At 44.1% G+C, this 288,358-nt stretch overlaps 1 protein-coding gene across 1 annotated transcript; it reads right to left on the bottom strand.

Annotated features, from left to right (window-relative positions):
* Nucleotides 1–71,552: 71,552 nt before the first annotated feature.
* LOC146829326 (uncharacterized) lies at nt 71,553–268,678 on the bottom strand. The gene is made up of 5 exons (XM_085606469.1): nt 268,559–268,678; nt 268,363–268,482; nt 109,933–110,072; nt 71,694–71,810; nt 71,553–71,631 (listed from the first exon to the last, which is right to left on the bottom strand). Exons 1-5 carry the CDS (start codon nt 268,637–268,639, stop codon nt 71,553–71,555), a joined length of 537 nt encoding a protein of 178 aa, XP_085462595.1. The 5' UTR covers nt 268,640–268,678.
* Between the last annotated feature and the right edge of the window lie 19,680 nt (nt 268,679–288,358).

The raw sequence follows: 288,358 nt of genomic DNA, 5'->3' as shown, positions 1-288,358 counted from the left end.
TGCATGCTAAACCACACTGCTTTGCCTTCAATGCAATAAAATGCAAAAACTAAAATCCACAGGGCTAAACAAGGTCTGCAAGGTACAAAGCAACACACCACACACCACAAAGGCATTTATTTAACACACACCCAAAAACAGAAATAACCCAAACAATAGACATTTTGCAATTCAATCCCATGCCATCCATGCCCTAAATGATGTTTAAATTCAACAGAACACACAGAAACAGTTGTTTCATGCACCTGTGACTACCTCTGAGCCTACTGGATGAAAGGCCTATTGACAGACTAGGCCACAAGCTTGCAGGCCTATGGCAAAAGCACACTACCGAACTTCAAAATGGCCACCAGCCACATGGCCAGGCCCACACAACTACAAGAAACCGAAGGCAGACGATGCAGGCCTATTGCAAAAAGCACACTGCATGGCTTCAAATTGGCTGCCAGCCTCATGGCCAGGCCCACAACAACAACAAGCCTAGGCCACAAAGGTATAACATGCAGGCCTAAATGGCAAAAGCGATACAAAAGGGGGTGGTGATGGACAGAGCATCAGAACCAATCAAACACTCAAACCCAGTCAACAGATCTGGGTTTGATTCATCACCGTTCTTTAGCCCACTCTGCCACCCCAGTTCAGACATGGCCATATGCAAATCAGTCTGACCCTATGCCTCATGGGAACAGTCCAGCCCGAACTGCCAAGCCATGCCTTCCCTGGACCGGAAACAAGCTTCCTAGGACCGGTTTCTGGCATTTCAGCCGTCTTCAGCCAGGCTGGCTTGAATCCAGTGGCAAAGTGAGCAAGCGACTTACGTCTGAGCATACCCTGCCAACTTATGGCAAACAAAGCGGTACAAAAGGGGGTGGTGATGGACGGAGCATCAGAACCAATCAAACACTCAAAAGCAGCACACTGATAACTCCCACCAGAAATGACCACCAGCCACATGGACAAATGGACACATAAATACTCCCAAAAAAACACAATTCAATCCAATGCCATCCATGCTCTAAATTATGTTTGAAATAAATTCAACACACACCAAAGGAACAGTTGCTCCATCATCCACCCACCCATGACTAGCTCTGGGCCTACTGGCTACCCACAACAATTAAACAATAAAATAATGATAAGTACCAAAATTGTAGCCCCAATCAAACAAACAACAACACCAACTTACTTGTAAAATATCAAATTCAAAAGTCCTCAAATCAATGATAATGATGCAGCAGACACAAAGAGTGATCCTTCCAGCTCCAAATCCAAAGGAAGAATGAACAGGAGATGGACAAAGCAATGGGAGGAGCCTGCTGGACATGAACAGGAAGTTGGAGACTCTGTGGCACTTCCTCCCTCTCCCCCAAAAAGGACTCCTTGCACAAAAAAGGACAGCCAAATGTCAATCTGAGGAGTTTTTTTTCATCCAAATCATCATTTACAGAAGGTTTTATGCTGCTTGAGATATTCTTCTTCTCCAGATTGAAAATTTTGTGTGTTCGGGATCGCGAGCTTCACCAAAAATCCGCTGGATGTCGGATGGCGCGTCCAAATGATGTGTTTGCGATCGCATGCTCCCTCTCGTGGTGATGAATGACGTTTTCTCGATCGCAGACTCTCGCGGTGTCCGATGGCGTGGCGAATGACTCTCGTGGGATAGCGCGACCGGTTACCAACATCTTGTGGTGCATGCAAATGGATAGGAAAACTCGTCAGCGAATGCAGGGATCCCGGTAAGTCGACCGCGCAAGCGAGAATGCATTTTTAAAGCGCAAACATAAAAAAAAACGGTGGATCGGGGAAATTTCGACATTCGAATTTGACGCCCATCCTTACTGAAAACAGGAAAGCCTACCCTTAGGTCTTCCATAAGTGCCCAAGGGGTAGGGTGCCTAGCAACGATAAGCAGGGATATTTTAAAAGATGTTTTGTATGCCCTGGTGAAGGAACAAGTACCAATTCTGTTTTCCTCATTGTAGCACATTGGCTCCATAGGCTAACATCAGAATAATTTAATAAAGCATAACTATTGTCAAGAATGAGCTAAATATATAATTCAAAGACTTAAAATTAAAGCTGCAATAAATCCAACAACTTTCCAAAGTTAGATTTATTAAAATATTTACAGAAAACAAGTTATAGAACTTTCTTTTCTGATTAACTTCTTCATTGACCAACGTTTGGCAGGCTGATCCAAGCTGCTCTGATGAGGTGTGAAGGTGTGAAGTGGCCTGAATAGAGAAAAAGGACATCTTGTGGGAGGAGATCTGCAGCAACAGAGCAAAAGGCAGGACAGAGGTGAAGTAGCCAAACTGGTCTTCAAAGAGGGAGTTCAATCAATCAATCAATCAATCAATCAATCAATCAATCAATCAATCAATCAATCAATCAATAAGTATTTGTAGAGCACAGCAGCTTCACCTGTGAGGTTCTCAAGGTGCTGTCAGATAATTCTGCCTGTTCTCCTATTGGTTGAACATCCATGTCTTGAGGGCCTTCCTGAATTGCTGGAGCGATGGTGAGTCTCTGAGGTGCAGGGGGAGGTTGTTCAAAATAGGACTAGACCCAGACTCAGCCCCACATCCTGCACCTCCAGCCAGAAAGGAGCCCCAGTAATTGAATTAGCAAAGGGGCTGGAAGGTGAGTGCTAGGGAAACTTAGCCATGCCAGTTTCTTGGCTTAGTCAGATCTTAACCTCCAGGGGAGAGTTGCTCCATTTTGGATTTTAAAAGAACAGAGCTTTTTTCTTGTAAGAATATGCCACACTTTTGAAGAAGTTGTCATACCTGAGGCTGGCACCCTGCACTCCATTGGTCAGTGGTGCCCCCCTGATTGTCATCCAAGAACAATGGACAAATATGGGAGTGCTGCTCAGCAACTCAGATCTCTGACTGAAACTGCAAGAAGAAGAAGGACTGGCTTGCTGGAACCCTGACCTGCACCATGAGGATTGCCTAGCTTTGAAAACCTGAAACAGTGGAATCTCTGAAAGCAACAGGTTGAAAGACATCTACCTACATCATTTCCAGCAAGAAGAAACCAGCTGACCACCAATAGCTGGACTTTAAATGACTCGGCCACATGCATTGTGGGAGACATAGTTCCAACATCCCAAAGGAAGATCCAGAAGTTTAAGAAGATTTAGAGAATTGTTGTTAAAAAGCTCCATAAGATGACTATCCCACCATCAAGAGTCAAGCCGAACTGCAACTTGGCATGAGATTCAGGTTTACTCCTCTGAAGTTCTGGAGATTTTTGTCATCGAGTTGACCAAGGCATCACGCTGAGCCATGCCACTATTGTCGAACCTAAAGCAGGCTGGTCGAGAAGTCTTGCTTGACTACGAGTGAACAAGCTCCAAACAAGTGATTAAGTAAGAAGCTAAAAACTTGACCGGGTTCTACCGCTGAGTGTACCCAACTCAAGCTCCATCACGGTTTGCCTGAAACATTGACTTTGTCCAGGGCAAATGCGACCAGATGTCCCAAGTTGCGCTTTTGGGCTTTAGGCACTAGAATGTGTTTATTCTTTAAAAATTCATATCTCCGGTTCCCTGAAATTCATTTTTGTCTTTTTGGTGTCCATTTGTTCATAAAAAGATAACCTATTTGTATAAATTTGAGCTGGTTTATTATTGCGTGTTGTGCTCTACATATTTAATGTATTGGTGTTTTCAAATGCTTTACACACCTGTCTCCCAAGTTAAGCCTGCCTGCTTGCTGCCAGCAACCAAGGGCTGAGCAAGGGACTAATTTATTGAGATCATGACTGGGCCTTATGATGTGATTGTGGCCCTATTACTATTGGTAGGTACCTACTTACCCATTCTAAAAAGCCACATTCCAATACTATTGCAGTAAAAATGTGTGCTCTATTTGGCTGGAAATGTAGCAGCACTTGTTCATGAGAACATAACATAGCAACAACACAAACCATAGGGACAGTTAAACCATAAGTGGGCAAAAGCAAAAAAGTTATACCATTAAGGTAAGACGACAACTGCAATAAAACATAATTTCTTAGTCCAATAAAGAACCACAAAAGGACAACAGCACAAAAAAACCTCCATAACAAAATGCCAAGGGAAAAATATGCAAAATCATTCTTCTAACAAATGAATTCTCCAAAATTCTTAGTTAGTCAGTCAATTTCACATTTTTTTTCGGGTAACAACCCTAAAGGCAAGCTATATACAATAAAATATGAATTCATAAAAAACATGCATTTTTAGTGTGATAATATAGTCAAAAATCGACATAGCAATGCCTGAAGAAGCCACAAGGTAGTATACCAGACAGAGTTACAAGTTTCTCGAGATGCCTGCCTTTGTTATCTCCAATGCCTGCATCAAGATGCAAATAGCCACCTTTGCTAGTATGAGCTCAGTCTCATCCATGCAAGGCTAAAATTTAGGAGTACTTTTCCAGGTTAAAGGGCATGCTCTATAGAATATTTGCAACCATTTCCTGCAACCATTGCTTGTATATTACTTTATCTTCAGATGCTAGGCCAGTGGAAACAGCGAGGGGGTAGAGCTGCGGCACATTCATCCTCCTTGAAGGTTCACAAACATGTCTATGCCAGCCAGGCAGTCTGCTGCACTCTGAGGTCAAGATGTTACACAAGCACTCCTTGACATGGCTTAACCTGAGCCAAAAAATAAGCAATCTTAACTTAGCTAAGGAGAATATATAAACCACATCAAAGATAATGGAACTATTGGGGTACCTGGTGGCAGACCAAAAAGGCATTTCAGGGACCAATTCTTACATGTGGACTATGGTTTGGCATTACTATAACCCACATGTTTTGTTTTCAATGGAGCTACCAACATTGCAATCTTCTAATAAGTTATGTGGGCCTCTTGATGTATTTGAGACCAGAAGGCAATTGTCAGCGGATAAAAGGGTTTACATTTTGATGCGTAGTTGATAGCAGTGCTCACATCTGCCAACACTTGAGTGGTATACAAAGAGAAAAGCGGTGGAGGAAGTGCACACACAACCATGACTTGAGTCTTTATTTACAGAAAATGTCCCCTGCTGGTCCCCAGTCGTGCCATCATTTTTATTATCAAAAGACACACAATTGATGGACGGAATGCAGAACAAATCAAAGCATTCACCCCCAGTCAAGAGATCTGGGTTAAATTCATCATTCTTTTGCTCACCATACCATCCCAGTTTAGACCTGGCCATATGCAAATCAGTCTTGACCCTGTGCCTCATGGGAATAGTCCAGCCCGAACTGCCAAGCCAAGTCCTCCCTGGACCGGAAACAAGCATCCTAGGACCGGTTTAGGGGTTTCTCCCTTCTTCAACCAGGATAGCTTGATTCCAGTGGCACAGTGAGCCCAGGACCCACGTCTGGACATACCTGGCGCACTTAGAGTGAGAAAGCAAAAGACACACAATTGATGGACGGAATGCAGAACAAATCAAAACATTCACCCCCAGTCAAGAGATCTAGGTTAAATCCATCATTCTTTTGCTCACCATACCACCCCAGTTTAGACCTGTCCATATGCAAATCAGTCTTGACCCTGTGCCTCATGGGAACAGTCCAGCCCGAACTGCCAAGCCAGGTCCTTCCCGGACCGGAAACAAGCATCCTAGGACCAGTTTCGGGGTTTCACTCCTCTTCAGCCGGGATAGCTTGATTCCAGTGAGCCCAGGACCCACGTCTGGGCATAACTGGCGCACTAAGGGCGGCAGGTATTTTTTTAATGTAATCTAACCCAATACTAAGAAGGTCGAATCGCATAATGAGTTTCAGAGAAGATGTGAGGGGAAATCGTTCAAGGTCCTCAAACATCACATACGACAGCTCCTTTTTAAGTGAAACATTTTTTCAAGAGCAGATCAAACATAAACTCTTGGTCTTCTGTACTGATTGTCTTTCCTAACCCTGCCTGGTAATGCAGAAAAACATTAGCATACATGATCAGGATTCCAGTATACCTAGAAAAATGCATGATGATTTTTTTAACATTGTCAAGCAAACTTAATGAGGGATAATTTGAAGGGTTTTTTCTGCAATCTTTTTTGTGCAGTAGCTCTATTTAATTTTTAAGTCAGTATGTAGGCATAACAGCTCTGATCAAAATGGCCTGACTCACATCTCTTTAGTTAAGTGCCTCAATTAGGTCTAGCCATGACGGCCAAGAGTTACAAACATTTTGCGCCGGATTTGTATCACAAAATTAATGCAAACCAGTGCAAATGTTTTTGGGGATGTACTTTCTAGCTTAATACTGTTATTGTGCTCCAGAAAGTTGCCTTAAAGTAACATCACTGGGGCGTTCCCTGATTGGTAGATTTGGGTTCCGATGCAACCACCCACGTTTTTTTATGCAAAACCCTATCTTCTAACTTTAGTAGAAATAGATGAGGGCCAAAAATTAATTGCTCTGTGAAGTGGGAACAAAATAAAGAAATCATTTTATTTCTCATAACTTGGCCTACTTTGCATTTGGGCGGCACTGTACAGCACACATCAGAAATGGATTTGGTTTTAAAGATAGTTTCAGCATAGTATTGAGTACTGGAAGGGGACTTTTCTAGAAAAAAACCTATGCTAGACATGACACAAACACCTTTGCACTATGTGGCAAAGGTGTGTACATGTCGCTAAGCTGTCTATTTGTCCGAAAGAGCTAGGGGGAGAGCGGGAAAGTGCCATATTGTAGAAGATATGGGGCTTTATTGTGATAAATGTGCACTGTCATTGTTTGCACTGGGCGGACCTTTAAAAATGTGCTCCGGGCTCAAACAGTGAAACTGCACCCTATTGACATGAATGCGCTGCCTCCAGGGCAGCTGCAAATTCGTGCTGCCCTGGGGGCAGCACATTCCTGTAAAAAACGGAGCGACTGCTTTAAAGCCGCTCCGTGTTTTCACAGTGCAGGCAGCACCCACCATGCAGGGGATTAGATATCCTCATGCAGGTGGGTGCAGTCAGTGACTGCACCCGCATGCAAGCGGATGTCTGGGGGTCCATTGGACCCCCTTTCTCCACTTCAGAGGGCTGCCATCAGGGTGCGCACTGACAGTGCACCACCTTTTAGATGGCGCACTCTCAGTGCGCCTCCTGAGAGCTTCTTCTCATCTGCGTCTGCGTCTGTAATACAGCGCGGATCCAAAGGCAAAGGGATGCCTTCATTTGCATGGGGCACGCCCCCATGCAAATGCTGGAATGCCCCCTGCAAATAGCGCTGGCGCTTTATGTGCTCCAGCGCTATTGGTATTACAGAAGGGGCAGCACAAGCATCTGCGGCCCCTTCTCTGATGCCAAAATGCCCCAGGGGTGATCAAAGCGGGCTCAAGCGACATGGGGCACATTTTGCAATATGGATCCTGTTTGGTTTTTACTGCTACCCCCTCTCAGGGAAACAGCAATGCTGTGTGACAATTTTGTAAATCTGTGTCCTAGTGTGCTCACGCTTCCTTTTTCTCACTTGGCAAGGCATTATAAGGTTTTCTGATTGCTTTTTTAACCCCTGGGATCTTACTCCTTTTAGCCTCCAAGAGGGGAGCACTGACTAATCTGTAATCTTATCAAGCCATGGATGTGACTTTGTTTCAAGTAACCTCCTGTAAAAAACAGCTTTAAAGAGGTGCAAAGCTATGCATTCACAAATTGTGCCATGTATATATAATTCAAGACAATGGACTGGATCTAAATTTACAGAAATTGAAAACACCATGACATGTTCAATGAATGGCATCATTGCACATGCTTCTACAAAATCAATGCTTACTTTCCACTATCGCATTATCGCAGTCCTCGGTGCTAGGTGACAAATGCTTAGAGGTGCTTTGTAAGCGATATAAAACGAGAGGATCATGATAAATTTAGGAGAGCTTCAACAACTGCCATACCAATAGTGAGGCACCAATTTGGCTGCTCTAGCATGATCTAGTCATTGTTACTAATGGGTACCTCAAATATTAAAAGTGCATTGCCCGATGGAATCCGAAGCAGATGTGCTACTTCATGCACACAGGTCATGTACTAAAGTTATACAATTGAGATGGCGACCAGCATTCTAACAGTTGTGAATATAACCCTCTGGGGAAGACCCCGGAGCTTGTCGTCCTGTGGTAAATATTTCTCCTTTACCGGGACTGAATTTGATACAGAAACATTATAAAATAGCTCAGTAAAATGAGAGGCAGAATCCGTGATATTAGAGTTTCGGAATGGACTTTATTCCGGTGGTCGATTATAATCGGATGCTTCAAGTTCCATCACCACGGGGGTTCAGGAAGTGAAGTACATACTTTATTGACAAGAAGTAACTTTTATAGTCCATACATTATAATGAAGTGAATATAGTAGGCGTAACAATTGATAAGGACATTGACGTTTGGTTTGCGTAACCGAAAATGGGTGTAATAATGAGTAAAAAGGAACATGATTGGTTGTGATGTCATGTATAGGTGGATCTATAAGATAATACTTGGCATGGATGCGCGCGCAGCAGTATGACGTGTAATTGACGTGTAACTAGGGGGTGACGGGGACTTGACATTTAGCTCTATATGTGGAGACAAGAAGTCTGGGGGGTCAAGTCAACCTAATCCCAAATCATATCTAACATCCTATGTTTAAAGAACTATGTTATCCATAAAAGAAGGACTCTCGGACAGAATCTATTCTATACTGACTGTGCGTGTACAAGCGTCTAAGTGTCTACACTGAATGCGAGGGGGTAGGAATATTCCATGGTAACAGGGCTATGAATTACTTGCATGAGGACAGAGAAGATGGGCCTTTTTGCTTGGTAACTGGAGGAATGTTTACTTAAACTACTAGGCAGGAATGCATCGGCTGAGGGGGAAGCAGATAATTCGAAGGTGAAATACAGTTCTTGGCAGAGAGTAAGCTGATGTCAGGCTTCGTGAGCCGCGCAGAGAATGAGACAGAGTTCATGGTCACAGATGCAGGCTCGGGCTGGAGCTTTTAGAGGCAGAAGGCAAGAAGAGTTTGATGACAGAATCAGGGCCTACTTGCCTGGACTGAAAAATGGCATAAGTGAACCATATAAAGCCGGTGGCCTTTCATATTTAAGAATGGAATATCCGGCCTATTCATGGCGGATCTGGCAGAGGACATGTTGACGGTGGGCATACATGTATTTGCGTCTTCATAACTGGAACTGGGGGGGGACATATATGTACTTGTGATATACACATGGAACCGTTGGGGTCCAAGATAGGGGACATAACTGACCAGGAAAATCCATATTTCCACATTCCCTCCTTGTCCCCTACTTGCCCTTCAAGAGATATCAATCTTCATCAATCCATTGATCTGTTCATATAGCATCATTTGTTCTTCTTTCTTCTTCCGGGATCTTGAATGAAAATCTTGATGTGGGATACACGATGTGGCACACAGACCACAAATCGCTGGTCCACATTGTAGACATAGACAGCAACTGAATAGTATGAGAAGGCCAATACCTAGGAAGGATAGAACTCTCCATCCCCAGGCTGATACCGCATTCCAAAACCAACTGGACCAAGTCCAAGTGCCTGGGTTCTGGTGTATCTGGCTTACAATCTTATGAAGGCGAGTGATGGCTTTATATACAGATGGCGAATTTTCTGGTATGAATACGCAACAGCTTGATCCGATGACCCTACAAGCTCCGCCCCTATCAGCCAGGATGACGTCAAGGACAAGACGATTTTGAAGCACAACAATCCGCATAGCAGACTGCTCTTCCGTTAAATTGCCTAAGGCGGAAATAGTCTCATTCACTACTGCTTCAAGGGTTCTAGTTAATCTACGTATCAGCTTACTATTAGTAACAGTACCTATATAGGGAAAGATGCCTTTATTAAAATCTACATACTTGTCCCATGCCGTCTCAGTGTAATCGACAATGGGGAGATCTCTCCGTTCTCTGTTGTGTACTAAATGAATATTTCTGTAATAATCAGGAGGAGCTAGGAAAACAGGTGGCAAAAGGAATGCAATGTAGCAGGTACCATCCCAATCTAGGGGTAGACGCATATATGCAGTCTGACCACATATAAAGTAGGAGTGGCGAGAAGCTCTGAATGAAGATTTTCCTTGATCACTGAATTCTACCATAGTAGTGCATTTACTATGGCCCATATGTATGGAACCAACCTTTCTTACACACAATTCACCTTTTGCTGGGAATACTGACATGGTGGGTAAGACTAGCTCAACTTCGGATACGACATTTAGAATCATGAGATTAGGTGTAAAATTACCTAATCCATACACTTCATTTTCTAGATCAGTTCCTGTTCTTTTGGGGCGACCCTCCTTGTCAGGGTAGCAGACTTTGAGTAAAACTAGGTTCAGGTTTCCCCATATCCAATGGTCTTGGTAAACTGCTGTGTCTGAGTCTATGGAATTAATTAAACTAAACCATGCTCCACAGGAGCCATTATGTGTGAATGAATGTGGAAAGAAAGGCAGGACTCCTTCATAATTCTGATAGGGAGGGAGTCGGCCACACACCCAACAATTGGTGGCATTACTAGTCTGATGGGAATGATGTAACATACTAATGAAAGTGTTATTGCGCAGCGCAAGTCTATAAGACAATTCATGCGGAGGTAAGTCACTAAAAGAATGTTCAGCAGCAACATTATAAACATGTCTAGAAATAGGGTAATATATGTGCAACAACATACTTGTAATAATTATTAAAAGACTCAATAAAAACAAAATTAATAATGTCACTATGCAGTGGCTACGCAGTGATTTACAATACGCCTGTCGTTTCAACATTTTTCGGGTATTTTCTCTACTCAGGTCCAAGGGATACATGTCAGAGACAATTCAACCGCTTCACCTTGGAGAGGACTTAAACAATCAAATTGCTCGACTGGTTGGGCCTAAGCTTTAGTTTATAATTTTCAGATTTGTTAGGTTCAACAAAAGGGAGTTTTGTATCAGTCTGTGAGGGAGTGCAGGGCACAGTGTCTATATCCGAAGATAGTCCATGAAATTTCTTGATGTGGCTTGAATGAATCCAGCCCTTGCGGCCCTCGATCTTCACGGCTGTTCTTGTGGTCAACAGGACCAACTTGGGTACTTTCCACCTGGGCTCCAGCTGAGTCTTTCGGTCGAAATTCCTCACAAAGACAAGATTACCCGGAACAACGTCATGGGGTTTCACCTCAGTGTTGTCGGGAAAGGCTGAAGCTACCTGTGAACGAGAAGATTGTAGTGCAGACATCAAGGAAGCCAAGTAATCTGTCAGCATATTACAGTCAATATCAGTTATTTTGCGTGGTATAGGCGTCCCCCACATATTCGGTGGTCTACCGAAGATCACCTCATACGGGGATAGCCCTGTTCTAGAGTGTGCTACCATTCTCATGTAAAAAAGTGCAACTGGTAATGCTACTATCCAGTCGACCCCTTTCTCTCTGCATATTTTGGACAGTCTGATTTTCAGTGTCTGATTATGTCTTTCTACGAGACCTGCTGCCTCGGGATGTCGGACACAGTGGAATTTCCACTGATATCCTAGCAGAAGTGAAACGTGTTTCATTAATTCGGATGAGAACGGCTGGCCGTTATCTGAGTAGACAACACGTGGTAAACCGTATCGTGGGAAGAATTCTCGAACCAACTGTTTGGCAGTAGTCGGGGCAGTGTAATCTGAAACCGGGTACGCCTCTGTCCAACGGGACAGAGCGCAGACAACTACGAGAACATATTTGAATCCTCGACATCGTTCCATCTGGATATAATCCATCTGTAGGACTTCAAAAGGGTGATCAGGAGGATGAAATCCACCCTGTTCTACGGGAACACTTTTTCCTGGGTTGAACTGGCAACAGATCATACAGGTACGGACCTTTTGTTTTGCTGCTGCTCGTAAATGTTTATTGAACCAAATGTGTTGAATGCTGTCTAGCATAGCTTTTTCTCCTAGATGTGCCGGACTATGTATAGTGTTAATTACGACTTGGACCATTGAATCAGGAAGGAACCATACAGACCTTTCCTTCATCATCCATCCTTGGTCCGTTTGGATCCCTCCTAACTCGGTCCATTTCTTTATTTCGTCTGGTGTAGCATGTGTCTGTATGTCAATTACGTCAAGAGTAGGATCTTTAACGGTCATACAATGTGTCGGTGTCGGGACTATTGTCTTTGTCATGTCGGGGGTCTGAGTTTGAGCAGTCAGTTTAGCTGTTCTGTCGGCTAGATCATTGCCTTGGGAAATGATATCAGTAACCTTCGTATGGGCCTTACATTTCATAATTGATATTTCAGTGGGTAGATGTATTGCATCTAATAATGCGTGAATGAGGGGTCCGTGCTGAATGTGGGCACCGTGGGAAGTTAAATAACCTCTCTCTCGCCACAGCACGCCGAAGTCATGTACAACTCCGAATGCATAACGTGAATCAGTGTATATGTTGACTTTTTTATTCGTGGCTTGAATACAGGCTTGTGTCAGAGCGATGAGCTCTGCGGCTTGAGCTGACAAAGTATTTATACGATTAGTTTCAATGACTTCAGTATCTGTTGTGACTGCATAAGCGGCTACTAACTCTCCTGTACTTGTTCTCATGCATGAACCATCGACATAAAATGTCAAGTCTGGATCTGACAATGGAACATCGGTCAAGTCTTGTCTGGGTTTTGTCGTTACAGTAATAACTTCAATACAGTCATGGGCTAGTGGGTCTGTTCCGGTTACTGGCAAAAGTGTGGCAGGATTCAATGTGTTACAGCGTCTTATTTCTATATGTGGCTGAAACAATGTAAGTTCATATCCTGTAAGTCGCGCTATAGTCAAGTGTTGTGTTTGCGTTCTATTTACAAGAACCTCTACTGCGTGGGGTACTTGAACTGTCAATGGATGTCCTAACACTATGGCATCGCTTTGTCTGATTGCTAAAGCTGTCGCTGCTACTGATTTCAGGCACGCAGGCAAAGCCTGAGCTACGGGATCTAATGTACTAGAGAAATAGGCACATGGTTTGTGTGCTCCTGCTTGATCCTGTGTGAGTACTGACAAAGCAGTACCTTCGCGTTCTGTAACAAAGAGTGTAAACTGTTTTCTGTAACATGGCGTTGCTAAAACGGGTGCTTGACATAAAGCTTTCTTTAGGCTTTCAAAAGCTTGTGTGTGTTCCTGAGTCCAAGGGAGAACAGTCGATGTGGCTGCCTCCTGTGTTGTCAATTGAATGAGTGGTTTTGCTAGAAATGCATACTGCGGGATCCACTGTCTACAGTATGAAGTGAGGCCTATGAAAGCCCGCACCTCCTTTTGTGTCTTGGGTATTGGCATGTTAGTTATTAACTGAATGCGGTCGGGTGTAAGCTGCCTTCCCTCCTTGTCCAGCGAGTGTCCAAGATAAACAACTTGCTGGACACAGAATTGCAGCTTAGAAGGGGACACCTTGTGCCCTTTTTCGGCTAGAAATTGTAAAACTGTCAGTGATGCTTTCTCACATTCAGGTTCGCTTCTTGCGGTGATCAACAGATCATCGACATATTGAAGCAAGGCAGTGTTAACTGGCATGTGGATACTGTCAAGTTCTCGTTTCAGTGCTTGGCTATAGATGCTGGGGCTTTCTGTAAATCCTTGAGGTGCGCGTGTGAATTTAAAGCTACGTCCATTTAAACTAAATCCGAACAAATATTGGCTTTCCGGATCTATTGGGACGCTGAAAAAGGCGTTTTTGAGATCAATTACAGTAAAGAATGTTGCTTCGGAATCAATAGCTGTCAATAATGACGAGATATCTGGGACCACAGGAAATTGTGGCACAATGCATTTGTTTAACTCGCGCAGATCAATAACCAATCGATATACTGGCGGCGCTGTAGGATCTGTTCGTTTAAGAATCGGTATTATCGGTGAATTACATATATTGGAGTCTGTTTCCACAACTACTCCTTGGGCAATGAGTTCGTCAATGATTTGTAGTAAAGCCACTACAGCATCTGGTGGTAACTTGTATTGTCGCATTCGTGGTAGCACCACTCCTGCCTTTAGTGTGACTCGATATGGTGTAATATTCATGCAACCAACATCAGTAGGGCCTTGTGCCCATAGACGTGTAGGTAAGGTCTGCAGTCGGGGATCCATGTCTCTAGATACATAGTGACCTTTAAAATCACGTAAAAACAATCTTACTCCTTCCGGAGAACAACATATTATAGCTCCTAGAGCTTTTAACGTTTTTATTCCTAATAGATTTTCTGGACATGATTTAGTAAGCAATAAATCTGTAGTTCGGGTCAAAGGTCCTATCGTAAGTGGCAGAGGTTGTGACACTTCATTAACAATAGGTTTTCCTGAAAAACCAAGGGAAATATTCTGTGAGCCTGAGAGGGGTGCCCCTGGAACTTCACTACGTTTTATAGTTGTTCGACTTGCCCCTGTATCGAGTAAAAATTTTCTATCTTGACCTAATAATTTACTATGTACATAAGGTCCTTCTTGATCTACAGGAATCTCGATAAGGGGTAAGTCAACTTCCCTCTCTAGGCTTGTTCATGCGTAACGCTGATACTCGGGATATTCATACTGTGCGGTCTGATACATTTGTCGTGTTGTTGTCTGTGTGGCAGCAGCAGGCAACGGTGGTGCAGCTGGCACAAACTGTATTGGCTGTTGTGCGGCTGGCATGGCCTGGGCATGCTGCATAGCTCCTTGTTCATTCTGATCTTGTCTTAGTGGCCGTGATCTTTCTTGTGTTTTACCTATGGCGATATTATGTTTTAAAACTGGACAATCGTGTACGTAATGGCCTGGCTTTTTACAATAATTGCATGTCCCCTTTACAGGTCCTGCTGAATCGGAATGTGTCATACCCTTTTTATGTCCTTCAGCTGGAACTGTCTGGGAAACTAGCATTTTCATTTTCGTGTCTTTCATGCGTCTGTGTTCATGTTCTTGTTCCTCTTTAATTCTATTGTGGTGGTACTGTAACATTTGTAACATTTGTGTTGGAGTGTTACCTTGCCAGGTACTCTCGAATTTTAATACTCTATTCTTTACTGGGGGCAGAGCATTTTCTACTAATTTTGTTACAAACAGATGTGGGTATGATTCGCTACTTGCTTTTATGCCACTATTTATACCAAAACATTTTTCAAATCGGGCATAGTAATCACTAGTGTCTTCATCTTGCTTCTGCTTACAGGCTGAAATTGTACCCCAATCTTCCTTTTTCGTAGTTAATAAACGTGGCAGTACCTGTACTAGTAGACCTGGTAGTGCTTTAGTTTTGTCCCCAAGCCCCGAACCTGGACCTCGGGCCCTTTCTTCTGCTTCTAATGCTGACCATTCTATCTTTTGATCACCTATCTCCCACTCTTTTTCCTTGAGTTTCTCATAAATGCCAGCAGGCATCAACACCTTTAATATTGTCATAATGTCGGGGTAGGTATACTCTCCCATGAGTAACATGTCTTTAATTTCTCGGTGAAAACCCGCTGGGTCTTTGTCATGACTGGGTACCACTTTCTTCATTTCTAACAATTCTATTTTCGATATGGGCGTATATACAAATACGCGTTTAAACTGATTGTCCTCACCCTTTATTGGGTGCACTTCTCGTAAGGGATTCTGTCTATCTATGTGATACGTAGTTCTTTCCTTGACGGACAATGGAACATGTTCTGAACATACAAAAAGAATATACTGCTTTCTTGATTCTAGAATTTCTTTAATTAATTCAGTACCTGGACCTCTCCATTTATTCATAAGTAATTCAGTCAGTATGTCAGGCAAGGGACCAGGGTCCGAATGCTGACTCCGATATAGTATAATGAGTTGTTGAATCATATAAATCCCAGCTAACCTTTGTTCATCTGGGGTAAGATTCAAAAATGTGCGTACTACTGTATCATCACTATATTTTCCGGGACTGTCCACCCAATGGACAGCTGCCCTGGCTAAATCTTGTTCATCCATAGAATCGAGGAAATGATAACCCCTTCGTTCTCGGAGTAGTTTGTCGGCGGTTTGGAACGAATGCTCGTTAGACCTTATATTAATTATAGGTATTTGAAAATTCCTGTTATTATCTAGACATATTGGACGTATTGGGTCAGTATGGCATCTAGTCTGATTCCTATTACAAGATCTTCCTCTACCTACATAGGCTATGGTGTCTGACTGTCCTGTGGGCAGTCCTGACCCTTCTTCCTCGTTTTGTTCGAACTCGTCTACCTCTAATCGCTCTTCGTGTAGGCGTTCTATTTCTTTACGGATCTTTCGGCACATGGCTATTATACAGTTTTGTTTATCATGTCTCCCTTCCGATATATTCTGGCTCCATCTTGTAAGAATTTTCATTGCTTCCGGGTCTACCCCCGGTCGGTCTTGATTTCTGATCACACAGTTTATGAGGAAACGTAACAGTTCCCCCTGTATCTCTACTTTCTGGTATTCCATAGCTCTGTAAATACATTCTGGATCTCGCCCCGTTTGGACAAAATGATATATATTATCTAGATGCGCAGTCATTCCTGGTAACTTCGCTAAATACACTGCGGCTCGTCTGATACGCAATGATGCTAGGGTCATTTCGTCCTCCTTTCCAGGCACCGGGTCATATCTACAATCTATAAGAAGTTCCTTAAGCGCACGAGCACTAAGGAGTTTGGGTGTACGTGAATGCGCTGACTCTTGAAAAGTAAGTTTATTTATTCTGGGTGGCGTAGAAAAGACATTGGCAGCTCCTCCCGCGGCCCCATCTGGGGCGTCGGGTGTAAAAGGATTCGTCGAACGTGACACAGCAACTGCAGGTGTGGACACAGCCATAGAAGTAGCTGTAGGAGCGGATACAGAAACAGATGTGCTTGCCGGAACTTGTGACTCGATTTGTTGCTGCAGGGATACGGGTACTGGATCTTGGCGTTGAACCTCCCTGGTATGCGGTCTATGTGGGGCGGAATTAGCATACTCGGGAGCTGCGTCATCTAAATATGAGGAAAGAAAAACATCTTCTGCGGTTCTAGGATGCCCCTTAGGATGTACCTTTATTGGGAACAATGGGGTTGGCAAGTCTTTTGGTGTCTCTGGAGTAGCCTTAGGTAATCCTTCGGCCAGAAGGGGATACATACCATTCATAAGGGCATTTCTTTGTCTGTCTACTTGTTCTGATTTTACTCGGATACCTTCCTCAATTAATAGATTCTCTCGAACTTTATTGGAATTCTCTTTACTCTTCTCCTCCTGTCTACGTGCTTTTTCTGTTCGTCTATGTGATTCTTTACGCCATAATTCAACGGCGTCTTTCTGTGACTGTCTGACTTTTCTTTTCCATAACTCTTCCTCGACTTTCATGATGCACTCTGCATCCCAGGTCCCCGCTGTGGGCCACCTCTGACTTTCTGGTAATCCCTTGGTATAGTCTACCCATAAATCAAGAAATAATATAGCGTCTAAGCCATGTTTGTGATACATAAAGTGCCCTGGAGTGTCCCTAGGAGGAATAGGGACTGCTTCTTCGAGAACCCCTTTTCTGGTAGTGATCTGTCTTAATTTCGAAAAGAGCGGCATATTGAGAACTGACCTTATACTTGATTTTGACCTGATACTTGAATTTGAACAGACTTAATACAATAAACACGATAATGAACAGTCATTCATACCACGATATTCAGAACATACTTAAACACTTTAAACATTTAACATTAAACCATTAACTGAAACAATAATGATGATCGTCTGCATAACTAATCACCAAGCTTAATTCTCGACAATAACTAGACAATAACTAGACACTTCGGAATACTTCGGAATACTTGATATACTGCTAAACAGTACAGATACACTGCTAAAACAGTGCAGACCGGATTTGTGTACCCAAACCCGTCTTGACCGGCACAACCTATGTGCACGTCAGAAATGCCTCCCCAGCAATGGTACTCACCGGGTAGCTTCGGAAACGGAAGGCCTCAGTAACTTGAACTTGAACCGGACCGGACTCGACTCGACTCGACTCGTCGGACACTGGGCTTGACTTCGGACTGGTGGGTCTCTATATACCTCGGATCTTGCTCTCTCAGCTAGGCTCTGGTCGGGATACTTCGCACTTCTCACCGCGTCGTCTGGGTGTTGATCGCAGTCTCAGTCGCCCCCGCTTGACCGGAGGGAGATACAGGAAATCCTGCTGGTACGCGTTATTGTCCGTCCAGCTGTGGCAGGAGACCGGGCCTGCAACGCACCGCCGGCGCGTGAGATGAGAAAGTGTCCCTATTCGGGCGCCATCATGTGGTAAATATTTCTCCTTTACCGGGACTGAATTTGATACAGAAACATTATAAAATAGCTCAGTAAAATGAGAGGCAGAATCCGTGATATTAGAGTTTCGGAATGGACTTTATTCCGGTGGTCGATTATAATCGGATGCTTCAAGTTCCATCACCACGGGGGTTCAGGAAGTGAAGTACATACTTTATTGACAAGAAGTAACTTTTATAGTCCATACATTATAATGAAGTGAATATAGTAGGCGTAACAATTGATAAGGACATTGACGTTTGGTTTGCGTAACCGAAAATGGGTGTAATAATGAGTAAAAAGGAACATGATTGGTTGTGATGTCATGTATAGGTGGATCTATAAGATAATACTTGGCATGGATGCGCGCGCAGCAGTATGACGTGTAATTGACGTGTAACTAGGGGGTGACGGGGACTTGACATTTAGCTCTATATGTGGAGACAAGAAGTCTGGGGGGTCAAGTCAACCTAATCCCAAATCATATCTAACATCCTATGTTTAAAGAACTATGTTATCCATAAAAGAAGGACTCTCGGACAGAATCTATTCTATACTGACTGTGCGTGTACAAGCGTCTAAGTGTCTACACTGAATGCGAGGGGGTAGGAATATTCCATGGTAACAGGGCTATGAATTACTTGCATGAGGACAGAGAAGATGGGCCTTTTTGCTTGGTAACTGGAGGAATGTTTACTTAAACTACTAGGCAGGAATGCATCGGCTGAGGGGGAAGCAGATAATTCGAAAGTGAAATACAGTTCTTGGCAGAGAGTAAGCTGATGTCAGGCTTCGTGAGCCGCGCAGAGAATGAGACAGAGTTCATGGTCACAGATGCAGGCTCGGGCTGGAGCTTTTAGAGGCAGAAGGCAAGAAGAGTTTGATGACAGAATCAGGGCCTACTTGCCTGGACTGAAAAATGGCATAAGTGAACCATATAAAGCCGGTGGCCTTTCATATTTAAGAATGGAATATCCGGCCTATTCATGGCGGATCTGGCAGAGGACATGTTGACGGTGGGCATACATGTATTTGCGTCTTCATAACTGGAACTGGGGGGGGACATATATGTACTTGTGATATACACATGGAACCGTTGGGGTCCAAGATAGGGGACATAACTGACCAGGAAAATCCATATTTCCACAGTCCTCCTCTGAGATAGTTGTGTGATTTCTAAATGGCTCAAAACTGTTTGGCATCTATATGACAGACCTTTCTTTGCCATGCCTGTATTTTTTGGAACTCATGAAGGCAAGAGTCAAGGGAACTTAGTGAAGGTGAATCAGCACTGTACTTTGTGCCGCTGTTGTAGGAATTAAAAAATACAACAAAACAAATTAGTAACATCTTTTGGGCACAATGAATTTCATTATGTATCTATGTATGTATTTATGTATGTATGTATTATGTGTGTATGTATGTATGTATTTATGTATGTATGTATATATATGTGTATGTGTGTGATTGTGTGTGTATGTGTGTGTAGCTGGTTTAGGGCAAACTTAGTTAGAGACAGTGAAAACCTACATTTGATCAAAATGAAGGATTTAACCACAGGTGTTTTGAGAGGAAGCTCTTGATGTAGAGCTCTTTAATAACATTAGTCTTCAACTCTTTCCTGAAACACAGCAGACTTTATTTGGGTCCCCCTTGTTGTTTAAAAAAGAGATTTGAAAAGGATGCAGCAGATATTGAAGATGGTGGGGACTGTCAAGCGTTGCCAGTTAAGTTCCACCAGGATGAGGCTGATGTAATATTTCATTCTGTCCTAGGGTGAGCCATAGATCAGCATTTAGGATGCCCCTGAGGGGTGCCAATATGGAGCCAGTGAGGCCATGGAGCAGGGCATTTACATGTTGTTCTAATCAATATGGACTCAGGCCATTATCTCCCCTTGTGGTCTTTTACAGGAACCTTTCTTGATGGGATGCTGAAGGGTTCCTAACCCACATCATGGACTAAATGTACTTCTAAAGTCTCTTGCAAAGTTCAAATTGTACAGATCAGAGGTGCAGAAGTTCCCTGAACTAGACAATCCCCTCTTAAAAGCTGCTCTGAGCATTTAGTCATTAATCTAATGTTCTAAAAAAAAAATGTATTGATTTTTTCCATCGCAAGAACATTTCTTAGTACATGTCATGGCAATTCTTAAGCATTAAAAATCATAGAAAGAGCAAGAAGAAGATAAAACGCAAGATTGTCAATTAAAACCATCCAATTCATCCAATATTTACAGGTAATGGAAACACATATTTCCCCATACATTATAGCTTTCAGAGACAAAAGTGTCCGTGCACTAGATAGAGTAGTTTGATATCCAATTCCAATTCATCAAATTCATTGAATCATTTCTTAATACAATCAGCAGACAACAAAGGATAAAGTTACACTGTCCCTATCTGTGTTTCAGATTTGTTTTCCCTGGCCATTATTGATTCACCAGTCCTGCAATAGGAGCCTAGATTTTCTGACCCAGCTCTTCTTTGCTTCGACTTCTTAACTTATATACTGAGGATTTTATAGTGTAGATAGCTAACATCCTTGACTGCCAGTTGGAGAAAGCTGGGGGGTCACTACTTATCCATTGGAAGGTAATACATAAACAGACAATGGCCATTGCAATAAACAAAAACCCTATCTCTGACCTCACCCTCTTATTTGACTTGTTGTTTTCTAATCCCAGGATTATAAGAGCCGGCGTTATTGATACCGAAATCCCTAGAATTGTAGTTAAGAAAACTTCAACATCCTGTATAAAAGTACCCAATTTGGGGCAAGAGTAAAACATATGTATAGTCTCAGCCACCTGCAAACCACATCTTTTGCATTGGCCTCCCCTCATTCCCCCTCATTTAGCTATCTTTGCTGGAGTGTAATACATACAGATCAAAGGTAGACATAAAATGTTGGCTCCTGAGAATTCTAGTTATCAGTATCTGATTCGATAACTCCAATGTTAATTACTCCCTCCCCAAACCTGCTCTCCCATTTTGCATTCTAAACGTCCATATCAACTGGAAGAGTTGAGAGCAATTTTTGATAAATTTTCCCAATCCGGAACTTCCTTTGTACTATTTCCACCAAAGGTATCTTATCCAAACTAAGAGCCGATCTGTGCTTATTTACCCCCAGAAAGCTCTGAATCTGCAAATACTTGAAGAATTCTCCCTTTCCCAACCCAAACTCTTCCTGCAGATTCATAAATGATACAAATTGGCCTTCCCTATAAAAATTACCCAGAACGTAAATTCATTTACTCCCCCATCTATAAGTGACTTGATCTTGAAACATTGGAGGCAGGATACCTGAAGCAGAGAGTGGGGTATATAAATTCAGGTGTGGGATCTTTAGTTTCTGCCGTATCCATCTCCACACCTTATAAGCAGCTTTCAGTATTAAAATGTGGTCTTCTAAAAATAGCTGGGCTCCACTATCCTGACCAAACAGCCCTTAGCTTCGCTCCCCAACCCTAGTTCATATATAGTTGGTCTAGCTTCAGGCAGGATTTCAGCCTTTTCGCCCACTAGTAAGATGCCTATATGTTGAAGAATAGATGCCCAGTAGTATAGGAGGAAACTAGGTATGGCCCATCCACCCTGATGCCTTTGGAGGGACATCCATTTGGCCGCTCTTCTTAGTCTGCAATACCCCCAAAGAAATCGAAGACATATCCTCTCCATCCTTGCTAAGCAAGATGAGGAAAATTCAAGAGGGATAGTCCTGAAAAGATATAAAAATTTAGGGAGGTCCAACATTTTGATTACATTACTTCATCCATATAGGGAAAGGTGCAAATAGTCTAATCTCTCCAGTTTTTTATTAACATTTCTATTAAAGGGGTAGTATTTAGATCAGGAATTTTATCCACCACAGCTGTAATTTTGACCCCCCAGATAAGTAGCTACTGAAACAACTGGAAGTCCTGTAGGGCACATATTCCCTGAGCAAAGGATCTGAGTTTTATCCATGTTAAGTTTATACCTTGAAGGAATGCCGAACTGTTCTGCTAAAGTCTGCACCTCTGGAAGTGCCGATGTGACATCACTGGTAAGTACCGCAATATCATCCGCATATGCTAGTGCTCTATACTCAACATCATTTACCCTCACCACCTTGATGTTCACATTCAGCTCTAGTTTTTTAAGAAAAAGGGTCAATGTATAGAGCAAAGAGCAAAGGGGAGCACGGACAGCCCTGCCTGGTACCTCTGCTGATATTAAACAGGTTTGACTTCTGCCCTGAGATATGAATCACAGCCACTGGAGATAAATACAGTGCCTTAACAGCCTGAATAAATTCCCCACATATCCCCTTCCATCGTAGGACAGACCACAGAAACTGCCAGGAGACATTGTCGAACGTTTTCTAAGCGTCCAGCAGTACTACCCCCAGCAGTGATTCTGGGGCCTGGGCCCAGTCCAGAAGGGCTATGACACGGCGTACGTGGTCTGGTGTATCCCTCCCTGGGATAAACCCGTGTTGATGCATTGAGAACAGAGGAGTAATGAACTTTCCTAACCTGGTTGTGAGTATTTTCGAGTAGATCTTACTATCTACCTACTACTTTATTAGTGATATTGGTCCATATGAGGCAGGAGTGAGTTCTGACTTGCCCTTTTTTTAAATACGACTATAGTGGCCTTCTGCCATGAATTGGGGATGTAGTCCTTTTGAGCCTGTTGTAATAAATGTATAATATCCTGACGCAATGGTCGCAAAAATGTTCTGTAGAATTCCAAGGGAATGCTGTCTGTGGCCACGTCTCTACCCTTCGCTAGAGAGGCTATGGCAGATTCCAATTCTTCCCATGTTATCAGGGCTGAGAGGATTTCATTTTGATCATGTGTGACCTCTGTTGTTTCTAGATCTTTAAAGAAATCCTCTGGGGATTCTTCCCCTGGCAAAGTCACTCCCTCAGCATATAGTTGTTTACAGTAGTTTTGGAATACATTCAAAATTTCTGCCGGGGAATCTTGAACCTGCCCTAAATGATCATTAATTTTACGGATTAAATTGGTAACTTCCCGCTGTTGCAACCGTTTTGCCAACACCCTACCAGTGTTTTCTCCAAGTTCATATAACGTGGCCCTATACTGCACATATTTGTCTGCCACCTCTGCACCAAAATTCTGATGATTTTTAGATTTAGTGATTGCGATTAGCTGCTGATTTTCCTCTATACTTTGACCCCCCATAATTCTTCTCATGTGTTCGAACTCGGCTGTCCTTAACTGCTCAACCCAGTTCTTAATTATCTCCTGTAATGCTTTCTGTTGGGATATAGAAAAAATCAAAGTCTCACCTCGAACACCTGTTTTAAAAGCGTCCCAAACATTAGTTTCTGAGGCAGTATTTCCTTTGAAATCAAAGAATTCCCCAATCCACTTAGCTATATGCTCACCATATGATCGATCAGACAAAAGCTTCCTTTCAAAGTCCAAGGCCTCTGTGCTCTTGAAAAACCACTCAGTGATATTTCAATTACTAAAGGATTGTGGTCTAAGATAATCCCAGGGAAAGTCTCAATTTTAGCTGTTTCGGCCAGTTGATTAGAGATGAAAAAAGAGTCCAGCCGAACTAATTTGTCATGAGGGGCCGAATAAAAAGTAAACCCTGGATCAGCTGATCTAAGCTTCTACCAGGTATCAGCCAGCCCATTTTCCCTCACCAATCCTTGAAGGGCCTTGAAGAATCTTACCTTCCTTCCTTGATATGGCAGGTCAGCATTGTGGTACTGAAAATTCTGGACCCGTGTTATAAACATCATCGTATCATGACGATTTTGGTATCAGCAGACCGCAAATGATTAGGATACTATGCACGAGCATTTTCGCCATATTCGGGTGAAGAAATCCCCCTGAAATCATAGTTTCCGTTCTGACCCCTCGGTTTCCATTGTACGGCAGCCATTTTGTGATTGCCCTCACATAGGCCTCACATAGGCCAAAAATCGAGTCTGAAGGACACGTACACCTTTGCTGACTCCTCTGTGACCTGGGCAAGCTGACTCCACTGCCTGAAGCCAAAACCTGTTCGGTCAGTTCCTTTTCCCAGTGGCCGAATGAGATTAGTATCAAGGCACAACATATCATAAAACCTTTTCATCACACACAAACCATGCCTAATCTTACACACACCTGTCCCTGTTTCTTACTTTATGACTTGCTTTATGAGGAGGAGGTGCCCGTTTTTATTGGGGGTCCGTCGATATCTGATGAAAGTACCGGGCCTTGCCGGGTAATTGATTGAGGGCTGGACAAACTGAAATATGGGCTTGTCATCATGACTCTGCTTTTTCTTTGTAGTGAAAATATGTGAATGGTCAACTGTAAAATATGGAATGTTTGCCCAAAGCACAATATTTTGTATGAAAGAGAAGGCTGGCGTTGTAAGGTTGAGCAGTCTCCTGAGAATATACACCGTGTTGTACTTCTAGGATACCTGTTACTGGTTGCAGCCAATGAATACGATCTTTGACTTCACCAAGAAGACTCTGTGTTTCTGTAGTCTAAAACAGGAAGAACTCGAAGTCTTAGGGTGTGTTCCCTGGCACCGCTGGGTTCTGAAAAACCCAGTACTTCAGCATTCAGATTGAAATTACTATCTAATTGGATATTAAAATCCCCACAAAGGAACAGAGGATATGACCATAAGGCCAATTCTACGCTTAAATGTTTTAAAATATCGGGTTCATCTAGATTAGATCCATAAACAGAGAAAATTGAAACAGGGGCATTATTAACCATAAATTCTTTAAAAACCAGTGCCCCAGATGATCCTCTTTAACTTGTTTACAGATTCCCATACCATGTCTTGCTAAGATTGCCACCCCTTTCGTTGTTGTACCCTATCTGATCAAAACCCAAATCAGCCACCCACATTTACTCCAAGGTATATGAGTCTCCTGAAGGCATACACAATCAATCTGCATAAATCGAAGATTCTTGGCCAACATGGCCCTCTTTTTTCTGTCATTAGAGTCACATATATTTAACGAGCAGATACATATATTACCCGTCATCCTTCTGTTTGACATTCTAAATACCAAATCTTTCCATACAATAAAATTGATTATTCACAATTATAGAAGTCATTTCATTCTTCCTTATACTAACAGAAGTGCCATATTTAGAACAACAACGGTCCCTCAAAAGTTTAGGATAAGGAAGCGAAATGAATATAGACTCAATCAGTACTATATTAAACAGACTTGTCCAGCCGGACAGAGGTCAAATATTTACTTGTAAACAAAATAAACAACCTAGAGAATTACAAGACAAAAACAAAACAGCAGGGTGCTCAGGCAAATCTCATGGTTTGTTTTAAAACAATAGACAATTTTAAGGAAACAAATAACGTGGAACACCTTTATACTTTAGCGGGATCCAGGTGTCGTCAATGCGCATTGACGATACCTGGATCCCGCTAAGCAGCCCGGTTTTGAGCCATATCGGCCATTGTGCCCCTTGAGCTTGTGAGCACGCAACCGCAGCTCAGTTCGTACCTCCGTTCTTCGCCACAGCTGCTAAACACGCTGCAATATTTGCCCGGCGAAATTTCCCATCTCCTGTAAACCGGTCATTCAGGCTCTACTTTACAGACATAATACCCGTTGTCCTGAAGATGATCCGTGTATTCTCCCAATGGATCGAAACGCCGTCGACACTATAAAAAACACCTTATACGTCTTGAATGGTCTACTCTAAAGTGTAAAGGTGTTCCACGTGATTTGTTTCCCTAAAATTGTCTATTGTTTTAAAACAAACCATGAGATTTGCCTGAGCCCCCTGCTGTTTTGTTTTTGTCTTGTAATTCTCTAGGTTGGTCGTATAGGACACAGGCTTGTGTCCCACTTTATGTACTAATGTCTAAATAATTGTTTATTTTGTTTAATATAGTACTGATTGAGTCTATATTCATTTCGCTTCCTTATCCTAAACTTTTGAGGGACCGTTGTTGTTCTAAATAAGTAACTCCCGGGGTCCCTTACCAACTTTTCTTGGGTGCCCTTGTTGTTCTATAACAGAAGTGCCATGACACATGAAAAAAAGAGAAACTCAACCCACACCTGCTTGACCCTCCACCTCCTCCCCCTACCCGCCGATCCAGCCACTAGCAAACCTCCCCCCTGTTCCCTCCTCTCCTGCCCAAACCAACCCTCACATGCGAATAGACCTTCCAGGTCCGATGATGGAATGGTGACCCTCCCATCTTCCCACCCTGCCTGCAATTCTACTAGTAAGTATGAAAGGAAAAAACACGAGAAAAAGAACCCCCCCCCCCTCTGAGTTTAATAGAATTTAACCAAGGGATTGCAGAACCTCCTTAGCTTGAATTTCTGATGAGAAGAAATGAGGAGATTCTCTCGAAATTACTTTGAGCCTGGCTGGATTCAGTAAAAAGACCTGAGCCCCCTTATTTTGAAAAGGTTGAATCATCTGGCGAAGTAGCCAGCGACGTTCCACTGTAGAGTGGCAATAATATGGCCTAACAAAAAACGTATGCCCTTTGAAGGAACGCTGTTGATCTGGCCAAGCTAGATCGTAAATTGCCTGGTGCAGAAGAAAATTCCCGATATAGATCAAAATGGCTCATGGTTTGTTTCCTGCTGAATATAAGGATTTCTTCTGCCTAAACGGGAACCTATCTGCACGCTGTATTTCTTGAGCCCAGTCCCAATTCCATAACTCAGGGACAGCTCCTTTAAGGAGGTCAACCATAAACTTTACAGTATCACCCCCCTCTGCTCCCTCTGGAATACCCATGACCCTCAAATTATTCTTTCTCTTTCTGTTTTCAAAGTCCTCTTATTTTCAGCGGGCGTCTGACATCAGATTTTCCAATGAGACTGCCATTTCTCTGTGAGTTGAGGCTGCATTTTCCAGCAAGTTCACTCTACTTTCCACCTCGTTCGTTCTTTCAACAAACTCAGAGCAAGTCTTAGAAATCTTTCGAATGGCTCCCTACAACTTCCTACATTCTGTCTGGACTCTCCGGCTCTCAATGTGTGTTTCTTCCCTGTGGGCCATTATACATTGTTATATGGATTCAAGAGAAGTAGGTTCTGCTACCCCGTCATGCTGAAATGTTCCCTTCCAAAGCTGGGGAACAGAATAGTCCCAGAGAAGGCCACAAGCCTTAATTTAATCCTTTTTACCGCTTCTACTATGAGGATTCCTCCCCTTCTTGACCATAGCAGTGTCTGCAGGAGCCCTATCTTGCCCCTCATTTGAGTTGCTAGAATCTGACACGTGGTCCTGGCTACCTTATCAATAGGAGCCGATGATGGGGACAGATCCAGTCCCCCTACTGCAGCCAAATCATCTTTATTAAGTTGAGGTCATTCTCCCTCTTCACGCCCTGCCCCAGTTGAAGTGTGAATTGCTCACCTCGAGATCCATGGGGGTCTGCTGTGGAGTTATTTAAGAAGGCGTACCATCCATTACGAGAAGATTAGCAGATCCGTTATTTGCATCTTGTACAGCTGCATTCACCAGAGTTACAGGGGATGGGACATCTGGCACCAAAAATATGTTCCTATTCGGCGTTTTCCCTGACTCCTTCATGGTAGTGCGTTGAGGTTTTCAAGAAAAGCCAGGTCAGGTTCCTTCCAATTCTTTTGCTTCTATATCTCCCTTTGCAGTAGCACCCTAGTCTGCCTTCGCTGCAGCTTTCTTTCCAGCTGAGCCCACCTCCGAGCGGGCTTTAACAATTTTAGCAACCTTAGGTGGAGGCATGGCTGGGAGATAAGCCGCAAGTATCCTTTTTCTGGCGGCAGTGATGTCGTTTGCAAGAGAGACCAGCTGGAAGGCAAAGCGGCTCCAAAGTGGCAGACCTCGGCTGCACGAAAGAAGAAGCGAGCAGAGAAGCGTCCGAAATTTCTCCCGCCGTGGACCGCTTGGCTCATGTAGACGGTGATTGCTCTCTGGGGCATGCTGCGCGGCAGATGAGAAGGGAAGCACGGTCTAGGGACTGACTAGATGGGAGGGCTCCGAGCTGCCACGATCACACAGCCGCCATCTTGCCGCACCTCGGGATTAATCTAATGTCTGAATGTCATGTATACGTTACTTTGAAGCCAGAAAGCTCTGCAGCTGTGTTGATTTCAGTGCCACTTCCATTAGATAAACTCCTACTTAGAAAGTGACCCACAATGGACATAATGCTTGAGAATACTGCACAGAGGACCTCAGCATGAATAATTATTTTTCTAGCAGTATTTTTGACACACTCATTTCAGGTTCGCTCTGTCTTCTATAGGACTACAGGATTCTGCAATTTGTGGGAGACTCCCAACGGACATTTGTTGTCTCAATTTCATTTAACCCTTTCACGGCTAGGCCTCCTCTCCCCAACCCATGTGCTAAGCCTGTTTTGTTCTATTTGGGGTAGTTCGCACTTAGACCCCTGTAACCTTTTGTCCACATAAGGTATCCATGCTAAATTTGTGTCCTTTTGTTCCAACGTCCTGAGAATGTTAAAGATACCCAGGGTTTGTGGATTCCCCTTGAGGGGACCCACAAATTTGCCAAAATACAGAAAACCCTTTTTTAAATGGGTCAAAAGTGCTGCAGAAGAAAGCGTTCGTTTTTCTCCCTGCAAATGGAATCAACAGAGAGTTTGTGGTGCTGAAATCACCATCTTCCCAGCTTTCAGGGACAGGCAGATGTTAGTCAGAAAACCAAAATATTCTACACAGTTTTGCTATTTTACTGGTACATAGTCGATTTTTACTATTTTTGTGGTTTCAACCTCCTTCCAGTTAGTGGTGGAAATGGGTGTGAAAGCAATTAAGGATCCCAGAAAGCTATACATTCCAGTAAGGTAGACACAATTCCTAATTTATCAAGGGGTCATTTGTGTAGATCCTTCAAGGTTTTCCTATAGAAACTAACAGCTGAAATAAAACATTATTGAAATTGAGTTGAAAAACAGCCGTTCGTGATAATGATTTCACTTGTAACTTCTAACTATGGCATATTTTGGAATGCAATATATTGTTACATCTCCTGGACCCTTCTGGTTGTGGTGATATATAGTACTTGTAGATTCAACAAGAACCCGAGGAACACAGAGCCAATAACGGAGCTGCGCCTTGCAATGGGTTTTCATTGTGTACCAGGTTTAAAGTAATTAATTTGGCAAAATATAAAGAGTGAAATGTAGGTAACAAGGACACCTATGTATTTCCGAAATGGGAACAAAATATAGGGTTTAGAAGCAGTAGTTATTTGCACATCTCCAACACTATGGGTACCCATACTAGCATGTGAATTAGAGGACATTTTTCAAAGTGACTTCTTTTTTACACATTGTGTTACATTTGGAAGTCAATAGGTAATAACACTTGTTTTACAAGTCTGGGGCCGATTCCGATCCGGGTCGGAAAGCACGCTGACGGAGTCGGATCCGGAGTGTTTTCCGACCGAGCCGGACCCTTACAGTCCGACCGAGCGAGTACGATGCGCACGTTTGCTGTCGGACTCGGTTCGGTAGTACTCCTATAGAAGTCAATGGGAGCCAGTTGTACGACGCGTTCATGCGCTCCCATTGACTGAATGCGTACGTCTCGAACAAGTGCACCCCCTACAGTGGGTACGCGTCTGTGCCATCTGAGCCATACATGCCTGTGTGGGGGGGCCCATGTGTCTCCCCCTGTGTGTGAGTCGAACGGCTGCGGGTGTCATGGGGTCCGACGCAGACCCCCGAAGTCCGACTCCGGGAGCTTATGGGAGCAGGACACTCCGGCTCGCACAGGCTGTCCAACACGTACATCGTACTGGCTCGGTCATGAATCACATCCATTGCACGCCACGGTTAGCTTACGACCGAGACATACGGAGCGGTTCGGACCCGGAAAGGACTCGGTCAGTGATTTTCCAGTAGCTCGCATCGTACTGGCTCGCTCGTACAGCTGCACGCGTCGGGTGGAAAAGACACGTACGGCTCATAGTTTTTCCTGCCGGATTGCGTTCGGTGCACTTCCGACCCGGATCGGAATCGGCCCCTCTCTGTCCTGCTAAGTCTCCCGATAAAAAACGGGACCTCACTTGTGTGGGTAGGCCTAGTGCCTGTGATAGAAAATTACCCTAAATGCAACATGAAAATATAACATTTTTCCACTGAAAACAGACCCTTTTTTCCCAATGTGCCTAGCTGTAGATTTGGACCCTCACTCAGCCAGCACATACCTAGCAAACCTGTTCATTGTTAAAACTAGACATCCTGGGGAATCCATGACACATTTCTCTGATGGAAAGTTCTGGAAACTGCAGGTAGCCACACTCTTCCACCCACCTAGTATTCCCCCAAGTCTCCCGATAAAAATGGTACCTCACTTGTGTGGTTAGGCCAAGTGCCCGTGAAAGAAAACTGCTCAAAACGCAACATGGGTACATCACATTTTTCAAGGGGAAACTGACCTTTTTTCACAGTCTGCATGGCTGGGGATTTCGGACCCTCGCTCAGACAGCACCAGGGGAAATTTAACAAGTTGTACATTTTTTAAAACAAAACTCCCTGGGGAATCCAGGATGGAGTGACTAGTATGACTCTCATCAGGTTCTGTTACCCAGAATCCCCTGCAAACCTCAAACTTTGTAAAAAAAAAAATCCTCAATTTTCACTGATGGAAAGTTCTGGAATCTGCAGGGAGCCACAAACTTCCACCCACCCAGCCTCCCCCCAAGACTCCTGGTAAAAATGGTACCTCATTTGTGTGGGTAGGCCTAGTGCCCGTGAAAGGAAACTGCTTAAAATGCAAAAGGGGCACATCACATTTTTCCAGTGAATACTGACCTTTTTTCACAATCTGCCTAGCTGTGGATTTTGGGTCCTCGCTCAGTCGACACCTAGGTAAACCTAGCAAACCTGTACATTTGTAAAACTTATATACCCGGTGAAATCCAGGATGGGGTGATTTCTCGCTAGGTTTGTTTACCCATAATCACTTGCAAACCTCAATGTTTGTAAAAAAAATTATTTTCCTCACTTCTATGTGATGTAAAGTTCTGGAATCTGTGGGGAGCCAGCCACAAACTTCTACCCACCCAGCATTTCCTCAAGAATCCCGATAAAAATGGCATCTCACTTGTGTGGGTAGGCCAAGTGCCCGTGACAGGAAACACCCCAAAACGTACAGTGGAGACTTCAAAATTATCTATTGCAAAACTACCTGGTTATGCGAGGGAGTCACCTGCGCTATTGCTCCTTAAATTCTTACATCTTTAATGTGGATCCATTAAAAGAACAACCTGATGTCACAGAATGCAGGCTGATGTTTTTAGTTGTAAGAATGTGGGAAGAAATAAAAGCATTACAGGATGAAGTGTCAGAAACAGAAAGACAAGGATGGATCAAAGCAGGTTGCACACAAAGGCAAGAGGATAAGTTGGGGGTGTACACAGATGAAAGGCCATTCTGACCAGATAGTTTGTTGTCACCAATGGCAAGAAACTGCCACAGTCCTGCACATGCTAGAAGAGATGCTATGATGTGTCTTTTTCAGCAGATATGCTCTAACCCCCTGATTCCAAGCCGTTGCAGAGGTGTCGTGCCAAAGGTGTGTAATACGTCAACAACAAAATGTGGAAAAGAAGACACAAGTCACTATAACTTATGTAAGGAGATTTGGAGGACCCCTTAACAGGATGTAGCTCACTTTTATCAAGATGTCCCCTTCCAATGGACTAAAATATGTTCTAGTGATTGTATGTCTGTTCTCTCATTGGGTGGAAGCCTATCCATCCAGGCGTAGTGACAGTTTAACTGTAGCTAACTTAATCCTTAGAGAGCTTATACCATGGTTCAGATTTCTGACCTCTTTAAAATCAGATAGAGGGACTCATTTTAACAATGAAATGATGCAAATACTTTGTGTAATATTAAACATTGAGCAGAAGTTACACTGTGCATACCGATCAGAGGTGTCTGGAGTGGTCGAGTAAATGAATGAAACACAAAAGTCCCTCTTGGCAAAGGTGAGTGTGTCCACATCTCTGAAATGGCCTGATGCTTTGCCTTGGTGTTGATGAGCTCAAGAAGTAACCCAGACAGAAGAACTAGAATATCTCCACATGAATTCATAATGGGGAGGGCTATGAGACAGCCTACAGTCCCAGCCAATCAGCTGGTGAATATAACTGATAATTTGGTACTGGATTACTGTAAAGGATTAGCTGATGTGGTCCATTCTGTTTCTCAGCAGGTTGGGGAGGCTACCATTTCACCACAACAAGAGCAGTGCGATGACCTTTTTCCCAGTGACTGGGTCTTAGTGAAAAAACACGTGTAAAAATCATGTTTGGAGCCTCGTTGGAGTGGGCCATATCAAGTGATCCTTGTAACCACAACTGTTTTCAAATGTGGTGGTCTGCCTAACTGGGTATATGCTGCCCACATTGGCCGAGTTCCATGTCCCCTTGAAAATGCAGTACCTGTAGTGGTTGTGCCGTGGTTACAGTGAGACGTCTACTCAGGTCAATAAGGGGCATTTTGCGAGACCGAAAACAAAAAGAAATGGCCTATGAATAACTGAAGAGACAACAGTACACTAGATTATGCCAAAGCTTGAAACCTGTGAACCATAACAGTGGGAGACACAAAGAAAATCTTGTTCAAGGGCTCAAAGAGATATTTTCAGAAAATCCTATGTTATAAAGCATTTCTCAAAATTCAACAGAAAGCATGAGTTCCCTTCCTAGAGAGATGAGAGATCTAAACCCGGTATAGTTAAAACATAAACGCATATGTGCCTGCTTCTTAGCTGCTTTTACTCTAATCCTTGGATTGTTACTTACTGTTAGAAATCTTCCTCATAATGTCTATGTGAAGCATGACATTAACCCTACCCTTTTCACTAAACTGTTGGAAGAAAGGAATGATGGAATTGTAACTAATGATCCAAATTATAAAACTTTACAACATGATCAATCTATTAATGACTTTTCTTGAAATGTCTTTGCTAAACTTCTGTATGAATATGTTGACACTATGCATGCTAGTCTGCATGCAACCACCTACCTTGATATCAGAGGGGGTGACTTACCACCTGCCTCTTACTTTTGACATTTCTTGCAGTGTTCTAATTAAGATTTGTTCTTTTCTAATATTCCTATTAAGAAGAATTTTAACATTGTACAGGATACGCAAATTGCTGAAAAAATAGGTGAATTATTTCAACCAATACAACTTGTAGACACCGTGATTGCACATATACATAAACTAACTTACTTTTTGCATAACGTCGAAAAGGATTTTATTAATTCAGTTTAAGATAGACTTGGGGAAATAAAGAAAAAGGATGAAAGACAATCAAAGATTCCACCTTGAGCACACCAGGAGGGTGAAATTAAAAAGGATGATGATGATGCATGCTCTGCTATGGCTCTGGACTGGCAACACAAAGGAAAGCTATGTATTGAGACGTAGAACTGAATCTAACAATACGTTTGTTGGTTCCAGTGAATGTGATCACACCTTCCAAACTGTGGGAGAATGGGGTTTATATCTTGGAGGATCTGATCCAGTCTTTCCAGGGGTGTACAATATTTGTGGAAAAAATTATTATTTTAGGTTACCAAAACATTGGTATGGATGCCGCTTTATGGGAATAGTATTTCCAGAAATTTACCATGTGGGACAAGCTAGTGGAACCAACACATTTAAACACACTTGTTTAAGAAGGAGAATAAGTGCTGCTGAAATAATTGGGGATATTTTTGGTGCAATAATACCATCAATTGAGGCGATTCTAAATTCTCACAAAATTCATAAACTTTCTACTGTGGTTGATTGTTTATCAACCGATACAGCAGGAGGGCTCCTTGTCATAAATACTGAAATGGTTGCTATCAGATTTATGATGCTATAAAACAGACTTGCGTTAGATGGCCTACTTGCAAAAGAGGGCAGAGTCTATCACATCCTAAACGTCCAACAGTGCTGTACTTATATCCCTGACAAAAGCAAAGATTTGGGAGGTTAAATCAGCAATATTACAAATTTGGGGGAAGATTTGAGTGAATTAAAAGCTGATGGTGCGTGGAAATCAATTGGTAAAGGATTTATCTCTCTGGGAAGATAGTTTGCACTTTTGAAAGTTAGTTTAATGGGGAAAATATTAACACCTATACCAACTATTGCTATTTCCGTTTTAATAATAACAATGGTCATCAGATATTATAAACATGCAAAAACCGAGAAAGAGACTGGTGGATTGAGGGAAAGAAAGCAGAAATTCAATTAGAAGATAGACAATGTGGATACTACGATGAATAAAAGCCTCAGAACAAACTAGGCTAAATCTGATGAAGAAATCTGCCTTATAACAGTGACATCAGATGAAGATGAGAGTGTGATGGCATGCACAAAACCTCTGCATCATCCTGGACTCCTTGCTCTCCATGAACTTCAAAATCAATGCTGCATCATCCTCCTACTTCCACACACTGCACTTGCTTCAAAAAATCTTCAAGTGAATCCACCACCAAGTCTAGTAAAACGGTCAAGCACACACTCCTCAGCAGCGCACTTGAGTTTTGCAACACACTCCATGCCAGCATCACCCAAAAACTCCTGAAGAAACTTTAGAACATTCGGCACACCTCCATCAGACTCATCCTGAACATCCTCGGCCAAAGCAACATCACTGGTCATCCAAGTGACCTCCACTGGCTCCCAGTAAACAAAAGAATCACTTTCAAACTCATCACACACGTTTTAAAAACCCTCCATGATGTATGACCTGCATACCTCAACAACTCCTCTCCTTCTACATACCGACCAGACACCTCCACTCTGCCCAACTGGTCCTGGCCACCATCCAATGGATCTGAAATACCTCGGCTGGAGGAAGATCCTGCTTCTACCTTGCTGCAAAGACCTGGAACACCCTGCCTCTACAACTCAGACAGTCACCGTCACTGCCTCAATTCAGGAAGGACCTCAAGACCTGGTTCTTCAACTGAATCGGAGTTCCCCAACCTACCCCCCCCATGGCACCTTGAGACCCTTATGGGTGAGTAGTTGTGCTATAGAAGTACCTGATTGATTGATTGATTTCTATAGATGACCAATTAAGGTTAACTGCAAGCATAAAAATTATGTTTTCTCTTGATATTTCAAACCCTTCTCTCTAAATGGGACAAAGTCCCGAAGAAGGCCTCAGACCTTTTTGGCACCCTCAATTAGACTGAAACATGTTGACCAAGGGATGTGGAGACCAATCATAATCCTGTGTGTTAGAATTTTGAGTATTACTTGGAGAAAGTGACTATTCTCTTAAAGGAATGATTACAATCCTATCAGGGAGAACTCTCTGTGTCACTAAATTAGCCTGAGCTAAGCTGCCTCTAGTCGCTATGGCACAGAGCTATTTTGGGCAATGTGTAAAGTCTTTCTACAGTACCAATACAGTAATAAAGTAAAAATCCCAAACCATATTAAAAAAATAGAGTAAAAGTGAATAAACAAAATGACACTAAAATAGCAAAAATCCAATACGTAGAATCAGAGATGTGAATATTTAAAATTTTTAGTAGTAATAGCACCTAAAAGTGCTAAGCACCAATGATAGTCTATGACCTCAGTAAACTGGTAAAAGATTGTACCTTCTGACTTTGGGACTGATTTATATCTTGTTGGGGAGGGAACTATATTCCAAAGGAGTTCCATTCCCATCAAGACTATGATCTGCCCGCCAAATTTTAATGCAGGTGGACCATAGTTTGATGATGGCAGAGTCTGCAGAGTAATTTACTCCATCGTCATGATGGAGGACGGGTCAATCAACAAGATATAAATAAGGCCCATAGTCTTTTAAGAAGTGCAGGTCTAAGGTTCCTAGAAACTCAAGGGAAGACATTTAAAGACTCTCAGGGTATCAAGCAGAAGCCAACAGCGAAGTCCAGTTGCCACTGGTCAGCTTTATACTTACAGGAAAAAGTCTCTTACAGCTTGCTCGTAGCCACAAACGAAGTAAGCCAACTCACTGTTGGCATCCACTTCTTTGTTCTGGGTCGAAGAGAGAGCAGGCCCAGTCCTTCAGGATCCACTTAGGTCTTAATTATCTTCTAATCTTCTGCAGGTCCTGGGAAGGTCCAGAAATGGTGCATTGGGGTTCTACTTAAATGCCTGGCACCTGCTAGTGGGTAGGGGTAACTTCTGTTTTTTTCCTAACCAATTGGGTAAGAATTCTCAGGGGCAACCATACCCACTTTTGCTGCAGTTCCTGTTTGCCCTATTGCAAACAATCCCAAATTGGTCTGAATAACCATAATCCATGATAGGGAAACTCTTGTCCTCTTGAGCTGAGCCTTTGTGCCCAAGATAATGAACTGTCCCCTACTCTGTGGGCACTGAAAACTGGTACTGAGGGCAGATTTCCTCCCAGGATTTTGCTTCCTATCTGCCTATGGAAACAAAGGTTGGGCTTTTCCAGGTGTAACCTGACATTTTGCCCATCATATGTATAAACTTTATTGTCCTTAAACCAGTCTTCCAGTGCTTTCAAATGGATGCCTTTAAATTGTGTCCAAGTTTGCTATGATTCTTTGTGGGTGTCCCGAACCTTTGTTGGGTACTCATTAGGTGTGAGATCCAACTTTTGTGCTAGTGCATCTTTTATGCATCATTTATGTGTGTGCATGAGTCAGGTCACCCTTCTGCTACAATAAGGACTGTGTACCTCCTAATGTAGGTAACAACTTCCACAACAATGCTTCACAGTGCTGCTTGTCTACCATGTGCATTCTTAATACTGTCTCATAAGAGGCGAACCAATTGTCAATGTCATTCCCCACCACAAATCTAGGTACCACTTTTTAGGCAAGTGAGAGATGTGCATCCTCACTGTAGATATCTCACCATTGCTGCCAACATTGTCACTCAACATCAGTCCTAGTCCGGCATTCTTCTCTTCTAAGTCCAGTCTCTTATATTCTAGTGTAATCTTCTTCTTCCCCTCCAGGGCTAAGGAAGCCATCTTTGCCTTATGATCTCTCTCTTATGGTTTATCATAGTAATTGGTCCTTTGGCCTGTGAGCAGTAAAGAGCTCAGGCTGTGGGTGCCCTCTCCTTCCACCTTGGAAGAAGCACATCAAAAGCTCCATTAAGGCAGAACACCATATGCCTCATCTCCATTTGTTTTTTTCAATCTCTTCATCATTCTCCCCTGAGGGAATTTAGAGCTGGCAGACTTCTTTCCAGGCATTGAGAACATTCCTAAAGTCCTCATCCATGCATTAATACCCATCTTCAGCTTCCTTGCATGCACATATCCGTCCATATTCTCAGAAAGGACATTAAGTGAAACAAATGAATGAAAAAAGTATTTAGAAAAATCAAAAATTACCCTATAAAAGACCTTATGCCAATTACATATCAAAAGGTAATTTATGCTTTTAAATATATTTAGGTATTTTTAATTTGAACTTTCACAAGTGAACTGCTAAGCACAAATTTTGGATCCCAACTCTAAACACCAATGTAAGAAAGTAAACTATTATTTGGGGTGTCATCATTCTGTTAGGTCCAGTCAAATGTTTCAGTAATTTAAAACTGAGCTCAACCCCTGTTAGCTATGGCACAGAAAACGTGTAAAGCTTTTAGAAATGCCAAATTATTTCAAAAGCGTTACAACAAACAAATGATGGACGGAATGCTGACAATGCATACATTCTCCCCCAGTCAAGAGATCTGGGTTAAATCCATCGTTCTTTTGCCCACTATGCCACCCCAGTTCAGACATGGCCATATGCAAATCAGTCTTGACCCTGTGCCTCATGGGAACAGTCCAGCCCGAACTGCCAAGCCATGTCTTCCCTGGACCAGAAACAAGCATCCTAGGACCGGTTTCTGGCTATCAGCCGTCATCAGCCAGGATAGCTTGACTCCAGTGGCGTAGTGAGCACGGGTCCCACGTCTGGGAATACCCATCCCACTTAAGGGCGAAAAGCGTTACAACAAACAAATGATGGACGGAATGCTGACAATACATACATTCTCCCCCAGTCAAGAGATCTGGGTTAAATCCATCGTTCTTTTGCCCACTACACCACCCCAGTTTAGACATGGCCATATGCAAATCAGTCTTGACCCTGTGCCTCATGGGAACAGTCCAGCCCGAACTGCCAAGCCATGTCTTCCCTGGACCGGAATCAAGCATCCTAGGACCGGTTTCTGGCTATCAGCCGTCATCAGCCAGGATAGCTTGACTCCTGTGGCGTAGTGAGCACGGGTCCCACGTCTGGGAATACCCATCCCACTTAGGGCGAAAAGCTTTACAACAAACAAATGATGGACGGAATGCTGACAATGCATACATTCTCCCCCAGTCAAGAGATCTGGGTTAAATCCATCGTTCTTTTGCCCACTACACCACCCCAGTTTAGACATGGCCATATGCAAATCAGTCTTGACCCTGTGCTTCATGGGAACAGTCCAGCCCGAACTGCCAAGCCATGTCTTCCCTGGACCGGTTTCTGGCTATCAGCCGTCATCAGCCAGGATAGCTTGACTCCAGTGGCGTAGTGAGCACGGGTCCCATGTCTGGGAATACCCATCCCACTTAGGGCGAAAAGGGTACAACAAACAAATGATGGACGGAATGCTGACAATGCAGACATTCTCCCCCAGTCAAGAGATCTGGGTTAAATCCATCGTTCTTTTGCCCACTACACCACCCCAGTTTATACATGGCCATATGCAAATCAGTCTTGACCCTGTGCCTCATGGGAACAGTCCAACCCGAACTGCCAAGCCATGTCTTCCCTGGACCGGAATCAAGCATCCTAGGACCGGTTTCTGGCTATCAGCCGTCATCAGCCAGGATAGCTTGACTCCAGTGGCGTAGTGAGCACGGGTCCCACGTCTGGGAATACCCATCCCACTTAGGGCGAAAAGCGTTACAACAAACAAATGATGGATGGAATGCTGACAACGATGGATTTAACCCAGATCTCTTGACTGGGGGAGAATGTCTGCATTGTCAGCATTCCGTCCATCATTTGTTTGTTGTAACACTTTTCGCCCTAAGTGGGATGGGTATTCCCAGACGTGGGACCCGTGCTCACTACGCCACTGGAGTCAAGCTATCCTGGCTGATGACGGCTGATAGCCAGAAACCGGTCCTAGGATGCTTGATTCTGGTCCAGGGAAGACATGGCTTGGCAGTTCGGGCTGGACTGTTCCCATGAGGCACAGGGTCAAGACTGATTTGCATATGGCCCTGTCTGAACTGGGGTGGCATAGTGGGCAAAAGAACTATGGATTTAACCCAGATCTCTTGACTGGGGGAGAATGTCTGCATTGTCAGCATTCCGTCCATCATTTGTTTGTTGTAACGCTTTTCGCCCTAAGTGGGATGGGTATTCCCAGACGTGGGACCCGTGCTCACTACGCCACTGGAGTCAAGCTATCCTGGCTGATGACGGCTGATAGCCAGAAACCGGTCCTAGGATGCTTGATTCTGGTCCAGGGAAGACATGGCTTGGCAGTTCGGGCTGGACTGTTCCCATGAGGCACAGGGTCAAGACTGATTTGCATATGGCCGTGTCTGAACTGGGGTGGCATAGTGGGCAAAAGAACGATGGATTTAACCCAGATCTCTTGACTTGGGTAGAATGTCTGCATTGTCAGCATTCCGTCCATCATTTGTTTGTTGTAACGCTTTTCGCCCTAAGTGGGATGGGTATTCCCAGACGTGGGACCCGTGCTCACTACGCCACTGGAGTCAAGCTATCCTGGCTGATGACGGCTGATAGCCAGAAACCGGTCCTAGGATGCTTGATTCTGGTCCAGAGAAGACATGGCTTGGCAGTGCGGGCTGGACTGTTCCCATGAGGCACAGGGTCAAGACTGATTTGCATATGGCCATGTCTGAACTGGGGTGGCATAGTGGGAAAAAGAACGATGGATGTAACCCAGATCTCTTGACTGGGGGAGAATGTCTGCATTGTCAGAATTCCGTCCATCATTTGATTGTTGTAACGCTTTTCGCCCAAAGTGGGATGGGTATTCCCAGACGTGGGACCCGTGCTCACTACACCACTGGAGTCAAGCTATCCTGGCTGATGACGGCTGATAGCCAGAAACCGGTCCTAGGATGCTTGATTCTGGTCCAGGGAAGACATGGCTTGGCAGTTCGGGCTGGACTGTTCCCATGAGGCACAGGGTCAAGACTGATTTGCATATGGCCATGTCTGAACTGGGGTGGCATAGTGGGCAAAAGAACGATGGATTTAACCCAGATCTCTTGACTGGGGGAGAATGTCAGCATTCCGTCCATCATTTGTTTGTTGTAACGCTTTTCGCCCTATGTGGGATGGGTATTCCCAGACGTGGGACCCGTGCTCACTACGCCACTGGAGTCAAGCTATCCTGGCTGATGACGGCTGATAGCCAGAAACTGGTCCTAGGATGCTTGATTCTGGTCCAGGAAAGACATGGCTTGGCAGTTCGGGCTGGACTGTTCCCATGAGGCACAGGGTCAAGACTGATCTGCATATGGCCATGTCTGAACTGGGGTGGCATAGTGGGCAAAAGAACGATGGATTTAAACCAGATCTCTTGACTGGGGGAGAATGTCTGCATTGTCAGCATTCCGTCCATCATTTGTTTGTTGTAAGGCTTTTCTCCCTAAGTGGGATGGGTATTCCCAGACGTGGGACCCGTGCTCACTACGCCACTGGAGTCAAGCTATCCTGGCTGATGACGGCTGATAGCCAGAAACTGGTCCTGGGATGCTTGATTCTGGTCCAGGGAAGACATGGCTTTGCAGTTCGGGCTGGACTGTTCCCATGAGGCACAGGGTCAAGACTGATTTGCATATGGCCATGTCTGAACTGGGGTGGCATAGTGGGCAAAAGAACGATGGATTTAACCCAGATCTCTTGACTGGGGGAGAATGTCTGCATTGTCAGCATTCCGTCCATCATTTGTTTGTTGTAACGCTTTTCGCCCTAAGTGGGATGGGTAATCCCAAACGTGGGACCCGTGCTCACTAGGCCACTGGAGTCAAGCTATCCTGGCTGATGACGGCTGATAGCCAGAAACCGGTCCTAGGATTCTTGATTCTGGTCCAGGGAAGACATGGCTTGGCAGTTCGGGCTGGACTGTTCCCATGAGGCACAGGGTCAAGACTGATTTGCATATGGCCATGTCTGAACTGGGGTGGCATAGTGGGCAAAAGAACGATGGATTTAACCCAGATCTCTTGACTGGGGGAGAATGTCTGCATTGTCAGCATTCCGTCCATCATTTGTTTGTTGTAACGCTTTTCGCCCTAAGAGGGATGGGTATTCCCAGACGTGGGACCCGTGCTCACTACGCCACTGGAGTCAAGCTATCCTGGCTGATGACGGCTGATAGCCAGAAACCGGTCGTAGGATGCTTGATTCTGGTCCAGGGAAGACATGGCTTGGCAGTTCGGGCTGGACTGTTCCCATGAGGCACAGGGTCAAGACTGATTTGCATATGGCCATGTCTGAACTGGGGTGGCATAGTGGGCAAAAGAACGATGGATTTAACCCAGATCTCTTGACTGGGGGAGAATGTCTGCATTGTCAGCATTCCGTCCATCATTTGTTTGTTGTAACGCTTTTCGCCCTAAGTGGGATGGGTATTCCCAGACGTGGGACCCGTGCTCACTACGCCACTGGAGTCAAGCTATCCTGGCTGATGACGGCTGATAGCCAGAAACCGGTCCTAGGATGCTTGATTCTGGTCCAGGGAAGATATGGCTTGGCAGTTCGGGCTGGACTGTTCCCATGAGGCACAGGGTCAAGACTGATTTGCATATGGCCATGTCTGAACTGGGGTGGCATAGTGGGCAAAAGAACGATGGATTTAACCCAGATCTCTTGACTGGGGGAGAATGTCTGCATTGTCAGCATTCCGTCCATCATTTGTTTGTTGTAACGCTTTTCGCCCTAAGTGGGATGGGTATTCCCAGACGTGGGACCCGTGCTCACTACGCCACTGGAGTCAAGCTATCCTGGCTGATGACGGCTGATAGCCAGAAACCGGTCCTAGGATGCTTGATTCTGGTCCAGGGAAGACATGGCTTGGCAGTTCGGGCTGGACTGTTCCCATGAGGCACAGGGTCAAGACTGATTTGCATATGGCCATGTCTGAACTGGGGTGGCATAGTGGGCAAAAGAACAATGGATTTAACCCAGATCTCTTGACTTGGGGAGAATGTCTGCATTGTCAGCATTCCGTCCATCATTTGTTTGTTGTAACGCTTTTCGCCCTAAGTGGGATGGGTATTCCCAGACGTGGGACCCGTGCTCACTACGCCACTGGAGTCAAGCTATCCTGGCTGATTACGGCTGATAGCCAGAAACCGGTCCTAGGATGCTTGATTCTGGTCCAGGGAAGACATGGCTTGGCAGTTCGGGCTGGACTGTTCCCATGAGGCACAGGGTCAAGACTGATTTGCATATGGCTATGTCTGAACTGGGGTGGCATAGTGGGCAAAAGAACGATGGATTTAACCCAGATCTCTTGACTGGGGGAGAATGTCTGCATTGTCAGCATTCCGTCCATCATTTGTTTGTTGTAACGCTTTTCTCCCTAAGTAGGATGGGTATTCCCAGACGTGGGACCCGTGCTCACTACGCCACTGGAGTCAAGCTATCCTGGCTGATGATGGCTGATAGCCAGAAACCGGTCCTGGGATGCTTGATTCTGGTCCAGGGAAGACATGGCTTGGCAGTTCGGGCTGGACTGTTCCCATGAGGCACAGGGTCAAGACTGATTTGCATATGGCCATGTCTGAACTGGGGTGGCATAGTGGGCAAAAGAACGATGGATTTAACCCAGATCTCTTGACTGGGGGAGAATGTCTGCATTGTCAGCATTCCGTCCATCATTTGTTTGTTGTAACGCTTTTCGCCCTAAGTGGGATGGGTATTCCCAGACGTGGGACCCGTGCTCACTAGGCCACTGGAGTCAAGCTATCCTGGCTGATGACGGCTGATAGCCAGAAACCAGTCCTAGGATTCTTGATTCTGGTCCAGGGAAGACATGGCTTGGCAGTTCGGGCTGGACTGTTCCCATGAGGCACAGGGTCAAGACTGATTTGCATATGGCCATGTCTGAACTGGGGTGGCATAGTGGGCAAAAGAACGATGGATTTAACCCAGATCTCTTGACTGGGGGAGAATGTCTGCATTGTCAGCATTCCGTCCATCATTTGTTTGTTGTAACGCTTTTCGCCCTAAGTGGGATGGGTATTCCCAGACGTGGGACCCGTGCTCACTACGCCACTGGAGTCAAGCTATCCTGGCTGATGACGGCTGATAGCCAGAAACCGGTCCTAGGATGCTTGATTCTGGTCCAGGGAAGACATGGCATGGCAGTTCGGGCTGGACTGTTCCCATGAGGCACAGGGTCAAGACTGATTTGCATATGGCCATGTCTGAACTGGGGTGGCATAGTGGGCAAAAGAACGATGGATTTAACCCAGATCTCTTGACTGGGGGAGAATGTCTGCATTGTCAGCATTCCGTCCATCATTTGTTTGTTGTAACGCTTTTCGCCCTAAGTGGGATGGGTATTCCCAGACGTGGGACCCGTGCTCACTACGCCACTGGAGTCAAGCTATCCTGGCTGATGACGGCTGATAGCCAGAAACCGGTCCTAGGATGCTTGATTCTGGTCCAGGGAAGACATGGCTTGGCAGTTCGGGCTGGACTGTTCCCATGAGGCACAGGGTCAAGACTGATTTGCATATGGCCATGTCTGAACTGGGGTGGCATACTGGGCAAAAGAACGATGGATTTAACCCAGATCTCTTGACTGGGGGAGAATGTCTGCATTGTCAGCATTCCGTCCATCATTTGTTTGTTGTAAAAACATTATTTCAAAAGTCAAAGACACAACACAATAAAAATAGCATCCCAATTTTATAAAAATATAGACAAATTTAGTAAGTAAAAGTAAAAAAAACTAAAATGGGGAATTGGAGATATACATTTTTGAAAAATTTAAGTTGAAAAGCACCAAGAAAAATAAAATGCTGATTGTAAGTCAATGGTAGTGGTAGACCAGGACCAAGGTGTGATTCGAGGCAGAACACAAAAGAGCAAGGTTGAAAATACCAAGTAGATTCATCCCTGTGAAAAATTGAAAGCCAAAAAGTTCAAAATGCTTTCTAAGTCCAACTTCAAAAAGGGAATGTATGACGTTCTCTGAGAAAAATATTGAAATGTCATTTAAGTCCCAACGTAAAATGAGATTTGTCACTTTTTGAGAACAAATTTCCTCCATGCATGGTACGCCACTGAAATTGTAACCACTACTGTGGAACGGAAGACTGAATACCTGAAGAAGGCTTGTCCCATTGGAGCACTGGAGCTTTGGAGATTTCTCGCTGAAAATGTTCTAAGTACCAAAGCAGAGTGGGACTTAGTAATTTTTTCTGAGAAGCAAGGAACTTTGAGCAGGACAATGCTGAAATACCATCCAATGCTGTGGAACTATTGGTGTGAAGTTTTTCCCAGCATGTCCTGCTGAAGATTTGGCGAATTGGTGGAAAAAAATTGAAAAGCTTCCAAACGTTGTTTTGGTGCCCATATAACCACAATATATAGGGTCCATAGGCTCCCAGAGGAAGCACTTAGATTGTCTCAGAGTATCAGGTAAAGGCAAAAAGCGGAATTGGGTCCACAACCAATTGCTAATGTCACTTGGGCACTTCAGGGAAGAGGCCTTTTGCAGGTTGTTGTGTCACTGTCACCACACAGTACATTAGCCAACTGATGCTTGGAGCCCACTTATTTGCCCTTGGTACAAGTGGGAGCTGGTTCAGCTCTTCAGGCACCCTCTCAAGTCTAAAAGAGTAGGTGGAGCCCTTCTTCTGTTCCTCTGCAGGTCCTCGGGGTGTTTTAAGGAAGGTGCTTTGGGGTTCCCCATTTATGCCTGATTCCATCTAGTGGATGAGGGTAACAGCTAGCTCCTCAATTACCAATGGTGTAGACGTTCTCAGATGTGCCCCTACCCACTTTTGCAGTAGTTTCTGTATGCCCTACTGCAAGCAATACCACAGTGCACCTTTTCCCAATAAGGTTGGGGGAACCCTTCTCTCATTTAGCATTTTTGTGTGCCTACCTAGAAGTGCAGCAAGGGTAATGGACAGTGGACCTACTCTGTGATTACCCACAATGGGTTCTGGAGGCTGCTTTCCTCTCACTGGGGTTTGGTACTATCCTGACTATGGGGACAAAGGCTATGCCTTTGCAGATGTAACCTGACATTTGGTTGTTAGAGGGTCGGCCCCTTTGAAGTTAATTAAGTTCCTGGGCCCAACCAGCAGCTCCTGTTATGGGAAAAACACGTCCCTACTCCTGGGCTATTATACCTGCTCTTAGATCAGTTTTCACATTTCATTAATATCATGCACTTGTAAGACAGCTGCTTAGGAGCTAATGTAGATTAGCCCCCAGGAGCTTTGAGCAGGGAACAGGTAATTTTCTTCATAGATATATTTCCTAAATATTTATTAAAAATCAAGCCTCACCATTGAATTGGCTTACAAAAAATATTTAATAGAGACATTGAGTTATTGGACTAGCTGTTCACAAACACAAGATACTTAATATTTTAATATGTACTCTAGTTTTCTCCAGGGACAGGCAGTGAAAATAACTTTTGGGACCTGTCACTGCAGGAACAAGGTAACCTTGAATGTCTACATATCCCACTTTTAAATACTATGCAACTTGTCTTGTGGGCTACAAAGCCTAAATAATGGTGAAATTTGTATTTAAAAGGAAAACTATGCTCCTGTTATAAGGGCTATTTTGACAATTCCAGCTGCAGGTGTAAACTGCAGCAGTCAGGTTACAAAGGTAAAACTGAAGCCATGTTTTCCTAATCGCTCTAGTGGATGGTACAATAAGTCTGCAGTCTACTGGTGAAATTTAACTTTTTGTGCCATGTTTGATTGTTTCTACATTGTAAAAAAAGCTTATTTTTCTGTTGTCACCCCCAATTATTCAGGCTGGATGCTGCTGATTTTTGGACTCTTCACACTGGGACACTGATAACCAGGTACCAGTGCATTCGCTCTGATCCTTCACACATGTTGAGATTGGATATATTCATTATTGCCATTGGTAACTTACTTATAAGTCCCTGCTATATGGTACAAGACTGTACCGGGGTCTGTAATTGAAATTTCACCAGTGGACTTGAAAGGATGTCTTCAAAGTCACCGGCAGATGTAGCTCACACCAGGGCTTCCTCTATTGTCCTGCTATCCATCCAGGAACGACTCCCAGTGGGAGAGGAACTGACCCCAGACAACTGTTTTGAGCGACCACAAGGGAGGGTTTGCCCATTTTCATAGCCACACCTCTGAGTGGACACAGGGAGCTCTGTACAGGGAGCTACATTTTTTGCCATGCTGGTCTTAGGCAGAGATTTGCACTGTGGGATAGTTTAAAGTAAAGCACCCAGGAAGTACTGTAAAAGTGGACAGGGTCACTCCTGGGAACATTTATCCCATTGGTTAGGAAATGGACATACGTTACTTCCACCAAATGGCTGGCACTGTACATAACCATTGCACCTCCAGTATCACCCTCAGAACACTGCTGGACATGTGGAAGTCAGAAGAAGGACTGCACCTGTTGTTGGGACCTATAAGAATAACTGTCAAGCTAGACCTGCTACCAGTTGTACTCAGGACACAGTAGTTTGACTCCAAGGGTCAGTTCAGTGACCCGTTAAGCTACAGGGACATAAAAGTTCCAAGAAGCTCACTTTCCTGAAGTGTCCAGCTGATCACTACTAACTTGACCTGCACTAAGCCCTGCGGGTGACTTCTTTTAAGTTCAAAATAAATTTTATTGAAAGAGTAAAGGTGTCAGCATTCAATATACAAGGTTAAACATAGGTCATCGGAATGCAAAGAAGCTTTAAAAGAGGTACATGAATTGGAATAATATGCAGTAGAAATAAAACTCAAGGTGAGAAAAGTATACGATTAATACCCAAATAAAACAAAAGAATAAACAGGGGAATCATGGCGGTTTAAAGACTTCTTGTTGACATGGCATTGGCAGGCGAGAGCGTTTGGCACTTATATCAATATGCAACGTAACAGGTGACCATAGATTCAGACGATTTTTCGCCATAGATAAAGGGTAAAGAAAAGATGTATCCAACCTGTGATTGTGGTAGACCTCATACCACCAAGCCTGGTAGAATATTTTAGTAAAGTCTTTCCAATTCCTGGTAATTTGTTGGAAAGCAACTGCTAGTAGTAAATCAATAATTCTGACATTGGATGGGTAATCATTCTAAATAGGAGACAGGCTTCCCAAAAACTCATGAGTGAATGAAAAAGAGAAATTAGTGCTAAAAATTGAATCAATTTGAGACCATACACGTATCCAAAAACTATACACAAAGGAGCATGAGAACAGCATATGAAACAAATCGGCATTCGGGGATGGGCAAGTCCAGCAATTATTCGTTACCAAGGGAAACCATTTACTCAAGGTGTTTGGGCAGAGCAGAAGCCTATTGTAAATAAAAAACAATTGTTGTGTGGTGTTGGCAACACTTGAGGATTTACGTATCTTGGTCCATATCTTACTCCAGAGACACAGGCCATGATTACTCTAAATCCTGTTCCCATGCATTCTCCATTTTAGATTTCTGTCTGGTGTCATTCAGGGACCGTAACGAGTAGAGGCTTTAGGCCTGGTACGTAAGAGAGTGTGGAGACTATCTAGTGGAAAAGGAGCATGAGCAACAACAGGTGTGATGGGGAAATGAGTGCAAGTGTCTAACATAGCCTGTCTAAGAAGATTATATGTAGGGAGAGAGGAAGCATGTAGACCAAACAGTTGGCAGAGTAAGGGGAAAGGTATCATTTGTGAGTGAGAGAATTATTGATATATCAAATCAGACCCTTCTGTCTCCATGACTTCCAGTCGAAAGCTTTATTATGTATCAGCAAGGAGCTAGTATGCCATATTGTTGAACTAAGAAAAGAGTCAGAGTTGTCATGAGTTAAAGAGGGTTTGGATCGCAGAAGCATAGATATGTATTTGATTATGGGAGTGGAAAGGGACTGGGGTTTAGGGGAAAAAGAAAGATACTCTTGAAATGAAAAGGGAGATAGAAATAAACTCTCAACTAAGGTCCATAAAGGACATTCATCTATGGAATCGCTCAACCAAGAAGCAGACTGGAGTAAAACATTTTTGATACATGAAAAAATTAGTAAAGTTGACTCCACCTTCGGATTTAGGGCGAGTCAATTTAGACAATGACAAACGGGACTTCTTGTTATTCCATAGGAAAGAGGAAAGGATGGAGTTAATTTTTTTTAATGTTTTGGCAGGAATAGGGACTGGAATTTCGGAAATGGTGAATAATACTATAGGAGAGAGCATAATCTTTATCGTGTCAAGGCGGCCCCACCAAGATAAATAAAGAGGATGTCTTTTAGTGGTTAATTCTGAGATTTTTTGGATGCACTTATTCATACATAAGGATACAGTATCAGAAATCGAAGGAGTGAAATGTAGCCCTAAATATTTAATCTGATTCGGACTCCATGTGAAGTGAGAAGATGCAAAATCATCTTTAAAAGTATATTTAGTGAGGGGCAAGATCTCACATTTATCTGTATTTAATTTATACCCCGAAATAGAGGAGAAGGCTTGCACCTCCGTTAAAAAAGCAGGAATGGACTCATTGGTCTGTGAAATAAAGAGCAGAATGTCGTCAGCATAGGCTGCAATTTGATGTGGGAGTCTTTGACTTTGAGACCATGTATATTTTATTTTGACGGATTTTTGAAAGGAAAGGTTCCAAAGCCAAATTGAACAGGAAGGGAGAAAGAGGGCAACCTTGGCGTACACCCCTACCCAGATCAAAGAATTAAGAAATTAAGCCATTGGTGCAGACAGCAGCACGAGGGTTTGAATAAAGAAGAGAGATTAGAGAAATTAACTTGGGACCAAAACCAAACCATCTAAGGGTATAAAAAAGGCATGACCATTCAACCCTATCAAATGCTTTTTCAGCATCCAAAGCTATTGCTGCGAGGGGCTGCTTTAACCCCTTTGCTGCCGGACCTTTTCCCCCTCCTGTGCCAAGCCTTTTTTTGGGCTATTTGGGGTAGTGCGCGATGAGGTCCCTGTAACTTTTTGACCACATAAGGTATCCACACCAAATTTGCATCCTTTTCTTCCAACATCATGGGGATTCTAAAGGTACTCAGGGTTTGTGGCTTCCCCTAGAGGGGTCACAGAAATGAGCCAAAATACAGCATGATTTCGTTTTTTTTGGGGAAAAATTGGAAAAACGGGCTGCAATTGAAAGCATCTGGGTTTTTCCCTGCAAATGTTATCAAAAAAGGGGTTGTGGGGTTGAAATCACCATTTTCACAGCTTTTAGGGGATACCAGACTTTTGTCAGAAACCCACAATTTTTTACACAGTTTTTGCATTTTTCTGGGACAGAGCCTATTTTTGCTATTTTTTGTGCTTTCGACCTCCTTCCAGTCATTGGTAGAAATGGGTACAAAAGCAATAATGGATCCTGGAAAGGTATACATTTTAGAGAAGTAGACAAAATTCTGAATTCAGCAAGGGGTCATTTGTGTAGATCCATCAAGGTTTCTTTATAGAAACTAACAGTTAAATATAGGATAAATTGAAAATTAGTTGAAAAAAACAGCCTTTGGGTCAACGTTTTCACCTGTAACTTCTTATAATTATGACAGTTCTTTGAAAGCAATATACCATTACATCCGTTGGACATTACTGGTTGTGGGGATATATAGGACTTGTAGGTTCACCAAGAACCCGACGAACCCAGAGCCAAACACTGAGCAGCAACTTACAATGGTTTTTTATTATGAACCGGGTATATAGTAATTATTCTGTAAAAATGTGTACATGGAAAAATCGGGATGAAAGACATCTATGTATTTCTGAAATGGGAACAAAATATAGAGTTTAGAACCAGTAGATATTTGCACATTTCCGAAATTGGGAATAATGATACTACCATGAGAATTATCAGTCATTTTTTAGAATGACTTCTTTTTTACACAATGTCTTTCATTTGGAAGGCAGAAATGCATCGAAAGTCAATAGGTAATAACAGTTCCTTTACAAATCTGAATTACCCTAAGTCTCCCGATAAAAATGGTACCTCACTTGTGTGGGTAGGCATAGTGCCCACGACAGGAAATGGCTCAAAACCCACAGTGAACACACCATATTTTCACAATGAAAATGTACCCTTATTTTGCGTAGTGTCTAGCTGTAGTTTTTTAACACTAGCTCTGCCGGCACCTAGTGAAATGTTGCGAACCTATACATTTTTGAAAACTAGACACCCAGGGGAATCCAGGATGGGGTGACTTGGTTCTGTTACCCAAAATCCCTTGCAAACCTAAAAAATTGTCCAAAAAAACACATTTTCCCCACATTTCTGTGGTGGAAAGTTCTGGAATCTGCGTGGATCTACAATTTTCCACCCACCCCGCGTTCCCCAATGTCTTACAAGAAAAATGGTACCTCACTTGTGGGGGTCGGTCTAGTGCCCGTGACAAGAAACGGCGCAAAACGCAACGTGGTCACACCTCAATTTCGCAGTGAAAAATGACCCTTTTTTGGCAAAGTACCTAGCTCTAGTTTTTGAACCCTAGCTCTGCGGGCACCTTGGAAAACCTAGCAAACCTATACATTTTTGAAAACTAGACTCCCAGGGGAATCCAGGATGGGGTGACTTGACTGCCTCCCACCAGGGTCTGTTACCCAGAATCCCTTGCAAACCTAACAAATTGTCAAAAAAACACATTTTCCCCACATTTCTGTGTTGGAAAGTTCCGGAATCTGCGTGGATCCACAAATTCCCACCCACCCCGCATTCCAAAAAGTCTTACAAGAAAAACCGCACCTCACTTGTGGGGGTCGGCCTAGTGCCCGCGGCAGGAAACGGCACAAAACGCAACGTGTCACACCTCAATTTCGCAGTGAAAAATTACCCTTTTTGGCAAAATGTCTAGCTGTAGTTTTTGAACCCTAGCTCTGCGGGTACCTTAGGAAACTTAGCAAACCTATACATTTTTGAAAACTAGACACCCAGGGGAATCCTGGATGGGGTGACTTGACTGCCTCCCACCAGGGTCTGTTACCCAGAATCCCACACATTTTCCCCACATTTCCGTGGTGGAAAGTTCCAGAATCTGTGTGGATCCACAAATTTCCACCCACCCCACGTTCCCCAAAGTCTTGGGAAACCTAGCAAAGCTATATATTTCTGAAAACTAGACTCCCGTGTGCTTCCAGGGAGGTATGGCTGCGTGGATCCCCAACGTTTCCTTACCCAGAATCCCCTGCAAACCTCAAGTGTAGCTGAAAAAGTCAAATTTTTCACACATTTTTGTGTGAGAAAGTTGTGCATCACTGGGCTCACTCAAATTACCCACCACCCAGCGTTCCCCCGGGTCACCCTGTAAAAATGGTGCCTCACTTGTGTAGGAGGCCCAAGTACCCGCGACAGGCAAGGGCCAAAAACGTAGTGAGGTGACATCAAAATTGCCTATCTCAAAACCACCTGGTTTTGCAAGGGGGGTCACTTGGGTTTTTGGCCAGGTGTTCGACGGCCATCTAGTGAAACCTACCAAACCCATACATTTCTGAAAACTAGACATGAGGGGGCTTCCAGGGAGGTATGGCTTGCGTGGATCCCCCAACGTTTCCTTACCCAGAATCCCCTGTAAACTTCAATTTTAGCTGAAAAAAACACATTTTTCACACACTTTTGTGTGGGAAAGTTGTGGCATCACCGGGCTCACTCAAATTTCCCACCACCCAGCGTTTCCCCGGGTCTCCCGGTAAAAAGGGTGCCTCACTTGTGTGGGAGGCCCAAGTACGATCGACAGGCAAGGGCCCAAAACGTAGTGAGGCGACATCAAAATTGCCTATCTCAAAACCACCTGGTTTTCCAAGGGGGGTCACTTGGGTGTTTGGCCCAGTGCTCGGCGGCCATCTAGGGAAACCTACCACGCCCATACATTTATGAAAACTAGACACCCGGGGGCTTCCAGGGAGGTATGGCTTGCATGGATCCCCCAACGTTTCCTCACCCAGAATCCCCTGCAAACCTCATTTTTAGCTGAAAGAATCACATTTTTCACACATTTTTGTGTGGGAAAGTTGTGGCATCACCGGGCTCACTCAAATTTTCCACCACCCAGCATTCCCCCGGGTCTCCCGGTAAAAATGGTGCCTCACTTGTGTGGAAGGCCCAAGTACCCGCGACAGACAAGGGCCCAAAACGTAGTGAGGCGACATCAAAATTGCCTATCTCAAAACCACCTGGTTATACAATGGGGGTCACTTGGGTTTTTGGCCCGGTGCTCGGCTGCCATCTAGGTAAACCTACCAAACCCATACATTTCTTAAAACTCGACACCCGGGGGCTTCCAGGGAGGTATGGCTTGCGTGGATCCCCCAAAGTTTTCATACCCAGAATCCCCTTCCAACTTCAATTTTAGCTGAAAAAAATAAATTTTTCACACAATTTTGTGTGGGAAAGTTGTGGCATCACCGGGCTCACTCAAATTTCCCACCACCCAGCGTTCCACCTCCAGCCAAGCAGCAACCTACACATACCACCATCACATTTAGGATTTTATATACAAAAAAACACAAACAAATTGCAAATAGATACAAATCTTCTAACACAAAATCTGAAACTAAATACATTGCACTAATGCCAACCTTGAAACAGAATAATTTTTTTAAACAATACAGACCAGGCAGGTCACTTTACCCCTCATGGAAGCTCCCAAAATTTATTTTGCGTGTGGTACGCTCTAAAACAAGCAGGCATGCACAGCCCAGGGTTAGAAGGACACCCGAAACAGAAATAACGAGACTCCTTCCGCTTATCTCTTCACCAACAGACTCTACATCTCCTATTGGGAAAATCTTTTGAAGATGTGGGAGGGATGTAATCAGGAAAGTGGCGATCTTTCAATCGAGCCACATCCTCCACCACTCCAAATCTAGGAACACTTGCCTGTTCCACAACAACAAGGCTAGCTATCACAGAGTGCTGAAACTAAAGAAATGTCAACTTTGACGCAGGAGAACACTCCTTGAACACAATAAATGCATTGAAATTTGCTAATTCGAAGAAATGGATGGCCAACTTCTTATACCAAACATAAGCCTTCCGAATAGCAGAGTAAGGTTCCAACCTCTGATCTACTCTGTCAACACCACCCATGTGCTTATTGTAGTCTAGAATGCACACAGGTTTGCGCACTTCAGCAACCTGACCCCAAACAGCCACAGGTGAAGTACTCTCATCATGGATGGTAGTCAGCATGTACACATCCCTCCTGTCCACAAATTTTACAGCTAGTAGTTCATCACTATGCAAGGAACTGCACTGCCCCCTCTGAAGTTTTTTGCAAACAAGCTCTTACGGATAACCTTTACGGTTAGAGCGGATTGTGCCACATGCAAAAGTGTCCACTTTATACAATTCCTTAAATAATTGCACAGCAGTATAGAAGTTATCAAGGTACAAATGGTGGCCTCTGTTAAACAGTCTTCTAGCAAGATCCCACACAATTTTCTCTGAAACTCCAAAAGTTGGACGGACAACCTGGGGGGTCAATAGTAGAATCTCTACCAGTGTACACACGAAAATTAAAAACATATCCTGTCCTACTCTCAGACAACATATACAGCTTAATTCCATAGCGTGCCCTCTTTCTAGGGATGTACTGCCTAAAAACCAAATGGCCCTTGAACAAGACCAAAGACTCATCAATAGATATTTCTTTCCCTGGAGTATAGATCTCAGAAAATCGATCTACAAAGTGATCAAGAACGGGCCGAATCTTAAAAAGACGGTCACAGTCAGGGTGATCTCGTGGCAACGCCATAGAATTATCAACAAAATGCAGCATACGTGGCAAAAGTAAATACCGATTATGAGTCATAACTGCAGGAAATATGGCAGTTGCCAACAAGGGGCTAGTAGACCAATATGAAGCCAATGTTGGCTTCCTTACCACACCCATCAATAAAGTCAAACCCAAAAACTTCTTAATCTCTTCCAAATGTGTGGGAGTTCACCGGGTAGCTCTAGACTGGGGCCTAAGTTTGTCACTGTTGTCCCTCAAAAACTGTTCAGCATACAAATTTGTCTGCTCAACAATTTCACCCAAAAATACATCATCCATAAACAACTGAAAAAACTGTAGAGGCAAAAAGTGTTCACAATCCACTCTGCACCCTGCATCACCGCTAAAGGCAGGCAACACCGGCTGCACCATGTTTGGATCAACCCAAAGTCCAGCACTTCCAGTAGGAAGCCTAGCAGCCTCACACTGCAATCCAGATGCCTCTTGCACCATCAGCACAGCAGTTTCCTCCTCTAAGACAGGCACTTCATCCGCACTGTGAGTTGCTTCATCCACACCAAGAGTACCTTCATATGCACTGAGAGTACCTTCATCATCTGATGATTCCATGTGGAGAGAAAACTCACTGCCAGAATCTTCCCCTCCCTCCTCTCCCTCAGATGCACTGTCAGTCTCATAATCATGCTCAGAGGAAGATTCAAGAAGCATACCAATCACCTGTTGAGCAGCCATTCTACGGCTAGCCATAATGCTTATTAATAAAGGTAACTTGTCAAACAAGTCAACAACAACAAACACTTTGTAAAATAAGCAATAAACAAAAAGCACCTTTATCAAAAACACATATGTACTCCAAAACAATACCACTCACTTGCCAGAGGCAGCTAAACTACTCACCACCACCTGCTCTGCACAGACACAGTATGGATCAACAATATCCCACTAAAAAAGAAAGAGAAAAGAAATTACACCTAAGACTATGCAAAACACATCGCAAAGAATTTCATGCTCAAACCACTAACTAAATATACTGCCATTATGACATCACTTACAAAAAAATTCATTCAAACATTAAATATTACTCATTTTAAATACAACAAAAAAACATTTTAACCAAAAAAATGCAACTACACAAAACTGCAAAACAACCACTGTCGAAACCGGAAACAGGAATCAAAAGCTTTAGCCTAGAATAAAAAGGAGAAAAAAACATGGATGTCACATCTGCATATAATGCTCTAGACCAAAATGTATTGCTTGAGCCTCCCACTTTCAAGAAGGAAAGATCGATGGCCCAATCCTTTACAGGCAACGCGGTGAGAATCTGGAACTCAGCCTCAGCTCCGGACCACCCCCTCTTCCCAGTCCTTCAAAACTGACCTCAAAGTTCTCCTCCTGCAAAGACACTTCCAAACTTAATTCACGCCCTCTCTATTGTCTGAAGGAAGTCTTTACATTATAGGAAATTCTGTTCTCCATGCCTATAGAAGTGCCTTCCCAGTGTGTTGCTGTGTTTTGAGTGTCTGCCATTTATTGCACATTTATACCTCTACTTGTACTCTGTACTCTTTTGTAACTTGCACACATGTCACTTTTCCTCTTGCAACGTATTGTTTTCTACCTCTTGTATTTTGTTTGCTTTTGATACATGCACAATTACCACCATTGCCTCATGTAACGTAACGTTTACTCTTGGTTTCTGAGTGTCTGCCATTTATTGCAGTATTTTACCTCCACTTGTATTTTGTACTCTTTTGTAACATGCACACATCACTTTTTCCTCTTATCATCTGCTACCTCTTTGATTTTGTTTGGACTTTAAAATATTAAAAAAATAATGTGGCCATAAGGGGAGCGACCCTTGTCTAAGGGGCCGCTCCCACAAACAACCCCAAACCTAAAAAAAGAAAAAAACCCGGGCGCTAGGAATGCATAAAAGAGACATCGGGGGCAGAGGCGTAGCTAGAGCTTGAGGCACCCGGGGCTATCTCTCAGATTGCCGCCCCTGGGGAGGGGGGGCGTTGCTGGGGAAAAAGGACGGTGACCACTTGAAAGAGGTCCGAGAGACACGTAGTATCACCGCTAATAGTTACCTCGATCATGCAAGTTACATGCACATACATGACACGGTCCAAGGCTACACAGTTGAATACACCGGTGACTGGCAGTACAAAAGAGAACACGCAGACTGCATGATCTATCTGGGGACACAGAAAAACCGCATGTGACATCCATCAGAGAGCTGCGTGAATAATTATCTGCTAATCCCCTCCGCACAATGCAAACATGCACATACATGACACTGTTCAGGGATCCATCATCTACAGCTGACATTAAATGACCATTCATCATGGTCCCCCCATTAAAGCAGTGCACTTTGTGATCTGCATGGTACATGCTCTTTGCAGCAGGCACATTAACCCTCTGTGCTACCTTTCCAAGAGTCAACCCTTCCACTAGACAAAACTCCATCTCTCTCTAGTGTGGTAAATAATTTAATTACCGGGACTTAATTTGATACAGAAACATAATAAAAAATAGCTCAGTAAATAAGAGGCAGAATCCGTGGTATTAGAGGTTCGGAATGGGCTTTATTCCAATGGTCGATTATAATCGGTTGCTCCAAGTTCCATCACCACGAAGGTTCAGGAAGTGAAGTACATACGTTATTGACAATCAATTACTTTTATACAATAGGCATTACAGTGAGGCAAATACAAGAGGCGTAACATTTGATAGCAAAGATAACATTTCACATGCGTAGCTGAAGGAGGCGTAATTGGGTGTAACAAGGAAAACGTCATTGGTTATGATGTCACATAGGGGTGGACCTATGAAATAATTTCGCAATGTCAGCAGAAATACTTGGCAGAGATGCGCGCGCAGCAGCATGACGTGTGATTGACGTGCAACTAGGGGGTGAAGGGGACTTGACATTTAGCTCTCCATGTGGCGACAGAAGTCTGGAGGGTCAAGTCAACCTAATCCCAAATCATATCTAACATCCTATGTTTAAAGAACTAAGTTATCCAAAAGAGAGGTTTCTTCGAGTAGAATCTTATTCTATACTGACTATACTGACTGTTAGTGCGTGTACAAGCGTCTAAGTGTCTACACTAGATGCGAGGGCGGAAATCTTCCATAGCAATAGGGCTATGAATTACTTGCATAAAGACAGAGAAGCCGGGCCTTTGCTCGGTAGCTGGAAGAATGTTTACTTAAACTACTAGACAGGAATGCATCGGGCAGGGAACGGAGCAGATAATTTTGAAGGTGAAATACAGTTTTTGGCAGGCAGCAGGCTGATGTCAGGCTTCGTGAGCCGCGCAGAGAATGAGACAAAGTTCATGGTCACAGATGCAGGCTCAGACTGGAGCTTTCAGAGGCAGAAGGCAAGAAGAGTTCGAAGACAGAATCAGGGCCTACCTGCCTGGACTGTAAAAATGACATAAGTGAACCATATAAAGCCGGTGGCCTTTCATACTTAAGATTGGAATATCCGGCCTATTCATGGCGGATCTGACAGAGGACATGTTGACGGTGGACGCACATGTATTTGCGTCTTCATAACTGGAACTGGAGGGAACATACATGTACTTGTGATTCATACATGAAGCCGTTGGGGTCCAAGATAGGGGACATAACTGATCAGAAAAATCCATATTTCCACATTCCCTCCTTGTCCCCTACTTGCCCGTTAAGAGATATCAATCTTCATCAATCCATTGATCTGTTCATATAGCATCATTTGTTCTTCTTTCTTCTTCCGTGATAAATGAAATCCTGGTGGTGGAATACACGATGTGGCACACAGACCACAGATCGCTGGTCCACATTGTAGACATAGACAGCAACTGAATAGTATGAGAAGGCCAATACCTAGGAAAGATAGGACCTTCCATCCAAAGGTAGATAATACACTCCAAAACCAACCGGACCAAGTCCAGGTACCTGGATTCTGGTGTATCTGGCTTACAATCTTATGAAGGCGAGTTATGGCTTTATATACAGATGGCGAATTTTCTGGTATGAAAATGCAACAGCTTGATCCGATGACCCTACAGGCTCCGCCCCTATCGGCCAGGATGACGTCAAGGACAAGACGATTTTGAAGCACAACAATCCGCATAGCAGACTGCTCTTCTGTTAAATTGCCTAAGGCGGAAATAGTTTCGTTCACTACTGCTTCAAGGGTTCTAGTTAATCTACGTATCAGCTTACTATTAGTAACGGTACCTATATAGGGAAAGAGACCTTTATTGAAATCTGTGTATTTTTCCCATGCTGTTTCAGTGTAATCGACTATCGGGAGATCTCTCCTTACTCTATTATATACTAAATGAGTGTTTCTGTGATAATCAGGAGGAGCTAGAAAAACAGGTGGCAGAAGGAATCCAATGTAGCAAGTACCATCCCAATCTAGAGGCAAACGTACATATGCCGTCTGACCACATATGAAATAGGAATGGCGGGAAGCTCTAAATGTAGACTTGCCTTGATCACTAAATTCTACTACAGTGGTGCATCTACTATGGCCCATATGTATGGAACCATTCTTTCTTACACATAATTCACCTTTTACTGAAAATATTGACATAGCGGGCAAAATTGGAGTAGCTTCTGATTCGACATTTAGGATCATAAGATTAAGCGTAAAATTACCTAATCCATACACTTCATTTTCTAGATCAGTTCCTGTTCTCTGGGGAAATCCCTCCTTGTTAGGATAGCAGACTTTAAGCAAAACTAAGTTCAAATTTCCCCATACCCAGTTATCTTGATAAACTGCAGAATTCGAATCTAGGGAATTGATTAAGCTAAACCATGCTCCACAGGAGCCGTTGTGTGTGAACGGGTATGGAAAGAGAGGTAGACTTCTTTTATAATTCTGATAGGGAGGGAGTCGGCCACATATCCAACAATTTGTAGCATTGCTAACCTGATGGGAATGATGTAACATACTGATAAACGTGTTATTGCGCAGCGCAAATCTATAAGACAACTCAAGCGGAGGTAATTCACTAAAAGAATGTTCAGCAGTAACATTGTAAACATGTCTAGAAATAGGATAATATATGTGCAACAATATACTTGCAGTAATTATTAAAAGACTTAAGAAAAACAAAATTAATAACGTCACTATGCAATGACTACGCAGTGATTTACAGTACGCCTGTCGTTTCAACATTTTTCGGGTGCTTTCTCTATTCAGGTCCAAGGGATACATGTCAGAGACAATTCAACCGCTTCACCTTGGAGAGGACTTAAACAATCAAATTGCTTGACTGATTGGATCTGAGTTTTAGTTGATACAATTCGGATTTACTTTTTTCAACAAAAGGAAGTTTTGAGTCAATGGGTGAAGACACACAAGGTGTGGTATTCACATCTGATTGTAGTCCATGAAATTTCTTGATATGACTTGAATGAATCCAGCCTTTCCTGCCCTCGATCTTCACGGCTGTCCTTGTGGTGAGCAACACCAGCTGAGGCGACTTCCACCTAGGTTCCAGCTGAGTCTTTCGATCAAAGTTCCTCACGAGGACCAAGTCTCCCGGGACTACGTCATGGGGTTTCACCTCAGTGTTGTCAGGAAAAGCTGCAGCTACCTGTGAACGACAAGATTGTAGTGCAGACATCAAGGAAGCCAGGTAATCTGTCAGCATATTACAGTTAATATCAGTTATTTTGCGTGGTATAGGCGTCCCCCACATATTTGGCGGTCTGCCGAAGATCACTTCATACGGGGATAGCCCTGTTCGAGAGTGTGCTACCATTCTCGTGTAAAAGAGTGCAACTGGTAGTGCTACTACCCAGTCGACACCTTTCTCCCTGCATATTTTGGACAATCTAATTTTCAGGGTCTGATTATGTCTTTCTACGAGACCTGCTGCCTCGGGGTGTCGGACACAGTGGAATTTCCACTGATAGCCTAACAAGAGTGAGACGTGTTTCATTAATTCGGATGAGAACGGCTGGCCGTTATCTGAGTGAACAACACGTGGTAAACCGTATCGTGGGAAGAATTCTCGAACCAACTGTTTGGCAGTAGTCGGGGCAGTGTAATCTGAAACCGGGTATGCCTCCGTCCAACGGGAAAGAGCACAAACAACTACGAGAACATATTTGAATCCTCGACATCGTTCCATCTGGATATAATCCATCTGGAGGACTTCAAAAGGATGATCAGGAGGCTGAAATCCACCCTGTTCTACGGGAACGCTTTTTCCTGGGTTGAACTGACAACAGATCATACAGGTACGAACTTTTTGTTTGGCTGCTGCTCGTAAATGTTTATTGAACCAAATGTGTTGAATACTATCTAGCATAGCTTTTTCTCCTAGATGTGCTGGACTATGTACAGTGTTAATTATAACTTGGACCATTGAATCAGGAAGGAACCACACAGACTTTTCCTTCATCGTCCATCCTTGATCCGTTTGGATCCCTCCTAATTCAGTCCATTTCTTTATTTCGTCTGGTGTAGCATGTGTCTGTATATCAATTACGTCAAGAGTAGGATCTTTCACCGTCATACAATGTGTTGGCGTCGGGACTATTGTCTTTGTCATGTCGGATGTCTGAGTTTGAGCAGTCTGTTTAGCTGTTCTGTCAGCTAGATCATTGCCTTGAGAAATGATATCAGTAACTTTCGTATGAGCTTTACATTTCATAATTGATATTGCAGTTGGTAGATGTATTGCATCTAATAAGGCATGAATGAGGGGTCCGTGCTGAATGTGGGCACCGTGAGAAGTTAAATAACCTCTCTCTCGCCACAGCACGCCGAAGTCATGTACAACTCCGAATGCATAACGTGAATCAGTGTATATGTTGACTTTTTTCTTTGTGGCTTGAATACAGGCTTGTGTCAGAGCGATGAGCTCTGCGGCTTGAGCTGACAAGGTAGTTATACAATTTGTTTCAATAATTTCAGTGTCTGTTGTGACTGCGTACGCGGCCACTAGCTCTCCTGTACTTGTTCTCATACATGAACCATCTACATACAACGTCAGGTCTGGGTCTGACAATGGGACATCTGTCAAGTCTTGTCTGGGTTTCGTCGTGATTGTAATAACTTCAATACAGTCATGGGCTAGTGGGTCTGTTCCATTTACAGGTAAAAGTGTGGCAGGATTCAATGTGTTACAACGTCTGATTTCTATGTGTGGCTGAAACAATGTTAGTTCATACCCTGTAAGTCGCGCTATAGTCAAGTGTTGTGTTTGCGTTCTATTTACAAGAACCTCTACTGCGTGTGGTACTTGTACTGTCAATGGATGTCCTAACACTATGGCATCGCTTTGTCTGATTGCTAAAGCTGTCGCTGCCACTGATTTCAGACACGCAGGCAAAGCCTGAGCTACGGGATCTAATGTACTAGAAAAATAAGCACATGGTTTGTGTGCTCCTGCTTGTTCCTGTGTGAGTACTGACAAAGCAGTACCTTCGCGTTCTGTAACAAAGAGTGTAAACTGTTTACTGTAACATGGTGTTGCTAAAACAGGTGCTTGACATAAAGCTTTCTTTAGACTTTCAAAAGCTTGTGTATGTTCCTGAGTCCAAGGGAGAACAGTCGATATGGCTGCCTCCTGTGTTGTCAACTGAATGAGTGGTTTTGCTAGAAATGCATACTGAGGGATCCACTGCCTACAATATGAAGTGAGGCCTATGAAAGCCCGCACCTCCTTTTGTGTCTTGGGTATTGGCATGTTGGCTATTAACTGAATGCGGTCGGGTGTAAGCTGCCTTCCCTCCTTGGACAGCGAGTGTCCAAGATAAACAACTCGCTGGACACAGAATTGCAGCTTAGAAGGGGACACCTTGTGCCCCTTTTCGGCTAGAAATTGTAAAACTGTCAGTGATGCTTTCTCACATTCGGGTTCGCTTCTAGCGGTGATCAGCAGATCATCGACATATTGAAGCAAAGCAGTGTTAACTGGCATGTGGATACTGTCGAGTTCTCGTTTCAGTGCTTGGCTATAGATGCTGGGACTTTCTGTAAATCCTTGAGGTGCGCGTGAGAATTTAAAGCTACGTCCATTTAAACTAAATCCGAACAAATATTGGCTTTCCGGATCTATTGGGACGCTGAAAAAAGCATTCTTGAGATCAATTACAGTAAAAATGTTGCTTCGGAATCAATAGCTGTCAGTAATGATGAGATATCTGGGACCACAGGGAATTGTGGCACAATGCATTTGTTCAATTCGCGCAGATCAATAACCAATCGATATACTGGTGGGGCCTTCGGATCTGTTCGTTTAAGAATCGGAATTATCGGGGAATTACATACATTGGAGTCTGTTACCACAACCACTCCTTGGGCAATAAGCTCGTCAATGATTTGCAGTAAGGCCACTACAGCATCTGGTGGTAACTTGTATTGTCGCATTCGTGGTAGTACCACTCCTGCCTTTAGTGTCACTCGATATGGTGTAATATTCATGCAACCAACATCAGTAGGGCCTTGTGCCCATAGATGTGTAGGTAAAGTCTGCAATCGGGGATCCATGTCTCTAGACACATAATGACCTTTAAAATCACGTAAAAACAATCGTACTCCTTCCGGAGAACAACATATTATAGCTCCTAGAGCTTTCAGTGTTTTTATTCCTAACAAGTTTTCTGGACATGATTTAGTAAGCAATAAATCTGTAGTTCGGGTCAAAGGTCCTATCGTAAGTGGAAGAGGTTGTGACACTTCATTAACAATAGGTTTTCCTGAAAAACCAAGGGAAATATTCTGTGAGCCTGAGAGGGGTGCCCCTGGAACTTCACTACGTTTTATAGTTGTTCGACTTGCCCCTGTATCGAGTAAAAATTTTCGGTCTTGGCCTAATAATTCACTATGTACATAAGGTCCTTCTTGATCCACAGGGATCTCGATAAGGGGTAAGTCAACTTCCCTCTCTAGGCTGGTTCATGCGTATCGTTGATAATCAGGATAGTCGTACTGTGCGGTCTGGAACAGTTGTCGTGTCGTGGTTTGTGTGGCAGCAACAGGCAGCGCTGGTGCAGCAGGCACAAACTGTATAGACTGTGGTGGAGCTGGCATGGACTGCGCATGCTGTGGGGCTCCTTGTTCATTCTGATCCTGTCTAGGTGGCCGTGGTCTTTCTTTTGTATTACCTATGGCGATATTATGTTTCAAAACTGGACAATCGTGTACGTAATGACCTGGCTTTTTACAATAATTGCATGTCCCTTTTACAGGTCCTGTTGAATCACCGGAATGTGTCATACCCTTTTTATGTCCTTCAGCTGGAACTGTCTGGGAAACTAGCATTTTCATTTTCGTGTCTTTCATGCGTCTATGTTCATGTTCTTGTTCCTCTCTAATTCTATTGTGATGGTATTGTAACATTTGTAACATTTGTGATGGAGTGTTACCTTGCCATGTACTCTCAAATTTTAATACTCTATTCTTCACTTGAGGCAAGGCATTTTCTACTAATTTGGTCACAAACAGATGTGGGTATGATTCGCTACTTGCTTTTATGCCACTATTTATACCAAAACATTTTTCAAATCGGGCATAGTAATCACTAGTGTCTTCATCTTGCTTTTGTTTACAGGCTGAAATTGTACCCCAATCTTCCTTTTTCGTAGTCAATAAACGTGGCAGTACCTGTACTAGTAAACCTGGTAGTGCTTTAGTTTTATCCCCCAGCCCTGCTCCTGCAGTTCGGGCCTTTTCTTCTGCTTCTAATGCTGACCATTCTATCTTTTGGTCGCCTACCTCCCACTCTTTTTCCCTGAGTTTTTCATAAATGCCAGCAGGCATTAATACCTTTAATATTGTCATAATGTCGGGATAGGTATACTCTCCCATGAGTAACATGTCTTTAATTTCTCGGTGAAAACCCGCTGGGTCTTTGTCATGACTGGGTACCACTTTCTTCATTTCTAACAATTCTATTTTCGATATGGGCGTATATACAAACACGCGTTTAAACTCATTGTCCTCGCCTTTTATTGGGTGTACTTCTCGTAAGGGATTCTGTCTGTCCATGTAATACGTGGTTCTTTCCTTGATGGGCAATGAGACATGTTCTGAGCATACAAAAAGAATGTACTGCTTTCTTAATTCTAGTATTTCTTTAATTAATTTAGTACCTGAACTTCTCCATCTATTCATGAGTAATTCAGTCAATATATCAGGCAAGGGACCAGGGTCCGAACGCTGACTCTGATATAGTATAAGAAGTTGTTGAATCATATAAATCCCAGCTAAACGCTGTTCATCTGGGGTGAGATTCAAAAATGTGCGTGCTACTGTATCATCACTATACTTTCCGGGACTGTCGACCCAATGGACGGCTGACCTGGCTAATTCTTGTTCATCCATAGAATCGAGAAAATGATAACCCCTTCGTTCTCGGAGTAATTTGTCAGCGGCTTGAAACGAATGCTCGTTAGACCTTATATGAACTATAGGTGTTTGGAAATTCCTGTTATTATCTGGACATATCGGACGTATCGGGTCAGTAAGACATCTAGTATTATTACAAGATCTTCCTCTACCTACATAGGCTATAGTTTCTGACTGTCCTATGGACAGTCCTGATCCTTCTTCCTCGTTTTGTTCGAACTGGTCTACCGTTAATCTTTCTTCGCGTAGGCGTTCTATTTCTTTACGGATCTTTCGGCACATGGCTATTATACAATTTTGCTTATCATGTCTTCCTTCTGATATATTCTGACTCCATCTGGTAAGAATTTGCATTGCTTCCGGGTCTACCCCCGGTCGGTCTTGATTTCTGATCACACAATTTATGAGGAAACGTAACAGTTCCCCCTGTATCTCCACTTTTTGGTATTCCATAGCTCTGTTAATACATTCAGAATCTCGCCCTGTTTGAACAAAATGGTATATATTATCTAGATGCGCAGCCATTCCTGGTAACTTCCCTAAATACACCGCGGCTCGTCTGATACGTAATGATGCCATGATCATTTCGTCCTCTTTGCCGGGCACAGGGTCATATCTACAATCTACAAGAAGTTCTTTAAGCGTACGGGCATTTATGAGTTTGGGGGTACGTGAATGTGCTGACTCTTGAAAGGTGAGTTTATTTATTCTGGGTGGCGTAGAAAAAATATTGGTAGCACCTCCCGTAGCCCCATCTGGGGTATCGGGCGTGAAAGGATTCGTTGAACGCGATACAGCAACTATAGGTGTGGACACAGCTATAGAAGTATCTGCAGGAACAGATGTAGAAACAGATGTGCTTGCCGGAACTTGTGAGAGGATTTGTTGCTGTAGAGGTACAGATACTGGGTCTTGGCGTTGAACCTCCCTGGCAGGCGGTCTATGTGGGGCGGAATTTGCATACTCGGGAGCTGCGTCATCTAAATATGAGGAAAGAAAAACGTCTTCTGCGGTTCTAGGATGCCCCTTAGGATGTACCTTTATTGGAAATAATGGGGTTGGCAAGTCTTTTGGTATCTCTGGAGTAGCCTTAGGTAATCCTTCGGCCAGAAGGGGATACATACCATTCATAAGGGCATTTCTTTGTCTGTCTACTTGTTCTGATTTCACTCGGGTACCTTCTTCAATCAATATATTCTCTCGGATTTTATTTGAATTCTCTCTATTTCTCTCTTCCTGTCGGAGTGCTTTTTCTGTACGTCTATGAGATTCTTTACGCCATAACTCAATGGCGTCTTTCTGTGACTGTCTAACTTTCCTTTTCCATAACTCTTCCTCTACTTTCATGATGCACTCTGCATCCCAGGTCCCCGCTGCGGGCCACCTCTGACTTTCTGGTAATTCCTTGGTGTAGTCTACCCATAAATCAAGAAATAATATAGCGTCTAAGCCATGTTTATGATACATGAAGTACCCTGGAGTGTCCCTAGGAGGAATAGGAACAGCTTCTTCGAGTACCCCTTTTCTAGTTGTGATCTGTCTTAATTTCGAAAAGAGCGGCATATTGAGAACTGATCTGATACTTGATCTTGAACAAACTTAATACAGTAATCACAATAATGAACAGTCATTCATACCACAATATGCAGAACGTACTAAAAACATTTAACATTTAACATTTAACTGAGCAACAATGATGATGACGATCTAAGGAAAACTTAATCATTAAACATAATACTCGACTTGAACTGAATTATTCTGAATTTATATACTTGATATACTAGATATACTGCTAAACAGTACAGATACACTGCTGAAACAGTGCAGACCGGATTTGTGTACCCAAACCCGTCTTGACCGGCACAACCTATGTGCACGTCAGAACGCCTCCCCAGTAATGGTACTCACCGGGTAGCTCGGAAACGGAAGGCCTCGGAAACTGAACTGAACTTGAACTGGACTGGACTCGACTCGACCACTTCGGACACTGGACTCGACTTGGGACTTCGGAAACTGGTGGGCCTCTGTATACCTCGGATCTTGCTCTCTCAGCTAGGCTCTGGTCGGGATACTTCGCACTTCTCACCGCCTCGTCTGGGTGTTGATCGCAGCCTCAGTCGCCCCCGCTTGACCGGAGGGAGATACAGGAAATCCTGCTGGTACGCGTTATTGTCCGTCCAGCTGTGGCAGGAGACCGGGCCTGCAACGCACCGCCGGCGCGTGAGATGAGAAAGTGTCCCTATTCGGGCGCCATTCCTGTGGTAAATAATTTAATTACCGGGACTTAATTTGATACAGAAACATAATAAAAAATAGCTCAGTAAATAAGAGGCAGAATCCGTGGTATTAGAGGTTCGGAATGGGCTTTATTCCAATGGTCGATTATAATCGGTTGCTCCAAGTTCCATCACCACGAAGGTTCAGGAAGTGAAGTACATACGTTATTGACAATCAATTACTTTTATACAATAGGCATTACAGTGAGGCAAATACAAGAGGCGTAACATTTGATAGCAAAGATAACATTTCACATGCGTAGCTGAAGGAGGCGTAATTAGGTGTAACAAGGAAAACGTCATTGGTTATGATGTCACATAGGGGTGGACCTATGAAATAATTTCGCAATGTCAGCAGAAATACTTGGCAGAGATGCGCGCGCAGCAGCATGACGTGTGATTGACGTGCAACTAGGGGGTGAAGGGGACTTGACATTTAGCTCTCCATGTGGCGACAGAAGTCTGGAGGGTCAAGTCAACCTAATCCCAAATCATATCTAACATCCTATGTTTAAAGAACTAAGTTATCCAAAAGAGAGGTTTCTTCGAGTAGAATCTTATTCTATACTGACTATACTGACTGTTAGTGCGTGTACAAGCGTCTAAGTGTCTACACTAGATGCGAGGGCGGAAATCTTCCATAGCAATAGGGCTATGAATTACTTGCATAAAGACAGAGAAGCCGGGCCTTTGCTCGGTAGCTGGAAGAATGTTTACTTAAACTACTAGACAGGAATGCATCGGGCAGGGAACGGAGCAGATAATTTCGAAGGTGAAATACAGTTTTTGGCAGGCAGCAGGCTGATGTCAGGCTTCGTGAGCCGCGCAGAGAATGAGACAAAGTTCATGGTCACAGATGCAGGCTCAGACTGGACCTTTCAGAGGCAGAAGGCAAGAAGAGTTCGAAGACAGAATCAGGGCCTACCTGCCTGGACTGTAAAAATGACATAAGTGAACCATATAAAGCCGGTGGCCTTTCATACTTAAGAATGGAATATCCGGCCTATTCATGGCGGATCTGACAGAGGACATGTTGACGGTGGACGCACATGTATTTGCGTCTTCATAACTGGAACTGGAGGGAACATACATGTACTTGTGATTCATACATGAAGCCGTTGGGGTCCAAGATAGGGGACATAACTGATCAGAAAAATCCATATTTCCACACTAGGAAGAACATTAATCACCAAAGTTATCATGACATTTTTATTGTTTCTGAAAATTGCTGGAGGCCAGGAAGGAGGCAGCAAGTTTTTTTCAAACCATAATATACTTGACAGCACTACGCACCCAACCGCAATAGGTACCCAGTGAGGTCACACCGTTCGCATCGCCCTAACCTGCTCAAGGTTCATGTGACCTCAGTGACAGAGTCACAGCAACTGGATCACTGTTGCTCTAGGGTGTGCTGCTTCGTAGGCCTGCCCGCAAGACTGGAGATGAACTTCAGTATGGATTGTGGTGGACAGGCCTTCAAGGTTAACCCACAATTGACACCACTAGGATACACCTGCTTGTGCTAAGACATCAAGCCTTCTAAGGTCTAGTGGGGCCTTCTAAGGTCTAGCATGGGAATGTGCTCCCTCAGTACAGTGGTCTGGTGGACCGGTCATGAAGGCTGAACCCGGTTCCCCAGTCCCAAATGCGACAGCTCTGGCCATAGTGCCACATCCTCTCCCCCAATGAACACCATACTTCCCCACTGAGAGAAACTCGCACTGCCTTCAGCTATAACCTAATTGTGCCCGCTATAAACACTTGGATGTGGCTTAATTCAAATTATGCACTTGATAAGAGTAATATGCTGCCTAAAAAAAAAACAAAAGCAACCACTCATAGGGAATGCAAGATTAAGTAAAGCATGTGAAATGTAAGCAGAAACAACATGGTTACCTTAACGGTCTCTCACTCACTATTCAGAAATCAGCGAGTGGATTTACTTGAAAAGTTATGAACATGACTAGAGGGCCCTGAAGGGAACCGTTTCAATGTGCATTGCTTATATCCTTACAAAAAAGTAAGCAGTATGGTATAAAAAGACCACATCCATAAACACAGAGCCATGGTACACATTGTGTTTTCCAATCCACCCATCAACCACCTGGGAACAACAATGCTGTTCAAAGAAAGACGAGAAACGAAAGTAGCGCTTCACTGGCAAACGCTGTAACGTGATGCTGATGTATTTGGAAGTAAATAAAAAACAATCTGGCCACTTTTCAACCCCTCTGTCTTGCTTTATTTAGTTATGTATTTATTTTTCTTATTTAAAACCGTCTATTTCTCTCCATCCTGCTGCACTTTGGCATTTATATAAGGTGCACAGTCAAAGAGTGCACACGAATAAATACACAGCTATTGAATTCCAAGTCCCGGGCCAAACAATAACAATTTCGGCCCGTTAAAACTCAAATCCCCCATTCCCAGCCCCAAAACTCACCTCTTTCTTCTCCGTGGCGCAGGAAGCAAATGGCTTCCTGTGCCACGGAGAACAAAGGGGAAACCTCCAATGACGTCAGCGCGGCTCGCGCGCTGACGTCATTGATGACGCGGGGGCGGAGGGAGGCAGAGGAAGGTCTTCCCCTGCCTTCCCAGTAAAAAAAAAAAAGTTCGACCACTCACGGGGGGAGCGCCAGCGCTTCCCCCGTGGGTGGATGGCATGATGAGCGTGACTCGTCATGGGCACATCGCGACTGTGCTCCATGACGAGTCCAGCTTGTCATGGGCACAGAACGGGTTAAATGGGAGGATCTGGATAAAATGTCAAAAAAGAGTCTTGCATTATCTGTAATAAGTCGGCCTTTGACCAACCAGGTTGTTCTTTACCTAATAAATTTGGTAGAAAAGAATCTAAGCGGAGAGCTAAGGCTTTGGAGAAAATGTTATAACCGACGTTGACTAGTGAGATGGGCCAGTAGTTTTTACAAAATGTCGGGTCTTTGCCTTCATTAGGAATGAGACAAATATGTGCCTCAGAAAAAGAACCCGTGGAGCCTTTTGGGGAACAAAAAGAGTGTATCAATGAGTGTATCTTGGGAAGCATAGTTTGGAGAAGCACAGAAAAAATGTGACTGTAAAACTATCCGGTCCTGGTGCTTTGTCTTTTTTAAGGTGTTGAAGGGCATCAGAAAGTTCCTGTTGTGTGAGATCGAATTCTAAAGGAGATAGATCCAGAGAGGTATAAGAGGGTTTTTGAATGGTGGAAAAGAATTGGGATAATGGAGAGTCTGTTGGGTGTGTTTCAGCAGTATATAGTGATTGAAAGAAGAGGGAAAACTGAGTTAAAATGTCCGTATCCTTGAGTTTTAAAATAACGTGTTCGTCATAAATAGAATCAACATTTAGCTTATTATGTTTAATATTCAGATAGTTGGCTAGAATTTTCCCTGCCTTGTTTTGGCCACAGTAACATTTCGTACTAGACTTTAACAAATACAATGAAGCGTTATCAGTGGATTCCTTATTAAACTGAAGTTTAGCCTTTATAAGGGCAGACAAACATTCTTTTGAATTAGATGAGTAGTAGGAGTACTCCAGTCTCTTAATCTCATTAAGGAGATCTTTAGTATGTTTACGTGCTATCTTGCGTTTCTTAGCAACATACACAATGATGAAATCCCTGGCTGAGGCTTTTAAAGGCATCCCAAACGGTCGAAAAGGGCATAGAGTCATTCTAATTAACTAAAAAATATTAATTGCAGAAGATAGTGAAGGAGGATGTAAATGCGGGATACAAAAGGAGAGCGTTATTAAAACGCCAGCGTCTGAAAGAGTTAGCCTTTGGTAAAATATCAAGTTGGATTGAAATAGGGGCATGATCTGACAATAGAATGGAACCAATCTCTGCATTTATGAGGGCTTGGGACACATTATGAGATACAAATAGTCAATTCTTGATTGAGTATGATGGACAGGGTAATAACAAGCATACTCACTAGTAGAAGGGTTACATAATCTCCATGCATCCAGGAGTTTATGTTGGGTGATTGTGTGAACAAAAGATTTATGGGGTTTATTTGGGATAAAAGAGACCTTAGCGTGGCGGACTAGAAAAGGGTCCAAGACCTGATTACAGTCACCACCTAATATAAATTGTCTTCAATACATGAAGTGATTTGTTGAGCTAGAGAGGACCAAAATGAGGAATCACCGCCAGTAGAGGCATAAACAATAGAAAAGAGACTGGAGCACCTCCCAATAATAATTTAACCAATGGCTATTCGCATCGGAATCTTGTGAGATAAATTTAAAAGGAAGTAATTTACGACAAAGAAACATGACACCATTACATTTGCCGTCACCTGGAGAGAAGAACATTTCCCCACCCAACCCTGTTTCAGTTTCAATGACTCAACAGCTGTAAGGTGAGATTCCTGAAGACAGACTATATCAGCTTCTAATTTAGCGAGATGTCTTAAAACTCTCTGCCTCTTAATGGGAGAGTGTAATCCCCTAACATTCCAGGATAATATTTTCAATGTCATGAAATATTAAAAAAGAAAAATAAAGAAGAAAAAAGAATTAAACAGCAAACCAATTCAATAGAATGACAAAAGTACATAGAAGAATAAAAGTAAAAATAAATGACCTTATTCACTACTAAGCAAGGAGAAAAAAATAAAAGAGATGATAAAATCCAACAGTAAAGTAGATAAAAGCACAAATGCAAATGAGCTAAAGTATCGAACATGAGAGAGAATAAGAAGAGTGCAAGAGAAATTAGATGAAAGATTCTGGGAATATGTATGAAGAGAAGAGAAGAATAGAAGAGAAAAATATTGATGACACCTGAAGAGGGCTTCGAAGGATATAAAGAAAAGAGAATAAAGATAAGAAAAAGAATGTATAAAACTAACATACCTACACAAAGAAGGTTCAGGGGTATAGGGAGGGGAGATGGAACCACATGGAACAGACGGTACATCCAGGATTGACCACACAGAGGATGGGGAGAAACACGTTACAGGGATGAGACATCTGTGAAAGCGAAGAATAACAAGTATTAAAATTATTAATGAAACTTACATTAAACAATAGTTCAATAAGTTCAAACAGGGTGACCCAGAACCCACAAAAATGTGATTAAAATGCTAAGTCATATCTAAAGCCGGAAGAGAAGCATATTCAACCTTAGGTCAATTTAAACTATAAGAACAACAACTCATGAGTGAACAATACTTCAAGGGAGAAAGCAGAACCTGAGGAACCTGCAAGAAAAAAACATGAAATTGCATAAAATTTAGCGTTATGCGAGGACAAAAGACCTGAAAACTCCATGGCACCTGTCTTACAAGAGTTTATGAAACTTTGTAGGCATAGTGGATCTTCGTATGTTGTCGTTCTATTGTTGTATGTGACTGTAAAAAGGCACGGGTGAAAGAGGCCATAACGGGCCCCCATCAATCGCAGATCAGGCCTCATGTTGAGAAATGCCTTGCGCCTATTTGCAGTGGTCTTGGCATGGTCTTCTGCAAAAAATAATGTAGAGCCAGATCAAGTGATTCGTTGAGCCGACTTGACCGCTGACAGAACTTTTAACAGATCAGTGTACTCTCAAAAATATAGGATGACTCCTCTTGGTCATAGTGAAGATGAGGCATTAGAAGGAAGACGACCCAACCTATGTGCACGATGAATGATAAGAAGTGTGTCTTCTGGCATATGGAGTAATTTGGGAGGAGAGATTTAAAGAAGGTATAAGGATCTGTTTCTTCAACTCCGCCAGTCCGTAAATGTGCAGGTTATTCCGCCTGTTGCGGTTTTCAAGGTACTCGACCTGCTGCTGGAGTACAGAGACTTCAGAATTGAGTTGAGAAACATTGGTACAAGTTTCCCCTAATAAGGACATGCTGTGTTCAACTGTAGTGAACCTTGTGTTGAGGTGGGACCATTGATCAGTAAGAATTTGTATTTTGGCATTGGTTTCTTCCACAAATGGTCTAAGTGCCCTTATTTCTTCCAGTAACAGTTCGATGGAGACAAGCAAAACTGCTTTAGGCGGAGAGGGAGGGTCTTTTTTAAGGCGTTTAGTAAGTACTTTCCCAGATGGTGTAAGATTGGGATACATTGTTGCTGCAGAATCCTGAGATGGGAGTGCCAGAGAATCCTCCAACCTGGAGAATTCAGTTTTTTGTTGAATTTTTAATAAAAATAAGTTTTGGTTTTGAGTGCGATGAAAAAGATCCTTTCAGTCTGCCCATAGATCTCGAACTAAACACAGACCTTGATATTAATGAGCGCACGACTGCCCTGATATCATCCACGTAAGGAGTATGGACAACAACTCCACAGAGATGAAAGTAAAGTGCAATGAGAGATAAATAAATGAAAGTTACTGCAAAGATGGTTAACCTCTCAGAGTAGCATGTTGTATCAGCGTAGCCACAAAGAATGAGGAAAGCAATCACAAATGTGGATATATGGGCACATATGGTAACAGCTCAAAAGTCACAGGAAATTCAGGGAGACTATGAGGACTTAAATGAAGGCATATCAAATGGTGGAAGAAAGATTAATTGACGTGTCAGAACATCTCCAAGGATTGTAGAGGGGGGCTGCAATTTAGTGGAAGTCAGGAGGGTTGGAAAGAAAGTGGAGGCATTTCCAGGTCGATAAAGGTGCAGACAGGGAGAGCTCCATAATTCAGGTAGCGTGCACAAAATGGCGGCCGCGCTATCGCGGCGGCGAGAAAAAACATTTAATCAAAAATAAAACCATTTCAGCAAGGCGTGCTGGATTACCAAGGGTCTCATTATGTCCAGGAGACCTTCAGATGTGTCTGGCGCTTGGTGTGATCGCGTAAGCTGCCCTGGTAACGCAAAATCACCATGTTGCACTGGAGAGCCTCACCTGGACGCCGTCATGCTCCTCAGGCGCTAAGCCATGCCCCTCCTTGCGAGTGACTTCTGTAGGAGTGACTCCTGACCCCCAGGCCCTGTTCCTAAGATCCTGGAATCCTGTTTGCTGGTTTATTATCACAATATGCAGGATTGGGTGGCTAGACTTTGCGACCATTACTATGGACATGTGGGTTGAATATACTTATAGTTCAACATACTAAATTTTGGTTGTTTCTCATATTTTACTTGAGGGCCTATCCGGTTTCCCTATCATTAGGATTGGGAGGCTGAGTTATGTAATTGTCATGGCTGACATATGCATTATTCGATGACCACGTTCAAACCACAAATTTGTTTTCTTTGTTTTTGGAACTTTACTTTGGTGTCCATCCGGGTCTGTTCACTGTTGGAACAATACAGTTTGGACTTTTCTGAAAAACTAGTGTTTTTGAATCACTTGTCATCGTCTACGTTTGTCCACCGGCCGTATCATAACAATTCGGTAAGGACATCAAGTATTGAGGCTGTATGTCCGCGTTTAAGGTACTGTGTGACTGTCTAAGCAACTGTGTGACTGTATGTGCACATTCTGTCATGCTTTGAGTGCCTAACATCTCAATCATATTGCAGATAACTCCGACACCATTACTTTGAAAAACGGAAAGTCTTTATTGGTGTTGATACTTTACTACATAGACGACATGCTAGTTTTCTTTCTAAAGGTCAGGAACTGTGGACTGACTAGATAATACTACTTTTTTCTTTACAAATTTCGGCATTTGATCAATGTAGGCATATCATCTACATTTCTTTTTTACGCTCTTTAGACTCTTTCATATCGGGAACTTTCTGCATTGCTGTAACTGAACATTTCTGCGCCACTCAGTTCGACAGCTTGATTCTTTGGTAAGCGACTTGTGCATTAGGATATATTTTGTGTCTCAAGGTGTTACTTTTTCACCACTTCTTTATCAATCTTATTTCACTTTGGACTATTTCTGTTTTTACCAACACTATTTTTCGGTGATAAAGCATCTTGCTTCACTTTCTCAAAACTTCTTAAATTACTCTGACCTTTCCCATTCACGTAATTACGTTTTTCGCTATGGGTAGGTTTTTGGTCCTATGTTAAATCTAGCACCTCGGTTTGAGGTTTCTATCCTTCGCTAAACATAGGTTCATAGTTGTCTGTTCACTTAACATGTTTTTAATATGAATAAATCTGATATGACTTTTTGTATGATTTTAACAGCCTTGAAGAAGCCCATGTTTGGGCGAAACGCGTTGGCTGTGGATATGACAACATCATTGTAATAAAGAAGAAACCTGAAAAATTTATTAGCTCTGTGTGTATTATAATAATTGTGTAGTATCACACTGTATTAGCCACTTCACCCTCGCGTTGCCTCTCATATTTTGTGTTTATCATTATTGTTTATGGTCTTTTAAGCGGCTGGCCATTTGAGGTGGGCAACGCACGTATTACTCAAAAGTGACATGTTCAGGCAGTGCAAATGTGCTTAACCTAGCTGCTTACTTCTCATATTTCTAATCCTTTGCTGGGGTTAAAGTCTACCCCTCCTGTCCAAATTGCAAAAGATTGGATTAAGCAACTTTTTGTCAACTTTCTGCCTGAAGAACAGGTGTAGACTCATGCCACTGTCAAAACTTCAGCAGTCAATGTTAAATTGCCGGACGGCCATCACTTGCAGTTTTTTCCACTGAAGGAAATCTGACATTCTGAAAAGTTTCTAAGTCCGAACACAGAAGACTTCATTGAAAGGGAAGGTGAGCTGATGTTGATCGAAATGGAGACCTTCCAGGGCATGAGCACGTGACTTCACTGGCTCAGAGCTTTCCCACCTTTGCTGCTTACCACGCTGGGACTCTGCTCTTTAGCAACCCATCATCATGAAAGCCCCATCTTGGACCACCTTTTCTCAACAAAAATGTCCAAGTCCGAAAGTAACTCTTTGTCGGGGACAAACCTGGTCTTAAAACGTGCCCTTTCCCACCCTAGTGCGGCCAGTTACCCACGGGTGGCACTTTGCACTTCTTAATGCTATTTTTATCCAAAACTTTAAAAATACACATATATATATTACTTAGTAGGTAGTTATAGTTAGGACCTATTATCCATAGGAAAATCGTAACATTCTTTTCCCAATAACTTTGGCGTCGGTTCTTCGCAAAATTTTCAAAACTCGTATCTTAAAAGGGGGGTCCCAAAATGTGTTTTCTCCATGTTAATTCCCATAGGAAACTTTAGACACGGCTACAGCCCGAACTGCTGAACAGAATGACACCAAATTTGGCGAAAAGGTAGTCCTTTGTTCAGAAAAATTCCTTTTTGTTAAATAGTGGTTTCAATATCTGGGTGGAGCCTAACGACACATCTCATTGTGAGATCTGATTGGCTGTCAGCACTTCATCCTAGAATTGCTGGCAGCCATCTTACATACATGATAGTACCCCATTGAAATGCATTGTAGTGAATGGAAGATTTTTAGGGTTACCAAAAGGAGAACTATAAAGGGTGATAACAGACTTTAGTTACATTAGAATTCATTTGTTGATGATACCATACTAATTTCAAGAATTATGGTGTGTTCTAAGGTGATTTTACTCTGTGCAAAACCTTCTGCTGGGATATCATGAATCATGTTTGAGAGAAAACTGAAGCTAAAATGAGAGCATATTTTCTGTAAATTCACATTATCTTTCTCAGTCATGTGAGAATGAAGTCTGTCATTCTCAGTAAATCATGTACATCCAACAAGGGCAGAGACTGTCAGTTGATTCCTTTGTGTTCTACTGCAGCTTCCCAGAGTGTTCTAAAGAACAACTAGAACACTAACAGCCTTACTTATGACAAACGTATGGCACACCTGAAGCCCTCTTGATTGGAATAAACTGGTAACACTTAAAACATTTAATTTAAAAATGGAACAAAATTATTTTGTCATGAAAATTATGGTCAGTGCTGTCGAAAGAAAAATTAGGACATGTTTCAAGTGTGATCTCAAATATCTTCCTGTTATATTTCAACAGGAGTAGCCTGTCTGTTGATGCCTTTGTGTGCTACTGCAGCTTGCCAGAGTGTTCTAAAGAACAACTAGAGCACTAACTGCCTTACTTGTGACAAAAGAATGACACACCTGAAGCCACCTTGATTGGAATACACTGGTAACTCTTAAAACATTTAATTTAAAAAGGAACAAAATGAGGGGGCTCATGTTGTCATAGAAATTATGGTTAGTGCTGTAAAAAGAAAAATTAGGACATGTTTTAAGTGTGATCTCAAATATCTTCCTGTTATATTTCACCAGGAGCAGCCTGTCAGTTAATGCCTTTGTGTTCTACTGCAGCTTCCCAGAGTGTTCTAAAGAAGAACTAGAGAGGTAACAGTCTTACTTATGATAACATTATGGCACACCTGAAGCCATCTTGATTGGAATAAACTGGTAACACATAAAACATTTAATTTAAAAAGGAACAACATGAGGGGGTTTATTTTGCCATAGAAATTATGGTTAGTGCTGCAGAAAGAAAATGTAGGGCATGTTTTAAGTGAGATCTCAAATCCTCTTTTATTTCATTAGAAAATTCTGACATGCAAACTGAAACAATCACTTTCAATACCAGCAGTAGACTCCCAGTTAACTCCCTGGTGAGCAGTAGCTTTAGTACAGTGATCTAATGAACAACTAGAGTGCTAACATTCTGAATTTATGGCAAATGTGTGACACATCTGAATGCCTTCTTGATGGAATCAAAGTAAAAAACTGAAAGCATTTCCTACTGAGGAGACTGCAGTAAATGAGGAAGTTAGGAAACTTCATAACAAATAAGTCTCCCAAGATGGCCACCAGTGAAAAAAGTGCCCAAATGTAGCACAAATATCACCCAGATGTAGCCCACATATAGCCCAATGACAGAAGTCTGCAAAACACTTCTTATTTTTATTTTTTCTGCAGTTTTATATAGTGCAGACTGGTCAGGTGTTGGAGCGTTACATCTTACTTGGACCCTTCATTCCATATTTTGCACAAAGTACATTGAACTTTACAAATCTGTTAACCTGAAGTTGCTCTGAACCGGGCTTTGTAACACCCGTTTTTACCTACTGGTTTTAATTAATTCTCACTGTATTATATTAGGAATGGGGATTTACTGCTTTTATGTACACTTTTATGATCTATGTTTCTAAATCAGATCGAATAAAGTTTAATGAATTCTATGGCAGGACGGAGGCGAAGAATATGAATATCTTTCCTCACTTTATTTGCATAGCAGTTCAAAGAAAATGTAACACAACAATCATTAAACAAAAGACTACACAACCAATGAACTAGTCTCCAAGGCAACTATAGTCCAATTATATCACAGTCCATTGTATATAATATTGTGATGTCCCTTCCGCATCCTCTTTCTTCACTGCTCGTCAGTTAAGTGCATTCCTTACACTCTTGGCTTAATCTGACGTTATTGCTGTTTGTATAGCGGTTTCTTGTGCACGTTATATGTATTATTGCCTTGGTATTGTTTCATATTCCCTGTGCAGCAGGCTCTTGCCCAAGAGCATTCTCCCCCTTGCAGTTTCTCCCACTGTGCGCTCTGCGCACAGTGAAATCCTGTCAGGCGCATCTGGTTCGAGAGAAGCAGCTCCGTCGAGCGCTCCCGCTGGTCTTTACGCGCGTTTGGGAATCCGGTCACTCCTTTAGTGTCCGCTTGATTCCTGAACAACCCTCGCTTAATTTTGACATTAGTGACCAGCGCAACCTGGTGGTGGTAATTGGTATTGCGCCTCAGTCTATTCTTATAACAGCTTCTGGGAAAACCCAGCTGTTGGAGCACCGGCGAGGGGGCTGCCTTAAGGATTTTAAGGGCATTTGTTCTGTGCTCACACCCTCTGCTATCATGTTTTCTCCAGAAGACCATTTTTACTCCTCCTACCAGGAATGTCGTACTTTACTCTTTGGAACCGCGTAGGGGACCAGGCCCTACCCCTGTCTATGTGGTATTAGCGAACCGCAAATGGTAAATGCGGCATGTACGAGTGCTTTACTCGTCGTTCTGGCCCTGAATGCACTGCGTACACGTTATCTTGCTGCACTACGCGGGTTCCATTTTGGAAGCAGTGGCCATCTTGTCATTGCCCTCACACAGGCTATAATGGAGCAAATACGGGCCTCTCAGTACATGTGCTTTTCCGTGACTTCTCGGTGACCTGGGCAGCTGGCTCCGCTGCCCCGGGTCAAACCGGTCTCACGAGCTCCCCTTCCTCCGTCCACCTGTGATTAGCATCAGGGCTCGACCCATCATAAAACCCTTCTCATCCTACACAAACCCCCGGCTAATCTCTTCCACACCTGCTTGTTCCTGCTTTATGACTTGTTTCCCAAAACAGGAGATGCTCATGTTTATTGGGGGGTCTACTGACATCTAACGTGGGATCACAACCTTATTGTGTAAATCATTGTGAGTTGGCCGAACTGGAATGTGGGATGGTCATCATGACTCTGCCTTTTCTTTGTAATGTACACTGTTATATTGCCGTTTCATAAAACTCAGGAATGTATGCTTGAGGCCGAAAAAGGCCTATTTAAGATGTAGTCCGTTCCTATGATTTGCAGCAGTCTCCTGAGAACATACACGCTGTTGTACTTCTAGGATACCTGTCATTGGTCTGCAGCCAATAAACGATTCTTTGACTTCACCCAGAAGACTGTGTGTTTCTGTAGGTCCGGAACAGGGTGAAACCCCGAAGTCATAGGGTGTGTGCCCCTGCACCGCTGGGTCTAAAATACCCGGTACTTCAGTTTGGCGCCCAACTCGGGCCGATTTCAGCGGTACCAGTCCAAGCCAGAGGTTCGTGAGGAGCTTTGTGTGGAAATTCCGGAGGAAGGCCGCCACTTCATCGACCCCTGCATGTCGACGTGGTCCGAAAGTCTTTTCTGCGAGGTTCTCCGCGTCCCGACGGCTACGAAGGACTGCTGCCCTGATTAATCGACCTGTTTTGGACCCTCGACGAGTTTGAGAGAGCGAAACAATCGAGAGAGTCTTCTGGTGACGTCATCGATTAGCAATATTCAGTTAAGTATAAGTGGAGCGTCTCCCATTTGTTTTGGTATCCCTCGGGATCGTTTGGTTTGATTTGGTAATTGGTGATTTGGTGTTTGCAAACCCCAAAGCCAGAGGATTCGTGTATTCACGAGACTATCGTAATCGATAATCCTTTGACGTTTGGATCTAGACTAGTGAGCGAAGATGCCTGGTTCTAGAATATTTGGTAGATTATTCTGTTTAGGTTGTGGAAAAGATTTCCAGCTGGAAGAATCATGTCCGGTTCCTCCGGTTGGAACTCCAACTTATGAGCTCTATGTAAAACATGGCGTAGGCCCTATTGCATATAACGAAGTGTGGATCCACTACACCAGGAAGGACGGTGTTTTAAAATGGCCCCAAAATGGTAGTTTCGATACCGATATTCTAGATAATTTGGAAATTAAATTGTTTAAGAAGAAAGCCCGGCCGGCGATGTTTGACTCTTTCCGCTTATGGCGGAAGGAAGCCAAACAGAAGGAAATTAAGCTAGCGAGAAAGAATAAAAGAGAGAAAGGTATGTCAGTAATGCAAGCAGCTGTACAATTTAGAGATAATGAGGAGGAACAGATGAATGAGCAATTGCACAGACAGCGTAAGTTAGGGATTGACAAATGTTACCCAGCTTTACCACATTCTAAGCAGAATGAGTTAGAAGAAAAGGAGAAAGATCCCCTGATGTCGCATTTGTTGAGTTCGCCACCCCCATATGCGCAAAGTGCTACGGCGCCTCCTCAGCTTGTGAATATGCCACCTCCAGTTAATGTATTGCAGGCTTTGCCGCAACCACCAGCTGCCGCACAACCGGCTTTTATTAATGTAACGCAGCCCCCTCAAGGGCCGCCAGTTGTGCTTCCAACTGCCCCCGTGCTTCCTGTAACCTTGCCTAATTCACCAGCAGCCTCTCCCAACACTTTTCCTTGCACCACTTCGGTACCTGTTTCTACGTCCTCTTTTCTTCCCTCTGTTTTCCCCCCTGTTTCTGCCTCAGCTTCTCCTTCAGCGCGACAGCGTTTAGCTAATGTGGTTACTTCATTAATGTCGCCTCTCTTTGAGTTGTCTGGTGCGACTCCTGGTTTGCAGCGTAAGCAATTGCGTAGTCAGTTGCCTACCTCTGACGAGAAGAACGTAATAGACAGCATGGCACGCAGATGGATTGTTTTCCCTTCATTGTATGATATGGAATCAATTGCTAATGTCTTCCATCAGTGGGATGCCCCGAAGCAGAGATATGTGTTTGAGAAGATGTGCGAAATTCTCTGTGAGGAATTGGAGGATAGTGGTAGAAATCCGAGGCCACGAGAATTGTGTAGAGTAAGGTCCGATTTTGGAGCTGGTATGATTGTAGACCGCGATATAGATAAAGCAGTTGCGGTTGTACTATCCTTCAGGAATGATGAATGTCAACAGTCATTGTTCGAACAGGATGTCCCTGTGGGGAGAAAGGAAAAGGTGCGACAATACCCCATGAGAGAAGTGCCCCCGGTATGGAAGGAAGCGGTTGCAGCTGTCGGTGCTAACCCCGCTGTGGCAGCACATTTCCAGCGTGTTTGGGTGCATGTTCCATGGAAGCGCTCTGAGGTGTTAGCGCTTAAACAGTCCTTGCCTGATCCCCGTAAAAATCCGGCAGGTTATTATAAAGAATTGTCACAAACGGCAGGATCATGTATTATGAATCTGGCCGACATAGACATGTTGTTTGGTAATGTTGTTCCACAGCCCCTATGGGGGTCAATCCGTAATGCGGATCATGATCAAGAGCTGGGGGATACATGGGCTAACATTATTGCTGCCGATGCAAGACAAACTGGTGGCGCGAAACCTGAGCCTTTAGTGGCTGAACTCCCTGGTAGAATCATCACGTATATGAAGACACTAATGCCAGCAATGCGCGTAAATTGGGACAAGTTATCTGCATGCAAGCAGAAGAAAGATGAGACAGTGTCAGACTTCTTTACTAGGTTTGAAGAAACATTTATTGACCACAGTGGGCAGGATATGAGTACTGAGGGTGGCCAACGGTTATTTGTGGATAAGTTTGTGCAGAATTTACTTCCTGACCTGTGTAAAAAGTTGAAAGATTCAGAGAGTTCTTGGGCCGTTTCCTCTTCAGCGCAAATACTGGCTACCGCACAGTATTATGAAAATAGAGATAAAGACGAGAAAGATAGAACAGAGAAGAAAACGAAGGAATTAAAGACAAAGGTCCTTTTACAGCAGGCCTATCCGCCACGTGGAGGTCAGAATAATTATAGACAACCCCAAGGTGTCTATCACCAACCCCAACAGTTTCAGAACAACCAGCAAATGAACGGGTATTATCAACCACGTGTCCCTGTAGGTCCCAACCAATGTTCATACTGCAAAGAGGAAGGTCATTTTAAATATAGTTGCCCTAAATTAATGCAGCGGAACGGTAATATGTATGGCGCAAGAGGTAGGGGTGGTCAGCAAGCTCCTAGAGGTAGAGGGCGTGGAAGTGTTCCCCAAAATGCGCGTCCTCTGCCGCCTCATAATACCAATAATAGCTTTGATCAACAAGCTAATGCGATCGGTAATACGGCACAGTATTATAATAATGATTATTATGCAGAAGATGGTGATGCAGAAAATAATGATTACTAGGACAGCCGTAGACAGAGAGAGGGAGTTGTTTCAGTGCCAGTGGATCAGAGTGGACCGTATGTTGAGGTGACTACAGCAAATGTAACGGAGCCTTTTCTGCTAGACACTGGTGCTGCAAAGAGTTCAATTATGCATTCCAAACTCCCTGGCGCACCTTTGTCTGGCGACATAAATGTTTCCGTAGGTTTTTCTGGCGCCCCTGTTAGGAACCCAATTTCTAGTCCCATGTCACTTTCTGTTGGACCTTGTGAGCTGAAAGCACCTCTGATTCTGACGACAGGTTGTGGTGAGAATTTGCTGGGACTGGATTTGTTGAAAAGATTGCATGCCACGTTGTATTGCTCTCCTTCGGGAGTACAACTTACATTAGGCAAGAAAGTAATTTCCCCAATGTACTTGTCCAAAAATACAATGCCGCCTGAATTGTCATCCCTTCCGGATGCCCTTTGGGCTACTGGTCCCAATGATGTGGGCCTCTTGGAGATACCGCCATACGTGGTGACTTTAAAGGCTAATGTCAGACTGCCACGTATTCCCCAGTACAAGATCTCTAATGAAGGCCAAAAAGCATTGTTAGATATTGTCCACGACTTTATTGATAAGGGTGTGATTGAGGAAACAAGAGGCAACGTTTGCAATAGCCCGATTTTACCTGTCTTAAAGCGAACGGACCCTTCACAGCCACCTGTTTACAGATTCGTGATCGATCTTAGAGAGGTTAATAAGATTGTTGTGCCACAGTTTCCAGTTGTCCCTGATATAACTGCCTTGTTAACGATGATTCCAGCCTCTGCTGAATGGTTTTCAGTGATCGATTTAAAGAATGCTTTCTTTAGCATTCCAATTGCAGAAGAGAGTAGAGACATTTTTGGTTTCAGTCTGGGAGGCCGAAGCTTCCGCTTCAAACGCGCTCCCCAGGGCTACTGTGAGAGTCCATCTATATACAGTCAAGCTTTGAAAGCACAGCTTGATGCACTTGTTTTACCTAGTGGCGCTATCCTGATTCAGTACGTAGACGATTTACTAATCGCTGCGGATACTGAGGAGATCTGTAAAGAAGCCACATTATCATTGTTGCGCCATTTATCCGTTTTTCATCACAAGGTGTCCTTATCTAAGCTGCAATATTGTCGACAAGAAGTGACCTACTTAGGTCATCTCTTATCGAAGGAGGGAAGGAGACTGACCCCAGAGAGAATTCGAGCCATTGCACAGTTGAGTGTGCCAAAGACACAGAGAGAAGTACGTGCTTTCTTGGGCATTACCTCATACTGTAGGCATTGGATCCCTAGTTTCTCCTTGCTGGCAAAACCTTTGTTAGCCTTAACATGCAAAGACACACCGAATCCTATCCCATGGTCTGAAGAGTGCCAGAAAAGTTTTGTGGAATTGCGTAATGCATTATGTTCAGCACCTGTGTTGGGTACTCCTGACTACAGTAAACCTTTTACATTGTATGTGCACGAGAAAGATGGATGTGCGTTGTCAGTGTTAACACAGCCTTTTGGCGACAGACCGCGCCCATGCGCGTATTTCTCATCCACTTTGGACCCTGTAGCGAGGGCATTGCCAAGCTGTCTGAGAGCGACAGCTGCTGCAGCGATGTCTATCCGACAATCTGCTGGTCTGGTAATGGATAACACATTGATCGTTATGGTTCCACATGCTGTAGACACATTATTGAATAGAACCAAGACACAACACTTGACTAGTGCACGCCTATCGGGTTACGAACTTACACTGTTAGCGAATCACATACACATAAAACGATGCAATACACTGAATCCAGCTACGTTGTTGCCGATTCCAGCAGACTCAGATGAGATTGAGCAACATGACTGTCTGTTCAGAACGGAAGAAGAGACGAAAGGAAGAGTAGATCTGAAAGATACTCCCCTGACTGAGTGTGATGGTACTTTGTGGGTAGATGGTTCATGTTTTAAGCTCCCTAATGGTGACACGACTGCTGCATATGCTATCACGACTTTACATACGGTTGTGGAAACTGCACGAGTGCCACATAATTCGGCCCAAGCAGCAGAATTAATCGCCCTCACGAGAGCATGTGTGTTATCTGAAGGAATGAGAGTGAATATATATACAGATAGCCAGTACGCCTTTGGCGTGGCTCATAATTTTGGGCGACTGTGGAAAGAGCGTGGGTTCCTGACGTCACATGGAGCTAAAATTCAGAATGGCAAGTTGGTGAATGATCTCCTTGAGTCACTGACCCTACCGTTGCAAGTTGCGATCATGAAATGCAGTGCGCACAGGAAAGTCACAGACGATGTTGGTCGTGGGAATGCGTTTGCTGATGAGACCGCGAGAGAAACCGCACAGAATGTGAAGACTAGAATGTATGTTGCAGGTCCCGCAAGATGGGTTAATGATGTAGGAATGTGTGAGAATACAATAGAGAGTGTGAAGTCGCTTCAAGCTGAAGCCACAGAGGAAGAGTTAAGCAAGTGGAGAGAGAGTATGGGTAAGTTGGATGAGAATGGTTGCTGGACTGATCTGACAGAACGTAGGCGATGGTTGTTGCCTGACGCGTATGTGCTTCCAGTAGTTACTATGGCGCATGGAATGGCACACATTAGTATGAAAGGTATATGCAAGTTGTTGGCTCCAGTATGGCAGAATGCTGGGATTCCCAAGTGTGCAGAGAATGTGGTCAAGAATTGTATGGTATGTTTGAAGTACAACCCCGGTAGGGGAACCCCAACTCCGGCCGGTCACTTTGCGCCCCCATCATGTCCATTCGAAGTTTTGCAGCTGGACTTTATTCACATGGAAAGATGCAACAACCTGAAATATGTACTAGTGGTTGTTTGTGCTTTCTCAAAATGGTTAGAGGCTTATCCTCTAAAAGATAACACTGCCCTGTCCACAGCCAAAGTCCTTGTGAAAGAGTTCTTCCCCAGGTTTGGAATGCCGAGAGTGGTATGGTGTGATAATGGGAGTGAGTTCGTGGGTAAAGTGATGAAGAATGTATGTGAAGGTTTAGGCATCCAGCAGAAGTTTCACGCTGCAAATCACCCCCAATCAGCTGGATTGGTAGAGCGCTACAATGGAGCCTTAAAGCTCAAGTTGGCTAAAATTCAGGCAAGCACTGGTCTTAAATGGCCTGATGCCCTGCCTCTAGCACTCCTGTCCACCAGAATGACAATACACTCACGAGTGGGACTTAGCCCCTACGAGGTGGTCTTTGGCCGCCCGGCTAATGTATGGGGTGTGCCAAGGCCCACTAAATTCAGTGAGATAGAGCATCCAGTGCTGCTCGATTACCTGTATGATTTGACTGTTAAACTACGTGTTTTGCACCAACAGGTACATGATACTCTTCCCCAAGCTTCCGAAACTCCTGGACACCCTATCAACCCTGGTACGTGGGTGCTCGTCCGGAACTTCCAGCGCAAGAGCAACGACGAGCCCCGCTGGCTTGGCCCTCATCTTGTTCTACTATCGACAAGGTCAGCGGTGCGAGTGAAAGGGAAGAAGCACTGGGTTCATGGTACCCACTGCAAGGTAGTCCCCTTGCCTTTGCCATATGACCGGTGGGTCAAAGAGGGTATCACCGACTCTGAGACAGACACTGTACTCCGTTTCACACCATTCAGTGATGCACGCCTAAGAAACACAGCTTCAGGCCAAGAGAGTGACAATATTCTGCAGGAAGCTGTGCCACCATCGAGTCGATTGGACACCACTGAGCCTGAACTTTTGTTTCGAGACCAGACAGCACCTGGCCGTCTACGTTATAATTTAAGACCTAGGCCCATGGACAAATAAAGATTTCCTCACTATTTCCTTTTTGACATTTTTCACTCTCCCATCTGAAAGACTTTCTTGATTTTTTGTTTTTCGAACCACCATCCGGGTTCTGCCGCAGGGTCGCGGTGTTAAGACTTTGGGGTACAGGCCGAAGACGCTAGGTCGACGGTTCTGGTTGGTCTAGGGCGTTTCCCTGGACTGACAGGCGTACTCCTCAGCAGAAGAAACTCACCCGCCGCGAGCGGCCCGAGTAGAGGATGGAGTTTTTCAAGATGGAGAGACCGATCGAGGAAATGAGCTTTAAAACCAGGATGTGTAGAGTTGTAAAAAGTAAATGTTTTGTCTTTTTGTGCCTTTTTATACTGTGTAGTATTATGATGTTTATTGTAGGACTCGTGTTCTTCTCCGCTCAAAAGCCTATTGCACCCACTCAACAGCCTATATTCCTTTCTACTGCCTCCTCTCACTCTTTTCACCCCCTGCCTGAGCACGAACAGACCAGACGATCGGAGTTCGTAAATAACTCGTTTATCCAGCTCTTGCACCAGCACCAGCTAGTAGTGAATACGACCAATTGCTGGGTCTGTGGGTTAATGCCACATACCATTAACAAAGGTATTCCCTACCTGGTGTTGCCGTATAGTTCAAATGGATCATCATGGGCATTCCAGACCATGTTTCTCTATGCTCTGGAGACGTACTCCCCTCGCCAACCGCGTTCCATCAGACCCATCACCAATAATAAGGCTTTGATGAAAGGAGTTGCCGATATGAGTAGGGATATTGATGCATACTCGTCCATTCCCAAAGAAGAGTTGAGACCTTATGTAGGATGGAACGCGACAGGGTATAGTATTAGTCTGGGTGAAAGACAGCGACAAATCTCATCTCCAATCTGGGTCGTACCCCACATGGGTCGGTTCTGCTTACAGGGTAATGGTCAGAACCCTAGGGCTCAACTGGGTAGAAGTGACTGTACCGAAACGTACACTTTCCCGTCACAGTTTTCCCCAGCGTTTCTAGCTGCCAAGGGTACCTATTTCATCTGTAATGACCGAGCATATACATGGTTGCCCCCTGATTTCTCGGGCACATGTTATATTGCGAATCTGCTACCGCCTACCTTCACTGCTGCCTCTGATTATCACAAGACGAGAGTCGTGAGAGGTGTAATTAGTAAGGAGGACACTGCCGGTCAGGAAGCAGGAGACTTCTTCTTGGGTTTCCTGCCGTTTTGGGGACCTATGGTCAATAGTAGGAACCTGAGACAGCTAACGCGTGTGGTTGAATCCACTATCAATGTAACGGCTGGTGCCCTTAGTAATCTGACAGCTGAGCTCCAAGCGGACCGCCTTATGACTCTGCAGAACCGCATGGTCCTAGACGTTATTCTTGCAGACCGCGGTGGGGTATGCAAGGTCATCCAATCCAGTTGCTGCATTTTCATACCAGACAATGCTCCAACGGTGTATCAAGCCATCTCCAAACTCCACAAAATATCTGAATCCATACACGTGGATAAAGGAGATTGGTCATTGATGGGATGGTTCTGGGAACTGATATCTGCCTGGGGTTGGAAAGTCCTGATGGTCATTGGAGTGATTTTAGCCATTCTCTTCCTGTCCTGTCTGTGCATACAGTGTGCTCCTGCGATGTGTGGCCTCTGTGCTACCTTATGTATAAGGAAGCCTGTATCGAGAGACGAGCTAAGTAATAGGATGATGCTACAGCAACATCTCCATGACTTTGCGGACATTGACCTAGACTCGGATTAAGATGAGTATAGTGATTGCCTATGTAAGGGCAAAAGGAGGGTCTGTCGTACTTTACTCTTTGGAACCGCGTAGGGGACCAGGCCCTACCCCTGTCTATGTGGTATTAGCGAACCGCAAATGGTAAATGCGGCATGTACGAGTGCTTTACTCGTCGTTCTGGCCCTGAATGCACTGCGTACACGTTATCTTGCTGCACTACGCGGGTTCCATTTTGGAAGCAGTGGCCATCTTGTCATTGCCCTCACACAGGCTATAATGGAGCAAATACGGGCCTCTCAGTACATGTGCTTTTCCGTGACTTCTCGGTGACCTGGGCAGCTGGCTCCGCTGCCCCGGGTCAAACCGGTCTCACGAGCTCCCCTTCCTCCGTCCACCTGTGATTAGCATCAGGGCTCGACCCATCATAAAACCCTTCTCATCCTACACAAACCCCCGGCTAATCTCTTCCACACCTGCTTGTTCCTGCTTTATGACTTGTTTCCCAAAACAGGAGATGCTCATGTTTATTGGGGGGTCTACTGACATCTAACGTGGGATCACAACCTTATTGTGTAAATCATTGTGAGTTGGCCGAACTGGAATGTGGGATGGTCATCATGACTCTGCCTTTTCTTTGTAATGTACACTGTTATATTGCCGTTTCATAAAACTCAGGAATGTATGCTTGAGGCCGAAAAAGGCCTATTTAAGATGTAGTCCGTTCCTATGATTTGCAGCAGTCTCCTGAGAACATACACGCTGTTGTACTTCTAGGATACCTGTCATTGGTCTGCAGCCAATAAACGATTCTTTGACTTCACCCAGAAGACTCTGTGTTTCTGTAGGTCCGGAACAGGGTGAAACCCCGAAGTCATAGGGTGTGTGCCCCTGCACCGCTGGGTCTAAAATACCCGGTACTTCAGTTAGTGGAGGAGGAATGGCCCCCCCAACATCTCCCTCCAGCTGTGGACCAAGCCCTCTCTCTGGCTATTTCTAGGGCGCTGGCTCCTCTTAGGGATCAGGTTGATAAGCTGGCGAAAAGCATCCCTGGGGTGTTCAGTGACGCAGATCTGGTGGTGGCGGGTCCCAGTAGCTCCCAGATGGGGCATAAAAGGACCGTTAAGCATAACGTGGGGCACTTGGAAGGATTTGATAAACTTACGGAGACCTTCCTCAAGAATGCACAAACGCTAAAACATGTACCCTGCGGAGGGGAAGAGGAGTCTGGAGAAAATTGTGACGCTGTCACCACTATTGTAGACCCCGACGGCGGGTTTCCCTTAGAGGGAGAGGGTGTATCGGAGGACGATTTCTACTCCACTGAGGATAAGTACTCGGGGCGTTCCTGGCATCCAGATTCCCACTCCACTCGGGTCCACTCGGACATGTTCGAACCTACCCAAATTTACCATCCTAGGTTGGCGGAGTGTACCCCTGACACCAAAGTGGCAGAGTATGTGGTGGGGAAAATCCATCAACCCCTTGAAAGGGAGGTCAGGCATAGGAAGAGGGGAGAATGCCCCAGGCCCTCACTGAAGGGGAAGGTGGGACACATGCCTGAAATTGATGGGAAACTATGTACCTTTTTCTCCAAGTATATGAGGGATCCCAAGAAAGGAATTGATAGGTCTTGGACGTGGTAGGGCCCTTGACCCAAATTATTCATTTGGTGGAGCGTTCAAAAGAGTCAGCATCTCCTTTGTCCACGGATATTGTGGCTGGTTGGGCGCACTACCCTAAACCCTAAAACACTACCCCCAGCACGATACCCTACACTACCCAAACATAACTGCGCTACCCTAAACCCTAAAACACTACCACCAGCACGACTCCCTACACTACCCAAACACCACTGCACTACCCTAAACCCTAACTCTATCCCAGCACAACCCCCTACACTACACAAACACCACTGCACTACCCTAAACCCTAAAACACTACCCCCAGCATTACCCCTTCACTACACAAACACCACTGCACTGCCTTAAACCCTAAAACACTACCCCAGCACGACCCCCTACACTACATAAACACCACTGCACTACCCTAAACACTAAATCTACCCCCAGCATAACCCCCTTCATTACCTAAACACAATTGCACTACCCTAAACCCTAAAACACTACCCCCAGCCTGACCCCCTTCACTACCCAAACACCACTGCATGACCCTAAACCCTAAACACGACCCCCTACACTACACAAACACCACTGCACTACCCTAAACCCTAACACACTAGAACCCAGCATGACCCCCTACAGTACACAAACACCACTGCACTACCCTAAACCCTAAAATACTACCCCCAGCACTACCCCTACACTACACAAACACCACTGCACTACCCTAAATCCTAAAACACTACCCCAGCACTACCCCTACACTACCCAAACACCACTGCACTACCATAAACCCTAAAACACTACCCCCAGCACAACCACCTACACTACACAAACACCACTGCACTACCCTAAACCCTAAAACACTACCCCCAGCACGACTCCCTACACAACCCAAACACCACTGCACTACCCTAAACCCTAAATATACCCCCAGCACGACCCCCTACACTACCCAAACACCACTGCACTACCATAAACCATAAAACACTACCCCCAGCATGCCCCCCTGCACTACACAAACACCACTACACTACCCTAAACCCTAAAACACTACCACCAGCACAACCCCCATACTACTCAAACACCACTGCACTACCCTAAACCCTAAAAAACTACCCCAGCATGACCCCCTACACTACCCATACACCACTGCACAACCCTAAAACCTAAAACACTACCCCAGCACGACCCCCTACACTACCCAAACACCACTGCACTAACCTAAACCCTAAAACACTACCCACAGCACGACCCCCTACAATACCCAAACACCACTGCAATACCCTAAACCCTAGAAAAAAACACCCCATGCCCAATCCCCCTTACCACTCACTCCTCGTGGTTCCTCTCTCCTCATGGTTCCTGCTTCACGTCATCTCTGAGGGGTGGTGCACGTCATTGTGAGGAAATGCAACAGCCTCTGTTTCCTTACAACAATGTGGATCGTCTACATGTTTTTTAGAATGCATGGTCATTTACAATACATACCTTGACAACAAAATTTGTTGTAAAGGCATGCATGGCAAATGACCATGCGGTCTAGAAAAATGTGTAGTTATGACTTCACAATGTGTAGTAATGACTTTGTGATGTACCATGCATGCGTGGTAATACATGCGTTGTAATGGTATCACGAAGTAAAAAAGTCGTTGTAATGGCTGTTTACCGATCGAAGCTGGCCCATGTTCTTCAGTGAGACGTTTATTTGATTAATTAAGGACTATTAACTAGTGATAATACAATGCCCACAGTACTCCGCTTTGACGACGTAGCGGCACAGTCCATTCAGGACAATACAACAAGTATTTAAACAAGTGGGAGTATCACGTGCACCCTTGAATTGCCATAGCCTATGAGGAAGGAGTTTGTTGTACTCCGAAACGCGTCGGGCAAGTTTTAATGGCAAAGCTATATCCGTATCGACTTGCAGATCAGCGTGCATACCTGAATAAATGCTTTTTGCAGTCCACCGGTGTAAGTATATACATATATATATATATATATATATTCACTGAAAAAACCATAGGTTTCACACACGTTATAGTTAGGAATTAGCATTTAAAAAACCTTGCAAATTCACTGAAAAAACCATAGGTTTCACACAAGTTATAGTTAGCTGTACATTTCACTCGTAAAAAACCAATGAAATTCCCCCGTTATAGTTAGTGCAGGCAACTATAACTCACGCGACCGCAATCCTCTGCTGATGCTAATACTGTATTTAGACACTTATTTGCTCATGTCTTCTTCCATTAAATTTTAGCTATACATATATTACAAATATTTTTGTTTCATAAAGACACATATGTCATCAGCAGAGGATTGCGGTCGCGTGAGTTACGCGGGATGGGCCATGTACGTACGATGCGCTTCGCGCACCGTGCGCACATGGGGGACATATTATGTGCTTCGTTGTGAAAGGTATTCATTTTTAGTTTCCTTGATTTATATATGCCATGCACAAATGGTGCCCTGCGGGCACCATTTGCACACGGGCTGGGGAAAGTGTGGATAATTTTTTTTTTTTAATAATTTTAACCGTACGCGTACGGTAAGCGTAATCGGCGATTTTTCGAAAAAAATTAAAATTGTTTTTTTGGCCTTGGGGGTTGTTGGGGGACACCTATATCGATGCTGGGTGGTTAAGAACTAAATATACTACCCCTTTAGATGTTTTTTGACTTTGTTTATGCTGCCCCCTCAGAGTGCGAGAGAGAAAATGGCGGCCGCCGCTTCCTGGTTTCGACCGATTCGAATGTTTACTTAGATCGAACAGCCAATCAGAATCGCGCTCGCGCACGTCACCGTACGCGTACGGTAAGCGCACCGTAAGCGCACCGTAAGCTGGCTCAGATATATATATTGATTTAAAGGCTATTTTCTCAGAATCTACTGAACAGATTTACACCAAACCTACAAAAGGCACTTCCTTGACCTGTAGACTACCTCTCTGCCAAATTTCAAGGAACTCTGTTCAGCAGTTCGGGCTGTAGCTGTGTCTAAAGGTCCTATGGAAAAATGCATGGGAAAAACGTGTTTTGGGACCCCCCTTTTATCTCAGCCCCCGCTTGACAAATCCCCCCGAGACTTTCAGGGTAGGAGCGGAGCGCAGCGCCCCACCTATTTTGAAAATTTCGCGAGGATTCGTCGACCGGCGCCAAAGTTATTCAAAAAATAGAATGTTGCGGTTTTCCTATGGAAACAGGGTCCTAACTATAACTACTTACTGGTGACCGCCAGTAGGTAATATATATATATATATATATATATAGATATATTTTCACTGAAAAAACCATAAGTTTCAGGAGCGTTATAGTTAGTTGACTTTTTACTCGTACAAAACCATTGAAATTACCCCATTATAGTTAGTTCAGCTAACTATAACTCGCGTGCCTGCAATGCACTGCTGATGACGTCACATATTAAATCACTCATGAAATGGTCAGTGATATCACTCATGACATCACTGATGACATCTTAAATGACATCACTGATGGCATCACTGATGACATCATCCAGGGAATGTGTGTTTTTCTGAAAATTACATATGTTTTATATATGTATATCTCAGGGTCGATGGAAGAATAAATGGGTATATAAGTGTCTAAATGGATGATTTGTTTTTGAAAAATTGATTGTATAACTGACTGATTAAGTGTATCTTAGTGAATACATGGCTTAGTGAGTAATGTTTAAATATGTAAATATCTGTATCAGTCTCTCACTTTGTGTATAAGTGGCTGCATGGGTTGGTGAGTAGCTACATAGGTTATTAGTTGGTTTTTTGAGTATCAGTATGAGTGTCTGAGTGTCTGTATGGTTCAGTGGGGAGTATTACGTAGTGCATAGGTGCATGAATGAGTGACTCACTGTTTGTATGTGTTGAAGACAGCATGTGTGCAGGACTGTATGGGTGGATGAGTGTGTGCATGGGTGTGTTAGTGAGTGAATGACTGTCTCAATGGTGTCTTTATGAGTAACTACATATGTTTTAAACTAGTATATGTGACTATTGGTGTATATAATAGAGTGTGAGAGTGAGCGATTGGAAGAGTTCCTGTATGAATAAGTATGTGTTTCAATAAGTGATTGTTTAAAAGACTAAGTATGTGTAAGTTTCTGTAGAAGTAAGTGTGGTGGTGTGTGTATAACTGTATATGCAAGTAAATGGATGTTTGATTCTTTATTACATGAGTGACTATGTGTGTGAGTAACTCTATGGATGAGTGGCATTGTGTAACAGGATGTATTGGTGTATGAGTACATATGATGAGTGAGTACATGTATGAGTGACTGTATAGGACTGTTGGTGAATGAGTGGATGTGTAACCCCAACACAAGTTCTGCAGCACCACTATCTAGCCATGGATTGCAATATACCGTCAACAGGTCCAAAGGTAGGAAAATATTTGGCATCCCTCAACGAAGAAGGCCTCTTCAACTTAAAAGAGACACTTGATTCAAATGAACAATTAACAAGCACTCCTGCACAGGTACGCTCTATGGAAGAAGAACCTGCCAAACTACTTTCCATGCTAAACAACTCTAATTTGGTGGAAATCTTGGAATTATTGGAATCCAAGAGTCAGGAAACAAATCCTCTAGGAAATAATTTGCAACTAGATTTAAGCAATAAAACTCCACAGGAAAGACCTAAAACAGCCGTATTGACACCTCTAAATTCACCTGGCAAACTAGCCTCCCAGAGCTTAGGACCTGTGGAGGATTTCCAAGGCTCCTCCAGAGCAAGTCATCAAAATTTCTCACCACCAATAACCATTTCTTCAGTCAGCAGGATTGAGCTTGGGTCAGAGGTCTCAATGAACTATAACGAAAATCAGTCAAACTCACATTGGACCCAAACTCTGATTCATTCTTTGGAACAAGCTATAAGGGTTTTAAACTTCCAAACAGACAAATTGGATGTTCAAATTGACCTTGTTAACCTCACATTTCTGGCATAAACACCAAAATGGATTTAATAACATTGTTATTAACAAGCAGGGGAAAGATGGATCAGCAAATAGACAATAACAGCCAACCTTTTACCTGTGGCTGCGGCTCAATGATAGAGAAGCTGTCATCCCTCCCAGAAATTTATATTCATACTCAAATGTCCAAAACGAATCAGATGGGTCCGAAATGAAATTGATATTTGTTCCTGAATATAAGACCACAGGAATACAAGCCACGTTAAACAGATGGAACCTATTGAGGCTATTTAAAGAAATTCCAGAATTAAAAGGAATCCATTCCGGAGATCTAATAGCCGTTGAATTTAAACAAAGGGCGGGAGTTGAAGAGACCTTGACTACTTGGGCCTCAAAGGACCCACCGGCGAAAAACAATCTCACATGTGTGCGAGGTGCACGTTCAAATTCTCCTGTCACGCTATGTAATGATGACAGGTCAAACATAATAGGAAGCGTTAGAAGTCCGGTAGGAAGCATCTTGCAGTCCAGAGTTTGGTCCTTGGTGTCAAAAACATTAAATAACAAGCATACGTAATGAAGAAAGGAAAAATTTAATAGGAGAATGGAGGCCGGTCTCCAGCCAAGAAGATGTTCACTCAGTCAACATTTCGTTTTGTTCATGGAATTTCCATGGCTTTAAATACATGGGGCAGGACCACGAAACACTAACTTTTTTTACCCAACAAGACATCATCCTGCTTCAGGAAACCTGGAACATGTCACTAATTTCCCTTCCAGGATTTATAGATTTCCACATTCTGGCCGAAAGACACTCAAGTTTTGGGCACCCAAGAGGGGGCCTCTCAACCTTTGTAAACCAAAAATTGGATTGGTCATCGGAAGAACTGGACACGGGGATTGCATGGGTCCAAGTGACCAAACTAAGCAGCAGACACTCGCCCCAAGAACATATGCGGCAATTATTAGCAATTAATGTCTATATCCACCCGGAAAGGAAAGAGCAGAATGAAAAATATACTACACTAATAACCCTAATAAAAACACTGCAGAAAAGTCATCAGTACTACCAAATTATCATCTCGGGTGATTTCAATTGTAATCTAATAACTAGTACCTTGCATGAAAGCAAAAGGCAAGACAAAAAGGGAGCTAAAATGCTAATAAAACAACTTCAATCTCTTGGCCTGATAATCCTGAATGGAAAAACTTCGGGTGATATTCCAGCGGCAGTCACATTTCTGAGTGGAAATATTGCTTCAACGATTGATTTTGTCATTCTAAATAATAACCTGCTCTCGCAAGTTGATACCCTCAAATTTTTACCTCGAGTCGAGAGTGATCACCTTCCTCTTATTGTAAAAATGAACATCAAAGCTAAGCTTGCCCAAAAAATTAAATCCATAGTGCTTTACCCGGAAAAATGTAACCTTCGAAAACTTAATTGGTTGGGAGAATGTCCATAACTTATTCAAGAGACAGCTAGGGAATTTTTGGACAATGAGGTTACTCATCCACAAGCCGGCTACGTTAAACCCTGGGAACAGCTGGTTGAGTTATTAGTTTAAAGACTCCCAGCTACGAGGGGTTGCAACTCAAGGATAGTCATCAAAAGAGAGCCCTGGTTCAATTACGAGCTAAGAGAACAAAAAAGAGGGCTCGCACGAGAGGTGCAATCTCAACAACGTGCAGTAAAAGCAGGCAGGAAATCAGAAAAACTGAAGCTGTGCCAACTGAGGAGCAAATACAGGAAGAACCTGAAAAGCGCAAAGTTAGCGCATAAGAGGGGCATTTGGCTACATCTATTGACCGCTAGTAAAAAGGCCAACAGCAGCGACTTCTGGAGCATCATAAACAAATTGTCATCGGGCCCAAAATTACAGCAAGAAGCTGGAATCAGTCAAGAAACATGGGTTCACCACGTTAAATCCATGTACAGGCAAAACAATTAGCTTCTGACCTGGACAATTCGGAAGAAATTGCAGTAAGCTCAGAAGCATTTAGCCACGAGCTAACCAATGAAAAGGAGCTAAGAACTTTTATATTAAAACTTAATACCAAGGGAGCGGCAGGTCCCAATGGACTTTCAAATGCTATTTTCAAGAGCGACCCAGCCTTTTGGTCAGTTCGTCTTACTCTCGTATTCAATGAGATCTATACATGATCTAATGCTCTGGCCTCCTGGAAAGGGAATAATATTCACCCTATATTTAAAAAGGGTGACCACCGCAATCCAGGTAATCATAGACTGATCTCATTTATAGACGTGGAGGCTAAACTCTATGCTTCTTGTCTTCTGGTCCAGCTTCAAGACTGGATGGAAGAGAAGAATAAAATCCCAAAGTTCCAGACGGGCTTCAGGCAAGGGATGGGCACCCTAACTAACTTGTCTATTCTAGCCCTTTTAATTGAAAAAGCGCAAAGAAAGAAATCGCGATTATTTGCATGCTTTGTGGATATCAAATCCGCCTTTGATTGAGTTAATAGGGGCCAACTTTGGAAGAAACTCAGGGCTTGGGGATTGCCAAGCAACATGCTTAACGCCATAACCACCTTATACTCGGATACTTGGGCCAGAGTAAAGTTGGGTGACGGATATAGTACAACCCCTAGGATTTATACGCAGCCAGGCTTGAAACAAGCATGCGTTCTAGCTCCCAGCCTTTTTAATTTGTTTCTTTCAGATATTGCACCGCACCTTGAAAAAGCCGATTGTCATCCTCCCAAAATGGCCAACGAGTCAGTCGCCATTTTACAATATGCAGACGACATCGTATTGCTGAGCCAAACTCCAATTGGTTTACAGAGATCCATAAACAATTTAGTAATCTACCTGGAGCAGGAACATCTCAAACTAAACAAAGAAAAAACAAAAATCATTCGACTAGTGGATCATAAAAAAGCGTCATTTAAATGGTCGGCTAACGGGGCAACAGTGGAAGAACAGCATTCCTATAAATATCTCGGCGTAACAATAGGGCAAAATGCCTCTTACAAAGATCATAAATTGGCCCTCAAAGCTAAACCCCAATCATTAATTTACTCGTATAAGCTTCTACGCAAAAAAATAGACTGCCCAAATTACACGTATTTGCTAAAAACAATGGCCGCACAAATCCTGCCCAGTCGATCGTATGGTTTAGCCACCTGGTGTGGTAAGGAAGCTAACATGCTAAATGAGCTACTGTCAAGGATTTATAAGGTTGTCTTTGCATTGCCAAAATCTGCATCTTCCGCTCAGGTCCATCTGGAATTTGGCCTTCAGCACCAAAAATTCAGAGGAATGAGCGGTTTTGTCAAATTGTGTCACAAATTTCGTTCCTCTGCACCTGACTCTATGAACAGATTATGTTGGGATGAAATTAGGGATCAGATGAACTTCGAAACACCGATGTCAAGGGGCAGCTTCCAGAAAACATCTTTGGACGAGCTGGAATTACAAACTGCATGGGAAAATGGGGTTGATAAAGAAAGTTTCAGCAAAGCTGCAATCGCATCAGCAAAAAGGAAATCTCTGCTGGCAGACAAAAAAGAACTAAGGCAAGTGCCGGCATGGGTGGACAGTCATTAACTTGTACAAAACCTTAAGGCCTCAAGCTCATTTATCTGCTCACTTCAGCCAGCAGTTAAAAAAGAGTTTCACAAATTTCAGAATGGGCGTGCACGATTCAAAAGACCTGTATCCAACTTGGAAAAAGCCCTTTTTATCCGAGAACTGCCGACTATGTGGTTATAAATTAGAATCGTTAATCCACTTATTATGAGCCTGTCCAGCTGTTTTGCCCGAAAGGAGACAGTGCTTAAAACTTATTTTTAATGCCTTGGAAATTCGCTCGAGCAGGCAAGCGGTAATAAGATGGCTGGAGGGCACGTCCATCATCTTGGCCTGCCGGGGCGTCAAATATATGACAATGGTCAGAAAACTTTTATATCTCGCTGACGGCGAGCAATCTGGATTGTAGCCATTTTCCCATAGTCAATCCACCATAATAATTAAGTGGACAGTAAGCCATGCCCCTTTGCCAGCTGAAATAGACAGTAAAGTCAATCAAAGTCATTAACATTAGGGCACCGGAGTGTAATATAGCCGCTATGCAGGCACCGACTAGAATGTTTTTGCGAGTAGGGATTACTGTAAATGTATTTAACGTAACGTAATTGTACTTTTTTATACTTTTTTGTCATTTTTATCATGATTTTTATGTAAATAGGGATGGGGAATTGTAATGATTTTAACTAATCAAACAATAAATCGAATTGAGTGGATGTGTATGTGGATCTTAGAATTACTGAATAGGTTGTTGTAACTGGTATTGGTATGTCCATTGTTTTGAAAATTCTAGTTTCTATTTTTGAATGTGTGTATCAACGGTTATATTAGGGGGAGAGGAGGTCTTCCACTCTATCACAAGGATGATGTCATCAGTGATGTCATCAGTGATGTCATTTGAGATGTCATCAGTGATGTCATGAGTGATGTCACTGACCATGTCATGAGTGATGTAATATGTGACGTCATCAGCAGTGCATTGCGGGCGCGCGAGTTATAGTTAGCTGAACTAACTATAACAGGGGAATTTCAATGGTTTTGTACGAGTGAAAAGTCTAGCTAACTATAACGCCCCTGAAACCTATGGTTTTTTCAGTGAATTTCTAAGGTTTTTTAAATGTTAATTCCTAACTACTGAAACCTATGGTTTTTTCAGTGAATTTCTAACTATGCCTACAGAGATAGGACATGTGAAGAAAGAAGAAAAAACGAACAGAAAGAAAAAAAAGAAATGCAGAAAGAAGCAACAGAAGTCCTCAAAGACAAAGAAAAGTGCAGGAAGAAGGATAACGTGCAGAAAGTACAAACAGAAGAGCAGAAAGAAGCCTTGTTGCAAAATCATCCTGTACCCTCAACTTTTTCAGACAGATACTGGTGGTAACTGAGTCTGACTAACCAGTCCTAGAGCCAGTGCTATGTTAAAAGGCACTCAGAATACAGTGAAAACACCTACATACACTAGGGAACACTATGCGTTGGGGTCCCCCTGTGATTAGCATGACCTCCTCTGTAAGCCCCTAGTATATAATAGGGCAGGGGATTAAAACTACCTCTTAAAACACACCACAGGGCGTGTTTGCACACGTCACCTCAGGCCCCGTCCCCTCCCTTCCCCACTGTGTAATCATGCCCTGTGGCCATTTTAAGTTGGGAGATTAAGTCCCCTTGAATCCTGAGAGTCCCAAGGGTCCAACTAGACCACTAGGTACCTCCAGTAAGCGCCACAGAGCTACGTAGCAGAGAGATGTAAAAAGGGGCACGCCCTAGACCACCTCTCTGCAACGCAGCGCAGTGGCGCTTACTGGAAGCACCTGGTGGGCTAGTTGGCCCCCAGGGTCCCTCAGGATTGAAGGGGAATTATTTCCCCAACTTAAAACGCGCCACAGGGCGTGTTTGCATACGTTATCTCAGGCCCCGTCCCCTCCCTTCACCACTGTGTAAACACACCCTGTGGCCGTTTTTAGTTGGGAGATTAAGTTCATTTGAATCCTGAGGGTCCCTAGAGTCCAACCAGTCCACTAGGTACCTCCAGTAAGCGCCATTGCAGAGAAGTGTAAAAAGTGGCACGGCCTGGACCACCTCTCTGCAACGCAGCGCAGTGGCGCTTACTGGAAGCACCTGGTGGGCTAGTTAGCCCCCAGGGGCCCTCAGGATTGAAGGGGAACTTAAAACGCATCATAGGGCGTGTTTGCACACGTCACCTCAGGCTGCGTCCCCTACCTTCCCCACTGTGTAAACATGCCCTGTGGTCGTTTTTAAGTTGGGAGATTAAGTCCCCTTGAATCCTGAGGGTCCCTAGGGGCAAAATAGCCCACTAGGTACGTCCAGTAAGCACCATTGCAGAGAGGTGTAAAAAGGGGCACATCACCTCCGGCCCCGTCCCCTCCCTTCACCACTGTGTAAACGCGCCCTGTGGCTGTTCTAAGTTGAGAGATTAAGTCCCCTTGAATCCTAAGGGTCCCTAGGGTCAAACTAGCCCACTAGGTACCTCCAGTAAGTGCCACAGAGCTGCGTTGCATAGAGGTGTAAAAAAGGGCGTGGCCTCAGAACACCTGTCTGCAACGCAGCTCCCTGGCGCATACTGGTGATATCTGTTGGGCAAGTTGGCCCTCAGGGACCCTCAGTATTGAAGGGGAATTAATTCCCCAACTTACAACTGGCCATAGGGCGTGTTTGCAGAGTGCTGCAAGGAGGAGGCGTGGCCTCCGGCACGATACCGGTCTTTTTTTTATTTATTTTATTTTTTTAAGAAGGAGGGCTGTGTGGTCCCTCTTCTTTTTCTAATTTATTGGCCCTGGGTACCCCATCCCCCAGGCCCTGCCCCTAATTTAAAAAATAAATGGAAGGGGGGCCACGTGGCTCCCCCCCCCGAGGCCTTAATCGGCCCCGGGGACCACAACTCCCGGGTCATGGCCATCCCCCAGGGCCTGCACCCCAATTTTTTTGTTGAAAAAAATTTATTTGGCCCTCGCAAGGCCTTAATCGGCCCCAGAGACCCCAACCCCAACCCCCAGGTCATGGCTTTTTTGTTTTTATTATTCTTTAGGAGGGGGGCTGCGTTGCCCCCCTCCTCAGGCCACTTATGGACCCTGGGACCCCATCCCCCGGAGCCGGCCTTTGTTTTTTATTATTTAAAAAAAATATATATTTATAGAAACACCTAGGACATGCTGGACAAACCGTATGTACCTATCACCATGACGATTTGTGTGATATTCATTAAAAGGCGACTATGCATACAATGAATCCACGTGGAATGTATTTACACTGACGTGTCTGACGTGTCTGACTCCCTACCATGCCTAATCCCGGCGCCCCCGCCGGTGGGTACTCTCCAAGTAGACACCCTTGTTGTTTATTCATACAAACATGGGTAGCTATTGACGGGCACATTTAATACACACGCACACCAAGTTATTCAAAGGGGATTCGACAAAAATTCGACCAAACTATGCAAGAAACCCCCCTCACAGTTAATAAAACACACATCCACCGCCGGATGCGTAATACTTTTTATTTTACTCTCTGGAAAGGAGGCGAACCTCACTTGAGAGTCACAGCGTGCTCCTGGCTGAGCCCGATGCTGTGTTACACTCACCAGTGCCCGCCGAGTGCCACACACCTCTCTGTTGCATTCCACCAGCTAGTGCGTATGCTATGACACTCTCTAGCCCATGTGCACTGTAACACCACCACGTGAATATGTCATGCAACACTTGCCTTCGCTAGGGTTATATTGCCCCATCTAACGTGCCTTCCTCGATGCCTATGTTATAACGCACAGCGCTATGCCATACATATTGCAATCTGGGATCCATATCTTTGTCACAGTGCATATGCAACGTTACACTCCCCAGCACATATTTCATATTACAACTTTAGAGACTAGTTAGGTTACACAACACTGCCCTGTGCATATTACACTCCAAGGCGCATTTCGCATAGAACGCGCTAGTGCCTGTGCTATCTCGCGCTCTCCAATGAATCTGTCATTGCGCACAATGTATTGCATATTATATTTCACGCCCCGGTTCATCTTATATCACACTTTTTGGTGCATAGTTTCTACCATATACTATATCTAGTTTTCATTTTCAATCGTGCTCTCAGGACTACGTTCTATATAATACTGCGTCCACCTACCCTTTTCACGGGCATTACATTTTGCGATGGGGGTGGAGAGTTAGGGGGTGTTTCTGCCAAGTGAGCCCGGAGTCACAGTCACAAACGTCCTCTTCTTCCTGAATAAAAGTGAGATTATGCTGCATACTTGTTCATATTTTAAGTTATTCGCACAGACACACATTTTAAAAACAATAAAGTTCATAATAACCACCTTCTCTGAACAGTTAGCTTGCTGCCCCATCCACCTCCTCCCTATCCTCTGTTGTCTGAATCCATGGACTAGCCTCCTCCCTCCTGCCATGCATGGTCTGATGTGCTGCCACTGCCCTCCATTTAGCATGATGTTCCAGTCCACTCCTCCTGCCCTCCATTGCCCAATTCTATGGCCCATCATTGACCTCCTGCTTAGCCTCTGTGCTTAGCTTGCTGCCCCTATTCTCCTTCCCCCTGCCCTCCAATGTCTTTGTGCATGCCCCTGCTCCATCCTTTTTGCCCACCATGTTCCATGGACCTGCCACTCCTATCTACTCTGAGTGTTCTGTTTAGCTGCCACTCCCCTCCCACCTGCCTAGCATTGTCAGATGACTGTAACCTGTCCCTGCCATCTCCACCCTGCCTGTCTACATGCCATGCCCCTATCCCCTTCCTCCTGTCCTCCATGGTCAATTTTACTGCCACACCCTTCTGCCCTCCCTGATCTGTTGTGCTGCAACTGCTCCTCCTGCCTGCCCTGCGCGATCTGTTGTGAGGCCCCTTCCCCTGAACTCTATTGTCTGTGCCCAGGTCCTGACCCTCCCTTCTATCCTCCATGGACCTTTGTGCATGCCCCTGCACCCTCCTTCTTGCCCATCATAGCCATTGTGCTGCCACTAACCCTCCCGCTTGCCATGCATGGTCTTCTGTGCTGCCATGGCCCCTCCCACCTTCCCTGTGTGGTCAGCTAGCTGCCCCTGACCCCCTCCCACCTTCCCTCCATGGTCTGTGTGTATGCCATCATAGTCTCACTGTCGCTCTCCATGGTGTGTCTTGTTTCTAGTGCCCATCCTGCCTGACCTCCATGGTCATCTTGCTGCTCCTGCCCTGCCAACTTGCCCCCAGCCCTCCTTCCATGTGCGGACCCCTATTCCCTCCCTCCTGGCTTGTCTGTTCCATTGTAATGCCCCTGATCCGTCCCTCCTGCCCTTTATGGTCTGTTATGCTGCAGCTTTCTCTCCTGTCTGTCCATTATGGTCAGCTAGCTACCATTGTCTCTTTCCCCTCTGTTCTCTGTTGTCCATGTGCATGGTCCTGTCCCCTCCTTCTTGCTTTCTATGGATTGTTGTGCTGCACTCCCATCCTGCATGCCCTGTGTGGTGTATTGTGCTGCTGCAAACCCTGATGCCTGCCCTGTAGGGTCAGTTTGGTGCACCTCTCCATGTCCCTCCTGTCCTCTGCCTACCATGATCCAATGTACCATACTTGCGAACATTTTGAACTTGGTAAGAGGGGGATTTTGAAAAAAAACTGGGGTATTGATTTTCCCCTTTGAGTCACATTGAAAAAGAGGAGATTGTAGACAGGAGACAGATCAAATAAAGCCCATTTGAGCTTAAAAACATTGGACGTTTCCTGGCTGAAACGGGTCTGTTGGCATGTATGGTTGTACTACCACTGCCTCTTCCGTCTGCCCACAATGGTCTATTATATTGCCACAGCCTCTCTTGCCAGTCCTGTATTGTTGGTTTGTTGCCCCTGCCCCCCTTTTCACTGCCCTCCATAGTCTGTTGTGCTGCCACTGCCCTTCCTGCCTGCCCAGTGTGGTCAAATTGTTGCCTCTGCACTCTCCTACCTGCCTTCAATTTTCAGAGTCCGTGCCCCTGGCCTCTGCCTTTCAACAGTATCCGAATGAACAACTAGATTGCTAACATTCTATATTTATTACAAAAGTGTGGAACGCCTGACGTCATCTTGATGTAATCAAAAATGTAATACCTAGAGAATTTCCTTTAGAAATTACATATATGAGAGGGTCTTATTTGCATCAAAATTATGGTTAGTGCTCTAAAAAACTAAAATGAGATCATATTTTCTGAGTTTTCAAATAGCGACAAAAAACTTTTAAATTATTTGTAATCTTTATGTTTTTTTATCCAGTTGACCACTTGATTAAATGTTGCACCTAGGGGAGAGGATGTGGTGTTACTTCCAGAGCTGCAGACTTTGCAACTGGGGAACAAGTTTGGAGTTTCTGCTTCAGCTCAACATTCTGTGATTCTGGTCAAATCACTTAATCTCCCCATGTCTACAACCAAAATGAATTTGATCTTGTGTGCTGTAACCAATGCTCATGTAAAGCACTCCAATACCTGACAAGTCTGCACTATATAAAACTGCAAATACAAACAAAAAAGCGTTTTGCACACTTCTGTCATTGGGCTACATGTGGGCTACATCTGGGTGATATTTGTGCTGCATTTGGTCTCTTTTGTCTCTGGTGGCCATCTTGGGAGATTTATTTGTTATGAAGTTTCCTAATTTCCTCATTTACTGCAGTCTCCTCAGTAGGAAATGCTTTCAGTTTTTTACTTTGATTCCATCAAATGTGTGCCATATGTCACACATTTGCCATAAATTCTGAATGTTAGCACTCTAGTTGCTCATTAGGTCACTGTAGTAAAGCTACTGCTCACCACAGAACTCTGCTGCTGGTATTAAAAGTGCATGTTTCAGTCTGCATATCAGAATTTTTTAATGAAATAGAAGAGGATTTGTGAAGTCACTCAAAATGTGCCCTAATTTTTCTTTCTTCAGCACTAATCATAATTTCTATGGCAAAATGAACCCCCTCATTGTGTTCCTTTTTAAATTAAATGTTTTAAGTGTTACCAGTTTATTCCAATCAAGATGGCTTCAGGTGTGCCATACTTCTGTAATAACTAAGACATTAAGCGCTCTAGTTGTTCTTAGGAACACTCTGGGACATTCTGTCATTGGGTTATACTTGGGCTACATCTGGGTGATATTTGGGTTATATTTGGGCTCTTTTGTCTCTGGTGGCCATCTTGGGAGATTTATTTGTTATGAAGTTTCCTAATTTCCTCATTTACTGCAGTCTCCTCAGTAGGAAATACTTTCAGTTTTTTACTTTGGTTCCATCAAGAAGGCATTCAGATGTGTCACACATTTGCCATAAATTCTGAATGTTAGCACTCTAGTTGCTCATTAGATCACTGTAGTAAAGCTACTGCTCACCAGGGAAGTCTGCTGCTGGTATTCAAAGTGCATGTTTCAGTCTGCATGTCAGAATTTGTTTTTTGAAATAGAAGAGGATTTGGGAAGTCAAAATGTGCCCTAATTTTTCTTTCTGCAGCACTAATCATAATTTCTATGGCAAAATGTACCCCCTCATTTTGTTCCTTTGTAAATTAAATGTTTTAAGTGTTACCACTTTATTCCAATCAAGATGGCTTCAGGTGTGCCATACTTTTGTCATAAGTAAGACTGTGAGCGCTCTAGTTGTTCGTTAGAACACTCTGGGACATTCTGTCATTGGGCTATACTTGGGCTACACCTGGGTGATATTTGTGCTACATTTGGGCTCTTTTGTCTCTGGTGGCCATTTTGGGAGACTTATTTGTTATGAAGTTTCCTAATTTCCTCATTTACTACAGCCTCCTCTGTCGGAAATACTTTCTGTTTTTTACTTTGATTCCATCAAGAAGGGATTCAGATGTTTCACACATTTGCCATGAATTCAGAATGTTAGCACTCTAGTTGCTTATTAGATCACTGTAGTAAAGCTACTGCTCACCAGGGAAGTCTGCTGCTGGTATTGAAAGTGCAAGTTTCAGTATGCATGTCAGAATTTTTTAATGAAATAGAAGAGGATTTGAGAAGTCACTCAAAATGTGCCCTAATTTTTCTTTCTGCAGCACTAATCATACTTTCTATGACAAAATGAACCCCCTCATTTTGTTCCTTTTTAAATTAAATGTTTTAAGAGTTACCACTTTATTCCAATCAAGATGGCTTCAGGTTTGCCATACTTTTGTCATAAGTAAGACTGTTAGCGCTCTAGTTGTCCGTTAGACCACTCTGGGACATTCTGTCATTGGGCTATACTTGGGCTACATCTGGGTGATATTTGTGCTACATTTGGGCTCTTTTGTCTCTGGTGGCCATTTTGGGAGACTTATTTGTTATGAAGTTTCCTAATTTCCTCATTTACTACAGTCTCCTCAGTAGGAATTACTTTCTGTTTTTTACTTTGATTCCATTAAGAAGGGATTCAGATGTGTCACACATTTGCCATGAATTCAGAATGTTAGCACTCTAGTTGCTTATTAGATCACTGTAGTAAAGCTACTGCTCACCAGGGAAGTATGCTGCTGGTATTGAAAGTGCATGTTTCAGTATGCATCTCAGAATTTTTTAATGAAATAGAAGAGGATTTGAGAAGTCACTCAAAAAGTGCCCTAATTTTTCTTTCTGCAGCACTAATCATAATTTCTATGGCAAAATGAACCCCCTCATTTTGTTCCTTTTTAAATTAAATGTTTTAAGAGTTACCACTTTATTCCAATTAAGATGGCTTCAGGTGTGCAATACTTTTGTCATAAGTAGGACTGTTAGCGCTCTAGTTGTTCTTTAGAACACTCTGGGAAGCTGCAGTAGAACACAAAGGAATCAACTGACAGTCTCTGCCCTTGTTGGATGTACATGTTTTACTGAGAATGTCAGACTTCATTCTCACCTGACTAAGAAAGATGATGTGAATTTACAGAAAATATGCTCTCAGTTTTAGCTTACAGATCACCTTCCAAACCTCTGTGGGAAAAGCATGAGAAAATAGTTTTCTCTCAAACATGATTCATGATATCACAGTTGAAGGCTTTTTCACATGGTATAATCACCTTAGAACACACCACAATTCCTAAAATGAGTATGGTACCATCAACAAATTATTTATAATGTAACTAAAGTCTTAAAACCTTCTATTAACTGCAATGCTTTTTAATGAGGTGCTATCATGTATATTGGTCCTATGATGGCTGCCAACACTTCTTGGATGAAGTACTGACAGCCATCAAGATCTCACGATGAGATGTGTGGTTAGGCTCCGCCCAGATATATCTATCTTTTTAACTTTAATTTTCTCTGGAACTACAGAACTGATTTACACCATTTAAGCAAAAGGCACGAGTCTGAACTGAGGACTACCTCTTTACCAAATTTGGTGTAATTCCGTTCAGCAGTTCGGGCTGTAGCTGAGTCAACGGGTCCTATGGGAAAAAGCATGAGGAAAACGTGTTTTGGGACCCCCTTTTTTCTCGGCCCCCGCTTGACGAATCACCGTTAAATTTTCAGGATAGGAGCGGCCCGGAGCTGGGCAAAAGTTTGGAAAATTTCGCGAAGATTCGTCAATCGGCGCCAACGTTATTCCAAATAGAATGTTGTGGATTTCCTATGGAAAATAGGTCCTAACTTTAACTGGCGACTGACAATAGGTACTATATATATATATATATATATATATATATATATATATATATATATATATATATATATATATTCTTTTTGGGATTTTTGTCTTCTTGGTTTCATTGTGTACATTAAAATGTTCTCTTTTTTTTTTTTGAGTGGTATTTTTATTGTGTTTTGTTTTTACTGTTTACCTGTTTTAGTACTTCTAAAATTGCTTGTGCCAAGCTAGCATTGGTTGAGCTCAGGTTTAAATAACTGGAACCTTTACTGGGCCTATGAAGAATAGTGACATTATAACTTATTGAGGGCTGCCATCCATACCAATAAAAAAAATCCACTTTCTTTCATAATACATGTACTGTAATCTAATAGGATAGTTAAATACTCCAATCTGGGGTCAGACAATTTCAACATGTTTAGGGGCAGAGCACGTAAGTGGAAACTGAACAGAAGTACCTCAGTTTGCAAGGTCTGAAAACCAGCAATAGAATTCACCAGAAAATGAGGGGGTTACGGAAAAGGGGCATTTTTTCACGATTAAGAAGTGACAATTTCCTTGGCAGCATAACCTCGCAATATTTGCAATCCAGGATGTGGTATCTTTGGTTTATTAGATTATTTTATTTGGGGAGAGATGCAGCAGATCGTTACTTCATCTCGCTCCCCCTTAGAGTGTATATAAAGGAAAGTTCACTTCATTTAAAATTCGCTTTTAAGATTTGTACTTACATTTGACAACTATATGAAACATTTATTCACTGGTAGTACCTGTTATAAGAAAGCACTTCATACCCGTTTTTGCAATTTATTTCGCAAATAACTAATAATACTGCTCACAAATTTGTAGACATCGAAGATATTAGCCTCTGAAGCATGAAAGACTGAGATTGCCCATTCAGGGTTCGAACTCGAGACCTGCAGGCCAAGCGAAACGTCAGCAGTAAGTGATACATTCATTCAACCTTCTTCCTATGAATACTGAACGATTTGCATTGCATTAAAATATGCAATACGTATCTCGCTTTTAAAAGGTGCTTGCGAACAAACAGACATTTAAGTACAATTGTAGTCTCTGTATTGAACGCACCGGCTATAATATTTGCATACTTTCACAGTACTGATTTTTAAAGAGCAAAAAGAAAGTGTACAGAAACGCAAACAATAACTTTTATTTTTGGGTAATGAAATTATCTTGGAAACTAGAACGACACCAAATGATTCCTTTATGTTGAAAAGGATGCTGTTTTTTGCTCACAGAAGTGTAAGAGATTGAAGTTTGCTTTATTATACTGGTTGTTCCTTTTGATGTGAGTTTCCTTTTAGGTAATGGGTATGTGATCCTTATAACTGGCAATTGGATAGGTTCAGTTGGACTGCACATGTTTCTACATCCTGACATACACTAGCTACCTTTAATCATCTTACTGTTAAATAGTGCCTCATTTTTTGAGAATTTGAATTTCCCTTTTAAGCATCTGGCAGATTATAAAGGTTCTTGTCAGCTTCAGAAGAGATGAAAACAACTACAAGAAAGCCTCGGCTGTCATATCTGTCAGTAGCTAAAAGCAACGGAGCAGTGTTTTGACAGTTTATGACATTACCTGTACTGATATCCCATGTTCGCACTATATTTCATGGGGCATGATGGGCATGCTTTGAAGTGTTTGTATATGTTTTAAAACTGTTCAAAAATAATTTTTAAGAATTCCTTTTCTCTTTTGATTTACATAGAAATGATAAAGGGTTACTAAAAGCGTGCAACAGGAAGTGGTTTAGCGTGGAAGAGGAGGGAAGAGATTTAAGTCTTATCAAGACTAGAAAAATGTAACTTTCAGCTGACAATATTGAGGTATCTGCTCAACCGCCATTATATAACATCAAATTGCACAATGTGTGCTTTCTACAGTCTATTAACCAGGGACCGTGTGAAGCAAGTAATATGCATTCAGGCTTTGGACCTTCGCATAAAAGGTCTTCAGGTAGTTTGGGGGTATGCAAGCGTATGTAGGTAACAGTTCAAAATTTACGTACATAAGTGACAAGAATTTTCAATTCTATTAAGAACACGGAGGCGAGGATTATGCTTCTCGTTTTCTTTACTGAAAATTCTCAGCAGCCAATCAAATGAAAGTAAAAACAAATAAACACTACAATACCCATGAACACTCACTGGGTATCACATGACAACCATAGAGTAACCCCTATATAAAGAGTACAAGAGAATACCATATGCTGTTTCTTTGTGTGATAAATAAACAGTTAAGTCCATGAAACATAGTCCGACAGCTGTGAACCAACTTGAAAGGATAAATACTTCTTCTGAATGAAAACCAGCAGGCCAACGGGCGGCAAACAGTAGATTTGAAGCTTGCTCCAACGAAACTCGTCAATCTTGTAGAGACCATGAAGAATTCTCCAAAGACGAAGATCAGCGAACTTTTTTGAGATCTGAACCTGAAAGGCAAAGACAGAGTCGTAATACCTTACTCCCTCCAAGAGTGTCTTACATCAGAAATAGAAGGGTAAAAAAATATACACAGTATAAGAGATATACTCAAGGCAGTTCAGGCAAAGCATAAATCACAATACGTAAATATACACAGTATAGGAGATATACTCGTATGTTCGCAAATTTTGAATTCTATGTCAGGACCGGAGGCTCCGATTATGCCTGTTCAAAGCTGCGCCACCACAACAGATGCAATATTCACAGTAGGTTTATAATAAAAATACTTAAATGTAGAGTCTTAAGACCAATCAGCTGCATTCATAATATCTAGTAAACTGACTCCCACAGAAAAAGCTTTAGAGGCCATAGCCCCACGAGCTGAATGCGCACCAAATTTTGAAACATCAATCCCTGCCTCGCCCATGAGCCAGCGCACCCATCTTGCTAAGGTAGCTGGGGTTACTGGGCGAAATGGTTTCTGTAGAGCAATCAATAATTGACCTCCCATATCCTGCCGAAATTCTCAACGATACAATCTGCTTGTGCAAAATCAATCTCAACTCTCTCTTGATAGATCTGATTTTCTGATTGGGTAAGAGGAGCTGACAAGTGAGGGAGTTGATCAGAAACCCCAGGAACTCGACCGATTGAGATGGAATCAAGACAGACTTCTGTGGATTGACCAGAAAACCTAGAGTCTGCAAAAGATCTATGGTCCAAGCTAGATGTTGCATTACCAGGTGAGGACAATGACCCATGATGAGAATGTCGTCCAAGTAAATAATGAGACGAACGCCCCGGGCTTGAAGAGATTCTACCACAGGCCTCAGAATCTTTCTGAAGCACCAAGGTGCTGACGAGAGGCTGAAGGGAAGGACTTTGAATTTGTACCAGACTCCCTGCCATTGGAATTGAAGAATACGATGTTTGTAAATTGGCACAGACAGATACGCATCCTTCAGATCCAGGCGGACCATCCAGTTCCCTTCCTGAAGAAGATCGCGAAGAAGATGGATCCCCTCCATCTTGAAGTGTCGATATAAGACCCATCCATTGAACTCCTTGAGATTTAAAACTAGCCTGGATCCACCCCCCTTCTTCTGTAAGAGGAAGATGTTGTTGATGAAACCCTGGGGGAGATGCGACGTCCGCACTATGGCCCCTTTTTGAAGTAGAGATTCTATCTAACTGGAAATGAAGGTACGATCTTGAAGGGAAAAAAGCATTGTTCGTGGAGGGAGAGTTTGAGATGGAGAATGGAGGAACTCTATTTTGTAACGCTGCACTGTGTCCAGGATCCATGCATCCTGCGAGATTTTTTGCCAATTGTGGAGAAAATATTTTATCCTGCCCCCCCCAATATCACTTCCGAAAAGGAAATCAAGCTCACCTGAAGAGGCGGTATCCTGTTGACCTCCCTGGTTACCTCCATAATGGCCTTTCTTGAACCTGTTCTGAGCTCTACGTGTTGGATGATGGAGGAGGAGGAGTTAGGGTTGGAATCCTGATATCCTCCATGCTCTGATGTATAGCCACGCTGGGTGCCTTGCTGGAAACCACGGCCGAACGACCGCCCACGATCTCGTCCGGCCTGGCCAAAAACGGACAAAAAGCCCGCTTGAGGGAACCATGTGCTTTGTCGAGACCACTGAAGGTGGCAATAAACTTTGTCAGTTCCTTTAGAAAAGGCTGAACGAAAAGCAGACCCTGAGCCAAAGGACCAGATTCAGATGTAGATAGCTCCGCTAATTTCAGGTCGAACTTCAAAAGAATAGAGCGACGGCGCTCGCAAGACATGGCGCAGTTTGCGTTGCCCAAATGACAAATGGCTCGTTGAGTCCACCCGATCAGTTCATCAGTCCGAGTCCTTTGCCCCGAAACCCAGGTCCAATATAGGCCTGGGCGTAGTTCGCGAAGTAGCACTTTGCGAAGATACGCAAAGTGAAGTTCGCACTACGCGAGCTACGCGTAGCACTTCGCGAACTGCGTAGTACCTTGTTCGCACTGTGCCAGATGTCGTTTTCAATGATTGCACAGTGCGGACAAGCAACCGGCACTGTGCAATCATTGAAAATGGCATCTTGCACAGTGCGAGCTGTAGTTTTCTGCTGCTCGAGTAGATTTTTACTCGAACTTCAGGTTTCTCAACGCGAACTGGTAGTTTCTCATCGCGAGCGGTCGCGAACATACGCGACCACTCGCAATGAGAAACCTGACCTCCTCGCGTTGGGAATCTCGCCGGGAGGTTTATTTTCCATGCTCGCGATCGCCAACTTGAAGTTGCTGATCGCGAACAAGGAAAAAGTCTCGTCGGGATGTCATTTTGCTTGCTCGCGGTCGCCAACTTGACATTGAGGACCGCGAGCAAGCAAAAAATGACCGCAGCACTACGCAACACTACGCTACGCGTGTTCGCACTGTGCTACGTGCAGTTCGCGTAGTGCGAAGTAGCGCGAACTTCGCAAACTACGCGAGCGTAGCGTAGTGCTTCGCCCAGGCTTAGTCCAATATCTTGTTAAGGGGACCTATCAAATCAAGCAACTTATCCTGACAAGACCTCCATGCTCGATCAATTCCTTTTTTAGGATCTTTAGAGTATTTTTTGAGGTAAGTGAGCATGGAGGGATCCACCTCCGGTGTGTTTGCCACCTTATCAGCCAAGTCCGGCCTAGGACATTCCGAGCGCAAACGCGCCCATACATCTTTATCAAATGACTGGCGAATATGAGACTGCACATACTCAGCAACCTCAGGAGAGGGAAGCCATGACGAGGAATTAGGGTGAGCAATCTTCGTGGTGTCAAAGGTGAGTACTTTATGATGGGAGGGTGCATCTACATAACGCTCCTTACGTTGTTTTTTAGCAGGCAGAGGAGAAGCCTCCGGTTCAGAAGCAGTATCAGAAGAGGTATCACCATCATCCCCTTGAGGAGAACCAGAAAGGACGTCCTGGAATGAAGAACCATAAGAATGGTCATTGGACAAGGCTTTGGCTAGCTTGGCAAAGTCAGAAGAATGAGGATTTTTGGAACACCTCCCGCCAGAGGTAGAACGGTTTGTAGAACCTGGAAGCCATCCTTGCTGTAGGGCGTAATTACATAAATGACGTTTCAAAGGTTCAATAGCCCAGACCATGGCTTTATTAACGGAGTGTTGAACGCCTACATCAAGAGCTTCGACAAGCTCATGCGCCAGTGACCCAGAGGGGCCCTCATCAAAATACTCCTCATCATAAAAATATTCAGACATGGTGACATTGGAAAATGACAGTGATTCCCACTGGAGGAGAGTGTGAAACCAGTATGCACTGTCTGTGTGTGAAAACCACAGTAAATACGTGAGGATAATGACAGTGATACAATAGGGGGGAGTGGTGAACCCCAGACAAGCCAAAGCACAACAAGTACTGAAGGCACAGTGTGTGTAAAAGAAGTAAAACGTGGAGGGAGGGCTTGCCCAGAAATTACCACTCTAGGCAATGCCTATGCTGTTATTATACAGCCCTAATTCACCAAAATTAAAGAATTGGGCATTGCTGGGGACTGGCACAGGCTATTGGGTAACGAGCAGGTTCAGCACTGCTCTCGCGCACTCTCAAACCCGAAAAACACAGCAACAATCAGGTAAAATGGTCGCCTCGCATGCGCGGTTCGAGCTGCCCGTAAAGCCAGAAAGAGGACTGCGCATCGAAAATGACGTGTGTCCTCACCCCGTATCTCCCGCTACACAATCAAAGACACGGGCACCGAGCGCCCGGTCCGTGGAGGCTGTTAGCGCTCCTAAGCCCCCTGCATGCACAACAAAGCTTGGAAAGACGCACACATGGAGAGCAAGAGCAGCGCAGACAGCGAAGAGAGGCGTCTGAACAGACATGGACACAATAACAAGCATGTAATAGCAAAATTAAGCGCACCAGCAGTTCAAGCTAGAAACGCACAATACCAATAAAGCAAGCAACATGCAAGCGGAATACATATAAGTCAAAAGCACTTAACTGGCTGCGGAGCAGCAAAGAAAGAGGATATGGTATTCTCTTGTTCTCTTTATATAGGGGTTACTCTATGGTTGTCATGTGATACCCAGTGAGTGTTCATGGGTATTGTAGTGTTTATTTGTTTTTACTTTCAGTAGAGAAAATGAGAAATATAATTGGAGCCTCCAGTCCGGACATAGAATTTGTGTACAGCACTCAACTAACGGGGAAGAAACTGTGGACTGGAACGCAAATTTGTGATTAGCATTATGATCCCTAATCTTCTACAATGAGGGAGGTGATCCGTAGGATCCCATCATGTAAGATGGTTGCTGTCAGAAATGAGATTATTAGTTGTGGACAAGGTACCCCTACCAACTCAATAAACCCACTCTGGTAATGTCAAAACACAGTTCTGAGAAAATCTCTGCTCAACACTAGGGGTGGGCGGAACTCCCAAGATCCAGCAGGGTTCTGCCAGCTATGGAATTCTGCAATTCATTAATTTGCAAAATGCAGCACAGCTGTTCCCATTCAGGAAGTAGAGCCCAGGGCCAGGATAGAGAAAGCAAACTATTTAGAGAGAAAACACGCTTCCCTGTATTTGGCTCAAGAGCTCATGAAAGCAGGAACTTGATAACCACTCATTTGTTCCTGCAGATCCGCCCAGTCCTTCTTCCCACATGCCAGACTCAGCTGCCGTACTTTCCACAGAACTGGCTAGCAGTGACGTTTGTGCTTAAAATGTAGCCTCAACTTCACTGTGAGGGCAGGACACCCATACAAGGGTCAACTGTGCAAGATGTGCAATTGGTTTTTAATCCGGGCTATATCTGAGCAAGGCCAGCAGCCACGGGTCTCCACACATGGGGAATCTTAACACATGTTATTGTTAACAGATTGTTTACGAGAGGCGAGCATATATCACAAAACATAATTGATCCTAAGTATTTTTTGCATTGCTCTTTTTAGTCAAGGCAATTTTAAGTAGGAATAAAACAAAACAACAGGACACATGGTAAGTAGGCAAACTCTCTGCACACCACCCGTATAGTTGAGGATTTTTTAAGATGGAGGAATAGAATCTTGAGACAGGGGGCTGTACTACAGATTGTGGCACTAAACTTTCCCTTATCTCAAAGGGAGAGAGTGCATGCATGCGTCAGTCACTGACTGCCCATATTGTAACATTTCTGGGCTAGTGAAGTCATCCAGCAACATAGACAATTAATGTTATTCATCTCTGGATAGCTTTTGGTAGAGTGCACTGCACAACCTGTACCAAATACTTCTCACTCACCCTGCTACCAGGCCCCAGACCCTGAGTCAATCACCCCACAACTCCAGATTCAGCAACAATCACTGCAAAGTATGAAGCATGTGCTGTATGACAACTAGAGGGGCAGGCAGAATTATTAACAGAGGGCCGCAGGTGCCTGTTGTCACCAGTTCTCCGGAACAGACAAGACACGCTTCTGTGAATGAACGCTCTGTAGCAGTGGGTGCAATAGGAGGCTTGAACAGTTTAACCTGGAAGTACATGATATCCATTTTACTATGGGCTTGAGCCTATTCTTCAATGTACAGGAGGGCAATTTCTTAAAGTTTGTGTGACCAGTGCACATAGCAGCGGTAAACTCCACCATGCAGTGGTCAGTGGAGTTTTTGTCGAATTCCATGCTCCAAATGGAGCGTGGAGTGGCAAAACTCAATGAACTCCACCAGCAGAGCAGAGTTTAACACCCACCCCTACTCAACACCAGGTATGAATGATAAAAGCAGCAGGAAACCCCCCATGAAGAGAAGTACCGACAATTATGAAATTAAGAACAATGAAAATTGGAATCAATTTAGAGAAAGTGAAGATTTTGAGATTGGTTGTATACTATTTTTTTAAAACATGTGAAGAAAATGCACAGGGAAAGGAAACATAAACAAACCAAAGACAATATGATGAGAAAATCTCTGACAGGTGATCGGAGGCTATGGAAGATAAGGATCTATTGGACATGGGAGAGGTAACAACATCAGAAGGAGAATCTCGAGGATTACCTTTTTTAGACGAATCCTGCCTCTTGAAAAAGGGACAGAGACAAAATCTAGAACAAGAGAAAGGGTGAGATGCAAGAGGCTGAGGCGCAAGAGGAAGAGGAAAAAACATCAACAGTAGCAATGGAAAATGCACAGCGAGAGACGGCCTACTGGAAATGGAGAAGAGGGCCAGAATTCATGACAACTGCTGGGGTAAATCAGAATATGGTTAATTTATCAGATAGAAAGTGATATTAGAGTTACACGTTTTAAACTAGACTTGATATATTCCACTTGGTAAGAAAATTCAAAATGAAGAAGGTGTTAAAAATGGATATTCAGAACAGTCGTAATGTGAAACAGACTTCAAATGTGAATGTCAACTTGAAAATCAGTAACACAGACATGTTATTTACTTTTTTATGCGATCTAGAACAGGGAGAAGACAATAACATTAATGACAAAGAAACCTTCTATGATACCCTAGGCATGGCCTTGGACAATTGTCACTCCACTAAGATCAGGCCCAAATCTCGATATCTGCCACATCTGTCCATGACTCCATTAACACCTTTCATAACATTGTAATAAACTATCCAAAAAAAACTAATGAGGTGTAAGTGAAAAAACACCAAGAATAATATTACGTTGTGGCAGATGAAGACTTTAAAAACTCTTTCTGAAAATAAATAAATTGTGGTGAGACATGTGAATAAAGGGGAAAATATTATTATCATGCCTATATATGGGATACCTATGGACAATAAAGATGCTGAGGAAGATCTTCAAATGGCTCATGAGCAACATTAGAAAAATTGTCAGGCACGCCCTTGTCCCTAGCAGTCTGGCCTGAACTATGGGAAGCTCTCTATGCCAGAATCACCAAGCAACTGAACAGAAGACTACAAACCAACCAGAATGCATCAGCCAGACTCATCCTCAACATTCCACACACGACTCACCTTACACCAGATCTCAGGCAGGTCCACTGGTGCAAAATACTCAAGCATTCTCCATTCAAACTCCTCCCCACATCTTCAAAGCACTACACAACACAGACATAGACTACCTTTACAATCAATCTCCTTCCATCAACCAGCCAGACAACTCCACTCAGCCGGACCTCTACTTCCACACATCCCACCCATACACAGAAACAGAGGCAGAGTGGAGCCTCCTCATACATCGCACCTAAAGTATGAAACAGCCTCCCACTGCACTTCATAGCCTTCTCCTCTTAACTTGAGTTCAGCAAGAAGCTGAAGATCTGACTCTTTGATTAACACCCACCCCACCTTCAAGATGCAGCACATACACCAGTTCAGCGTCAGGATACTCTTGCAGGTGATAGCGTGCTCTAAATATACACTTCCCTGGGAAAACCTATTGTGTCTTTCGGAGGGAGCTTCCTGGAAAACAAGGCAAAATATTTTGTTCACTCTCTGCGGTCTTGTTTTGCCTCACTTCCCTCGTACATGTGTGAAACAAAGGTCTTTTTTAGGATAATAGATGACGTTACTTGGGAATGAGATTACACATTTGAGGCACTGGATGTGACTTCCCTCTATATGATTATAAAACATCTTGGAATGAAGGCTTGTAAATACTTTCCCTGAGCAAGACCCATGTGCTACTATGCACACCCAAATAGGATTGTTCCATGATCGGATGCTGTCTTGAAAACAACATATTTTTTTGTAATGGATCGCTTTGCAAACAGATGTGCGCATCTGTTTTTTTGCCAGCTGTGCCTATTTAGTTTTGGGCTGGTGAGAGGAGCAGCCTGGTCCATGGTCCTGAAGTGGTTGAAGATATGGAATTAGTGACCTAATGGCTAAGGTATATAAACAACCTGTTTATTATTGGGTGAAGGCCAGAAATGTTAGCAAGAAAGTTTGGCAAAATGTTATATGACAATGCTGTAACCAGAAGATTCACTTGTAACACCAGGTGAGATAGATTAGGCTTTTAGCATGTGTTTATAAAGGTAGATAGCAACAAATCTATGATGAACCTTTACTGTAAATCAACTGCTGACAATAGTCTTTTGCATGCACTTAACAGCCATCCAGTGGAGCATCCCTTATGGGGAAATGGAGAGCAAAAAGAAATTGCAGATCTCTGGAAGATTTTCAAAAGGAAAAAATGAATACTGTCTGCAGATTTTTGAATAAAGAATATCCTAAATGGGTTTCCGACAGGGCCACTTATAGGGTAGAGTATAGGACTAGAGAAGATACCCTATTTCAACCAAGGCAGGGTTAAGAGTCAGACTGCTCTGAGGGGTCAATCAGGCAGTTCTGAATAGGCTGACCTGAGAGGTCAGTAAGTGGGATTTTTTTTTTGCCTTTTTGAGGGCCTGTTTTATAGTCTGCTGGTCTGGTTTTTACTGTTTATTTACCTAATATTAAAATAAATATTGCCTGCAGCAGCTCAAATCCATGTTGTTTTCCATACCTTGCAAAATAAATATACAATGTGTCTTTATAATTTTAAAACTGCCCCAATTTGTAAACATGAGCCACTTTTTTTAGCTATTTAGCTCACTAATGGATGTCAATTTTACTTTGGTGCCCGGTCTTTTTTCTTTGCAAGTCCGACCCTGGAAGTATTCCAAGGATAATGATACCCTTCTGATAACTACATACAACATGTGGTCCCAGAAGGGATGGGTTATTTTGAAAAATAATCAGAGTATTCTCAAATTCCTCTTCCCTGAGACCTCTCCTGGCCCAAGGAACCTTATCCAATGGAATTGCTTTTTATATAGGTAGGAGCCCGAGTGTTAACCCAGCGCACCAACCATATACAACGTTGGCGGCCGTGGTAGAGGCCCAGGGCCCCTACAGCCCCTGCAGCCCCTGCCAACTTCCCACATGCTGCTGGAGCCAGCAATGCTCCTGCCAGCAGGGATCAGATTGATGCTGCTCCCTCTGGGCACAGGGATCCTGCTGATCTGTTTCTCTGCCTGCAGCAGAATGGGCTGCCAAATTTGGTGTTGTTCCACTCATCAGGTTTTGTTATAGCATGGCTTAAAAAAGTGTATGGATAATGTATGACATTTTTCTCAGACCCGGCTTAAAAGGCCACCTCGATACGTCCCATGCACGAACTAGGTTAAAAGGTTGCACCCTTTCGGAACGTTTTGTGGAGATTCGTCAAATGGAGCCATAGATATTAGCAATGCAAAAAGGTTTTTATTATGAAACAGTTGACCTAAGTAAAACTACCCAGTGGAGACTTCCACTGGGTAATATGGGAAGCTATAGTTAGGATAATAGGAAATTCATGTTTTGGGTTGCCTATATTCTTGACGCTGTTTGGCGAATCTTCATGTAACAATCCCAAACAAAATGTTCACCTCAACTCATTCCTGGAAAGTGTCACATGTTATCCCCCCTCAAGGTGGGTTGGGGGAGAGGAGGCATGGCCTAGATGGGTATCGGGTTACCACACTTTAAAAAAAAATTGAAAGCTGCCTCCTGGAGAAGCAGTCAACCAGCGAGGATGCGGGAGTCCTGGCATTCCCACCACAGCTCCAACAAAAATAAAGGAGTTAGGAGCCTCTTGAGTGCACACTGGACACTCCTACACATATGTTAAAACAATGGGGCCACTTGTAGAGAGCCAGCGGTGTACGGGGAACCTGAGGCTTATCCCTGTAACTTGCTATAAAAAAACAGTTAGTGTTAAAAGGTAAAAGTGATTAATAAATGAGCAGCCACAGCCACTCATTTATTATTCACTGCTCCTTCAGGGAGCACCCTATAATGCCCTGTAAGGTCTATTTCGATATTCTTTTTTGTAATATCACTAGTGGAGGCAGGAGTGCCACAAAACATTTTTTGTATTGTTCCAGGGTGCTACAAGGATCTTTTAAGCCCCTAGCAACATTAAAATAAAAGCAGTAAGTCTGCTGGATTATTGAATCCATGGCCCCAGGAGAACTTACCATATTATTTTAAAGCATATGCCAGGTTGAAGATTTTGCTCTACAGCTGGGAATGTAGCGACATCTAGGGCCTGGTTGTTTGGATGCAATTAATATGACCTGAAGATGTATAAAAAATGGCAAAAGGTCCTCTTCTGAATGTTTAGAAAATTACATTTCTGGGGATGAAAATATTAAAATAAGGATTCAAAAACATGTAATGTGTCAAGGACATGTTTGTTATATTTTAATTTATTATAAATATGTCTCTATTTATTTATGTCCCTAAATATGTCTCTATTTTAATGAAATAAAAAACATTTACAAATATATGTATGTAAACAAGCATATGAACAATTATGTAAAACAAAATTGAATAACTATGTAAAAAAGAAAGAATCACTTACATGTTTTGCAATTAAACTTAAATAAACATATTTTTAGTAATCAATACTAATATGCATTGCATTGTGTGGATTATTGAAATATTTATTTAAATACAATATTGGTGATTTTTGGAGCAAGATGATAGATCCTTTAAGATCTGTCATCCTCAGGGTGGTCTTCCCCCAAACATTATTCCTCCTCTTAGCTCCTCTTTTAGTTGTACCTTATTGTTGGCCTTAAGACTCTTCGCACTTTACCACTGCTAAGTAGTGCTAACGTGCATGTGCTTCTCCCCTAAAACATGGTGCCAATGGTGTATACCCAATTGGTATATTTAGTTTACTTATACGTCCCTTGTAAAGTGGAATACCATACACCCAGGGCTTGTAGCCTAAAACCTACTAGTGGGCTTGCAGCACTGGTTGTGCCATCCACTCAAATTGCCTTTCAAACCTGTCTCAGGCCTATAATTGCAGGGCCTGCGTGAGCAGTTTACTGCTACTTTGATTTGGCACTAAAACTACTTTCCAAGCCTTAAACACCCTTTTTATTACACATATGTCACCCATAAGAAAGGCCCTTGGTAGCCCTAAGGGCAGGTTGCTGTGTAAGTAAAACGTAGAAGATGTCTGACTCCTTTTCAGTTTTATACGTCCTGGCAGTGATAGAGAGCTAAATCCATTTTCACTACTATGAGGCCTACTTCTCTCATGGGCTAGCATCAGGAATTCCTTAATACATTTTAAAGCTATAATTCCGCAGTAGAAAGAATTAGCTGCATCATGTTTCATATCTTTAAATTATAATGATACATCCTCTTTAATGGTAAAGTTGGATTTAAAATTACTGTTTTAAAATGCCACTTTTAGAAAGTGGACATTTCTCTACTCTTACTGATCTGTGTGCCTTGCAGCCGTCCCCAATTAGACGTATGAGGTGGGTGACAGCCATACTCTGTACATTCCCTCTAGACAGCCACAATCATAGGAAGGGTGGGTATGACAGAGAAAGTATTTGAATTCATCTGCATTCTGATACCTCACCTGAATATGCAGTTTGCACACAAAGGGTTGATTACTAAGCCTGGGCAAAGCACTACGCTACGCTCACGTAGTTTGCGAAGTTCGCGCTACTTAGCACTACGCGAACTGCACGTAGCACAGTGCGAACACGCGTAGCGTAGTGTTGCGTAGTGCTGCGGTCCTCAACGTCAAGTTGGCGACCGCGAGCAAGCAAAATGACATCCCGGCGAGACTTTTTCCATTTTCGCGATCAGCAACTTCAAGTTGGCGATCGCGAGCATGGAAAATAAACCTCCCGGCGAGATTCCCAACGCGAGGAGGTCAGGTTTCTCATTGCGAGTGGTCACGTATGCTCGCGACCGCTCGTGATGAGAAACTACCAGTTTGCGTTGAGAAAGCTGAAGCTCGAGTAAAAATCTACTCGAGCAGCAGAAAACTACAGCTCGCACTGTGCAAGATGCCATTTTCAATGATTGCACAGTGCCGGTTGCTTGTCCGCACTGTGCAATCATTGAAAACGACATCTGGCACAGTGCGAACAAGGTACTACGCAGTTCGAGAAGTGCTACTCGTAGCTCGCGTAGTGCGAACTTCACTTTGCGTAGCTTCGCGAAGTGCTACTTCGTGAACTACGCCCAGGCCTATTGATTACCCCCTATTGATAGTCTGGAGCCAGGGCTGGCAAGAAATGACCTGTGTACACTTCAAAGACCCTTCTTTGAAGTCACCCCCACTTCAAAGGTACAACCGGGAATACATACTGGGCCTCTGAACCTAAAAAGACAGTACACTACTGGACCTGTGATAGGACTACTGTGCTGCAAAGATTGCCACTCTGCTTGACTGCTGCTCTGGACAAACTGATGTTCTGCTTTCTTTTGCTGTGCTGCTGTGCTTGCTGACTGTTGATCTCTGCCCTGCTGAGGGCAAGGACTGGACCCATCTTACTTGAACCCAAAGTGACTCCAAGTGCTTGCTGGCTTGCCCCCTTTTCTCAAGTCTCAGGGCCATCAAAGACGTCCTCAAACCCTGCAACAGCACCTGGACTCTGACACCTGTGAGTCCTGCCCTTCCAAGTGGTGCCAATCTAGACCAGGGTACTTAAAAGGTGACTACAGCAGTACAGAGCCACCAAAATATCACAGTAAAAGCTTTGCACCTATAGAAATTGACACATTGTGCTTCGACGCTGAGCAATCAATAACATCTCTAAGATGGACTATGTGAATCAATGATGATGGGCAGTGTGACTTCACAATGACACAATTTTGGAAAGTGCCCTCATTTTGCATGGTTGTCCCTACTTTTTACCTAAATGTTGATGTACTTGGATTGAGTGTTTCCTGGGTGCCTGCCAACCAGGTACCCAGGACCTATGTTCTTTCCCTAAAACTGTACTTTTTCGAAACCCTATTGGCAATTCTCTGGCCACCTGTAAGTCCCTTGTAAAAGGTACCATAGGTACTAAGGGCACTGTAAACAGGGAAGACCTCTAAGGGCTGCAGCACATATTGTGCACTTATTGTACCACCTTTAGAGTCCTTTTACCTTTACACACACACTGCCATTGCAGGATGCATGTCTTGGTGCATAACAAAGTGAAGAGTCAACATGGCACACATCCCTATGTTGCATGCCTACAATCCACTTCTCTGGCATAGGTAGGCCACCTGTCTAGCTGTGTGCACTATACCATTGGTGAGGATACAGGTGTATGAACCCTGTACCCCTACATTGTCTAAGTAAATTCTTGGATATTGTAAGTGCAGTATTGCCATAAAGAATATATGGTCTGGGAGGTTCTCATTACAAACTGCACAGCACCATAATGGCTTTACTGAAAACTTGGAAGTTTGGTATCAAACTGTTCAGCACATTAAACCCACACTGATACCGGTGTGGGATTTAATGAAAACTGCAATCACAGGGAATCTTAGAGATGCCCGCTAAAAAATGTCCTAACTCTAGTGTCCTGGCTGAGTGGCTGCTTGCCAGCTGCCACCACCAGACATGGTTCTGGACTCCTGGGTCAAGAGCCTGCTGCTCTTGGGGTCTTGAAACAAAGCACATCCTGGAACGAGGTACCAAGCCTCCTGCTTCAGGATGGGCAGGGTCCATGAAGGGGAAGCTTCAAAGGCTGGCCAACTTTCGGAGCCTACCCCAGCCATTTTCTGCTGGGTGGGAGATTCAGCGGGAAACCCAAGTTAGGAGGGGAGGTGTGTCCACCTTTGCCAACCCCCTGTCAGGTGGGGGAGGCTAGGTGAAGCACAACTCTCAGTCCCGTCATCATGCAGGTGGGAGACCCAGCCAACCAGAGTGAGGCTTATGCCCCCCTCCCACTGGAGGGAGGCATAATAGGGGGTGTACTCACCCCAAGGAAGGGAACTATAGGTACCAACCTGTACCTACCTGTAAAAGCCCCAAATGTAGTATTTAGGGGCAATCCTGAACCTTGCCTCCTCAGACCAGAGCCAAAAAGAAGAAGCAAGAAAAAGAAGGACCAAACAGCTGTCCTGACCTCAGGCTCCTCTAAAAGAACCTCAGTGCGTCCTACAGACAGTAGACTTTGAAAACCCGGAGATCTTGCCCTGCCTTTGCGACTAAAAGGACTTTGTCTCCCGTGAGCACCGGACTTGCTCAAAGGTAATCAACTCTGACTCCGGTCGACACCACTCAGCTCCTGGCACCCCGAGTCCGAGTGACCCAATACTCTAAGGAGGTCCCCACTGCAATCCAAGCCTGTTTTCCAGTGACCCCTGAATCTCCATAAGTTTCTAAATCAAACTTGCAGCCAACAACTGGAAGGTCCTCTCATCCGTGACCATAGGTAACACCCTGACCACATATGTATCTGAAGCGGTCCAGAAAGAGCAACCACAACTGTCTAACTGACTCCATCACCTACTCCGAGGAAACCGTGACCGAACATCCAGCATCAGCCATGAACCCATCCTACTCCCTGCTGCCACTTTGCTGCTAGTGATGTAGTTGTAGTGTTGCCTGTTGATCCCTTCCGTGTTGATCTCAACCCCAGGAGTTTTTTGTTTCGCAATCTGGTGGCCTGATCGCTACAGTCCCCAAGCCCATGACTGTGCCAAGCCCATTGGTTAACATGTGGTTCCTGCACTCTGTACCCAGTTGCCTCTGTGCCACTGACGGTGCGACTTGAGTGCCCATTTGACTGAATCTTACCAACAGACCCGTAAGCTCAGTTCTGCATGCTCAGGACTAAATGTGGCATATGAGTAGTACTGTAAACCTGTATGAAGTTTGCAAAGCACATTATCTCAGTTTTCTTTCTCTCAGGAAATGTACCAGCCTACCATCTAGAGATACCTGGCTGCATAAGAAAAGTAATTCTGACTGTCTGCAAATACAAATTAGTTGTATTGTAAATATTTGATTGCATGCAAACTGCATATGCTTGCAAAGTATTTTTATACTGACCTGTACCAGGCTGGTTTGGTTTAAAAAAATATATATAACTAAACAATATTTTTAGACAGACCAATTGGTCGGAGTTCAAACCTTGAATGTGTGAAATCATTTTGAGCCTGAGTTGTACAATAAATGCTTAGCACTACATTCTGATACGGCCTTACTGCTCTACCGCAAATAGAGAGTAAGGTACTGTCTAGTTTAACCTCTGCCTACCTTTGATGATCCACTGGACTCTGTGCACACTATTCCTTACTTTGGTATAGTATATGCAGAGCCAGCTTCCTACATGTAACGCCTGCATCATAAATGGGTATCTCGATGAAACCTTCATCACCTGTGCAGATCAGAAGCATCCATTGAGTCTTCGACATCGAAGTGTGCTCCATCCAAGGTATTTTTTCAGCAGGACCTGCATGAGTGCTGTAGCCAGCCTTCCTTCTACCTTTGTTGGACTAAACTTTGTATTTACCCTGGTCCATCATGACCTCAAGTAAGCCCTAAGTGCTGTTTGCTTCTAAACACTACTTTTTGGTTTATTCTTTAAAAAAATCATAACTCCAGTTCTACTTATTGAATTTTTGTCATTTTGGTCTTGCTTTACTCATAAAAATATAATCTATTATTATAACCCTGGATAGAGTATTTTGTGGTGTTTTCATTGTGATACATTGTGCGTGTGTTGCACAAATATTTTACACATTTCCTCTTTAGGTAAGCCTGACTTCTCTGTTCCAAGCAACCAAAAGGTGAGCACATGTAATATTTCAGTGTGTATCTAGCTTGTCCTGAGTAGAGTGGTGTTCCTGCTTGAACAGGGTGCATACTCTACCAGCCAGAACCCCCAGTTCCAACATGGGTGGCAGTAGTGGACTTGGACTTGTGTTTGTACCATATAGGAACTCATTGTTCATCTCAGCTCTATACTAGGACCAATTTGAACCTTTATCAATTCTTCCTCTGTGGCCATATCTAGCAATATGGAATTTGAGCTGGCCAATCTGGAGACCTACACAGTGGCCCAGCTCACGGGATGGAAAGTGTTCACTAAGATCAGTGCATAGAAGGCAGAGCTTCAAAAAAAGCCTTAAGAGCAGGGAAAGCAGCCCACCAGACCAACACAGAGGATGAGGAGGAGGGATCAAAGTCTGAGGAGGAATTGGAGCATGACTTGTCTAGAGGTCTTGCATTGTAGAATACTGATGTGGGGGGGGTAACATCCGTCCAGGACTGGGAATCTGTGGCAGACCAGGTAGCATTGTGTCTTTAAGGAACTTGTCCACAAAGGAGGTGGACAGAAGGAGGGAGGAGAGAAAGCTGTAGCTAGAGCATGCAAAATTGAAATTGAAGAAGGAGCAGGCCTGTGCCAAGCTTGAGAAGGAGCAGACCCTTGATAAAATTAAGAAAAACCAAGCTCTAGAGGAGAAAAGTCTGGCCATACAAGAGATTAAAATGGCACATGAGCTCAGCATGAGAGAACTGGCCATAATAGCCCTACAACTGTGGTTCAGCAAAAGCAATGGTGGCATCATACCTGCAGTGTCCACTGTTGAGTCCAGAGTCAGGATGTGAAATGATTCAGTGCCCAGTTATATGATGGGGATGGCACAGACAAATGGTTTGCAGGATATGTGGTGTCTTGAAGAGTGCACAAGGTCCCAGAGGAGTGCTGGGCTGGTAGTTTACAGAGAAATATGTACACAGTGGGAACTAGCAAGGTTTATGGAGGAATGTGCACACAGTGGGAACTGGCACACTCCCTACACTTGAGGTAGAGGACCTGACATGGCTGGGCCAGCGGTGGCGGTCCCACCGCCAAATTAGGATGGCAGTGGGAATCCCAATGTGTTTGCGGCGGACAGAAAGTCCGTCCACCACGGTTCCACAAAGCGGTCCTTTTCCGCCCGCCTTTGCGGAACCCTTAACCAGGACAGCTTTGCGGCGGTGCCTTGCAGGCACGTCGTAGTTATTACAAGTATCCCTTTCCACCTGTCTTTTTGCGGCGGTTATCCTGCCACATAAAGACAGGGGGAGACATGATTTGGGGGCCCCTTCAGGCTCCCTCTGTGTGTGGAGGGTACACTGGGGGGTACCCATGGTACCCGCTGCATTTCCATGCATCAAATGGCAGGCACCACGTGGTGCCTGCCACATAGTGCAGGAAAATGCTGTGCATGCACTTTTGAAATTGCGGATGGTGCTGCAGCCAGCAGCAACGATCGCAATGTTAAAAGCCCAGGATGCATCCTAATATGTGTGGTGGTCCCAGCACCGCTACTATGGTGGGCGGACTGATGTTCGCCAGCCATCGTAATGAGCCCCTAAGTTTGGACTGACCTCTGAGAGGTACAGGCTCAGATGCAGAGGCAGCCACAAGATCTCATCACCAACATGGGTGGATTTCTTGGATTATGACAGCAAGGCACTGAAGGGCTGAGTGAGGGCAACTAGAATTATGATTATTCAGGGCTGTACAACTTAATTTTAAAGGAGCACATGCTTCATATTTGTTTTCCAGAGCTGCACCAACACCTGGTTGATAGCAAGTTAACTGACCCCAGGAAACTTGCTGAGTGGGTGAACATCTGGGTCAGCACCAGAGTGCTCCAGAAGGCACCGGGGGCTCCTAAATGCATGTGGTCAGTGGGGTTTCCACCAGAAGAAGGAAGGGGAAGTAAAGAGACAGAGTTCCATAAAGTCCCTCGAAACATCTAACAGGGGAAAGGGCCTCGTTCTGATTCCCAATCTGCCCACCAGAAGAAAAACTACAGTGACAAAGGTCATCAGCCCAAAACTAGTGTAGTGCTAGGGGAGGAGTTTGTCCCAGTTAATTGGGAGAGGGAGTTTAGTAGGCTTATTCTAGTGTCCCTGGGAAACAGTGAAATGGTACCTAAGATACGTGTGCCCTCTAATGCTGCCAAGTATAGGCAATGGGTCAGCATCAATGGGCAAGGTGTTGAGGCACTGTAGAATACAGGTGCCAGTATGACTATGGAAAGAAGTCAGCTGTGACATTTTTACATTATTAATTTGTACACATCGTAGAAGAGAAGCAAATAACTTTTCTTATGGGGTACATTAGCTTGCAGAAAAGGTATATACATAAACATACACATAGATTATCAGTAAAAGGTCATAGAAATGTATGTAAATGCTTTGTGTTCATTTTCAAAGTTCTCCAACAACATCAAGTTGTTGAAAAAATCTAATGATTGAATATTAGAGTAAACAAGTTGTAAGAAGAACGCAGAAGAGCAAGACAAGGCAGTCTCTTTTCTCTCTCTCGCCATCCCATTTCCCCTCTTGGAGCACGCCTTAGTCTCCAGATGTTATTTTTTTATACTGGGAGCAGTCAGGGAGATGCATTGGGATTTTAGCATCATCCTGCTCCTGTGGAATCTGGGTACTTTTAAAAAATGTCTGACAGAATGTAGTGCCCATGTTAATGATTTCACCAGAGCAGAATGGCTAAAGGTCGTAACTTAAACTATTTTGAAGAAATACTGGCAGTAATCCAAAAGGAACTAGTAGACGTCAGAAAGGAAAACAAAGGTTTAGGATACAGCATAATTGCTTCATAGAGAGAGACTTCAGAGTTAGCTTCCAAGATGGGTGGTATTATAACAGCAGTTAATTTGTTATATCTACTCCCAGTAGAGGAGGCTTCTAGCTCAACTTCAAATCTGACACCTACAGTTACCACCCAAGTAGTACACTTATTGCCACCAGTTAAATCCTTAGTCCCTCCAGAAAGTTTTAGTGGGTGTTAGACCTGACAACCTTGGGGTGGTCTTCCCTAAACTTTTTATGCCTGTTTACCTCACATTAATGTTGTATTCTGTTTGTTGCCCTTAGGACTCTGAACACTTTACCACTGCGTACCAGTGCTAACATGAATGTGCTTCTCCCCTAATACATGGTTTCATTGACTTATCCACAATTAGCATATTAACTTTATATACACGCCCCTAGTAGAGTGCACTATATGTGCCCAGGGCCTGTATATTAAATGCTACCAGTGGGCCTGCAGCACTGATTGCAACACCCACACAAGTAGAACGTTAAAAATGCCTCAGACTTGCCACTGCAGCTTTAAAAAGATATCATTTTTCTCCTTTTAGCTCTGTGTGCCTGCAGCCTGTCTCCAATACACGTGATGGGTGGGTGACAGCTGGGCTTTGTGCATTTCCTCTAGACAGCCATTTACAAAGGAAGGTTAGGTGTGACTAAGTGGCCATCATCATCCTGATGGGCATCCTGGGGAGGTTGAAAGGGAGGAGCTGACACGTATACCTGAATAAGCAGTGTCCTGTCCCCACAAAAATGACAGCATACCCCTTATAGTGACTCTGCTGCCAGAGCCAGGAGGGAGGACCTCTGGGTACTTCAAAACCCCTCTTTGAGGTCACTACACTACAAAGGTACAACTGGGTATAAGCACTGGTCTCTGACCCCACAAAATCAGACACTAGTGAACCCATGAAGAAACTCTGCCAGGAGGAAGGGGTGCTGTGCTTTTTCAAGGACTGCCACTCTGCTGGACTGCTGCTCTTGAAGAACTGCTTTTCTGCTATACTTCCCTGCTGCCTGCTACCCTCTGCCCTGCGGAGGAATGATTGGACTCTTGCTTGAACCCAGAGTGATTAAAAACACAGGGAGAATGGAACATTCCCACAAGAACGGCACCTGGATGAAAGTGGCTATATGTCTATTAAAGGACACCTTTGACTCAATTAAACTGCCACTGATGGGTAACATAATATCAGATGAGGTCAGAGTGAATGTTTGACTCTCTGAAGCTGGCTCTTACGCCACCCGATAGTAAATTTGAGAACCACTAGACAGCTACAGTCTGCTTGCTGGTCAATGACTGAACTTGCGGAGGAAAGGAAGGGTTGCAAAAGGCTGGAATGCCTTTGGAGAAGACAATTTAAGGAAGCTGCCAAGAGCCAATACAAAGCAGCTCTGAGCACATATCATATTAACTTGAAATGGGCACGATTCCATAGGAGCTAATCAAGAGGTAAATGCTGTAAGAAGTTGTTCTTATCACAGTGACTGGATGCTCATGTGGGCACGATTCAGTCTTGTGAGTCCACTATCACTTCGTAAGAGTTCGATTGAGGAAGAGGATTCAAAAGCCAGCTCAAAGTCCTCTTACTCAATCGAACTCTTATGAAGTGATAGCGGACTCAAAAGACAGAATCGCGTCCACATGAGCATCCGTCACTGTGATAAGAACAACTTCTTACAGCATCTACCTCTTGAATAGCTCCTATTTTCCCCTTTGAACAAGACCCATCGCCTATTTTTGCGTTTACTATTACTACTCTTTGAACTCGATTAATGCTTGACAAATGCTGAACAATGATCTGCCACTAATCATTGTGTTTACTACTACTACTCTTTGTACTCGATTGTTACTTGACAAAGGTTGTAAAGCGCTCCGATACCTTCGGGTCTGGCCAGCGCTATATAAAACTCCTAAATAAATTAATTAATTAAATGAGCTCGTCGTACCTTCTACGCCCACACAATCAAAAAAGCAAATAATGATGCGAAGTGTCAAACTTCACAGACCCAAAAATGCACAGCTTCACCCACTTGAGACAATTAAATTCTTGTGTTCTCAATTGAGCAACTTTTTTTAGGATAAAATACAAAGAATCCAGGATAACTTCATTGCACCATAAGATCCTGCCACTAAGCACAGTGAATACCATTCAATGCCCAAGACACAGGCCAAAATGCTAAAATGTACCCCTGATTAACAAAATATTGAAGGGCTCTTTCTCTAGATGTAGATTTGGTTCAACTTTTGATCTTCTCCACCCCCCCACCAGAAATTGTGAAATTAACACCAACGCATCCCTTGGCCACACCCCTTATCTCGCTGTTGTGACCATGATCAAGGTGCTTTAGCTCAGCGGGCCTTGAATGGCTCTTGTATCCAGCCCATGCTCCATCGCGGTTGGCCTGAACTTTTGACTTTGTCCCAGTTCAGCTTGACCAGAGAACCCCACAGGCTCTGATTGCTTCACAGCACAATTTGTAAATTTAATCTTAAAAAAATCATATCTCAACTTCCAATACTTGGGTTTTTTGTCTTGTTTTATTTATAAAATCATAATCTATTTTTCTGAAATGGTGTGGATTCTTTTTGTGGTGTTCCCTCTGTGTTACTGATTAAAGTGTTGCAAAAATACTGTACATATTGCCTGTTAGGTTAAGCCTGCCTGCTCTCTGACAAGCTACCAGAGGGTGAGCACAGATTATGGTTCCTGCTTGCACAGGGTGCATACCTTTGCCAACCAGAAACTCAATAACAAACAGTGGGGATCCTCAAAAGGCTCAGGTTTTTCTGACTGAGTCTTCTGTTCATTTTATGTGCCATCTGCCAATTTTCCCTGATGCATATCCTCGAGTGGCATTCATCCTTTCCTATCTAAGTGGAAATACTCCCTCTTGGTGAATGCCTTAGTTTCAAGAGATGCTCAGATTCTCTCTGATTTTGATGAATTAAAAAAAATAATTTTGACTGCAGAAAAGTCTCCCACGCTACTGTTAATGAATTGCTAGAATTGAGGCAAGACGACAGAGACCAAGGGCCCTATTAGGATCTGCCCGCCACCCCAGCGGTGCTGGGACCAGCCGCCAGTGGTGCGTCGGTCCCGCACCGCCAATTAACATTGTGGCAGGTGGTGCTGTAAGCAGCACCCGCCCCAATGCCAAAGAGGCATGCTGTGCTTTGCTATGCACAACGTGCCAGGTACCGCGTGGTGGCTGTCACCTTGTGCATGGCAATGAAGGGGGTACCAATTGCAGCCCCCACGCCCCCGGGGCCCACAACAGGCCCCCAAAGCAATTCCCGCCAGCTTTTCCATGTCGGCATCGCCGCCATGGAAAGGAATTTACCACCATGCATCATAATATGGATGGCGGTGCCTGGAAGGCACCGCCACCATAATATGCCTGAGCTCCGCCCGGCTGGCAATCGTAACAATTGCAGACCAGTGGAAAAGCAGCGGACAGACTTTCCGTTCGCAGCGGTACCCCCGCCATCGTAAATTGGCAGGGGGTAAATGTGGTTGTGATGGCGGGTGGATCGCCACTGACAGCCGGGCGGTGGCGATCCGCCCGCCATCATAATCAGCCCCCTAGTCTCAAATCTAGTGCTATGGCCGGAGAATAAGATAGCAGCTTTATTTTATCAAAGTCTAAAAGATGAACTGAAAGACGCCCTGGCTCAGAGACCTAATAGACCCACCACAGATTCCTCACTAATTGATGTGGTGTTGGAGATAGGTTATCGACAAACTGAAAGAAAAGGGGGAAAGAATTCTGACCAAGTGTTCCAAGATTTGATCGGGTGAGGATAGAAAACCACAAGGTCTCCGACAACAACTAAGGGATAGGAGCCATGCAGAGTGCCACAATTCAAGGACTGATCACCAAATAAGAAAAATAAAAGAGAAGACAAAATAGCTTATGTTTATATTGTGGAATAAGTTAACATTTTGTGAAAATATGCCCAAAGAAACCAAAGATGTCGTAGAAGGAAAACTTTCCAGTAGGAAGAGTTGGGCTAACGAGTGCTAAAGAAGTGAAAACTCCAAAAACTCATCATTTGGGAAATTCTCTGCAACCTTTGGCTCCCCATCAATGGTGCACAGACAGAGGGGCCGATTCCGATCCTGGAGAAATATTCCCCGTACGAATCGTATCTGGATTTTTTTACGTACGAATCATACAAGTCCCGTACAAACTGGCAAGTACGATCCGTATGTAAAAAACACCATACGAATCGCATTGGGAATATACCCCAACACGTCCTCGGGTCGGAAAAAGTGTCCGACACGTCCCCGGATGGTTTTACGTACGACTCGGTAAACCGACGTCCGAACGCGCAAGTACAATCCGTCCCGTCTGTCCGAATCCACAACCGTATGGTAAAAACACCGTACAGAGCGAACCTCCATAGCAACCATGGAGACGTACAAACATGTGCCACCATACGCACCGAACACCCTCCCATGTCCGCGCCGTACCCCCAGCCCCCCATGTCTGTGCCGTACCCCCAGCCTCCCCCGTATGTCCGCGATGTACCCCCAGCCCCCCCGTATGTCCGCAACGTACCCGCACCCCACCCCGTATGTACGGTGTGGACCCCCACCCCCGTATGTATGGTGCGGACCCCCACCCCACCACCGTATGTACGGTGCAAACCCCCACCCCACCCCCGTATGTACAGTGCGAACCCCCAACCCCGTATTTACGGTGCAGACCCCCACCCCACCCCCGTATGTACGGTGCGGACCCCCACCTCACCCCCGTATGTACGGTACAGACCACTACCCCACCCCCGTATGTACGGTGCGGACCCCCAGCGCTGGGGGTCCGCACCGTACATATGGGGGTGGGGTGGGGGTCCGTTCCGTACTTACGGGGGTGGGGGTTTGCACCATACATACGGGGGTGGGGTGGGGGACCGCACTGGACATACACGGGTGGGGTGCGGGTACGTCGCGGACATACACAGGTGGGGTGCGGGTACGTCGCGGACATACAGGGGGCTGGGGGTACGGCACGGACATACGATGGGCTGGGGGTACGGCGCGGACATACAGGGGGGCCTGGGGGGGTGTTCGGCACATACCGTGCCCCCTTTTCCTCACGCTTCGCGGCGTACTTAGCTTTTCCTGCACTTTTTGTGTGTCATAAAAGTATAGCCGTCCGGAGTGCTGTCGGTACGAATCGTACTTGCTGGTACGTAAAAAGCTGCCAGACTCCGTCCGCATGTCGCGTACGCACCGTCCCGGATCACATTTGTATGTGTTTTTGTGTTGGTCGGTGTTTTGTACGAATCATATGGAAATGGTGTTTACGTACGAATCGTACTTGCATGTTTGTATGGTGTTTTTACCGGGTACGAGTCGGACGGACAAAACACTCCGACCGACGGTTCGTACCCGGTTTCTCCAGGATCGGAATCGACCCCAGAATATTGTGTTTAAAATATCAGCATACACAAATATCAAGTTTTAAATATCGTGATACAAAAATATCGACAGGAAGAATATTGACTTGCAGGTAAGAAATGTCGTTTTTGGAAATATCAAAGTTGTTAATGTCGTTTGCAAAAAAATAGTGATATATAATATTAATGTTTTAATTAGTGTTATGTATTTTAGTATGTATTTTAAAACTATGTGATCTATTTTTTGTATAATTATTTGTTTTGTTTTTTTAATATATGTGTTACATTTTGATTAGTTCTTAATTTTATCTTAATTGCATTTTGCATTTTGAAGTTTAGTAGCGGGTTGTGGATTTATAGGGGAATAGGGTGAGAAGTAATTTAATTATAATGAATTAATGATTATTTGTTATGTATTAGTTTTTATTTAATTTAGATTTTATAGTGTTAATTGTGGGAATTACTTTATAATTCATTATTTATTAATTAGTTCTTAAATATTTTTAATGAATTAGTTGGCAATTATGTTTATTGTGTCATTTTTTTCGGAGTGGGTGGTGGGTATATAGAGGAATAGGGTGGAAAGTAATTTAATTATAATAAATTAATGAATATTTTTAAAACTACGCCGAAGCCGTGTCTCTCCAACGACTCTGGAATAATGTGACAGCAAGGCTCCAAAAAGTATAAAAACGACCTTTAAATGATTTCCCTCTATAATTATATTATTTGTATTACTTTATTTGTAAACCACTTACTTTAAAAAAAACTTTCAAAGTGTCTATATATCTGTTTCAGTTCTGTCAAAACCACAATGGAGTCACAACTCCATCACCACAAGTTGCGACTGATCTGCGACCTCCAATTAAAAAAATAATGTTCAAATATTATTATTATAAGCAACATATTACTGTACATACCTCACACCCACCCTAATAAACCTTACCATTTTACTAAAAAACAGTTACAGGGACGTTATAGTTAAGAAATAGAATTTAGAAAAAAAGATGAAAGTTAGGAAAAACTGTTTGAAAAACCTAAGAAATTCAGTGAATACACAAAAGGTTACAGGGACATTTTACTTTATAGTTAGAAAATATGAATTGAAAAAAATTACAAAATAGTATTAAATAACATTTACAGGTTCACTCAGAAAACCAGAAAACCAGCAAGAAAACCATTAAAACAGCTTAGCTGCCGCTCACAACTTCACATACATGCGATAAGACACAGAATGGACTTATCAAGGTCCAAATGATTTTATGAACGACAAAGGAATGAAGCGGCCCTTGTATCTGTGAGGCAATGCATGGAAAGCATCTAGTGCTTTGAAAGGAGGTCATTTTATTACCCGACTGGGGTGATACCTCATTTATTATATGTTCTGACATTTTTATAATGGAGGCTAACTTACACATAGCAGGATTGCGAACAATTGGATTATTTTGAATTAGAGCCTTGAAAAAGCCCAGGGGGTGAAACGTGCGTCGGCTGCAGTTGCTCTTCGTGTTTTGAAAAGTGGAAATAATAATTAACGGAAGGACCTGACTCAAGACTGTGCCTGGTTCTCAATTGAAAAGAAATTTGATCAGTAGCATAACTGAAATTATTTGTACAAAAGGAATTTTATTTTATTCTTTTTTGACTCCTTTGCTGGATTAGTGATATACTGATCGGGTGTGCTCGGGTGTATTGTGGTTTATCACCTTTAATAATGTGCTTCCTGCCTTTAGCCAGGATAATGGGCAGCTTACCAATTTTGGTGACACATTGCTGATTCTGTGGAATATGAGGACATCGTTACCAAACAAAGAAGCACTTCATATAGTTAAGAGGAGGGAACCTTGATCGGTGGAGATTTACCTCTTTTTATTCTCATCGTCTTTTCTATACGAAGATTCATGTTATCACAAATTTCTGGATAAAGACGAAGAGGAACAAACATGTTGCAAAAATGCAAACAAAGTCACTGGTGACATTTTCTTGTACTCCATAATGCAGTTGAAGTATAGAATACAAACTTGATATTTTCCCAAGGAGGTAGCACTTAGTAATTAACCAGAAGAAAATATTCCACTTGTGTAGGCATTTTGTGCAAAACTGTAGACTCTTTTTGGATAAAAGGGCAGGTGTGGTTCTGTTGTGGCCCAGTCACTGACACAGCTACAAACACATCCACACAGATAAATAGACACCCACTCACTCACTGAGGTACTCACACAGCCCCACTCAGCCATTGACACACCCACTCACAGATCTACTCAGACACATACTCACACTTACAGACCCACTCACATGTCTACTCACAAACCTATTCAGACACTCTCACATGCACTAATAGACCCGCAAAGACACTCAGGTACCCATTCACAGTCATAATCACACATTCTCACACCCACTCACAAATCTACTCAGGCACTCAAATGCCCACTCACAGAACCCAATGCACAATCTAACAGCCACTCAGAGACCCATTCAGACACATACACCCACTCACAGACTCACTCAGACACTAATGCACCCTCTTCCAGAACCGCTCATAATCTCACACCCACTCATAGACCTAATCAGAGATGCATGCACTGACTCACATACCCAATCAGAGACACACACTCATGTACCCACTCACAGACTTACTCAGACACTCATGTACTCACTCACAGACTTACTGACTCACACACTCATGGAAGCACTCACAAACCCACACAGATACTCTGACACAAATTCAGAGACCTATTCATTCACTCAGACATTTATGCATCAACTCAGATTCCCACACTCTCAATCACATACCCAAAGAGACATGTATGCAGCTACTCCCAGACCTACTCACACACTCACACACCTACTCACGCACCCATTGAGACATTCATGTACACACTCACTGACACACCCACTAAGACACTCATGCACTCACGCACGTACTCACTCTCAAATGTTACAGGATGCAGTTAGGAAATGAAATTTTAAAAACCTTACAAATTCATTTAAAAAACAAAGGTTTCAGGAATGTTATAGTTAGGAAATAAAAAAAATGTTAATGTAGACATTCACTTAAAAAATACAAAGGTAACTGTGTCATCACAGTTAGAAAATAACATTAAATAAACCATAGAAATTCACTAAAAAACACAAAGGTTACAGGGACGTTATATTTGGGAAATCGAATTGAAAAAACCTTACTAATTCACCCTAAAATTCAAAGGTTACAGGGTCGTTATAGTTGGGCCAGATTTCACTTATACAAAACCATTCAGCAGTCATAGTTATCTCAGGTAACTCTAACTTACTCCACCACAATCCACTGCTTATGACCTCCCATATTACATCACTAATAACATGGTCAGTGACATCAATGACAACATCTCAAATTACATCACTGATGCCATCATCAACAGAACCACTCACTCACTCCTATACAACCTCTCATATACTCATTTTCAGCCTCATACATGTACTCACACAATCATACATTCACCCATAGAGCCACTCACACACCAACTCACCCATAAAGCTATTCATATAACCAGTCATTTACATAAACACATGCTCACACGGCCACACACTCTCCCATACATTCATTCCCACACATGCTTATTCACCTTTACAGCCACTCACACACCAACTCACTTGACCATACAGCCTTAAAACACAACCACTCACTCACCTATAATAGTACTCACACTCCCACACAGACACTTATGTACCCATTCACACATCCATGCAAGCACTCATACATCTGCTCACTCACCTATACAGCCATTCACACTGACACTCGTTCTCCAATATAGCCACCCATACACCAACTCAGTTAACCAAACATCCACTCAAACAGCCACTCTCTCACTCACCCTTACAGCCACTTACACACCCAGTCACTCAAGTCAAGTTAGTCTTTATTTTGAGTCGTACAATCATTAAAGACACATGTAATAACAACACAACAGTTAAAACTTCATACAAAAATACATTGATTTTATGAAAACTAACTCGTAAAAAATAATCCATAAGAGATTATTAGAACAATAAATAAGTTAGTATTAAAAACAATAAAACTATAAAATATAAAATATGACACATTCACATCTCATAGTTTATCTAGCCCATTTGAGCTTAGTCATAAAAACACTTGATAATTCAAACCATCTTAGAGCTATCTACATGTGCTAATGAACACTAAACCCCAATGGGCGAGCAATAATGAACGCACAACCACTCATTTATTTCCTAGGGAGCCTCTTGATGTTCCTTTATTTCTTCAAACACTTAGCTCTGATTCCCCACATCCAGCTCAGGAATTTGACTATTGCCACTACAATGGGTTCATGTGTATTAGTTTTCAGTATGCGATATGCAACTATACTAGATTTTATACCCATGTTAAGGCAAATGGGCCTGAGACATTTATACCTGGGGCGCTTATAAGCTGGGCACACAAACATGATGTGGAGAACTGTTTCATTCTGCTGTGAGCAGAAATCACATATAGTGGATGATAGACCTTGCCATTTTTGCATAAAAGATTTTAACGGAAGAGAACCCACCCTAAATTGGTGGTACAGTTTTCTATCTATGGGTTTTAATATGAGGTCCCAATAGCTCTCAAGCTTAGTGTCTTGTTTATGTTCCATGAAGACACCAGAAAGTGAAGATTTATTGATACATGACATGGACCTTGTTTTTACCAACGCCCAATAGGCTTCCTTAAACAGTTTTTTAGTTGGGAATAGATTGCTTTCGGGATTCTCCCACAGATGTCTATACCCCATTTCCACCAAGGTACACTTGATTTTTTGTAGCCACGTGATACTATTTGAAGTATCAGCTCCTCTTACATCTTTCAGAGCATCAGCATAGTGAACCAGCTCCGGAGTAGTCCAAATCCTTCTACAGTATTTTAGTGGCGTAAATCGGGCTATGTGCTCTAGGGAGCAGCAACCTATGCCTTGATACAAAGGTTTGAGGGGAGTTGATTGAGGGAGGCCTATTAGACTTCTCAAGAACTTATTCTGCGCTACTATTAGAGAGGAGACATTTTCGAAGCCCCATAACTCCGCTCCATATAAAATAGAGGTCCTGACCTTTACGTTGTAAATAGTTAATGCAGGGCTTACTGGCTTTGTTTGGGACATTCTTTGTTCTTTTAATAGGGCCCCTGCTAGTTGGACATGCTTAAGAGTCATAAGATCTATCTGTGGTTTCCAACTTAGCTTCTTTGATAGGGTCACCCCCAAATAGGTAAACACATCTGTTTGTTCCAACTGAACGTTAGTCATAAATACTCTCCCCTGTACCATTTCATATTTATGAAATGTCATTAATTTAGTTTTATTAAAATTGACCACCAGCTCATGGTCACTACAGAAGGTCTCAAATCTATTCAGGGCACACTGCAACCTAGCTTGTGTCTTAGACAGGATGAGGGTATCATCCGCAAACATAAGTAGCAGTATGTGAGGTCATAAGCAGTGCCTTGTGGGGCATAAGTTATAGTTAGCCCAGGTAAATATAACTGCTGAATTTCAGTGATTTTGTCTGAGTGAAATCTGAGCCTAACTATACTGTCCCGGTAACATTGTTTTTTCACCGAATATTCACCAGCAGGTAGTTACAGTTAGGACCTAGTTTCCATAGGAAAAACATTTATTGACTTGCCCATTACTTCAATGCAGTTTGACAGAACTTCACAAACATTTCTAAAAAATGTGACATTCTCTGTCTTGTTGTGCATGGAATGTTTTGGGGTGATTTGTCAAGCAAGGGCAGAGAGAAAAGTAGGGTTCAAAACAAGTGTTTTTCCCATGTTAACTCCCACAGGGGTTTTGAACACAAGTGCAGCCTGAACCACTGAACAGAATTACACCATGTTTAGTAGAAAACTAAGTCTTGGTTCAGAAACCGACCTTTTTGCTGTAAATCTGTTTAGTAGTTTTTGAGAAAATTTAGGAAAATATTTTCTTTCCACATGCAGAAATTGGAAAATCCATTGTGAGCCTAAGCGCATCCCCCCCTAAGTAATGACAGGCGGATTTGCAATTTCTGTCAAAAAATACATATATTCACACACTCATGCAGACACTAATGCAGTCACTCACAGACCCACTCACACACTCTCACCCCTAGTGCTAGATTCAGTCAGACGCTAACACACCCGCTCACACAATCATTCAGAGACTCAAACACACAGTCACCACAGACTGTAGCAAGCTGGCTCTCTATATAGTGCACTAAAACAAAGTACACCATGTAGATAGTTGAGTGAATCCCAGATTGGTATATGGAGGTATAAGTAGAAAATACTAATGCTCTATATGTGGTAGTATGGGCAAGCAGTTCGGCTTATCAGAGGGTAAGCATTTGTTGTACTCACAGAGGCAATAATGACACACACACTCAAGAATAAATCTGAGACCAATAAAGTCAATTTTTATACATTTTTAAGACCAAGAACACAGTTCTACGGCAAGTACTTTTGAAGTTATGACTTTTGAAATTTCTGAAAATGTATCATTTTTGTGCGCAGTCACACACCATGGGAAACAATGGGGAAAAAGAGGTAAAATGCATACAAAATAAGCCAATCCTTTCACGGACTTCACCTTCTCGTTTTAGACGAATGTCAGGACAAGGTTCAAAGTTCCAGCAGGAGAAATTCGGGGGCATCCTGGATTGGGTTGGAGCAGATTGCTGAGGGTCTTGGAAATTGGTGCACAAAGATAAAGGGGCCACTTGAAAATGCACTCCACAGCTGGACTTACAGGTGAATCTGGTTTGTCTCCTCAAAGGGAGGAGGGTGCAAGAGACTGTGGACTATGGGAGCAGAGCTAGTTAGTCGGTGCTGTGGTTGGTAGGTCTGGGTGCAGAGTGAGCATGTCAGCTGGGCATTGTATGTCTTTAGGGTCCTGACAGTCAGGAGCTGGTGACTTGTGGAGGCCATCTCAGGACAGCTAGGCTACTCAGCTAGTGGGTCTTGGGTGTCTCAACATCCCTCAATGGGTGCTTCTTTCTGGTGCTTTAGGAGTCCAGAGTGAACTCTTCTTCCTCGTTATTACCGCTGAGGGTCCAGTACCCCATTTATTTGTACGCTACAGCTCCAGTAGGTCCTGATGCTTCCCGTCTTGCTGGAGAGGTAGATCTATCCCTCAGGAGCTGTTGTACATCTTCTTGCTTTGGTGCTGCACCGAGGTTGTTGGGGAGCAACAAGTCGACAAACCAGACTTCACGGTGCATATAGTGTGCAGGAGAGTGATATCTTTCACTCCAAGGAAGCTTCTTGGTGAATTCCTAAAAGTTGTTGGTGCTCTGGGGTTGTTGGGATTCTTGCAGGTGCAGGAAGACACAGAAGGCAGTGATTTCCAAGTTCTTAGAGCAGCTGACAGGGGGTTGGACCTTTTTCTTCAACAACAGAGCTTCAGTTCTCGTACAGTGGGTCTACTTTGTCCTAGAATTCTTTGGTCTGATGAATCTGAGGTTCAGGTCTCGAGGAGCCACCTAAATACAGAATTTAGCTATGTTACAAATGGTGAGAGGCAATAGCTAATGGGCTATTTACCTTTATGCTGTCTACACCCTTTAGTGACCACTTCCAGTGGGAAGGGGCATACCCTAGCTCTGATTAGAAGTTTTCTCACCATCTGAAGATGGTGAAATTTCATGAGAGGGACTCACCTCACCTGTCCTGCCCTGGTGGTGGTGCAGGCTAAGGGGAGACCCCCTTCCTCATCTCAATATTTTTACTACCTTTACTACCACCAAAAGTGGAGCAGGTAAGGGGGCTTGGCCTTCCCCACTATATTGGGGTACTGGGTTAGATTTCAAAGGTGGCATTGCCTTTGAAGCTCTTGGATAGGGTGTGAAGCACCCTGTCTGGAGCAAGTATTTGTGTCTGTCCTCTGAGAGTACAGACTCTCACCCCATGAGGTCAGAAACATGTCTGGTGGTGGCAGGCTGTTCAAAACAGCCAGAGGCCCTACTAGTGTTTAGTTAAGTTTCAGGGGACATTCTAAAATTGTTTCCTGTGTGAACGTAATAATACCTCCAACACTGGCGTCAGTGAGGATTTTGTACGTCATTATGTTTGGTATTAACCAACATACAAAGCAGTGGAGCCATCATGGAATGAGGAAACTTGTGCTGACTAGTATTCCAGTCCATGTACTATATGGCTTTCTTGCTCACTTATAGCATCACAGAATGAATTGGACATTGTAGGCGCATACCTGCTCATGCTGATATGCCCACACATAGGATATAGTTCATACTGCCTCATGGCTAATGCTCTGCAGTAGGGGTGGCTTACCTATATCTTATGGCATACATGGGAGGCATGGCACACAGGGTTGTGTGCCATGTAGACTCTTAGGTTTTTCCTGCACCAAGACAGGTAGCCTGCAATGGCAGAGTGCATAGCCCTGGTGTGGGACCTGGGGTGGCACAACTAGTGCTGCAGCCCCAGAGGACCCTCTTCAGTACCGATGTCCTAGGTACCAGGGGTACCACTTACTAAGGACTTACAGAGGTGGCTGGACTTGTGCTAAGCATGGTATAGTGTATTTAGAAAGTGATCTGGTACTGGGAACCTGGTTAGCTGGGACCCAGTACCCTCACAATTCGAAATCATATCAGACATCAGTCAAAAAGTGGAGATCACCATGCAAAAAACACTTTACTACACTACTACCCCAGTGACAGAGTCACTCAGACACTTTTTCACCCTTTCAAAGACCCACTCAGAGACTCATGCACCCACTCACAGAGATTCCACTTAGACAACCAGCTCCTCATAGAGCCACTGACAGATGCACAGAGTCAAACACAGAGTTAACAATCCTAAATATGCTGTTGTGTATTGAATGTGTGTTTTTGCTTTGTGAATTGACAACAGATTTGCAAATTCCCAGGAATATTCTTAAAAAAGGGATTTAAAAAGAAAGTGAAGCAGTGTGTGGGAAAGGGCGCAGCTCTGAAAAGAGCCTTTGTGATTATTGTGTGTAGATGATAACTACACATAAAACAGGATGCAGCCATTCAAGTTGTTAAGGAACACCCATTGTCTTTCTCTTTGAAATGAACTTCATCACTTCCATATATACTGTCCATGTCAAAGCATACATAGTTGTGGTATATGTAGCCCATGTCATGGTCCCTGAGGAATACAGAAACAGTTTTATTCACGTTTCCTGGTTTTAATTATCTGTAGACAGAATTCATTTGACCACTTCTATTTCTGTCTTTGACAAATGTTGGAGAAGACCAAGACAGTGTGAGGTAAAAGTGCCATTAATTGATCAACGGTATCCTTCATTAGGATTTCAAGTCCTACCCCTGTAAGTGTGTCTAGGCCATTGCCACCACAGTGCACAATCATGAGGTCTGGATGTTGGCAATCTGCAATGCTGTCAACCAGAGACAGCAATTGATGACACTTTAATCCTTTCTGGCCAACCCAAGTGAAATCCACATTAGACAAACCCAAATTCCAGTCAATGTCACTCTTTCGTAGCACAAAAAGATGTGACCCAAAATCCACACTCTAACCATTTTGAAGGCAAGGAGGAGTAGCACACCTAAGACAGTTTTCAAAATGAAAGGCTGTTAAAATGGAGGGCAGGACATGATTAAAAAAATATTTTTGTTTAGATGGTGTAAATAAGCAGGTAACTAAAATTAGGTAGTGAATGTCAGCAGTAAGCAGTTTTTTTATTGGCTCTGGAAAAGTTTAAAACAATGTTCTGCATATTGTATATTCTTACATTTGCAATCAGTCAAGGACACCTGCTGCAGTTAAACTAGAAGCTAATGTTCTGCTTATAGAAAATATTGTGAGTTTTTGACCTACTGGTACAAGTGAGTGTTCCAAAGGGGGTTGCTGTGGAAACTGAGATAAAACAGAGTAGGGGAAAGGTTTGTAAACAGGCTGTCATTTTAAAGTTGTAAGGCAAGTGCAATGTATAAAATACCTATTTTCTAAATCACTACTACTTGAAAAACTAAAATATAAATGCAAAATCATAGTAGTAGAATGTTAAATAGTGTAACAGACTCCAGTAGAGATTTGCAAATCCATAGCAAAGCTACACAGGGGTTCACGCTGAGCATCACGATGGATTTGCGAAGCCACCCACAAACACTGCCAGATTGGGCTACTTAACAGGAGACTAAGAGAGGGTTAAAAAAACTGACTACAGATAAGTAGATTAACAAAAAAAAAAAAAGGTATATTATAATCTGATAAGTACACCAGTATAATTGAAAAAAGAGTTGGATTGATTGCCATTACTGTTTCTTTAGTACTGTCAGTTACCATTCTTGCACATTAGATGTGACATTTCTAAGCTGCAAAATATGCTGCCCAAATAAATCAAATCTAATCAGACAACATTTCCAGAGTGAAGCACTGTCAGCCCTAGGGGCTTCTGGGTGCTGTGTCTCCATTGAAGAGTCAGGTCTTGAATCTCTTTCTGAAGTGCCAGTGAGGGGGAGGGGATGGTCATTACAGGTCTTGGTAAAGATGGAGGAGAAGGAGAAGCCACCACTGAGGCTGCAACAATTGCAGGGGTTGTGCATGAGGGTGAGTGAAGAGGAGCACAGGTGTCTAGCAGGTTGGTGGAAGTTCAGTTGATGGTTGAGGTAGGCAGGTTCTACCTCATGGAGAGATTTGTAGGCATGCATGATGAACGTGAACTAGTATCATTCTTCGATGGGAAGCCAGTGGATGTCTCTCAGGTGGGGGTTGTGTGGGTTCATTTGGGAGGGTCCAGTTTGACTCTGGTTGCAGCAACGTCTATGATATGGATTCTTCTGAGAAGTTGGATGTCGATGCCGGCGTAGAGGGTGTTTCCATAGTCAAAGTGGCTGTAGATGAGGGTTTGTGGTGTTGGTTGGGGTCCAGCTGAAGATTCTGGGGAGCATGCAAAATGTGTGGAAGCAGGAAGAGGCGACTGCATAACCATGTTGTTTCATTATCAGTACAGTTGTCTGTCAAAGATGATGCTGAGGTTGTGTGTGTGTGGTCAGCAATGTGAGTGTGGGCCCCAGTTCTGCTGGCCAACAGCTGTGGTCCCATGCAGAGGTGTTGTTCTTGAAGATCAGTACTTTAGTTTTGCCATAGTTGAGTTGTAAGCAGTTGTCTTTCATCCATTCGGCTATGTTGGTCATGGTGTTCCAGAAGTTGGTTTTGGAGTAGGAGGTGTCCTCAGTGAGTGAGAAGATCAGTTGAGTGTCATCTGCGTAGGGCATTATGTTGAGTCTGTAGGATCTGGTAATGTCTGTGAGAGGGGGTCATGATTCTTGTGGTACCCCGCATATGATGTTTTTGGGTCCGGAGGTAAAGGGATGCAGTTGGGTGCTCTGTGGGTATTCTGAGAATAAGGAGTAGATCCACTTGAGGGCACCCTGCTTAAGGCCTATTTTGTGGAGTCTGTTGATGAGGATGTTGTTGGAGACTGTTTGCATACCGTGGAGAGGATGAGGAAGATCAGAGCCATGGTTTCTCCATGGTCGAGGCGTATTCTGATGTTGTCTGTGGGGGCAATCAGCACCATCTCAATTCTGTGGTTGGCCTGGAATCCTGATTAAAAGGCATCCAGTAAGCGATGTTGTTCCAGGAATTCAGGGAGCAGCTGTTTGATGGCTTTCTCAAGAGTTTTGGCCAGGTAGGGGGGTAGGGAGATCAGCTGGTTATTTTTGAGGTCCTTGGGCTCAGCGGAGGCTTTCAGGGGACTGACTTTGGTGTGTTTCCATCTGTCCACCAAGGTTGCTGTTGAGATGGAGGTGTTGTGGATACTGGTGAGTTGGGTGCTGATTGGGTTTGATTTAAGGTTGTAGAGGTGGTGGGGGCAGGGGTCGGTGGGCTCACCAGAATAGATGGAAGATGTGATGGCTGAAGTGGTCAGGGTGGTGACCGGTGAGCAGGTGGTGATGGTTTGGCTGGTGTTCGCTCGTTGGTTGTTGTCCGGTTCAAGTGTTTTGAGTTGGATGTTGAAATTGTTGCAGATATTAGTGATCTTGCTGTGGAAGTAGTCTGAGAGGGAGTCGCACAGTTCTTGGAGTGGTGGATGGTTATCTGTATGGCTGTTGGATTGCAGAATTCTTTGACTATTTTGTAGAGTATCTTTGTGTGGTTGACTGTGGAGTTGATGCTGATGGTGGTTGCCGCTATTTTGGTTTCTTTGATGTGCCAGTGACAGATGCTGAGGGCTGTTTTGTGAGCTGCATTGTCAGCAGAGTTCTTGGTGGCATGCATCGTTTCTCCAGTTGGTGGCAGTTGTGCTTGTTGGTCCTGAGTTCTGGGTATACCAGCTGGCATGTTTGTGGGTCTTTTTGGATTTTTTAGGTTTCAGTAGGGCACAACTGTTGGCGCTGTCAGTGATCCAGGTGGTAAAGTTTTGGATAGCCTGGTTGAGGTCTTTTGAGGCCCTGGGTTGGGAGATGGTGAGGGGCTATTACTACTGAGTTTCAGTCAGCTTTTACCAGCTGCTGTGGGAGGAGATCTGGTTCTAGGTGATGGTGTGTTGGGTGTTGGTGATGGATAAGTATATGATGATATGGTCAGTCCAGGTGAGTTCTGTGGTATGGCAGAATTTTATTCTGTCACTGGAGGTGAAAATTGGGTCATGTGTGTGACCAGTTTTGTGCATGGGTTCAGTGACAAGTTGGGTGAGGTCGATGTTGCTCAGGTTCTCCGGGAGAGAGATGGAGTTGGGGTCATTGATGTGGAAGTTGAGGTCTCCAAGTAGGATGAAGTAGTGAGAGTTGATTGCTAGGGGTGTGATGAGGTTGGGTATTGTGTCGCAGAATGTTACTGTTTGTCCTGGGGGTTAATAGGTAAGGATGCCAATTATCGTTGTCTTCGTGTCAGTTTATTGAAGGAAGTTGAGGTGTTCCATGAGAGGTGTGGGGTCATTTTTGGTGATGGTGCATCTGATGGTTTCATTGAAGATGATATCGATGGCGCCAGCTTGTTTGTTGATACAGTCATGGTGTATCATCTTGTGCGCTTTGGGAGTGGCAGTGGTTATCTTGGGGTTTGAGGAGGGGGTTGAGCCTTGTTTCGGTGATGAAGGCAATGTCCGTGGAGAGGGTCATGATGGTGTTCCAGATTTCCGTGGCGTGTTTCAAAGTGAGCGGGCGTGGAGCAGGATACAATTGAGAGACAGTAGGGTGTTCTTGGTCTTGTGGGCTGGAGCACTGCAGGATCTTTCGTAGATTGTATCATAGGGGAAGTGGCAATGTCGACAGGAGAAGGGTCCTTTAGTGGATCGTGGGGAAGAGCTGACACATCTGTTGTTTTGGTGTCTGGGGCCCAATTCCTTGATGGTGTATCATTGGGTTTTGATAGGGCCAGCGGTCCTCGTGCTGGGTTTTGCCCAACTGGTGTTGTGTTGATGGCACGCTCGCTGCAAACATCTGCTGCATGGTCATGTTGGAGCCTCCATTAGTGGTCCTGGTAGGTGATCCAAGTGCAGGGACCACAGGCAACACAGAGACTGCATGCAACACAGGGACAACATGCAACAAAGGGACAGCAGGCAATGCAGGGGCAGAAAGCAATCCAAGGATAGCAGGCAGCACAGGGAGTGGGACAGTGGCATCGGAAGCACAGCAGGCAATGCAGAGGCAGCAGGCAATGCAGGGTAGCAGGCAACGCGGGGATAGCAGGCAGTGCCGGGGCAGCAGGGAATGCAGGGGTAGCAGGCAAAACAGAGGCAGCAGGCAGCACAGGGACAGGAATCGCAGGCAACACAGGGGTAGCAGGCATTGCAGGGGGAATTTTGAAATTCACTGAAAAAAACAAAGGATACATGGGTGTTATAGTTAGACCCAGATTTCACATGCATGAAACCAAAGGAATTCAGCAATTATAGTTAGTCACAGATACAGCCACCCATGTACCCACTCACCCACCTATCTATCAATTCATGTAGTCAGTCACCCATACAGTCACTCACTCAATCACCAATACAGCCACTCACACAGCCACTTACTCATCCATACAGCTACTCACACACAAATGTATTCACCCATAGTTACTCACATGCATTTATTTACCCACATAGCCCCTCCACAGCACTCAGACACTGATACAACCACTGACATACCCACTCACATACAGATACAGACAGTCACACAGCCACTCACAAAATGTATGTTAGAAATAGTATCACCCATTAGTAGTACACAAAGTAAACTGATGTAACTTTTGTAGTAGTTTTGTATATATGTTTAAAACTCATAAACACTGGATGATGTCATCAGTGATATCACCAGTAATGTAATTTGAGATTTCATCAGTTACCTATTACGTGAGATCATAAGCAGTTCATTGTGGGGGATTAAGTTAAAGTTAGCTCAAGTAACTATACCTGCTGAATTTGAATGGTTTTGTATGAGTGAAATCTGAGGCTAGCTATAACGTCCCTGTAATCTTTATTTTTTCAATGTAAAAAATATTTCTCTCTCTGTCTCTCTCTCGCTCTCTCTCTCTCTCTCTCTCTATATATATATATATATCACACAGGAGAGTTGAAGAAAGCAAACACTCAGAAGATGCTGCTCAGTGCAGGTTTAATAACCAGTCATTACGCATTTCGACAGCAAGACTGTCTTGATCACACACAGACTGAAGAGTGAGACTGCATTACATAGTAGGGTGGCAACATCGATGATGGACTACAGTGGCAGAAATCATCCAAAGGACCACAAATGTGGCGGCCATCTTTGAACATCCAAAGTAGTCCTGGTTGCACAACTTAATGTGCCTAAATAGGTTCACATGTCGATTACAGAATACGGCAAAAACAGCACCATTAGGACATGTAATGGCAAATGTGCATTTGAACCACAGAGTATAACGTCATGGTGACAGTAAGCTATGTAGGATTGCGCAAGGTTCATGCACAATACAACATATCTTACTTTCACCATGATGTGAGCTATAGCCTGCATATTCAGAAATGCTGCAAAATACACTAAAGTGCAATTGATCACATAGCTGACTGGTGTCTCATAATCAGAAATGCCTTATGTAAATATTGATAATCATGTCTGCTTAATGCGTCAATTATACATACATAGCTGACCATAACCTGGTGTAATGTACATCAGCCAATCCAACCACATTCCTAATATGGAAACCTCAGCATATCAAGAATTAAGGTATAGTTACTGTGCCCATTTGGGTGATGTACCACCGCCCTTAAAAGCGCTGATACGCTAGCGCTCTGATTGAAGCTAAGACTCCTGAGGCGGAAGCCGGGAGAGGTCGCATTTCGCTATATTTGCACTGAATTTTAAAACTTACCTATTTTTAAAACTGTGATAACTTGTGTAAACACTGCGCACTTCAGGGCACGGTAGAGCGGACCTAGCGCTCACGTGACCCGAGCACCGGCTGCCTTCGCCGCTGGACACGCCCACCTTGAGGCCACGCCCACTTCCCGCCCTTAAAAGCGCTGATACGCTAGCGCTCTGATTGAAGCTAAGACTCCTGAGGCGGAAGCCGGGAGAGGTCCCATTTCGCTATATTTGCACTGAATTTTAAAACTTACCTATTTTTAAAACTGTGATAACTTGTGTAAACACTGCGCACTTCAGGGCACGGTAGAGCGGACCTAGCGCTCACGTGACCCGAGCACCGGCTGCCTTTGCCGCTGGACACGCCCACCTTGAGGCCACGCCCACTTCCCGCCTTACGGCCCCACAAATATGTGTAACTTCAGAACGCGCAGCGGGCGCGCCGAAGGCGCGCCTAGGGCAAGCCTATCTGCGCCCGTCCGCGACCAGCCGGGACCCGGGGCCACAAAATTTGGCTCTCATGACATCCACAGCGGGACCTACAGCTCGGCGGCCCTACACAGTATAGGTAGGATTGCCACTTCTCAGTGCTCCCACACTTTCGCGCCGTTAGAGCTACCCGCCCGATGTCCAGGGTGCAAGCACTCATTCTGCAAATCCCCGCTAGCCACAACACAAACGTACCGTATGTACGTGTTAAACTGCCGCTCCTTGCCCAAACACAGCACACAGATTGCCATACTGCTTGAAGAACATAAGCCAGACGCGGTATTTTTGACAGAAACGTGGCTCACTGTACACTCTGAGCCAGACGTAGTTCAAGCCTTACCCGTAGGATATTATATCCTTAGAGCAGATAGACCGGTAGGGAGAGGCGGAGGTCTGGCGATCATTCTGAAGAACCAGTACCGATGTCGTACCACAGCAGAGACTATTCCTGAATGTGAGAGCATAGCATTCTGCATAGAGTTCAACGCTAACAACACTTTCTCTGGTACCTTGATCTACCGCCCCCCGGAGCCTGTAAAAGAGTTTCATAGGTCTCTTCCTGAGACCATAGCGGGAAGAATTCTCTCTGCCACTAACTACACGATTTTAGGAGACTTCAATCTCCATTTTAATTCCCCCTCAGACTACATTGCTCAGGACTTACTAGATGACCTGGAAGCCCTCCAACTGTCCCAACTGGTTGCTGCCCCGACCCATGAAAAGGGCAACTTACTCGACCCCATATTCAGTAACTGTCCGGATTTAACTGTTGATCAACCCACCCCTCTCCCATGGTCGGACCATTTCCTGGTCCCATTCACCTGGGTCAAATACAAAACCCCCCAGCTCCCTCCCCAAGTTTTCTCTAGGAGGAACTGGTCTAAACTTCCATTGGAGTCCTGGCTGCTTAAACTAGACTCCACCTGCCCTTCACTTGGCCCAGATCCTAATGTGGCTAACTCCCACTACGAAAACTGGATCACCCATTCGCTAGACTTGATCCTCCCGGTCCCTAAATCCTCCTTGAATAGACTACAGAAATCTGCCCCTTGGTTTTCTGACTCTCTAAGACAACTAAAACGCCTCTGCAGGCAACAAGAACGAGCCTGGCGTTTAGACTTCCTTCCAGACAAAAAGGCCTCCTACAAAGAGGCGATCAAAGTCTATAAAGAAGGGATCAGAACGGCCCAGGCAACTTATTATTCTGAGAAAATATTAGAAGCTAAATCGAAACCTAAAGAAATTTTCCAGATCATAAAGCATTGTTCCATCGCCAACACGGCACCTCCATCCAACAAAACCAAGGATTAATGCAACGAGCTTGCGGATTTCTTTCATAATAAAGTCACAAAAATGTATTCCACCTTCCCCACCTCAGCCATAACTCTGGATATACTCCAATCCTCCCCCCCTAAATCACCTCGGCACCCAGATCAGCCTTCCCTTGAGCACTTTCCTCCTCTGGACCTTGACACTTTAAGCAAGGTGGCACGACAAGTAAAATCTGGCTCCCCCCGTGATCCCGCTCCTCCAGAAGTTCTAATGCAGGCAAGCCCAGCCACTCTGCCTGTCATCCGGGATCTTCTAAATACCTCCATATCCGCATGCTCAGTCCCCACAGCTTGGAAGCAGGCCATGGTACGGGCGCTGCTGAAGAAGCCCAGCCTGGACCCAGACGACTATTCCAGCTACCGCCCCATCTCACTTCTCCCTTGGGCCAGCAAGGTGTTAGAGAAGTACATAAATGCGCAGCTGGTCCAGTTCCTGGAGGACCACTCTCTGCTACACACATCCCAGACAGGCTTCAGACCAAAGCATGGCACTGAAACCGCCTTGCTAGCCGTCACCGAAGAAACTCGAAGGATACTGGACCAGGGAGGATCAGTGGCAGTGATCCTCCTTGATCTAAGTGCCGCCTTCGATACGGTCAGCTATACCACCCTGCTGGACCGTCTCCATAACATCGGAGTTTCAGGTGACGCTTTAAGGTGGTTTGATTCCTTTCTGTCTGGGAGGTCGTTTCAGATCTTCGACGGAGAGATGGCGTCCTTGAGTAAACCCCTGAGCTGCGGAGTACCACAGGGCTCTTCCCTGAGCCCTGTACTGTTCAACGTATACATGAGGCCGCTGGCGGGTGTTGTTGAACCATATGGCATTAAAATCGTGTCATATGCCGACGACACCCAGCTTGTGGTCTCGTTGGCCACTAAGAACAATAGGCATTCCACAGCCGACCTCCTAAATTGCCTAGTGGACGTCAAGGGATGGATGACCAACTCCTCCCTAAAACTAAACGGTGATAAGACGGAGCTTATGCTCCTAGGCCCTACCTCTCCCGTACCCTTCACTTCTTTGTGGCCCAGTGTCCTGGGCCCCCCCCCCCCCACCCCTAAGGACAGTGTCAAAAGCCTGGGGGTGTGGCTGGATAATAAACTCTCCTTCTCTACTCAGGCCAAAAAACTGTCCTCCACCTGCTTTGACCTACTTAGAATCTTGAGGAAGGTTCTCCCGCTACTTCCCCTAGAGGCTAAAAAGGTGGCGGTACAAGGCCTCATCCAGTCTCGCCTGGATTCGAACAATGCCTTATATGTAGGGGCACCGGAGATAACCCTCCGAAAACTGCAGGTCGTTCAAAACTGTGCAGCCCGCACCTTGCTGGAAATCTCGCGCACTCACTCAGCCAGACCTGCTCTAAAAACTCTCCACTGGTTGCCAGTGAGGCAGAGAGTGACCTTCAAGGCGCTGTGCTTGGCGCACCGCGCCTTCTGGAAAACAGCCCCAGCCATCAACTCCGACCTTATCATTCCTTACCAACCTAACAGGAACCTTCGGTCGACGGAGGCGTTCCTTGCTGTTGTTCCCAGAGTGAAGCGAGCCAGGTCTGGGGGCAGGTTGTTCTCTTTGAACACCGCCAAGCTCTAGGAATGCTCTCCCCATCTCACTCCGGTCCAACCCTGACCTCCTCTCATTCCGCAAAAATTTAAAGACCCTATTATTTGCTAAATCCGACTCCTCCTAGATCCCCTCCACTCACTCCCTGCTTCTACTCAGCACTTGGACGCTTTCGGGCAGCAACCGCGCTTAACAAGTACTTTTACATTTACATTTTACATTTACATTCAATACCACTAATTCACATCCATGGAAATGCCAATCAATAATATATCATTATACCGATAAAGTGCTGCTTTAGATTAAAGTGCAAATGCATTCAACTCATAGGAACACCAGCCAATAATATCTTATTGCACCCGTAAAGTGCCACTGCATATTAAAGTCCCAATGCCTTCCTATCCAAGATCAATCATATTGACAACCATAGTTAGCTCACCATGTCATTGAAATATGAAGTGTAACTGCATGTTAAAGTGTACATATACTTGTCACCAAAATCATTCATAATGATGGCCATCATTGGCTCACCATGTCATTGGAGATGCAAAGTGCTGAAGCGCAAGTATAAAACAAAGTGCAAGTGACCATGTGCAATGAATGTGAGATATGTATGGACATGTGTAATAGTTCAAAAACCATCATAACAAAATAAAAACATGATTGAGTGGGTGACAGCACTTCAGCAACTCAAATTAAGTATCGTATCTGTGCATTGTGAGGGGTTCCATATTGAACAACCTCTTTAAAGTCATCAGTTCCTAAAGTTCAGTTGATAAAATCCGGAATCCCCTCTAAATGTACATGTAATTCTGCATCCAAATTCTGTCCTCATGATCTTTCAGTTCCTAATAAGATGATCATCTTGACTTCACAGCGCCTCAATTCCAACTCTCTATTAACTTTTCTGGGGTGAGCTTTAATATATTTTATACCATAATATTGCAAGTTATTAAAATTTCCTTGATGCACCTCCCAAAATAGTTTGGCCATGGGAAAAGTTCTATCTTGATGTTTAATAGCCCTGTAGAATTTGAGTCTTGACCTAACTCACTGTGCTTCCAACATATCGCCTTTTGCAACCATATTCAAGAATGTAAACAACAAAATCAGTTTTGCATTTGATTGTTTCCTTAATCATTCAAGTTCTTCTTTCAAAGGTATCATAAGTGGTGCGATTCACTCCAAATTTACAGGCTTTACAACTAATAGACTTTTAGAAAATGAAGTTCCTGTTGGTTAAGCATTCTGTTTCCTCAGTTTGAAAGAACAATTGATTGTGTTAAAATGTCTCCAAGCAACAATGCTTTTCAATTTGTAATGTTGGGATGCTGGCCAACCATATCTTTGAGGTGATCATCATATTGTAATATATGCTAATTAAAATTAATAGTAAGTGATTTCAACTATGTTCAGTATTGTAGTCCATGAAAATTCTAGTAGTGTTCTCTTCATTAGTGTAATTATATGACAGAACCTTATGATTTTTCTGTTTCTGATAAAAATGCAATTAATCTCTACTTTTTGCCAGTACTCTTTGTTGAGCTTCTCTGAGTACTTTTTTAAAAACATCCTCTTTCTGAAAATCTCAAAATCATGGCTCTAGATTCAATTTCAAATAGGCATCTGTGGAACAAATTCTGCGTGCTCTAAGTAACTGGCTATAAGGTATGCTCCACTTCAATGATGATGGATGACCACTATTTCCATGTAGGATGGAGTTGCAAGATGTATTTTTGCAAAAGATGGTTGTTTGAATAGATGCATCAGACACCTGTAATTTGACATCCCAAAATTGTATTTTTGTCTGTCATAAGTATATTGAATGGATTGTTATTAAGAACATCAATATATTCTCGTAAAGGTACCTCATCTTCATTCCATAGAGTAAAAAGATCATCCATGAAGCGTACCTAAAGTACAATGCTGTTCATATAGTGAATGTTACAATCAGTCCATGCCACCTCTTTCTCTCACCAATCCATATAGATGTTGGGGTACATGGGAGCAAAATATGCCCCCATTGCTGTATCCTGTTTCTGGAGATTAATCTTCTCATCAAAGAGAAGACTCTTGGAGGAGCCAAGATGGCGATCGGAGCAGACGCTTGAGCGCCCGGCTCCGTCGGTCCGTGGCCTCGGACTACTATCCTGATGCCCATCCTCGCCGATTCTCGAGGTGCACCGTGTGCGAAGACGCGCTGACCGCGCTGCTGCTTTCCCGGAGTCTCAGCCCGCCCGGATGCCCGAGTTCTGGGTGCTTTTGTCCTCGGCACTGAAACCCTGCGCCCTTACGGCCTTTGCCGGCCCCCTGAAGCTCCGCAGTTACCGGACCAGCTAGCGCTAATCTGAGCCCCGCGGTCCCGATCTCACCTCGCACCATGGATCGTTGCCGGATGAGCCCGGGGAGAGACGGCCGGACACCTTCTGCACCCTGTGCCTGACGGGCTGGAGCTGTGGGGTGAGCCCCGGTGCGGTGGGTCTCCTGCCCCGCTCTGAGGACCGCGCTGTGGGAGGCTGCTGCCCCCTTCGCCTATTGCCTAGCCAGCGGCGAGGAGGACCGGCGAGAAGAGAAGCGACTGTCGGCCTTTCCTGTTGCGGCGTAGACCTGAGGGGAATTGACCCCTTGCCACGACCCCCCCCCCCCTGGCCATTGCAACGTATAGCGGCAAAACATGGCGTTGAGTGCCTGCTCGCGGCTGGGGGGTGATACTCCGGTCTCGCCCGCTGCCCACTCCGCCCTCCCCCTTCCGGACACCAGCTCCACAGTGCCGTCCCGGATTGCTGCCGATGTGGGGGCCCAGCTTCCGCTGACATGCGGCTCCGTTCTGGCTGTCCTGCGGGACTTTCAACTACAGATGTGCGCTGGCCTGCAGGCGCTGAGTGAGCGGTTTGACCCCATACTGTCGGCTGCGGGTCGTGAGCGCACTGTTTGTCATCCACAGGGCGTGGGTCTCCCGGTGCTCTTGTCCTCTTGCGGGGACGCAACGGCGGTGTATGATTGTGCTACACTGGTGCCTTCATCGAGCGCTCCCGGCGCCCAGGGTCCACCGCTCTCCACCTCAACTGCGGATACTTTGTCCCCCTGGTCATGGCTGCCTGCTTCATTGTTGCCTGCCTCACCGCGTCCGCGAGACTATCCTGTTGAGCGATACCTAACGGCTTCGAGGAACCGTCCGCGGTGGCCCACTGCTGCCTTTTTGTGGAACTCCTGTACCTTACTTGCCAGGTTTGGATTTTATGTGGTGCAACGAGGGACCTCAATCGATGGTCAGCGGCCATTTCGTGATCCTACTTCACCATCCTCTCACAAGCGGCCATCTTGTCTTTGTCTGCTCGGGACACGGGGCCTTCACGCAGGAGCTGGTTTAATCCCAAGCCCGCGATCGGGCCAGGGCTAGACTGACTTCTATCGCTATGGTTTATGGACGGGCTGGCCTGGGACTGGAACTGTATGTATGTTTTGCGCGCACTCGTCGCGACTTGTATCCCTTCGCTTAAACTGTGGTGCCATGGTATCTTCGCATGCCGTTTTTTGGCGTAGAGGGCTCTCAGTGTGTGGGGGCCATAACTGGCTGATGGTTCGGGGCGCTCTGGTGTCCAGTGGGCTCCTCCCCACCTTCTTTTCTGTTTTCTTCCCTTCTTTACTCTGTTCCTACTTTCTCTCTTCTCTATATTTCGGGTTCATTGGGCGACAGGCACTATGCTGGGGGGGGGTAGGCCGTAGCCTCCGCATTGGTGTAGGGTGGGGGGGTAATACTCTGTTCTTAATTAGTTCTATGGGCCTTTCTTCTTTTATGTCTCTGTGCTCTACTTTCTTCGATTCGGGGTCCGGGTGTGGGGTGGATCGAGTGGGGGCGGCTCTGGAGGGGCGCGTACTTGCTCATGTGACTATCCTGATATATCTCTGCACCGCCTCACTGTTTGAGATTTTACTTCTATTGTTGTTCTTACTGATGTTGCTGCTCGCCCGTGTGGTGAAGCTATCTTGCGGACTCGAATCTCCTTTGCTCTTATCCTTCATTGACTTTTTTCTCTGATAAAATTATCAAAAAACTTAAAATTAACCTTCACCTCTCCTTCCCCTGGTTTCAAAGATATCTCCAGTATGTGACTCATAACCTGTTGTTAATCCTGACCGTTGACGCACGGGGGCTGTAATGTGGGTATCAGTGCTTTACTGTATCGTGGCCGGCCTGACGGTTGTAGGCCCGTATTTGTTCTTTTAAGATGCACGAATAAAGGTTTTTTAAAAAAAAAAAAAAAAAAAAAAGAGAAGACTCTTATGGGTAAGGCAATATGACAGTATGGTTAAAAGCATGGTAGTGTGTGGAGCATATGCCAGTGGTCTAGATCTCATAAAATATTAGCATGTCTCAATGCCAAACTGCTGTATAATGGACGTACATAGTGAACTAATAATCATTGTCACCATAATTCTGCTCTTACCCCACGGTATATTGCTGATCTTACACATAAAATCAGTGGTATCCTGTATATATGGTGAAAGGCTTGTAACATAATGCCACAAAAAGAGATCTGAAAATATAAAGGTTTTCTCAAGTAATGAGGCCATCATGCTTGCAATGAGTCGCTCTGGGGGACTGCAAACATCTTTGTGTATGTTAGGGAGACAATAGATCACTGGTATCCTTGGCTGATCAACTCTTGGATATGTGTACTCTTCCAGTGAAATCTTCTCTTGGTCCAACCACCCTTTAAGCATGATGTGATATTGACTTTGATATTACTTGATTGGATTAATTCTGAGCTCTTGGTAATGATTTCTAATTTTCAGCTGTCTGTTCATCTCCCTGACATATTGGCTTTTATTCATAAATGCAACATTTCCACCTTTATCTGATGGTTTTAGGATAATTGAGTTGTTGCCCTTGAGTGCATTTAGTTCACGCCAATCATTGGCAATAAAGTTGTTATGATTCTTTTGGTTTGAAGCTCTGCTAAACCACTGTCAATGGTAAAATCCATGAAAAATCCCATGTGCTCAAGTTGGGAAATCTCAGTCTTCTCTCGCACTTGTGAGGAGCTGCTGGTTGATTACACCTCGTCCAAACTATTGATAGTAAATAGCTCAGGGATATCAGAAATAGAGAATTGCATGATGGTAGTTTTGGAACTACTTCCACAGATGTTACTTTTAGGACTCTGCATGGCATGATATTTTGGAAATTTCAGTTTCCTTACGAATTTGTCAGTTTCAATCCTGGGGTTAACAAAATATGGTCCTGTGGAGGGGCAAAAAGTCAACAATAATTCACTATCTTTTCTTGACCAGCATTCAAGGATACTTCCGATATATTGGTTTACACAGGTGTTATATGTGGAATCAGGTTGGTCAGAGTGTGTTATTTCTTTGTCTTTGGAAGTACTTGCCTTTTTTGTTTGCCTCTTCTTGTTTTACATTTCCTCACCCCGGATCTCACCCTCTGCCGTGCTGAGGTGTCACCATTCTAAGCAACAGCATTTCCTCATGAAAATCCAACACCATTTCATCTGCTGAGGATCCCAGATCGAATCTACCATCTGTATCATTGGATGCTTTAGCTTGTTGGCCCAAGGCATTCAACATCTCTTTGGCTGTTAAGGGCACATACTTATTGGAAAAGTTTATCTCAGTTGAACTTATGGGATTTACGCATCCTTGTTTCCTCTTCATGTTTCTGATGCATTCCTCCATTTTATTAAGTAAAACCTTAACATCCTCTTGTTCCTTTACCACCCCAATTTCTTTTTGAAGCAATTCTATGATTCGTGTCCGTCCCTCCATGCATCATTTTGCATGCGTTAATAATGTCCCCATTAACCTAAAGGAACAGCCCTCAGTGTGGGATCGCCACTCCACAAACAATTCCAGGTCCATATCCTGAAATGTAGGCATTACAAAAATCCTCAAGCCACGAGGTATCCTCTTGCATTCAATATATCTGATAAGAGATGTCATTTCTCACCATTTTTTTATTCTGCAATTTGCGCCTTTACTCTGATTCCTTGATGCTGCCTTCTTGTACTGCCTACACTTTCTTGCCGTATACCGGTTGTAACCATTTCACTGTTGAACACATCTTAAGCCGCTTTCTCCCATTGTGCTCGACCTTCCGCCATATTGCGAGGTCAACTCTGAAATATGCTCTCTAAGACCATGTTGCTTCCACCTTCCTCAATTTATTACACTTAGACCAGTATTAATATGTTATATCCGTTTCCAGTCCATACCATCTCACTGGACGTAGTTGTGTAGTCTGGTGTTTCTATTTCAGTATATTAGTTCAACTGGGCTCGCCCACCTTTGTGGTGCCCATGCAGGCAGTACGCCCCTTGATTCTTTGTGTTGTTGGAGAAATAGCAAGATCCGGCCTATCCATGCCCTAGTAATCGTACACAAGGGCAGCCAAGCTAATAACGCTGTGTATTCATTTTTGAAATGTATGAATTTGATACAAAGGTATGGGTCAGAGCTAGAAGCAATATATCAATACTCTTATGATATAAACCCGCTGCAGCTATCAAGTACACCGGCAGAAGAGATGGTTGCAAATATTTCAGAAGCTGAAATTCAGCAGGCCCTTGCCTTAGTGCCTGGAGGGCAGGGCTGCGGCAGCGATGGCCTTCCAACAGAAGTTTATAAGGCATTTTCAGAAGAGCAAACACTGTTTTTGGTGGAGCTTTTCAATTATGTTAAGGCAGGAGGCGAGGTTCCAATAAGTTTTAAATAATCCACCAGCATTAGTTTTATAAAGAAGGGTAAGAATTCCAGGGATGTCGACTCATATAGGCCAATCAGTCTGCTAAATTCTGACTATAACATTTTTATGAAAGTCTGGGCAAACCGATTTACCCCAGTTGCACAGAAAGTTATCCATAAAGACCAGACTGGGTTTGTGGCTGGGATGTTAATGTCATCTAATACTGGATTCTTAGTCCAAGCACTTGACTTTTTTATTATTAAACAAACACCAGCACTTCTAATAATGGTCGATGCAGAGAATTGATCTGGTGAATTGGGACGCTCTTTTTTACGGTCTTGGAAGGGTTGGGATTCAACCCCAGGTTATAAACATGTTACGGAATATATATCAAGGGGCCCAGGCGGGGAACAACCTTTACAACGCAACTTTTACAACGCACTACACTTAAAACGCATTTTTTACAACGCAAAATCCATTACAACGCACTACACTTACAAAGCATGACACTACAACGCATTTTTAAAAACTACCTTTACAACGCATTCCATTACAACGCCTACCATTACAACGCATAATATTACACTACACTATCCAACACTTACCCTACTGTTGCACCCCCTGGAGTTAGAATAGTAATTTTTACCCCTATACTATCCAACACTTACCCTACTGTTGCACCCCCTGGAGTTAGAATAGTAATTTTTACCCCTATACTATCCAACACTTACCCTACTGTTGCACCCCCTGGAGTTAGAATAGCAATTTTTACCCCTATACTATCCAACACTTACCCTACTGTTGCACCCCCTGGAGTTAGAATAGTAATTTTTACCCCTATACTATCCAACACTTACCCTACTTAGGCACCCCCTGGAGATAGAATAGTCATTTTTACCCCTATACTATCCAACACTTACCCTACTGTTGCACCCCCTGGAGTTAGAATAGTAATTTGTACCCCTATACTATCCAACACTTACCCTACTGTTGCACCCCCTGGAGTTAGAATAGTAATTTTTACCCCTATACTATCCAACACTTACCCTACTGTTGCACCCCCTGGAGTTAGAATAGTAATTTTAACCCCTATACTATCCAACACTTACCCTACTGTTGCACCCCCTGGAGTTAGAATAGCAATTTTTACCCCATACTATCCAACACTTACCCTACTGTTGCACCCCCTGGAGTTAGAATACTAATTTTTACCCCTATACTATCCAACACTTACCCTACTGTTGCACCCCCTGGAGTTAGGATACTAATTTTTACCCCTATACTATCCAACACTTACCCTACTGTTGCACCCCCTGGAGTTAGAATAGTAATTTTTACCCCTATACTATCCAACACTTACCCTACTGTTGCACCCCCTGGAGTTAGAATAGCAATTTTTACCGCTATACTATCCAACACTTACCCTACTGTTGCACCCCCTGGAGTTAGAATACTAATTTTTACCCCTATACTATCCAACACTTACCCTACTGTTGCACCCCCTGGAGTTAGGATACTAATTTTTACCCCTATACTATCCAACACTTACCCTACTGTTGCACCCCCTGGAGTTAGAATAGTAATTTTTACCCCTATACTATCCAACACTTACCCTACTGTTGCACCCCCTGGAGTTACAATAGTAATTTTTACCCCTATACTATCCAACACTTACTCTACTGTTGCACCCCCTGGAGTTAGAAAAGTAATTTTTACCCCTATACTATCTAATACTTACCTTAAATGCAATTTAATATTATGCGTTGTAATGGTATGCGTTGTAAAGGTAGTTTTTAAAAATGCGTTGTAGTGTCATGCGTTGTAAGTGTAGTGCGTTGTAATGGATTTTGCGTTGTAAAAAATGCGTTGTAAGTGCATGCGTTGTAAAAGTGTGCGTTGTAACGACATACATCCGGCCCAGGCTCCGTTCTCTGTAAATTTTAACCTCAGTTCCATTCAATATTTTTTTTATTGAAGATTTGGAACTAAGAGGTCCACATAAAAGTACATGCATATTAGTACAAGTAATAAAACATAACAAAACTAGTTCCACGGACCATCATAACATTATCAAAGGCCTGTATTAGCAAGGCTAGAATTCCTTTAGATAACATCAGTCAATATTGTCAATTATACCAATATGCAAAGTAATTAAGGTTTTCAAAAATAAAAGCAGTTAGCTCACGGCAGACCTCTATTGTAGAAGATAGCATTTGTTTAGGACCGTATTAAACTATAGCAGGTGCATTTAAGTAAAAATAATATGCATAATATCAGTGTTAAGAGAGAATGTTTCAATCACTTGGGAGCAACACTTAGCCATTTCAACAGAAAATAGCATTTTAGAATTAGCAGCATAAGGATTGAAGTAACAGAGCATATGCTGAAATTATTTACTTTTTCTTTTCTCAAATGTCCCGAAAAAAATCAACATGACATACTTTAATGAGCTCAGAACATTTTTTCAACAGTTTTATTTGGAATAAGAAGGCTTAAAGGGTAAAATTCCCTGTACTTCTATTTGACATCAATCGGGGGGAGGGAGGGTGTCTCACACTCTCCCAAGCGCGTAGGTATTATGACGCACCTTTTTTAGATATAATAGTGCATGTAATTGACTGTAAGGGGTCTTTGGATAGTTTTTTGGGGATAAAATGGTTCAGTAAGCCGGGTCTCAGATTCCGGTTTTCATAAAAACAGCTAAACTTCCCAAAAAAACAGATACAAGACATTGCAGGTGTATCGTACTAGACTTCAGGCATTCTACTCCTTGAAGGCTCATTCTGCAGGCTATGAGTACTTGCAGCTTACAGAATGTAAAGGCTTAGGCCTCCAAATCCAGAATAGCCATTTAAGGTTTTGCAAATTTTCGCTTGTGAAAATTTTTTTCTGTATTGTCTGTATTTGTTCATTCTTATGGAAAATCTAATAGAACATTTTGAACTCAAAAGCTAATGGCTTTAAAGAGCTTGGTCTTTTTATACTGGGAGGGAGTTGTATTAACTGTCAAGAGGTCCAAGTTAGGTGTGGAGACCGGTGCAAGATTTTCTTTTTTGTTAATCTTCAGATCATACATCTATTGAATAAGTACTGTCTTCCACCCAGCACAGGTGCCACACATGCTTTGGCTGCTCTCTTTAGAACAAAGCAAAGAGCGGTGGAAAAGTGGTATCGACTTTTACGGAGCCAAGGAGAGTCCCTAGCAACTTTTTAGAGATGGTCAATCAGGAAACACAATATACATTCTCAGACCTTGAGTGGCAAGTTATCTTGCAATATGGAAGCAAGGCATGAAGAGCGGCAAACTTTAAAAGAATGTCATTTTTAACACTCTGGATGGCATACTATACCCCCAAAGCACTCCATAAGATGCATCCAGAAGTTGAGAATATATGTTTTTGCTATCAGCAATTGGGTGAGGGAGTCTGGCTTCATATATTCTATATCTGCCCTAAGTTAAGACAGTTTTGGGAGAGAGTTTGTGCCGCTGTCAGCCTTGGCTTGCAGAGAAGACTGGAACCAGAGGTGGCAATATCACTTTTTGGCTCAGTAAGGATGAGACAAAACCTGCCAAAGTCTAGAGGGGAGGAAACATTTGTAGTTATCTTCTCTTTGGTGGCAGGCTCCTTAATTCTCCAGAACTGGAGGACAACCGATGTACCAGCCTACCTAGAATGGCACAGAAAATTATTCGAACAAGAAATTTTGAAGAGGCTTATGCTAAAAGGGTTGGTGACATTAAAAGATACACTTCTGTATGGAAATACATGGATGAGGTAGAAAGCCGGCAAGTGTAAGAATGCAGCAAAGTGCTATGAAAAGGAAAAAAAAAATTGTATGCTAATTTACCTAAGCACAATTGCACTTTTTTTTAGGCATTATCTGCTTCTAAGGGTAGAATATGAGCTGATGTACTTTATCAAAGTTTGGAATAACCCGATTTGGTGACAGGAGAATTCACTTTTTGGGAGCTGAATGCACTGCACTTTATTAAATAGCACCTTATATTGTTTGATGGAAGATGGAATCTCAATGAATTTGTGCGTTGCATTTAGATACGGAATTAATTAAGTATATACATTTTTTTGTAAAAAAGGATCCGACTATTTAAGATATTGATGTTCATTTGTGAAATTGACTTTGTGCATTATAGTAATGGTTCAATCTATGTTTCTGCTCAATAAAAAATAGTTTCAAAAAAAGTATTTGTATCCTATCAAAGAAGATCGAGATTCCGAGACAATATTAGAAAACAGACAGACAATCATTTAAAGAAGGAAATCAGTGAACGATTACCTTGCGAATGTCATTTCTACAGAGAAGAGATTTAAACAAGTTAGGTTAAACAAGTTGCAAATGTCTTGAAAAATTGGCTGTATTAAAAGTCAAGTAAATACCGAAACAAGCATTTGCAATGCAACAGGTCTCGCATCAGTTAGAGTTAGAGCTATTAGCATTGAAATACAATTTTGTTTAATGAAAACTCCAGGTAAACACTTGTAAGCAGTATTTTTAGAGAGAACGAGAAGTTTGCAAACAGCCCGGCCACATAATGGAAGACGGATATGGCTTTTACCAAGAAAGCGCGATTATATCGATTGAAGTAGAACACACTGGGTGCTGTAAGCAGGGCCACACACTAACAAAAGACATAAAACGCCCTGATGTTTGCGAAAGTGAAAGCGAATTGTATATGGTAACGGCGGGTATAAAATAATGTGCTGAGGTTGTGGAAACGACATGCGCTATGGAGAGCTATAATATAGAGCAGAACGCAGTGCCGCTGTTTTGCGAGAAAAAGATGCGAAACTTGTTTGTGAGGAACGTTGCGCCGCTGATTGAGGAGCATTCCCCATACAAAGGAGATTGCATTATTAAAGCCAAGAGTATAGAGCAGAACGCATGAGTGCCATATTTTAAAACATTGCAGCACTGTACTAAAACATAATTCTGCGAAAGTGAAAATGGATTGTATATGGTAATGGCGGGTATAAAATAAGATGCTGAGGTTGTGGAAACGACATGCGCTATGGAGAGCTATTATATAGAGCAGAACGCAGTGCCGCTGTTTTGCGAGAAAAAGATGCAAAACATGTTTGTGAGGAACGTTGCGCCGCTGATTGAGGAGCATTCCCCCATTCAAAGGAGATTGCATTATTAAAGCCAAGAGTATAGAGCAGAACGAATGAGTGCCGTATTTTAAAACATTGCAGCACTGTAATAAAACATAATTCTGCGAAAGTGAAACCGAATTGTATATGGTAACAGCGGGTATAAAACAAAACGCTGAGGTTGTAGAAACGGCATGCGCTCTAAAGAGCTATATTATAGAGCAGAATGCATGAGTGCCGTATTTTAGGAAGACAGTAACAAGCAGGAAGTGGGATAAGGGAGGGGGGTAGGGCACGTCGCACGCACTAAGGCAGAGAGAGGCACGCAGGCTGGCAAATGGTGTGCACTTTCGCGGCCGCTTTGATGTTCACAGCGGCCGCACGGCTCACTGAGAACATCAAAGCGGCCGCAAAAGTGATCACACAGGCTGACAAATGGTGCGCGCGCCCGGCGCACATGCACTGTAGCTGGAGGCCTGAAAACACACAAGTTTGCACTTCCAAAACCCTCTCACTAAAATTCTCGTATATAGGGGCCTCTGGGAGCTGTGCCTGCTGTTGGGAAGCTGGCCAAGAAGAAAGAAATCAAAGATCTTCACTTTTTCACGCGCAGCCGGCTTAGCAAGAAAATTTCCGTCGCACCGCTCGTTAGGGTGCAAAATTTTATCGCTGAGGACATCGTCGCAGAGCCTGCTGCCGCTGAGCCCGATCAGCGCTGGGAAAATCGTCGCCCCGCTCGTTAGCGGACCGAATTTGATCGCTACCAGCCCAAGATCCGCACTCCGCCTGTTAGCGGGCAGAATTCTATCGCTGCTAACTTCGTCGCAGAGCCTGCCGCTGCTGTGTGATATCGTCACAGAACAAGCCAAGATCATCGCACCGCTCGTTAGCGTGAGTAATTTTATCACTGTGAAAATCGTCGCAGACCCAACCAAGATAACCGCTGGTGAAATTGTCGCCCCTCTCGTTATCGGGCTGAATTTTGTCGCATTGTGCCTTAGCGTGTAAATTACTACTGGATAAGCTACACCTTGATTTTCAACGCTGAAGTGCCGCTAGGAACTTTTTATCGCATCATAAGGTACTGTGGGTTAAAACGGACGCTAAGGTGAATGATTTTGACGCTAACCTAAGAACTCTTTCTACAATCATATTCTTGAACTGTGTATGTCATTTTTGTCGTTATTTGGTCTTGTGCTAAGCCTTTATATAAAAGATCACTATTTTTGATAAATCTAGTGTGGTGTCCATTTGTGATGTTGTCACTGGGTTACTGTATGTGGTCACAAATGCTTAACCTATAACGCTCTGAGATAAGCCTTGTCTGCTCGCTCCAAGCTACCTAGAGGGTGAGCAGGGGTTATTTTAGGAGTGTAACCCCTTACACTGACTAGAGGAGAGGGTCCCTGCTTGTCACAAGTACCTACCTGTGCCAACCAGAGATCCCCAATTCTAACATAAGTTTGTTTCAATCCTCTGCTTATTTCATCAACAACAATCTATAGCAAATAAATAAACTGCTGTGAACGGAGAAAGTCTTCAGAAAAGATAGAAACGAAACATGAAAAAGCAATTAGTGATACCAAAAATACTGAATGGAGAGTTTTGATATCCCTAAAAGTTCTATAAATTTTCTAAACATGCATATAAACCTCCGACCTTTTCTCACCATGGAAATTATTGGAAATGTACTTCAGCAAAAGGTTGATTAACTTCCCTTCCAGGGCGGGAATAGAAACAGAATACCTCCAAAGTGCCTGGCACTGGAGGGCATATTCCCAAAACATCCCTAAAAAAGATGTAAGTGGTTTAACGTTCAGGTGTACTACTGGGATCGCACATGACTTTCCTGATATTCGAACATTTACACGCATGCATTGCAGTTCGTGTACACTTGCAAGTTAGAAACTCTTTTGTGTGCTGAACCAAATTTTCTTCAGGATGTCCACAAGTTCCTTACCACATGCTTGTAGCCATTTTTAGGTCTCGTCTGAGACAGCGCTTTAGCGCTGCTCTGGCGAGACTTATAGTAAGCGAGTTTTGGAAGTGCAAACAGTGCTTTTCAGGCCTCCAAATACAGTGCATGTGCCCTGGGCGCGCGCACCATTTGGCAGCCTGAAAAGCACTGCCTGATCACTTGCTTTGATGTCCTCAGTGAGCCGCGGGGCCACTGAGGACATCAAAGTGCACACCATTTGCCACCCCCTTGTTTTTTCCTTTGATCCCTATCTTTCCCTTCCTCAATCTCACCCTCTCCCTGCCTTTTACAACTGCGGCCCGCACCACTGCGCCCGCCCCCACTCCCCCCTCCCACTCCCTCCTCGTCAGCTTCAGTGCGCTCTTGTTCTGTGCCACTCGTTTTTCCTCGTTTTTTGTGCCTTTCTGCCCTCTGTTCCACTCGTTTTCCCTCTTTTTGTGTCTTTCTGTCCTCTGTTACACTCGTTTTCCCTCTTTTTTTGTTCCTTTCTGCCCTCTGCTCCTCTCGTTTTTGTGCCCTTCTGCCCTCTGTTCCACTCGTTTTTGTGCCCTTCTGCCCTCTGTTCCACTCGTTTTTGTGCCCTTCTGCCTTCTGTTCCACTCGTTTTTTGTGTGCCTTTCTGCCCTCTGCTCCTCTCGTCTTTTGTGCCCTTCTGCGCCACTCTTTATTGTGCCTTTCTGTTCTGTGCCACTCGTTTTTCCTCGTTTTTTGTGCCTTTCTGCCCTCTGTTCCACTCGTTTTCCCTCTTTTTGTGCCTTTCTGTGCTCTGTTACACTCGTTTTCCCTCTTTTTTTGTTCCTTTCTGCCCTCTGCTCCTCTCGTTTTTGTGCCCTTCTGCCCTCTGTTCCACTCGTTTTTGTGCCCTTCTGCCCTCTGTTCCACTCGTTTTTGTGCCCTTCTGCCCTCTGTTCCACTCGTTTTTTGTGTGCCTTTCTGCCCTCTGCTCCTCTCGTCTTTTGTGCCCTTCTGCGCCACTCTTTATTGTGCCTTTCTGCCCTCTGTGCCACTCGTTTTCCACTTTTTTTTTGTGCCTTTCTGTCCTCTGTTCCACTCGTTTCCCTCTTTTTTTTTGTGCCTTTCTGCCCTCTGTTCCACTCGTTTTTTTGTGCCCTTCTGCCCTCTGTGCCACTCGTTTTTCGTGCCTTTCTGCCCTCTGTTCCTTTCGTTTTTCTGTACCGGCTTGTGTGGAAACGCATATAATTGGGTGAGTATCTGTGCTTTTATCTGTGTATGCTTATTTTGCTTGCATACCACTTGGTGAATATCTGAGAGTGTGGGTTTGTGTGCCTTTTTGAGCTAACCAGGGACATTTCCAACTTAAAGATCAGGGAAAATATTTTAATCAAGAAATATTTCCATGGTTTGTCAAATGTCCTGGGCATACTCTGGTATTCAGTGAATATAAAAATGTGTGTGCATTGCAATGTTTGTGCAATTATATGCATTTAACAACAAATACATAGACAAAAAGAATGCTCTACAAATAGCAGAACTGTTGCTGCGTAATTGTGCACCGTTTCACACCAAGAACATATCAAATTAACTGCTTGTCTCCAAGCCACGCCCTTAGCTTCGCCCCTTCTGTTACATTTAGTTAGTGCCTGCATTTATTTTTTTTTCCATTTAAAGCACTGATGCTTCCAAGTACATAATTCTCCATTAGTCTGTACACGTTTGCCTAGGTCTCTGAATAATAATAGGTTCAATAACTCGAAAGAGAAAAATATACAAGAACAGTATTTCTTACGAAACGTCCCTAAACCTATAAAAATTAGCAGAAAAGAAGTTGGTCATTTAAAGAAGCAGCGATTGCTTTCCTAAGAAGAGCTCTTCAGGAACCAGCCAGCGCCACGTTGACTGCAATGTGACATGTTTACGTAGGACCACGTTCCCAGAACAGATGGCTGGCTTGTCTTTACCCACGCAGAGGAAAGGAAATTAGGGCTGCACATAGAACAAGCATTTGCAATGCAATAGGTCTCGCATTTGCAAAAGTTTAAGCTATTGGCATTGTTCATGACAATGCCTTTTTTAATCTATTTTATAAAACAAACACATAATGGCATTTATTTATCATTTACAAAGCCAATAGCTAGTGTTGCATTATTATTAGCAATGCCAGCTGCTCACACTTTTATAATGCGAGACCTATTGCATTGCAAATGCTTGTTAAATGTGGAATCTCCACAAAAGCAGGATTACGAAAAATCTATAGAGCATGCATTTAGTCAGGAACAGTCTCCAGCGCCATGACTCCATATTGTGGCAATGGCCTCTATAAATATAACAATCATTCATTAATTTGTTCATTCCCTGCATGCTTGTAGGGAGGTTTACAGGCATGCCTACATATTTGAATATTTATGACTGCTTTGTGAATGGACATTTCCTAATGGTTTTCTTTTCTTTTATATAATCGAGCAGAACGAACATGCATATTTATTTGTATACTCATGAGAATACAACTACACTCGACTCAAACATTATATGAAAACAAGTATATCAAGTGAAAAAAGTGACATCTCTCAGAAAACCTAACCCTTTGCCTAGTTCAATTTACTCATTAATCTTTGTGAAATGATAAGATTCTCTTTAGCATCACAAAATATGTACTAAGGAGAGTTACTCGCACATATTTTCAGCTTGAGGTTTTATCGCATGACATTTTCCCAAGCCTGCCGAGATCTTTGCTAGATTTTTTTTATAATGTCACAGATGCCCTCAGAAGAATTGTTTACTGGTGATTCAGCACATCTTTTATGTTTTTCTTCACCTCCTTTCGGAATTTCTGATTGCAGAATATTTGTTTGCAGCTTTGAATTGAAAGGCCTTCACCTTGACACGGTTCGATCATGCCCTCCGTAATGAGCACTCCTTTATGAGGTGTGAGCTTTTCATTATATTGTGGACTGTAAACAAGAATCCGTTTAAAGGCCAGGCATTTTCAAGTGGCCTTTACCATAAAATGAAACAAACACGTTTCAGCAAATGTCAGCTCCTTAGCATTTAAGAGTTGGAATTCTAATCAGAAGCAATCCCGCCTGTGGAAGTACTTTCTGTTTAGAAATCAGGTCACATCCTTTTAAATTGGAATTTTCAAAACAATGGTGGCTGCTGTCACGCTCTTATTAAGGACTTATGGCCTCCACTCCGAAGTACTGTAGCCCATCAAAAGCTGATGGTTCATATTATAAGGTTAAAACTTTTATTGTATCCAATGGGAGGGATACTATATATAAAGGTATTATGTGACATTTCAAGCAATATTATTAAAATGTCTCTCACAATCGGCTGAGATAATACGGTGTCAGCTTAGAGTCAACCAATGTTCCCAATCCAGATGAATGAGCAACGCTGCCCGCTGTACCAGCTCACAAACCGTCTGAGCCGCGAGGGCAGTGACTAGAAATCCCACCGCCTTCATGGTATAATGTCAGGGAAGCTTCAAGTGTACACACTGCTCTGTTTGACACCAATAGGACTTAACCATAAATAAATACTTTAATACTGAACTTTATCGGAAAACATAAGTTTTAAAAATTGCACAAAGTCATCACTTAGTTCTTTTCAAAGTTTGTCATTCCCCTAACCATCCCAAAACTCTGACACATACTTTCACAGTACTTTAGAGGTTGGGGCATCCTTCCCTTGTTTTTAGGGGACGGGAAGGAAAATACCAATGTGAAAAAAGACAAAGTACTACTCTGCACATTTTTTAATCCTTAGAGTAGCTTCCAGATAATGTATACGAAATAAAGGTCGTTAGAAACTTCATAGCTACTAAGCAACCCATTACTTGCTTTAACAGAGACAATTTAATTGCAATCAATTTTGACAAAAGGGGCATATCTACAAGGCCAGGCGAGAATTATCGCTCAGCGCTCTTAGCGCGAGGATAATTATCGCCAGCCAACGCTGAATTTTATCGCGGAGATAGCGTGCTATCAGCAACGCTTTTCTCCAAAGCGATAAAATTCAACGCTCAAGCTGCCAACTGTGCGATTATCGCTGGAAAACCAGCGATAATCGCACAACGTATGGCGAAAGCTTGCTGATAGGGCAAGGCAGACTTAGCCATGATATCCACCTTCCACAGGATATCAAGGCTAAGTCAGTTGAAAAGCAGGCGTAAGGAAAGTAGCGATAACCATGGTTAGCGCTACTTTTCTTATCACTATGCTTGTTAGCGATTCCCTTGATAATTGGAGAAATGTCAGTTAGCGACATTTCTCCAGTTATTTCAGGAAGGAACGCCCACTTTGCATCTTATTAGAGATGCGAAGCTGGGTGTTCAGAAAACAGGCGCTAAGGCAAGGATTCACGCGATAGCGTGACCTTGCTGATATAGCGATAAAATTATCGCCACTTTTCGGGTGAAAACGGACGCAAAAGCGGCGATTATTTTTTATCGCCGCCTTGTAGATATGCCTCCAAACGTTCTTTTGATAATGGGGGCAACAAGGTCGACGCTGGATGCCAGATGTCCTCATCAAGGCTATAAACTGAAATTTGATTAAAAACATTTTGCCCCTAACCTCTAACTGTGCTATTTTCAAGTTTCACCAACTTCTGCTTTCTCAAGAAAAAGTTAAGTTTCCCTTCCACAAATTAACACCCTACTCTGATCAATGTCCATGCAAAGGCCCTATATTTGTTTTTTCTAGGCAACGTGGCTTAGTTTACAACCTCTGCAATACTGGGGCATGCAGGCAGCTACAGTGGTTGCTCTTGTATTGATGGGTAGATTTTAAAACGTTATGCCCCAGGCCTCTATGGTGCTCAGAATTTATGATCCTGGTCTTAGAATCTTCCCTTTTTGGAGACGTTTTGTATTATTCAGTTAACAGCAACCCCCTTGTATTGCACAGAAATGGATAAAGTCTTGACATAATTATTTAAGCTTCAGGGACGTCTTAAAAGCATCATTGTCTATGAGACTTTTGCTCATTTCGCTGTCAATAAGAATCCAGAGGTATTATTTAGTGCAAAAATATTTCAGTGCAAATAATATGTACATTTAAGTTCAGGGACCCAATTATAGATATAGCGCAGGTGCAACAGGGACCCTATTATGTAAAGGGCACACTTATCCTGATAGAGCGCAGGTGTGCCAGGCACAAACAGGGAAAGTGCGCCCAATTATATGGAATTTGCTGCTCCCAGGGCAGCCAGTTACTCGCACAGCATTCATGTAAAAGACGGAGGGGCTTCTTTGAAGTCGCTCTGTGTTTCACATTGCAGGTGGCAACCCGCCTGCAATTCTAAGGGGGATAAGAGATCCCTTTTGCAGGCGGGTGCATACAGGGGGATGTCTTGGGGCTTCATGGGACCCTATTCACCCCCCTCCAGAGGGCTGTCATCAAGGGGCTTACTGATGTTGTGCCACTTTTTAGGTGGCACACTGCCAGTACGCCTCGTGACAGCTTCTTTGTCTCTGCACCTTTGTCCATAATACGGTGTGGGCATAGATGCTAGAGATTCCCGCATTTGCCTCAGGCCATGGCCCAATGCAAATGAAGGAAAGCCCTCTGATTACAGTGCTGGCTCTTTATTTGCGCTAGCGCTATGGTTATCACAGAAAGGGATGCACAAGCGTCCGCGCCCCTTCTGTAATACCAAAGTGCCCTGGAGTAGTGCAAAGTGGGTGCAAATGCCTGTTGCACCCCTGGGGCACTTCAATAATATGGCCCCAGGAGCAAACAGGAAAAGTGCACCATATCGTGTACAATATGCTGGCCTCAGGTCAGCGACGATGTTGCACAGCCCTGGGGGCATCGCATTTTAGAGAAATGTGGAGCAGCTGTTTAAAAGCTTCTCTGTGTTTCTCTGTACAGGCATAAACCTGTTTGCTTTTTAAAGAGAGATTTAAGGGGATGTCTGGTGGGGTCAATAGGATTCCCTTTCCCCCCTCCCAAAGGCTGCCATCTGAGAATTAGGAAATTCTTTTCTTTGTATCCTCAAATTAAAAAAGCTTGTTGAAATCAAATGTCATACATCCCAAAGTCGATAATCTTGTCATGATTAGACACTAAGGGGTCAATTACGATGTCCGCCCGCCACCGTAAGGGAGCCAGGGGCCGAAGTCGCGGCGGTCCCGCCATGGAAATTAGGATGCGCCCGCCACACTGGTGGGCGCATCCTGGCCCCTTTACATTACGGTTGGATCTGCTGGCTGCAGACCCACTCGCAGTGTAAATGGACTGTGCACGGCATTGCCATGCACTACGTGGCAGGCACCATGTGGTGCCTGCCACGTAGTGCATGGCAATGAGGGGCATACCCCCCCATGTGCATCCCCCAACACCCTGGGGGCCCGCTACGGGCCCCCAACAGCAAAGACCGCAAGCCTTTCCATGGCGACAACGCTGCCATGGAAAGGCACATTACCGCACTTATCATAATATGGATGGCGGTGTCTCACAGACACCACCTCCATGTTATGGCCTTTTTCCGCCTGGTCGACGAGTCGACTGGCAGAACACCGGCGTACAGTCTTTCCGTCCGCCGGGTTCCCCTCCGCCATCTTAATGTGGCGGGGGGGCGGATGGGAAGCGGGCGGTGTATTCTGGCGGGCGGATTGCCACCATCATGCGGGCGGTGGCGATCCGCCCGCGATTATAATCGACCCCTAAGTTAGCTACTTAATGAGGTTTAGGATTAGGTATCTTTAAGAAATGGGGTTCTATATAATAATCTATATTTTAGGAGTTCATTTAACTAATAGCCATCCAATCATACCCAAAGCCTTTGCAATATCCTCATAGACCTTTCTAGGGAGTTAAGAGTACTGGCTGGCTCAAGAGTGTGCATTTTTATTATCTCAGTCACGTTTGGCCGCGATAAAAAAGATCCTCAACTTAAAATGATAGCTGAAGAGGGTTTCTTAATGGACTGGGCAGATGGTAACTTTTTATAAACAGCTTTGGAGGAATGACCAATTCTCTCACAATGTTTTTTCAGCAAGATAAGACTACAGGCAATATGTAAAAAAATATTTTAACAGGTTGACTATTTGGAGATGCTAGCAGTGAAGAATGTTCAAGATTAAAAACATACAGTTATTGAATCTTGAGCTGCAGAGCTAACGCAGGGGCTGAGAACGTCACAAGGCAAAATGGGTACAAAGGGTATTTCAGAAATATGTGCTGTTCTTGAACTGACCCTGTTGTACTCAAATTGTATTGGGACAATTATAGAATGGTATTTCTCAGTGCTATGTCACTGAATTGTAATGTTCTGCATTTTAATTGCTGTAGTACCAATATTGCTAGCGTAAACTTTCAGCTCATAATGTTTTAGGCACATTGTCTACAGCTAATGGTTATGGAGTATTCGTTTCCAACCCCCTTTGAAGGTAACACTTGAACGATACTTGACAAATCCTTGTCCATGAGTAAGACACATTACTGTTCTAAGATTCCGGCATGGCCCTTATAATGTTGCATAATCTGATTGAATGACCTGCAGCAAATGTAATTGCCTAAAATCTTCCACACACTTTGGCTATATAATTGGACTCTGATGAATCAATGAAGTACTCAAGGTAGCTCATGGCCGTCAAGTGAACCGAGGGCCATTGGGTGTCATTGTGGCAAGTGGCCCCAAATACTGCAATTATGGGAGTGCCTAACAGTTGATTAAAGGGTTAGCAGTGAGAAAATGATTAGATTCTGTTTTCATAATTTCAGATGTACTCATCTACTCAAAACTAATCGTGTGGCCTCTAGAAGTCTTTTCTTGTATATTTGTTAGTCCAAAAAATGATATTTACATCTATGATCTCCTGCACATACTAAATTCATACAGACACCTCATGATCTGTATAGCAATGTGAGCTGTGCTCTTCCCATGCTTCTCATGGCTGTCAGGAACACCATGTGGATGCAGTCCTTCCTTAAATTCCAAGGTGGTAGTCCTCATCCCAGAAGCCAAGATCAACACCACCAAGGGACCTCTGCAGATCTACCCTCTCACTATTACATAGGCATACACAAAGGGTTAAACAAGAAATACGCAAATTGGAATTTCAATCATTTATTTAGGCAGCTGTATTCTATTAGCAAAAGAAAACAAAGTATTGTTGCTGGAAGTACATAAATGGTGAAAAAGATAAACATTTCAACCAAGATAACTATGCAGTGATTATAAGAATATAGAGCAGTGACAGTGCTGTCTGCCAGATCGCTTAGGACACCCAAACTCCACATACCTGTGTAAGATATATCAGGAAGCCAGTCTGGTGTGCAGCAGGACCTCTGACCTCCTGGCCAGAGTCCCGCTCTCTGCCCAAACAGCTCTGCTCTAGCCTCGCCTGTCGCTGCCGCTGCCCCAGTCACCTCTCTCCTAGGTAGCTGTTCGAGGCCGTCCTCTACCCGCAGGCTCCTGCCTGCGCCTCATCCCTGGTGGTCCAGTGGGAGAGCCTTGCTCTTCTGTTGTTCCACTGTTGTGTGTCTGCCTTGTTGTGCTCGTTTTGTCTTTGTGTCTTTTGTCTGTCATTCATCGTATTTTTACTGTAATTTCTGTGCCTATTTGTCTGTGACTCTGTTTTCTGCCCTTCTTTCATTTTTGTTCCTATGCCCTTGTTTTCTCCTCCGTGCCCATTTCTCGCCACCTTTCTCCCACTGCTGCTCCACCTTGGTGCCTCCCCCTGCCGTTCTCGCTCCGGCCTCCCAACTGAGCTTCCCTCCCCTCTTCCCTATTTAATGGCAGCTGCTGCATGGTTGTGCAGTGGGCACACGCAGTGGGTGTGCCGAAGGCACACCAAAAGCAAGAGCCCTTTGCCTGGTCCTCCTCGCACTCAACCCTGGAAGAAACAACAACTGCCATCTGTCTACACCTAAATCCATTCACAGGCAGTTCTCCTGTCAACACTGTCACTGAACCTTCACCACCCTCTCCACCCCCACAGCTGTTGCCCCCACGCCAGAGCCAACACCCCAGAAGCCCGAGGTGTATTCTTCTCAATGTGCGCTCCCTGCAGCGACACGCTGTAGAGATCTGGGACCTCCTCTACACCATCTCGCCTGATGTTTCCTTCTTCATGGAAACCTGGACCAACTCCACCTCTTCCCCCGAAATTGCCACTGTCCTCCCAGGTGGATACAAGATCCAGAGGAGAGACCGCCCCAACCACCCAGGAGGAGGAGTCACCATCGAACACAAGAACTCCCTCTGACTCACCACCTCCAGCACAAGAGACTCTCCATCCACCACCGAACATCTCCATTTCCAGATACATACCAGCCCCAGATCCACCCTATGTGGCATCCATGCCTACAGGCCCCCCTCAAACAGCATTCACCACTACCATCGCCGACCACATCGCCTCCCACGCCATCACCTCCATGGACTACATACTCATTGGAGACCTCAATTTCCACCTCGACAACCTCAACAACCACAACTCCTTCACCCTCCTGGACACCCTCACCAACCTCGGACTGAAACAGCTCATCACCACCCCCACCCACATGGCAGGACACACTCTCAACCCCACCTTCGCAGGAGTAAACAACATCCACTTCAGCCATACCACACAACCCCTCTGGATGGACCACCAGTGTGTACACTTCCAAGTCAACAAACCCACCGCCCCCAAACCTGCACCTCACCCACCATGAAGGAACTAGAGAAAAGTTACCAAGGAGCACCTCAACTCCACCCTCGACCACGATGCCCCCTCCTCCTTGACCGACGCCAACCTTACAGCCAAAGATCTACACAGATGGATCTCCAACTGCATTGAAGAACTCACACCCCTTTGCAACCCTGACAGTCAGAGCTTTAGAACGGGTACTTTGTTCACCGCCGACCTTCAAGAATCCAGACACACCTACAGACATCTCAAGAAGAATTGGCGAAACAGCAAAACTTCAGAAGACCACACCACATACAAGGACGCCATGATAGAATACCACTAACTCATCACATCAACTAGACACAACCATCATCCAGTGCAAAATCACCGTCAACTCCAGTAACTCTAAGGAACTCTTCAGCATCATTCAAGATTTCACCAAACCCCTCAGAGAGGCCATGGACATCACCCCCTCCCAGGACCTCTGCAACAAGGTCAGCTCCTTCTTCTATCTGAAAATCAAGTCCCTCTATGACAACTTCAATGAAGAGACACCGGGCTCCAAAACCACTCCACCTCCAACAAAGCCAGCCAAACCACCATCTCCACCTTGACCCCAGCCACCACCAAAGACACTGAATTGACCATGAAAGGCATCCACTCAGGAGCATCCATGAAATTCTGCCCTCCGCACATCTTCCACAGAGCCGCCGCCGCCATTGCACCGGAACTACGATGCACCATCAACACCACATTCAAAACCAGCCCCTTCCCTGATGAATGGAAACTTGCAGAAGTCAATCCCCTGCTCAAGAACCCCTCATCAGACTCTTTGGACATCAAGAACAACCGGCCCATCACCTCCTTCCTTTCGTGGCCAAAGTCACAGAGAAAACCATCAACGCCCAACTAATGGAATTCATCGAAGAGTACTCCATTCTCAACTCCTCCCAATCTGGGTTCCGCAGCAACCATAACACCGAGACCGCTCTACTCGCCACCACAGATGACATCCACACCCTCCTTGACCAAGGCCACACCACGGCCCTGATCCTACTCGACCTCTCGTAAGCCGCCAACACGAACTCCTACCATGCACTCACTGCCAGACTCCACGCCGCCGGCATATAGAAATCCGCCCTCAAATGGCTCTGATCCTTCCTCTCCGGCAGAACCCAAATAATCTGACTGCCATCCTTCTTCTCTGAACCCACAGAGATCAACTGTGGAGTACCCCAAGGATCGTCACTCAACCCAACGGTCTTCAACATCTACATGGCCCCCCTCGTGGCCATCCTCATACAGCACGGACTCAACATTAACCCCGGGCGTAGCACTACGCTTCGCCCACGTAGTGTACGTAGCGCTGCCTGCTTCGCACTTTCCGAAGTAGGCGAAGCAGGGCAGCGCTACGCACACGCCGAGGGCGAAGCGTAGCTGCTTGCCACCCGCCACCCACCTCCCGCCTGCCCTCCTTTTAATAATATAAGCATTGAAAAATAAATTAAAGTAAGTCGACTTACCCGTAAGCGCGGCGTCTCCGGGGCTCCCTCTTTCTGTTTCTGATTTCTTCTGGCAAATGCGCATGCGCGGACACCCGCGCATGCGCATTTCTCACGAGAAATGCGCATGCGCGGGCGTCCGCGCATGCGCATTTGCCAGAAGACATCAGAAACAGAAAGAGGGAGCCCCGGAGACACCGCGCTTACGGGTAAGTCGACTTACTTTAATTTATTTTTCATTGCTTATATTATTTAAAAGAAGGGCGGGCGGGAGGTGGGTGGCACGTAGTGGGGCTACGCGAAGCGCGTAGTGTGCGTAGATTTGGGCACACTACGTGCTGCTTCACGTAGCCCCACTACGCCCACTACGCCCACCCTTACTCAACATCCTCTCCTATGCTGACAAAATCCAGCTCATCCTCTACCTTACCAAGGATCCAGTCACCACCAGACTCAGCTTCCATGAAGGAATGAAGGCAGTTGCATCCTGTATAAGCAGCAGCTGCCTGAAGCTTAACTCAGTGAAGATGGAGGTTGTCGTCCTCAGACCTTCTTCCACCACAAGGGACAAAACCTGGTGGCCCACCACCCTCAGAAACCCCCCACCCCACAGTCCACACCAAAAGCCTCAGCATCATGCTCAACTCCTCCCTCTCCATGACACGACAGATCAGCGCTGTCGCTCCACCTGCTTCTCAGCACTCTCCACATCCTTCGCAAGACCTTCAAATGGATCCCCCCGAATCAACAAAGATCGTCACCCACGTACTAATAAGCAGCAGACTGGACTATGAAAATGTCCTTTATGCTGGAATCAACAAGTCTCTGCTCCGCAAACTCCTGACCATACAGAACACCCCAGCCAGACTCGTCCTAGGCATTCTTCGACATGAACACATCACCCAATGCCTGCCAGACCTCCACTGGCTCACCGTCGAGAAGAGAGTAACCTTCAAGATACTCACCCATGCCCACAAATGCCTCCACAATACCGGACCCAATACCTTAACAAGAGAATCGCCTATCATGTACCCAAGAACAACCTCTGATCCACAGACCTCGCCCTCGCCAAAGTCCCATGCATTCGCAGAGCCAGAATGGGTAGAAGAGCCTTCTCTCACATCGCGGCCAAGACCTGGAACCAGCTTCCAATTGACATCAGGTGTGCCCCTTCTCTGAACATCTTCAGGAGGACCCTCAAGACCTGGCTCTTCGACTGAACAGAGCTGCTTAACGCCCCACCCCCCTAGCGCCTTGAGACCTTCACTGGTGAGTAGCGTGCTTGACAATTCGCTGATTGATTGATCATTTACAGGATAGAGATTGCCTCAGTCATAGAGTCCAGGATAATCTATAGAAGTGCTCCTCAGAGGAACTTAGCTCACTGGCAGTTTACATATTCAAAGCCTGTTTCCACAGTGCACTGTGTCAGAGGTGCAACGCTGATGTGATTATTTGTCTTTCCGATTCAGAGCTGTCTACAACCAGACAACAACAAGCAAGGGCAACTTGCTCAGTGTTCTTAAACCTTAGACGAAGAGTAAAAGTGTCATGATAAAATACCTATGAAGAAATGTGCTTGCAAGCAGAACACTTTCTAAATACAGTATCATGTACGTGCAAAGCATGTAAAAGGTTGCCCTGAGAGAACTATCTGAATGAGCTGGATGGTAAGCTGAAGTTTTGCCAGGTGCAGAAGGAGTACACCACTCTTGAGGGCCCATGGCGGCTTCAGCAGTGGGAATTCAGGGATACAGCAGAAGGCTGTGGTACTCCTCTTTTCTGTCATGGGAACTCTCTTGGGAGGGTGGGCATCACAATTGTGGGGCCCCTGGACTCCAGGAAATCCTTTGACAACAGTTGTTTCCTAGTCTTCATAGACCATGACACCAGCTACACCAAGGCTATATCTCTGAGGACAGTGACTGCAACCCCAGTGGCCAGGGCACTGATGGGTATATTTACTCAAGTGGATTTCCCCAAGAAGCTTGAGTCTGACAGGGGCACCGGCTTCATGTTACACAACATGAGTTTAATGCAATATGAGTGTGGGGTAGCCTACAAGTTCTCAACATCATTACATCCCCAGACCAATAGGCTTGTTGAGAGATTTAATAAGACCCTCAAAACCATGATTATGGGCCTGCCATAGTCTTTACAGCATAGGTGAAACATCCCCTTGCTGCCTGTTGTTTACCTACAATTAAGTACCTCAGAAGGGGTTAGGGTTCAGTCTCTTCAAACCTCTGTATGGCCACTGTGTCATAGGGTCTCTCAGCCTTATGAAGGAGGAGTGTGAGCAAGGTCCCAAGAAATCTCCCCAAAATGTAGTAAAATACATGTTGGCTCTCCAGTTTCACATGAAGTGCTTACAGAAAAAAGGCCACTGTGAACCTGGAGGCAAGTCAGGAAGTCATGAAGCTCTGGCATGACCAGAATGCCACTCTGGTGCTGATTCATCCTGGCCAATATTTTGGGTGATGAAGCCAGTGGAGCGCCGGTAAAATAAAGTCCCTAAGGCCGACTCCATTTTGAGTATGGTGGCAAGACTCTCTGATCATCAGCATTTCCACCTTTGAGGTGGATTCTGTCTGTCCTTATGTTTCTAAGAACCTGTGAAGTTGTCAAGACACCCACACAGTGACAGTGACATCAGTAAGACACCTAATGCCATCAGTTTGGAACAAGTGCTTTGTTATCCATATTTCAAGGTTAGCTAATAACAACATGAACAACGTAGTCACAATGTATGAAGTTTTACCATATTTTTTTATAATAATGCAACTAAAACTAGTCTATCTATGCACACAGGTTAGGACAAAAGTCCCAATTTATGATAAGATTAGCGATCAACAGTATAAATGGCTCATCATGTGCCATTGGATTAGAGAGGTCCTTTGCCCAGGTTATCGCATGAGATATTGCCAAAGATTTAAACAGAGGTTGACAGATTGCAATACTGCAGCAGGATCCAGTCCTACCTTGAGAGCTGATACAGACCCAAGTCTGAGAAGAGAGGAGCTGAATCGACTAATATTTCAGCTGATACATGTTTTCTTTTCGAGGGAACACTCTCCTAGCTACTGATAAGTACAACCTCTTGCTGTGAACAGGTATGCAGTGTGCTGAATCCCCAAAAACTGCAAGTTAACCTACTACATGCTCCCATAGTATAGCACATAGGAGTAGGCTTTAGGGTGTTCGGTTGCCAAGTGACATTTCAACTATGTTGAACCGTTCATAATATTCTTGTTGTTAGTGATATGCATTCATGTTATTTTAATAATATTCTGTGTAGTAAATTTATATGTGGTAATCAGCAGGATTAAACTGTTGAAATAAAACACTATTAAATACAACATGTATTTTCTATTACTGCGTAACTTGTATGAGATATTATTAAGAACAACACTTGATTTGAATGACCACTGAAAACCTGACACCCTTCATAGAGGATGTTAGGAACTCAGAAAGCACAGACACCACATCAACTATGTATTGAGTGTGGTTATGTAGGGCTACTACAACCTGTCTTTCCACATTCAAGCATTGGTGCACTGAACTAAGTCTTGGCATTTGTGGATGGTAGAGCAAACCGTGTAGAGGTAAACCAGGGGCTAAGTTTACTCAACACCAGGCCTTGCAAGACAAGGGCCTTGAGGTCAATGAATGGAACAGGGAGGTCACCGGGTGGACTTCCAGGCCCCCAGGAATGCTTTGAGGGTCCTGCATGTCAACTAGTTCAAGCTCCACTTTGAAAAGTTCAAAGTCACCATGCTCTTGATGACCTCTGGAGGTGGTGAGGAGAGGAGCAAACGTTATCTGATCTCCAATCCTCTAAAGAGCATGATGGTTCAGTAGAGGGTGCAAAACTCTCCCCTTCCCTGACTCCAAACCAGGACATTGCCAGTTTCTAGAGCAATTCTCCTCCGTGTTCTCAATTACCTCTGGCCTCACCATGTGGTGTACCCATTATATCAACATAGGAGACACCATGACTGTTAGGAATAAAATCAACAACCTATCTGATAATGTGAGAGGCAGTATCATGGGTGAGTTGTTCGTGGTGCTGTAGCCTGGGGTTATTAACCACTCCAACAGCCCCATGTCTAATCCAGTGTTTCTGGAAACTAAGATTAACCCTCTGGGCACCACTCCAGAACTTCGGTTCGTTGTGAATTACATAGGATTCAACCAAGCCACTAAGACTGATTTACACCCCATGTCAAGAGCTGATAAGCCCATTGATCAGTTGGGAGGTGCCAAGTTCCTGTGCGCTTTTGATGAGACGGCAGTGTAATGACAGATTGCCTCAACTGAAGGGACCAGGGAAGGTTCAGCAGTCTTCACTTCAGAGGGCCACTTTAATTTGCGAGTGATACAGTTCAGAGTAAAGAGTGCCCCTGATACCTTTCGGAGGTTGTTCAACTGCGTCTAAACTGAATTGGAGGAACTTAGCGGCACCTTCCAAGATGACATTGATTTCTTGAGCTCTATATGGAATGCCCCACTGTGCCATCCTTGGAAAATGCTTTTGTCATTGCAGTGGACTGGCCTAACTATCAAGGCCAGTAAGTGCCATATAGGGCAGGGTTAGTGGTGTACTTAGGCCATCAGGTCGGTGGGGGCAAGGTGCAGTCCTTTTTAGCCCAAGATAGAGGCCATCCTAGCTTGGGATCCCCCTGAGACCCAGACTGAGATGAGGGCCTACTTAGGTCTCAAAGGATATTACAGGACATTCATTAAGGGATATGGCACCATTGTTTTCCTCTTAATGGAGCTGACTTTTAAGAAGCAACCCAAAAAGGTGATTGACACAGACGTGTGCCAGAAAGCATTATAATTTAAAGGAGGCAATGTGCTTAGCATCCACACTCAAGACACCTGACTTCTCCAAAGAATTAATAGTGCAGATGGATGCAGCAGAGTATAGCATTAGGGCAGTTCCTTACATCTGAACAAGGAGGGCATAGAGCAACCGGTAGCCTTCATTAGCCAGAGGTTACTTCCCAGGAGCAAGATGTGGAGTACGATTGAAAGGGAAGCATTTTCAGAGTACTGAAGAAGTTGAGCCTACACTTTGGTGGGACTCACTTGTGGAATGGACTTTAAGGTGGAATAAGGCCCTGGGCTGACCAAGCCAATGCTTATGGTCTTTTCCGTTTTTTTCACTTTAGGGATGAGAACTCCCATGAGAGTGGGTAGTTTTCTCTGCTTTCTACTGGGGACACACATGTCAAACTTGACATCCTTTGTGTGGTATTTACCTAGACCTTTTGCCTTGACTACCCTGTTTTTGCAGAATCCAATTTTGTTGGCAGTAGGACCCTGTGCACTTTACCCCTGCTCAATGGGGGTAAAGTGCTTGGGCTCTTTCCCTTTAACCTGGTATAATTGGCATACACCTAATCGGCTTATTTATTTTACTGATATGCCCCTAGTAAATGATTCTACAGGAGGCTTTCTTGGACGCTTGCTGCTGCTGGGGGCTTTGGAGGACCCTCATCTGCCCTTCTGTTTCCCTCGACCTTCCATAGCTGTCCTGCTCTCCCTCCCGCCGCTGCAGTAGAACACCCTGCGGCCGCTGTGAGGAGGGGGAGACCACAACTACCGTCAGCCTCTGCACCAGCTGACATCAATCACGCGCCCGGAGGCGCACAAAAGCGGTGACATCCTCCGCGTCGCGGGACCGCACGCGGGCGGCGCCGGGCTAAGCCCGGGCAAAGGGCGGGCCGTCTGTGGCCGTCAGAGGCCACAAGAGGCTAGGCTGGGCCAGTACTCTAACGCCTGGAAAGAGGCTGCTGAAGGTCCACCAAGGTAATGGGCTGCGCGATTCACAATATAGGAGGGGAGTCATGTAACATCTGACTTGGGTCCATCAGGATAAGGACTAACCATTGTTAAAATTTATAAAAACATCGGTACTATAGTGGTGGCGACATGCCTGCTAAAACTCGAACACGTTTAGCAAAAGCTAATACTATGGACCAATCAGATACTAGAACAACGAGTAGAACATTAAAGACCCCTCCACATGTTCCAGCGCCACAGACAGCAATCGATCGAATGTTGCTTAAAGCTATTGGTGAAGTCTCCTGCGAAATTGCACGCACGGAGAGGCGACTTTCATTAACACCTCAACTGAGTTGATTGATTTCGCCCTCCCCTATCCTTCCACTGACAATTCAGGATTCGGCTTTGGAATCCCCAGAGACTGTTAGCTCCCCCGTACAGACATCCCCGGATAAGTGCTTAAGTACTAGGGGCAAAGGGGTTAATACGCAAGATGGCAATGGGAAAGTGAACAGCAAAAAGAAATCTAGACCTAAGAAATGTAGAGGCTGCCCGGCCATTAACAGTAATGAGATAGCAATTACTATGGTGGAAGAAATAAGGGACCAAGCAATGGGTGTACAGGTTCCCCCGGGCTGGGCGTCAAATATTATTAGCGTCTTGAAGTTACATTTTGAGCAACTGATTGATGCCCAGACAAAACAAATTTTGAGTAGGCTGGATAAAATAGTGTCGCTAGTAAAACAAAAGGGAGGGGGCAGTAACACGCCCGTAACATCATTGCCCTGTATTCCAATTGGCAACACAGCTCCCACAAATTCAGTATCCATTCAGAGGGAGAACCTTAGTGAGGCTGAGTTATTAACAAACAAGAACTTACCCACTATCCCACTAGATTACCCTGTAGCAGGGCCATCAAGTGGTCATATAGGACCCCCACCTTTGGCCACTCACAATCCCCTCCCCACAGGGGGATGAAATAAAGACCCTAGTCCGAACAATAGAGAGGTACCTTATACCAAAGTAGGTAATAAGGGGCCATGTTTGAATTTACCCCCAGAAGCAGCCCCTTATGTCATCATTCTTACAGGGGTCCCAGAGTTAAAATTCGGCCAAATAGAGATGCATGACGAGCTTAAAAACAAAGTCATGCATTGGCTGAATAGAAATAGGCCATTGCCAAGGGATGAACAGGGAGAAATTCTGCACGTAAGAAGGGTCAGGTGGATTGGAAACAAGGTAAAAAACAAAGTGGATGACTGCGTGGTGATAAATTTTAGGGCCAGTAGAACAGTAGACTACATATTAAGCTGGGGCCTGGTAGTTACGGATAGTAGCGTTAGCCCCGCACCCTTATGGTCTTTTTATGCCAATGATTTAAGTCCCCTGTCTAGGAATTGGCCAATCCAAGACAGTGAGGAGGGTTATCAGACTTGTAAGAAGGGCTATGGCATAAAATCATATGTTCCACTTAGAAATTACGGCAGAATAGCCCTGTCAAACAGGTTTGATCCCCTTTTGCTCACGGAAGAGTGGGATTGACTGCAAAGGGCGGAAGACCAAGTGGAGCAAACTGTACAGGAATTGTCTCTTGCCCAATCCCCCCCTATAGGTAACGATCAAGCCCACCCCACAGGGGGTAAACTAGGCCTTGGTTATTTGGCGGGGGAGAGACCCCGGGATAATATTATGGTAAATAAACTCACATTGGCAAGGAACAAGGTAGGCGTGCAAGAGGATAAAACTAGTGAGCTAGAAGCACAGGTGTCCGCTCAATTATATTACGCACAAGTGGTACAAACTGAGAGTGCATTAAAGAAAGCCACCATTGATGCAAAGGCTCACTCGCCCACTACCCAAATAGATCCATCAGGAGTGGAAAGGAAAGAGAGGATTGAAATGATCTCCTGGAACATTGCGGGGCTGGCTTCCAAATTCCACAACCAGGAGTGGAGACAGTACGTTAGTAAATTCCGCGTAATCTGCCTACAGGAAACCTGGGTGGTGGACCATAATCCATTTCATCTTGATGGGTATAAGTGTTTTTCTGTGCCCGCAAGGAAAATGGCACTGGGAAGACCAATGGGAGGGTTAATTATATATGTGGATTTACAGCTCGAAGGTGTGTGGGTCGACTTGCAATGGAACTCAGTTAATATACAAGCCATTGGATTTGAAGTTAGGAAGATGAACATTGTTTTGATTAACGTATATAATGCTGTTTCAGGGAACGGGAAGAGCTCAACAATTCAAAATCTAGATAAGTTACTGACTGATGAGCTAGCGCCAAGAAAGAGAGCAGTAGCCCCATATGTGATTCTAGCGGGGGATCTAAACTGTCATCTGTGTCCTAACCTAAGATGGACGGAGGGGGCCTGGACTGGTTGTACAGTGGAAAAAGGCCCACACCTCGAACACACCCCTGAGGGACTGGAGCTAGAAAGGGTCTTGAATAATCATGCACTTAGGCACACAATAGACCTGATGGGGCCTAAAGTCGGCCATAAAATCACACCAACATTCAAGGGAAGAGGGTATTGCTCTATCATAGATTACATAGCAGTCTCTACCCCATTTGTGAATTGGTTAAATAAGGCCAGCATTGAATGGAGCATATTCAGCGACCACAACCCTCTAGTTTTGTGGATTAAGAACTGGGCCCCTTGTAAAAATAATAAAAGTGACAATGCAAATAGTACACTGAGGGCTATGGACCAGGGGAGAAGACTCAGATGGGCTCGGGTGGACGGGGACGCCTTTTACAGATCCCTAATGGAGGATGGTAAGGAAATGATTGGGGCATGCTTAGATCCCTCATTTGAGGGACCCATGGTGGTTAAAGCCTTTGAGGCAATGGCACACCTCATTGACGGACTACTAAAATCCCCCGTGTCAGGGCCGATTAAATGCTCCCCCAGATGGTTTAATAGGGATTGCTCTAGGGCCCATAATGAATTGAAAGAAAGCTTAAAAAAGGTCCCTAGAGACAAGGGGCGTATTGCACAATGTAGGATAGCATGTAAAAAAGCCATCAAATCAAGGAAACTGGCTCTTCAATCACAGACATGGGAAAACCTACGGGAGGCTGCAGATAGAAAAGATTCTAGGGCATTTTGGGAAATAATAAACAACCCTTGTTTCCAGGATGCGGCTGCACCGGTAATTGGTACAACCATTCTCCCGGAACAATGGTTTGACCACTTTAAAGTACTGTACAATCATGCTAACGACCACCCGGGGGGGGGGGTTAGGTAATTTGCCCATGGATGACAAATGTAGAATTCACGGTGGATGAACTGGTAGTGGGGATCAAGGGGCTGACACAGAATAAGGCCCCTGGTCCGGATGGTATCGCCCCGGATCTCTACCTAAGTAAAGTTGATCTTTGGGCACCTATCCTCACTAGAGTAATAAGCACGGCAGTCTCTACAGGTATGCCAAGATCCTGGGCTGCAGCCACGATAGTCCCAATTTTTAAAAAAGGGAAAAAGGATGACCCCCGGTGTTACCGTCTGATTTCCCTAATTGATGTAACGGCTAAAGTAATGGGGAGAGTTGTCCTGAACCGTCTTCTGGACTGGGCGGAGGAACACCATATAATAACAGACTTGCAATATGGTTTCAGAGCAGGAAGGTCAACTACAGACCAGTGTCTGAACCTTTACTTACTAACAGCCAAATATACTATTGCAAGTAACCAGTCGATTTATATGGGGTTTATGGACCTCTCATCGGCTTTCGACCACGTCAACAGAGAAAAGCTCTGGAACCTGATGATTAAACTAGGGGTAGAAGAAGGCCTGTTAGTTATTTTAAGAGCACTCCACTGGAACACCTCTGCTAAAGTGCGTTATAATTTGGAGGGTGATACTACAGCTCCCTTCCCTTGCACCAGCGGGGTGCGCCAGGGATGTATCCTGGCCCCGTTTTTGTTTTCATTATATATAAATGGGCTAGAACAGGCACTATGCAACTTAAATGCAGATACCCCTAGAGTAGGTGCACGAGCAGTACCGGTGTTGTTATATGCCGACGATGCGGTACTCTTAGCCCGAACACCGAAAGGCCTCCAGACCTTGCTGAATGGGTTTGCTAGCTTTATGGCCAGTCTAGATCTATTGGCTAATTTAGCCAAGTCATATGTACTGTTGGCAGGGTCCAAACCATGTAAAAAGTTTCGTTACAAAATCGGCTCACACATAATGGAACAGGTTAAAACCTTTTCCTATCTGGGCGTTTTATTTGACGGGCTTTTAAATTTTAAGTTTTTAATGGAAGGGAGAAGTGCAAAAGTAGTGGCCTCAACAGGGGCCATAATGAACTATGGACACAGGCTGGGTAGGTGGTCGCCTGAACAGGTCATGCACCTTTATGGCTCAGTTTGTTGCCCCAAAATAACGTATGGGGCAGAAGTTTGGGGTTTTGTAAACCCCTCACAAATTCAAACTGAGGAAAATAAATTCTTGAGGAAGGTCTTACAAATCCCACAAAGTACGTCAGCTTATATCACACACGCTGAATTGGGAAGGGTATACATGGAGGACCTGATTAAAGTTAGACCACTTATGGCCTGGCTAAGAATATGGACCAATAGCGAGGCGGGCCTGAGCAGGCAAATAATTAGTGACTGTATGAGTAGAGACAAGGGGATGGACATCCCATGGTTGAGTTATTTAATGGGTGCTTTGACTAGATAAGACTGTAAGAACCTCTTTAATGAACCCACAACAATCACTCCTGAGGATAAAACCAGTATAAAAATAACTTTTCTGGCAAAGGAGTCTGCACACAGAGCCGCCTCAGAAGATAGTAAGTCCACAGTCCGTATTTTTAGCTCAGTTAAGTCAGTAGAAGGTATGGAACCTTATCTTGCCTTACTATACAATGCATAAGACAGATTTTTAATCACCCGTTTTAGGCTCAACCTTTTACATCACCTTTTGGCTGACCCGCCTGGTTTTACGGCCACGGTTGAGCAGAAGGGTACCTGCGGCTGCGACAATAGGTCTCCGCAGGATACCCTTCATTTTGTACTTCTTTTCCCTTTTTATTCAGTATCCAGACGCCGTTTTTTAGTAAGGTTTTTAAAACAAATGAAGTTTAGACATGCCAAAGTTGCTCTTTTATATTTACAAAAGGTTGAGAATCCACTGACGTTAGCCTGTATTATGAATTTTATTAGAGTTGCAATAAGACTGAGACACACTAGAGGGTTACTTTGAATGCCTTGATGTAAATGGCCCCCTTAATGTCAATGTAAAATGAACTGTATTGAATGTTTTTAACCGTAAAATTGTACTTTTATGATATTTTTTAAATATCGAATAAAGGATTTTGAATGAATGATTCTACTGGTACCCAGGCCCACATAGATTAAATGCAACAAGCGGGGTGCAGCACTATTTTATTTCTTATTTATATTTATCAAAAATGCAACACATAGGAGGTTGTTATGAGGCCCAATATACCACAATATAGGCCTAGGTAATTGCATGACGTTTTACCTACATTTGTACTACCTTGCACCACATAACAGCTCTGCCGTTGACCTTTTACTTAGTTAGATGCTGAATAAAGGTTGTGTGGGTTTGTTTGAAAACTCGCCTAATTTATTATGCATGAGTGTGAGAAATTGGCCTGGTATAGGATGTCCACTAATTAAAGTGGGCACATTGCAGCAGTCCAAAAAATCGTTATGGTGATTTAAGAGGTCTAAGATAACCTTAAAAAGCTGTCCAAGTGGTAATTGTGGAGAGCAGACTTCAGACTTTGTCTTGATGGAATGTTAAGCAGCTTGCTTTACCAGAATGCAGCCTTATAGTATTGGTTAAATGAAAGGAGAGCCATAGTTAAAAAAATATGTATTTAATATTATAACACTCCTTAAATACCTCATAGTATCTGCTACATGCAGATAAACACAAAGAACACTATACTGTAGCACAGAATCAATCATAAGTAGCACTAATAAACAGTGGGCTCCCGGGGGAGAAGAAACCATATACTAAAATAGTGAGATAAGAACCACGACTCAAGTCAAGACAGTATCTAGAAGATGTAGAATCGCTGGGGCCCCAAGGATCTACCCGAGGTAAGTAAGTAGGGACCCCACGGAGGACGGGTACAGTGTGAGAACATGACCACGTGCTATGTACAATTCAATGGGAGAGTCACGGTTGCAGTTTTAAAGTTTAAGGACCCTTACCAGTGGATTACGAGGAAACCCTTTGGAACATAGAAGGTTGGAGAGCCACCCCACCCATGGATACTGAAGTACCAGTGTTACCTATCCCAGGGAAGTCGGGTGCATAGGGCTAATGTGTTAGACACCACCGTCGTTCTCAATGGAAGTCTTCAAAGAAAGGCCTCTGCTGGAAAGAAGAAAAGTGTCTGATGGAACCCACAGGCGGATTCTTGATGTAAAGAACCTGATAGCAGAGGTGACATAGTCTGGGTCACTCAGGAGTGACCAGGGGCTCAGTAGACAAATGCCCACCGATGTCGGTGCTTCAGGTGTGACTATGGAGACCTTGACTCTACAGCTACAGGAACCAGAAGACGTCGAGGATGACCAGGAGCCAGATACGAGCTGTCCCACGAAGGATGTCGAGTGCTGAGGGGTTGGTGTCTGGCAGGAGCACCAACAAGCCTTGGCAACGGCAACCCATGAAGAAGGTCAAAGAAGGTTACGGTCTGGCCCAACAAGGACCACGGGACTTACCACAGCAAGGTGAGTCAGGGCTGGCCTGGAGCAACCAGGGGAGTCCAAGAAAAGCAGTGTTTTCCCTCAAGTGGACCCACATGCCGAAGGCACAGGAGTCGCAAGGAGACCTCAAGCAGTTTCACAAAGTCACAGCTTGCAGGGTACAGTGTGTGAGAAGGCCAAAGTCCTTTGTACGAAATGCGCACATAGATTGGGGCTATTGATAGCCCAATGCACTTAGTTGGGGAATGGCAACAAGCAGATGCACTTTCAAAAGTATGCTGTGCACAGTGGTAACGGTTATGCTGTCCCCACAAGGGATACTGTCCTCAAACTCGATAAGAGAGCAGCTCAACCTCTAGGAACATAGGAACCCACCTCCTGTGTTACTTGAGCCTTTGCAGTCCGCAAGAGCTCAGGATCAGCAGACCAGTCAGTTGCATTCCGGGGCCTTCATATGGAGGGGAGTGACACCTTCACCCCAAGGGAGATACTTCAGTTGTCCTTGATGCTCCACAGGTGCTGCACAGAGCCTGTATGGTGCAAGGGCATAGACAATGCTTTGGATGGAGAGGGAGACAAAGTCGGGCCTAGTCAAAGTCCAGCAAAGTCCAGAGTGTCCAGACGGTCGAAGGTCAGTGGTTTCTTGATCAGAATCTTGTCTGTGTCGAATCTAGGGTCCTACAGCCAGGGAAGCTCAAATATGTTTCATACCTATACTCCAGATTAACCACCTGAAGAATAGTCAACATACGAGGACATATAAGACCCGTTAATTTACAAAGAGCATATAAATTGGTATAAAGATGCCCTCCCTCATACCACAGAAAAAGTGAGACTCAGCCCGTTAGTCGAGATTGAGCGACTGGGACAGTTCTAGCTGGTTACACACCGCATCCAGAGATTGATACAGTACCTGCAGCAGACTTACGTCCACTTCAAAAAGAAATAATACAACTTTATAGAAATCTTACACTGTTTATTTTGCGAACACTAACACTTCAACCTACAAGGGTCACTGAAGTAGGTCAACCACAAGGGACCACAACAAAATTCACCCCACAAACACTGAACTCGAAAAACACAGAAAACTGACAATCTTCTTGCCAATGGGGATAGCTCCCCCAATGGAGGATTGTACCACAGTCTTCGATGCAGTTTATACCAGAACTCATGGTACCCCCTCAACAGCAGTCATACCAGAAGTGTTGAAATTAATACATCATGATTATGGAGCAGAACCTGCCTTGGACTTAGGGATGAATTTTTCCCAGGTATCCATAATTATGTTAACAAACATAAAAGAGGAGTCAACAGCAGTGGATATACGCCAACACCTGAGGGAATGCACTACTGCACAACAGGATCTGGAATTACCTACAATTATTGAAGAGTACTATGCTTCATTGGGTAGAGATAATTTGGGACCCAGACTTTTGAAATCAGAATTAATGGGTACTCCCGAAAAGGACAACTCAAAGCAAGCAACAGATTCTTCTAAAAAACAATCAAAAGCAAGCAGAATGCATCACATTCACATGTGGCTCTCCTCAACAGGAGCCCTCTGACAGGAAATGTAACCATAGAAACACGTTCCTCTCGTTCCTTTCAGAGTTCATTAAAAAACTCACAGAGGGAAATACGCTCAGAAAACAGATCAGAAGAGCAAGTCAAGCCAAGAGACACACCTCACTTCAGACTACATTATCAAACAAAAAGATCAACCTAAAAGTAAACCGCAATTTAAAAAGAAGAAAGTAGTTGGCCTAAAAATAGGAAATGCCCTAGCTACTGAGGACTCAACTTCTGAACAGGTTATGGGTTCTGAAGATGCTAGACAGCGCAGCAAAATTATCAATAGCTCACCAGAACCTAATAGAATACCCAGTGACAGCAGTGTTGAATTTACATATCACAGTAGAAACACCTGCCACAAGGGCATGCGTCTCACATCAGTTACATGAAATAACACTCCAAAAGGAGGGGGACATACCAAGGAAAGTGAAAGGTCTCTTTTGGGAGAACCTGACCTATGGATGCAATAACCTTTTGGCTGAAAAAGATTGGTCACCTGAGTTTGTTATGGACTGCCCAAAAGGTGAAACAGTGGGACTGATTCACAAAGGTAAACTTAGACCAAAAGTCTAAATTTAACCTGAAGTGTAACTTTAGATCTAAAGTCTAACTTTACTACTACTAAAGTTAGACTTTTGGTCTAGGTTTAGACCAAATATCTAACTTAGACCTTAAGTCTAACTTTATTACTACTAAAGTTAGACTTTTGGTATAAGTTTAGACCAATAGTCTAACTTAGACCAAAAGTCTAACTTTACTACTACTAAAATTAGAGTTTGGGTCTTAGTTTAGACCAAAAGTGAGCGCAAGTGACTGAGCGATGGTTGCCAGAAACTATTCGGTCCTTGGTAAGGTTGTGGGGCTTATAGTGGCACCGTGAGCTAGCTGATCTACGGACTAACATATTCTTTGGGGTGTCTGGAATCAGTCTGACCACCAATCCCTCAGTTTATGTTGGCTAAATGTGCAGATCCTGTATAGATTTGTAAGAACTACACAACGTCTCACATTTCATAATAGTATTTCTAAATAAAATTTTGTAAATTTATCAAAATAAATCAATTATAATACATATATAAAAAAAATTATGCATAGTAATTGTGAATGGTAACTCCTAAACCTCACGTCAATTAATCTAAACCCAGACAAAAAGAGAAAGAAAGAAAAAAAGAATTCCTTCTACATATAAAAACTGATTAAAACTGGTTACAATTGTCTTTCTCTTAACTCATATTTCTAACTGGAGAAGACACACTTGCCAATAGATCTGACTATTCTGACTCCTTCCCAATTCTGGCAAATATTATTAAATCACTTACTTGACCCTACTCTCTTTGCATAGAGCTCTTCATGATTTTAAATTTTATAAATCTTGATATGCCATTGATTTATAGTAAAACCAAAGGGAATGATGGACGGAGTGTTGAACATTGCAAGCACTCACCCCCAGTCAACTGCTCTGGGTTTAATCCATCACCGTTCTTTAGCCCACTCTGCCACCCCAGTTCAGACATGGCCATATGCAAATCAGTCTGACCCTGTGCCTCATGGGAACAGTCCAGCCTGAACTGCTAAGCCATGTCTTCCCTGGACCGGAAACAAGCTTCCTAGGACCGGTTTCTGTCATTTCAGCCGTCTTCAGCCAGGCTTGTTTGAATCCAGTGGCAAAGTGAGCAAGGGACTCACGTCTGAGCATACCCTGCCAACTTATGGGGTACAAAGCAAAACCAAAGGGAATGATGGACGGAGTGTTGAACATTGCAAGCACTCACCCCCAGTCAACTGATCTGGGTTTAATCCATCACCGTTCTTTAGCCCACTCTGCCACCCCAGTTCAGACATGGCCATATGCAAATCAGTCTGACCCTGTGCCTCATGGGAACAGTCCAGCCCGAACTGACAAGCCATGTCTTCCCTGGACCGGAAACAAGCTTCCTAGGACCGGTTTCTGGCATTTCAGCCATCTTCAGCCAGGCTTGCTTGAATCCAGTGGCAAAGTGAGCAAGGGACTCACTTCTGAGCATACCCTGCCAAACTGGAACGGCATGGTGAGCAAAAAAACGATGTATTTAGGCCCAGATCTCTGTACTGGGGTGAATGTATGACATTGTTCTTCATTCTGTCCATCAACTGTTGTTTTTGCATTTGTCACCCCGAGTGGGAAGGGTATGCCCAGATGTGGGTCCCGTGCTCTCCATGCCACTGGAATCAAGCTATCCTGGCTGAAGAGGGATGAAACCCTGAAACCGGTCCTAGGGTGCTTGTTTCCAGTTCAGGGAGGACCTGGCTTGGCAGTTCGGGCTGGACTGTTCCCATGAGGCACAGGGTCAAGACTGATTTGCATATGGCTGGGTTCAAACTGGAATGGCATGGTGAGTAAAAAAACTATGGATTTAGGCCCAGATCTCTGTACTGGGGTGAATGTATGACATTGTTCTGCATTCTGTCCATCAACTGTTGTTTTTGCATTTGTCACCCCGAGTGGGAAGGGTATGTCCAGACGTGGGTCCCGTGCTCTCCATACCACTGGAATCAAGCTATCCTGGCTGAATAGGGGTGAAACCCTGAAACCGGTCCTAGGGTGCTTGTTTCCAGTTCAGGAAGGACCTGGCTTGGCAGTTCGGGCTGGACTGTTCCCATGAGGCACAGGGTCAAGACTGATTTCCATATGGCTGGGTTCAAACTGGAACGGCATGGTGAGCAAAAAAACGATGGATTTAGGCCCAGATCTCTGTACTGGAGTGAATGTATGACATTGTTCTGCATTCTGTCCATCAACTGTTGTTTTTGCATTTGTCACCCCGAGTGGGAAGGGTATGCCCAGACGTGGGTCCCGTGCTCTCTATGCCACTGGAATCAAGCTATCCTGGCTGAAGAGGGGTGAAACCCTGAAACCGGTCCTAGGGTGCTTGTTTCCAGTTCAGGGAGGACCTGGCTTGGCAGTTCGGGCTGGACTGTTCCCATGAGTCACAGGGTCAAGACTGATTTCCATATGGCTGGGTTCAAACTGGAACGGCATGGTGAGCAAAAAAACGATGGATTTAGGCCCAGATCTCTGTACTGGAGTGAATGTATGACATTGTTCTGCATTCTGTCCATCAACTGTTGTTTTTGCATTTGTCACCCCGAGTGGGAAGGGTATGCCCAGACGTGGGTCCCGTGCTCTCTATGCCACTGGAATCAAGCTATCCTGGCTGAAGAGGGGTGAAACCCTGAAACCGGTCCTAGGGTGCTTGTTTCCAGTTCAGGGAGGACCTGGCTTGGCAGTTCGGGCTGGACTGTTCCCATGAGTCACAGGGTCAAGACTGATTTGCATATGGCTGGGTTCAAACTGGAACGGCATAGTGAGCAGAAAATCTATGTATTTAGGCCCAGATCTCTGTACTGGGGTGAATGTGTGATATTGTTCTGCATTCTGTCCATCAACTGTTGTTTTTGCATTTGTCACCCCGAGTGGGAAGGGTATGCCCAGACGTGAGTCCCGTGCTCTCCATGCCACTGGAATCAAGCTATCCTGGCTGAAGAGGGGGAAAACCCTGAAACCGGTCCTAGGGTGCTTGTTTCCAGTTCAGGGAGGACCTGGCTTGGCAGTTCGGGCTGGACTGTTCCCATGAGGCACAGGGTCAAGACTGATTTGCATATGGCTGGGTTCAAATTGGAACGGCATGGTGAGCAAAAAAACGATGGATTTAGGCCCAGATCTCTGTACTGGGGTGAATGTATGACATTGTTCTGCATTCTTTCCATCAACTGTTGTTTTTACATTTGTCATCCAGAGTGGGAAGGGTATGCCCAGACGTGGGTCCCGTGCTCTCCATGCCACTGGAATCAAGCTATCCTGGCTGAAGAGGGGTGAAACCCTGAAACCGGTCCTAGGGTGCTTGTTTCCAGTTCAGGGAGGAACTGGCTTGGCAGTTCGGGCTGGACTGTTCCCATGAGGCACAGGGTCAAGACTGATTTGCATATGGCTGGGTTCAAAATGGAACGGCATGGTGAGCAAAAAAACGATGGATTTAGGCCCAGATCTCTGTACTGGGGTGAATGTATGACATTGTTCTGCATTCTGTCCATCAACTGTTGTTTTTGTAATTGATTTATAGTAGGCACATTTGTTGACTTCCAGTTTGCTAAAATTAATGATTTTGCTATTAATGTAGCAATAAAACAAAACTGATTGAATTTAGTAGGGAGATTGTCAGGGCTTAACGGTGTACCAAAAAGAGCCTCTAATGGATTGGGAGAAATCACTCACCCCATAAGATTTCCTATTTCATAAAAGATGTCAGTCCAAAATGCACTCAACCTAGGCCATGTAAAAATCGTATGAAGCCGATCGCCTGGCTGCGACCTGAATCTAAAGCATCTGGCATCGGCTCCACCGTACATTTTTGAAAATGTTTTAAGAGTGTAATATACCATCCATTTGCAATGGAAAGCCATATGCTTAAGATTAACCGCACTAACTTCTTTCCTACTGAGCTGATTATAATAATGTCAATATGCCAAGGTTAGATCGCAACCTGTAACAGCTGCTATTTCACTAATATAATAAGATATTTATTTAGGTCCAGTATATTGGAGTAATACTGTATGCCAATTACTGGTTCCAACTAGGCTACAGATGAAAAAGGCTTGACATATTTTCTCCATTACTTCATTCTTCTATATTGAATAACCTGAACATACGTGTTTTATTTTAATAAAACTAAATAGGATAGATGAACTAATTAATGGATACTCTTGATTGAGCATTTGCCATGAAATAACCTGATTGTTCCGAAAGAAAATCTCGTAATGGCCAATGTTTAAGCCCAGACTGGCAGAGCCTTCTAACTTCATTTGTAAATGTGAATATGGAATCTTATAATCTGACCACATAAAGTTAAAATGGTCAACTATTATTCTAGGTATCTTATAATAGGTCCTTTTTGGTAGTTTTGGAATCTGTAGGAAGGAGATGGGATCTATTCCAGCAGTATCTAGATTACTGTTAAGATAGTAATTATCTCCTCCAGATACCTTGTTTGAAGCAGAAGTTAACCAATTTAGGAGAGCTTCTTGATAATATGACCTAAGACAGGGTAGAGTCAAACCTCCCTCCTCTTGAGTTAAGTAGAGCACCGAAAGTTTAATTATCAGTCATTTGGTTTGCCAGATAAATGTTTGAATATCTATTTCTATAGATTCAAAAAAGTATTTAGGGATTTTAATCACCACTTTAGTGAAAGCAAACAAAAAGAGAAGCAACAAATTCATTTTTTTTAGCCAAATACTCCTGATATTTGTAATAGGAACTTTGTCCCATTGCTTAATAAGTGCTTTATCTAAGAAGTCAAACAAAAACAGAGGGGGGGGACAAGGAGCTATTTAGAAAGAGGTCCTGAACCAATGCTCCTAAGACCAGTACTAAATCACAATGGATGGTTTCAGTTCCTTCAAGAAAAGGGATTTACAGCAAACAGTTTAAGCTGTAAAAAATAGGGAATGTCTCCGTAAGATAGGTGAGTGTGCAAAGAGAAGAGAGAGTGTACTCTTTTGTATGGTACTTGGTGCCCTCGCACACACTTACGAGTGTATAGCATCATCATTGGGCAAAGTTGCTCCTCATGGGGGTGGCGCTGCAGTCCCTCACGGGCCCTGTTAGGGGCTCTCTTGCGGAGATCTCCTCAGGAGTTGCCGCATTTGTGACTGAGGGTGTGTGGGTGGGAAGTGATAATGAGTGCAGTTTAAAATGAGTTAGGAGGCCCTAATAACTTTATTCAAAGGACCCCTGGTGCAGACTAAAAAATCCACGGGGATGGAGATGCACAGTAGTGCCTTTAGGAGAGGGGAAACAAGACCAAATAGAATCCCACTTCTCTCAACCCGTGTAGTGTATAACTGAAGTGTTTTTTTTAAAAAAGAGTCGACATATTTCGCGCAGTGAAGTGGTCCCTAGTGGATCCCAGAGCGCTTCATCAGGACCAAATGTAAAGCAAAAAAAGGGGAATCAGGAAAAGACACCCTGTATTCCCTTCTATATCCTAGATAAGGTATGTTGGACAGTTATTGTCTTAGAACACGTTATTATACGTAAGTCCTAATACACAACCCTCCCTGGATCCGAGAAGGGCTCCGTCGGCTGTACCGTGGAGTGAGGTTGAATTCCAGCCTCACGTAACGGGAAACCTACCCCTTTTTTTGCTTTACATTTGGTCCTGATACAATGTCTTCAGCAGGTGCAGAATCCTCTATAGGAATGTAAGGAATGTAAGTTTATGAAGAATTGCAAATTTTGCTTCCCATTCAACTAAAACAAATTATTTTTCAGCTTCAAGCATTCCAGCAGTGGCTTTAATATTTTAGTTAGAAAAGAATTCTATAGTCCAACAAATTTGTGTTAGAAGATATAAATCTCCTAGGGAGAAACCGGTTTTGATCCCTGTGGATAATAGACGTTGTCACTGTTGCATCCCTATTTGCCATGATTTTAGTAAACAGCTTATAATCACTGTTAAGAAGGTTCATAGGTTGATATGAGTTAACATCTATTTCTGATGTGTCTTTTTTTAAACAAAACTAACTACTGCAGATTCAGTGAAAGAACTGGGGATACTCTTCCCTGAATAATCTGATTGAACAATTGAACCAAAACTGCCAATTGCTGCGAAAATGTATTTGTTCAGCAGGTAGTCTTTCCTTACCACTGGCCTTAGCATTACGTAGCGACCTAATAGTTAATTGTACTTCTGTCAATATTATAGGTGTTAATATGTATTCAAACTGTTCTGAAGTTAAAATGGAGACTTGAGTACCCCAAGCCATTTATTAATCACTCCAGAGGGACTGCAGTGAGATTCAGAATATAGTCTAGTGTAATGTTGAAAGAACACCCGAGCTACCTCAGAAAGATGAGTTTGGATTACTTTGTTCAATGGGTCTTGTATTGTTTTAATACTATTATTAACTGGCCCTGGGCTTCACAGATGAAGCAGGATATTTACCCATACACTACCTTTCCGCAAATCTCTGGTGAAGATATGATTTACTATTCCTTTTGCACTGAACAATTTGTAAAGGTTATATTTAGCTTCTGCTAACATATTTTGTGTGCTTTTATTAGGAGCCAATGTATAGATTTTGGTGGCTTCATCCATTCTCGCATTTGGCATATTGTGTTTTCTCCTCTTGTCTATGGGCAGACAAAAAGGAAGTAGCTGGTCTCTAAAATGGGCTTTTGACACTTCCCATACAGAAAAGTCAGAAGCAGAATCTAAATTAAAATGCAAAAATTCCTCCAATTAACTCATCTGCTCTACCCAGGAATCCTCTACTAGAAGTGCTTCATTAAAGCTCCATCTTGCACCATGTGAGAGTGTTACTGAAAAATGGATCACTTAACTAATTAAAGAATGGTCAAAGAAAGCATTATTATATATCACAGCGTCTTCCCATTTAGGTGTGTTAGATAAACCCAAACGAGGCGCGGAACTGTATCGTTTGGAATGACGTGTACTATAGTAACAACCTATTCTGTGCCCTCTAGGGATATATGAAGGCAAAGTCACGAATTACATTTCAGAGGGTCTATATTGATTTAGGTTTGCTCTAATGTTTGTTTAAACATGTTGTACCAAGCAACAGATCCTGAATTAAAATACCCCCCCCCCTTTTTGTGGCATTCCCCATGTCCTGTTGTATCAAAGAGTGAACATCTTGTAGAGCGGAGGGTGAGTCCTCAATAGAAGCATAATAGCTTATGAAATTTCACACCACCTTATCAATTTGTAATTACCTTGGATCCTTCTAGCTCCCAGGTTTGCACTACTCTAAGAACTTTGGACTGGACTGAGCGTATAATCAGCACTGCCACCCCCGATGTGAAGCCTGAGATGAAACAAAATATGCATACTGAATATACGAGGGGATGCAAGTTGACCATCTTTCAAACGTGTCTTTTGTAATAGTATAACATCTAAATTTAAAGATCTAAACCAAGCTAATACATTTTGACATTTTAGTCTAATATTTAACCCATTCATTTTACATGAATTAGTTTTCAACTTATTGCGAGACATTGCATACTATATTCAGTTCGCAATTATCTGTTGCATATTTTCAATTTTTACCTCCTTTTGCACACCTCACCAGTGCTCCTCCCTTTCACCTAACGTTACCTACCCCAACATCCCCTAAAGCCCAACCCATCCTCAGCTCCCTTCTACCACCCCACCTCCCTTGCCCGAACCCAGTGCCCTTCCCCCAACCACCCCAACACTCAAATTGGTGCATTTACATGGCTCCCGGAGATCATCTGAGGTCCTCGAAAGCGTCACTCACACAGTAAAACAAATGCAAAAACATAAGAAAGTCGAAACCCGCTAAAACGAAAAAGTGTAATAGAAAGCTAAATTACATTAAAAGAGAAAAAGGCTCATTCTAATAAAAAAACTTAGTGCCTAAAATCTAAATTTAAGTTTCATATATCAAATTTCATCTTTCAACATGAATTTGCATTTTCACATCCTGCTCTTATATCCACTGTGCACTCAGCACTACTTCCAGCACTGCCATTCCTGTCCCACCCTACTTTCAGTGTCGACTGCTGGATTGATTTAAAAAAGTCTTGTGCTTGTTCTACAGAATGAAAAATTTGGGAGAGACCTTTAAAATGTGCTATTAATTTCGATTGTTGTATGATACCAGCAAGGGAACCTGCTGGCTGAAATTTACTGATGAAACTCTTAAATTCTTTCCTTTGTCATAATGAAGATGTTAACATGTCAGAGAATACTTTACAGGCGAGTTCAGGGGGTTGGGATGGAGAGAGCGTGTGGAGCCAAAAGATTCTGCATCTCATCTACTCAACTGCAACACTGCAGTAGGCATTCACACCAGTCTGATGAATGGTACCAGCAGATATGTTATCTATAAACAACCAAATAATAAAGCTTTATTCTAGTATTACCTATATCAGTGTTTCCCAAACTGTGGTCCGAGGACCCCCAGGGGTCCGTGACACATTCCCAGGGGGTCCCCAAGCAACAGTTTTAAAAGCACTTCAAAGTTCCTTGAATAATCTGTAGTTTTCGGGCAACTATAAAAGTGTCAAGATAACATCCAGTGGTTTATGTGCCTGCTGGAGAGAAAAGCGTGTTGTGTTCAGTAGCAGGTTTGACTGATCTAAGGTAGCGCAGAGGGTTAATATGCCTGCTGCAAAGAATGTGTACCATGCATTTAAAAAAAAAAGAAAATTATGAGTTACAATCATAATCTAGCACCTTAAACTATGACCTGCCATCAAACAGCTGAATTCAAACTGCATGGTACAAGTTTGTATGCTATCTTTTTTCCCAGTCTTTCATAATCCTCATTTTGCCAAAAAGGTTTGTTTGGGTAGAATTAAACTGTTATAATTAAATTCAAAGCTAACCCCTATGTAACATTCTCTATCAAGATTTTGAGCTTCTCCAGACCAAGCACTCTTAAAAAATGCTCACCAGTATGGATGACATGTGAATCCTACACCTTGCCCCTTTGCCTTATATAACATAACATTTTCTATACACCGCTTTACACACGTATGATTCATTGTCTCTGTATGTGTGTGATGTAAAGTGCTCTGACAGCCTACACTTGTATGAGAGATGCTATAAAACAAATGAAATACATGTGACAGAGGGGCTATTGAGAGAAGAGAGGCACTCTTGGAGAGTGATAGTGAGGGATTCATAAAAGAGCCCCAAAAAGATTGTTGTATTGGTGCATAGTAAGGTCATCATTTACTATGCTTTAAAAGCAAATTCAATTCAATATATAATGACAAATGTGTTGCAGGATGCACCATTTTTCCCCAAATTACCTTGGTGGGAGAGCCCCCCAAAGTTTGCATTGCAGTGGCCTGGCTCACTCACTGCACTTAGTACTGGGACTGATCTGGAAACATTTGTCAGGGCTGCTTTGGGTTTCCAGTCTGGCCCTGGCAGGAGCCTCATACTGCGAAATAGAACCAAATATTGAAAAGTTAGTTGCCGAGATGTAGCACTAACCATCCCATTAAAAGTTTTCGATTTTGCTAATTCTTTCTATATAAAATATTAAAATCTTTAGTGATTCGAGTATTTGTTTGGTGTGCACAAGTGTGTGTTTACTTTTTAAAAGCTACTGTTTTAATGTTTGAAATTTAAATCGTACAAATTGTTTGGGGGTCCTTGGCTTCCAATAGTGACTCAATAGGGGTCCTCAGGAGTCAAAAGTTTGGGAACCACTGACCTATATCTTTTATGATATCACCTCACAAAAGCGTTTTATATCTCAAACAACCTTTAATTTTGCTGTCAGTTGTTTTTAATAGTCCATAGAGGTTCCTTCATCAAAGCTTTGAATCTGTAGTGAGTATGATTCCAGCATCCAACGCACAAGTTAATTTGGACGGGGTTACCGTCACCCAAGTCATTTCTTGCAGAGGGCTGCCAACATAATTTACAAGTTGAACATCAGTTAGTGAGGATTTTAAATATTCAGGCAGAGAAAAAGACACTTGAAACCATGTTGCCATATTTGCTGCGTTTTTTTTATTTTTTATTTTTTTTATTTTTAGTCCTCATACGCCATTATATATATCCAAGATCAGCTTTCTTCTTTCTGCGGCCACCCTTGCGTAGTATAGCGCCAGCAGTTAACAAGTGTTGATCTGGTCTTAATGGACGCACTTTGCACCGAGCCTCTCCTACATAGTCAGTTCAGTTTTTCTCACTGGATGACCCTTGAAACTGACCCAAGAGGTAATGCGTCTGTGCAAAGGAAAAATCATAGGACAGATGGATATCTGTATGCACAGCTCATCAAGCCAGCCCATACATGGCAGCCAGAAATCTTTCTTCCTTTTCCAGATGGCTCTATCTAATTTTATTGTATATTTGATGGCGTTTACCCAGTCTAGAAAAGTCGGAAAAGTTTTCTTAAGCCAGGATTTGCACATTTCTCTACGCGCCAGCAGAACCAGATATAAAGACAATTTACTTATATCCCAGGGAAGCAACTCATAGTTCGGGAAAATTCCAAAAAATACCAAAGAGATGCTCACCTGGCAGTCACAACTGAACATTGCCTTCATACCTTCCACACCTCTTCCCAGAAAGTGTGCAGCATTGGGCACCCCAAGAACATATGGATGTCATCTGCTTTTTCCTGCTGACCTTTCTAGCAACTGGGAAAGGGTCCCCTTGAAAACTTAGACAGCCTAAGAGGAGACCAGTAAACTCTGTGAAGAGAAAAAAGATGGTTCCTCTTTAAATTGGCAGCTGACACAGTAGAGTGTAGTAAATCAAAGGATACTTGCCAGATATCTGATGGGCTGTGTTCCAACGAGGAATCTCCCCAGAGCTGGAGTGGTAAGGTAAAATCTTCATCTGTAATGTCGATCAATAACCAATAGAGATTTGCAATTTCTTTCTTATTCCGAGGATTCATAAGTAGTGCTATCTCCAAATCATTTGAAATGCCTACCGGGATGCCGATTGCCTGGCTCCAGCTCCTTATTTGTAGGTATTTAAATTTTGAAATTCTGCAATCCAACATACTGTTCAACTCATCCCAAGAGATTAAGGAGCCCTCTGGAATAAGTGTCTCCCATTGATCAAGCCCTGCCTCTTTCAGAGGAGTTGCCAATACGTCTTTAGTCCACTCCGGTGATCGTGGGGAATCCCATATCAGGGCCAGAGCACTATAGTAGCTGATTTCCCTAATCTTTCTAACTTTATACCAAATGGACGCCATATCTCTTAAGATCTTTAAACAAACCTTTTTGAAGAAGCGCGAATCTCCAAACTTGAACAAAAAGGTTTTATCGGCTCCTTTTAACTCCCTTAGCAATACTTTAAACATTCTGCCTATGTCTGTGTCATCTGGCTGGCTCAAGAGCATCTTCCCCGCCCTTGTTAAAATCACCCATGCATAAAGGATTAAATCTGGTGCACATAATCCCCCTTTGTTTTTCTTCCTTCGTAGTTTTTTCCAGGAAATTCTTTTGCCCTTACAGGCCCATATAAAAGAGTTCATTTTGGCCTGTGTTTTCCTTAGAGCCTCCTCCTTAAACGCTAAAGGGATATTCTGGAACAAAAACATGAGTTTAGGTAGCAGCATCATTTTCACTAAGTTGACTCTGGCTATAAGTGTCAGAGGGAGAAACGCCCAGTTTTTTAAAGAAACTGCAATTTCTTTATCTACTCTATGTAGATTTGTTTCGGGGATATGGTCTATATTTTGAGTGATTCTGATGCCCAAATATCTTATCTCTTTTTTCAAAATGGGGAGGTGGACATTCATATTCCATGCCATACATTCTGTCTTTGACTGATTAATCTTATACCCTGAAATTTGACCAAACTGTGAAGCTATATTGTAAATTATAGGGATAGCTGTTGCGGCATCTGACGTATAAATCATCATGTCGTCAGCATAGAGTGATACTTTCTTTTCCCAATTTCTAAACCTAAGGGGGATTATACAAGTTTGCTTTCTGATCCTCTCCGCGAGTGGTTCTATATAAAGATTAAATAGCAGCTGTGACAGAGCACACCCCTGCCTTGTCCCTCTTCTGATGATTACAGCCGGCGACAGATTACCATTGACCAGAATTCTAGCTATGGGCTTTTGGTAAATTGACAAGATTGTTCTGCAAAAGCTTTTGCCTAGATTACAGCAGTCTAAAACCTGGGCTAAATACCCCCAGCTCACACGATCAAATGCCTTTGTGGCATCTAGAGTGACAATAGCCAAAGGCAATTTATGGAGTGTCGCAATGTCGATGGCCCCCATTTGCTGCGTTTTTTGAGGTAGAAAACCCTTGTTCCTTTCGGCGGAAATTATAATGCTGCTTGACACTGTGCACTGACTTCACAGAAGCTCTGGATGAAGTGGTGGTATGATCTTTAAGCTGAGATTCATGTGCAACTTGCATCATCATACTGTGACCTGCACTGCTTGCACCTGGGATTCACCTCAGAAGCCGCAAGTCGCACCTGTGAAAACACAGACCACCGTGAACAAGGAGTCTTCCAACCCTAGGATAGCTTAATGCTTTCTCCTGGAAGTGTGCATCTAAGTACTGTGCTGTAACGTTTAATATTTCAGAAAAGAGGCTCTCTCACTCCCCCCTCTCTAAAACCAGCATGCAATCACCTTCTAACCCCACCTATTTTGCTTCTTAGTATACTGTTCACGTCAATTTGTAGGCAATACTGACTCACACAGTGTTGGGGTGTCTTATCTGCAGCATGGTAGCATACACAAGATGATTTGGGACTCATAGTCCTTCCTGTAAGATTCCAGCAAGGTGCCCAGTAAGGCTGCAAGGAAAGAGCAGGTGGGGGAAGCCACACGGTAGCAGCACATATCTGCCAATCCCAATGCAATTTCAAGAACCCAATAGAGCGGAAAATTAGTCCCAAAATTCCAGCCACAATTCGGCGGTAATGTTGCACCGATTGAATTATCCTTCTGGGAGCAGTCAGACGCCGAACAGGTAGGCACTGCTGACTGCCATCTTGTATGCCTCAAGATCTGGGAGAAGTCTAGCCATGGAGCATGATGGGAGCTCCATACATGGCCAGGAATCTCATCCTGCACTATACCCAGGGTCTATAAATGAAAAGCTACTGGTGGGCCTGCAGCACTTATTCTGCCACTCATTAAATTGAAACTGTAAAGCATGTCTAAGATCTGCCATAGAAGTCTGTAGTCTGCAGTGCAGATTTAACTACCATTTCAACCTGGCAAAATAAACCTTTTTCCTGGCCTACACATTCTCTGTTTATTAACTATGTAACCCCTAGTGTAGGCGCTACAGGCTCATTGGACAGGATGCATGGTATTTAAAAATGTAGAACATGTGCACTTGTGTTTTACATGTCCTAGCAGTGAAAAACACCCACAGTCATTTTTTACTGTAGCTAGGCTACCTCTCCCATTAAGAATCCTGGGGTTTACGGTAGTACACTTAATGAGTGATAACATCATTTTGGGACCACATTGAGAAATACTTCTTCTACTCATTTAAATTGCATTTTAAAATCCTCTTTAATGACAAATTTAGATTTTAGGTTAGTATTCAGAAAATGGCCCTTTTATAAATGTGCCTCTCTGACAGTTTCCAGGGCCACATGACTGTAAATGGATTTTATTTGGTGGGATGTGTATTCGTTACAGACATGGAGACAAAAGGGCCTTGGGTGAGGGGCAGTATGTTCCTCTCCAAAGCAGGATGGTCTGGGATTGTACTGAGCCCTCCTGAGTTTCAAACGGTAACCAGAGGGCTGTGTCCACTCCTTAGTAACTTCTGAAGGTGCCTGCTCCATCACTGGCAAACTCTTTCATGCCTAGACCTGCTTACTCATTTTCCTCCCTAGTCACATTGGAGACAAACCAAGGTAAGGATAAGGATAGATAAAGGGGGCAAACCCCACACACAGGTTTGAACTGGGTATAACATTGACATCTTAAGAACCTCTCATCAGAACACTCCTGGACCTGTGGAAGATTTAAAGAAAGACTTCCCTGCTGTCTAAAGAAGGAAGCCTGCACCTACTTGTCTTGAACCCAGGATCTCCAGAAGTGACTCCAGAGGTCAGTAGGCTGACTTTTTGTTTGTTATTACATCCAAATGGTCGCACACTGCTGACCTACCTGCGTGTTACCCCAAAGAAGGGGAACAACCTTTACAACGCAACTTTTACAACGCACTACCTTTACAACGCATTTTTTACAACGCATAATCCATTACAACGCATGACATTACAACGCATGACACTACAACGCATTTTTAAAAACTACCTTTACAACGCATTCCATTACAACGCATACTACCATTACAACGCATACCATTACAACGCATAATATTACACTACACTATCCAACACTTACCCTACTGTTGCACCCCCTAGAGTTAGAATAGTAATTTTTACCCCTATACTATCCAACACTTACCCTACTGATGCACCCCCTGGAGTTAGAATAGTAATTTTTACCCCTATACTATCCAACACTTACCCTACTGTTGCACCCCCTGGAGTTAGAATAGTAATTTTTACCCCTATACTATCCAACACTTACCCTACTGTTGCACCCCCTGGAGTTAGAATAGTAATTTTTACCCCTATTCTATCCAACACTTACCCTACTGTTGCACCCCCTGGAGTTAGAATAGTAATTTTTACCCCTATACTATCCAACACTTACCCTACTGTTGCACCCCCTGGAGTTAGAATAGTAATTTTTACCCCTATACTATCCAACACTTACCCTACTGTTGCACCCCCTGGAGTTAGAATAGTAATTGTTACCCCTATACTATCCAACACTTACCCTACTGTTGCACCCCCTGGAGTTAGAATAGTAATTTTTACCCCTATACTATCCAACACTTACCCTACTGTTGCACCCCCTGGAGTTAGAATAGTAATTTTTACCCCTATACTATCCAACACTTACCCCACTGTTGCACCCCCTGGAGTTAGAATAGTAATTTTTACCCCTATACTATCCAACACTTACCCTACTGTTGCACCCCCTGGAGTTAGAAAAGTAACTTTTACCCCTATACTATCTAATACTTACCTTAAATGTAATTTAATATTATGCGTTGTAATGGTATGCGTTGTAAAGTTAGTATGCGTTGTAATGGAAATGCGTTGTAAAGGTATTTTTTTAAAATGCGTTGTAGTGTCATGCGTTGTAATGTCATGCGTTGTAATGGATTATGCGTTGTAAAAAATGCGTTGTAAGTGCATGCGTTGTAAAAGTGTGCGTTGTAACGTCATACATCCCCCAAAGAACTGTGGTCCCTGTAGTCAGCGTCGGCGGATACACCTATGCTCGTGTAGTGAGTGCAAGTGTGAATAGCGTTAGCCATCCCTGGACACATGTTTCGAGGTAGTTGCCTCTCGTCAGCAGGGAGTAGGAAAAAGTGTAGGGTTGCAATGTAAGCTGCTAAAATCATTATCAGGTCTAGTACCTCTCGTAGCAACGCAGGTGCGTAACCTGAGTCCGTCGACTCCCCGGCTCAGAGAGCCACTAAATAACTACATCCAAATGGTCGCACACTGCTGACCTACCTGCGTGTTACCCCAAAGAACTGTGGTCCCTGTAGTCAGCGTCGGCGGATACACCTATGCTCGTGTCGTGAGTGCAAGTGTGAATAGCGTTAGCCATCCCTGGACACGTGTTTCGAGGTAGTTGCCTCTCATCAGCAGGGAGTAGGAAAAAGTGTAGGGTTGCAATGTAAGCTGCTAAAATCATTATCAGGTCTAGTACCGCTCGTAGCAACGCAGGTGCGTAACCTGAGTTCGTCGACTCCCCGGCTCAGAGAGCCACTAAATATTTACATCCAAATGGTCGCACACTGCTGACCTACCTGCGTGTTCCCCAAAGAACTGTGGTCCCTGTAGTCAGCATCGGCGGATACACCTATGCTCGTGTCGTGAGTGCAAGTGTGAATAGCGTTAGCCATCCCTGGACACGTGTTTCGAGGTAGTTGCCTCTCGTCAGCAGGGAGTAGGAAAAAGTGTAGGGTTGCAATGTAAGCTGCTAAAATCATTATCAGGTCTAGTACCTCTCGTAGCAACGCAGGTGCGTAACCTGAGTCCGTCGACTCCCCGGCTCAGAGAGCCACTAAATAATTACATCCAAATGGTCGCACACTGCTGACCTACCTGCGTGTTACCCCAAAGAACTGTGGTCCCTGTAGTCAGCGTCGGCGGATACACCTATGCTCGTGTCGTGAGTGCAAGTGTGAATAGCGTTAGCCATCCCTGGACACGTGTTTCGACGCTGACTACAGGGACCACAGTTCTTTGGGGTAACAAGCAGGTAGGTCAGCAGTGTGCGACCATTTTGATGTAACTATTTAGTGGCTCTCTGAGCCGGGGAGTCGACGGACTCAGGTTACGCACCTGCGTTGCTACGAGAGGTACTAGACCTGATAATGATTTTAGCAGCTTACATTGCAACCCTACACTCTTTCCTACTCCCTGCTGACGAGAGGCAACTACCTCGAAACACGTGTCCAGGGATGGCTAACGCTATTCACACTTGCACTCACGACACGAGCATAGGTGTATCCGCCGACGCTGACTACAGGGACCACAGTTCTTTGGGGTAACACGCAGGTAGGTCAGCAGTGTGCGACCATTTTGATGTAACTATTTAGTGGCTCTCTGAGCCGGGGAGTCGACGGACTCAGGTTACGCACCTGCGTTGCTACGAGAGGTACTAGACCTTATAATGATTTTAGCAGCTTACATTGCAACCCTACACTCTTTCCTACTCCCTGCTGACGAGAGGCAACTACCTCGAAACACGTGTCCAGGGATGGCTAACGCTATTCACACTTGCACTCACGACACGAGCATAGGTGTATCCGCCGACGCTGACTACAGGGACCACAGTTCTTTGGGGTAACACGCAGGTAGGTCAGCAGTGTGCGACCATTTTGATGTAACTATTTAGTGGCTCTCTGAGCCGGGGAGTCGACGGACTCAGGTTACGCACCTGCGTTGCTACGAGAGGTACTAGACCTGATAATGATTTTAGCAGCTTACATTGCAACCCTACACTCTTTCCTACTCCCTGCTGATGAGAGGCAACTACCTTGAAACACGTGTCCAGGGATGGCTAACGCTATTCACACTTGCACTCACGACACGAGCATAGGTGTATCCGCCGACGCTGACTACAGGGACCACAGTTCTTTGGGGTAACACGCAGGTAGGTCAGCAGTGTGCGACCATTTTGATGTAACTATTTAGTGGCTCTCTGAGCCGGGGAGTCGATGGACTCAGGTTACGCACCTGCGTTGCTACGAGAGGTACTAGACCTGATAATGATTTTAGCAGCTTACATTGCAACCCTACACTCTTTCCTACTCCCTGCTGACAAGAGGCAACTACCTCGAAACACGTGTCCAGGGATGGCTAACGCTATTCACACTTGCACTCACGACACATGCATAGGTGTATCCGCCGACGCTGACTACAGGGACCACAGTTCTTTGGGGTAACACGCAGGTAGGTCAGCAGTGTGCGACCATTTTGATGTAACTATTTAGTGGCTCTCTGAGCCGGGGAGTCGACGGACTCAGGTTACGCACCTGCGTTGCTACGAGAGGTACTAGACCTGATAATGATTTTAGCAGCTTACATTGCAACCCTACACTCTTTCCTACTCCCTGCTGACGAGAGGCAACTATCTCGAAACACGTGTCCAGGGATGGCTAACGCTATTCACACTTGCACTCACGACACGTGCATAGGTGTATCCGCCGATGCTGACTACAGGGACCACAGTTCTTTGGGGTAACACGCAGGTAGGTCAGCAGTGTGCGACCATTTTGATGTAACTATTTAGTGGCTCTCTGAGCCGGGGAGTCGACGGACTCAGGTTACGCACCTGCGTTGCTACGAGAGGTACTAGACCTGATAATGATTTTAGCAGCTTACATTGCAACCCTACACTCTTTCCTACTCCCTGCTGACGAGAGGCAACTACCTCGAAACACGTGTCCAGGGATGGCTAACGCTATTCACACTTGCACTCACAACACAAGCATAGGTGTATCCGCCGACGCTGACTACAGGGACCACAGTTCTTTGGGGTAACACACAGGTAGGTCAGCAGTGTGCGACCATTTTGATGTAACTATTTAGTTGCTCTCTGAGCCGGGGAGTCGACGGACTCAGGTTACGCACCTGCGTTGCTACAAGAGGTACTAGACCTGATAATGATTTTAGCAGCTTACATTGCAACCCTACACTCTTTCCTACTCCCTGCTGACGAGAGGCACTTACCTCGAAACACGTGTCCAGGGATGGCTAACGCTATTCACACTTGCACTCACGACACGAGCATAGGTGTATCCGCCGACGCTGACTACAGGGACCACAGTTCTTTGGGGTAACACGCAGGTAGGTCAGCAGTGTGCGACCATTTTGATGTAACTATTTAGTGGCTCTCTGAGCCGGGGAGTCGACGGACTCAGGTTACGCACATGCGTTGCTACGAGAGGTACTAGACCTTATAATGATTTTAGCAGCTTACATTTCAACCCTACACTCTTTCCTACTCCCTGCTGACGAGAGGCAACTACCTCGAAACACGTGTCCAGGGATGGCTAACGCTATTCACACTTGCACTCACGACACGAGCATAGGTGTATCCGCCGACGCTGACTACAGGGACCACAGTTCTTTGGGGTAACACGCAGGTAGGTCAGCAGTGTGCGACCATTTTGATGTAACTATTTAGTGGCTCTCTGAGCCGGGGAGTCGACGGACTCAGGTTACGCACATGCGTTGCTACGAGAGGTACTAGACCTGATAATGATTTTAGCAGCTTACATTGCAACCCTACACTCTTTCCTACTCCCTGCTGACGAGAGACAACTATCTCGAAACACGTGTCCAGGGATGGCTAACGCTATTCACACTTGCACTCACGACACGAGCATAGGTGTATCCGCAGACGCTGACTACAGGGACCACAGTTCTTTGGGGTAACACGCAGGTAGGTCAGCAGTGTGCGACCATTTTGATGTAACTTTTTGTTTGTTATGTTACGTGAATTTGTGGAGCCATGGTAATCACCCTTGAGCATATCCAGGCACTAAGAAGGTCATGCCTGAGGGGTAGGAGGAGATCAGGCCTTTTTCGTATGGAAGAGCCATGGCTTGAGGCCCTTAGTCTGTCTGGTAATGGGGCGATTGGTGTCCAGGATGATCCTGAAGTTCTTGGCATGGTCTTTATGGAGGGCCACCAAGAGGCGTCCCAAGGAGAGCTGTTGGTGCCGCATATTAGGACTTCGATTTTGTCTGTGTTGAGCTAGAGCCAGTTGTTTTTCATCCACGTAGCAGATGGCAAAATTTGCTTTGGCGGTTCTGGTTGATTCGGTAAGGGGTAGGATGAGCTATGTGTCATCAGTGTAGGATACTATGTTACAAATGCTCTGATAATGTCTGTGAGGGGCGTCAAGTAGACATTAAAGAGCATTGGGCTCAGTGACGATCCTTGAGGGATTCTGCAGGTGAGTTTCTTGGGTCCTGAGTAGGGGTGGGCGGAATTTGCGAAATTAACTTTCGCAAATTATCACGAAAATGTTTAAAATTATCGCAAACAAGCAGAAATATCGCGAAGATGCGGAAGTTTTTTTCCGGCATGTTCGCGAGATTTTCTGCATGGTTGCCCGTCGCCAACTTACCCATGTGGTTGCTTGCGGGCGCGGCCATCTTGTTTTGAGTTGTCTCGCGGGGCATGATCACGAGAAGAAAGACGTGATCGCACGACGCATGACGTCACTGCGGGCGCGAACTGTCGCGAGACAGCGCAAATGGCTAAAAACAAAACATCTCATGGAGAACGCGACCGGATCAAGAAAACTTGTCGGCGAACGCAGGGATTCAGGTAAGGCGATCGCGCGCGCGCGAGAATGTATTATTTTACAGCGCGAGCAAGAAACAAATTATCGCCAAGCTGCGGAAACCGGAATTTTTGACATTTTCGCGCTCTCCGCGGAACGCGAAAATGTCAAATTATCGCAATTTCCGCGAACGGAACGAAATTTTCGCCCAGGCCTAGTCCTGAGATATATGGGGAAGTCTAAATCTCTGAGTACTAATAGTAAGTAATTTACTTGAGGATCAGTCCGCAGATACCCAAATGCTAAAGCTTTCTGATAAGTGACTTTTGGAAGGATGAGGGAAGCCACTTCTCCTTGGTCAAGGATGCTTCTGATGTCATTGCTGGCCACAATGTGGACTGTCTCTGTGCTGTAGTTGGTGCAAAAGCCGGATTGAGAGCTGTCTAGGAGTCAATTAAGTTCAAGGTGGTCTGCCAGATGGGTACTGATGGCTTTCTCAATCACTTTAGTTGTTTAGCTGTTTGAGTTGCAGAGCACTGTTTGATCTGTTTGAGGTTCAGAGACACAGCAAGATACCAGAGGCCTTCCTTATGACTACCCAGCTGACCAGCACCAACTGGACCTGCCTGAGGCCTGCTTCTGGCCTTTGCTAGAGGGAATCCATATCCCCAAGAGGTGCCCTTAATGCCTGACATAAGAGTGTACTTCTCCTACTTCAAAACTGCAAAAATGTAACTATAGATATAGTGTTGGGCTCTCTGAGACCTTGAGTGGACAATTCGGTCTCCTGCCAATGTGAAGGTCTGATGGAGACCTGCTATTTTTATAACCAGCAACCATCTGCCTCGACCACCATGCAAAGCTCTACTGCTGACCTGCTCTTCGCAACTACAATGATCTCCTCGTGGCTTCCCCCAATGCAAAGCTCTCACTGAGGTTTTTTGCGTGGAATAAGACTGGGTGAGAAGGTATTCTATCTACCATGATTAACCTAGTCTTTGTATTCAACCCAAGCTCCATCGAAGTAAGCCTAATTTGTGACTTTAACCTGGTCCAGCACAATCAGATAACCGTGAGTGGCGCTTTGCAGTTTTTGGTGCTGTTTTCACATGAAACTTTTAAAATGTATATCTATGGTTATAATTATTGGATTTTTGTCCATATTATTTATTTATAAAATGTTTCTCTATTTGTCTAAATTGTTTTGGGTCTTTTTCTTGTATTGTATTTACACTTTATTCATTTTGAGTGCTGCATATATACTTTACACATTGCCTCTAAGTAAAGCCTGACTGCTTTTGTGCTAAGCTACAAAGGGGTTAAGCACGTGTGTATTTAGTGACTTTTATTGTTCACCCTGACAAGGACTGTGTTTATTATTTGAGTGGGGCTCTCACCCCCTCAACTAATAACCCAGTTTCTAACAGTGCTTATATTGGGCATGTCCTTGACTCCTTAGTGGCCTGGGGGGCCTACAGAACCCTGTCATATCTGCTAATTGCTAATCCACACTTGCAAAATATGTGAAATATGTCAAGTGCATACATTAAAAGACACTTTATATCTTTAAATTGCCTTAAGTTTGAAAAATATACATATTTTGCCCATATTGCTGGGGAATATCACAGGATCCAATTCTCAAAGGTAACCACTTGAAGAACCGGGTTAACTAATCTACTAGCTTATCAGTACAAACTATTTGGTGAGTTGCTGACTTGGAAACATAGATACACATGATTCACAAAAATTTGTAGCTCAGAAGAAACACGTTTTGGATCCAGAACCATTATACTTCTTCAGAGAGTTTATGATCAATATTGAAAGATCTAGGCTAACTCACCTTGTATGTTGTCCCTTACCATATCTGAAAATCAACAAATCTTATCTTTTAATAGACAAGCTGCCCCTTTTATACATGTCATGCACGTATATATGTGCCAGTACTTGTTCTGTGAGATCATATCAGAGAATTAATACTGGTATTTCCATTCATTTCTGCTTGCCAGCTTTGATGAGAAAATCAATTCTCTCCAATAAATATTTTAATTAATTCACATACAGCAAGTCATTACGTTTTTGATCTTTTTCTGCTTCCTCTTCATCTGTAGTTAGCAACAATCAATATACAGATTTGCTATTTTTAAGAGTGTAGGATTCTTTTCTGTTTTTGAATTAATAATAGTAGCTTGCCTGCAGGTTTTCAGCACTGAGCATTTGTCCAGCCAACTGACCTTGAAAAGCACTTGGCCGCAACTTATCAACAATTCAAATTACTTTCTAAGGTTTGCTGTGCTCATGGATTTTGTTCTGGTGGACATTTGACATTCACATATACTTATACTTTTTTATCCCTTCCTGTGCCATGAGCCATTCTACACTTCACTTTTAGTGCCAGAGGCTTTGACGTGGACCATCCCAAATAGGCTAAGGATGGACTGCATGCCTTTAAAACAGAGGAATGGGAAAGATGAATGTTCTGATTTCTTTTAAGTTTAAAGAGAAGTTTATTGAAAACAGAAAGGAGATACATTCATTGAAATACATATGTATACAATATTGGAAAAGGGAGAAGAGAAGAGCAATATCAATCAATACAGAAATAAGGGATAAGGAAGAAAAAAGTGAAATTAAGTAGATATGGGATAACAATACATAAATGTCTGACGGTAAGCATCATAGCAAAGCATGAACATATGGTTTAAAACAGTAACAGTTAGGTAAATAAACCAATTCAAGTAAAAATGGAATCAGGGCGGTTTAGCTACTTCTTCAATTTCAAGTGGGACTGTAGAAAATCTTTTGGACTAACCATCTAAAAACTGAGTAATTGGTGCCCAGAGTGCTTGCTGTTCAGAAATGAGGGACATAGGATGCATAGAGGCAGTATCTAATCTATGGTTGTAACAGACTGCACACTACCATGCTCTTGAGGACAACTGTGTAAAGTCTTTCCAGTGTTTAATAATTTGTTGGAAAGCAACTGCCAACAGGAGATCTATTATTTGAACATTAGGTGAAACATTAGACAACACAGTAGAGACACTTTCTAAAATTTTTTTTAGGATAGAGTAAGAAATATTTCAGCAAAATATAAAATTAACTTGGTCCCAAACCTGGTGTCAGAAAGTCGAGACATAAGGCCGAGTAAAGAGTAAGGGGTATATTCACAAGAATGTATGATAACTACTGCAAGAGTAGCGGAACGCAACTTCCAACACTGCAGCCCATCGCGGGAAAATAACCCCGTGTCAATGTGGAATTCACAACAAGGCGGTACAGCGCGATAGTCCGCCGACACCGCGGACAATGTCTGCGATACAACCACCATGACAGAGATAAAAACAGAAACCACAACACCAAAAAACACGCGATGGGCCAAAGCACGATTAGGAAATCAGCAATAAGCAGCGCCAGGCCTGCAGCACACACCTGGCAGGCCGAAAAAATCCCCATAAAAGTAGAAAAAACACCCACACCCAAACTGACCTACACCTAAGCACAATGGAGGCAGCCAGAGCAGGTGCAGAGGACGAGCGCAACCCCACAAGCACCCCGGCCGACCAGCCTGGGACATCGGGGACAGGGAAGGGCAAGGACAAGAAGACGAGGAAGACGAAGTTCAGTCTGCAGGCGAACAGGATCATAGTGAAGGAGGTGATGGAACACCATCAACAACTCTTCGTCACCTCCAGCGTGTCATTGGGCACCAAAACTGGAATATGGCGGACATCATCGACAAGTTGAATGCCGTCGGAGATCACAAGCGGACACCGGATGAGGTCAAGAGGCAATGGAATGACATCAAGCAGAAGACCAAGGAGAAACACTCCACCAACCAGAAGGCAGCAATGCAGAATGGAGGTGGGGGCCCAGCACAGCAGCAGGAGCTGGATGACATGGAGGAGCTGGTGTCAACAGTCATCAATGTGGATACTGTAGCCGGAGTCGGGGGACCGGATACTGCTCGACAGCACACAACACAACCACAACAGGGTGAGTGACCACCAGGTACTGGGGGGACGGGTGGAGATGGCCACAATGGCACACATGCACAATCAAGCAGGGTACAGTACACACCCACAAAGACCCTGGCTCCTCGCACTGACCCACAGACTATAACAATGTACAATGCCATGCTGTCAGAATGTCAACCTGTACCATGCGGCTACATACATGTGGACACATTGTAATTCACCATCTCCCCTTCACATTGAAGGGGCATCGTCAGCACCTCCTGCAGAGCAGTCCCAGCCACTCTTCACTGATGATGAGGAGGACAACACCAGCATCAACGCACAAGCCATCCTAGACATTATTGACCTCATCCGCGACTCACCTCCAGGATCAGGGCAGTCCAGCTATATTGAGGAGACCCCACCCACCACCCAAACCACCCTGAAGGAGGCACCCACGGCCCGGCACCCTCCCAAGTCCCCCAGGAAAAACCAATGGCCTTCCAACGCCGTGTGCTGGAGGGCCAGAGGGAGACGGCTGAGCATGTGCGGGTGGGGTTCGCACTCATGGCTGCCAAACTGGACGCCATCCTTGGGTGTCTATGTCCACCCCATGGTCTCCAACGAGCCCTGACTGACATCGCTGGAGTCATGATGCAGAAGGTAGAACAGCCGTCTGCTCAGAGTGGCTCCAATGATACCAGCCGTGACCTGGCACACATGCGGAGGCTCATGGAGGACATGGTGCGTATGGAGGCAGAAAGGATGGCAGCCACCTCTGCACATCATCAGAATGTAGCTGGGAACTATCATGCCCTGCAGACCTCCATCATGGCATTGCTGCCACAAGGCGTGGAGCTGATGAATGCTGCTGCCCCCATACCATCCACATCCCCGCCCCCTTTTGTGTCAGTGCCTTACAGTGCAGCAGACGTATCCACCCAGGCCCCTGATGTGTCAGTGGTACACAGTGCCTGCAACACCCACTGGGGGGCAGGGCACACATCGGGGACGAGGACGTGGATGGGTTTGTGATCAGGAGGCACTAGCATTCATTTCCGCCATCTAGCCTGTTTCTGTATGGTGCCGTACATAGCTGCATGACCTTCCACTGACCCCGATACACTCCGATACACTCACCTTGGACAGCGACATGGACTGTCACATCCTGTTTGACGACGAATGACACGGTGGACAGACAGCGGACTGTGCCCTTCCTCTTCCGCAGTACATGTCATCCCCAGATGGACTCTGGCTGGCTCTCCATGGACCCATTTTGTGTAGTGCGATTGCATTGCCCTGTACCGCTCCAGCTGCAAAACTGTGCGGTATGTGCAAATAAACATCCAGGGACGCACTGCTGCGTCATGTCTTACATCATTCAGGAATGGATGTGTGGATGAATGTGGGGACAGTGCCTTCCCTTGCATCAATGAGATTCATCCTGTGGGATGCGAGTCAGAGGGTGCGACATTGCATTTTGTGTACCTGGTCCCATGAACACTACAACAGGGACACACGCATCAGTCACTTCCTTGTCCGGACATGGACTGGACCACGCCCCGAGCCCACGAGTCATTGTGGCAAGCCCTGCGCTGGTCTGGCGCACGGCAGGTCAGACCATTCCAATGATGCACCGAGGGGGCCCATCATTGCTACCCGTCGCAGGCGTACTCGCTGGTGGTGTGCAGGTCACTGGTCCAGTCGTCAGCATGTCACAGCCACTCCCTCAGGGCAGGTTTGCACACACACCACACCCATCCGGCAAAGGTGTCACTGGCCTTGTGACTCCACCAACATAAGGGGCCAAAGACGTCAAATTCCCCTCTTTCGGTGGGACTGGATGACGGCTGCTCCACGCTTCTCATTCATAAAGGGCCCATGAGTTGTTGGGCACTGGGTTGGTGGCATTTGAAACCTGGCTCACGACACAGGCCTACCACCACGTGGCGCTGGCTGGGGTTGCACAGGGTTAGTGGCACCTGAGGCGTTGTGGCTGGCATGGGCACCCATTGGGCTGAGCGGGTGTGCAGCCTGTGATGGTGCCGGGTGCACTGGTATGTCCTTTGCCATGGAGTAATCAAGACCCAGCACCAATCGTGAGACCTGTTCGCCTGCAGAGCGTGGCTTCATGGTGTGGATGGTGCCATGTCCGTGGGCCCCGGGCTTGTGGCTTGCAGCAGCACGCGGTGTGACTTTCCGTCTACGCGCCGTTGGTGGAAGGTGAGCAGTGAGGCCTGGGTGTGCATGGGTGGGCATGCTTCGATTGGTGGCGGGAGGGGTGCCTCTGCCTGGGTTTGCATGGGCGAGGAGGCGCTGTTCTCTTGTGCAGGTGTGTGTACTGTGCCTGTCATGTATCTGGACTCTGTTTCAGCTGGCGGCTCTGACTTGTATGTGTGACCAGGTGAACTGCGATGCATACCTGCATATGGTTGGAGACACACAGGTGGCAGCAAGTGAGCAGTCTGGCCTGGGTGCGCAGGGACAGCACTGTCTTTCTCTCCTCCTCTCTTGTCTCTCTCTCTTCTCTATCTCTATCTCTCTCTCTCTCTTCCCCTCTCTTCTTCTCTCTCCCCCTCTCTTCTTCTCGTTCTCCCCCTCTCTTCTTCTCTCTCTCCCCCTCTCTTCTTCTCTGTCTCCCCCTCTCTTCTCTCTCTCCCCTCTCTTATTCTCTCTCTCCCCTCCCTCTTTTTCTCTCTCCCCCCTCTCTTCTTCTCTTCTTCTCTCTCTCTCCCCCTCTCTTCTTCTCTCTCTCCCCCTCTCTTCTTCTCTCTCTCCCCCTCTCTTCTTGTCTCTCTCCCTCTCTTCGCTCTCTCTCCCCCTCTCTTCTTCTCTCTCTCCCCCTCTCTTCTTCTCTCTCACCCCCTCTCTTCTTCTCTCTCCCCCTCTCTTCTCTCTCTCTCTCCCTCTCTTCTTCCTTCTCCCTCTCTCCCCCTCTCTTCTAGGCCTGGGCAAATTTCGTTCCGTTCGCGGAAATTGCGATAATTTGTCATTTTCGCGCTCCGCGGAGAGCGCGAAAATGTCAAAATTTCCGCATTCCGCAGCTTGGCGATAATTTGTTTCTTGCTCGCGCTGTAAAATATTACATTCTCGCGCGCGATCGCCTTACCTGAATCCCTGCGTTCGCCGACAAGTTTTCTTGATCCGGTCGCATTCTCCATGAGATGTTGTATTGTTTTTAGCCATTTGCGCTGTCTCGCAACAGTTTGCGCCCACAGTGAAGTCATGCGTCGCGCGATCACATCTTTCTTCTCGCGATCATGCACCGCGAGACAACAGAAAACAAGATGGCCGCGCCCGCGAGCAACCACATGGGTAAGTTGGCGAGCCACAACCATGCAGAAAATCTCGCGAACATGCGGGGAAAAAACTTCTGCATCTTCGCGATATTTCCGCGTGTTTGTGATAATTTTTAACATTTTCGCGATGATTTGCGAAAGTGGATTTCGCAAATTCCGCCCACCCCTACTCTCTACTTCTCTCTCTCCCCCTCTCTTCTCTCTTCTTCTCTTCTTCTCTCTCTCTCGCCCTCTCTTCTTCTCTCTCTCCCCCTCTCTTCTTTTCTCTCTCACCCCGTCTCTTCTTCCCTCTCTCTCCCTTTCTTCTCTCTCTCTCTCTCCCTCTCTCTTCTTCTCTCTCTCCCCCTCTCTTCTCTCTCTCTCTCCCCCTCTCTTCCTCTCTCTCCCCTTCGCTCTCTCTCTGTCCTTTGATGTGCGCAGGACACACCTTCTCATCATGATTTTTGTCTTGCAGGCTGGGACCTACGGATTGTCCCGAGGCGCCATGTGTCTTCATTTCATTTGGGTGTTCATTTTAATAAAGTTTCATTTGTTGCTTCGAAAGTGAATATGTGCTGCTCTTTCCTGTGTTGACACATGCATTTTCTCCCCCCCCCCCCCATTTTGTCTCCTTTTAGGCTTTGGACAGGACCTATGTATAATAACGTGTCCCAAGACATTAATTGTCAAGCGCACCTGACTAAAGGTTATACATGGGAATATAGGGTGTCTCTCCCTATTCTCAGTTTTTTATATGGTCCTGATGAAGCGCTCTGGGATCCACTAGGGACCACTTCACAGCGCAAAACATGTCGACCCTTTTCCAAACACTCTAGATACACACTACACGGGTTGAGAGAAGCGGGACTCTATTTGGTTTTGTTTCCCCTCTCTAAGTGGCACTACGGTGCATCTCCATCCCCGTGAATTTTTTACTCTGAACCAGGGGACCTCTGATTAAACTAATTAGGCCCTCTTGGCTCATTTTAACTTGCACTCACTATCACTCCGCAACCCACATACCCTCATACACAAATGCGGCAACTCCTGTAAAGATCTCCGCCAGAGAGCCCCTGAACAGGGCCCGTGAGGGACTGCAGTGCCACCCCCACGAGGAGCAATTTAGCCCAATGATGATGCTATACACTCACAAGGGTGTGTGAGGGCACTACGTACCATACATAGGAGCACTTTCTCTCCTCTCTGCATACTCACTTATCCTATGGAGACAATCCTTATAATTTACAGCTTATCTGCTTGCTGTATTTCCCTTTTTTTTTTAAGGAACTGATACCATCCATTGTGATCAGACACATGCATGTCACCAGTTGTGATTGTGCGACCTCAGGCAGATTATTTTGTGCATGTTTGTGTCTAGCTGATGTGGCATGTCTTTGGTCGGGGGTTGCCAGGGAGGGGTGGTCCTGGGGGTGGTGTTGGAGGGTGTTGTGGCCCTCTTGGGTGTCCGGGCCGCATGATGAGTGGCTCCATGGCTTCTGTTGCCCTCTGGGTGTGGCCCTGGGCTGGTCTCCCTTTTGTGGTGCAGGCTGCCGTCCGACTTTACACCAGGTCAGAGCAGGTGTAGATTTCCTGGTGCTAACGCACCATATCGCCAGTTTTGTGTTTTTATCGCAGTTCTGTCTGGTCGTTGAGAATGTTGAGGTGTGATGTTGTCGCGGCTTTTGGCACGGGAATGCACACTCTGCATCTCATTAGCGATAGTTGCGCGGGTCCTCTGTGGCGATGTTTTTTGCGGCTGCTATCGCGGGTAAACTGGTTCTGTGGGCTGTTAACACCAGCTTGTGAATGGAGCGATGGATTTATCACAACTTTGGCTGCGGTAAAGTGCTGTTGATTCGGCGATAGTTTCTTGTGAATATCCCCCTAAATGTTTGAGATCAGCATGTTGTGCAGAACATGTCCAGCATGTGTCTAGAATTTCCGAATTGATCCTATGTAGAAGAAAAGGAATTGTAAAAAGTCTATTATAGACAAAAAAAATTATGTGTATGGTATTAACTGCAAAAGAGGATTATCTAATTTGGAGCCACATCTGTTTCCATGTAGAAATAGGCAGAGGGACTTGGAGGTCATTTTTCCAAGCAAGTTCTATTGAGGATTTAAGACAATAGCTAATGGTATGTAGAAGAAATGAATAAATAGAAAAGGCTTTTGGATTTGTTTGTAAAAGGTTGCTTAGATTAATGGAAGACAATGTATTAGGGGGAACAGCCAACCGAAAGAGAGTGTATGATTGAGATATGATATTTTGGAGGAGCCTAAATTTAGGATATGAAGTAAAAGATAGACTAAACTTTGTTGAGGCTTCTGAGAAAGAAATAAAAGAATCATTATTATACAATTGGTTAACCCAAAGGAGCCCAGAAGTTCTCCAAGAAGGCCAGTAGATAGTCTGATTATTTAATTGTATAGACTGATTATGCCAGATCGGAGATTCCAAAAAGGTTTTTAAATTTGTAGGAGGATTCGAAATAACAGAGGTCAGTAATTTACTTGTATTTTGGGAAATCTGGGTACAAATTTTCTGAAGCGTTCACATAAATTTTGTCATTTTAAGAAATGAAAATAAGGAGAGCAATTCTCATTCTCAGTCCACCACAATGGAGTAAAAAAAGAAGGTGAAGAAATCCAGTGAGCAGATTGCTTTAAGATAAATCTTTGTGATAGATAGCAAAGTCTGGAAAATCCACCCCCCCTCCACTTTAGGATGCTTCAGTTTAGATAAGTAAATATGAGATTTTGTTATTCCAAAGAAAAGAGGATAAAATAGAATATTTTTTAATAGAATTTAAGTGGGATATTCAACAGAAAATTATTAATAGTAAATAAAACGATAGGGACTAACATAATTTTAATGATATCTAACCTACCCCACCACGATAAATATAAAGGATGCCAGCTAGAGGTTAAGACAGTAATCGTCTGTTAATAAGTTAGTAAGTTAATAGTGGTGTTAAGAAACTGAGTAAATTGAAGACCAAGATATTTAATTTGAGTAGGTCTCCACGTAAAATTGGAAGAAAAGAATTCATGCTTAAATGTAAATTTATTTAATGTAAAATTTCACATTTTTCAGTATTCAATTTATAACCAAAAAACAAATTATAGCATGCAACCTCTAAAGAAAAAGCAATAAGGGAAATGTGAGGGCTTGACATAAAGAACAAAACATCATCTGCATATGCAGCTACTTTGATATGTTGATCATAGTAGGAAAATACAATAATATGAGGGTTCTGACTGATTCTGGACAGAAAAGGTTCAAGTGCCAAATTAAAAAGAAACAGAGATAAAGGGCATCCCTGTCTAACTCCTCTACCCAATGGAAAGAAAGCATAATTGAGGCCATTAGCACAAATGGCAGCTTGTAGTGCAGAGTACAAAAGGGAAACAAGATAAACATTTTAGGCACAAAACCAAACCAACGGAGAGCATGAAATAAAGAAGACCAGTTAACCACGTCAAAAGCCTTTTCAGCATATAAAGCAATGGCTGCCAAGGGTTTAGGGAGATCAGCAGTTTAAGACAGAATATCAAAGAACAAGTAGGCATAGTCTGAAAGATATCTACCTGAGATAAACCCTGACTGCTCCTTCCCTATAAAATTAAGCCAACGAGATTGTAATCTGTTGGTGAGTGCTTTGGCGAAATTTTGTTTTTCATCTAAATTACCTAAAGAGATGGGCCTGTAATTTTTGCAGTAAAGCAAATCTTTGCCATCTTTCGGGATAAGACAAATAAGGGCTTAAAGAAAACAACCGGATAACATTAAAGAGTCAGAGAAAGTGTGAGTTAAGTAGGTAATTTGGGTAAATGAATTTGGGAAAAATGAGATTAAAACTCTGCAGGAAAACCATCATGTCCAGGAGCTTTACATTTTTGGAGGGAAAGCATAGCAAGATTTAGATCTGAAAGGGTCAAATCAATCAATCTTTCAGTGGGTTATAAGCGTGCTACTCACTCCCGAGGGTCTCACGGTACTGAGGGGGTTCAGCACGTCCACTTAACTGAAGAGCCAGGTCTTGAGGGTCTTCCTGAAGGTGTTTAGAGAAGGGGCGCATCTGATGTCTACCGGTAGCTCATTCCAGGTCTTGGCTGCAATGTGGGAGAAAGATCTTCTGCCTGCCCTCACTCTGTGGATGCACGGGGTTTCGGCCAGTGTAAGATTGGAAGATCGGAGGTTTCTTTTGGATGCATGGAAGTGGATTCTGTCATTGAGGTATTTTGGCCCGTTGTTGTGTAAGCATTTGTAGGCGTGGATGAGGATCTTGTAAGCAACTCTTTTTTCCACTGGGAGCCAGTGGAGTTTTCGAAGGTGCTGGCTGATGTGTTCATGCTTGGGGATGTCAAGGGCGAGTCTGGAGGCAGCGTACTGTATAGTCTGGAGTCTGCAGAGTAGGGACTTGTTGATGCCGGCGTAGAGTGAATTTCCATAGTCCAGCCTCCTGGTGATGAGTGTGTGGGTGACCATTTTTCTTGATTCATGGGTGGATCCAATTGAAGGTCTTTTGGAGGATTCAGAGTGTGTAGAAGCAGCTGGAGGTGACGATGTTGACCTGTCGGATCATGGTAAGTGATGATTCGAGTACGATGCCGATGTTCTTGGTGTGGTCTGTGGGGGTAGGTGGGCTTCCAAGGGTGGTCGGCCACCAGGTATGGTCCCATGCCAAAGGGGGTGGTTTCAAGGATGAAGACTTCTATCTTCTTGGCATTGAGTTTCAGGCTGCTGTTGGTCATCCAGACTGCGATGTCTTGCATTCCTTTCTGGAAGGTGAGTTTGGCGGTGGTGGGGTCTTTGGTGAGGGAGAGTATGAGCTGGGTATCGTCGGCGTAGGATACGATGTGGATGCCGTGTTGTCGGACGATGGCAGAGAGGGGGCCATATAGATGTTGAAGAGGGTTGGGCTCAGATGTTCCAAAGATGGTAAATTAATGCAAGAAAAATCTGTTTTATGAGTACAGGAGTAAGTATGACCATTATCATCTGTAACATATTCAATAAGTAGCCTGTCTTGTTTAATTTTAGGATAATTTGCTAACAGCATGCCAGATTTGTTTTGACCCCCATAAAATTTGGCAATAGATTTAAGAAGGTAAGACGAAGTGAAGTTAGTGGATACTTTATTAAAGGATAGTTTAGCTGCAATAAATTGATGCAAGGACTGTTGTGCCCGGGAAGTGTAATAAATGTGATCAAGGTGTTTGATGTTCTGAAGTAATGTTTGGAATAAGCCTGAGATGCTATCCATTTTTTTTAAACAAAATTTAGAATAAATTCTCGAGCTGAAGCTTTAAAAGCATCCCAAATAAGACAAAAAGGAAATAGTATCGGAAATATTCAAATGAAAATATTCATGAGAAAAGGAAGTAAAAGAGGAAGTAAACCCATGGTCCATAAGTAAAGAATGATTAAATCTCCATCTTTTGGAAGAGTCTTGTTTAGGTAAAAGATTCAATTGAATTGACACTGGAACATGATCAGAAATTAAAATGGTACCGATATCTGCACCATGTAAAGATCAGGTAGGATGGTGGGAGAGAAAAATATGACCTATTCTAGATAGAATATGGTGAACTGGGGAAAAATAAGTATATTCTCTTAAGAAGGGATTGCCTAATTAGCAGGCATCAGTCAAGCGATGTTGGCTAATGGCATGCGCAATTGCTTTCTGTGACCTATTGGGAATATAGTGTGCAGAAGAGTGTCTATCTACAATGAGATCAACACAATTATTGCAGTCCCCTGCTAAAATTAAATTATCATCTGAATGCTGCATTAATTTCTGGGCAATAGTGGACCAAAACTGACAGTCAGGGTTAGTAGGGCCATCAAGATTAAATAAACCAATAAGAATGTTGTTGATAGATAGGGTGAGCAACAACCATCTAACCTCTGATTCGAACTCTTGGGAAAGCAATTGAATCTGCAAGGATTTGTGACAGAGGACTATGACACCATTATTTTTTTACCACTACCTGGCAAGAAAAACTCTTCCCAGACCCAATTTCTGAGTATTTTAATACAATCTTTTTCTTTAAGGTGAGATTCTTGCTAAAAAAGCAAAGTGGGCACTAAGTTTCAACAAATGTGTTAAGAATTGCTGACATTTAAGAGGAGAGTTCAACCTCCTGACATTCCAACAAACTACAGTCAAGAAAATGTAAAAACAAAATAATTTAGGAATTTGTGGGGAAAAAAAGAAATGCAATAAAAGTGAGCAAACAATACAAGCCCAATAAGAAATATAGAATATGAAAGAAAGGAGACAAAAAGAGTAATTGAGTTGAAGGAGACAGAAGAGAGAAAGAAAAAAGGCTGGATTATAGGAAGAAGAAAGAAGGAAAGAAGAAAGATAGAAGAGTAGAGACATACCTACACAAACCGTTTAATAGGACGGGGGGACCACGGAAAAAGACGGAACGTCAAGACCCCGGAGGAGGAAGAGGGCAAACAAAGGGCAATGAAGCACAGAATGGGAGACAAGAGCAGAAAAACAGGCAGACTCACTCCTGTAAAAGGTTATAATTAATATGAAGCAAAAAATAACCGACAATATTTCCAACCCTTTGTCAAAATGTAAAAACCATAGGTAACAGTGGAAACACGTCTATCCGACAAATCTGCATAGATCAAACACAATATCAATTCACAAGACACATGAAGAAGGTTGAAACAACGTAGGTTCAATTGAACGAAGAAGGTGAGACAGTAATGTCCATAGTTTTTGGTCTTTGGCTGGCAAGAAATCTTTTCAAGCGAGAGGGATCCTCATAGGTAGTAGGTTTTTTATTGTATGTTATTTTGAAAAGGTATGGGTGAAAAACTCCATCTCGAGCTCTGAGGGAACGGAGCTTCGGTTGGATACTTAGGAATTCTTTTCTGTGATCCACAGTTACCTGGGCATAGTTCTGAGAAAACATTTAATTATGCCCAGAGCATGGTATGTGTTTAGGTAGTCTGGCAGCAGAAATGACCTGCATTAGATCAGTGTACTCTAAAAAGTACAAGATCACTCCTCAAGGTCTCTTAGTTGTGGTTGAAACTTTACGTAGGTTGTTGTTCCTATTACGATTTTCCAAATCCTCAATCTGTCTGCCCAAACTAGCTATTGCTCTTAGAGAAAAATAACTGTAGGCTGAGTATCCTTGAAAACACAAATTTGACGCTCCACAGTAGCAATGTGCTACGTCATACGATTCCATCGATCCAAGAGATTTTATAGTCTAACATTTGTTGCCTCCATGAATGGGAGAAAAGCTCTTATTTCATTGCAATATCAAGTCTACAGAAGCATTAGGAGGAGAATTAAAGGGTGATGGAGGATCCTTTTTGAGTCTTTTAGGTGGTGCTTTACTGGCAGCAAGTGGAACAACTGCATGCAGGAATGACCGGGGAGATGAAATGAAATGAAATACCAGCATTTGCAAAGAACACAGCTACCTCTGGAGAGGTGACCCGCGCTGGGGGCCGTCGGGAAGATTAAGTGAGCTATTGCCCAGAGTAGCAAGGTGCTGGGCTAACCTGCGGCTGGTGCCGGGGATCGAAATGTGAGCCCCGTGTTCCGGAGTCAGCCGCCCAGGCAGCTCCACCACACCTCTGCCAGATGGTGTGCCAGCATTCTTGAGAGTCAAGAGACCCTCCATTTTGGAATAACTGCAATACACGGGGGCAAGTGTAAGAAACTTACCTGAAGAAGGTTTAGTCAAACACTTTCTATGTTGTGATCTGCCCATACACAAAAGTGTAAGGAGGAGGTGTCTTGATAAAAAGAAAAAAGAGGAAACAAACACAACTCCCACCAGTGCCTCAAAGCTCTTCCTGAAAAAGAACTCAAAGTGAAACAAAAACAATTTAAAACCATGTGGTTACAGCCCTTGTGTGAGCAAAAACTGCCAGATAATTGTCAAGGCATGCTCAAAGTATTCAGATTTTCCATAGAAAAAGAAGCAGACAGAAAAATAGGAGAAATCAAAGAAATGAAAACCTCATTTCACAAAATATAATAAAAAGGAAACAATACCAGCCACAAACTTGTCCCTGTTGCAAGAGTTAATGCTCTAAGCCATGCCTCAGAAATGTTGTTAATCTCAGCTGTACAGCTGTGGAAGGGCTACCATCTTGCTTTAGCACATCTCCTCAGCGCGCCGTAAATCAACAGCCTGAGGGAGAAAGAGCGTTCCCTGCAGGGCATTAATTACGAGCTCCCAAGCCGAGGAAAAGATAGGAGTGGCATCCTCCAAGCCACTCGAACACCTCTCAGGCAGAAAGGAAGTGCAGCCATCATCGTCAGAAGCCAAGCCACACCCTTGTTCTGCAATCTTTTTTAAAAGTGCTTTTATCTAGACCTTCTTCCCCATTCGTAGTTGTCCACATATCAGTGCAGTTAGTATGGTACACTAAGATATGTTTGTGTTGCAGTTTAGAAACAATTGGCATGCCCTCCTCGTTTCTCTTTAAAACATCTCCTTGTTCATGTTTGTAACATTCTTGGGAACTTGCACAATCTTTAACAAATATGGTAAATGTTTAAAAATATCTTTCCATCTAAATCCAAGAGCAGCATGACTTTCAAGGAATTCTTCAAACTAAAACATTTGATATACAGAGCTCAGAAGTGTTCCTGATATTTTTTCTTGAATCAGCCCTAACAAAGACATGGAAACAAGTTAGTGTATTGATGACATGAGATCTGTCAATCATCTAAAATTACTTAGAACGAGACGTATAAGCAGGGACTTCCTTTAATAATGTTTTCCTCTGGGAAACAAACTATTTCTGTATTAGGTGCAGACATGTTACACTGGAAAAGGAAGATAGAAACATGATTTCCACATGTTGCCATATGTGTCACTTGTAAGACCATGCTGTCTTGTGCTAGACATGGAAAGTGCTAAACATTTGCAACATCCAGGATTAGGGTCAACAAATTATTGACAAATAGAGGTTCCTGGTTCTATGTTGAATGACTATTGCTTCTTGCATTATACAGTCTAAGTACTCTCCCTGTCTAATCAGGCTACTATCCTCACCTGGTGCACATCTTGTAAAGCAATACCAACTAGAAAGAACAGTTAGAAAAACATTCGAAGTATTAAGTCTAAATAAGAAAATCACAATCACTAAAGCATATGAATATAAGTAGGTAGGTAGAACGAGCTGAGCATCACCTCAATAACCTAAAAATATACATTGTCGGTGGTGCTTAATTAGCAATTCCTTTTAGTCATGCAGCTCTTTGAGAATCCCATTCTAGCAATGCCTAAGGGTAGATTTACTAACACTTTCCCTGGCCCAGGACAGACTTTTTTGTTCTAAATTAAATACACTCTTAAGACAGTTTTTCTCCAGAAGAATTTTCATGATTTGTGAAGAGTTAAATTAGTGTTTAGAGTGTTGTGCTTGATTTAAGACCTTCTTAAAATCAGTGTGCACCTGGACACTTAGCTTGCCACTTGCTGATGGCCTCCATTGCCTGCTTGTTCCAGACTGATCCAGTGATTGCAGCTGCCTGGGTTGACTTACTGGGAATTCCTGACCACGTTTTCACCGTTCTTCCTGCCAACAGGACTCCCACTCACCCCAGGACCTACTTAATGCAGGCTGCAGCACAACAGCACATGCCAAAGGCAAACCCATCTGTACCTGTCCAAGCCTGGACTGTAATGAGTGCCACAACCCCTGGCCCTCTCGCCCCCTGAAGATACACCATCGCCGAGCTCTACACCCTCGACCTGTGCAACAGATACTGCTGCCACCATGGTGACCAGCGGTCCATGGTAGGACCTTTCAACTGCACCCACTGCCACTTCACTTGCCACTGCACATGGAACATCCCACCGACCAGACCCACCTCTACCAAACCACAGACACCACCTGAACAAAAACACTAACTTGCATGTGCCCCTCTCAACATACACTCAATATGCAAGCATTCCTCTGATTTATGGGACCTCATTGCCACCCTTGCAGCCGGCATCGTCTTTCTCACTGAGATCTGGATTAAACCCGCATCCACCACAGACATTGCCACAATGATCCCCGTCGGATATAAATCACACACCAGGATCTCGCCAACAACCCAGAAGGAGGAACAGCCATCATCCACATCTCAACTTCATGCTCAACGCAGATGACAAAACAGCCATCAGAGGCACCTTTGTATACCGTCACGCTGACCCTCACTCCAGCTTCTGCAACACCATCGCAGACTTCATGTGCCCCTAGCCTTAGACTCCAAGGACTACATCTTCCTTAGTGACCTAAATTTCCACATCGACGAACCCAATGACAAAAACACTGCACACCTCATCGGCAGTATAAGCAGCTTTGGATTGTCCCAGATCATCCACGACCCTACACACACCACAGGACACATGCTGGACCCAATTTTTACCTCCAGCAACTGGGTCAAATACAAACGTGTCACAGACCTCCCATGGACCGATCACTCCATCATCCACTTTAGCATCTCCAGCCTCCGCCACCAAATGACCAATGCCCTTGCCGGCCGAGGAACAAAATCTCAAATCCAGTTGGGCCAACTCCCTCAACACCTCCAACCCTGCTACTGTGGTTAAGACTGCGGTGTTCCAACTGTTTCTCCCACCAACAATTGAAAAGACTACACTCTGCCTCCCTTTCACTTGTCCATACTCCCTGCATCTACCAAAGCAGAAGAGGAGGACGCTCCTTCTCCCACATTGTAGCAAAGACCTGGAACAACATCCGAACGCACCTCCAGACCATCACCTCACTTTCACAATTCCAAATCGCCCTCAAGACCTGGCTGTTTGAATACGCTTCCAGGGCGTGCAAGCACCCCGGATACCCTATCGGGAGATTAGTCGCGCTTTATAAATCCTGATTGATTAACTGATTGATTGGTTAAGATTGCACATTATCTCTAAAAGCAGTGTTATGTTAAGTTTAACTTAACCGAATGCAGAAACCTTAGTAAACTTTGTACATTGGGCCCATGTTTCCTGGCATAGGATTGTCTTAAACATCTTAGTAAACAAGACCCTCAGCTCATTGAATGCTGTCAGTGAAACAAAACTAGTGATTCACAGAGATTTAGATAATGTTTGATTAGCGTGGCGAGCAACATCTTCAATTATGTGTGTGCGTTTTCCCTACAGCTCCTCAATCCTTATTTTATGTCTCGTACTCCTCAGTGTGTAATGTCAATGATGGTTACATATTTAACCTCCAGACTAAAATTGACATTTTAATGAATCTCACTTTGTATTCCGTGTTTGATTTTCAAACCTACAATAAATCGTTCTATAATTATTATTGGCTACCACTTCTTAAGAGAAATATTGCACCCAGCCTGTAGCTGTTCTCACTCAATGTGATATGGGCTTGAGTTATAGTTAGAAGAGACATCAAAGCCGTCCAGAACTCTGGGGCTTTGAAGGTGAAGGCAAATTACTGCAAAAAGAAGTAAGATGAAACAGTCATATGCTCATTTAATTTCTATATGCCATTGAGATATTCAATAAATCTTTTCAACCGAGACCTTTTTTCATTAAAATGAATAGAATTTGGATTATCATGTTGCAATCGAGGCAAGATACTTACTTTTTAAAAGTGTTAAATTGAATAAAAACATTTTCGTGATTCAAACCAATGAAAAATGTTGAATACAAACAGTTATTTTGTATTCATCCATAACAAGTAAATAATATTTAGTTCTATACCTATGTAACAGAATTTACAGTTCCAGTGAACCTACTTTATAAGGACAAACTTGTTTTAAGTGGCAGTTTCCCTAATAGAATAATGAGATGAAATCCATAAATAGATATACAGTATTTTTTCTTATAGTCTAATATGGTATGTCAAGTCGGTGAATAAGGGGTCATCTGTGCTAAGGTGGTTTTCCATCACCTAGACCACAGGTACTCATAGTACGGCCCGCGGGTTGCCAGCGGCCCGGAAAGCCTTCCTTGGCAACCCGCAGACCTTGCAGACATCGTACCTGTGATTTTATTTTATTTTTTTTGTAAAGAGTGTCAGCAAACACCGCCGGTTGCAGCAGCTCGGACTCCGAGAGAATCTGCTCTATGGGGGCTGGGCGAATCCAGTCGAGCTCCCCTGTGGTGAGTGATACTGGTTAAAGTAAGCCTGTAACCAACTATTTACAAACACGAAACAGGGGAAATCCTTTTGTTTTTACGAGCTGTGCTAAATTGGGTTACAATATCATCTGCCCAAATGGTGCGTTGAACATGAGAAACAAGCCGTTTTCTGGCATTTCTCGTGGATTGGACGATTCGTGTGGTTCAGTCTTGTGAAATGATGTCCAAGAAGAAACACAGGAACTGCACATAAATCAGGCCATTGGTATAGTTCTCCCTGAACTTTTTTTCACTTGGGAGCACCTCAGAGGCACAGCTAGAGCCACATTTCGGGAGGGGCTACTAAAACCTTTGGGGGGGGCTAATTCTTCCCGCGATAGTCAGAGTGGAGATGCAGGTGCACTAAGAAGAGGTGAAATACAACAAAGCATCATTAAAAAGTAAATGGTGTTTTAAAGACCTGTCAAGTACTCGGGTGCGTCTGTGTGTGTGCCCAGGAAGCTCTCAGGCCGGGCTGCCATACACGCGGGGTGAGGTGACAGAGGGTGACAGACGACAGCAGGGTGTGAGAGCCGGGTGATGTGACGGAGGGCAGCAGGGAGTGAGAGCCGGGTGAGGTGACGGAGGGCAGCAGGGAGTGAGAGCCCGGTGAGATGGCAGAGGGTGAGAGAGGGCAGCAGGGAGTGAGAGCCGGGTGAGGTGACAGAGGGTTGCAGGGAGTGAGAGCCGGGAGAGGTGTGCGTTAAGAGCCTGTGATGTGATGTTTCCCACCAGCCTGTTATCAGAGGGTTGAGCCAAGGCCAGAGAGCTCAGGCCTGGTTTTCGCTCTCTCAGCACAGCACACAAATGCTCGCCGCCAGGTTGGCGCTATATGCAATTGATGCATGTATACCTACATGGACGGGTGACTGGGGGTCTTTGATCTGGCAGCTCGGGGGTGAGAGTCAGAATTAAAGCCAGCGACAGATGTGACCCCAGGCCCAGTGGTGGGACACAAACCCCGCTAAGCAGCAAATTCATTACACGGGGAGAGGGAGGAGCGGGGGGGCTGTCTCTGGGCTGGTTACAGGGACTTGTAGACACAGTACGTGTGCACTGCCCGAGGTACAGAGACAGATAGAGACAGAAACAGACAGAGACAGATAGAGATTGAGACAGAGACAGACAGAGACAGGGACAGACTGACAGATAGAGACAGAGACAGATGAGGCAGAGACAGATAGAGACATATAGAGACAGAGACAGATAGAGGCAGAGACAGATAGAGGCAGAGACAGATAGAGGCAGAGACAGATAGAGACAGGGGCAGATAGAGACAGGGGCAGACAGAGCTAGAGAGAGGCAGATACAGGGACAGACTGACAGAGGCAGAGACAGATAGAGGCAGAGACAGATAGAAGCGGAGACAGATAGCGGTAGAGAAAGACAGAGACAGACAGTGATAGAGACAGAGAGAGAGACAGAGAGAGAGACGGAGAGAGAGGCAGGGACAGAGAGAGACAGGGACAGAGAGAGACAGGGACAGATAGAGGCAGGGACAGATATAGGCAGAGACAGATAGAGGCAGAGACAGACAGAGATAGAGACAGAAACAGGAAAAGACAGAGACAGATATTGGGAGAGACCGGGACAGGGGCAGACAGATAGAGGCAGAGACAGAGAAACGCGGAGGGAGACAGAGGGAGGGACAGACAGAGACAGGGACAGACAGATACAGATGGAGGCTGAGACAGGGACAGGGACAGACAGATAGAGGCAGAGACAGACAGAGACAGAGAGATGGAGAGGGAGACGGAGGGAGAGAGAGGGCGAGAGAGAGAGGGAGGGGGAGGGAGCGGGAGGGAGAGGGAGACAGAGGGTGACAGAGGGAGGGAGACAGAGAGAGAGGGAGACAGAGGGAGACAGAGAGAGGGAGACAGAGGGAGACCGAGAGAGAGGGAGACAGAGGGAGGGAGGGAGACAGAGGGAGGCAGAGGGAGACAGAGGGAGGGAGTCAGGGGGAGACAGAGGGAGGGAGAGGGAGACAGACAGAGGGAGAAAGACAGAAGGAGATAGAGGGAGGGAGACAGATGGAGGGAGGGAGAACCAGACAGAGGGAGACAGACAGAGGGAGGGGGACAGAGAGAGAGGGAGAGAGAGGGAGACAGAGAGAGAGAGGGAGAGGGAGACAGAGAGAGAGGGAGACAGGGAGGGATGGAGACAGACAGAGACAGACAGAGGGAGACAGAGGGAGGGAGAGAGAGGGAGGGAGATAGAGAGAGAGAGGGAGGGAGACAGAGAGAGAGAGAGGGAGGGAGACAGAGAGAGAGAGAGGGAGGGAGACAGACAGAGTGAGTGAAACAGAAGGAGACAGAGAGAGAGAGAGAGAGGGAGGGAGAGAGAGGGAGACAGAGAGAGAGGGAGGGAGACAGAGAGAGGGAGGGAGAGATAGAGAGAGGGTGGAAGACAGAGAGAGAGAGATGTGTGTATGCCGGGTCTGGTGGCTCAGTGGACGAAGGCGTCCGCTGCAGGGACCTGTGTTCAGCCTCATGGTCACATTTTCTTTTTTGCCCTGGTCCCCCCCCTACCCCACTGACCCCACCCCCACCGGTGCGGCCCTGGTCCACAAACCACACTTTAAATTTGGCCCCCGAGAGAACGTTTGTCAGTACCCATGACCTAGACCATTAAATTTCATTATATTTTTGTATCAACAGATTCTTTGAAGGAAGTCAATTACTCCCCTTCCCTTTACCTTTCCACAATTAAATTATATTCCATATTCAGACCGGCTCATGAATTATTATTATGTTAGCTTTTACATTGCATGGGATTTATTAAGTTGTCTATAGTTGTTTATTAAAGGAAAGCTCTATTGCTTTCAGTATGTCTCCTGGGTGCAATGTGCACGCATTCAGCACATCTACGAAATGCAATCTGGTTGATGCATGAGACGTCAGAGCCGTGAGCCTTGTGCACGTGCGCCTGTCTTATGTTGCTGTCAAGACGGGGAAACGCTCACACTTCTGTGGCGCATGGCAGCCTGAAGACGGGCCGGGTGCATGCGTAGTGCAAGTGCAGCTAATCCTTACAGTTTGTTCATTCTTACAAAGCACGAATATAGCATTTCCCCCCAAAGCGGGAATGTTGAATGCGAGCCTCTTAAGGGCAGTCATCTAGCTGCAGTGCTAGGGCACCACCAATCGATACGATCCTGCTGCCTCAAGCAGGAAACGGCCGGAGGCCTGACCAATTAATGTGCAAAGAGCCGGAAGCATCTGTCTGTCCCCTTCCGTGCCCCGCCTTCAGCCCTGCTTGATCTGCTACAGTATACACTTCTTCGATGTAAATCAGACATCAACACTTTGCACGATTTTGCATAGATTTGTGCTGTGCATATTCGATCTCCACAACCTGCCCAGTTCCGCCGGACAAATCTTTAAACAAGCATTGAAAATGCAATAGGTCTCGCCTTTGATTAAGTTAAAGCCATTTGCTTATGGCAGAGCGTGGCGAGAGCTGGTGGTGCGTCTCCGTGATGTGGGAGGTGGGCAACGAGCAGCAAGGTCTCAACATCAGATCGAGGAGTTTACCAACACATGGCTGCGGGGGATATAAATACTACACCGCGGGGACCTATTGGAAGAGGGCTGCTCCCAGGAATGGGGGTAATGTGGTGTGCTAACCTGCACTTGTGATGGAAGCACATTGTTCGGTGTCTTTGAACACACATACTCGTGCAAGTAAACAAGCCAACACTGACATGCAGAAGGAAACAAACACTTATATCTATGCACAGACAGGCACACACACTTGTGCAAGAAAACACATACTTGTGCAAGCAAGCACGTGCACACTCTTGCAAGCACACACAGAAGCAAACATTGACATGTAGAAGGAAACATGCACTTCATGCACACAGACAGGCACACGCCCATTCACATATACCCACATGTGATTAGGGCCTTCAAAGCACACACATGTGCACCCACACAAACATGCGCACACACACACCCCCGCACAGACCACCCCCCCCTGCCCACCCAACGGAAGCGCACACTGACGAGGGCAGGGTGGACATTCACATAGGGCCCAGAGACCAGGACGAATCTGCCGAACATGTGCGTTGGTGGGAGTGGGCTCTCAGAAGCATGGTGGTGTCAGAGGAGGGGTAAAGGGGGGGGATAAGCCAGGTGCAGCCCCCCTGAGTCTGCTGCCAGAGGTGCAGAGAGCGCAGTGGAGGGCTTCAGAGGCACCATAGCAACAAGGCCTGACCCGGCTGGAGAAAGGGCAGGGATTAGAGAATGGAGGTGGGGGCCCCCTCTGCCGCTGCACTCTCCATCTTGAGGCCCCCACGCTCAAGACTTTACAAGTGAGGCCCCAGTAAGACAACCTGTGATGGGGGGAGGGGGGGGGACAAGGCAAGTTAAGAACAAAAAAACCAATGAGCGTGCCATGCTCGGGAACTACTAATCACCGGAAGATCTGAAGTCAGGCTGTGTGATTAATGCCCGTCCTGCCTGCGCTCCCCGCGGTGCGCCTCCCTGAGGGCCAGAGCCGGACTGGCTGTAGCGGGCACCAGGCAATCCCTGGTAGCCTGCATGGGTGGGGGCCGGTTTTGGGCCCCTGGGTGGGCAGTTTGTTACTGGGCCGTTTTTGCAGCATAGCTGCAAAATCAGCCCTGTAACAAAATCGGCTGAAAACCGGCCCTGGCAAAGAGCTCGGCGGTATCCCCAACCCCCAGGGGGGTGGGGGCCAGCCGAGCACCTTGCCAGGGCCAGTTGTAGTTCCCAGTCCTGTGGTTCCCAGTCCAGCCCTGCTGAGAGCACTCATTTCTGACTGGAAAAAAAAAAACACTGCTGGGCAGGCTAATGGCAATAATTTTAGCCCCCAGGCAGAGCTGGGTGTGTGTGAGGTACCAGCTCAGACAGACTGGTCACGGCCCAGCCATGACTCCCACTCTCGGTAAGGATTCCTTGGCCTGTCAGCTGTCAGTAATGGCCAGGATGGAAGAGTTGTCGCACTGGCTCTTACTGGGCACCCACGTTAACGAGCAGAGTCTAGGTAACAGCAATTTGGGTCGTAATGTCAGACTTGTGCCTGCAACATGAGCCCTTGCCGTTCAGAGTCAATGAAGGAAGCAATAACAAGCCTGGGAACGCGGTGTGGATTTCTAATACATGCCTAATCACAGAGCTGGACTGGCGCGTGCACACGCCCACTAAGATAAATGTTTACGACGCATGGAAAGCAGGTGAGCACATCCAAGTGGGCCGTCCCAAAAAGCCAAAGGGAGGCAACATACAAAGCTCTTTTCCAATGGATGGCCACCGTTTAGCATAAACGGTGACGCCAACCAATGGAAAAGAAGGGTGGGGCTTAAAGCCCTTTTCTAAAAGTACTCAGTTTCATTAAATCTCGCCGAACGAGCTGCGCATTCGCAGCAACGCTAGTCGAGACCTAAAAAGGTGCACAAAAGTGCTCAAGAACCGACATGCTTTTGTCTCCCTGCCAGAGAGATGGACGTCGTGAACTCTGAAAAATGGTAACTGATGAAAGGCGAATACCCTGTAAACAAGCATGGACTATTGGAGGGGGGAAGAAGACCTGAATCACAGCAGGAGCAGTAGAGTGAGACTAAGCACAATCAATCTCCAGAGGAAAAAAAAAAAAAAGAAAAAAAAAAAAAAAAAAAACACATACAGGAAGTGATGCTTGCCTGGGCTGTCTAATTAGGAGGCAGCAAAGAAGAAGTGACACTTAAGCCAACGAATGGTAGGTACTGGGCAGGCTCCAAGCCCTTTTTTGTATGCTATAGGGTCTTGCAAGCGAGATGCTTGCTCGAAACCCCCCCCCCCAAAAAAAAGGGGGGGGGGGAGGGAGAAGAGGAGAGAAGGTAAATATAGGTTAAAAAAACAAAACTAAAAAAAAAAAGTGAGGAAGAAGGGTTTAAAGAGATCAAGAGCCAAAGAGGCTAGCAGTGCATGATGGTGGATAAAAGGCATGAGGCGGAAATGAAGACTAGACAGCCAAATTTGGAGACTATATTTTTGCCCCGGGCCTTATTCTTAAGAATTAAGCGAACTCATCCTCAGCTCTACTTAGTTTACTAAGACGCAGATCCCACCAGAAGACCTGTGGTTTGAAGACGTTTTGCGGTTCCGTTTTAGCCAAATACCACAGGAGCGAGTCACTCGAATTCTTCTTCATAGCTGCCCATGTGACAGTCCAGGGTTTTTCTTTGGATTCTGAGACTTGTAGTCGTGTTGATTCAGTCATTAAATCCAGCTTACAACATGAAAAAAAAAAAAATGGACCGGAGCAGCATGTCATGGGTGCGCCTGTGGAATATGGCATTATATGTAACATTGGACGGATGAATATATCAGCTTAATCAAAGTCCTAATCGATGGGACCTTAAATTGCGTCCAAAGTTGCCGAGTGGTCAACTTTAATTATATTGTTAGCTACACTCAAGTCATGGTCATTTCATAGCAACCACGCTTTCTGGTGCACGCATCGTCAGTTGCCCCAACCCAGGTCGTTTGCATTCTGGGACTTGTAATTTATTTTTTTTACTAGAAAAAGCATGAACGCAAGCCCCAGGTTACAGAGGAAGCAGGACTTGTAGGGTCTAGTCAAGCAGATCAGAGTGCATTCCAGTTTAGCTAACAATCTTAAGAGCTCTCACATTTTTCTGGGTCAATGCGCGAGTCGCACCTTCAGGCCCATCTTCCTTTGCATGATAAAGCTTGCAAGGTTTGTCACAGGCCATAAAATATGTACCCCAAAGTATCAAAATGTGGAATAGGTATGTGGCTGGACAGCGCAAGATACAGCTTGGACGTGGAAAATTCAAAAGCGCTCCATTCGGCCCATACTTAGTTATATTAAGTCAAAACTACAAGTCCCAGAATGCCGTCTAACAGCACAACGGGCTGATGCACAGGACACAAGGTGTAACTTGCCAAGAACGGCCACACCCTCACTGGCGTCCATCAAGTGCTGGGTCTTTACATATAGAATGGACTTCTCATTACTGGTCATTTGATTACAAACTTTTCCCTCCCCATCTTCAGACCGCTCTACCCCACAAAGGAAAGCTGCCCCTATTCAATGTATGGCAGGGTCTCCTACTCCAGGCTCGCCTTTGCATTCTGGAGGAGGACAGCCATGTGCACCCCATTATAAAACCAGGGCACAACCTCAAAGGCAACGAGACGAGGCCTGGACCGGAGCAACTCATCGCCCATGGTCCTGGGACACTCGGCAGCTATGAAACAATTTATCGGTGGTGCGTTCGGAAAAGTTAATGTGATCGTAGTCCCGCAGAACGGATCACAAACCCCGCATACCACGGCGAGTCACGTTATCACCCAGAACGAGCCACAGACCTCTTATTGCCACACAGAACAGAACACACACCCCAGGATTATCACCCACTACAGACTACTTGTTACCCAGAACAGACCACACCCGCGGAGTATCACGCTGTTTTCACCCAGAACCAGGGCCGTTTGTAGGTGTTTTGCTGCCCTAGGCGAGAATTGAAAAATGCCACCCCCTCCCTTTTACTACCATCACTCTCTCCCCCCTGTCATCCAGGCTAGAAGAATTGTGGCCTGCAGAGCACTACAATGAGAAAGAAATGAGACAAACAAGGTGCCGTAGCGGACTAATGCAAAAACAATGGTTTGTCGCTGCCTCACTAACATAATTTGATCTTGGTCAGACCTAACCAGGCTCACTCTATATCCGAGAATAAAAGAAAAATCCAAAAAGCCACATCAGCAGTTGCAAACTATATTCCAGCACACTTCATGATAGTGGTCATCAACTGCCATAACTGAAGCCAGCTTGGCCTGTGCAATTTACCTCACACAGTTACTCTAGCAATGATTTTTTTTTTTTTTACTGTTGTCACATGACTAATATAGTTACATCGTTTGTGTTGTTCGACAGTTACACAGAGTTGGAGTATAGTGGCATAGTTAGTATCAATATACAGTCAATTATAATGTACATAGACAGTATAGTTACACAGTAAAGATCCATAGTTACCGTAGCTACATCTGCTCATACAGTTCCGTAGGTGATGATATACAATTATGTGACATATAGCTAATTAGTATTGTTATACAGATTCATGTGTATTACAGGTATTTTCTTAGCTGTGAATGCACTAGTTCTTTGGTACTGTCCTACAGGTATAAAGCTAACCTATTACATGGATACAGTCATCAAGTTACCATTGGCCACAGAGACTGGGCGAGTCACATGTGCCTGGGACCGGGATCCACCACCGATGCCAATTATTTCATCCAACTCTCCAAGAGCCAAAACACCCGGCGCTCTTGGAAAGCACCCCAACTCCAGCTCAAGGATGAGTCTCTACAACGCAACTGACCCATCCACAGAGCCACTTCACCTCGATTCGCGCAATACCCTTCCGTACTGAAGACCTTACGCAGTGACAGGTGTCTGTTCTGGTATGTTCACTGTGCACGTAAGTGCAAATGGTATAACAGATTGCACAGGGGAGTCCCTCTTTGTGGTCGCACAGTTAGTCCAGTTAACACATCGGAGAGCTTAACCTGCACACTCAGTTTCCAATTTTCGGGGCCCCAACTAGGATTTGTATCCTTCCGATCGACAAAATTAGCATTTCTCAACAGAGTAATAGGCTAAACAAAATGCTAATAACTGCACCAATGTAATCTGCTTTCAATGGGCTGTACACATGGAGTCTCAACTAATTTTGCCTATAAGTTTAAGAAAATGAAGGTTAAAAAGTAGTTTAAAGGCGATACAATGAAGGTTATAAGTTTCAAACCCACTTAAAGGTCTCACGAGGATACCTCGTCGGGCTGGGCCCCCGCTGGGGAAATCTTAATCAGCCCTTCATACGTTTCAAGATCAGTTATACTGCTTGTCTGGCTAATGCACCAGCTGCAGACACGTATAATCTGGAATTGTATAGCGTGTCGAGTAAATGTACCTGCTGCAGAGATATGTGCCAGTGAGACCGGTACAAGGGAGCATGCACGTGCTGCAGAGACTGGTGACATATTCAACTCCAAGAAAAATCATTTTAAGGCTATTGTAAATTCCTGAGATGTAATCTGCAGGTCAAGTATCCCCCACCTACAGCAAGATCTTGGTTACCCTGTTCAGCCCCAGATAGATGCTGAGAGGCTTGGCTTGCGAATCACAGCTGTGCATCCCAGGTGGACCCTGGCCTTTCCCCGTTCAGAGTCGACACGCATGTAAATATATTAACACTAGGGGCTGTGACTTACCTCGAGGGGGCATGGACACGATGGACACACACATTATACAAACTCAGGCCCTTTTCTTGAGGAGGGGCGATTTCTGAAGTTTTAGGAAGGGCTTCCTCCAACAACAGCATCCCAGGCACCCACCACCCGGAGCACAAGAGCTTTGAAAAACAAGCATTTGCAATGCAATAGGTCTCGCACTTACGCAAGTTTGAGCTCTTGGCATTGTATATGAAAATGCCTCTTATTTATTTTTGGTATTTAAAACATAAATAAAAGCATTGCCATTTACAATGCTAAAAGCTTAAACTCTCGCAAATGTGATACATATTGCTTTGCAAATGCTTGTTTTAGAAAGCTGCGTTGTAATTGGCTAAAAACGTAATGCTGCCTTTAGGCTATTCTATCAGTTCAGTCTGTTTTAAATGTATTCACACCTTGTGCTTCAAGAAAGAAAGATGTGCCAAGCAGTGTGGCGTGGTGTGAAATGTTGCAATTGTTTCTTAAATGTACTTCTGTTAGAGACTGCGGCAGCACACTTAAAAGTTGGGATATAAGGATGTAGGGTATAACAAAGCTGCATTTTCCTTTGTCGTGACCCGTGGCTTAATGTGTGAGCAGTAACTGAGCCAGTGTACAACTGTTGACTGTTATCAGTTCCTCCCTGCCCCAAGAAGTCTGGCGTGGTGTCAAAAGTTCCAATTGTTTAGCCTGTGGCAGCATAATAAAAGACATGTGGCCTGGCACTTAAGATTGCTATCTCCTTGAGAAGTTGCTGTTCTGTCCCATAGGAGCAGGGAAAAGACCATTCCATGTAGGCAGAAGGAAAACGGAAGGTTTATAAGGAGGTGCATTTTCGTATGGTACCGTATGAAAAAAATGTGTAGATTTCTGTTATCAGAATTAAGTGTTTATAATTTGGAATAAATGAAAGCATTTTTTGTAGATGTTTTCCTATATGTTAGACGAGGCAGGGTAGCCATGTGTTAGGTGTGGCCAGAGTCACACTGATTTATGGTGGGGCTCCCATTCACCAAACTTTAAAGTTTTTAATCCACTATAGAAATATTGTACAAAGAAAATTGTATATTTCTTAGTATATTTATGTAACGTTTATGTTGTACAGTGGCATGCAGGTTTCTAACAACGCGCCTTTATTAAAACCTTTTTTTGTCATTTCAATTTTGACAGTTGTTCCCTCTTACTTCTATGTATCACACCATATCCGTTGCTTCTGGCCCCCTGCGTGTGGGAGCAGTGAAATATGAAGCGCTGTAAGCCAAAGCAGAATTTTAAATGTGACCTTATTAACCTCGCAGGCTCCTTAAGTATATGCAGCACGGACACCGCTGAGGGGAAACAGCAATCAAGGAGGATGGTTCTGTCTGGCTTCTGCCCTAGTGGCGCCTCTGGTCTGTTTCCTGCTGACACTTGTTAATTTAGCATTTCTAATGTAATTGCAAAGAAGCCCGCTGTCTGCATGCTTGAACCACAGTTACTATTTCCCATATCTCTAGTGTCAAGAAGGCAATATTTACTTCATTTTAATGTACTTGCTTTCGGCCTTGATTCCTTTATATGTATAACTGTAGTATACTTCGATCACACTACAAAAGGATGCAACAAGGATACTGTAAAGAAAGTTTATATTTGCCTGTGGAACATTCCTGTGGTATGGTGAGCCAGTGAGAGTGAGTCAATGAGTGAGTGAGAGTGAGTCAGTGAGAGAGAGTCAATTAGTGAGTGAGTCAATTAGTGAGTGAGTCAATTAGTGAGAGTGAGTCAATCAGTGAGAGTGAGTCAATCAGTGAGAGTGAGTCAATCAGTGAGAGTGACTCAGTGAGAGTGAGTTAATTAGTGAGCAAGTGAGCCAGTGAGAGTGAGTCAATTAGTGAGAGAGAGTGTGAGTCAATTAGTGAGTCATTGAGAGTGAGTCAATTAGTAAGTGAGTCTGTGAGAGTGAGTCAATTAGTGAGAGTGAGTCAGTGAGAGTGAGTCATAAGAGAGAGAGTGACTCAGTGACAGTGAGTCATTTAGTGAGTCAATTAGTGAGTCATTGACAGTGAGTCAATTAGTGAGTGAGTCAGTGAGACTAAGTCAATTAGTGAGAGTAAGCCAGTGAGAGTGAGTCAATTAGTGAGTCAGTGAGAGTAAGCCAGTGAGAGTGTGCCAGTGAGAGTGAGCCAATAAGTCAGGGAGTGAGAGTGAGTTTGTAAGAGTGAGTCTGTGAGTGTGGAAATTAGTGAGAGAGTGAGTCAATTAGTGAGAGAGTGACTCAGTGAGTGAGTCAATTAGTGAGTGCATCAGTGAGAGTGAGTCAATTAGTGATAGTGAGTCAGTGAGAGTGAGTCATGAGAGAGAGAGTGAGTCAGTGTGAGTGAGTCAATTAGTGAGAGAGTGACTCAGTGAGTCAATCAGCGAGTGAGTCAGTGAGAGTGAGTCAATTAGTGAGAGTGAGTCAGTTAGTGAGTTATGAGAGAGAGAGAGTGAGTCAGTGTGAGTGAGTCAATTAGTAAGAGTGACTCAGTGAGAGTGAGTAAATTAGTGAGCCAGTGAGAGTGAGTCAATTAGTAAGAGTGACTCAGTGAGAGTGAGTAAATTAGTGAGCCAGTGAGAGTGAGTCAATTAGTAAGAGTGACTCAGTGAGAGTGAGTAAATTAGTGAGCCAGTGAGAGTGAGTCAATTAGTGAGAGAGAGTGAGTCAGTGAGAGTGAGTCAATTAGTGAGTCATTGAGAGTGAGTCAATTAGTGTGAGTCAGTGAGACTGAGTCAATTAGTGAGAGTGAGTCAATTAGTGTGAGTCAGTGAGACTGAGTCAATTAGTGAGAGTGAGTCAATTAGTGAGTCATTGAGAGTGAGTCAATTAGTGAGTCATTGAGAGTGAGTCAATTAGTGTGAGTCAATTAGTGAGTGAGTCAGTGAGAGCGAGTCAATTAGTGAGATTGAGAGAGAGTCAGTGAGAGCGAGTCAGTGAGAGCGAGTCAGTGAGAGCGAGTCAGTGAGAGCGAGTCAGTGAGAGCGAGTCAGTGAGAGCGAGTCAGTGAGAGCGAGTCAGTGAGAGTGTGTCAGTGAGAGTGTGTCAGTGAGAGTGGCAATTAGGGAGAGAGTGAGTCAATTAGTGAGAGTGACTCAGTGAGTGAGTCAATTAGTGATAGTGAGTCAGTGAAAGTGAGTCATGAGAGAGAGTGAGTCAGTGAGAGTGAGTCAATTAGTGAGTCATTGAGAGTGAGTCAATTAGTGAGTGTGTCAGTGAGAGTGAGTCAATTAGTGAGTCCGTGAGAGTAAGTCAATTAGTGAGTCCGTGAGAGTAAGTCAGTGAGCTAGTGAGTGAGTCAATTAGTGAGAGAGTGTGTCAGTGAGAGTGAGTCCATTTTTGAGTCATTGAGAGCGAGTCAATTAGTGAGTGAGTCAGTGAGAGCGAGTTAATTAGTGAGATTGAGTCAGTGAGAGTGAGTCATGAGAGAGAGAGTGAGTCAGTGAGAGTGAGTCAATTAGTGAGAGAGTGACTCAGTGAGTGTGAGTAAATTTGTGAGCAAGTGAGCCAGTGAGAGTGAGTCAATTAGTGAGAGGGAGAGAGGGAGTCAGTGAGAGTGAGTCAATTAGTGAGTCATTGAGAGTGAGTCAATTAGTAAGTGAGTCTGTGTGAGTGAGTCAATTAGTGAGTGAGTCAGTGAGAGTGAGTCAGTTAGTGAGTGAGTCAGTGAGAGTGAGTCAGTTAGTGAGTGAGTCAGTGAGAGTGAGTCAGTTAGTGAGTGAGTCAGTGAGAGTGAGTCAGTTAGTGAGTGAGTCAGTGAGAGTGAGTCAGTTAGTGAGTGAGTCAGTGAGAGTGAGTCAGTTAGTGAGTGAGTCAGTGAGAGTGAGTCAATTAGTGAGTCAATTAGTGAGTCAGTGAGAGTGAGTCAGTGAGAGTGTCAATTAGTGAGTCAGTGAGAGTGAGTCAGTGAGAGTGTCAATTAGTGAGTCAATTAGTGAGTGAGTCAGTGAGAGTGAGTCAGTTAGTGAGTCAATTAGTGAGTGAGTCAGTGAGAGTGAGTCAGTTAGTGAGTGAGTCAGTGAGTGTGAGTCAATTAGTGAGTCTGTGAGAGTGAGTCAATTAGTGAGTCTGTGAGAGTGAGTCAATTAGTGAGTCTGTGAGAGTGAGTCAATTAGTGAGTCAGTGAGTCAATTAGTGAGAGTGAGTCAGTGAGAGTGAGTCAATTAGTGAGTCTGTGAGAGTGAGTCTGTGAGAGTGAGTCTGTGAGAGTGAGTCTGTGAGAGTGAGTCTGTGAGAGTGAGTCTGTGAGAGTGAGTCTGTGAGCCTGTGAGAGTGAGTCTGTGAGAGTGAGTCTGTGAGCCTGTGAGAGTGAGTCTGTGAGAGTGAGCCAGTGAGAGTGAGCCAGTGAGAGTGAGCCAGTGAGAGTGAGCCAGTGAGAGTGAGCCAGTGAGAGTGAGCCAGTGAGAGTGAGCCTGTGAGAGTGAGCCTGTGAGAGTGAGCCTGTGAGAGTGAGCCTGTGAGAGTGAGCCTGTGAGCCTGTGAGAGTGAGCCTGTGAGAGTGAGCCTGTGAGAGTGAGCCTGTGAGAGTGAGTCTGTGAGAGTGAGTCTGTGAGAGTGAGTCTGTGAGAGTGAGTCTGTGAGAGTGAGTCTGTGAGAGTGAGCCTGTGAGAGTGAGCCTGTGAGAGTGAGCCTGTGAGAGTGAGCCTGTGAGAGTGAGCCTGTGAGAGTGAGTCTGTGAGAGTGAGTCTGTGAGAGTGAGTCTGTGAGAGTGAGTCTGTGAGAGTGAGTCTGTGAGAGTGAGTCTGTGAGAGTGAATTAGTGAGAGAGTGACTGAGTGAGTCAATTAGTGAGAGAGTCAGTGAGCGAGTCAATTAGTGACAGTGAGTCAGTGAGTGAGTCAATTAGTGATAGTGAGTCAGTGATAGTGAGTCAATTAGTGATAGTGAGTCAGTGATAGTGAGTCAGTGTGAGTGAGTCAGTGAGTGAGTCAATTAGTGATAGTGAGTGAGTCAATTAGTGATAGTGAGTGAGTCAACCTATGGCATAAGTGGTCTTTTTTTCAAGTCACTGCTTATGGCACGGAGCAAGGGAAAAGAGTAACTAAAGTAACCATTAATCGCCACTTAATGTGAATAGATTATATAAATTAACCACAGTTACTATTTCCCACATCTCTAGTGTCAAGTAGGCAATATTTGCTTCATTTTAATGTACTTGCTTTCGGCCTTGATTCCTTTATATGTGTAACTGTAGTATACTTCGATCACACTACAAAAGGATGCAACAAGAATACTGTAAAGAAAGTTTATATTTGCCTGTGGAACATTCCTGTGGTATGGTGAGCCAGTGAGAGTGAGTCAATGAGTGAGTGAGAGTGAGTCAGTGAGAGTGAGTCAATGAGTGAGAGAGTGAGTCAATTAGTGAGTGAGTCAGTGAGAGTGAGTCAATTAGTGAGAGAGTGCCTCAGTGAGAGTGAGTCAATTAGTGACAGTGAGTCAGTGAGAGTGAGTCAATTAGTGAGAGAGTGACTCAGTGAGAGGGAGTCAATTAGTGAGAGTGAGTCAGTGAGAGTGAGTCAATTAGTGAGAGAGTGACTCAGTGAGAGTGAGTTAATTAGTGAGCAAGTGAGCCAGTGAGTGTGGAAATTAGTGAGAGAGTGAGTCAATTAGTGAGAGAGTGACTCAGTGAGTGAGTCAATTAGTGAGTGAGTCAGTGAGAGTGAGTCATGAGAGAGAGAGAGTGAGTCAGTGTGAGTGAGTCAATTAGTGAGAGAGTGACTCAGTGAGTGAGTCAATCAGCGAGTGAGTCAATTAGTGAGAGTGAGTCAGTGAGAGTGAGTTATGAGAGAGAGAGTGGGTCAGTGAGAGTGAGTCAATTAGTGAGAGAGTGACTCAGTGAGAGTGAGTCAATTAGTGAGAGTGAGTCAGTGAGAGAGTCAATTAGTGAGTGAGTCTGTGAGAGTGAGTCTGTGAGAGTGAGTCAATTAGTGAGAGAGTGAGTCAATTAGTGAGAGAGTGACTGAGTGAGTCAATTAGTGAGTGAGTCAGTGAGTGAGTCAATTAGTGATAGTGAGTCAGTGATAGTGAGTCAGTGTGAGTGAGCCAACCTATGGCATAAGTGGTCTTTTTTTCAAGTCACTGCTTATGGCACGGAGCAAGGGAAAAGAGTAACTAAAGTAACCATTAATCGCCACTTAATGTGAATAGATTATATAAATTAACCACAGTTACTATTTCCCACATCTCTAGTGTCAAGTAGGCAATATTTACTTCATTTTAATGTACTTGCTTTCGGCCTTGATTCCTTTATATGTGTAACTGTAGTATACTTCGATCACACTACAAAAGGATGCAACAAGAATACTGTAAAGAAAGTTTATATTTGCCTGTGGAACATTCCTGTGGTATGGTGAGCCAGTGAGAGTGAGTCAATGAGTGAGAGAGTGAGTCAGTGAGAGTGAGTCAATGAGTGAGAGAGTGAGTCAGTGAGAGTGAGTCAATTAGTGAGTGAGTCAACCAGTAAGAGTGAGTCAATCAGTAAGAGTGAGTCAATCAGTAAGAGTGAGTCTGTGAGAGTGAGTCAATTAGTGAGAGAGTGAGTCAATTAGTGAGAGAGTGACTGAGTGAGTCAATTAGTGAGTGAGTCAGTGAGTGAGTCAATTAGTGATAGTGAGTCAGTGATAGTGAGTCAGTGTGAGTGAGCCAACCTATGGCATAAGTGGTCTTTTTTTCAAGTCACTGCTTATGGCACGGAGCAAGGGAAAAGAGTAACTAAAGTAACCATTAATCGCCACTTAATGTGAATAGATTATATAAATTAACCACAGTTACTATTTCCCACATCTCTAGTGTCAAGTAGGCAATATTTACTTCATTTTAATGTACTTGCTTTCGGCCTTGATTCCTTTATATGTGTAACTGTAGTATACTTCGATCACACTACAAAAGGATGCAACAAGAATACTGTAAAGAAAGTTTATATTTGCCTGTGGAACATTCCTGTGGTATGGTGAGCCAGTGAGAGTGAGTCAATGAGTGAGAGAGTGAGTCAGTGAGAGTGAGTCAATGAGTGAGAGAGTGAGTCAGTGAGAGTGAGTCAATTAGTGAGTGAGTCAACCAGTAAGAGTGAGTCAATCAGTAAGAGTGAGTCAATCAGTAAGAGTGAGTCAGTGAGAGTGAGTCAATTAGTGAGAGAGTGACTCAGTGAGAGTGAGTCAATTAGTGAGAGTGAGTCAGTGAGAGTGAGTCAATTAGTGAGAGAGTGACTCAGTGAGAGGGAGTCAATTAGTGAGAGTGAGTCAGTGAGAGTGAGTCAATTAGTGAGAGAGTGACTCAGTGAGAGTGAGTTAATTAGTGAGCAAGTGAGCCAGTGAGAGTGAGTCAATTAGTGAGAGAGAGTGACTCGGTGAGTGAGTCAATTAGTGAGTCATTGACAGTGAGTCAATTAGTGAGTGAGTCAGTGAGACTAAGTCAATTAGTGAGAGTGAGTCAGTGAGAGTGAGTCATAAGAGAGAGAGTGACTCAGTGACAGTGAGTCAATTAGTGAGTCATTGAGAGTGAGTCAATTAGTGAGTGAGTCAGTGAGACTGAGTCAATTAGTGAGAGTGAGCCAGTGAGAGTGAGTCAATTAGTGAGCCAGTGAGAGTGAGCCAGTGAGAGTGAGCCAATGAGTGAGTGAGAGTGAGTCTGTGAGAGTGTGGAAATTAGTGAGAGAGTGAGTCAATTAGTGAGAGAGTGACTCAGTGAGTGAGTCAATTAGTGAGTGAGTCAGTGAGAGTGAGTCATGAGAGAGAGAGTGAGTCAGTGTGAGTGAGTCAATTAGTGAGAGAGTGACTCAGTGAGTGAGTCAGTGAGAGTGAGTCAATTAGTGAGAGTGAGTTATGAGAGAGAGAGTGAGTCAGTGAGAGTGAGTCAATTAGTGAGAGAGCGACTCAGTGAGAGTGAGTCAATTAGTGAGAGTGAGTCAGTGAGAGTCAATTAGTGAGTCAATTAGTGAGTGAGTCAGTGAGAGTGAGTCAGTGAGAGTGAGTCAGTGAGAGTGAGTCAGTGAGAGTGAGTCAATTAGTGAGAGTGAGTCAGTGAGAGTGAGTCAGTGAGAGTGAGTCAATTAGTGAGAGTGAGTCAGTGAGAGTGAGTCAATTAGTGAGAGAGTGACTCAGTGAGAGTGAGTTAATTAGTGAGAGAGTGACTCAGTGAGAGTGAGTTAATTAGTGAGCAAGTGAGCCAGTGAGAGTGAGTCAATTAGTGAGAGAGAGTGACTCAGTGAGTGAGTCAATTAGTTAGTCATTGAGAGTGAGTCAATTAGTGAGTGAGTCAGTGAGACTGAGTCAATTAGTGAGAGTGAGCCAGTGAGAGTGAGTCAATTAGTGAGCCAGTGAGAGTGAGCCAGTGAGAGTGAGCCAATGAGTGAGTGAGTCTGTGAGAGTGAGTCTGTGAGAGTGTGGAAATTAGAGAGAGAGTGAGTCAATTAGTGAGTGAGTCAGTGAGAGTGAGTCAATTAGTGATAGTGAGTCAGTGAGAGTGAGTCATGAGAGAGAGAGTGAGTCAGTGTGAGTGAGTCAATTAGTGAGCCAGTGAGAGTGAGCCAGTGAGAGTGAGTCTGTGAGAGTGTGGAAATTAGTGAGAGAGTGAGTCAATTAGTGAGAGAGTGACTCAGTGAGTGAGTCAATCAGCGAGTGAGTCAGTGAGAGTGAGTCAATTAGTGAGAGTGGGTCAGTGAGAGTGAGTCAATTAGTGAGAGTGAGTCAGTGAGAGTGAGTCAATTAGTGAGTGAGTCAGTGAGAGTGAGTCAATTAGTGAGTGAGTCAGTGAGAGTGAGGCAATTAGTGAGTGTCAGTGAGAGTGAGGCAATTAGTGAGTCAATTAGTGAGTGAGGCAATTAGTGAGTGAGTCAATCAGTGAGTGAGTCAATTAGTGAGTCTGTGAGTGAGTCAATTAGTGAGTGAGTCAATTAGTGAGTGAGTCAATTAGTGAGTCTGTGAGAGTGAGTCAGTGAGAGTGTGGCAATTAGAGAGAGTGAGTCAATTAGTGAGAGAGTGACTGAGTGAGTCAATTAGTGAGTGAGTCAGTGAGTGAGTGAGTGAGTCAATTAGTGATAGTGAGTCAGTATGAGTGAGTCAACCTATGGCATAAGTGGTCTTTTTTCAAGTCACTGCTTATGGCACGGAGCAAGGGAAAAGAGTAACTAAAGTAACCATTAATCGCCACTTAATGTGAATAGAGTATATAAATTAACCACAGTTACTATTTCCCACATCTCTAGTGTCAAGTAGGCAATATTTACTTCATTTTAATGTACTTGCTTTAGGCCTTGATTCCTTTATATGTGTAACTGTAGTATACTTCGATCACACTACAAAAGGATGCAACAAGAATACTGTAAAGAAAGTTTATATTTGCCTGTGGAACATTCCTGTGGTATGGTGAGCCAGTGAGAGTGAGTCAATGAGTGAGTGAGAGTGAGTCAGTGAGAGTGAGTCAATGAGTGAGAGAGTGAGTCAGTGAGAGTGAGTCAATTAGTGAGTGAGTCAATCAGTAAGAGTGAGTCAATTAGTGAGTGAGTCAGTGAGAGTGAGTCAATTAGTGAGAGAGTGACTCAGTGAGAGTGAGTCAATTAGTGAGAGTGAGTCAGTGAGAGTGAGTCAATTAGTGAGAGAGTGACTCAGTGAGAGTGAGTTAATTAGTGAGCAAGTGAGCCAGTGAGAGTGAGTCAATTAGTGAGAGAGAGTGACTCAGTGAGTGAGTCAATTAGTGAGTCATTGACAGTGAGTCAATTAGTGAGTGAGTCAGTGAGACTAAGTCAATTAGTGAGAGTGAGTCAGTGAGAGTGAGTCATAAGAGAGAGTGACTCAGTGACAGTGAGTCAATTAGTGAGTCATTGAGAGTGAGTCAATTAGTGAGTGAGTCAGTGAGACTGAGTCAATTAGTGAGAGTGAGCCAGTGAGAGTGAGTCAATTAGGGAGCCAGTGAGAGTGAGCCAGTGAGAGTGAGCCAATGAGTGAGTGAGAGTGAGTCTGTGAGAGTGAGTCTGTGAGAGTGTGGAAATTAGTGAGAGAGTGAGTCGATTAGTGAGAGAGTGACTCAGTGAGTCATTGAGAGTGAGTCAATTAGTGAGTGAGTCAGTGAGACTGAGTCAATTAGTGAGAGTGAGCCAGTGAGAGTGAGTCAATTAGTGAGCCAGTGAGAGTGAGCCAGTGAGAGTGAGCCAATGAGTGAGTGAGTCTGTGAGAGTGAGTCTGTGAGAGTGTGGAAATTAGTGAGAGAGTAAGTCAATTAGTGAGTGAGTCAGTGAGAGAGTCAATTAGTGATAGTGAGTCAGTGAGAGTGAGTCATGAGAGAGAGAGTGAGTCAATTAGTGAGAGAGTGACTGAGTCAATTAGTGAGTGAGTCAGTGAGTGAGTCAATTAGTGATAGTGAGTCAGTGATAGTGAGTCAGTGTGAGTGAGCCAACCTATGGCATAAGTGGTCTTTTTTTCAAGTCACTGCTTATGGCACGGAGCAAGGGAAAAGAGTAACTAAAGTAACCATTAATCGCCACTTAATGTGAATAGATTATATAAATTAACCACAGTTACTATTTCCCACATCTCTAGTGTCAAGTAGGCAATATTTACTTCATTTTAATGTACTTGCTTTCGGCCTTGATTCCTTTATATGTGTAACTGTAGTATACTTCGATCACACTACAAAAGGATGCAACAAGAATACTGTAAAGAAAGTTTATATTTGCCTGTGGAACATTCCTGTGGTATGGTGAGCCAGTGAGAGTGAGTCAATGAGTGAGAGAGTGAGTCAGTGAGAGTGAGTCAATGAGTGAGAGAGTGAGTCAGTGAGAGTGAGTCAATTAGTGAGTGAGTCAACCAGTAAGAGTGAGTCAATCAGTAAGAGTGAGTCAATCAGTAAGAGTGAGTCAGTGAGAGTGAGTCAATTAGTGAGAGAGTGACTCAGTGAGAGTGAGTCAATTAGTGAGAGTGAGTCAGTGAGAGTGAGTCAATTAGTGAGAGAGTGACTCAGTGAGAGGGAGTCAATTAGTGAGAGAGTGACTCAGTGAGAGGGAGTCAATTAGTGAGAGAGTGACTCAGTGAGAGTGAGTTAATTAGTGAGCAAGTGAGCCAGTGAGAGTGAGTCAATTAGTGAGAGAGAGTGACTCGGTGAGTGAGTCAATTAGTGAGTCATTGACAGTGAGTCAATTAGTGAGTGAGTCAGTGAGACTAAGTCAATTAGTGAGAGTGAGTCAGTGAGAGTGAGTCATAAGAGAGAGAGTGACTCAGTGACAGTGAGTCAATTAGTGAGTCATTGAGAGTGAGTCAATTAGTGAGTGAGTCAGTGAGACTGAGTCAATTAGTGAGAGTGAGCCAGTGAGAGTGAGTCAATTAGTGAGCCAGTGAGAGTGAGCCAGTGAGAGTGAGCCAATGAGTGAGTGAGAGTGAGTCTGTGAGAGTGTGGAAATTAGTGAGAGAGTGAGTCAATTAGTGAGAGAGTGACTCAGTGAGTGAGTCAATTAGTGAGTGAGTCAGTGAGAGTGAGTCATGAGAGAGAGAGAGTGAGTCAGTGTGAGTGAGTCAATTAGTGAGAGAGTGACTCAGTGAGTGAGTCAGTGAGAGTGAGTCAATTAGTGAGAGTGAGTTATGAGAGAGAGAGTGAGTCAGTGAGAGTGAGTCAATTAGTGAGAGAGCGACTCAGTGAGAGTGAGTCAATTAGTGAGAGTGAGTCAGTGAGAGTCAATTAGTGAGTCAATTAGTGAGTGAGTCAGTGAGAGTGAGTCAGTGAGAGTGAGTCAGTGAGAGTGAGTCAATTAGTGAGAGTGAGTCAGTGAGAGTGAGTCAGTGAGAGTGAGTCAATTAGTGAGAGTGAGTCAGTGAGAGTGAGTCAATTAGTGAGAGAGTGACTCAGTGAGAGTGAGTTAATTAGTGAGAGAGTGACTCAGTGAGAGTGAGTTAATTAGTGAGCAAGTGAGCCAGTGAGAGTGAGTCAATTAGTGAGAGAGAGTGACTCAGTGAGTGAGTCAATTAGTGAGTCATTGAGAGTGAGTCAATTAGTGAGAGTGAGCCAGTGAGAGTGAGTCAATTAGTGAGCCAGTGAGAGTGAGCCAGTGAGAGTGAGCCAATGAGTGAGTGAGTCTGTGAGAGTGAGTCTGTGAGAGTGTGGAAATTAGAGAGAGAGTGAGTCAATTAGTGAGTGAGTCAGTGAGAGTGAGTCAATTAGTGATAGTGAGTCAGTGAGAGTGAGTCATGAGAGAGAGAGTGAGTCAGTGTGAGTGAGTCAATTAGTGAGCCAGTGAGAGTGAGCCAGTGAGAGTGAGTCTGTGAGAGTGTGGAAATTAGTGAGAGAGTGAGTCAATTAGTGAGAGAGTGACTCAGTGAGTGAGTCAATCAGCGAGTGAGTCAGTGAGAGTGAGTCAATTAGTGAGAGTGGGTCAGTGAGAGTGAGTCAATTAGTGAGAGTGAGTCAGTGAGAGTGAGTCAATTAGTGAGTGAGTCAGTGAGAGTGAGTCAATTAGTGAGTGAGTCAGTGAGAGTGAGTCAATTAGTGAGTGTCAGTGAGAGTGAGGCAATTAGTGAGTCATTGAGAGTGAGTCAATTAGTGAGTGAGGCAATTAGTGAGTGAGTCAATTAGTGAGTGAGTCAATTAGTGAGTCTGTGAGTGAGTCAATTAGTGAGTGAGTCAATTAGTGAGTGAGTCAATTAGTGAGTCTGTGAGAGTGAGTCAGTGAGAGTGTGGCAATTAGAGAGAGTGAGTCAATTAGTGAGAGAGTGACTGAGTGAGTCAATTAGTGAGTGAGTCAGTGAGTGAGTGAGTGAGTCAATTAGTGATAGTGAGTCAGTATGAGTGAGTCAACCTATGGCATAAGTGGTCTTTTTTCAAGTCACTGCTTATGGCACGGAGCAAGGGAAAAGAGTAACTAAAGTAACCATTAATCGCCACTTAATGTGAATAGAGTATATAAATTAACCACAGTTACTATTTCCCACATCTCTAGTGTCAAGTAGGCAATATTTACTTCATTTTAATGTACTTGCTTTAGGCCTTGATTCCTTTATATGTGTAACTGTAGTATACTTCGATCACACTACAAAAGGATGCAACAAGAATACTGTAAAGAAAGTTTATATTTGCCTGTGGAACATTCCTGTGGTATGGTGAGCCAGTGAGAGTGAGTCAATGAGTGAGTGAGAGTGAGTCAGTGAGAGTGAGTCAATGAGTGAGAGAGTGAGTCAGTGAGAGTGAGTCAATTAGTGAGTGAGTCAATCAGTAAGAGTGAGTCAATTAGTGAGTGAGTCAGTGAGAGTGAGTCAATTAGTGAGAGAGTGACTCAGTGAGAGTGAGTCAATTAGTGAGAGTGAGTCAGTGAGAGTGAGTCAATTAGTGAGAGAGTGACTCAGTGAGAGTGAGTTAATTAGTGAGCAAGTGAGCCAGTGAGAGTGAGTCAATTAGTGAGAGAGAGTGACTCAGTGAGTGAGTCAATTAGTGAGTCATTGACAGTGAGTCAATTAGTGAGTGAGTCAGTGAGACTAAGTCAATTAGTGAGAGTGAGTCAGTGAGAGTGAGTCATAAGAGAGAGTGACTCAGTGACAGTGAGTCAATTAGTGAGTCATTGAGAGTGAGTCAATTAGTGAGTGAGTCAGTGAGACTGAGTCAATTAGTGAGAGTGAGCCAGTGAGAGTGAGTCAATTAGGGAGCCAGTGAGAGTGAGCCAGTGAGAGTGAGCCAATGAGTGAGTGAGAGTGAGTCTGTGAGAGTGAGTCTGTGAGAGTGTGGAAATTAGTGAGAGAGTGAGTTGATTAGTGAGAGAGTGACTCAGTGAGTCATTGAGAGTGAGTCAATTAGTGAGTGAGTCAGTGAGACTGAGTCAATTAGTGAGAGTGAGCCAGTGAGAGTGAGTCAATTAGTGAGCCAGTGAGAGTGAGCCAGTGAGAGTGAGCCAATGAGTGAGTGAGTCTGTGAGAGTGAGTCTGTGAGAGTGTGGAAATTAGTGAGAGAGTAAGTCAATTAGTGAGTGAGTCAGTGAGAGTGAGTCAATTAGTGATAGTGAGTCAGTGAGAGTGAGTCATGAGAGAGAGAGTGAGTCAGTGTGAGTGAGTCAATTAGTGAGCCAGTGAGAGTGAGGCAATGAGTGAGTGAGAGTGAGTCTGTGAGAGTGAGTCTGTGAGAGTGTGGAAATTAGTGAGAGAGTGAGTCAATTAGTGAGAGAGTGACTCAGTGAGTGAGTCAATCAGCGAGTGAGTCAGTGAGAGTGAGTCAATTAGTGAGAGTGGGTCAGTGAGAGTGAGTCAATTAGTGAGAGTGAGTCAGTGAGAGTGAGTCAATTAGTGAGTGAGTCAGTGAGAGTGAGTCAATTAGTGAGTCAATTAGTGAGTGAGTCAGTGAGAGTGAGTCAATTAGTGAGTGTCAGTGAGAGTGAGGCAATTAGTGAGTCATTGAGAGTGAGTCAATTAGTGAGTGAGTCAATTAGTGAGTGAGTCAATTAGTGAGTGAGTCAATTAGTGAGTCTGTGAGTGAGTCAATTAGTGAGTGAGTCAATTAGTGAGTGAGTCAATTAGTGAGTCTGTGAGAGTGAGTCAGTGAGAGTGTGGCAATTAGAGAGAGTGAGTCAATTAGTGAGAGAGTGACTGAGTGAGTCAATTAGTGAGTGAGTCAGTGAGTGAGTGAGTCAGTGAGTGAGTCAATTAGTGATAGTGAGTCAGTATGAGTGAGTCAACCTATGGCATAAGTGGTCTTTTTTCAAGTCACTGCTTATGGCACGGAGCAAGGGAAAAGAGTAACTAAAGTAACCATTAATCGCCACTTAATGTGAATAGAGTATATAAATTAACCACAGTTACTATTTCCCACATCTCTAGTGTCAAGTAGGCAATATTTACTTCATTTTAATGTACTTGCTTTAGGCCTTGATTCCTTTATATGTGTAACTGTAGTATACTTCGATCACACTACAAAAGGATGCAACAAGAATACTGTAAAGAAAGTTTATATTTGCCTGTGGAACATTCCTGTGGTATGGTGAGCCAGTGAGAGTGAGTCAATGAGTGAGTGAGAGTGAGTCAGTGAGAGTGAGTCAATGAGTGAGAGAGTGAGTCAGTGAGAGTGAGTCAATTAGTGAGTGAGTCAATCAGTAAGAGTGAGTCAATCAGTAAGAGTGAGTCAATTAGTGAGTGAGTCAGTGAGAGTGAGTCAATTAGTGAGAGAGTGACTCAGTGAGAGTGAGTCAATTAGTGAGAGTGAGTCAGTGAGAGTGAGTCAATTAGTGAGAGAGTGACTCAGTGAGAGGGAGTCAATTAGTGAGAGTGAGTCAGTGAGAGTGAGTCAATTAGTGAGAGAGTGACTCAGTGAGAGTGAGTTAATTAGTGAGCAAGTGAGCCAGTGAGAGTGAGTCAATTAGTGAGAGAGAGTGACTCAGTGAGTGAGTCAATTAGTGAGTCATTGACAGTGAGTCAATTAGTGAGTGAGTCAGTGAGACTAAGTCAATTAGTGAGAGTGAGTCAGTGAGAGTGAGTCATAAGAGAGTGACTCAGTGACAGTGAGTCAATTAGTGAGTCATTGAGAGTGAGTCAATTAGTGAGTGAGTCAGTGAGACTGAGTCAATTAGTGAGAGTGAGCCAGTGAGAGTGAGTCAATTAGTGAGCCAGTGAGAGTGAGCCAGTGAGAGTGAGCCAATGAGTGAGTGAGAGTGAGTCTGTGAGAGTGAGTCTGAGAGAGTGTGGAAATTAGTGAGAGAGTGAGTCGATTAGTGAGAGAGTGACTCAGTGAGAGTGAGTCAATTAGTGATAGTGAGTCAGTGAGAGTGAGTTATGAGAGAGAGAGTGAGTCAGTGTGAGTGAGTCAATTAGTGAGCCAGTGAGAGTGAGCCAGTGAGAGTGAGCCAATGAGTGAGTGTGTGAGAGTGAGTCTGTGAGAGTGTGGAAATTAGTGAGAGAGTGAGTCAATTAGTGAGAGAGTGACTCAGTGAGTGAGTCAATTAGTGAGTGAGTCAGTGAGAGTGAGTCATGAGAGAGAGAGTGAGTCAGTGTGAGTGAGTCAATTAGTGAGAGAGTGACTCAGTGAGTGAGTCAATTAGTGAGTGAGTCAGTGAGAGTGAGTCATGAGAGAGAGAGTGAGTCAGTGTGAGTGAGTCAATTAGTGAGAGAGTGACTCAGTGAGTGAGTCAATCAGCGAGTGAGTCAGTGAGAGTGAGTCAGTGAGAGTGAGTTATGAGAGAGAGAGTGAGTCAGTGAGAGTGAGTCAATTAGTGAGTGAGTCAATTAGTGAGTGAGTCAGTGAGAGTGAGTCAATTAGTGAGAGTGTCAGTGAGAGTGAGTCAATTAGTGAGTCATTGAGAGTGAGTCAATTAGTGAGTGTGTCAGTGAGAGTGAGTCAATTAGTGAGTGTGTCAGTGAGAGTGAGTCAATTAGTGAGTCCGTGAGAGTAAGTCAGTGAGAGTGAGTCAATTAGTGAGAGTGGGTCAATTAGTGAGAGAGTGAGTCAATTAGTGAGAGTGAGTCAATTAGTGAGAGAGTGACTCAGTGAGTCAATTAGTGAGTCCGTGAGAGTAAGTCAGTGAGAGTGAGCCAGTGAGTGAGTCAATTAGTGAGAGAGTGAGTGAGTCAGTGAGAGTGAGTCAATTAGTGAGTCATTGAGAGTGAGTCAATTAGTGAGTGAGTCAGTGAGAGCGAGTTAATTAGTGAGATTGAGTCAGTGAGAGTGAGTTATGAGAGAGAGAGTCAGTGAGAGTGAGTCATGAGAGAGAGAGTCAGTGAGAGTGAGTCAATTAGTGAGAGAGTGACTCAGTGAGAGTGAGTCAATTTGTGAGCAAGTGAGCCAGTGAGAGTGAGTCAATTAGTGAGAGAGAGAGAGTGAGTCAGAGAGAATGTCAATTAGTGAGTTTGTGAGAGTGAGTCAATTAGTGAGTCTGTGAGAGTGAGTCAATTAGTGAGAGTGAGTCAGTGAGAGTGAGTCAATTAGTTAGTCATATGCCTTGAGATCAGCACTATCCTTTTTGGCTGCATATAAACTGTCTTTGATCTGCACGCAAGCCTTGTGGTTTTCTTTTGTGAAATTTGTGTGGAACTTTTTATCACATTTCAGCTGCATGTCCCTGTTTGATCATGCATGTGATTGAGAGCCCATGACTATGTGCTTTAAACAAGGAAGTCGCACAAAAACAACTTTGTTCCACAGGCCATACGATCTTCTGTGTTCTTAGATAATGTTGCTACCGAAATGCGGAAGTTTTTTTATCTGACTTGTATTTCATCATTATTAAGTACTCATTGAGGCAGACATTAATTTAAAGCTACATCATTACTGAACAGAGCCCCAGAGTGAGACGCTCTTAACGTATCAGCTGGCACATAGTCTTTTCACTGTATGCTCTTTCAGCAGCATAAACCGAAAGTCCGTGGGGCACTGACAGAGCTGAAGTGGGTGACTGGTGGCCTGCTGGTTCTGTTGAAGCAGTAAAATAAAAAAGCCATTAATCAAGCAGGATGGCTCTGTCTCCCTTCACGCCCAGGGAGGAGGGAGATGGGAGCAGAGCATCAAAGGGCTGGGTGAGAAGGGAGGGGGGAATGCAAGGGTCAAAGCGGGCGAAAGTGAAAGTAATCAAGCAGAGCATCAAAGGGCTGGGTGAGAAGGGAGGGGGGAATGCAATGAGCAGAGGAGCAGCTGTGCACGTGCATGTGATCTCGTGCACTCAAGGTTTAGGCCAGCCAAAAGACTGTGGGTAGCACTTTGAAAATCCCACATATAAAATGTCTCTTCGAGCCTTTGGCTCGCGAGACCTAAAAAAACAAGGTTCGACAGACAAACTTCACCTTGGAAGAGTCGCACATGCACTTTATCTTACATCTGTGTATTGCACACAAGTACAGTTTTTCAGGAATTCGCAAAGAACGTAAGAACGGAAGCTGCAACTGTCACAGCTTCACAAGACAACTCAAGTGTGTAACTACTTAAGAGCATGAACATGTAACATACACAAACAGAAAATCGTATTTGAACAAAGACTTTTTGCTGCTCCACCCCAATTAAAGTGAGATGTAATGAAACAATGAAACGGGCCTATTCAGCACACAGCGATGTGAAAACAAATTCTGATAATCCTGGATTAGAACGGTGGCGCAAATGAGAATTTTGAAGTGACAAGTAGATGTGAGGTGCCAGGTTTTAGGGAAGTCAAAAGGAAAGGAAGTTAGTTCAATTGTTCAGCCATGTCATATGTGTAAGGCCTATCTCCAGTTTGGTCATGGTGGATCCTAGGGACAGCTGCAAGCAGGCGAGTCCTGATACTGAACTGCATGAAGGAAGCACTGATGGAGCACCCTTGCAAGAACCAGGGGGCCCCGTAGTAAACATATACAATGGGGCAGATTTACTGCAGCGAGGCACCGCAAGCCCTGCAGCTGCGTCACGCAGCGGCACTTTTAAAGCACAGGAATGCAACATATTTACAATACTATGTTGCATTCCTGTGGTCTCCCCTGCGCTGGCGCACAAACAGCTGCCATGCTCCGGCGCAGGCACATTTGCACCATGGTACAAGGATGCCTGTGTCATGGGAGATTGTTTTTGTGCAGGAAGGGGTACCTTCCGGCACAATAACAATCACTACAGGTATTTTCCTCTTTCAATGCGTGCTGAAGAATGTAGCAAGCATTGAAAGAGGAATAAATGAGGAGAAATTAAAACTAGGTGGCGTAGCATTCTGGCGCATTTTCAGGTTTACGATTCCTCGTAATCTGGAACTGTGTCAGGTTCCATGGGTGTTGCGTGGGAACACCCACAGCAACACCAATGGAAAAGCAGTTTCACGCAAAGTGTTGCATGTAAAGGGTCCGTATTTACAAGGACAGGAAAAGTCACGCAGGGTGGCTTTTCCTGTCCTTGTGAATATGGGGCAGTGCAATGCGCTGCCGGTGCATCAAGGCACTCTTAGCGCAAGGGGCTTGTAAATCTGCCCCAGAATGTCTAGAAAATAATCAGCTAGCTTAAGGAGAGGAGATAAAGAGACCTGAGCTTACCAAAGACAGGCTCTCTAATCAGTAGATCAAGTAGCAGTCTAACTGTCATGTTAATCATAAAATATACTCGATAAAGACATCTTTTTTAAGCACAGGACTATTAGAATTGTCAGTCAGGCTTAAGGTAGTTCTCCCCCAGACTTTTTGCCTGCTTGCCTCCAACTTTGGTGAATCTGATTGTGTTGGCCTTAGGACTTTAACACTGCTAACAAGTGCTAAAGTGCGTGTGCTTACTACCCTAGGCATGGTTTCATTGGCATACACCTAATTAGCATGTTTATCTTACCAGTAAGTACCATGTTGAGTGGTATACCATATACCCAGGGTAAAATGCTGCTAGTGGGCCTGCAGCACATGTTGTGCCACCCACCTAAGTTGCTCTCTGAAACGTGTCCCAGGCCTACTATTGCAGCCGAAAGCACAGTCACACTGCCATGTTGACTTAGCCTTTAAAAATCCTATCCAAGCCTTAAACTCCCCTTTTCTTACATATAAGCCACCCATTAGGTATGCCCCAGATAGCCCATAGGTCAGGGTGCTGTGTAAGTAAAATGTAGGACATGTACTTATCAGTTCTGCATATCATGATAGTGAAAAACTCCCAAAGTTGTTTTTCACTACTGTGAGGCCTACCTCTCTCATAGAATAGCATTGGGGATTCCTTATTACATTTAGTAACCTCTAATTCCTGATTGAGAGGGAGTCAGCTACCTATGGACTTGTAATGGCAAATCCTCTTTGATGGCAAAGTCAGATTTTTTATTACAATTTTGAAAATGCCACTTTTAGATAGTTGTAATTTTCCCGCTTTTAGCCTTGTGTGTCTACAGCCTGTCTTTGATTCACATCTGGGCGGATGGCAACTGGCTTTATGTATTCCTCCTAGACAGTCTCACACAATGGGGGCTTAGGTGTCACTTGATGGGCCATCCTGGAAGGATGGGAGGGAGGATGGGCACAGCTTCACACTTCCACCTGAAAAGACTGTGTCCTGTCCACACAGAAAAAGGCTTCATGCCCCCCTATCGTGAGTCTGGAACCAGGTCAGGGAGGGAGGACCTCTGTGCACTTCAAAGGCTCTTCTTTGAGGCCTCCCTTCTTCAAAGGTTCCTTCGGGTAAAAGAACTGGACCTCCGACTACTTCGGTACATTTCTGGACTTAGACATACTCTGCCAGGAAGGAGGACTGCTGTGCTAAAGGACTGCCAATGTGCTGGACTGCTACTCTTGAAGAACTGACTTCTTGCTGTGCTAACCCAGAGTGACTCTAAGGGGTAGTTGGCTGGCCTCCTGAACTGGTGTCTCAGGTACATAAAGGAATTCCAAGTTTCCTACTTCTTCACATGGACTCTGTCATCGGTGAGTCAACCCTGCCAAGTGGTGCCAATCCAGTTCTGGACCCTTGGAAGTAGGCCTAAGATGCTTGTTCAGCATAACCAATGTATCAACACCACTGTAGAGAATAAAACCGGCACATCACCATCACTGTGTGGGTCAGCACCAATGCATTGCCCCTGTTGCGTGGACAAGAACCGGCCCAGTGCTGCTTTTGTGCGGCTGTTCCTTTGGAAACACCTCTTCCTGGTGCGCTACTAGAGGCAAGTTCTCAAATCTCCATTGTTGAGAGCCTTGACTATGGTGCTGAAACTCCGCATCACAGCAACCTGCGAATTGGTGCCGACTCATCGCTCCTGCTGAGCGATTAGGACTACCGCCGCTTGGAGTGACACTGGTGCATTGCCTTCTCTGCATCCCGCTTCCTACTCATCAACAGGATCCTCAGTGCAACTAGGAGTAATTCACTTTGGGTCAGCAGGTAAAATCCGGTTACTGTAGCTGGCCCTCCCTCACCCCTACAGTCAGACTGAACTTTTAACTTTGTCCGGTGCAGCACGGCCAGATATCCCTCGTTTGCGCTTTGTGCTCTTTGAGGGGGTAAACAACGGTTACCCCGAAACTTTTGAAACGCAGGGAATCACAATGACCACGTTGTGATTCCGCATACCATTGCTCCGCAAGTCGGAACAACGACTTGCGGAGGGGGGGGGTGTTGGATTTAAAATCCAACACCTTCCCTAGTGTCCGCACAGACTGGAGTTCGAATAGTAAATTATGCAATTCCAACATCCAGCGCCCCCCCTCCGCAAGTCGTTGTTCCGACTTGCTGAGTAATGGTATGCGGAATCACAACGTGGTCGTTGTAACGACCGCATTGTGATTCCGCGTTGTGATTCCCTGCGGGATAAAAGGTGGCAGAATAACATCCTACATTCCTTTGGGGGTCATTTTCACAAATTTCTTGATAATTTAATAACTCCAGTTTTACTCATTATATTTTTGTCATTTTAGTTTCAAATAATTTATTAAAGTTTGGTCTGTTTTTCTAAGTTAGTTTGCGATTTTTCCTGTGTTGTGTTTTCACTTTTTTACTGTTTGCATGCTACATAAATACCTTACATATTGCCTCTATGCGCCTCTGACTGCTTGTGTGCCAAGCTACCCAGTGTTAAGCACAGATTATTTTTTGACTTTTAGTGGTTCACCCTGAAAGTGATTGTGTCTGCTGCTTGACCAGGGCTCATACCCCAGTCAACCAACAGCCCAATTTCTTAAAAAGGCACAATGACATTCTTTAAATCTAGATGCGAGATTAAATCTGTGGTGGTGCTCTTCCTTTCACTGAGTGGTAGGAGCCAGAATATTTTCTGAAGTGTCCTGAGACAGAAGAACTAAGATGTAGGTAGCTTAATTACCTGGTGGAGAGGTGTTGAATTTTAAAAGAAAAATAATACCAAGCTTTGTGACTTGATTTATCAAAGTTGGCAGGACCTCCATGTATCTGGGCCACCAGGAAAAAACAAGGGGGAAGATGCATCCCCAAAGATGATAATCTCCCATCTATTTTTTCTTTTCTGAGTTTCAAGTGACTGGCATACACCATTATGTTATGGCACCATGTAGTCGATAAAGCATTTGGCGAGAATATTTATGAAAATGGTTAAGAGAGTAGGGTTTAGTGATGATCCCTGTGGGGCTTCACAGTGCAGATCTTGGAATGTAAAAGAAAAGAAAGGGTAGGCCACAGTATTCTACATACCAAGGGTAGAATGTAGCCAGCTCAACTCTGGCATCTTGCACCATAATCCATTAGTCTAATGATCAGGGTAGGGGTTAAATGCTGGCAAATTATTAATGAGAACTAAGAAAGTAAGTGTTCCTGAACATGAATGTTCTTAATATGATCAAGGGCTGCATCAAAGATGTTCTACTGCAAGGCACAGGCACATCTGGTGTGGCCTGCTATCAGGAGTGACTGATGATCATGGTAGGCAGGTGATTGCAGATGAACTACAAATGCAACCACTTTGTAGGGAAAGAGAAGAAGAGAAACACCTAAAATGTGAGCCAAATGGAAGAGTTCTATCACAAGCTAGTTGAGAGAATAGAGTACTAGGTAGGATATCTTCATTGTGCAGGGCTCCATGGGAAACTTGGATTTAATATACTTATTAAAATGTTCTTGTAGCCAGTTACGTTCAAGAAACAAAGGTATTCATTGTAGGGCAAGTTAGATGCGACCGACAGGGCAGTCAACAACTGACATTTCATTCACACATTCCAGATTCCACCTTAGACACAGTTATCAAGGTGGCAGCTGCTCTAGGTTCTGAGCACAGAATCTAACACATTGCGCTTCACAAACCCAATAACCCAACATTACACCTCCACATATAAGAACTTATGGAAACAAAAACACTCTGCAGTACACGGCAAACTTACACCACATCACATACTCCCCCATTTTCCACAATACCACATAAAATGGAAAAACCTAAACCCAATCTCTTCTATTAAGTTCTGTGAAAAAAAAACACTGACCACACTGTGGATCATACCAGTATTGTGCAGTAACCAAATACCAGCACTTACAAAAACACACACATACACGATGGTAGCATAATGAAACTCAGCCACATGACCAATAAATGTCAAAGGGGTTCAGAAGAACTTCGCAGAGCCCAAAGACACCTGCAGAGCACTTATGACTCATACTACACATGAAACATATTCTCAAATAGGTCACACACTGAACAAGATCACAGGTTTCAAAATTGTAAGCACTTACGGGCATAGTTATAGGAGGATTGTACCACTGGAAAGTGGTATTTGGCCACTTTGTGTGGCTTAATGCCGCTTTGTAAATATGGTATACTTTCACACAGTTTTCTGCTGGACAAGACAAGACAAGAGCTTTCAATGGGCGTAGCTGATGGAGTTCCACTGCAACACCCATTGTTTTTTGGTGCTGACCCAGGTTTACAAGGATGTGTAAATCTGAAGCAGTGCCAAAAATGAATGCCATGCAAAAGCAAGCGTTACATTGGTGAAACAAGGAGAAATACTTTTAATCCTCCTCATTTTTAGGTCTCGCCTGACCCAGCGCATGCGCTGGTCTGGCGAGACTTATTGAGAGGGCTCCAAAAAGTGCTACCAGGCCAGCCTAGAGCTACAGTGCATGTGCGCGGGACCGCAATTACTTTCACTTTCGCGGCCGCACGGCCGCGATGATGTTCAATCGTGATCACTTTCACGGCTGCACGGCCGCTTGTTTAGTAATCTCCTCGAAAGTCTGGCTTGCTGTTTATGCAGATCCAGCAATAGTTTCGCGAGCTATTCTGCTAATTGTCATGCTGCCTTTTCGCGAGGTTCGCGGTATGCAAATACCACGAACACACATGCATATAAACATTTGTTTTTACTGAATAACTGCTGGCATATTCATAGCGAGTAATTCCATGAGAATACTTCGCTCACACAGTGGTAGGCTGCGAGGTACTTCTTTGCGCGCGTGCATGACGACGACTGTCCCATCACCAGTAGTCTCGCTCAAGGAAATGTGTTAGAGCAGGTTCTGACTGCGTCTTGTGCCCTGCAGTAACCAAGCTCTTGATTTTTTTGGGTCTTTTTTTTAGCACCGATGTTGAGTCCAACCCTAATCACATCACTACCCTTGTCAGAAATTCTGAGAGGTAGACTATGTCTTCAGTAATGGTATATCCTCATTAGGGAGCCGACTCAGCCTAACCCCATGGCCCACCATGATGGATTGGCCAACATTTTATAACCAGAGTTATAGCAAAGTGATTTGGAAGTGGTCCCTCAGTCGGAAGGGGAGTGATGTATGACAGGCTCTGCTGAATTTATAACAACTTGGCTACTTCCCTATTGCTTCTCCCCCACAGTCTGGAGACAAAGTTGCCATCAGGAGTTTTAGCACAGAGGAGGTTCTGTGAGTAAGGTAGCACACTGCACAACTTCTTGGCCAGAACACAACATTCACCCAAATATGATGCCCCCCTGGGTTCATGGTGTGAGCTGAAATGCAGACAGGCAGCAGCAGACTGCAGGGCCCTCATTCCTTCTCAATGAACGCATGGATGCATCCCTTGATTTAATCTCTGCAGCTCAATGAATGCACTCACCCCTAAAGGTATCTCACGCTTTACTGGTAGCTGCTCGTCTAAGGTGCCTGCTGACTTTGGTGTAGGATGTAGAGCACATTTAATGAAAGTATTGATCCCACCTTTTACATTTTCTTCCCAGAGATGCACTTGTCAGCTAGCAAGTTAAGCGTAGTAATAGAGGCAACTGTCCTGTTTAGAGGTATTCACAAGGCATGCTTAAGTCTGCAGCAACACTGAGCATGACTAGTGCTGTGATTGCGCGTGCTGTCCCCTGGAGTAAATCTGAGGTCCAATGAGCTGCATCCAAGTGGTTCTTGCATGGCCAGGAGATCTTCTTTCCCTACATAGGGCCTCATTGTGGGGACCATGGGTGCATGGGATGCTTATCGTAGCTGATACATTCTAACTTAGAGTTGTTCGAAATTTATTGGATGCAATAGTTATTGTCCATGTTAAGTTTTGCTCTTTAGATTCTGGTAGGTTTGACATGCTGAAATGTAATAAAGGGCACACTCCATTGCAGTAAACCTTTGCACATATTTCACTTGCAACCCCTGCACAAATCGGCGTTTGATTGGGCATCAAAGTTTATTTGGGCACTCGTAATCAGGCCCTTTGATGGCCAGGTGTTCTGATGGCACAGACCCGCATTTTGATGGTTTCATCATTGGGGTGCAAGACACCCGTTTTTTTTTAATACTTCCTTTGACAGCACACATTGGTGGACCTAGTTCTTTTCTGACAAAATCCATTTTCTTTTTGACTTCCATGACTTTCATTTTGTTTTCATTGTTTTTTGCCAATATCTTGTCTTATGTATATTCTGCGCAGTACTGAAGAAGGGTGAGGGCGAAAAAGAGTTTTGTGGAACACATTTGAGTTTTGACGTTACTCATTTGGTTGGCTTTTTGTTTCATATGTAGCATGTGAAGAAGTGAGCCATGCACGTTTGACTGCTGAAGAGCGGCGGGCTTTGTCTTTTCCCAGTTCCACACTTGGCAAAAGTTTTGTTCTACTTTCTTTTCGGGAAGAAAAAGACTCCTTCACTGACTTGTCCTAGTTTTTATTTTTCGCTTGTGTGGGTAGCAACTTTTCTCTTATTTCAATATGTTCCCCAACATATAGCTGAAATATTTGAGCACTGACTGTTAATCCTGTTGAGAAGGACTACTGTCTGAACTATGAGATTATTTAGTATGGGTGGCCCTGCCATTTTCCCAAGAAAGAGCAACAAATTGGATTTGCACATACTCTCTCTCCGTCTGCTGGACATTCTTAAGGAAGTGTGCTATTGGCTTCTCAAATCTCACATTGGATCACTAAGAGAAATTATAGCAAGCATTGGCATAGCCAATAGGTCTCGCCTTTTGGAGCTTATAAGTGTTTGCCAGGGCCGAACTGGCTACCGGGCATTTTGGCATGCTGCCGAGCTGGGGGCTGATTTCGTTGATGGGGACCTGCGTGTGCTGAACAAAATTCGTTTTGCTTTGTTTATTTTGAAGCACACTCAGGTCTCCATCAACGAAATTAGCCCCCATCGCAGTGACATCAGCCACCAGCTCGGCACCATGCCAAAACGTCCGGTAGCCAGTCCGGCCCTGGTGTTTACCCATGCAACAGTTAATGTTGTTGCACCAAGGAAATTGTGCTGCATACCTAAATACTTATAAGGTCCCAAAAGTGAGACCTATTGGCTATGCCAATGCTTGTTTCTCTTTCTATGTGTGCTGCATTTGCAGCACACATAGAAAAGCAAATAGCAAATTGCCTCTAAAGTATGTTTCTGTGCAGAAAGGTGTCCCAACTTGGACATAAATAATCTTCCCCGCAACTATGGCGCAAGATGCCTGTATTGAAGGAAATCATCCCTGCAAAGCAGGCACCCTTGCACTATGGTGCTAAAGGAAGTAATCTGTTTAAGGCCACCTAGGTCAATAAGGGCCACCTCTCAGCCTTCTGTTCTAAATGAAGAGTCGGTCAAACAGTAGAGAATGCAAACCAAGGACTGTTTATTCATATACACTCAGAGTGGAGCCCCATCTGCCCAGTCACTAGGAGTGCTACAGAGAAAACTGAAATCTACAAGCATAAAGATACATTATGTACATTTCGAAGTCAAGCAGAAACATGCGCACAGTGGAATTTTCCAAACAGGTGCAGCTAATCAGAGAAATACAAAAAAAGTTTCAACTTCTCCTGTTTGACACAAACTAACATAATCCAAGGTGGTTCCATCCTGGGCCTGCCACCAGACAAGTGGGAGAGGGCCTCTATCTAGTGGAAAAGGTATCCTCTAATATGAACAATGCACTCATTACTGAAACAAAACCTAAGTGAAGAAACAAAACTCAGAGGGGAGAATTTCTCGGAATTGGATGTGATCAGTTTTGAAAAGCCTGAAGTGGCACCTGAAAAGAACATGCTTTAAAGAACAAGGGTCCCATACAGTTTAAATAAAGCAATATCGCAAATTAAGGAATCAAAATTGGACTTATAATAGTGGCAAATTAAAGATGAGGTTTTAATAAACAAACAGATAGAATGTACAATTAATATGCAAAAGGTGGGTGAGCAAAACTGTGACAGGGTAGAGGGAAATCAGCCGATTTCCTTACCAGAGGCAAGTGAATTAAAAAGTGACTTTGCAATATGCGTGAATATAGGTGAAGAGAAAGTCACAAAAATGACATCTTATACTCCACAATATACAATCGGAATAGAGTTAAAGATGTGTGTGTTGACGACGTTTCAATCCCAGTAGGAATATCAAGATCTCATCAGGACTAAAAGAATAAAACAAGTGCCTGGGAAGTTGCCTGAATAAGTTGGAGGGGAGAGAAGAGGGGAAGGGGAGAGGAAGACATAAGCAGGGTTAATGTTGGTTAATTAGGAGAAGGATAAATGCAGGGGAAGGAAACTTAAGGAAGAATGTGGGAGAAGTAGAAGCGAGAAGGGGCAGATGTGCCAGGAGATGTCTAAAGGGCAGGATAGATGGAGGTAAATTAAAGGGGAGAATTAGAGCGAAGTTGTGCATGAGGTAGAGGTGGTGAAGGCTCGATATATATGGGCAGGAGGGTCTGAGTGAGTTATGGAGGGTTAGAAGGATATGAAAAAGTGCCATAGAGATAAGTTTAGGGTTAAGGGTAGCACTGGTCAGCCAAGAAGCTGTGGAAAGTTAATAGAGTAATGCGCAAACACCAAGATGTTGAGGTGATTGTTAGCCAAGGTCGAGAGTAAGATTGCGTGAACTGCAAGCCGCCAAAGTAGGAGAGAAGTTATTAAAGTGGTAAGCGGTAGTAGCCCCACGAGAGATGAGGTGAATGCTAACCAAAAAGGAGAGATAGAACGCGTCACCTGGAAGCCTCCAGGGTAGAACGTGTGATGGACCGAGGCTGGAGAGCATGTGCTGTGTCACGAGCGATATCTAGATGGGAAAAGAGATGCATTAAGGCAGGTTGTTAAAAGCATGCATGGAGAGCGCAAGCGAAAAAGGGGGCCGAGTTCTTACCGGAATAGGGAAAAGAGGGGAAGTATCACGACTGGAGGGAGGCCGGAATTCCGTCCGGGAGACCAAGGGCGCAGGCAAGGGCGCCGGAGTTGAAATCGGAGGTCGGGCAATGTGGCGGACCTAAATAGAGGGAATGGATTTAATACGGGGGGAATGCGGTGCAGAGAAGCAGCTGTTGCGAGGGTGAGTGAATTACCTGAAAGGAAGACCCAAGGCGTCCCGAATAATTACGGCCTCGAAACTGACAATTGAGCCCCAACCCCGTACGTATTGCCATGGCTATTTAGATCTTACTACAGTCCTCGCTTGGACCTTTTCACTCGTTACTGTTCCAAGATGGTGGCTCTGCTACCATAGACATCGCCCTTACGCACCACCGTAGTTCGTAGTTCGTCATATTCGAACGCCAGTCTATCCCTTAAGACCACACCTCTTGTGTTCCTCAATTGAGCCCCGGTTCACTGGACCGGCGTACCAGACCCCCAAAGCCACTATTTCAAGCACCACGCCTCATACCCCAAAAGGCAGGATATAGACTATTGGATGGAATTCAGAATTATAAATTGATACCATTTGGTTCATCATTTGGAGAGTGTTCTGAATACCCTGGTAACATCCATGTTTCTTGTTATGTGCTGAAAGGGACTCGAATATTTAGGGGATTAACTATTATCATATGAGGACCTGGAATAAGATAATAGTTAGCATTTACGTATTACAGAATGGATTTTCTTAGACTAAATCTATCTTTAGGTCAACAAACTTGGAATCAGATAAATTGACCACAAAAAATTAATGAAACAGAGTCAGCAGAGTAGTTATATCAGTTGGTATCTTTATTGAAATGAAATAAGTTTGCATGCCAATCTAATTTGTGACTTTAAATGATTTATTAAGCATTAACTGAGTTGTGAAAATCAAGTTTTGAAGGCAGTTAGCTTCCTCAGCGCAGGGAGATTGTATCATAAGCAGTGAGTCCTTTAAAGCAAATAACCCTCATACAAACCCTATAGATGAAAGTTCAGTAATTGCCAAATGACCATTTGCAGTTCATGGACAGGATTTGTCTGCCCCTGTCTGCACTGCAGTGTTAATGGCACAGCTGTTACCAGAAATCTTCCGGCCAGAAAGATTCCACTACGCAAGCATACCAGCTGGCAGCAAACGCAGTAATTCATCACAGTCCACAATAGTTTCTGGAAGTCCAAATTATCAGTTTCTTTACCGCAAGGTGGGTTGAGAAGATGGACAAGTTAGGGGCCACCCCAATCCTTACTTTGGGCAATCATTCTCCATCGATTTCTGGTTTTGAATCCTTGACATCACCAATTTGGTCAGACCACTCTGTCCTATTGGTTGGTTTCAGTAGGATAAGATGATGTAGTGGGTAAAAAGTATAGAAAACTGGAAGAATGAAGTAATCCTTTACTTTGCATTTCCTTTAGACCACTGTACTTTAGTCATATGATTGGTTGTGTCATTTAGGAAATAGGGGAGTCCATGCTCTCATCCTTCTTCAGTTCCTTTCCCAAGCATGTGCTTTAGGAAGTACCAATTTTGCTGCAAGTACAGTTGAGTGAGCTACAAACGTGAAAGGAATCATTGATTGTTAGAGCACAAGTAAAAACTTTCCGAAATGTTCCCATATACTTCAGACTATTCATTTCATAAGTTCATACTAGGAAAGGAAAGCAAGTTTTGGATCTTCATGAAACACAGCTTGTGCATGATGAAGTTATGCTAAAATATGATTTTCACATTATTAGAAACCATGCATTAGTTCTTCAATTAGTCAAATTATTGATCTACATCATGTAAGCATAAAGTACCCTTAAAAATGTTTTTTAACACTTCATTTCCATTTCATATTCTATTTAACAATGTTCTATTTCACCTCATAGGTTGATATATATCCCCCAAGATTCAAAGGCACATTAAGAATAAACTGTTTAATAAAGAAAATCATTATAACATATTTTTCTCTTCATTGTCAGTGTTCATTATTACACGTTCTAAGGTTAACAACCATGTTCATAACACATTACAGTTTTTATTCTTTTCATAGAGTTTTCTATGTTATTGTTTGTTTATTACATTCATTTACACTTAGAGAGAAACATCTTAATACATTTGTTAAACTTTTCATTAGTTTGTTTACGGTTAAATGTCATCACAATCCTACATCCAACATTCTGCATGATTGTACGATGCAGTACCTAAATCAAGTTTAATGTGTGTTTTTTCTTAAATGTGGTAACCTAACATGCATTTGTCATATTCAAAAATAAATGTCACAAATAACTTTTTAGGGAGTGAATTCATAGAGATAAACAAAAGATAACATCCATGCTCTATCAACTTAGAGGCAGCCTACCCTGCCACCATACTAACAGAGGCTGAGAATCACCCAGCACTTGGCCCCTCACCCACTATCACCTGCCCACATCATCAATGTAGCCCACACAGCATACTGAAAGAAACCTCAGCGACCAAGGCGGGAGTCACTGGACTAGGATCTCGACTCAAGAACTTACCCACTCAACTTGTTCTTTATCAAGGTGAACAGTGTGATGTGACATGCATGCCCAGAAAACTGCAAAGAGGAGGCTGACCAAGATTAACAAGGGCTGCCTCACTGTCTCAAGAAGCAGAAGAATCAGCTTCTTTGAAGGCTTCATCTCACCGTTCCTCTGCTTTCGAGTAATACCTCTCCAATAAAAGTTTACAAAAATCATGGCACCACAACAAATCACCCTCCCCTTTATATTCTCCCCCCCAGGGCTTGCACGTCAGGGCACTCTCCGCTCAGCAAAATAAATGTTTGGTAGTGGTTTGCCATATCAAGAAGCAGGAGTAGTTTTGGGTGATTAGGCTAATTCTCACAACGTTTTGAGAAAAAAACCTTGTGGTGGGTTGCCTAATCATGGATTTATATAAGCCCCGTTTATGTGCCCTGAAATGGCATGCATTATTGCCTTCTCCTGTCCTTTTCCAGGTTCACATGTTCTTTGCTACCCCATGCACCTACCCCGTGCACAGGGGTGCTGAGCATGGCACCTAAGAGCATGGTGGCATCCTTCTAAAGCTCCTGGCAATATATGCCCAGACAGCAGCTAATGACTTAACCTCCCGTGGGACACTTCTCTGTGCCCATCTACTTACAGCTGGGGGATGCCCTGGGACAATTTGAGGGTGCCGAACCACCAGCGGTGGTGTGCAAAGGAGGCCGCACATGCTGGAATGGAATGTCTGCTAGGGTACAGCCCACTGTCAGGCAGCCTCACCTTAACCTGGCCCACTGTACATTGTCCAGCAAGTTGAAGTTCAGCGCGTCGGTGCTGCCGCTGATCCTCGTCGGGAAATTCTTTGCTACCTTGCAAGCTGGTGTCATGACTGATGCACAGGCCAAGATACCAGCGTGACCAAGAAGGATTGGGCGCCATCTTCACCTGGTGCTGAGGTGAGCAGAGGGGGGACTGACAGCACCTGGCCCCAATGATGATTCAGATACTCATGGTGCAGGGGTCTCATTGCTTTCTGACTGATTATGGGTCCAGCAAAAAGAGAAGTGAGCATAGTCAGTCCTGCCAAGTACCACGCATTTCAGTGAGGTGGTCCACATCACCTCACTGAAATAAGAAGTTATGCATTAAAGCGCCTTCTCAGCTGTCAAGCAGGAGTGCTGCTATAAATTACCATGACTGAGTGGCAGTGTGAGTTGCGCGCTGTTCCCATTAGGTTTCAAGGGCATGCTCATGATCTACTCACAGCTCTCTACTTTGTTACAATGTATTGGGACTTGACACAACCCGGGCCGACACCATGTGTCATTCCTGAGGAGTCACTGCCCAATAGCTTGGCTTCGAAGACATTTACAATATAATTGTGAAGACTAGAGACATTTTAGTAGGTGAGGCACGGGGTCCATCCTGCTGTGCTGTGGTGGTGTGAGCCTGCAGCATTTCTGGAAGTTTTGGCTGCCCTTGTGTCACTGTGTGGGAAACTAAAAGGCAGCGCGGAGCATCTTTGTTGCTCGCACCATGGCAGTGTGGATGAGGATCTATTCCAGGGCTCAACACTAGCCATGGATGATTTGCTGTTTTGGTGAAGCTGTTCAGCATTGTCATATGTTCACTGGCGCAGTGGTATGGATTCCACAACCATGTCACATTCAGCCTGATCCTACCAGTGCCAGCGACTGAGCTGAGGCCAGTCCAAGTCAGCAGCCTGCACCCCTGCCAGAGTGAGTACTGTCAGCACCAGTGTGTGGATGGTGGCACATGACCATGCATCATGCAGGGGTGGTGTTGGCTGCACGCAGGCCCGATAGTCCATGACGAGTTGTTGCAGGCTGGCCCTATACAGCCTCCGCCTCTTGTGGTGGCGCTGGCTTGTGTTTGAGAAGTAAGTTCCTACAACAAAAGACCCAATCTATTGAGTACAGCAAGAGTTTTTCTACACTGTGTAAACACAAGGAATCGAGAGGTATCAAATTCGCCTCTTCAAAACCACCTCCAATTATTTAAATATGTGGGGTGGATCGCCAATTTACCAGAATCTGTACTAGTATTTTAAAAAAGGCTCGGCAAGAACCCTAAATCAATATAACAGTCACAATGTTCAAAAAAATATATTCAAGTGAAAATATGAAGAAAATCATTTCAATCACAGGGATCTAGACGCCCCACACCATGACCATCAGTGAAGGAAAAAATGTGTAGAGCAAGGAAGCACCTCACGTGCGCAACACCTTAGCGGGCTGAAGCTGGTTCGATCATCACCAGTACTGCCACGTTTCTCATCATCGGTTGCCACCTTGCTCAAAGAAAAGCTGGAAAACTGGACCCTACAAAAACTCAAAGAATATATAATGAAAAAGGTGAAGATATGTGAACATCACACACCAAAGTCCTGAATTAAAATTGATAAAGAACCATGGCTGCCAAAATTGTATTCTTTGCTCATGGGTCGATTCAAATTTAAAAAGTGCTGTGTTTTAACAGACAGAGAGTCAATCAGCCAACATGTTTCATTGCCTTACTTCTACGACAACTTCGTCAGGGCAACAGGACCTCATTCACCTTGTCAGCACACTTGCACTGAACTATTTGTGACTATGAAACATAAAGAAGAAGGGTTCCTGCCGTTATACACTGAATGCCAGAACAGAGTCTCACATCATCCAAGTTCTTCAAATGAAATCAAATATGTATGTCTATGAAGGTTGTCATTACCCGTTGTCAGCCAAGGTTTTTCATACCAGCTTAACAATGTGTCACACAGGTACTGTATGTATTGCAGCAGACCTGTATATTGCGAGCCCTCCTATACTTTAGGCATTCTGTAGAAAATATTTTTTTTTAAAACACACAAAGAGAGCTATGATCAGAAATCAATCTTCCAACATACATAATTCAAAGCGCATGAGACATGCCACACATGTTCGTCAATCTTAAAGACTCTGGGGCATGAAAGTCTGTCCCAGTTTTTTATCTCGTCTTGCCACTGAAGCTATGAACAGGCTAATTTAACTCTTAAGTGTAATGCAACACCCTCCTTTCACGACATAGGGAACGTCGCGAGATTCTGTACATGGCCCACTCACTAAGCTCCCACGTAAATGTTCAACCCGTTAAATCAGGTCTGTAAACGTGCCCCCGTCCATCTCAAAACCCTCACTCATACATCTCACCGCATAATCAACACGTCCCGAGCTTCGTCTCAGCCGCTCCGGGAACATCATACGGACGTCTAATAAACCTGAGCCTCAACTCGTGAATTCCGTTATGATCAGTGAAATCACGTGATGCATCCTGTAAACAACGGCGCCATCTTTAAATGTGCAATTACTCAATTCATGTTCTTAAAGTCATCTATTATACTAGATCCATACTCCCAGCCTATCTCCCATCCGGGTATGTCAATCAGACAATGATGTTATCCATGCTGGTTTATCTCCGACTGTGTTGCGGATTTCCAACATTGTCCACAACAGACCTCATCTACAGAACTCGACATAGGAATGATAGAGGGGAGTGAGGGGGGTGGGGGGGCCGGGGATAATGTATTTCTCAAGCTGCAAAAATCTTGATCGTTTCAACAGCGGATGGCCCATACATCAAGGGTATTTTTTTAAAAAACTGCTCAAATGTTTGCATGTTTTTTTCAACATATTTATTGTCAATAAAGTTTCTTAGCAAAACACATCTTCTCCAAGAGCAATCTATTCAGCCCCTGGGTTTCTCAAGATTTAAAGTAACCTCAAAGCCTAACCACTACAGTAGAGGCCTTAAAACACAGCTGATCACAAACAAGAATATTTTGGGGGGAGTAGGTACATATAGAGGGAGCATGCTGACCCACAGGAACAATTTTGAGCCTTGCCCTCACAGGGCAACTTTATTCCATTCTACCCCATCGTTCAATCCGATTTCATCAGCCTTTTTGGAAAAAATCCAACAAGCCTCCTTATTAATTAGCAATATATCCATATTTGAGGCGTCGCCCTTAACCTTTTCCAAGACAGTCCAGGTTAGAGACCTAGAATCGTGTTTCTCAGCAACACAATGCTGCACAAACTTCGTGGTTAGTTTTCCCATTCTAATGGTACTTAGATGTTCCTGGATTCTTATCTTGACCATCCTTGAAGTCAAACCAATATAGTGCAAACCACAACTGCACGTGATTCGATAAATCACGTTCGTTGTGTTGCAGTTGGTAAACTGGGTAAGGTACCACGTTCTCCCATCCACCAAAGTCACCCTGTCACACTTGGACGTTAAACCACACACAGAGCAAGTCCTGCATGGGTAATGACCCACCGGTATACCAGAAGCAGTTTTCTCGACTCTCACCCGAGAATGCACTAGTTTATCCTTCAGGTTGTCTGCTCTCTTAAATGCAAACCTGGAAGCTGGCATCTTAAACTCTGCTGTGGATAATAAATCCCAATTCTTGCGCATAAGTTGTCTGAGTTTACTAGCTAGTGGATCAAATGTCATGACGACTGGCAAGCAGTCATTTTTAGGCTTTTGAGTTGTCTCCAAAAGAGCACTACGTGGTGTGTTTAGGGCTCTTTTCCTAGCATTTTTAACCACCTTTCTAGGATACTGTCTTAGAGTGAGTCTATCACATAGGTCCTCAGACTGTTGCAGAAAATCTGCCGTGGACGAACAATTTCTCCGGTAACGGAGAAACTGACCCACTGGCAGATTATCTCTGAGTGCCCATGGATGAAAAGAATTGAACAGTAATAGAGAATTCCTGTCGGTGACTTTTTGATGCACCATCGTTTTCAATTGCCCCTGCTCTGCCTGGATGTCCAAATCCAGGTAGGTTGCAGATTGGTGACTGTAAGGCCAAGTAAATCTAAGGCTCGGATCAAGGGTGTTTAACCGATTCAAAAAGAGTAACAAATCCTCTTCAGTGCCTGCCCAGATGCACAACACATCGTCAATATATCGCTTCCAGAGGGAAATATTCCTCTGGAAGGGATTGGCATGGTGGTAAATGTGATGTTCTTCAAACTGGCCCACATAAATGCAGGCCAGACTGGGCGCAAAAGTTGCGCCCATTGAGGTACCGGAGATTTGCAAGAACAAATCATTCTTATAACAGAAATAATTCCTGGTCAAAGCAATCTCAATACACTGGAGGACGAACGACTGTGGTGTATCGTAAAACCACTCCTGCTCCCTCAGGGCACGAGCTGCTGCCACCAGCGTCGCGTCCTGGGGGATACAGGTGTATAGAGACTCAATGTCGATGGTCACTAGGAATTCAGATTGTGCATCAAAGGTTACATTCTCTAGAACATTAAGAATATCTCTAGTATCCTGCACAAAAGAGGCCTGTTTAATGACTGATTCTCTTAGAAAGAAATCTGCGAATTGCGAAAGGGGCTCAAGGACAGATTGTATTCCCGAAACTATCGGGCAGCCGGGCGGTGGCCTGGCGGCCTCATGAATTTTTGGAAGTATGTCGAACGCTGGTGTCCTAGATTTGGCATTCACAAGAAATTGCGCCTCCTTTGCAGTGATCCATTTCTTTTCTTTCGCCGTAGCAACCATACTCCCAATAAGTGCCAACAGCTCCTCACGAGGATCACGTGTCAAGGGATGATAATTCTCACGGTTATTTAAGAGTCTAAGGACCTCATCTTCATAGTCCCTGGTGTTCATCAGGACTATCGCACCCCCCATTATCTGAAGATTTTATAGTTATAAGGGGGTTATCCTGGAGGCTTTTAACCGCTACCCAATCGTTTCTACTCATTTTATTGAAAGCATGGTTCTCATTCTTTTTTTCAAGGATATCAATTTCATGAAGGATTTTGTTTTCAAAAGCCGCCACCTCTGGGCCCAAACTCGTTATAGGCGGACAGAACCCAGACGGGCAGCGTAAATCAGAGGAAAACAGAGAAGTGCGGTCCTGTATTTTGTTAGCAAAGAATTTTTTTATCTTAATCTTCCTCAGTGTTTCATAGAACTCAGTGCGACATTTAAATTTGTCATGTGCTGGGGTGGGCACAAACCCTAAACCTTTATTCAAGACCCGCCTTTCATCATCTGATAAAACATAGTCGGATAGGTTCACTACAATATCATTTACAGTTGGTTGCGTCCTCGACTCCGTGTTATTCGGGGGAGAACCCTTGCCACGTTTGATCTTGATTGAGTCGGGCCTGGCCTCTGCTCCTCTGACCTCCCCGCCCTCGGTGTCCCCTCTGATTCTGACCTAAAAAAGACCTCAGCAATGAACCTAGATCTTCGTTGGTGTGATCCGGTTGATTAAATATAACCCTGTTGATCTTATCACCCTGTCCGCCTGGTCCACTGACCTCATCTTCCTCAGAGGAGGTATTATCAAAGGTCCAGTTGTAGGGTGATCATTTAAAGGGTTGTTTCCCTCCCCTTACAGATCCACCCCGGGGTCTGGTATCGGTTCTCTGCTGATAATAGCTATCCTCCACATATGGGAATGCCCACTCATGAGTGAAACGTTCTAAATTGCGTCTCAAACCCTTTATTTTTTGATTGATCATATAATTTTTGTAATCAGAGAGATCTTCCTGGATTCTAGCTAGTTGTTCCTTAGTGTCAGCAAGTGTAGTATCCCTCTTGATACTTTCCTCCAATTCCAAAATCTCTTTTAGGATTTCCTCACTTAATCGCTTGGCCGTGTTAATAATTAAAATTAGCCAATCACGGGTGCACTTATTTGCAATGTGACTCCAATCCACCCTAAATTGATTGTCCTCCAGAAAAATACGGGGTTCAATTCGTACAAGGAGACTCGCAGGGGCAGCCCCTGCTCGCAAATACTCAGTCAGCAATGCCCCGTGAAGGGCTATTCTAACCTGCTTTTTCTTAAGTGTACCTAACTTCTCCCATTCTTCCCTTGCAGTGGTTGCATTAGCGAGGGGTGTATCTGGAAAGAGTGACGGACCTGCTAAAATAGCAGCTATCTGTTCATCTGTAAAGGCCAAGCAGTGTCTATCCATCTTGAACCAACTGCAGCAACCACTCCAAACAAAAAAGACTCAAAAACGTATACCCCTGATGAAACAACTTCTTTGGGAAAAAAATCCTATCCAAATCCCAATCACAGATCAGTAGACTCAACCCTGACCATCCAGTGTACAACAACAAAAAGGTCCTGATTATTTTTACAAAGACCATCAAACGCTCTCAAGGCTGAGCCGCCGTACTTAACATGCCATAACAACAAGGAGCTAAAGGGGAAAGAAAGAATTGGGTCATCCCCCACTCAAAGCAGTTTCTACAACAAAAGGACCCAATCTATTGAGTACAGCAAGAGTTTTTCTACACTGTGTAAACACAAGGAATCGAGAGGTATCAAATTCGCCTCTTCAAAACCACCTCCAATTATTTAAATATGTGGGGTGGATCCCCAATTTACCAGAATCTGTACTAGTATTTTAAAAAAGGCTCGGCAAGAGCCCTAAATCAATATAACAGTCACAATGTTCAAAAAAATATATTCAAGTGAAAATGTGAAGAAAACTATTTCAATCACAGGGATCTAGACGCCCCACACCATGACCATCAGTGAAGGAAAAAATGTGTAGAGCAAGGAAGCACCTCACGTGCGCAACACCTTAGCGGGCTGAAGCTGGTTCGATCATCACCAGTACTGCCACGTTTCTCATCATCGGTTGCCACCTTGCTCAAAGAAAAGCTGGAAAACTGGACCAACAAAAACTCAAAGAATATATAATGAAAAAGGTGAAGATATGTGAACATCACACACCAAAGTCCTGAATTAAAATTGATAAAGAACCATGGCTGCAAACATTTTATTCTTTGCTCATGGGTCGATTCAAATTTAAAAAGTGCTGTGTTTTAACAGACAGAGAGTCAATGAGCCAACATGTTTCATTGCCTTACTTCTACGGCAACTTCGTCAGGGCAACAGGACCTCATTCACCTTGTCAGCACACTTGCACTGAACTATTTGTGACTGTGAAACATAAAGAAGAAGGGTTCCTGCCGTTATACACTGAATGCCAGAACAGAGTCTCACATCATCCAAGTTCTTCAAATGAAATAATATATGTATGTCTATGAAGGTTGTCATTACCCGTTGTCAGCCAAGGTTTTTCATACCAGCTTAACAATGTGTCACACAGGTACTGTATGTATTGCAGCAGACCTGTATATTGCGAGCCCTCCTATACTTTAGGCATTCTGTAGAAATTTTTTTTTTTTAAAACACACAAAGAGAGCTACGATCAGAAATCAATCTTCCAACGTACATAATTCAAAGAGCATGAGACATGCCACACATGTTCGTCAATCTTAAAGACTCTGGGGCATGAAAGTCTGTCCCAGTTTTTTATCTCGTCTTGCCACCGAAGCTATGAACAGGCTAATTTAACTCTTAAGTGTAATGCAACACCCTCCTTTCACGACACAGAGAGCGTCGCGAGATTCTGTACATGGCCCACTCACTAAGCTTCCACGTAAATGTTCAACCCGTTAAATCAGGTCTGTAAACGTGCCCCCGTCCGTCTCAAAACCCTCACTCATACATCTCACCGCATAATCAACACGTCCCGAGCTTCGTCTCAGCCGCTCCGGGAACATCATACGGACGTCTAATAAACCTGAGCCTCAACTCGTGAATTCCGTTACGATCAGTGAAATCACGTGATGCATCCTGTAAACAACGGCGCCATCTTTAAATGTGCAAATACTCAATTCATGTTCTTAAAGTCATCTATTATACTAGATCCATACTCCCAGCCTATCTCCCATCCGGGTATGTCAATCAGACAATTATGTTATACATGCTGGTTTATCTCCGACTGTGTTGTGGATTTCCAACATTGTCCACAACAGATCTCATCTACAGAACTCGACATAGGAATGATAGAGGGGAGTGAGGGGGGGGGCGGGGATAATGTATTTCTCAAGCTGCAAAAATCTTGATTGTTTCAACAGGGGATGGCCCATACATCGAGGTTTTTTTTTAGAAGTAAGTACCTGAGAGCAAGCCAGCATTCATATGTCTTCATGTAAACTTGTGCCATATCTGTTATTTATTATTTAAAAGACTAGCCATTCTGATGCAACTAAACGTGAGGAATGGGTGGGAGGCGTGCTAGCCCATGGGGCAGTCAGATTCTCAGATATAATAAATGCTTTGTATTCTGCTACTGTGAGTTGTGAGTGTGTATTTGAAATACCACAGCCTGCTGGGCTGTGACCCAGACTGTGTCATCTGACTATAATTAAGAAGGTGAGGCAGCTGAAATCTGTGTTGGGGCCTCTCACATCCTACAAAAGTGGACCTGGGTCCCGCGTAGGACAGAGAGACCAACCTGGACAGTGATGCGCCTCCTTTGCATCAATTGATTGCCAGCAAAAAAAGCCCGGGCCCAGTGTGTGTATTTAGGTTGGTGAAAGCTGGCATGACTAATTGTTTTTCTGCAGGTTTTCCTTTGTTTTGAACTCCCCGTCTTTTTGTGCCCTTAGAACACTGTTCAGAGGGTCTTTTCAAAGATAAAAGTTAACATGGGAAGGGAATTGTGAGCATGCATGACCAAAGGCTCACTGAAGAAGTATTGTATGGTGAACTACAATAAGTTGGATTTGTAAAAATGTTTTGGACCTCATACACACTGTGCATACACTGTCAATATACCATGCACTATCAGCGCAGAAAGCAAGCAATAATAAAAGCTGATAACCATTGTTTTTTCAAGGTTTTGAAAGCACTTGAAAACACTGAAAACCCTCCACCAAATTGACCAAAAATAGAAACTTAAAACAGGAAAGCCTATTTATACAGAAGCTGATCCAGGAACCGATTACTGAAACCAAACACAGGGTGAATGGAACTCTCTTCTGGCATTCTACATGTCAGAGACTGACTGAACTGAGGGCCAAACCGAAGGTACAGATGGTCCAGAGGAAACTGTGCCCACACAGAGGAGCCTGCACCTCTCAACTGACAAAAAACTGCATATCAACTGGACAATGGCACCTGGCCCTCCCTGTTAAAATCCATCCGATCAATGGTCAATGCTCTAACGTACCACTTCCTCAAAATGGACATACAAATTGAGTTGCTGGACACTGTTGCAACTCACGTGTTTCCGGATGGATCAGAAAATCACCAACCTGAACAAACTAATCAAAAGAGCACTCAACAACACCATGGAACTTCGCCCGAGATGCACTTGTTCCCCAATCCTAGAGAAACTAAGCTACCTACCCGAAGTGAAGGGGTAGGTCCTGGATGACCTGAAAGCCACAAACAAGGCAAAGATGGACATTGAGACAACTGTGAGGGGAGAACAAACTTAGCCATGCAAAGACACTGTGTCAAATGTAGCAACAAACTACAGAGTTAAGGATCTGGAAGCGTTCCCCATAGGGAACTGGGCACCTCCCTCAACGGGAAGCCCCATAAAAAAAGGCAATACAACAAGGACCTCACCTGACACAAGCAGCAAAGCAAACGTCGGGCCATATTTAACACAACTGCTGCCTCGCAAATTCAGCCATTCAAAAACTAGGACAACCAATACATCAGCACTATTGGAAACAAGATAAAATCAAAAGGAGTCAAAAATGGAAATCCCTGAACAAACAAAAATTTCCTAAAAACAACATGACTGAGGAAGTTTGTCTCCCACACCAAACTATGCACAAGAACAGCAGACCCCAGTAGAGATACATCACAAGGTGCTTGCAACACAGGACCCCAAAAGCAACCAAGACTAAAAGAGGTAAAAACTATAACAACTGCAATTTTGTTAAATCACTCATTAACGATACATGCTACAAACATCCTTATGGAAGGCACACCACACAAAGTAATGAACACTGCAGACCAAAAAGGGGTAGAGGGTAGTGCAACGGCCACCATTAAAAAGTGTCCAGGAGACACACAGTGCCCATATCAAGGCAGAGTAGCACTCACATGGAATACCACTCATGAAATAAAGACATGCCTACCATCACCCCTAAGACCTGCCAAGTCCAGCCTTACCCGCACCTATAACAACAGTCAGCAACATCAGGGTAGGGACAGACCTCCATAAAGTGTCCCTGGATCACTGGGTACATTACAACCCACATCCTGAGGAGAAACACAAAGGACACAGGAGGGGTCACTTGATCTCACAAGGAATGTCGCAAACAGCGGACAGGGACTAACCCTTTTCAAATGTCTCTGGACCATGGTCCATCCTATAATGTACAAACCATGAAGGAGCCCAAATGCAAGGAGAGGGGATTATCTGGGTCTGGAAGAAAAACTTTAGGCTTCCCACCCTTTGTTGACCACCAAGCAAGCCAGGTCCCAAGTCATATGACGCCAGCGGGGCAGGAAGCCCAAGAAAGCTGCTCCAATAGACCAGCAAGTACCACTTTGCTACATCCAAAATAGCACTCCCGGTGACAGGAAGACATTTTAAAGGAACGGAACATACTCAGACTTCTGAGACAGATCCCCAATCTAGCAGGGGTCTCACCAGCTGAAATAGAATCAGTCCAATTTATCAACCTCTGTCCTGTGCAATACAACAACTCAACTAAGGTCACCTGGAAATCAGCTGAAGCAGCTCAGAAAATACTGAATGAAAGTACACAATTTATGGACCAGGGGATCCTAGTGGAAACCTGCTTCAAACCTGGGCAACCGCAACCCCTCACATTTGCAGAAGGCGCTCTGACTGCAAAATACATGTCCTCATCCATGCCTTACTCAGTCCTCAGTAATGCGATAGGTGCCTCCCATAAGAGGAACAACGTAATCAAAGGATGTGACCCACATACCTGTCTACAGAATCAACCAGGAGATGAGCCCATGAGAAACAAATGGTGGTAGGTTGCATGTCCAATCAACCAAAGACCAACAACAGATTGAACTAATGCCCCGGAGACTGGACTACCTCAGACAGTCCCCAAATTGAGACTCTGCTCGTGGAACATCTGCAGTCTGAAGGCCAAAATCAGGGACCCCCAAATACTGAGTTACCTTCACATGTTCTCTATAATAGTGCTCTAGGAAACTTGGGCTCAAGGAACAAATATCAATCTTGGGATTCACTCATGCTCTGATCCCAGCTACCAAAGATGCAAAATTCGGCAGATGGAAAGGTGGCTTAGGGGTATATTTTTCAACTGCGCTTAAAATAAGGAGCAAGATTGAAACAACTGAACATGACACACTCCGGATACTTCATCTAACTCGTATTATCAATGGAAAGGAACAGGGCTTCATGCTGGTAAATATCTGCGTGCCACCTACACGGAAAGATGAAATGGAGTTATCAACAGAGTTAACAGACCACATCATTAATTTAGAAGGGCAACACCCAGGCACCTCACTAATACTGACAGAGGAGTTTTACATGATGCTGCTAGGCCACACAATCAGAATCAAAGTCATTTAAAATTAGGAATGAAAGTGGTATGTCCGTAAACAAAATCAACTCTGCATAGGGAGAAAGGGCTAAATGGGCCTATTCTCTGATCGGGAAACTAGAGCACTTGCGCCTTCGAGTTCTTAATGGTTGCACCAATGGAGACACTCCGCCAGCCCTCTCATTTCATTATCAATCTGGGAGCTCATTAATAGACCACACCTTGGTGTCTCTTTCCCTACTACACCTTGCTCTTGCATACAAAATGGGCTGCAGACCCAAAAGTGACCACTTACCCCAAGAGCTGGAACTGGCCATGCCTCTAACATAGAACAAGTGCTTAGCAGAAGTAGCTAGGACCACCTACTCAATCAATCTTAAAATAATCAAATGGTCCTCTGACACAATTGAAAGCCTGGCACAGGAGGTGACTTGCCATCTTCAAAACTCCCTACAATTCCACAGCACAACCACAGACAAATGGATAGAATTCACAAACACCTACACAAAGCAATTCTTCACAAAAGTAAAATCTGGGAAACTGCAGCCTGAACATAACATTCCGATCACTCAATAACTATACAAGATGGCTAAACTTAAATAGCTAAAGTGGAAAGTTAACAAAGCCTTATGAGCAGTCCGACGAGCAGGCCACCCACTAAACAAATCAAACGATGTCACCCTGAAGGAAGCGAAGCGGGACTTCAGGCGTACAATATGGGCAATTAAAAGACAAAACTGTCAGACCTTCTGGGCAAAGCTCATCTGGGACCTCAAGCACAACAACTTGAGCAACTTCTGGCACATAGTGAACGCCTTGAAAAACCCTACCCACGGGAAGCTTGGTACTAACATCCCGGAAGCTGTCTGGGCAGCTTTTCTATTCACCCATTTCAACCACCAAGCCCGTCCAGACACAACCCCGCTCAAGTGCAGGCCAGACAACTCAAGACTGTACTCTAGATCAGCTCTGACGTGGGGGTTAGACCAGATTGGCACTTTCACTATCACACCAGAGAAAGTGCAGTGACAGATGACCAATGGGAGGCCCATCGGGCCCCAGGACCACATTGCATCCATCAGGCAATATACGAAACAAACCCAGAAAAACGAACTGAAGAAATGGTGCCACTCTTTAATCATATATTCATCGGGAATCAATTCCACCTTCCTGGAGAGGATGCATCATCTCCCCCATTTTCAAAGGACGCAAGAAACTCAAACCAGGAAATTACTGGCTGATTGCCTTGAGCGGCAACAAGGCTACATGGTATGCCGGAGTCCTACTCGAGCACTTAAGTGACTGGGCCAACTCGAACTCCATCATTCAGTATAATTAAACATGGTTTACCAAAAAATCAGGCACCACAACAAACAAAATATCCATATCTATCATAATTTGACTACTCCAAAGTTTCAAAGCTCCCCCTTTATCTCTGCTACATTGATTGGCAGGCCGCCTTCGACCAACTGGACTGGAATAAGTTCTGGGAAAAATTGAATGATTGGCAAATACCCCCTCATCTCCTGAAAGCAATTGAAAACCTACATTCCAACACATGGGTCAGGATCAAATTGGTAATGGAGGAAATCTCTCAAGGGCCATTCCAACAACAAGAGGGCTCAAACAAGGGTGTGTGCTGGCACCGATGCTATTTAATTTATTTCTTCTAGACCTCCCACCAACACTCTCCTCCATCAACTCGCACACCCCCAAATTAGGGTTGATTCATCTGTACAATCTTCTGTACACTGACGACCTGGTGCTACTAAGTTGAACATGAGTCCGGATGCAGCGCCTCATGAAAGTTACCGAGGCATACACAGAGGTAAATAGGATGAAAATAATTTTTAAAAAAATCAAAATCATGATCTTTGCTACCCCGTCCCTGAAGGTGAAGGGTGCCTTGCTGGGAGCAGAATTGAAGAGACCAGTAGCTACAAGAACCTTGGCCTCATATTCAACAGTGATGGTTCCTTCACGTCACACAAGGAGGAAATCAAAGAAAAGGGATTGCTTTTGCTGCTGGCCTGGTGGCCATGTTCGGGCTCTCATATAGACTGATTCTCGAGATCGCCAGGGCTGAAATGGTCCAAACCCTGGCCTACGGCAATGGTCCACATTTCCAGGCAAATTTTTCTAGCTATCCCAAAACACCCCTCTGGCTCGAGTTCAGGGTAATAAAGCAGTTCAATGCCCAAAGAGCAACCTTTGTCACCTTTTGCCACAAGTTAAAAAACCCAAAGGTTAACTCCATCAATCATAATGTATGGGAGAAGATCATAAAGAAGCCATACTCGCCTATTCATAAACACCTCAACAACATCATCGACCTGTTAGGCGTAGCAGAACTCTGGCGGACTACTGTAAGCCAAGACCAATTTAAATCAAATCATCCAAAATATCAGCATTGCTAGAAGACAGGGCAGCCCCAGTAAAATGCTCACACACGTTGGTCATATTAAACAGCTATAAAATCCTGAGACCTCACAAGTACCTGCGGGAAGCACTAAATTCCAGGTTAAAAAGCAAATGTATGTCTTATCAACCGGGAAGCCTTCTGTTACAACAGCACAACAGGCCCCGGTTGAGGACAGCAGGGGACATGACCTGTAAGTTATGTGGATTGGTTACTGAAAACCTGGTCCACACCATCTGCCCATGTGAGACCACCCTATGCATTCAGGGTAAATGTTTGCACCGCCAATGGAACCAGCAAGGGGTGCACGCCTGTAAGGAAGCCATCCTGATCTGCTTTAAACTGTCAGACCAGGGTTCTATCGTTAGAACTGTTAAGTACATGCAAGGCTTAGTGAAGGCCCTCAAAAAGGCAGCACAACTATGACCGGCTCAACACATCAAATTGCTCCAGCAACCAATTGAATGTCAGTCCTCTTTCTCATGGAAACAGAATTTTCTTACTGGAAGTGCTAGTAAAAACTCTATATTTAACCCGCATTGCCCTTCCTTGCACATTTGGCTACTGGTTGTTATTTTTAATCTGTATCTTGATGTACAAAAAAACCTTTAACTTGCAGCTCTTTGCACACTGCACATGTTTTTACTAAAAGATACTGATATTTTAACATGGATATTTTTAAGGTTGTTTCTTATTGTTAAGATTTAAAATATTGAACACTCAAAATTATTTTTTATATATATGTATATATATATACATATATATATATTCACTGAAAAAACCATAGGTTTCAGGCACGTTATAGCTAGGAATTAGCATTTAAAAAACCTTAGAAATTCACTGAAAAAACCATAGGTTTCAGGGGCGTTATAGTTAGCTGGACTTTTCACTCGTACAAAACCATAGAAATTCCAACGTTATAGTTAGTTCAGCAAACTATAACGCGCGCGCCCGCAATGCACTGCTGATGACGTCACATATTACATCACTCATGACATGGTCAGTGACATCACTCATGACATCACTGATGACATCTCAAATGACATCACTGATGACATCACTGATGTCATCATCCAGTGAATGTGTGTTTTTCTGAAAATTACATATGTTTTATATATGTATATCTCAAGGTCGATGGAAGAATAAATGGGTATATAAGTGTCTAAATGGATGATTTGTTTTTGAAAAATTGATTGTATAACTGACTGATTAAGTGTATCTTAGTGAATACATGGCTTAGTGAGTAATGTTTAAATATGTAAATATCTGTATCAGTCTCTCACTTTGTGTATAAGTGGCTGCATGGGTTGGTGAGTAGCTACATGAGTGTCTATATAGGTTATTAGTTGTTTTTTGAGTATCAGTATAAGTGTCTGATGTCTGTATGGTTCGGTGGGGGGTATTACGTAGTGCATAGGTGCATGAATGAGTGACTCACTGTTTGTATGTGTTGAAGACAGCATGTGTGCAGGACTGTATGGGTGGATGAGTGTGTGCATGGGTGTGTTAGTGAGTGAATGACTGTCTCAATAGTGTCTCTGTGAGTAACTACATATGTTTTAAACTAGTATGTGTGACTATTGGTGTATATAAGTGAGTATATGTGAGAGTGAGAGATTGAAAGAGTGGTGAATAAGTATGTGTTTCTATAAGTGATTGTTTAAAAGACTAAGTATGTGTAAGTTTCTGTAGAAGTAAGTGTGGTGGTGTGTGTATAACTGTATATGCAGGTAAACGGATGTTTGATTCTTTATTAGCATGAGTGACTACGTGTGTGAGTAACTTTATGGATGAGTGGCATTGTGTAACAGAATGTATAGGTGTATGAGTACATATGATGAGTGAGTACATGTATGAGTGACTGTATAGGACTGTTGGTGAATGAGTGGATGTGGATGTGGATCTTACAATTACTGAGTAGGTTGTTGTAACTGGTATTGGTATGTCCATTGTTTTGAAAATTTTAATTTCTATTTTTGAATGTGTGTATCAAAGGTTATATTAGGGGGAGAGGAGGTCTGCCACTCTATCACAAGGATGATGTCATCAGTGATGTCATCAGTGATGTCATGAGTGATGTCACTGACCATGTCATGAGTGATGTAATATGTGATGTCATCAGCAGTGCATTGCGGGCGCGCGAGTTATAGTTAGCTGAACTAACTATAACGGGGGAATTTCTATGGTTTTGTACGAGTGAAAAGACCAGCTAACTATAACGCCGCTGAAACCTATGGTTTTTTCAGTGAATTTCTTACGTTTTTTAAATGCTAATTCCTAGCTATAACGTGCCTGTAACCTATGGTTTTTTCAGTGAATTTCAAAGGTTTTTTAAATGGTAATTTCTAGCTATGCCTACAGAGATAGGACATGTGAAGAAAGAAGGAAAAACACACAGAAAGAAAAAAAAGAAATGCAGAAAGAAGCAACAGAAGTCCTCAAAGACGAAGAAAAGTGCAGGAAGAAGTATAACGTGCAGAAAGAACAAACAGAAGAGCAGAAACAAGCCTTGTTGCAAAATCATCCTGTAACCTCAACTTTTTCAGACGGATACTGGTGGCTAACCAGTCCTAGAGCCAGTGCTATGTTAAAAGACTCTCAGAATACAGTGAAAACACCTACATACACTAGGGCACACTATGCGTTGGGGTCCCCCTGTGATTAACATGACCTCCTC

The sequence above is a fragment of the Triturus cristatus genome, chromosome 5_2 (genome assembly GCF_964204655.1).
Source record: "Triturus cristatus chromosome 5_2, aTriCri1.1, whole genome shotgun sequence".
Classification (NCBI taxonomy): Eukaryota; Metazoa; Chordata; class Amphibia; order Caudata; family Salamandridae; genus Triturus; species Triturus cristatus.
Note: the sequence above shows the minus strand (reverse complement) of the source record. Positions and strands in the feature narration are given on the sequence as shown.

Excerpts from the sequence above, each read along its gene's own strand:
- LOC146829326 (XM_085606469.1), bottom strand. The coding sequence starts at position 268,639 with ATGGCAATACGTACGGGGTTGGGGCTCAATTGTCAGTTTCGAGGCCGT. Across the intron at positions 268,483-268,558 it reads GCCTTGGGTCTTCCTTTCAG|GTCCGCCACATTGCCCGACC; the intron begins GTAATTCACTCA and ends CCCTCTATTTAG. Across the intron at positions 71,811-109,932 it reads CTGGTTTTCATTCAGAAGAA|ATGTCTCATCCCTGTAACGT; the intron begins GTATTTATCCTT and ends TCGCTTTCACAG.